General features: G+C 39.2%; 9 protein-coding genes and 1 non-coding gene across 16 annotated transcripts in view; 7 read left to right on the top strand and 3 right to left on the bottom strand.

The window, feature by feature from the left end:
• LOC108701598 (putative short-chain dehydrogenase/reductase family 42E member 2) overlaps positions 1 to 11,618 on the top strand; it is a 23,803-nt gene extending 12,185 nt beyond the window's left edge. Inside the window, exons 6-11 of the mRNA XM_018236451.2 lie at positions 4,494 to 4,576; positions 6,801 to 6,938; positions 7,150 to 7,215; positions 9,204 to 9,267; positions 9,358 to 9,431; positions 10,273 to 11,618. Of these exons, the coding sequence (XP_018091940.1) occupies positions 4,494 to 4,576; positions 6,801 to 6,938; positions 7,150 to 7,215; positions 9,204 to 9,267; positions 9,358 to 9,431; positions 10,273 to 10,515 (668 nt within the window). The 3' untranslated portion in view covers positions 10,516 to 11,618. The remainder of the gene's footprint in view (positions 1 to 4,493; positions 4,577 to 6,800; positions 6,939 to 7,149; positions 7,216 to 9,203; positions 9,268 to 9,357; positions 9,432 to 10,272) is intronic.
• Positions 11,619 to 16,341: 4,723 nt separating this feature from the next.
• trnal-uag lies at positions 16,342 to 16,423 on the bottom strand. Its single transcript has one exon. It is a non-coding gene; the product is annotated as a tRNA-Leu (tRNA).
• Positions 16,424 to 26,876: 10,453 nt separating this feature from the next.
• eef2k.L (eukaryotic elongation factor 2 kinase L homeolog) lies at positions 26,877 to 94,740 on the top strand. 3 transcript variants are annotated; one of them, XM_041575869.1, is made up of 18 exons: positions 26,877 to 27,032; positions 44,190 to 44,510; positions 56,413 to 56,513; positions 64,648 to 64,708; positions 65,074 to 65,111; positions 67,561 to 67,732; positions 80,167 to 80,316; positions 82,460 to 82,592; positions 82,812 to 82,939; positions 83,863 to 84,058; positions 84,550 to 84,617; positions 84,710 to 84,781; positions 85,424 to 85,480; positions 88,230 to 88,364; positions 89,032 to 89,220; positions 90,013 to 90,137; positions 91,760 to 91,938; positions 93,025 to 94,740. In XM_041575869.1, the coding sequence occupies exons 2-18, from the start codon at positions 44,271 to 44,273 to the stop codon at positions 93,135 to 93,137; spliced, it is 2,157 nt and encodes a 718-aa protein (XP_041431803.1). In that variant the 5' UTR covers positions 26,877 to 27,032; positions 44,190 to 44,270; the 3' UTR covers positions 93,138 to 94,740. The 3 variants fall into 3 exon arrangements, with proteins under 3 accessions (XP_041431803.1, XP_018091939.1, XP_041431804.1); XM_018236450.2 differs by having other exon boundaries at positions 26,877 to 27,130; XM_041575870.1 differs by lacking the exon at positions 26,877 to 27,032 and adding an exon at positions 40,415 to 40,505.
• Positions 94,741 to 101,027: 6,287 nt separating this feature from the next.
• polr3e.L (polymerase (RNA) III (DNA directed) polypeptide E (80kD) L homeolog) lies at positions 101,028 to 138,208 on the top strand. 2 transcript variants are annotated; one of them, XM_041575590.1, is made up of 22 exons: positions 101,028 to 101,199; positions 101,902 to 101,951; positions 104,750 to 104,843; positions 106,975 to 107,025; positions 108,749 to 108,826; positions 110,878 to 110,993; positions 112,001 to 112,083; positions 112,870 to 112,977; positions 114,118 to 114,167; positions 115,232 to 115,351; positions 115,429 to 115,514; positions 116,253 to 116,297; positions 116,999 to 117,090; positions 119,722 to 119,842; positions 124,709 to 124,790; positions 126,617 to 126,676; positions 126,913 to 127,070; positions 127,503 to 127,567; positions 128,850 to 129,343; positions 134,770 to 134,847; positions 135,537 to 135,662; positions 137,860 to 138,208. In XM_041575590.1, the coding sequence occupies exons 3-22, from the start codon at positions 104,808 to 104,810 to the stop codon at positions 137,914 to 137,916; spliced, it is 2,106 nt and encodes a 701-aa protein (XP_041431524.1). In that variant the 5' UTR covers positions 101,028 to 101,199; positions 101,902 to 101,951; positions 104,750 to 104,807; the 3' UTR covers positions 137,917 to 138,208.
• Positions 138,209 to 143,817: 5,609 nt separating this feature from the next.
• On the bottom strand, positions 143,818 to 166,062 carry cdr2.L (cerebellar degeneration related protein 2 L homeolog). 2 transcript variants are annotated; one of them, NM_001094057.1, is given in 6 exon segments: positions 145,370 to 146,881; positions 146,884 to 146,906; positions 148,487 to 148,651; positions 149,286 to 149,434; positions 151,181 to 151,293; positions 165,801 to 165,951. In NM_001094057.1, coding segments are annotated over 6 exon segments (534 nt in total). In that variant the 5' UTR covers positions 165,880 to 165,951; the 3' UTR covers positions 145,370 to 146,876.
• Positions 166,063 to 166,231: 169 nt separating this feature from the next.
• On the top strand, positions 166,232 to 187,446 carry LOC108701596 (transmembrane protein 180). 2 transcript variants are annotated; one of them, XM_018236444.2, is made up of 8 exons: positions 166,232 to 166,402; positions 166,981 to 167,062; positions 171,783 to 171,940; positions 175,038 to 175,763; positions 178,109 to 178,263; positions 179,777 to 179,860; positions 182,691 to 182,834; positions 186,033 to 187,446. In XM_018236444.2, the coding sequence occupies exons 3-8, from the start codon at positions 171,788 to 171,790 to the stop codon at positions 186,160 to 186,162; spliced, it is 1,392 nt and encodes a 463-aa protein (XP_018091933.1). In that variant the 5' UTR covers positions 166,232 to 166,402; positions 166,981 to 167,062; positions 171,783 to 171,787; the 3' UTR covers positions 186,163 to 187,446. The 2 variants fall into 2 exon arrangements, with proteins under 2 accessions (XP_018091933.1, XP_018091934.1); XM_018236445.2 differs by lacking the exon at positions 166,981 to 167,062.
• Positions 187,447 to 190,672: 3,226 nt separating this feature from the next.
• On the top strand, positions 190,673 to 210,732 carry mettl9.L (methyltransferase like 9 L homeolog). The gene is given in 5 exon segments (NM_001086131.1): positions 190,673 to 190,865; positions 192,016 to 192,206; positions 193,446 to 193,655; positions 195,301 to 195,485; positions 210,047 to 210,732. Coding segments are annotated over 5 exon segments (948 nt in total). The 5' UTR covers positions 190,673 to 190,706; the 3' UTR covers positions 210,250 to 210,732.
• On the bottom strand, positions 196,578 to 207,012 carry LOC108701595 (immunoglobulin superfamily member 6). The gene is made up of 6 exons (XM_018236443.2): positions 206,816 to 207,012; positions 202,628 to 202,990; positions 200,687 to 200,790; positions 198,325 to 198,378; positions 198,153 to 198,233; positions 196,578 to 197,139 (listed from the first exon to the last, which is right to left on the bottom strand). The coding sequence occupies exons 1-6, from the start codon at positions 206,871 to 206,873 to the stop codon at positions 197,089 to 197,091; spliced, it is 711 nt and encodes a 236-aa protein (XP_018091932.1). The 5' UTR covers positions 206,874 to 207,012; the 3' UTR covers positions 196,578 to 197,088.
• A 5,921-nt stretch (positions 210,733 to 216,653) lies between the features above and the next one.
• LOC121397972 lies at positions 216,654 to 218,915 on the top strand. The gene has a single exon (XM_041576297.1). It carries the CDS (start codon positions 216,654 to 216,656, stop codon positions 218,913 to 218,915), a length of 2,262 nt encoding a protein of 753 aa, XP_041432231.1.
• A 2,945-nt stretch (positions 218,916 to 221,860) lies between these two features.
• Positions 221,861 to 274,984, top strand: otoa.L (otoancorin L homeolog). Of its 2 annotated transcripts, XM_041576806.1 has the most exons (31): positions 221,861 to 221,904; positions 224,154 to 224,212; positions 225,394 to 225,471; positions 234,825 to 234,910; positions 236,555 to 236,583; positions 236,671 to 236,701; positions 238,024 to 238,051; positions 238,524 to 238,614; positions 241,070 to 241,201; positions 242,542 to 242,777; positions 245,801 to 245,904; positions 247,796 to 247,902; positions 248,252 to 248,391; positions 249,243 to 249,366; positions 250,501 to 250,716; positions 251,639 to 251,806; positions 254,511 to 254,651; positions 257,148 to 257,203; positions 258,875 to 258,992; positions 260,238 to 260,311; positions 261,339 to 261,471; positions 261,695 to 261,885; positions 263,348 to 263,441; positions 264,381 to 264,510; positions 266,566 to 266,753; positions 267,296 to 267,451; positions 268,805 to 268,947; positions 270,822 to 270,958; positions 271,214 to 271,311; positions 273,031 to 273,229; positions 274,172 to 274,984. In XM_041576806.1, exons 4-31 carry the CDS (start codon positions 234,826 to 234,828, stop codon positions 274,258 to 274,260), a joined length of 3,438 nt encoding a protein of 1,145 aa, XP_041432740.1. In that variant the 5' UTR covers positions 221,861 to 221,904; positions 224,154 to 224,212; positions 225,394 to 225,471; position 234,825; the 3' UTR covers positions 274,261 to 274,984. The 2 variants fall into 2 exon arrangements, with proteins under 2 accessions (XP_041432740.1, XP_018092399.2); XM_018236910.2 differs by lacking the exons at positions 221,861 to 221,904; positions 224,154 to 224,212; positions 225,394 to 225,471 and adding an exon at positions 228,204 to 228,355.
• The last annotated feature ends 13,374 nt before the right edge of the window (positions 274,985 to 288,358 follow it).

The raw sequence follows: 288,358 nt of genomic DNA, 5'->3' as shown, positions 1-288,358 counted from the left end.
AGACTTAGCACTCGGGTGAGGCTCGGATATATTTAGCCACAGAGAGGTTACAGGTAGAGCTTTCTCCATCTGATACCTGCACAGATGTACTACCAGGACACAATAACCTGCAGTTCTGACTAACCAGTGTTTTGTAAAGTACATTGCCTATTTCAATTTTTTATCTGCTCTGAGCATTGCCCTTACCCACTGTTTTCAGTATATAATGTGATTTGTATGCTATAACCTCATATTGCTCTCACAATATAATCTGCTGCAGCTCCTTTTCCATCACTTAAAGGAAAACTATACAATGTAGGTCTCTATAACAATATATTGCATACAACCCTTATGTGTAAGACCCTGCTTCATAAAATAAACCATTTTCATAACAACATACTTTATTAGTAGTATGTGCCATTGGGTAATCATAAATAGAAAACTGCCATTTTAAAAAATAAGGGCCGCCCCCTGGGATCGTACGATTCACTGTGCACACATACAAACCATACATGTTAGGTCACATGAGCCAATTAACAGACAGAGTTGTGTCTTTTGCTTCCACACTTCTTCCTGTTACAGTTAGAGCTGCAGTATTTCTGGTCAGGTGATCTCTGAGGCAGCACACAGACCATCATGAAATGGTGGTTCAAGTCAAGAGATGTAAAAGGGCAATATTTACTTAAATATATAGAACAGTTTGATAAGATTCTTTAATATGCCACTTAATATGATATAAACTATCTGTTGCTCAAGTGTTCATTTTGGGGGTATAGTTTTCCTTTAATACTCTTCCCTTGATACAGTCTTTGCTTTCCCTGTTTAATATGCAGCGGGTTGCCATAACTGAATAATGTCATGTAGATCCCTTTACCCTTTACTTTCACTGAATAATGTGCTGGGGATTCCATTACTCCTTGCTCGTATTGTTTAATATACAGTTAGGTCCATAAATATTTGGACAGACAACTTTTTTCTAATTTTGGTTCTGTACATTACCACAAGGATTTTTAAATGAAACAACTCAGATGCAGTTGAACTGCAGACTTCCAGCTTTAATTCAGTGGGTTGAACAAAAATATTGCATAAAAACGTGAGGAACTAAAGCCTTTTTATAACACAATCACTTCATTTCAGGGGCTCAAAAGCAATTGGACAAATTAAAAGACTGGAAATAACATGTTAATTTCTAATACTTGGCTGAAAACATCAGCAGATTCTGGGTTTCTTCCTTTTTAATGCTCTGCTAGGCCTTTACTGTAGCGGCTTTCAGTTGCTGTTTGTTTGTGGGCCTTTCTGTCCAAAGTTTAGTCTTTAACAAGTGAATTGCAGCTCAATTGGGTTCAGGCACTTCTTTGCTCTAATAAACTCCTGGATTACTTTGGCTGTATGTTTTGGGTCATTATGAAACCCCTCCCATCAATTTGACTGCATTTAGCTGGATTTGAGCAGACAGTGTCTCTGAACACCTCAGAATTAATTTTGCTGCTTCTGTCCTGTGTCACATCATGGATAAACACTAGTGTCCCAGTGCCACTGGCAGCCATGCACGCCCAAGCCATCACACTGCCTCCCAAATGTTTTACAGATGATGTGGTATGCTTTGGATCATGAGCTGTTTCACACTTCTCCATACTTTTTTCTTGCCATCATTCTGGTAGAGGTTGAGCTTGGTTTCACAAAGAATTTTTTTTCCAGAACTTTTTTTAGATATTTTTTAGCAAAGTCCAATCTAGTCTTTCTATTCTTGATGCTTATGAGTGGCTTGCACCTTGCAGTGCACTCTCTGTATTTACTTTCATGCAGTCTTCTCTTTATGGTAGACTTGGATATCGATACACCTGCCTCCTGTAGAGTGTTGTTCACTTGTTTGGCTGTTGTGAAGGGGTTTCTCTTCACCATGGAAATGATTCTGCGATCATCCACCACTGTTGTCTTCTGTGGAAGTACGGTACAAGATGAGCTCAATCACTGCAGGCGCTCAGCCGGACAAAATAGGGAACGTATGCTCTTCATCAAATATGGCTTGAGCTCTGAAGAAGTGCAGTTTGTTCTGGGCACGAAACGCGTAGGCTTAACTGCACTTTGATTGCCACTGTTTGTCACATTGTTTGCGTGAATAAAGCCATATTTGATGAAGAGCATACATTCCCTATTTTGTCCGGCTGAGCGCCTGCAGTGATATAGCTCATCTTGTACCGTACTTCCACAGAAGACAACAGTGGTGGATGATCGCAGAATCATTTCCATGGTGAAGAGATATATAGAACAGTTTGATAAGATTCTTTAATATGCCACTTAATATGATATAAACTATCTGTTGCTCAAGTGTTCATTTTGGGGGTATAGTTTTCCTTTAATACTCTTCCCTTGATACAGTCTTTGCTTTCCCTGTTTAATATGCAGCGGGTTGCCATAACTGAATAATGTCATGTAGATCCCTTTACCCTTTACTTTCACTGAATAATGTGCTGGGGATTCCATTACTCCTTGCTCGTATTGTTTAATATACAGTTACTGTAGGTCCATAAATATTTGGACAGACAACTTTTTTCTAATTTTGGTTCTGTACATTACCACAAGGATTTTTAAATGAAACAACTCAGATGCAGTTGAACTGCAGACTTCCAGCTTTAATTCAGTGGGTTGAACAAAAATATTGCATAAAAACGTGAGGAACTAAAGCCTTTTTATAACACAATCACTTCATTTCAGGGGCTCAAAAGCAATTGGACAAATTAAAAGACTGGAAATAACATGTTAATTTCTAATACTTGGCTGAAAACATCAGCAGATTCTGGGTTTCTTCCTTTTTAATGCTCTGCTAGGCCTTTACTGTAGCGGCTTTCAGTTGCTGTTTGTTTGTGGGCCTTTCTGTCCAAAGTTTAGTCTTTAACAAGTGAATTGCAGCTCAATTGGGTTCAGGCACTTCTTTGCCACTGTTGTCTTCTGTGGAAGTACGGTACAAGATGAGCTCAATCACTGCAGGCGCACAGCCGGACAAAATAGGGAACGTATGCTCTTCATCAAATATGGCTTGAGCTCTGAAGAAGTGCAGTTTGTTCTGGGCACGAAACGCGTAGGCTTAACTGCACTTTGATTGCCACTGTTTGTCACATTGTTTGCGTGAATAAAGCCATATTTGATGAAGAGCATACCATTCCCTATTTTGTCCGGCTGAGCGCCTGCAGTGATATAGCTCATCTTGTACCGTATGAATTGGGATTGCTTGCGCCTGTGGAGTTCTCGCGGGATGCCGCTGGAGGGGAGATGTGCTTCCTAGACGCCGAGTTGGTGAGCTCCGCTTATTTTCCTCATAAACCTACTTTGTATACGTCTTCTGTGGAAGTCCAGGTCTTTTTGCGTTGCTGAGTTCACCAGTGCTTTCTTTCTTTCTCAGGATGTACCAAACTGTAGATTTTGCCACTCCTAATATTGTAACAATTTCTTGGATGTTTTTTTCTGTTTTTGCAGCTTAAGGATGGCTTGTTTCACCTGCATGGAGAGCTCCTTTGACCGCATGTTGTCAAAATCATCCACATACAAGCACCCCCCTCAAATCAACTCCAGGGCTTTTATCTGCTTCATTGATAATGCAATAACAAAGGATTTGCCCACACGTGCCCATGAAATAGCCTTTGAGTCAATGGTCCAATTACTTTTGAGCCCCTGAAATGAAGTGATTGTGTTAAAAAAGGCTTTAGTTCCCCACATTTTTATGCAATATTTTTGTTCAACCCACTTTAAAAGCTGAAAGTCTGCTTCTGAGTTGTTTCATTTAAAATTAATTGTCGTAATGTACAGAACCAAAATTAGAAAAAAAGTTGACTCTGTCCAAAGATTTATGGGCCTAACTGTATATGGGGATATCAGTGCCCTCTGATGCTACTGTGTGTTGTGCTGGCATTACACTCCCATTACCCTTGTTTTCATCAAGTGCCACATTTCTAGTTGCCCTCCTCTGCCTAGACCAGGAAATATTTACCAATAATATTTTGTTCCTCATGTTGCACATAGCTTCTTTATGAAGAAAGCAATTTATCCTTTAAATATGCAATACATTACATGGGCATGGTACTCAAGGTGGCAGTGGAAACAATTGGCAGAGTGGTGCTTGGTCCTCCATATCTAAAATACATTGTGCTGCACATCACATTAGTCCATCCTTGTGGCCCCTGCATTTTCCTGCTGCCCTCCATCTTTTATCTGTCATTGTGTGCTACAGCAGAAGAGCACAAATGCTATTACACGCTGATTACAGGAGAAACGTCCATGTTACAGTTGTCAGAACTGGAAGAGCAGGTAATACCATGGGGTGGGGCATAGTTTGAGAACAGGCCGAGGTTCATTAAATCTGCCATTGGTTTTGCAAATAGTTGCAGTCAAAATACTGCCTATGTAGGGTTGCCACCTGGCCGGTATTTTAAGTTAAATATATAGGAAGACTGGTATTTTTTTCCAGAAAAGATGGTAACCCTATGCGTATAATACATTTTATACAATTTATTTGCCAGGAGGAGGTAAACTTCATACGTGTGTGCTACGACCTCCTGGAATTTACGGACCAGATGAGCAGAGGCATTTGCCCCGACTAGTGGTATGTACTCTGTGTTACAGGGGACCCGTCACCCAAACATAAAAATCTGTGTGATAAAAGTCCTTTTCAGTTTGCACATGAGACCTGTTATAAAAGTATTCTTAACTGTCAATCATATATTACCTTAGGCATAGAGGCGGGGCAGACAATTACTTTAAATTTCCATTCTGCACTTTATAGATATCACTGCACTCTTCACACTCACCCTCCTTCTTCACTGCCTGTAGTTGTGTAGAATGGGGATGGGCATCAGGTGCCACATTCTGGCACATAAACAAGATTTTGGCGTGATACAAAGCTTGCCTTAATAACAGTGTTGACAAAATGGTCGGCTGCCTGCTTGCCGTGTCTATGAATAATTACTTAGAGTGACAGGTCCCCTTTAAAGGAGAATTAAACCATTTACCAAAAAACAACCTACCCCCACCTTGCTGCTCCCAGTGCCGATTCTTATGAGGAAGCCGCCTGAGGCCGCCCCCCTCGCTGGCAGGAACACTAGTGCGAAGAGCGCACTCTAGTAAATCTACCTGGCGCTACCGCCTGAGGTGAGTTGCTCAATTCGCCTCATTGGCAGAGCGCCCCTGTCTGACCCCAAGGGAAATGCCCCTAACTTTATACTTACCCCTCGGTGCAGATTCGGCCATTGGAGTTCCACACAGCCATCTTCTGGGTCTTCGATAAGCTGAGACAAAGACCAGCGAAGCGGCACATGTGCAGTTGGAGCAATTTGCCAGTTTGCGACAACTATGCATGCGCCGAAATAGACGAAAATTTACAAAGAGCCGTTGGAGATTTGAAGATGGACATCTGTGAATTATAAATAGAGTCCACTGATCACTTACCTTATTTCAAATGGTTTGGTTGAATCCCCTGTTCCTGACATATAGGGGGTTATTTATCAAAGGTCAAATTTTAGAGTTTTTTATACCTCGAATGAACTCACAACTCAAATGGTTTCTAATTTAAGAAAAAAACTGGAATGGAAAAAAAACTCGATTGACACCCAACTGTTGCACTCAAATGTGAACAACCCCTTTAAACATTAAATAAGCCCAGGAGAATTGGTTTGCCACCAATATGGATTAGTGAAGCTTAAAGGGGGACTATCGCAAAAAATGAAAATTTTATATAAGCTCCCTCATACTGAAATAAGAAGCTTTCTACATACAATCAATAACAAATTCTGCATTGTTTCTGAAATAATAAAGTTTATATTCACTATCCCTCTCCCAGCATCTGTTTCTCTTCATTCTGTCTTCATGCAGCAGTTGGGTGTCAGATGAATGATCCAATATTTCTTATAGGGGGGCTTCCTTTCCTAGCAGATGTCCAGTACAAACAAAATAACTGCCTTTTGCACAAATTCTGCATGTAGAGAGACATGATGTCTGGTGACATTAATAGAATAAACTATAATACATCTTCTAGGCAAAAGAAGCTCCCCCTAAAATATATATTAGATCATTCATCTGACACCCAACTCCTGAATGAAGATAGAATGAGGAGAAACATATACTGAGAAAGCAATTGTGAAGATAAACTGGATTTTTTCAGAAACAGTACAGAAATTTTAATTGATTGTATTTAGAAAGTTTCTTATTTCAGTTTCTGCGATAGTTCCCCTTCAATTACCATCCAGTATAAAGCACTGTTTTATTATAGGGAAAAGGAAAGAAGCTTGCATTTTGAATTATTTGCTTTAAATGGGTCTATGTGAGATGGCCTTCCCGTAATTCAGAGCTTTCTTATATCAGATCCCTGTACCTTTGTTCTTAAAGAGATACTGACACCAGAAATTATATTTTTTTTACATCTATCATAATATTGGTTTTGCATGTTACTTAGAATTTTATTATAAGTATTTACTGGATGGTTTTATATTACCCACCTGACTCCCGTTTGAGGGGGCAGCCATATTTGTGCAGCAGGAGTCCGTTAGCATTAAAAACTTTTAACTGACAGGCTGAGATGGGACAGTCAGGTTGGCAAAACAGTCCGGTAAGTGACTCTCAGCAAATCTATAGGTAACTTTTAAAAAGTTTTTTAGTGTCAGTATTACTTTAAGTCCATGCCTCAAAGCAGATGCAGGGTTAATCAAGGAATAAGAGGGGTCAGACTTACCCTTTGTTTATTAGTGAATAATTCTTCTGTTACTCACAATACCAATGTCATCACCTCACCATATAGAATAACTATAATTGTGCTTTTACATTTCTACCTTCAGAGTAACATTGAGAAAGGATTAATATTTTTCACTGTTGGACGTCAGAAAACATTTTTGAACTGGATTCACCTGTACAATCTGGTGGAAGCCCATATCTTGGCAGCGGAGGCACTAACTGCCACTAAAGGATATATTGGGGTAAGTAGAGGCTGTATTCAGAGCCAGCATCACAAGGCACACACAGGAGATATGATAGGGGCCACTTCCCAGTGGTAAGGTCCAGTTTTGCAGGTCCCAATAGGGAAAGGGCTTGCATGGGCACTTTGTGAACTAATATCCCAGGTGTGCACGAGGGCACGAGACATGATTTATGATGGCTGCCCTGACTGAGCACTTCTCTTGTATTTAGAGTGGACAATCGTACTTCATTCATGATGGGGAAAATGTCAACATCTATGAGTTTTTGCATCCACTGGTAAGTCAGAAGGTCAGACTCAGGGGAGTAACTACAGCGGAAGCAGACCCTGTGCCCCTAATTCATATACAATTTCAATAATTATTGGAAGGTCAACCTCCAGACATTTTGGGGCCCTGAAAAATACTTTGCTGTGGGGCCCAGTAATATCTTGTTACGTCACTGGCCAGACTCCTTGGGGGTTATTTACTAAACTCAAGAATGCCAAAACCCCAAAAATTTTAATATAAAATCCGAATTTTTAGAGGGAAAAAAACACAAATGTTATGGGATTTATTATACCCCAAAGATGGAAAAAGTCAGAATCCGAAAATCCGGCATCTCAGACCTGCCGAGGTTGCATATAAGTCAGTGGTAGACGTCCTAAAGATATTTCCATCTGCGCTGGGTTTTGTACAATATTCCGAAGATTTTGTGGGTGTCGGTGGAAAATCCGAAAAATTCGTACGATTCAATTTTTTCACAAACTTTTTGGGTTTTTTCCCCACAAACAAAATTTAGGGAAAGTGTATTGATAAATAAAGAGAAAAACCCCGTACGGATTTGGTCGGAGTTGTTTTCAGAAAATATTGATAAAAATACGGACTTTGATAAATGGGCCTCTTGAAAGCCTTGCTGCTATAGAATGCCTGGTGTTCAAGCAGAAATCAACAATATAGCACTTTATTATATATGATACTTATAATATAGGAACAACATAGCACTTTATAATATATCATACTTATAATATAGGAACAATATAGCACTTTATAATATATAATACTTATTATAATACAGGAACAATATAGCACTTTATAATATATCATACTTATAATATAGGAACAATATAGCACTTTATAATATATAATACTTATTATAATACAGGAACAATATAGCACTTTATAATATATAATACTTATAATATAGGAACAATATAGCACTTTATAATATATAATACTTATAATATAGGAACAATATAGCACTTTATAATATATAATACTTATATTATAGGAACAATATAGCACTTTATAATATATAATACTTATAATATACGAACAATATAGCACTTTATAATATATAATACTTATAATATACGAACAATATAGCACTTTATAATATATAAAACTTATAATATACGAACAATATAGCACTTTATAATATATAATACTTATAATTTAGGAACAATATAGCACTTTATAATATATAATACTTATAATATAGGAACAATACAGCACTTTATAATATATAATACTTATAATATACGAACAATATAGCACTTTATAATATATAATACTTATAATATACAAACAATATAGCACTTTATAATATATAATACAGGAACAATATAGCACTTTATAATATATAATACTTATATTATAGGAACAATAAAGCACTTTATAATATATAATACTTATAATATAGGAACAATATAGCACTTTATAATATATAATACTTATAATATAGGAACAATATAGCACTTTATAATATATAAAACTTATAATATACTGTAAGAACAATATAGCACTTTATAATATATAATACTTATAATATAGGAACAATATAGCACTTTATAATATATAATACTTATAATATAGGAACAATACAGCACTTTATAATATATAATACTTATAATATAAGAACAATATAGCACTTTATAATATATAATACTTATAATATATGAACAATATAGCACTTTATAATATATAATACAGGAACAATATAGCACTTTATAATATATAATACTTATAATATACGAACAATATAGCACTTTATAATATATAATACTTATAATATACGAACAATATAGCACTTTGGACAGAACAGGGAAACACAACAAGGGACAAGGAGGAGGTCCAGGGGGCTGTTACTTACTGTTCCTGGGCTGCTGTAACTACAAATAATACCATGGGACCCCATGAAAAAATGAAATATGAAGAGATGTAATCTATATGCACAAGAAACATTCCCACTAAGCCTTCCTTTATTGTCATTTTTTCCCCTTTTTCCAGTTTGAGAAGCTAGCCTTCAGTAATCCCTGGGTATCTCTGCCCTATTCTTTGGTCTATGATTCAGGTAACATCACTTCTTGCTCTGTTTAGTTACTTGTTTATATTATTATTATTATTATTTACTAGAAGGTTTTTTTGTAATTTCATGTTGCAGCTGTCTTCTTTGAATATCTCCACTTGGCATTGAGGCCCTTTGTGAATTTAAACCCAGTGCTGACCAGATATGAAGTAAGTAGATAAATACTTGTAGCTCAGCCAGAATTAGCTACTTATTTATTGCTAATAATAAATGGGTTGTTCACCTTTATATTAACTTTTAGCATGATGTAGAGAGTGATATTCTGAGACAGTTTGTGATTGGTTTTCTTTTTTTTTTTTATTCATGATTTTTGAGTTACTTAGCCTTTTATTCAGCAGCTCTCCAGTTTGCAATTGCAGCAATCTAGTTGCTAGGGTCCAAATTACCCTAGTAACCGTGTATTGATTTGAATAAAAGACTGAAATAAGAATAGGAGAGATCTGAATAGAAAGTAATAAAAAGTAGCAATAACAATAAATGTGTAGCCTCACAGAGCATCTGGTTTTAAGATGGGGTCAGTGACCCCTATTTGAAAGCTGGAAAGAGTCAAAATAATTCAAAAACTATAAAAAAAAGAAGTAAAAATAGAGGGCAATTGAAAAGTTACTTAGAATTAGCCACGCTAAAAGTTAACTTAAAAGTGACCCTCCCTTTTAAAGGACAAGTAAAGCTTTTTGTATGATATCTTTTATTCCCATTGGGGTTCAGCCAAGGGGGTCATGTTGCCTTGTGTAGAACTCTTAGGGGCTGCATGTTACCCCTTTTAACCTGAAGTTTGACTGTGAAAAGGAAAGATAGTCGATAGTTTGTGTGTCTGTGTACAGGAGGGTGACGAGGGGACAGCACAGAAACCATTTTTGATCCATATAAAGAGACCTCTGTATATGACATTAGGTTACAACAACATCTCCTACCGCTCCTCCCTTCTTCTTTTGCTGGTTTAGCTAAGTGGGGGGCTCCTAACAACCCTTTTTCTCTTGTATATTGCAGGTTATGAAGATTTCGAAGACGCACACATTTCGGATAAACAAAGCCCGCAAAGAGCTGGGTTATTGCCCCAAAAAATTCTCCTTTGCTGATTCTGTGGATTTTTACATCAAAACTAGGCCCCAGCCATCACAGCGGCACATTCTCATGCGCAAACTCTTCCTTCTGATGTTTGGCTTGTTTTCTCTGTTTGCTTTCCTTTATTTCAGCAGCTCTGTGCTTTCACTCACCAGACTTTCATCCTGACTTTATATTCTAAATTGATTAGAACCTACTAATACAACAAGGTGTGCTGGCCCGAAACCCATGGGACCCGTGTTCTTACCCAGGCCTGGATTTGTGGAAAGGTCACAATGGCTGGGCCATAATTTTAGGGGTGGCATGCTGCCCAGACACACCACAATTAATTCAGAAGCACTGGCATATATTTGCTATCTTTTTAAATCTTCCATATTCCCAATCCCTGTGCTCCAGACCTGATGAGATAAGACTTGGCCATGCGTTTGTGTTCATATGAAGGGTGGAGGCAGGAAGGGAGAAATGGGGGCAGGGGGTGATAAATGGCCCTGGCCTAGGGGCTCCCTATATATAAATCCAGCCCTGCTCTTACCTGTGAGTAAGGTTTCCCCACATAAACCAATCATTTACGGTTTTGTAAACATTCCTAATCCTTATAGTATTATTAATTTTTAGCATGAAAAATTATGTTTTTCCTCCTTTTTCCATGTAATCTAGATTTTTTTATCCCTGCTCTGATGCCATTGGCTCTCGTGAGGACCAAGCTGCACAGCCTTGTGGGGATATGTGGGCAAGTCAGCCCAGTGACTTATGATGTCACCAGAGCATCACAGGGATTAGCTGCCCCCAAAATGATCCCAGTGTCTCCATTGGTCATTTGCTACTATGTACAGCACCGATTCCTATGGTGCTCCACACTGATATTACCGGGTTGTCAGTAATGCCCTAGAAAGTATATAGGGAGAGGCAGTGAGTACAAATCGGATCAATTCCAAAATGTTATTGCATCTAATTGGTCCACTTGTAAAGGATAGCTGCAATAACATTTTGACCAGCTGACACAGAATTTAAAGGAATTCAGGGCTAGAGCAAGGGGTGAGGTTGGGGTGTAACAGGCCATGGGTGGGGTGCAATGGGCTTGTCTTCAGTGTGTTGAGGGGAATTTTCAAACTGACAAACATTATTCTCTTTTTACAAATATTTATGTCATTTTGTAATTATGTAAATACAACTTTAGTTCAGGTGATTTAGCCAAAGCTGAATATGAAGCTGAATAACTAAAAGTCCCAATTTAGCAATATTTATGATGCAAGTTATTATAAAATAAATTATTTTACAAAACAATCGGATCCATCCACAATGCCTTGTTGTGTCTCTATTGTGTGTGCTCATTTGTCTGTGTCTTCAGTCTGTGCTGTGTATTAGTATAAAGTACATACCATTGCATGACACCCAGGGGCGCTCCACCAATGAGGCAAGTTGATCCACTCACCTCGGGCGGCAAAAATGCTGCTCCTGGTAACTAAGAGCCGAATTTCCGGTTTTCAACTAGGAAATTCGGCTCTTCTATTGTAGAGAGCGCAATCCTGCGCAAAAAATTTGAGCGCCGTGAGGAGGCGGCAATGGAAGGCCGTCTCAGGCGGCATAAAGGAGCGGATCGGCGCTGATGACACCAGCTGGAAGTCAGTTGCGAACAGGCAGTCCAGGCCCGGAGATGTGGAAAGGCCACCAAGGCCCGGGCCTATGGCAGCAGGATTTTAGGGGGCTGCATGTTGCCCAACTACATTGGTTCAGAAACACTGGGGATGCGCAGAAGATACAATAGTTATTTCTATTTCCCCATTGCTCTAGTCCCAATGATGAAAATTTGCACGAATAAAGTGGAGGGGACATTGGTGATAAACGGCAGTGGCCTAGGGGAGCCCACTATGTAAAGCCAGTCCTGAGGCAGTCACAGGCGGGCCTTAAAAACACTTAGGCTACAGGTTTGACTAGTGTTTGCTATTGTCGTCGGTAATTGACCTAAATAACCACAACTTACACAACATGTTTTTAGCCACCTGAGGAAGAGCTGTAAGTGTCCCACAATATGACATGTATTTGGTGGTAAAAATAAACTTCATTATGTAGTAAAACTGCAATGACTTTGCTCCTCTCAGTTTCATCCTTAGAATTCTGTAAAGTGTATGAGGCTACAGTAGGGGCCAGTCCATGAGATGAGTTGGGCAAACTTCTGCCAGGATCCAATGGAATCCTTGGTGTATGGTGGCCTGCAAGGATCTCTGGGTACAGTGAGGACTTGGAGAAAGGGAAATCAGGCTGCAAAAAACTCAGATGTTTCCAGGCTACTATTTATAGGTGTCAAGACTATGGGTGGGGAAAGGAATAAATCAGGCACTGGTGCCACATTTTTAGGCTACTGAAAAAGTTGCCCTTGAAGTCTAACATTAGCCTGTAACCAGGGGCCAAGAGAGATTATTCCATTTGGAGAGAGGTGGCAAAAATAATAATTAGTGCCTTAAAAAAAGAGGTTTTGAGCCAAACCACGTGTGATATGATGTATGGCTGCTCCGTGCTATAGATGGGAGTGAAGTGGAACTCCAACCATTGTTACATTGTTATATCCATTTTACAATTGCTTATAGGTATGAAGCTGGAAGCCCAGTGGCATAATTATAACCCCACAGTAACCCAATGGAACAATGGGGCCAGGATCCCTCTGCTTGTCTTCCAAACACCCAAAGTTCCACTAACTTCTTTCTCTTTTGGAACAGTCCAGTTTAAGCAGCTGCAAATCTGTTCTGGATGGGGTGACCTGGATTGTAAATTCTGCAAACCAGAAGACAAAAAGCTGAGTGACAGTGACCGCACGACTGTGCATCAGACTCTGCAACATTTATTGCTTTGCAATATTTCAATTTTATGTGCAGCTCAGACATGAAGGGGCAAATTTACTAAAGGGCGAAGTGACTAACGCGGGCGAAAATTCGCCAGTGTGACATCGTTTCGGTACTTCGCCGATTTACTAACGGTCGCTGGTGTAACTTCACTAGCGAAGGAGATAGACTCTAGTGCTACTTGCTCCCTAACGCCTCGCGAATTTGCGCTCTGAATTTGCGCTCAAATTCACTAAGATGCGGATTTTACTGAACGTTACCTCTTGGTCTCAAATGACCACAAAACGTTTTCTTGTATCACAATTGGGTGGAATTTGTATTTTGCTGGAATATCTTATACAGTTTATTGTTAAGGGGCCAGACCCGCTTTTGTAATGATGCCTGTATATGTGAACCACTCCTTAATTTAAAAAAATGTGTCTTTCTGTAATTTGGATCTCCTTACCTTAAGTCTACTAGAAGATCATTTAAACATTAATCAAACCCAGTAGGATTGTTTACATACATATAACATACAGAGTTACATACATAACAACCAGTTAGGGTTGCCACCTTTTCATAAAATTTCTACCGGCCGGTGGTGGGTAGTGATGTGCGGGCCCAGTGTCAGACTGGGACACCAGGGGTAGGGTTGCCACCTGGCCGCTATTTTACTGGCCTGGCCAGTAAAAATTATGATTCCTCCCAATGTTATTAATAGCGAAAAAAGATAAATATATAGTAAGGCCGATATTTTTTCCCAGAAAAGGTGGCAACCCTAACCAGGGGCCCACTCAAAAGCTTAGACCAGAGGCCCACTCTCGGTACTATTATTCTTCTTCTCCTTAATCAAACTCTATTCTCCTAGTTTTTTTTCTTTACATACTAGAATCTATTATTCCATCTATTTAGCTGCTTTGTTCTCATAGAAATAGGGAATGGCCATAAAATTTAAAAAAAAAGTGTTTAGTAGCATGAGGGCCCACTGACACCTGGGCCTACCGGGAGTTTTCATGGTATCCGATGGGCCACTCCGAGACTGTGCGGGTCTAGAATTTCTCGACCCGCACATCACTACTGGTGGGAACAAAAGTGTAATAAAAATACCTGGTGGTCCAGTGGTATGGCGGCGTGGATGGCTGCCACGCCACCGCGCTCCTTCCTCCTCCCGGCGCCATTAGAGTTCTTAGGGCGCGTACGGCGCACCGCTTAAAGGCGCAGGCGCGCTGGCGTGATTGCGCCAAGGCGCTTTGGCGCGAAAACGCACATTCTTGGGCGTGGAATTCTTCCCCTATAAAAGGCCCATTCTGACTGCTGACTGATGCCCGTGATAGAACTTGTTTCTAGTGGTTTCCTGAGCCATGTGCATCCGATCTGTTCTGTATCTTGTCTGTTTGATTACACGTGTTTGACCCAGCCTGTTCCTGACTATTCTGCATTCTGTATCCTGACCCTTGCCTGCCTACGACAACTCTTCCTGCTTAACCCCTTGATTGACAACCCGGTTTGACCCTTGCCTGCCTGAAGATTCATGATATCTGCCTGCCTCGACCAAGCCTGTCTGACGATTCTCTTGCCTGCTCCATTTGTACCGTGACCTTCGGCCCAAAAGACTCTGCTAACAGCCATGCCCCTTTGCCAGCCAGAACATCTTGCCTTGTACCCCTCGTTAAGTCCAGGTGGCACCCAAGTAAGCTGAGGGCTCCTCCCGAAGCCCAACGGTGGTCACACTACTGGTGAAGCCGAGACCAGGGTGCTTGGCACTTGTTCTGGTATTGGGTGCTGGTCGTGACAAACAGTTGCGGGCTGTGATGTAAAAGGGACGGGTGTGGTGTAAAAGGATGGGGCCGATGCAGAAGATGGAGAAAAGTTGCATTTCAAACAAATTGGGGGCAGCCAAGGGCTCTTGTTAAGGGTCACCGGAAACTGCATTGCCGGTAAATTTGTAATAACAGCCCCAGCCTTGGCAGGTGTTTTACCGGCTAGGATGGTAAAATACATGCTGGGTGGCAACCCTACAACCAGTACAGGAGAAAAGGTGAGGAAGGCCCTGTACAAAAGAGCTTGCAATCTAAAAAGGGAAGAGAATGAGACACAAGGTGTGGACAGTGTCGGACTGGGATGTCAGGGGCCCACTAAAAGACTTTAGACCAGGGGCCCGCTCTCAGTACTATTATAAATCCTCTCCTAACACAACCTCTATTCTGCTAGTCTCTTTTCTTTACATACTATAATCTATTATTCAATCTATCTTGTCTCTTTGTTCTCATATCATAGAAATAAGTAATGACCATGAAATAGGCCAAATGTTTAGCAGCAGGAGGGCCCACTGACACCTGGGCCCAACGGGAGTTTTCCTGGTATCCCTGTGGGCCAGTCTGACACTGGATGTGGGAGTGGGCAAGATCAGAAATAAGCAGGTGACAGATGTAGCTTATGGTATTGCATTTGGTACAGGTATCTAAACAGAGTGAGGGTAGGCTTCTCTAAATAACTGAGATTTACGAGATTTTTTGAAGTGATGTTAAGTGTGGCCTTCTGAGACTTAATACAAGTGACAATTCTACCACAAATCTGCCAGTATCCCTCAGCCTTTCTATTGGGACAGGACATGATATCTCATTAAAAGACCAATTTTTTCTACACTGAAAGACAATATTTTTGTACCTATAGGGTACATACCCCCCTCAACCCCAGTAGTTAGACACATGTCAATTCAACACAATGGCTTTTATGCCCCTATCACAATCTCACTGCTGTCTGAATGACGGATGAGACTGCATACGAGTAAATGCCCACTTTAGGCACAAAACGCGTTAGGCTTATGCATGTCCTAATAAAGCTTTTTTAACTCTATCAATATTTTGGTTACTTTTTTACTATTGGATGGACTCTTCCCAACCTGAATTTTTTACACGTCTGAATGATGGAGCTGCCAATTTAATATGTCCTGGCGCAAACTTTAGGGACAGTGGGCAGCATAAATGTGTGGTCATTTGGTTTGTGCGTTATTTAAAATAAGTGGAATCCAGGGCGTGAATTGGAAAAAGCTCAGACTGCTGCATTGTGGGAAAGGATATACTTTTGCTGTGATTTTGGAGTTACAGGAAGTCACATTACAAAAAATAAAATGTTGCTGGATATATTTATTAGGGGTAGGGGGGAAAAAAAGGGGATATGGCAGCGGTGGGATTCGAACCCACGCCATCGAAATGACTGGAGCCTAAATCCAGCGCCTTAGACCACTCGGCCACGCTACCATTATGACACATTGATACATCTATGTTTTATAAATGAGAATCCAGAACGAACTTGCTCTGTGTTTACTAAAGTAATCTATGAGTTTATTGCTGAGTATCCAGCCAAGTGCAGCTCTCGAATTGAGTCGTTACTTTGTCTCGTTGTCAGCCTGCCGGGAGGATTGCTCCTTATTTCGCTTTTATTGACAACTGGAGGCGCAATCCCATCACGATGCCACACGATGGCGATATCTGCTCATTTATACACCGTTCTGTGATGGCCTTGCGTTCTGCTTATAACCGTCGGCACAGGAGTTCCCTACTATATACAACTAAGGTTGCCACCTTTTCTGGAAAAAAATACCGGCCTTCCTATATATTTATCTTTTTTCCCTATTAATAACATTGGGATCAACCATCATTTTTACCGGCCAGGTGGCAACCCTATATACAATACATAACAATGCACCTGTTGATTCTATTATTACTCATTCCTAATTCCACAAAAAGACGGGGCTGCACCAATTTCTTTGCTTGTCTTCTTTTTGTGGGGTTTCCAAGTCTTTCGAAAAATAGCATACTGAGTCTGCATGGTATTAGCTGTCATCAGGACTGTATTTAGGTCCAATGCCGCCCTAGGCATCGGACTTAAACACACTGGCACGCTGACGGCGGTATTCAGAGGAAGCGACGACAGAGCGCCATGCACGTGACGTCACTTCCACATTCTTCCTCGGACCCCCTACCACGCACCCCCTCAGCTCGTCACCGGATTTCCTATGGTGCAGGGTGGGGTGGGTTTTCAAAAAATAACGAAATAAATCATTTAAAAAATAGGCCACCCCCAAAACCGTGGGGGTCCTTGGGGCCTATATATAAATACGGCCCTGGTTGTCTTGTTAATTTTTCCTATTTATGTGGAAATCCAATAAAATATTTTAAATATAAATGGGGTTTGCAGAGTAGGGCGCTAACTGAAAATACCACAAGATGGCGACCTCAATCATTTAAAAGAAGTTAAGCAGAACAAAGCAATTGCGAACATTGCCACGCTTTTACATTTTGCTGAGGTCAGTGTTGTTCTGTTATTAACTCTCACATTTAACTCTGCCCAATACTAATACCATTGTTCTTCTGCCAAGTGCATGCATACACACATATGCTGTATTTGTTAATATGTTTCTAAAGTAGGAGGTTTAAAAGGATACTTCAAAAACTCAAAATCCATCAAAATCCAAAAATAGATTTTTGCAAGATGAAAGATAACACCATTCTCAGCAACTTCCATACGGATATAAATGATACATTTCCAGTGGTTTGAAACACTTTCAATGGTTTGTAATTATTTGTTAATGTAATTGCAATCAGGGGCACTCGCCTCAGGCAGCAGCGCCCCCTGGTTGCCAGGGGCAGTAAAAATGCCGCTCCTGGTAACCAAGAGCCGGATTTCCAGTTTTCAACCTGGAAATTCGGCTCTTCTAATGCAGAGAGCGCGATAGTGCTTTCTGCACTAGCGACGTGGACCCCCCGACCCCCCATCTGGCGCTGAAGGTGAGTGCTGTGGGGAGGCGGGGGGCAACAAAAACAAAGGTCACCTCGGGCGGCAAATTGGACAGGATCGCCCCTGATTGCAATTGAAAGCAAAATGTGTCTGATAGAGTCCTGCATCGGATCAGGTACTATGGGGTACCTATGGTGGAATACCTGCAAAGTGATTGGGTTTTGGGCAGAAAGTTCAAATTCCCTGATCATGTGGGTATTCCACAGATAACCCACCTGGGTACACGGCTAAAGTGTGGGATTGTACCCTCCCCTGAGGTTTGCTCAAAATTTGTCCCCTTACCAGTTCTTTTCGGCTATAGCGTTATGTCACTTCCAACATGCAGTTTCATGGGTCCCGGGTCATAATAGTAAGTAATTTATTTGCAGGCCAGGTAGCAGGTCTAGATAGTGGAACTTATTGGGTGGCGCGTAGGGTTGTAGCAAGTCAATTGGAAACCGCACAACGAGGCTGTTACAAGTGGAATAAACCCTGCATGTTTATTGGTGCAAGTAATGTAACGTTTCAGGTCAAGCCCCTTCTTCAGAACGTTGTAGGTCAGTGGGTCCAGGTCAGGCACAGGCCTGCCCAACTGGGCCCATGCATTGTTTGGCTCTTACAATTCCTTCCTAGGATGGCAAGACTGAAGGGACAGCATGCTGTCCAGCCATACTCTAAAAAGTGCTAATTGCAGCTATCCCACGCATGCGTGTGCGCTCCTGCGTGGAAGGGGGCAGGGGTTGTGTGCGAATGTTGGCGGCCTCGGGGCACCGAAGACAGAAATCTGGGCTTGACTGCATCATTAATCAGCTCTCCTCCAGCCAAGACTCCAGTACCCACAATGCCTTGAAAATTATGTACTGCCAGACCTGTGAAAAAGAAGCATAACATAATATGCATATTGGGAATTATTATTATTATTATTTCCATAGTATGGAAAGGGCAAACAATTGAATACTTTCTGTAGCAATTTCATTTACAAATAACTTTAAAATCTTTAACATTTTTTATGTTAAACATTTGGGGAAGCTGCTTGGTAATACTTATGTTTTATGCAGTGGCGTAACTAGATGTTGCTGGGCCCCACAGCAAACTATTTTTCAGGCCCCCAAAATGTCTAGAAGTTGACCTGTTTCAGCAATATTTATTGACACTGTATGGGACCTCCTGGGCCCCCTGCAGCTTCAGGGCCTGCTTCCTCTGTAGTTCTACCCCTGCCTTCTGGCAAAATAGAGGTCTGGGCTACATTAATATATTCTATTTTGTATACGTCTAGAAATGGCACAACACATTTATTATCAGGGGTGACCCAATAGTGACCAGAGATACACTCACTGGAAGATTATTTGGCATGTAATAGGGTTGCCATCTTTCCTCTTCTGACAGTCCAGATAATGAGGTAAGGGGCAGACAAATGACTTTCAGGAGGTGAGACACAATTAGGGGCAGGGTAATTAAATAGGTGGGTTGCACAATGAAAAAACAAGCCATAATGTAATTGCTGCACCCCTGCTGGTGCACGTTCTTTGTCACTAGAAAATCCTCACTGCTGCAGAAAACAAAGCAAACCAAGTGCTATTACCCTTTAAGCTGGATGGAGGGGGTCGCAGTCTGTTAATTTCCTTAGATATCATAAAATCAGTCCCTTGTAAATCAAGGGACCAGGCGTAAGTCAGCTGGCTGGCAAAGACAATTATTACCCTAAATATCAAATAAGTGTATATGTATGTATAAATGATGTACCATAATCAGTCGCTGTAGGTAATTTTATATTTCTTATCAGAGCTGCTATTAAATATATTGTTTATTAAAATGCACTTACAATGAGTATGTAATGTTTTTCATTCCCTTGCTGTTTTATTACCCCTGTTGCTCAAGGAATGTTTTCTGGCCAAAATCCACGTCTCACCTCTGGTCACAGGCTGTTGCCATGCAAGTCGATAACAAGCAGCACAGGCAGGAACAGGTGGAGAAAACATTCCTTGTGCCATGAGCCTAATGCATGACTGAACTGCTGCTCTGTAAGTGAACAAGATGGAACTTGACCATTTCTTTTTATTTCCGTATGGTAGTGTGAAACTAATAGTAATGTGTTTAAATAATGTCATTAAATATTCCATACCTCCCAACTGTCCCTTTTTCGGAGGGACAGTCCCTCTTTTGACAGCTTAACCCGCAGTCCCTCATTTGTACTGGAAAGTCCCTCTTTTCTCTGCAATGAACAGCCAGAAAAAGAAACGAAGTTTCTCACTTAATTGGCTTTTAGCAGAGAGCCCAGAACAGGTAACAGGTGGAAATAAGATACTTTGGAACAATTTTGAGACACAAAAAAACTGTTTAGATAAGGAGAAATATTTTCAAACTTTCATAAAATGCCAAATTATGTAAAATTAACATGGTAATTAGGGGGGGTGTTCACAGAAAGGGGCGTGGTCAAAAACATTTCCTGTTCTACGTGCGAAAAAAAATTTTCGTCCCTCTTTTTACTTCCAAAATGTTGGGAGGTATGATATTCTCCTCTGCTAAACACTACACATTGTTTTCAGCCACAAATACAACTTTTGTTTTTATGGTGGTGTCTATTAACAGAATCTGATATATTTGATTGCTACATCAGTCTATAAATGCAGTATTATTTCTGGAAACCTTTACAGTGGTGCCATGGATATAGATAAACCTATATGGCAGCCCCCTCCCATAAACAAATACAAAAATACCACACAGAGAAGGAATGCTTGGAGCCCACAAGAAGCTACGTCTTTTGCTGTAACCTTCTCACTTTGAATTAAATGCACTTTGTGAATATGCAAATGAGCAATTGATAAATGCCGTGTATAGCGACGCTTATAAGCATTGTTATTGCTTAGGTGGGATCAAGTACAAGCTACTGTTTTAGTATTTTTGCTTGACCAGCATATATTTTTGGATGAAGGCTTTCCAGATAAAAGATTCCCATCCCAATTCTTGTTTTGCTGATAGCTGCTAAATTGTAATGTACCCAGTCTTTGTACAGGAGCTGTGGATTGGTTAAATTGTAATGCTGTAACTGCGTCATGGTAGAAGCCAGGTGCAGCCATAGATCACATATTCTTGCTAGTGGTGCATTTTCTGAACATGGCTTCTTCATGGAGCACATGGTGAGAAGGTCACCAAGAGTCATTGCTGGACCTAGCTTTACCCCTGACTTTTGGGGCAACCATGTGGCCTGGTGACATCAGCAGCACTGAATATAAACACAAGGGCAGGTCAGGGCTGCAAATCCTGGGGCAAGGGGCATCTCAGGTTTCAAGGTTTTGGGGGAAGTGCTTTAAATATACACATGCAGAGAAAGTCTTACAAAACACTTGGTTACATGTTTGAGTTGTCCATTTAATAAGTCTTATGAGTCAATAGAGAATTACACCGAGCCAATGAATACCTCAACACTATATTGTTAAAAAGGGAATTCCATTACTTACATGCCCTTAAGCTGGCCATAGATGTAAACATTTTTTAAAGATCTTTTCGTTATCGTTAGACCAAAGTTATCGTGAAACGATCGTTTAAATGTACGATTTGTCCATAAAATAAAAAGACCATTTCAAGCGATGTTGTCTAGTTGAAGCCAGGAAAACGGAGGGTAGTTGCCTGCTTGGCCCTGCAAACAAATGAACAATAGATGGATGACAATTTTCTAACCTGGCCGATCAATTTTCTGACCGATGTTGGACGAAAAATCGTTAGATGCACAATCGTTCCATTTCCACGAACCTCACGATAATTTGACAGATTGGTTGGATTGCAGTAAAATCAGTCGTTCATCAAAGAAAAATCTTTTGCGTCTGTAGGCTCATGTCACATGCCCACATTTGCAGGAAGTATTAAAGTTGCCCACATATTACTTGCACTCTTTATGATGCGAACAACCACGTGAGCGTAGTGGGTAGCATTGTTTATGCTAATGTTTCTACGACTCTTTTATGTCTGATGGAGCTAAAATGTATAATTACAGTTAGATGGAAAATTTTATGAAGTGTTCTCCACTGTCTACAAACATACACAAATGCAAAGTTTGCTAGTCTAGCAAGTCTTGTAACCCATAACAACCAATTCAATATTTTGCTTTTACACAGCAGTCCAATAATTGCGAGCTGCAGGGGATGCTGGGAAGGCAAGTCTGGCGCCAGTGGGAAAACATCTTCTGTGTTAAAAGAACAGTAAAGTCAAAAAATTAAAGTGTTTTAAAGTAATAAAAATACATACCTCCCAACTGTCCCGTTTTTCGGAAGAAAGTCCCGGATTGTTACTGAAATATCCTGACTGATCTTTTGCACTGAACAGCCAGAAAAATATACAACGTTTCTAAAACGTTTCTGGCTTTTGGCAGAGATGCCTATGATTACATGTGAGAACACACAAAATGCGTTAGGACTGAATATGTTTGTGTAATAAAGCTGTCTGAAATTTTACCACTGCCTGGAGTCCCATTGAGTACGTGCCATGGTAATTAGGGGGTGTGGCCACAAAACTGGGCATGGTCAAAAAAAAATGAGCGGCAAATCTTTTTGTCCCTCTTTCTATTTCCAAAATGTTTGGAGGTATGAAAATATAATTCAGTGTTGTCCTGCACTGGTAAAACTGTTGTGTTTGCTGAAGAAACACTACGATTGTTTATATAAATAAGCTGCTGTGTAGCAATGGGGGCAGCCATTCAAAGGAGGAAAGGCTCAGGTTACACAGCAGATAGCGGATAAACTCTGTATAACATAATGGTGTTATCTGTTATCCACTATTTAACCTGTGCCATATAGACTTTTTTCAATTTCCACCATTGCTACACAGCAGCTTGTTTATATGAACTATAGTAGTGTTTCTGAAGCAAACACATTAGTTTTACCAGTGCAGGGCAGCACTACGTTATATTTTCATTACTTTAATTTTTTGGTGTTACTGTTCCTCTAAAGTCTTCGTGTAGGTGGAAGTGATCTGTGATCTATGGATGTGATGGAGAAGGATTGGCTCAGAGGTTATGTCCATTTGGGAGACCTGTCTTTCCTTACGACCACCCTCATTTTTCCTTCTGGAAAAACAGGATTTATTGGGCCAGTGTACACTTAGTAAAGCTGTAATTGAGCAATTGATAAATGCTGTGTATAGTGATGTTTTTAAAGGAGAACTAAAGCCTAACTAAAGAAGTAGGCTAGAAATGCTGTACATTATGTTGTGGGCTTCTGTGTTTTATTATTTCAGAGAAAAAGGAAATTGTTAAATTTTTTAAATTATTTAGATAAAATGGAAGGGAGATGGCCTTCCCGTAATTTGGAGCTTTCTGGATAACAGGTTTCCTGATAACAGATACATACCTGTATATCATATGTCATTGTTCTATCAGTCCCATATAGTCCCACATTGTCATTATTATTAAGCATCAGCAGTGCCTGTAGAGCTACATATGCCTTCATTCTTGCCACCATTTCTCCATTCTTATACATAGCATCTGTTGTTCATCACAGCTTGTGGGCAGACAGCATGAATCTATAGCTTGCAGGGCTGAGAATAGACAATAGCAAGCACTTTCTGGCCTGACAACAGCTACTTCATTGCTCTTAGATGGTTTTGCTGATAAAGCAGTTATTACATTAGGGACAGCCCCAGGGAATTAGGGAGTACTACAATTAAGTATCTACAAATGTGTAAAGGTCTGGAAATGTTCTCATTATAAAAGTATTAATAACAATAATAATACACAAGGAAGGACCTGACAATGAATATGAGCAATACTATGGCCCTTATTTGTATATGGCTTGCTGCTGACCAATACGGTATTGCTCCCTGGTGACAAACACGCACATGCTGAAGAAGAAAGTTGTTGACAGGCTTCAGCATTTGCCTCGTTTTTTCAGTTGTGATTTACAGCTGAAGGCCTGGACAGACTGTACAGCATGCCAGCTGTTAAAGGCCAAACCTGGCATCCACGTGGCCATGTAGAGAAGATATTGAGCTGAGAAAGATCCTGATTTGACGATACCTCAATTTAATTTCCATGCCAGCTACTTTTCACCTTGGGAATCTCCATTTAATATCATTGTATTAGCAATATGTTACCGGGCAACCCTTTTGAATTAAAAAATAACAAACTGATATAAAGGTGATACCTTTATTGGCTAACTAATATAATCATAGCAAGCATTCAGAACATTTTAGTTCCTTTTTCGAACTATCATCTTGAAAAAGGAACTAAAATGTTCTGAAAGCTTGCTATGGTTATATTAGTTAGCCAATAAAGGTATCACCTTTATACCACGTTGTTGTTGTTTTTTATATCAAAAGGTTTGCCCTGTAACATTTTTTTCTGGCTAACAACTTTAACTGCAATTGGTATTAGCAATATAAAACTGAGTTTGTCTCCTATTCCATTTGCACAAATTTCTCCAGGCAGCAGTGCTGTAAATGTTACATTCTGATAAATAACAACTCATTCTATGGGGCAGTGGAGTTCACACAGCATACAATAAAACACACCTTGATTAAATTGCCATTTATTTATTATTATTATTATTATTATTAATTTATTATACACAGGTTTTAACACTGTTTTCTTTGCAAATTTTGTTTAAAATAATAATAAACAGGCCCCCATATATGTCAAGTGCGGCTGTGATTGTGAGTTAATATCAAGAATCCCTGCCAAAAAGGAGAGCAGAACAGCAGTTCTTTTATTAAGACATGCCTCTTTAACTATACGTTTGGGACATCCAGTAACCTAGTAATTTTTGACTGGATTGGTGGAGCCATAAACATGGATGTGCAAAAGAATAAAGCAATTAACTGATCTAATTGCCTTTGGCATTCAGTCCTCTTATTTTCCTTGTGATTTACAACTGAAGGGTTTGACAAGGCCAAAGCATTACCGAAGGGTCACATTTGAAGGTCAAACCTGGCTGCTGAAAAGACATTGCATTATCAAAAACAAGCTCTGATTCGAGGGAAACTGTGTTTTAAAGTTAAATGTGCATGTTTTCTAGATTAAATTCTGGAAGGACAAAAATAAACAAGTACACCACAAGCTGACTTTAAAATTATGATTTGGTAAATGCAGCATTTCCTTAACTTGGCAACTTCTCTGAAATCTATACCCTGTAGTTACAGACTCTCCAACCTAAATAACCACCATGGTTGTGGCTAAAACTGTAATGTCTGCTTCCTTTTTTCTGTAGGCATTGTGGGAGGGAGTACTTTTTCTCATCAGCCTCCCCACAAAGTTTTGTTTTTCAGAACTGAGAATGAAAGTACAAAATGTGATATATGGGCCTGGATGTTCCTTAAACTTGTGCCAATATTATGCACAACTCTGCTCTGACTTTAAAGTAACAAAAAAAAAAAAATACCCATGTTCTGTGCAGGATCTTAACATCTCCCTGCAATGTTGCCTGTGAGATTGGCTACACACAGAAACACGGAGACGGAAAGTGGAAAATGTTACAGCAGTCTGGTGTATTATATGTTATTGTAGCTGGAAATTACCTTACACAAATATTTACAAAGTCCTGTCTCCTTTTTTTTTTCATACAAGGTAAGTAATATCATAGATGTTAACTCAAAAATAGCTTTAGTATAAACTATATGCTGCTAAATGTAATGACCACAACCAGATCTCTCACCCGGCTGTATGCTATCTAGTCCAATCTCCACACTTTGTGTTTTGTGCTGTTCACCAGGCCCGGACTGGCAATCTGTGGATTCTGGCAAATACCAGAGGGACTGCTATAATTTGCCATAGACAGTCACTATTTAATGGGCTGGTGAAGGGCCATTTGGGCCTCTGTGTACTTGAAATGCCAGGGTCTAGTTTCAATCCCAATTCAGACCTGCTGTTCACCCAATTATTTTACAGCAAAGAGGAATATGTTGGTCATCTATCAATAAAGGTTAATACATCTGCACATAAGCCATGCAGAGGAGGCTGCAAGAAGCCCCTGTAAGCAGGTCCGGACTGGCAAATCTGAGGCTTCTGGCAAATGCCATGTGCAAAATGGAAGAGAGTCGCACAACATCATAATTATTGCAGGTGGGGAGCTTACCCCTTTTATTTTTCACCACCCTGGTGGGGGGCTATTTAGGGCCTCTGTGTACTAGGAATGCCAGGGCCTATTTTGACTCCCAATCCAGTCCTGCCTGTAAGGGACATCTGGGTGCAGAGGAGGCTGCAAGAAGCCCCTTAAACGGCCCATTCTGATTAAGAAGATGAACCAAGGTACTGTAGTGCCCTCGCCATGCTTTATTTCACAGTAAGGCCCAGCACCAATAACCCATTTCGACCTTCTTCATTAGCTGACAGAGCCTTGTTGATGGCTCTTAAAGGGACAAAACCTTAGCTGTGTAGGAATTTATTAAACTCCAACTGGGCCACATGAGACTGACTGTAACATGAACTAAAAGTGCCTTGTTGTAGAGTGAAGCAAGAAGAGGATTGTAAGCATGCTGGGCCGCCTGTACCTCTATATTACTGAGCTTATGACAGGATGGTTTGTCACATGATGTGGCCCAGACCCCACCATCAGGGCCCCCTCTCCTCAAACGTCCTGTCAGGGGAAACACTTCTTTTAGGGTAGTCTCATAATTTGATGGCTTCCACAGTTTTATGTTATTCCACGAGGGAGTGTATATATAACACATATGTATATTCCTTATTACATTCAATACAATAATATCGTTATTACATTCATTGCTGCACTTGTACTTTAATCCTGTATGGACCTTATTTGGCAGTGAATAAATTCACTCAGCCAGTCACTGTGTATCTGTAATAAAAAACAACTCCCTTGCACCCTGTCGCATGACACCCAGCAGCAGCGCCAGCACTACACAACAATAACAATCTTCTCAATCCTTCCCTTCCCATGTGCAACTAAGGCGAGATGGCACTGGCCAGGGGGCGTGGCGCCTGTGTGATGTGGGCGGGGCCATCAGGAAGCAGCAGCAGGAATTGAGTGTCAGGCTGAATCCCAGGCAAGAAGAGAGTCCGGCTGCAGCAGAGAACAGTGGGAGGTGTGAGAAGACGACTGCAAGAATACACTGCCGGCCTCGTGTGCCTTCATTGTGTGTGTGAGTGTGAGTGTGCAACGTTCCTTTTCCTCCGAGATCTTTGTAGATCCACAGGCATCGCCAGCAGCACTGCAGGGCCGTCCCTGGGAGTGTCATTGAATAGGGTAAGAGCTACATCATCACTCATATCCCTTATTCTCTCTGTGCGTTATATTCCTTATGATTTTAATATTGCATTGCAGCCTTCATTCACATGCACCCTGTATTTACCTTCCTGCCTGCAGTCTAGTGAGGGGCCTGCTGGATCTGCTGAGGTTGGCATGTGCCCAGCACCTCTACCCATGTGCCCAGCACCTCTACCCATGTGCCCAGCACCTCTACTCATGTGCCCAGCTCCTCTACTCATGTGCCCACTGCCCAGCACCTCTACCCATGTGCCCAGCACCTCTACTCATGTGCTCAGCACCTCTTCCCATGTGCTCAGCACCTCTACCCATGTGCGCAGCACCTCTACTCATGTGCCCAGCTCCTCTACCCATGTGCCCAGCTCCTCTACCCATGTGCCCAGCACCTCTACTCATGTGCCCACTGCCCAGCACCTCTAAACATGTGCCCAGCACCTCTACTCCTGTGCCCAGCACCTCTACCTTGTGCCCACTGCCCAGCACCTCTACCCATGTGCCCAGCACCTCTACTCATGTGCCCACTGCCCAGAACCTCTACCCATGTGCCCAGCACCTCTACTCATGTGCTCAGCACCTCTTCCCATGTGCTCAGCACCTCTACCCATGTGCGCAGCACCTCTACTCATGTGCCCAGCACCTCTACTCATGTGCCCACTGCCCAGAACCTCTACCCATGTGCCCAGCACCTCTACTCATGTGCTCAGCACCTCTTCCCATGTGCTCAGCACCTCTACCCATGTGCGCAGCACCTCTACTCATGTGCCCAGCTCCTCTACCCATGTGCCCAGCTCCTCTACCCATGTGCCCAGCACCTCTACTCATGTGCCCACTGCCCAGCACCTCTAAACATGTGCCCAGCACCTCTACTCCTGTGCCCACTGCCCAGCACCTCTACCCATGTGCCCAGCACCTCTACCCATGTGCCCAGCACCTCTACTCATGTGCCCAGCACCTCTACTCATGTCCCAGCACCTCTACTCATGTGCCCAGCACCTCTACCCATGTGCCCAGCACCTCTGCTCATGTGCCCACTGCCCAGCACCTCTACCCATGTGCCCAGCACCTCTACTCATGTGCCCAGCACCTCTACTCATGTGCCCAGCACCTCTACTCATGTGCCCAGCACCTCTACTCATGTGCCCAGAACCTCTACTCATGTGCCCCTGCACATCTGCACCCCTTGCTGCCATTCATTGGCTCACCTCAGCCTTTTAAATCTTGCATTTCTGCTCTCAGAATCTACACCTAGATCTTTTGTTTATGTGAAGAAATGCAAAGCTTGGGCAATGACAGAGTTAAGCGTGTGCTGTTAATCTGACAGATCTGATTGTGACATGTATGTGTGTGATTATTGTCATAACAAGAGCACACGCTGCTGTGCAGGAAGTATAGGGAGGGGGTGCCGCACAACAGCTCTCAGCCCACAAACATACAGGACATGGAAGGCGACCCTGCCTTTTATGGCAAAGCAATGAGATCGGGAGCATGTTCAGCTCCATTTATTTGCAATGTAAAGATTTATTAAATTCACATTTGAATTTTGCTATTAACAAAGATGCCTATGCTAAGTATTACAATGGCTGTTAATAGTATGCAGCAATCAGGGACATTTATATAATATATTTCATAGTATTATGTTGACTGTCTTGTGCTCAGTTTGGTTTGCATGCCCCTAGATCAACAGCACCCAGTGATAAATATTGATTGTACCAGCCAGGCAAACTCCAGTGACAACAACATTAGCCCTATTGTTTGCCATTTACATTTATTTTTAGTAGAGGCTCATGAACCGGGTTACTAGGTTGTTGTTTTTTTTTAAGCAGGGACATTAAACCCACGTTTTATGTTGAATATTGATATAAAGAAAGCAACAGTTGTTATATTTATGATGCAAAATAGGTGGAAGGTGTAATGAGGACTGCCACGTATTTCTCTTGGACCTGGTACAAATGTAAAAATGCAGCCCCCCATTACATGCTTAATATTGGGTTTAGAACCCCCTTATATAGTTCTGTCCACTATACCCCCCCCCCGATGATTCCTCTGGATTTGACCCCTTAAGGGCCAGGTTTAACTGTTTCAAACCTTTGCATGAAATAAGGGCATATAAATACATTAACCTGGCGGTGACATTACATAACAGTATCAAGTAATGAGTGTCCTCGTGCTATGATAGCAGTAGGGTCTGCTTATAGTAACATCACCATAAATGCCATTGTCATGTCTCTGGGGGGCTGACGTCAGGACGAATACTTGTTTTTCTGTATCTGTGTTGCCATGCCTGTGTGCATGACTATAAATATACATTGTGTTTGTGTGCATATATACACATACATTATACACAGGCATATATCAGTATATAAAGTAAACAAAAATATTTTAATATTGCAATCAATATTTTCAGTGACTGCATCAGTTCCTAGATATGCAATGTTAATGAAAAGCCTTGTTCATCTTCTAATTATTTTGTTTAATTAGCTGGTCAATAAGGGAGTGTTGGTTATTATGCATGTTATGCAATTTATCTTCTGCATGTGAAACATATGAGAGGGAACTGCCATAATATTTATATAGCTTAGTGTAGGTATTTTCATTAGACAGCAACAGAATGAAACTCTAGTGCTGAAATTAGATTGTGCTTTTCTGATGATGTAAGACTCAAAGTAAACATCATTACCATTGTTTATTTATACAGTGGCAACAAGTTACGCAGCAATTTAATAATATAAGAAACAGGGATCTTAAAGGAGAAGGAAAGTCGTTTACCACTTGGGATGCCAAATGTTAGGCACCCCCAAGTGAATGTATACCTGAAACCCCAGGCCAGTGCTCCTATCAGCAGAAAACTGCACTGGCCCAGGGTTATACCAGTGAGCACTGCGGAGCACTCCTCTTCTGTCTTCTTTTTTCTTCTTGCAGCTACGCATGGCATTAGAGTGAAAAGCTGAACTTTAACAGAAAATTTGGCTTTTTCATTCTACTGCACATGTGTCTGTCCAGGGAAATTTTAGGAAAGAAGAAGCTGGAAGAGAAGTGCTCTGTGGTGCTCACTGGTATAAGCAGCAAAACGAATTACCTAATTTCCCCTAGGTCTCTCCTGGTAATAGTTGCCCGGTGCTGGCTGGAGGGGTCGGCGCCTCTCCCAGAAATATCTGCAAAGAAGATTAGCCAAACGCCTGTGTTGTTTGGCTAATCTTATTTGCAGCTCACTGGTATAACCCCGGGCCGGTGCTCCTATCAGGAGAAAACTGATAAGGTAGGTAAATACATTCAATTGGGGGTGCCTAACATTTGGCACCCCAAGTGGTAAACGACTTTCCTTCTCCTTTAAGGTGGCCATACATAGGGAGATCCAAACGAGCGGATCTCTCCCCGATATGTCCACATTGAGGTGGGCAATATCAGGCTGATCCGATCGTTGGGCCCTAGAATGGAGACCATACAGACAGTCGGATCGCGGGTCCGCATCAATCCCCGTCGGATGGCCCCACAGGTGGGACAATAAGCTGCCGACTCGGTCAGTCGCCAGCTTTTATCGGCCCGTGTATGGGGGCCTTTACAATGAACTAACAAACAAGATATTAGAAAATGAAACAGTAGGATTAGAAGGCCCTGCTCACAAGAGCTTAGAAAGATACATGTTATTTAAAAGTCGATTTAAAGGATTCAGATCTCCAGTTTTTGGAAGGGATAATCTCCTTGCCACAATAGACAATTGCACTCACTTAGTAAAAAGAGGCTGCAGTGTAGTGTTACCCATGTACAGCCAGCCAGAGGCAAAACAAGACTTTTGGAAGTGGGGGAAATTTGTGGTGATTTAGCTCTGAATGGTCCATGTTTTTCCTATAGCTCTAAAGCTGCTATACATATGGAGATCCGCTGGGTTGGGAGGTCTCATGAGTGGATCTCTCCTCATTATTTCTGGTGGGCCTTGGAATCCTAGTCTGACACTGTCCAGGCAGCAAACTGACTTAGGCTAGGGCCACACTACAGGGATCTGGGGATCTGTGGAGAGACACAGGCAGAGAATTTGCTGCCCCGCTTGTCCTATTTTGCCGCGCTGCCTGCACCCGGAATAATTACCTCTGCTTGGGTGCAGGCAGGTGAAGGGGATCTCTGTGCGAAATGCAAAATCTTGTGTTTCGTTGCTGAAATCTAAAATCTGCACCCTAGCGGAGGTAATGATTCCAGGTACAGGCAGAGCAGCAAAAGAGAAGCAGTGGGGCAGCTAATTCTCCACTTGCGCTTCTCTGAAGGCAGTGGATTTTATGATAAGATGCACCAATGAAAATCAGACTCTTCGGTAAAATTTTTGATCTTCAGAAAACTTTTTTCTGCATGCACATGCAAATGATTTGTTAAACTAGTGTGGGTATACCTTTAAGCCCTATTGCACCCAAGGAGTATTAGTGACAATAAAATCCATCGCAATTAAAAGGAAAGGTCCTGTACAAAAATACAGGGCCATCTGCAGTTCACATATTTGATGTCTGTGGGGGTCCGTTTATGGCAGGCAGTGGTTGTTTTGATTAGAATGTCCTCGGCCTGTGCATACAGGGGCCCGGGCCCTGTGCCTACAGCTGTTGCAATATTTTCTAAGGGGTCCGTTTACTAAAGTGCGTTAAAAATATTCGCACAATATATAGACAGAATTTTCGCCAAATATATTATCGCCAGTTTACTAACCTGCGGTAAATATAAATTTGCGAATTTTCTTGCGCAAGAATAATTGTTCGCCAGTTATCGCATTCGCTGAAAATAACGCTACGTACACATTAACGCATGGTTTACTAAACAGCAAAATGTGCTAAAGACAAAATTAACGCCAGAATATTCGCAAACTTTTACCGCCACCTATGTAGTGGCGTAAAAGTATTTTTTTCACCAGAAAATTCTCAAGGGGCAGGAAATATCCCATAATACTGTTTTTTTTACCCATCATTCTTTGCTGACAGGAGACAGATCTGTAGCTATTGCTGACAGGATGTTTTCGCTTCTGCTTCTATCTGTTGCAACAGCAGCAGTTTCATCTCAGAGTCGTATTATTGGCAGCGGCATCACAGTCCAAGGATTCGTCAGCCTCTACACTTTTTTGGTTTCATTGTGATTGGCTACATTAAACTGTGCATTTCTATGAAGCAAAGAGATTGACTGGTATCATTTCTTGTTCCTATGATTCTATTGGCAGAAGGGTTTATATGATGCAGACATGTTTGATTGGTGTTACTCTGGTGATGTTGTTGGATGGTATAATCATCAGTCAATAAATTTTATGAGTTTTGAAGATGCATTTCTGGCCATAAATGTCACAGTAAAAATTGCCATAATATCCGCCATAAAACAAGACTATTTTATAGCATAAATATTCGCAAAAACTTAATTTTTCGCCCGAAAATTCGCAACTTGCTAAAATTACCGCTAATGTAAACTGGTTCCTTAACGTAGTTACCGCAAGTGATCGCAATGACTTCTGAGCGTATCGCTGTTTAGTAAACTTAGTCGCTGCGAATATTCTGGCGTAAAAATATTCTCAGCGATAACATGCGGAAACTTAAAGTCAGATTTACCGCACTTTAGTAAACGGACCCCTAAATCACAGGATTTGTAAGCACTTGGGGTGCAGAAATTTGCCTTTTATATTAAACCCTGTGTGCTTTTTTGTTCCTGGTTTCTACATAAAACTTATTTCTTTACTCTCTGTTAACGATATTAATTCTTTTAGTAGACTGACATAATCTATATGCTGTACAGAATACTGTATAGAGCTTGTTTATACAACCAAAGGAACAGCAGACCCTTCACAGCCAGAGAAATGCTTTCTTAATGTTTTTACTTATCAAACATCCTGTACTGTTTGTTTCCTTCCCCTTTTTGGTGCCACAATACACAAACTTTGGCAATGGGCTTCACATTTGGCACAATCACATCTGGTCCTGCCAGCTCTGCAATTGCATGAAATAGCAACAGGCCCTGGACACAGAGTAAAGGGTAGGAGCCCATAAGCTTCAAGTGTCCTTATCTCTCATTACATAGTGCTGCTGTACATATGGCTGCCTGCAGATGCTTGATAAACTTTACATTTGTAAAGTATAGAACCAATTTTATACATATAACATATGAATTCACAATATATTTGTGTATGGTAGTAGGTTGGACTTCCCCTGAGGCTACCGTATATATTCGAGTATAAGCCGACCCGAGTATAAACCGAGGTACCTAATTTTACCTACGAAAACTGGGAAAACTTATTGACTCTAGTATAAGCCTAGACGCAACTACAGCCCTGTCTCCCAGCAGCGCACATTCCGCCAAAGCAACCACCCCCCAGTGATCAACCGGACTTCTTTGCAAAGTTGATGGTGACAGAGAATTGCCAAACGGATTACTGTGTGCATTGTCCCACTGTCCCACTACCATGTGCAGAGGGCGCTGTGTGATATTGCCATCACTGTTAATCTTTCGTATAACCAACAGAGGGCACTGTGTGATATTGCCATCACTGTTAATCCTTCATATAACCAACAGAGGGCGCTGTGTGATATTGCAGTCACTGTTATTCTTTCATATAACCAACAGAGGGTGCTGTGTGCTATTGCAGTCACTGTTATTCTTTCATACAACCAACAGATGGCGCTGTGTGATATTGCAGTCACTGTTATTCTTTCATATAACCAACAGAGGGCGCACTGTTATTCTTTCATATAACCAACAGAGGGTGCTGTGTGCTATTGCAGTCTCTCCCCAAGTGAACTGTTGGACTGTTGGTATAGGAATGATTAAAAGTGACTGCAATCTCAGCTGCTGACCCGAGTATAAGCCGAGGTAGACTTTTTCAGCACATTTTGGATGCTGAAAAACTCGGCTTATACTCGAGTATATACGGTATATACTGTTAATTACTTCACAGAGCTTTATGTATGTATGTATGTATGTATGTATGTATGTATGTATGTATGTAGAGGGCAGTGCCAGTTTTAGAGCAAATTTACTATAAATTTTTTTTTTACTGTAACCTGAACATGGTTTGTTATTAAAGTGATCAAGATGATAAACCTTAGCAATGCAACGGATACAATTTCCCAACATGTAGGCTTGTAAAAAAAATGTATACATGTAAATTTAAAAATGCAACGATTGTGGATTTAGAAGCTTGAGACGCTGACACTGTTCTGTTTACACTTCCGTTCTATTTATAGTTGAACAGGGAAGTTATCCAAAATGTATGGATTGTTAGATACTTCTAAATATGGAACTTTAAAAACATGGGAACAGTCTGAAAAAAATGAAAGGGTTGAGAGATCACAGTACTTCTTTGCTACATGTTTTTTTGTGTCCTGTTCTCTGAGATTCTTAGTCCTCTTTTTACATGAGGCGGGGCGTTTTTAGTGAATTGATTAAAAGGGAAATTATCATTAGTTAATAGCAACATTGATAATGTATAATTTATCATTCATCATTTATGCAGTTTATCATTAGCTAGTAATAAAACAGATGGCCTACCTGACATCTGACTGACTGGCCCATGGGCCGGATTGCTGTATATTGTGTTATTTCGGCATCCACAGGAATGGACTAATACCATTGTTCTAGATATGATGGGAGGAGCTGAGGAAGATATGCACGGTGCACCAATATACCATTCATCCACCAAGAAGGTACAAGGCAGCTCAAATCTAAGTCTGGATAGAGCCTATCGAATCGCAGAATGTTCAGTAAGATCTACTCAAGAGGGAACACACATGTTCAGGGTTGGGTATTATGGGTGTAACCGGTTTTATTGTCTGATTCTGAAATGACTTACAAACAGCCAAAAGCTATAGGCTGCTACAAAGGCAATTGTAGGCAAAGGCAAAGGTAGGCTTACACTCTAAACTCTTTCTAGTTGTAATCTTTTTGACCCTGAACATTCATGGATAAATTTCACCATTTAAACATGAAATTACCCCAATAGGATTGTTTTACTTCCAATAAGGATTCATTATTTTTTAGTTGGGATCAAGTACAAGGTATTGTTTTATTATTACAGAGAAAATGAAATAATTTTTTAAATTTGGATTGTTTTGATTCAATTGAACAGCCTTTCTGTAATTTGGAGCTTTCAGGATAGGAATTTTCCAGAAAATGGATCCCATACCTGTACTAGTAGCCCTTTTATTGGGTCATCCACATGAGCAATATACCTTGTAATCAGATTAGCAGCAGCACACATAATCAGCTCTGTTAGCTTTACTAATAGACCACAAAGCATATCATTGAAAAGATTTTAGCTGCTTGAGAGTCCGTTTATAAGCAGCCAATCAGAGTAAGCCTTTCCAGAACATCTTAGTAGACTTTAGTAGACTTCAATAAGTAGACTTTAGGCGTTACTTATTGAAGATTGAGTTGTTTTTTACTCGACAAATTCAAGTTTTCTAGGGTACTTTTGTTAAAACATGAATTTTTGGGTTTTTAAAAAAGAACACTTCGAACTTTTCAAGATTTATTATCCCCCAAAGCTGGAAATATCTGAAATCTGAAAATACTCCAGCTAAAACCTGTCATGGTCATGTAGAAGTCAGTGGCAGAGGTTCCTAGATGTTTTTTGCCTTCATGATTTTCGGTTTTATTCCGTGGGTGTCACTCGAAAACTCTATTAATTCGAGCGATTCATGGGGGGGTTTGTTTTTTTTTCCCAAAAACTTGATCAATTTATCAGTTTATGGGTTTTTTACCCAAATTCACTGATTCAAGTTTTTTTCCATACAAGTTTTTCATAAATCAGATAACATTGTAGTTGTGATTTTATTCGAGGTATAAAAAAAACCTCACAAACTCAACCTTTGATAAATAAGCTCCTTAATTTTTGGAGATCCCTTCTACGGAAAACCCCAGGTCCTAAGCATTCTGTTTCACAAAATGAATTTTGTATTCCTGTGAATACTTTGTCAGCTTGAGAAAGGACCATTGCAGGTCCGAAACATTGCTGCTGGGCCGTATGTAAGAAAATAAAGGTGGTTTTATTATTTCGGGAGTGCTGCAAATTTTTTGCATGCAGTTCCTAAGCATTCTGATAACAGGTCCCATAACTGTATAGTTCTCATTTCATTTGTATTTGTGTCCATGTCCTATTCTGCTGGGCTAATTGTTAGGACTCCTGTATGGTGACCACTGCACTATTTGTGCCATTTGGTAGCCCTTGTAATATTAATGTATTTTCACATAGACAAGAGCACTGTGGAATGTTCAGTGCCTTTTAATTCAGTCAAATATATTCAATTCATGTGTGCTTTCAAAGCGGAACAGGCTCATTCTAGTCCCAGGTGCAAGCTGTACCCCCTGCCAGGGCAAAATTCCACAAATCAATGAAGACAGCAGCACTCTGGTAATATTGAAAAAGTGAAAAACTTTACCTAAAGTGCTTTAGGCAACGTTTCAGGCTACTCAGGCCCTTTGTCAAAAGTGAAAAACTTTACTTAAAGTGCCATAGGCAACATTTCGGGCAACTCAGGCCCATTGTCAAACTTATTTAGATCAAATTGGGAGCAGAAGTAGTAAATACTGTTAATAAGCATGTTGGAGACCTCTAGTGACCAAAAAGAGGCAAAACCACAATCTCAATAATTTCTCCAAAACATGCTATTCAATAAAAAAAATATATTTTATTCACATCAGTAGTTAAAAAACATGTATAGTAATCCCTCTAACGCCTAACGCGTTTCATGCTTACCCAGCACTTAGTCATAGGCAGAATCCCTGCCTATGACTAAGTGCTGGGTAAGCATGAAACGCGTTAGGCGTTAGAGGGATTACTATACATGTTTTTTAACTACTGATGTGAATAAAATATATTTTTTTTATTGAATAGCATGTTTTGGAGAAATTATTGAGATTCCATTGTCAAACTTGACAAAGGGCCTGAGTAGCCCGAAACGTTGTCTAAGGCACTTTAAGTAAAGTTTTTCAATATTACCGGAGTGCTGCTGCCTTCATTGATTTTTAATTCAGTCAAGGCCCTAATTATTATAATAAAAAGCCTTCAATATGAAAACGTTTTTACTGTACACGTGTCACCTCAGGCACTGACTGTTCTTGTGGGTGATTATAGTCCTCTAAATGAAAACAAAGAAAGTGAACACCATTTAAATGGTACATTTAATTTTAGCAAGATGCAACAGAAGCACAAAGGCCAAAGAATGAAAGTTTTTAAAGGAAAGTTTAAAAGGAAACCAGATCCGCACCTACTGACTCATGAGATCTCTACAAATGATTAATTCAGGCACTCCTGCTTTTAACCCCTCTGGTATCTGTGTTTGTGCTGACTATCTAGAAGGCATTCCTAACACTGACTCTGGAATGGTATTTAATAGGTGTGTTTTCTTCTGGGTTCAGCAGAAAACATCAACATCATTTCTGTGAAGTCAGATATGTGAGGGTTCAGGATATCCCCACGTGCTTAGGATTCATTATGGGAGGTGATGTAACAATAGAAAAATTAAAGTGCAATAAATCAGGTAGTGAAATAACATGGTTTGCAAGTTGCAGTGGCCATGTAAGGAGCATGAATAAATCCAAGGGGTATCCAGATAGATTCCATGTAACACACCTTGACAACATGCAAGTTGTTGTTTATATAAACAAGCTGCTGTGTATCCATTCAAACAAAGGATATACAGTGGATAACATTTTAATTCTGAAGGATCCCATTGTATACTACAGAGCTTATCTGTTATCTGCTGTGTATCCTGTGCCTTTTCTTCTTTTTCAGCTTTGAATGGCTGCCCCCATGGCTACACAGCAACTTGTATATATAAACCAGGGGTCCCCAACCTTTCTTACCTGTGAGCCACATTCAAATGTAAAGAGAGTTGGGGAGCAACACAAGCATGAAAAAGTTCCTGGAGGTGCCACATAAGGGCTGTGATTGGCTATTTGGTAGTCCTATGTGTACTTTAGGCCACTGAGAGCAACATCCAAGAAGTTGCGGAGTAAAATGTTGCTCACCAGCTACTGGTTGGGGATCTCTGATAAATATCTGATATAAACCATAGTAGAGTTTCTGAAGCAAACACACCAGTTTTGCCAGTGCAGGGCAACAGTATGTTATATTTTAATAACTATAAAACACTTTTCCTTTAAGTCTCAGCCTGCATATTTGTTTATGCTGAGAGAAGTGGTTCTGCTCTGTGTCCCAATTTCTTTCAATTGAACTGCTTCCGCTTGCATGCAGGCACATGCAGCGGTGTGGAGGTCAGCTTGAAAATGCCTGCTTTTGCGTGTTCAGTTGTATGGGTGCAGATCCGCTTCTCTCACCCTGAAAATAAAATGCTGAGAGCTCAGTGTGTCCATGGTCTTAGTTCACCAAGGGCCCTTTTGTTGTCACTCAGTAACTTCCTTTTTCACTGTTCTCTACCCTGTTATTCAGTGGCAGCATTTGGTGTATTTACTGTATAGGTTAAAGTGAACAGGCAGTTAAGGGGAGTCGCGGAAATGACCAAAAGGTGGAATGTAGATGACAGCTACAGTATAACTAAGGGACCCCAGTTTCGCTGCTCTGCCAGTCCCAATGTATATGTATTTTCATTATTAAAATAAATTTTTTTGCAATAATATATATCAGCCTCCCAAAATGCTTTAGGCACCTTTACAACATTTTTCAATGTATTATTATCTACCATTGGCATATGGTTCATGATTCACAGTAGATCTAGAATGGGAGACATCTGGTTGAAGACTGGAATGGGACAGACAAAGGTCTGAATGGTGTATTTTGGCAAACACTTGAGATCCTGTTTCTCATAATGGTCTCGGGCAGCACACGCTGTTATTAGCTGGTTCCTAGAAAAAGTCTTTGGGAATCTTAGTTGGTTTTCAACTGGCTCCACAAACCACGGACATCTGTGTTTTATGTAGCAGCTAGGGAGGGGTTATTATTTATATGTATTTTTAGGTCAACAACATATTTTGCAGAGCTGAGGGGTTGTCAAATCACCCAATATCACCCCCTGTTGGCCACTGAAGCTAGCTGTAGAATTCCCTTCTGGTCAACTTCTGGCAAACACAATTATTACTCTTTAATATATATTCTACATAGGGTATGTTAAACTTGTTTAAATCTAGGAAAATATGGATTCACACTGACACCAAAGCAATGGTAATTTCTGATGTTTTGTTAGCAAAATAGGCGACAAAACATTGTATTAATGCCCTAATGGTTGTGATATTTGGATTTTTTCAGATATATGACTTAGCTATAATTGGGTGGCCTGGTCCCCTGAGAGAAAGTTTGCAGTCCTACCAGAGAGAAGATCCAGTCTGTCTGTGCCCTTGATTGGCATATGTAGGTTGTCTAACCGCCATGTTGCATGGTACCTTCTTGGTGCCAACAGGCTTTTATCAATATATTAAAAATGTCAAATATAATAAGAATTAAACATAAAAAGAACTTTAAATTGTTCTGACCCTGGTTGAATGGTTTGTCAGAAGAGCCTCTTGGGTTACAGGAGCAAAAGTTTTGCATAGGGATTTCCGTTGCCCAGCAAAATGACTGTAAAAACACAACCATTATAATTATGTCTACATGTCCCAGTTAGGCTAGAGCTATGCCTATGGTTGCTGAGCACAGAATGCAGTGCTTATAATGTTTATTGCAAACCTCCACAGTTTTGTTGGGACGTTGTACCCCTATTCCCTTAAGCTTTCTCCATACCATTAACAAATATGGCATATCACAGCTTCCATTTTGGTGCTGCTATTGTTATAGTCACATACACTGCAGAATGCCTAAACACATCCAAACTGCTCATATTTCCACTGGTCACGAAGCGTTAATAATATCTGAATCCTTGTATTGGCAGTCAGAGAGTAGGGAGTGTCTTGGCACACACAAGGCTCTGTGGAACAGCAGGGTATCTATGAGTGCCAGCTCTGCTATCACATGCTTTGCCTGCAGAGCGCTCACATAGAGAGGCTTCCGTTTGTTAACCTAAAAGCTCTGACTTTTTAGGATTCTATGGCAGCGACCCTGTACTGTATCCTCACAGCATCGTGCTCCACTTTGTCTGTGGATATTGCAGGCCTGTGCAAATTTGAGCAGATCATTTATGACCCAAGAGTTTAAATATTTCTTTACCAGGTTCAGGACAGTCCTATTTTTTTCCATGTTGCCTTAAAGGAGAAGGAAAGTCATTTAGCATTTGGAGGTGCCAAATGTTAAGCACCCCCAAGTGAATGTATTTACTGTACTTTTGGACTCTTGGGGTGGGGCATGTGTGCACCTATCAATGGAGGCTGCTGGAGCCGAAAGCCAGCAGAGTAAGCAAACCTGCCAAAAGAGTGTGGAAGACAGCCGAACCCGCCCGACCCGTGGGTCCTACAGGTAACGGGCTGGCGCACTCATCAATAGCAGCTACATGTCACTGTGTACATGGAGTGGATTTTGGTTTGGTCTGAAATTAGATTCAAGTCTGATTTAAAAGCTATTTTAACCTTGCATTGTTGTTGTCCCTTCAGTGGAGAATGAAATTTGCAGCCCTGACTGGCAGGCTACCTTCATGTTATGCAACTGCCCCCGCTCCCCATCTGAAAGGGGTTTATAACAAAATAGGGTACTAGTGGGAGATATTTAAATAAAGGACAGTCAGTCTGTAAGACAGTTGGTGCTCACAAAAGGCTAAACCCTACATATTTACTGCCTGCACAGAAACTAGGAGTGAAAATGAAATAGGTAAAAAAATATACATTTAACAGTATTTCCACAGCAAGACAATAAAAAAAGAAAAGTTTAGTGGTCCTTTAAATGTATAATTCATTTTTATCCTAATGATGATCCCCTTTAATTATTTAATATAGACAGCTAAGCAGCAGTATTTTACTAACCACCCAGTGTTCAGCAGCTCAGGCAAGGGGTGACTATCAGTGCAATGTAATTGCCTGAAATGAGAAAATGTGCTTTATAATCACGTTGTCAGTCAGTGATATTCCCTTCTTCCTTTATTGTGCAATGAAAGTGCCCTGTGATCTGCCATCCTTTGTTACTGGAAATATAAATTACTTGAAGCTTTGGGAGAACAATGAGCGGATGGCACTAAAAGAAGATAGCTTTTAGTATCTGAAACAGCATCTGACTTGTTAGATGTTAATTATATATACCTTATTTATGAGCAGCATTTATTATACTTCTGTAGACAGTAATTCTGCCCACACATCCATTTCTTAAAGGAGAAGGAAGGTTAAATAACTTGGGGTGTGTCCTGGCTCAGGGAACCACTGTAGGAATACCACATCGGCCCAGTGACGCCTAGCCATGATTTTGCGCAGTACAGTAAAGGGCCACACTATAAAAACATTAAGCTGAATTTTGCCTATTGCACATACATAATAAACATAATAAAGCAGGGTTGAATACTTAAAGCAGTATTGAACAATAAAACATTTCCCCAATCTCCACAGCCAGTGACGCCTTTAGGGCAGAGACACACGCTCAAGATTCAGGGAGATTAGTTGCCCGGCGACAAATCTCCTCTTCTTCGAGGTGACTAATCTCCCCGAACTGCCTCCCCTGCCTTCTTGCCGGCTAGAATGTAAATCGGCAGCAGGATGGCACTCGGAGCAACTGGGTGACTTCGGAAAACAAAGTGCTAGAATGTAAGTCGCCGGCGGGAAGACGGGACGGCATTTCTGGGAGATTTGTCGCCCCGAAGAAGAGAAGATTTGTCGCCGGGTGACTAACCTCCCCGAATCTGACCATGCGTCTCTGCACTTAAAATGCAGAAAGTCCTCCAATGAGAATCCCAGCTGATCTGTATCAATATGGTTCCATTAATTGTTTCTGCAACTGGCGTTCAAAGCTTTAAGCACTGTTTCCCAGCACTGAACAAGTCTGTCCTTGTGTCCATGTTTGATTCCAGTGTCATATAAGGAAGAAAAATTACATTATAATTTAAGATAACAGCAAGATGCCTGACACGGTGCTGGGATTTAACATACTTATTTGTCGGTTATTTTGCCTTTATAATGATGTTTTTTGATCAGTAGAATTCTCATGAACTTTCTTGCATCTATAATTATGTTTTTTGTTAAGGCTGGGCTTACATCACCAATAAGGAAACTCAAATTAAGTAGCAAAATAAGCTTTGTAACCCACGAAATTGGTTTATAACCAATTTTTAACTACTCATTTTGATTCTGTAAAAAATTTTACATTATAAAGAGGGATCATGGATACCCATCCTTAAGAGCATGGTCCCTGCCATACCCAAAAAGATCCGCTTCTTCAGGCTGGTCAGTAAACAAACAAGTCTTTCCCTGCTAAATCAAGGCTAAATCTTGCTTACTTCATTATACAGCCTTCAGGCCAAAAATGTATCACATTGGGGGTCTAGTGGAGACCAATCGGTCAATGGGCCCTTAGCTACCATAACTGACAAGATTTCTTGCCTAGGCCATTGATACCCCTTTCAGACATTAGTTGTGAAAAAGAACGTGTTTGAACCATAAAGGACCATGGGTTACCCATATACATATATTTACAGCACCCCCAGTTGACATAAATAGATGTGGAAAAACCCCAATTGCCCCGATTCTAGTTATCCATAGCAACCAATCAGCAGGCACGATTTCCTCATCTGCTGTTTGGAAACAAATATATGTTAGTTTGCTCTGGGTGAGTAGACCTGGAGCAAACTTTGCACTTTTTATTGCATTACCCAACTTGTTTAGCTGTTCTGTTAATGTTAAAAGAGAATGCCAAAGCAAATAGTGAGGCAACTCTAGTTCTATGAGAAAAACTAACATTTTCTAATAAAGGTTAATTAGAATTTCATGAGATATGCTTTGAGATATGTTTTGCTTATCAGCTTAAATCTAGTTCATTATTGGAGACTCTATTTATATGTAACTATGAAAATGTAGAATGAAAGACAGACAGTTTTTTTATGCATTCAAATATAATGTATTGATAGCCTGCGCTTGTGAAAATTGTATGATAGGTTCAAAAACTCTAACACAGTTATATTATCTTATGTTCAGGACCGCCATCAGAAATCACAGGGCCCCATACGACAAAATTTCCTGGGCCCCCTAGGCTGCGCCCACTGCAAGCCCCACCTATAGGTCCACCCCCACCACACAGTAAAAAAACAAAAAAAAATATTGGTGGCTAGGGTTCCCACATGTTAATAAAAAATAAAAAGATATTGGTGGTCAGGGCCCCCCATAAAAAAATATTTGTGGCCAGGGCCCCCTCATTAAAAAATATTGGTGGCTAGCACCCCACATGAGAAAAAAAATTGGTGGCCAGGCCCCCCCCCCACATTATTAAAAAAACGGTGGCCAGGGCCCCTTAAACGTCCATGCCTTCCCGAAGTCAGCTGCTCTCAGAAAGATGGGGGGCCCGACTAATCAAGTAAGTGTGGTGTGGCAGGGCCCCCTACAACTCTCCCCCCTGTCCCCCCCTGATGGCTGGCCTGCTTATGTTACATGACTCATGGAGTTGTGTATTGTGTCTATTGTATTGGGTATTTTAAGAAATGTTGCACCCATTATTTTATTGTACAGGTATGGGATCCGTATTCCGGAAACCCAGAAAGCTCAGAATTACCGAAATTGATTTAAAATTGATTTCCTTTTTCTCTGTAATAATAAAACAGTAACTTGTACTTAATCCTTACTATGATATAATTAAGCCTCTTTGGAGGCAAAACCAGCCTATTGGGTTTATTTAATATTTACAAGACTTAAGGTATCAAGATCCAAATTATGGAAGGATCCGTTATCCGGACAACCCTCGGTCCCGAGCATTCTGGATAACAGGTCCAATACCTGTATAAATATAATACTAAGAACCGGATGCCCTGTATGAAAGAACTAGTTCTGGGGCCCATATCTTGGTCATGGAGCTCTTTGCTGACTTGTAATTTTGTGTATTTAACAATAGGGGAACATTATTCCCTATGGATACACAGTTTATGGAAATGTAAATGACTATGTTGATGTCACACCTAATGCTGTTGCATGTGTAGGCTTGCTGAACATTAGGTTAATACTCTGTGTTGTTTTGCAGGCCATTTTGCTTTATGCCAATCCACAACAGCACTCTGGCTATTTCAGTTATCCAGCGAATAATCCCAACCAGTCACACACGATGGCAGACGAAGATCTCATGTTTAGGATGGAGGGCCTTGATAATATCAGTTCAGGCAAAGACCAAGGCTCAGATTACAACAAGGCCGACAGCGACGAGGAAGACAATTTCTACATATGCCCCATCACCGATGACCCAGCTTCACATCAGAAGAGCAACAAGAAAAACCCAGGTTTCTTTACCAAGTTAGTGAAGCAGTCGGAGTATGGAACCAGTTCTTCCCCAAGGAACTCCTTCAAGGTGTGTGTTAGGACTACAGGATGAAGAATTTTTATTAGACAGTGTTGTTCCTATCACTGTAGCACTCATCAGTCAAAGGAACAATATTTCACACAAGCTTTACATAGATTAGACCTCACTCAGTTAAGCCATTCCCTTTTAATATAATGGGAAGTATTCCTAAATTTGGTTTTTACTTAAAAATCTTAGTATTGATAACTGACTTGTGTGCCATTGCTCTAATGCCAGCCTGGTAAAATTATTACCAAATTGGCTGAATATCACTGTAAATGGTCCAGTACAAACCATTTTATCACTTGGCACTAAATCCCACCTTGGTTGATTCCTCTGTATAATGTATAGGGAAGATTGTAGACTTGACAGGAGATCTGCACCCCACACTGCTATGTGATATGTGCACAAATAATGCAATCAAACTTATTTTACTATTCACCCACTGCTCTGTTATAATAAATGTTCTCCCTCTCATCTTGTTCCCTCCTACAGCTGCAGGTTCTGCTCCCTCTATTATTACGTCACTGAGCTGTCAAAAAAGACCAAAAAATCAGGTTGTTGTGATATTGTCCTTAAACCCCTTAAATTAAAAGAAGTAACATTTTGGCCTGAATCCAGTAACCCATCAGTACTAGGTCCAGTAACCCTGATTAGTAACTGATCAGCCGTTATCAAACATAATAGATGAATGGTTGATACACCAATTTTGTCAATACCAAGACAAACAGATAATTATATAATTGTTGGTCCTGGGCTAGGCAGTTGCTCGGCAGTGCAATTTCTTTATAGGTCACAATGGAGCCCATAAATATATACTGTACAGGTATGGGGCCTGTTATCCACAGAGCGCATGACCTGGGTTTTTTTTAGGTAAGGGACAGGTCCGGACTGAGAATTAAAATAGGCCCTGGCATTTCAGGTACACAGAGGCTCAATCAGCCCACACAGAGGCCCAAACAGCCCTCACCAGCCCACAAAATACCGACTTTCTATGGGACCTTATGGCAGCCCCTCTGGCATTTGTCAGAACTCACAGATTGCCAGTCCGGGCCTGGTAAGGGATCTTTCCGTAACTTGGATCACCATATTATGCCTGCTAAAAAAATTATTGAAACATGATATAAACCCAATAGGATTGTTTTGCCACCCATTTTGATTCATGCAGCTTAGTTACCATCAAGTAATCGGTACTGTTTTATTGTAACAGAGAAAAAGGAATTTTTTTTTTTAATTAGAATTATTTGTTTGAAATGGGAAATAACTATCTCTTAATTCGCAGCTTTCTGGATATGGGACCCCATACCTGTATTGTATGGTTTATATCAGTCACGTTCTTGACTCTCTGGTGGTTGAGTGGTTAAATGTTTAATTAGTCCTATAATATTATCTGGTTATTTGTGTGAAATCACCATCTGCTACATAATGAAGCTGAAATGTTTGGAGAAAGAAATGACGAAGGAGGGGCTGATAACTGGCCTAACTGGGCCAGACCGGTTTTGTTCCAGCTTCCCCACTTTTGTTATTAATGTAGCTCTTACAGAGGTCAAAGATCACGTGGGAAATTGTGCACCAAACACTCCTACCTTATCCTCTAGTCAGAAGAGAAAAAGAGTTGGGGGTTGCAATAGTTACAGCCCCTCCTGTTCACCATACATATTATTTAACTCCTCTATGTCTGTATTGTCATGGGAGTTGATTTGGGTTTTCAGGATAAGGGATCTTTCTGTCATTTGGATCTCCATACCTTAAGCCTAAAAAATACATTTGGACATTAAATAAATCCATTAGGATTGTTTTGCATTCAATAAGGATTCATTATATCTTTGTTGGGATCAAGTACAAGATACTGTTTTATTGCTGCAGAGGGTAAGGAAATTATTTTTAAAAAATTTAATTATTTGATAGTCTGTGGAAGATGGTCATCCCTTAATTTGGAGCTTTCTGGATAATGGGTTTTTGGAGAACAGATCCTATACCTGTACTATGTTTTATATCTCTATATGCATATTCTAGTAGAACAACCACACCTGCCCCCTAGCTTGGCGTACACCTAAATATTCTCTTGTTTGGCTACATCTCCATCCACGTGCTGGGCCAAATCAGACTTATCCAATGTTTAGGCCCATGGGCTAATGATCACATTATAACACAGGCCGCTGCATACCCATCACTCAACAATTCTCACAATGCCTACAAAGTTCTGTGGTAAACAGACAGAAAATAACAGAAGGATGCAAGGCACTGCAGAATTTGGAGTCCCTGTTTCTTTTATTTATCTATTTTATATTAAAATCTATGTGTGTGTGAAGTAGTAGTAGTAGTGTTTAGCTTTGATCTATTTGTACAGGTATGGGATCCTTTATTCTGAAACCCTTATCCATAAAGCTCCAAATTACGGGAAGGCCATCTCCCATAGACTCCATTAAAGGAGAAGGAAATGGTATACTTAAATAGCCTTCTAACAAAAGTCTTTTGCGCATAGAACTTACTGAGAGTTTGCAAATTTTCCTCCCTGGTGTGATGTGTAAGCAGCGACGCTCTCCTTAGACTGCATTGTGTGACTCGGAAGAAAGAAGTAGGCGTCGCAACCTTACTAATATGGCGCCTGCATGGCTATATATGCGAACAAGGACATCGATTTTACAAGATTTGACTGACATATGAGCATTTTTAGAATAGCGTTTCAGGAGGTCTGGAGGAGTACAATTAAAGGAGAAAGGTATTGTTTTTTCCTTTCCTTCTCCTTTAAAAGCAAATAATTATAATTTTTAAAAATCATTTCCTTTTTCTTTGTAATAAAAAAACAGTAGCTTGTACTGGATCCTAACTGAGATATAATTGATCCTTTCTGGAGGCAAAACAATCTCATTGGATTTATTGAACATTTAAATGATTACGGAATGAACCCTTATCTGGAAAACCGCAGGTCCAGAGCATTCTAGATAACAAGTCCCATACCAGTAATTGTCATTTAAAGTTGCTTCGAGTGTAAACTATGAGACCAATCAGCTGTTTATTTATTAATGACTGTAATAGTAATGAGAAATGTTATTCTTACAGTGCTGCGAAATATGTTAATAATAATAATAATAATAATAAATGCTTCAGGAAACTGAACAGGCGAAACTAGGAAGAAAGGAGGGAGATTTGGATAAAGTACTGTCTAAAGGGTCTGGTGGATGTTTACCTTACAAACCAAAGTACCTAGTGGGCTAAACAAAGAGTGGTATATAAAAATCTCTATTGATTGGTAGTATTTAAGCACTTGTATCCCTAATTGTCGATAAGATTTCCTTTGGGGTAACTGTCCCCTGTTCTGTTTGATATTACAATATTGTGATGTTTTGAATTGTACTGTTTATTATCATGTTTTAGGTTTAACTTTCCCTTTGTGGCAAAGCATGATTATGAGAGTATCTTATCTTTAACTTTAAGGTTAAAACCTTTACCTTTAAGGAAATAGAAAAGAGATTTATTTTTAATGGTAACAAGATGATGTTGTGGGAGTCTATAAAGTGTTAAGTGTCCCATGATAATTTACTACTCTGAGGAAGTGCTGTGGTTTTAGGGCCAAAAACAAAACAAGTCAGTTGTATTTAACTTCACTGTCCTTGTATTTGGGATGCAATAAAGTCATACTGCTTTGAAGAAAAGGGAGTCTGGGTAAATACCCCTCATGAGTGCAATTACTGAGGTTTCTGTGAAGTGTTTCACTAATATTTGTCCCCTTGATCTGAGTGTTTTACTATATATCAGTGCCCTGTATTTGATCAGTTGTGCACTTTGGAGCCAGTGTATCCATTGTCTATTTAGATGTTTTTCTTCTTGAACTGGCATTGCAAGTGCTTCTAGCAGATCTAGGTACAAGGCTTACCGTATATACTCGAGTATAAGCCGTCCCGAGTATAAGCCGAGGTACATAATTTTACCTCTAAAATCTGGGAAAGCTTATTGATTCGAGTATAAGCCTAGGGTGAGAAATGCAGCAGCTTCTGGTAAGTTTCAATCAAAAAATTGAGGGTTTCTGCTCCCATTGGAGGTGCCGGCGTCTCGTTTTTGGATGCCGGCAACCATTCTTGGATGCTGGCGAATATTCTTGGACACCGGCGACTATTCTTGGACGCCGGCGACTATTCTTGGACGCCGGCGACTATTCTTAGACGCCGGCGACCGTTTTTGCCCTTGACCCGAGTATAAGCCCTGGTAGAGTTTTTCAGCATATTTTGGGGGCTGAAAAACTCGGCTTATACTCGAGTATATACGGTATATAAAAGCTTGCATATTATTTTCTGAAACAAAACTTCGTAGTGTCTTTGTTATCGCACTTGTGACTAGAACATAGAATGCTTTCCAGAGCATGTGATGGCTCAAGTGAAAGAGAACAAACATAGGAAAATATTGAACTGCATCCAGAACTTGAGAAAGCCTGAATGTTCTGTTATGAGGATACTGTGTCAACAACTGAAATGTAAATGAAATGTGCTAGAAGCACTGTATAAGAAAGCAAAAGGTACAGGGTTTTAGTTTCAAAGATCTGCTATAAAGCATCACCAGTCCGAAGGGCAGTGGCACATGGGACAATCTCAGCCTTTTTTCTTTGCTTAACTTTGGAAAACTATACCTCTGAACAATGTAGGTCTCTATAAAAATATATTGTACAAAACAGCTCATACATAAAACCCTGCATCATGTAAATAAACCATTTTTATAATAATATACTTGTTAGTAGTATGTGCGATTGGCTAATCCTAAATAGAAAATTGCCTTTTTTAAAAATAAGGCCCTTCCCCTGGGATCCTGCATCTCACGGTGCACACAAACAAACCAAAGGCACACATACATGTTAGGTCACACAAGCCAATTACTTAATGACAAAGTTCTGTCTTTTACCCCCACACTTCTTCCTGTTACAGTTAGAGCTGCATTATTTCTGGTCAGGTGATCTCTGAGGCAGCACACAGACCATAACAGCATGGTAGCTCAAGGGAAAAGATGTAAAAGGGCAATGTGTACATAAATATATGTTCCAGTTTGGCCAGATTCTTTAAAATGCCACTTAATATAATGTAAACTATCTGTAAGTATTCATTCTGGGAGTATGATATGCTTTTAAAATCCAATTTCAATATGCTGGAATGTCCTCCATTATAGGCCTGAAATCCCAAGCACAGGCTTGCACAAAGTAGGGGGGAACAGAACAGTTCAGGTCTTCCAAAACACTCTTCAGGTTTATACAGAGATGTTTCAGGAAAACTGTTGTTGACTGTCAGTGTTGTGTTTTACCTTGATGGTGCAGTGACAACAGTGCTTTTCGGATGTTTATACAGAACAACCTTATGAGTGCAGAATACTCTATCCAGAGATTCATAGCAGTGCTCTAAACAATTCAATAAACAATTCTAATCAATTCTCTTAGTTCATTTGGACAGACTGATTCCCTTCTGAAATAAGATTAGGTTTATAATGGTATCTGTTTTCCTTTCACTTCCCTCCAACTTCTCTAAAGATGTGATTGAATTAGTTGGCAGTTAAGCCTTGCATAAGCAGCCATTATTTCTCAGGCTAGCTGCTCACTCATGGTGAACATGCTTCTATGTCATTGGGGTGTGGCCAACAAAACATGGAGGGAAGGGAACTCTCCTCTCATAGCAAGGAGATATTCTTCAATTTTCAGAAAGATACCATAAATCTTATGTCAGAAAATGTATTTTCTTATACTGTACCACTACCCAGCACATATCTGTATGTGGTATTACTTTAAGGTCTAGGCACAATAGGCCTTTCATTTCTGCAGTGGATGATAAAAATCAGCGAATAAACATTGGTTCTTTGTACCTCTTAAGTAACAGTGTTTTATTATCACAGAGTGACATCCCTCTGTAATAAATAACGTTTCTAGTGAAAAAAATAAACCTTATGGCTTATATTTTGAAAATGAGACAAAAAGTACACAGCATCGTGCGATATGCTGAAGATAATTATAATAATAATTAAGTGTGTATAACATAGCATGCCAAATTTCAAGCGATGTTGTCTAGTTGAAGCCAGGAAAACTGGGGGTAGCTGCCTGCTTGGCCCTGCAAACAATTGGACAACAGATAGATTTCAATGTGACCGATGAAAATTTTGTAACCTGGCCAATCAATTAAATGCAGGATCGTTTGATTCCCACCAACCTAACCATAATTTGATGGATTGGTTAGATTGCACCCTTAGTCTCCATTGATGTCTCTTGTGCATCTCCTAGAATGGACAGTCCAAATATTCTAAGCATGGCTGCTTGGCTGATCGAGGTCGGGTATGTGTCTTACAATTTAGTCTTCACCTCATTTACAAGCCGTATAAATACATTTAAAGTCCCTTGTTATATGATGCAAATATAGGCTCTGTTATTTCTGTTAACATCCACAGTTATGTATGTGTAAAAGTTCACAACTAATTTACACATTTCAAATTAAATGAATTCTCACCGAGATATTTTTGTACATCTTCTAAAAAAGTATATAACAATTGTTGTCAGTGCCTTTATCTAAGTTTATAAGGAGTTTTGTATGCACTCTCAAAACCCATGATCTGCTCCCAATGACAATGATTACCTTCACACACTGCTGTATGTGAGATATACTGCAGCATCTATGAGGTGACACAATATATATATATTTCACTCTGATACCGGCACTCTCGATAACTGCGGTAAATGTGCCTGTGTGCAGAGACAGCAAATTAAACGAAATATATCCAGAAGAATCCGCACTCACAGGTCTTACTAATTAAAATTTAAGTTTTATTTTTTAAAACACGGTCTGACGTTTCGGCCGACCAACGGCCTTTCTCAAAATATAAATATATCTTCGAATATATATATATATATATATATATATATATATGTATATATATATAGATATATAGCTAGATAGATAGATAGAAAATGCAAAGTAACCAAAATGCCAGCGATAAGGGTCTTTAAATCTATTGGTTTGTATAAGCTTTCCTTGCTTCTCTCTCCTATATCAGAAATACATTGCATTACCTCCACCGCCTCTTCCTTGTGTCATATAAAAAAAAAGTGTTTCACATTCATTTCGTTTTTATAACATGAACATTTTTATTATGATGAACTTAGATAAAAGTGTTGTGATTAACTCAACACTTAACTGTAAACTGATGTTGTTCAGCCTTTGTTAAAAGGCAAAACAAGATCATAATGCACAAAAAAAAACAATGTCCTTTTCATAAGTAGGGTTTATTGCAGGTCGTAACTTATTGTGCAGGTGCAAGGTTATGAACATCTGCATAGCTGTATATTGCATATATTTGAATTTGAGCTGAAATAACATCTGATGTTATGGCCATAAATAGAAGGGACCATTCTATGCAGGTTGGGGAAAACTTGTATCTGCAGAGGCAGCTCCCACATGTGTATAAATATAGTGAATAAAGTATCTCCTGTTGTAAAATATAAGAATATAAGTTACAGAGTAGTCCCATGACCTTATAAAAGCACGAGGCTTAAGGCCACAGGGTAGATTTATCAAAGAGTGAAGTTAGAGATCTCCACAGTCTGCAGAGTGAAATACCGCCTCTCTCCATTTATTTCTATGGGATTTTTAAAGGCGTTTTTATCAAATAGTGAACTTTCTTTGATAAAGGTGGTATTTCACTCTGCGGACTGTGGAGATCTCTAACTTCACTCTTTGATAAATCTACCCCAAGTGTTTTTATAGTCATAGAACTCTGAGGTGACCTCTAATATCCTCATATTTTTCAACAGGGGTACTTTATTTATTATAATACACAAGTTTCAGTGAGTCATGTGACAGAAATGACATCAATAAGCTCTGATTATAACCGATGACATCACTAAGCACCTTTTATCAGGATATTATTTACAGGATATTCATGGCTCTTGTGTATTATACAATATACATGCAAGGGACACTACTAAAAGGAATACTTTTTTGATTTATAGATCAGAGAAAGGATTTGGTATTTGGGAGGGGGTGTTGGTACAGTGTTGGTTCAGGACTGCCATAATGAATCTTGAAATCCATATAAACTAAGAATTGATATCCCCAGTCCCAGCTTCTTTAACCAGCACAGTAGACTCTCCAGGTCCTCTATATTGCTTTCTCTGCTTGGTAGAGGAAACAACCTAGTGTTCTTTGCTGACATGTATTGGACCCCTAGTCAAAACCCCAGATTTTGCAGAGTTAAAAAAAAACTTTGCTGTTGTGGCATGTTGTACTGCATTTGCAGTGCAACAAGGCCTAAAATGTGTGTGCCTTCTCCAGGGTCCCCAGGTGACCCCGCTTGATGGTTGATCTTGGGGGTGGCTCAATTCTGTATTTGACGATGTTGAGAACTATGATTAAACAGACACTCTTTCTTATTCATAATAATAGTAATACGCTATTATTTTTACCATTTGTCTGCACAGCAATTTATTTGCTTTAGTTCTTGTTAATTTAAAGGGGTAGTTCACCTTCCAACACTTTTTTCAGTTTAGTTGGTTTCAGATAGTTCCCCAAAAATAAAGACAAAAAATGAAGACAACTCAACTGAAAAAAAAGTGTTTGGAAGGTGAACTACCCCTTTAACTGTTCTGTCTTATTAGAAAGAAAAACAAATCCTAGTGCAATCTTTGTCCTTCTTTCAGCTATAAATTGGAAGATGGTTTTATAAGCGGAATGCAAACAGCCATTTTCTACCAAAAAAAATTACATTAATTTGTACTGTTCTGTAGCATATGTGTTGATGTCCATACTGTCATATAACATCATAGTCATTTTTGCAAAGATTATATTCCTTCAATGATTATGTATGTGCTAATGACCTAACGTTGCATGTATTCCAATCATTGGTCATAGTGACTGGCTGGAAGGGTTTGGAATGGTACATTATACTCTGTGCTATCAGTGTGAAGGTTTTGCCTAGTAGCAGTGGGGCCTGGTCTCACAGTAAAATACCTTGTGTGGGGTCCTTTTAATAATTCAGTTGTGCAGTGGTAAGTAAGCTGCAAATTTCCAGTATTTTTCGGGCTTATATTCACATATTAATGATTTGGCCTGTCCTATTCAATCACTGAGGAAAAACCATACAACATAGCAGAGCAGCAGGGTAGGGTGGCTAATACAAGCACTAAGTGGCCTTTCCGCTTTGCCGTACTGATTCAGGAGGACAGCGTTTTTTCTGTCAAATAGCAAATTACCCTATGGCCATTTGCTGCCTGATCATACTAGTTTGATGGGCACTAGGCCGTCTGAATAAAGGCATATTTATGCTCCCCCTATAAACCACAGAAAATTACATACCTACTTTATCTCAGCAGTAAAAGCAATGGGGAACTAAAACTATGGTTCAGCAGTGGGGACTGATAATAGTGATGCAATCCAGTAGGTAACTGGATGGAAGAAATGTTCACATTTTCCACTGAGCAGGTTCTGCAGCTCTTCCCTAAATATATGCCGGAGAACAGCATGAAATCAGTCAGCCCAGCGGTTCCTGTTTGACTTTTTCCTGTTAATGACTCCATTGTTGCTGTGAATGAAATCTGGAATTCTTTTTTGCATTGAATGTCTAACTTTTAAACAGTGCTTAGTAAGGTGTCTCTGGTTTTCTTTACACATGCATGCATATATATATATCTATATATATATATATATATATATATATATATATATATATATATATATATATCTATATATATATATATATATATATATATATATATATATATATATATATATATACACATACATACATAGAACTGGTGATTACTATGCCCATAAATATGTAGGGTTTATTGCTATGGCACATGGGCCAACTGCCAGATTTTCAGCTCTATAAGCAGCAAATCCCTGGGAATTGCCCCTTCTTTTCGTTGTCTGATAATCACCTGCACTCTGTCAGTACACTTGTGGGTTAGGTGATTATTACTCAAAAACATGGCAATGAGTGTTTCCAAAGTAACGCTAATTGCTTGACCCGTGAGCACACTGGCAGGGTCCAAGAAATTACCATACAAGTCAATAGAAGGCCACCTTGCCACCTTCCAAACTGGAAATCATGTGGGTGGTAAACCAATAGCAATTGCCCTGTGTGCCATTGAACTAAAACTCTTCTCTGATGGAAACAATTCTCAAATAAGTTCTTGGCACACAGTGCTTGGAATGCTCAAGGTTTAGCCAGATAGAATGAAAGCACTGTACCAAGTACAATTTTATTCCTGAACCAACAAATATATATTTTTTTAGTTTTAATATGGGTGTGTAAGCAGCCATTTCAAGACACATGACTGAGGGCACCTGGGAAACTAGCAAGATGTCTAGCCCCATGTTAAATTTCAAAATGAAAGGGGAGGTTCACCTTTCAGTTAAATTTTAGTATGTTATAGAATGGCCAATTCCTAGCAACTTGCCTCTTTCCAGTTTTTAAATGGGGGTCACGGACCCCACCTTAAAAACAAATGCTCTGTAAGTCTACAAATATATGTTTATTGCTCATCATTTTCTTTAGGCCCTCTCCTATTCATATTCCAGTCACTAGGGTAATTTGTACCCTAGCACTAAGATTGCTGAAACTGCAAACTGGAGAGCTGCTGAATAAAAAGCTTAAAATAACTCAAAAACCACAAATAATAAAAAGAAATTTCAAATTGTCTCAGAAAATCACTCTCTACATCAAACTAACAGTTCCAATTCAAAGGTGAACAACCCTTTTAAATATCTATATCTTTGAAAAAATCTGTTTGCTTTTTTGAAAAACAGATTTCAGTGCAGAAGTCTGCTGGAGCAGCCCTATTAACCAATGTGTTTTAGAAAAAAAAAAAACATGTTTTATCATGACAGAATCCCTTTAACATTCCACATCCATTATTCTTCGCCTATGTACTCTACTGAATGTCCTCTTGTTATGTCCACTTTATGTTGTTATTTTAAGTCAATTGGCTCCCCAGATACTTTTTTTCCCCTTTTAGAGTAGGTAAGTGCTTTGTTTGGAAACATTTGAAGCGCTGAGTATGTATGTAAATGTGTGTGCTCCTTATCTCGGCTGTACCGTGACCTTTACAACACAGTGCTGCTTATCTCATTAGAGACTACAGTCTGCAACTCCTGTTCCTTGACTGGTTTGGTCTGTTACTCAACTAGTAACAGAGCTGTTTAGGGCAGAGACACATGGTCAGATTCGGGGAGATTAGTCGCCTGGCGACAGATCTCCTCTTCTTCAAATGTCCCGCTTCGTTTCCGAAGTTGGAAACTTGAGTCTAAATTACCCTACCGTGCATTGATTTGATTAAGAAACTGGAATATAATTAATATGAGAGGAGCTAAATTAAAAGATGAGAAATAAAAAGTAACAATAACAATACATTTGTAACCTTACAGAGTATTTGTTTTTACATGGGGTCAGTGACCCCCATTAGAAAGCTGGAAAGAGTCAAATGAAGAAGGCAAATAATTCAAAAACTGTAGAAAATAAATAATGAAGCCCAATTAAAGTTGCTTAGAATTGGCCATTCTATAACATACTAAAAGGTAACTGAAAGGTGAACGAGCCCTTTAAGACACTTTAATTTTTTGGTGTTTCTGTTCCTTTACATGGCAGCAATGGGGCAGTATAAAAACCACCTTCCAGCAATTTAGGTGCTAAACTGAAAGACATACTGCCCATCTGCATCCTAGGTCATGAATTAGAGATATTGTATTTGCATTAATATACATTATATTTTTTAATGAGGAAAAAATGTAAAACACTTGACATTTAATTTCACCATTAATATTTTTTCAGTTTTAAAGAGTTTTTTTTTTTACTAATAATGCTATTAATATTGCTAATTTACGTATATTCCGTACATCCTAAAATCATGCTCTGTGCCATTCTCACTCCTTTTTTTTTTTGCCATCCGCAGGAGGCCTGGAAACATGCCATTCAAAAAGCCAAGCAGATGCCTGATCCATGGGCTGAGTTTCACTTGGAGGACATTGAGACAGAGCATGCTATCAGGCACAGGTCAGTAGGCGCTCTCCCAGCCGGCTATTACATTTCAGTACAGTAGGTCATGCAGAAAGGAATTCACGTGGTGGATAAAGATCTGGAAAGCATCCCTTGCAGTCCCATTAACCCACTCCTCCCACACTACACAGACTAATGATAAGATGCTTGCAGGCCATGGATAAGCAGACAGTCCTTCAGGATAATTGACCCTGGTAGATTGTGTTATGCACTGCAGGGACATTTCTTTGTGCAAATTCACATCAGGAAATCAGAATGCATCTACATTTTTTTACCTTTTTTTTATAATTTTTTCTATACACGGGGAGGCCCATTTACTATTGGTCGAATATCGAGGGTTAATTAACCCTCGATATTCGACCCTCGAAGTGAAATCCTTCGACTTAGAATATCGAAGTCGAAGGATTTACCGCATTTCGAACGACCGAAGGATTTTAATCCATCGATCGAACGATTTTCCTTCGATCAAAAAAAGCTAGGAAAGCTTATGGGGACCTTCCCCTTAGACTAACATTGGTGCTTGGAAGGTTTTAGGTGGCGAAGTAGGTAGTCAAAGTTTTTTTTAAAGAGACAGTACTTCGACTATCGAATGGTCGAATAGTCAAACGATTTTCAGTTGGAATTGTTCGATTCAAAGTCGTAGTCGAAGGTCGAAGTAGCCAATTCGATGGTCGAAGTAGCCAAAAAAAACTTCAAAATTTGAAGTATTTTTCATTCTAATCCTTCACCGGAGCTTAGTAAATGTGCCCCATACACATAGATATTTGTTCAGGAACAAAAACAATTAATATGATACAGTTAAACCAGTCCATGACTCCCTGGCTGTCTTGCCAGTAAATGCCAGTTTTTATTGATGGTTAATCCAGCCCCACGCAGATACTCGCTGCTATGGTTTTTAAAGGACCAGTTACTTCAAAAACTTTTTTTTAAAAATTAGTTGCAATACATAGAAAAAAAACACTAAGGGGCCGATTCATGAAGCTCGAGTGAAGGATTCGAATTAAAAAAACTTCGAATTTCGAAGTGTTTTTTTGGGCTACTTCGACCATCGAATGGGCTACTTCGACCTTCGACTACTACTTCGAATCGAACGTTTCGAACTAAAAATCATTCGAATATTCGACCAATACGATAGTCGAAGTACTGTCTCTTTAAGAAAAACTTCGACCCCCTACTTCGGCAGCTAAAAGCTACCGAAGTCAATGTTAGCCTATGGGGAGGGTCCCCATAGGCTTGCCTGAGATTTTTTGATCGAAGGATATTCCTTCGATCGTTGGATTAAAATCCTTCGAATCGTTCGATTCGAAGGATTTAATCGTTCGATCGAAGGAATAATCCTTCGATCGTTCGATCGCAGGATTTGCGCTAAATCGTTCGACTTCGATATTCGAAGTCGAACGATTTTAGTTCCTAGTCGAATATCAAGGGTTAATTAACCCTCGATATTCGACCCTTCATACATCTGCCCCTAAGACAAATTAAACTTTCAAATTATTGCAAAGTCACCCAATCGCATTCTGAAGAGGAGCACAAACGGTTTTTGATAAGTTTCTTAATAAAGACTTTGCGATTTGAAAGTTTAATTTGTCTTAGTGGTTTTTTTCGATGTATTGTAACGAATTTTTTAAAAAAAATGTTACTGGTTGAGATGTCACCAAGTCCATATACTATGTAAGTAGCACAGCTGCTCCCTCCAACAGATGTGACTGCTTTATATACACAGTGTGACAGTAATAGAAATAAGGGATACACCAAATCCACTATTTGGGATTCAGCCAAATCATTCATGAAGGATTCGGGGATTTGGCTGAATACCAAACTGGGTGGAAAGGGGAAAAAGTGGGAAAAACATTGTTTTGTGTCAAAAACTTGTGATTTCCCACCACTAATTTGCATGTGTAGATTCGGATTTGATTCGGCCAGGCACAAGGATTCTGCCAAATTGAAATCCTGATGAAAGAGGCCAAATCTTGTCCGAATTCTGAACAGAATCCGGGATACAGTGCATTCCTAATAGAAAAAATATACAGTAATTGAAGTCATAAAAATTTAATAATGTAATAAAAGGTGCAGTGCAATTCATTACTAGATCAGTAGCACCTTTTGCACTTTTTATAAAATAACCCCCACTGCTTTATATGTAAAGTGTGTTATTTACAGTAGATTCAGATGAAAGTGTTAATCTTTATAAAATAAATGGTGCAAAGTTAGCTTTAGTTCTAGTAACCCATGGCAGCCATATGATTTGTTACTATTTTGGGCACATTCTCAAAGTGACATAAGCATCAAACCTAGCATTGGTGAGCAGGGCCACCATCAGTTATCACAAGGGGACCCTTACTACTGTTAGCAGGGCCCTCCTTCAAAGGGGCCCCAATTATTAACTCATTGGTCACCTGAACCCTGGCCAGAGGGCCCTACCAACTATAGAATGGGGCTTATAAAAACAATGACACATGGCCACACCCCTGATCCCCTTGTCATGCTCATTATGCTAAACCTCACCTTACTGCTTTTATGACTAATAAAACACTTTTTTTTTGTCTCTTGGGGCCTCTTCTGCCATGACAGTATCCCCTGATGGGAGCTCTGTTTGTAAGTTGTTTTCTAAAGCACCAATCCAGAATGGTATACTGGTATCACTTGCAATTTTCAGCTGTATGGTATTCTTCCTTTCTGGGGGTGGATCTGAGCCTTGAATTCAAATGACTTGTAGTCATAAACATGCTAGAATATTATTGGCATATAAATGTTCTAGGCCACTTTGCAGTGTGTAAAAATTTCCAGTGGATTTCAAATAATTTGTAAAGTAATTGCAAATACATTTAAAACCACTCAATATGTGTATACTGTACAGATACTTTCATTATGCTTTGGGTGCTGATCCAATTTAAATCTGTAATTTGAGTATGTACGTACACTGCAGTTTGGTGTCCAGAAAACCAGTATAAAGCATTTCAGCAGTACAGTGTGTATATCTGTGATACGCTTGGGGCCTTGTAAGGATCATTTAACACTGGCAGGTGCAGAATGTAACATCCACTCTTTATATGCTGTTGGTTGAGCGAAGTAATGGAATGACGATTGAAAATGGGAGATGGTATTGGTGTCAGGTTATCAGTGAGAAGCCAGTGAGGCAGAATGAAATGACGGTGATTACTGGGCAAGAGATTTCCAGGAATGAGAATACTGTATGTTTTCTGTCATATGTATCCTGTGAAGCATTTAAAGGGGTGGATCATCTTTAAAGCAACTTTACTGTACTCTACGTTATAAAATTGTCCTATTCTTAGCAACTTTTCAGTTGGTCTTCTGCCTACTTCCTATTGCTCCGTGAGGCTACAATTCCCTTAAGGTCCCCATAGACACAAAGATATTTCGTTGGTGAATGATCGATTTCAGTGCAATCTGACCATTCTGTCAAAGTATCGTGAAGTTAGTGGGAATCGACATCTGTTAGAAAATTGATCAGCCAGGTTAAAAAAATCTTATCGTCCCCAGTGCAATCTATCTATGTTTGTAGGGCCAAACAGGCAGCCAGCCTCAGTTTTCCTGGCAATATCGCTTGAAATGGTCTTTTTAGTTGATGGTCAAATCGTACATTTAAACGATTGTTTTGAGATAATTGTGGTCTTACCATAATGAAAAGATCTTTTAAAAATCTTTACATCTATGGCCAGTTTAACAGCCATTACTTATTTTATAGATTCCTCCACTTATATGTCCACATGTCCAATTAATGCTCATTGGTTTCATACATGGATACAAGTTGACTGGATACTGCTACATCTTATAGCAAGATTGATATGTCTATGGGGCAAACCAAAGATAAAAATAAATGGTAAATCAGGGCCATTGCTAGAGCTTAGAAATCCCAGTTACATTCAGACCATGGGCCCTAAAAGAGATTCTGTACTTCTGTAGCATGCAGGGAGGGAGGGTGTAGAAGTAATTGGGGTTTTAGCGGTGGGAAGAGAAAATGTAAATTTTTCACCAGGGCTCATGCTTGATACCTTTCTCATAAAGAGTATGTTTCCCTTTAAAAATTTGTAGCGTTGGGAGAGCCAGTGGATTAATTCCAGCATTCTCAGGCAAGGATATTTACAAATCCAAAATAAGGAGGTCAGTGGAAATATACACCCATATTTATCTTAAAACCATTTGTTCTGTGTACTCTGGAACTTGTTTATAATAAGATCATACGGCCGCTCTATTGAATTCCTCCATATTTTACTGCTTGCCAGCCCTCTGCAGTGGTGTTTTACTCTGGGGCCAGGAAAGTTTCAAGACACATATTTCGAGGTTCTCTTTGTAACACATAGAACTGCACAGTTCAGCCTTAAAAATACAGTGCAAAGCCAAACTTTGTCAGGCTACATAAGGCAAAATATAAATAAACATGCCTTCAGCCAGAAGTTTGCTTTGTGCATTATACCCAATAGGGGGAATGCAATTAAAATTTGCAAGCGTTATTTAAAAATTACGATTTTGCAAATGCTAACAAAACATATTACATTCCCCCCCTCTATTGGAACCTGCTTTCCATTGGGGGCCTGCAGAGCAATTCAATTCAGGGTTCTTATAAATGGAAGGGCAGGGTGCAAATGTGTTGTGAAGTATATGCATACAGGGTTCAGCTGACAGCTCACCTTTCAGCTATTGTATAAACTGTAATACAAGTATATCTAATATATAGGGAATAAAGTACCCCCTCTTGTAAAATATAAGGATATTATAAGTTACCGAGGTAACTTCTAATATCCTCATATTTTGCAACTGGGGGTACTTTATTTATTATAATACACAAGTTTCAGTGAGTCATGTGACAGAAATGACATCAGAACTCGCCGTTTATAACTGATGACATCAGAACTCGCCGTTTATAAGGATATAATTTACAAGATATTCACGGCTTTTGTGTATTATAAGTAATTATAAAACAACTGGACTTGCTGAACTCCAGTCAGTTGAACTGAAGAAGCTGCTCGGATGAGTAGTAAAACGTCTTCAATAATTACTCAGAAAGTCCAGTTGTTTCATAATTACTTATATTAGATATACCATGACCTGGATGAATGAAAATCTTCATAGTCATGTAATATAAGTATAGTTTTATTATTTTTAAAGGAACCAAACAAAAGTTACCTTGTAAGAGGCTAGTAGAGTGGTGGGCCAAGTAGCTGACATACCGTATGTTTTGTATTAAAATGGCTATGTCACACACAGCATCTTTTATCGTTATTGCCTGCTAGGAAACATTAAAATTACCTTCAAGGGCCACATCTGGCCTTCAGGCCTCCCGTTTAACATCTCTGATTTAGTACCATTCATTAACCCACATTTATCTGTAACCTGGCATTGACTGCACCATATACGACAGAATTATGCACAAGAATACCATGCACAATAAACCTACCAATGTAAAGGCAAAATAAGACCAGCGATAGGTGTGATTGTGTTTATGCTGCTAAAAGAAATACAGGAAAAACAACCCAAGGCTGATGCAATTCCATACAGATGTTTGTTATGATACTGTTGTAAATGTTTAGGCAGTCACGTTCTGGGAGTCTGCTAAAGTTATCCTTTGGTCTATTTGTACATAAAAGTGACATCTGGGGTGGTGGGGGTTTCATTAAAAAGACCAGAATAGTACAGAATGGTGTTTGTGGTTAAAACAGTTCAGCATCTGTTTCTGTACATTGCACTGTGGTTTGTATTTAGAAAATAACCTTGTCATTTACAGTGGCTTTTTGTTTACTTCCTTTATATTGGATGCTCCTTTAAAGGAGAACTAACCTTCAAAAATGAATGTAGCTAAACATGCCATAGTTTATATAGTGAACAGAGTTTAATATAGTGAACTTATTAGACCTAAAGTTTCAGCTTGTCAATTTTAGCAATGATCCAGGACTTCAAACTTGTCACAGGGGGTCACCATCTTGGAAAGTGTCTGTGACACTCACATGCTCAGTGGGCTCTGAGCAGCTGTTGAGAAGCTAAGCTTAGGGGTCGTCACTAATTATCCAGCAGAAAATGAGGTTTGTCTGTAATGTAAGCTGATGCTACAGGGCTGATTATTAAATTCTAATGCTAATTGCACTGGTTTCTGTGCTGCCATGTAGTAATTATCTGTATTAATTGCTAATCAGCCTTATATTGTGACATTTCTATTCTATGTGTACTGTATATTGTGAGTGGGTTCCTAAGCTCAGTAAGTGACAGCAGCACAGAGCATGTGCAGTGAATCAGCAGAAAAGAAGATGAGGAGCTACTGGGGCATCTTTGGAGACACAGATCTTTACTGCTAAAGGGCTGTGGTTGTCTTGGGCTGGTACAGAAGCACAAAACATAATGTACAACATTTCTAGCTACTTCTTTAGTTAGGCTTTACTTCTCCTTTAAGCTCTCTAGGCTTTCACTTACATCATTGCTAGATGTACTGGAGTATTTACTATGTTAGGGCTGCATTAAGAAGCATGCTTTATTAAACATCAGTATTTGGTCAAAACACTGAGCAATGCAGGCATGAAGCAAATTATAGTTCTTAAAAGAAGCTTAATATTTACAAAACTTCGATCCAGAAGGGCCGTTCACGGTATAATACCTTTAATCATTAAGCATTGTTAGCATTAGCTAAAGCATTACGTATTTTTAGTAGAAGCTACCATACAGTTGTATATAAACAAAAGAGATATTAGTATAAACAGATGAAGCAAGCGATAGATCAAATAAAAGCTTTCCTGTTGCACTATATTGCCTGGTTTAGGTAAAATTATTTATTCCAATAGTGGCCCCTGGACACAGTTTAGATGGAACATTGGTCTGGGGAACATTTTGTGCACCCAAGGTCTCATAAAGGGGGTATATGGCATAAAAATGAAATTGCACTCATAGGAGAATTAATAGTAAAATCACTGGGTAATGCTCTGGGCCTATGACTAAGTGCCCACAAGGCAGAAAACACGTAAGGCTACATATTGAGATGTTTTTCTCTTAAATAAACAAAGTTTTACTGCATCAATTATTGGAGTGAAGTCCGGTTTGTGCCAGCCTGCAATCAAAAATAAGTACTTTCTCCTGAAAGCATCATTACCATATTCTTAGGCTTTCCTGAGCAATTCCTGTAATGCCCTGGGCAGTATATAATTTATAGCCTGTTTCTGTACTGTGCAATGTTTTACCTTCTGTGGGTACAGGGGATTTTCTGAGAACAGTATAAAAGATGTGTGCTCTCCTGTAAGTCCCCCCATCCAATGCATTTTTCGAAGAAAAGGAGCACGGGCCCATGGTACTGACAGTTCCCCTAGTGATTTTTACCTTTAGTTCTCTAGTAGTGCTTGTCTACCTAACCAAGTGCCTGAACTTTCATTGAGAATTTAGTATTATCATGAAGCTAGGGTTGCCACCTTTTTTAGAAAAATATACCGGCCTTCCTAGATATTTATCTTTTTTCCCTATTAATAACAATGGGATCAACCATAATTATAACCGGCCAGGCCGGTAAAATACCAGCCAGGTGGAAACCCTGCAGTTCTGTAGAAGAATCCCAAAACATATAGTCCAATTCCATTCCAAAGAGAGATTGCTGACCTATGTACCGTAGGTGGCACCAGCTAATTCTTTCAGCGTCAGGAAGTTCCAACAGTCTGCTGGCAATAAATAGAATGCATGGGATGTAGATTCAATTGCAATGCCATACCAACCTTTATTCACTTTCTCTTATAGTCTGTTTTGTTAGAGAGAAGACGTTCTGAAAATTCAAGCCATTTACTGAGCGTATCTGAGTCTATCCATCTAGTTAGAGAATTACTGAATTATATATATATATATATATATATATATATATATATATATATATATATGTATATATATAAAGGATGTATATTCTCTATGTAAAGATCTGCAGAATATGATGGTGCAATATAAATAAAGAACAATAATTTATCCAGATTATTAGTTGTTATTAATATTCGCACAATTCAGGTAAGAAACTATGGTGTTTGTGTGTGTTTCCATCTCTGTTTCTGAAGAAGCTGTGCATTGAGGGGCTACTTCATTCAGTGAAGTATTGTGCTGTGACTATGCATGTAATTGTGTTTAATTAGACTCTTTTCTTTCTTTCTTTCTTTAGGTATAATGCTGTATCTGGCCAGTGGTTTAAAGACGATGTTCTAATTAAAATGGCCTCTCAGGTACGCACTTCTACTTGTTATGTTGTTCTCAGCTTTGGAAAAATAAAGGCTTATTCCTCTTTCTGATAATAAGTTGCGTCATTGCCCAGAGAGATTCATTTGTGCTTCAGCAGAATTAGCCTTTGCTATTTACAGGAATTGATTGCTTTTGCAGCAAAGCTTCAATATTTTCCAAATCGCTGTGTATGGGCACAGAATCACAGAATTCTTAGTGAGTGAAGAATGAAACATTAATGTTGAAGTTAATTCCTTTATGGGGAAAAAAATCTTTATTGATGTGTGGGTAGATCTAAAATCACTTTATTTTTAACCATGGGAAAATTATACTCCTAAAGAGCTTAACTCACTGTTATTTTATTTTACAGGCATTTGGTAGGGGAGCCATGAGAGAATGTTACAGAACGTAAGTAATTATTTCAATTTTTTCCATTTTTTTCTCTCTATATATTAGTTAGCAAATATATGCAGAATGTATTCTCTAAACTAGGAGGCTCATTAAAAAAAATTGGTAAGGTGCAAAAGATATGGATAAAGCACCTTGTTTTCTAGCTCATAATGTATCCTTCTCTATTTATGCTGATAGGCAGCTTTGTACCCTTGTTGAATGGTGCTCCAGTGGGTGCAACTTTTTCTTAGCGGCAGCACTTGCAGTGGCTTAATGATGGCGCACCAGGCCGGCTGCAAATAAATCTTCAGATACGTAGTTAAGATTGCAGCTGCGGAAGCGACAATTTTTGCAGCTATAGAGGAAGCAGACCCTGTGTTTCGGGCCCCCTCCGCGACCATTTTGGGCCCCCTCCGTGGTCTGTTTCTTCTATAGTTACATCACTGAACACTTAGGGGCAAATTCATCAAGGTTCGAATTTCGAGGGGTTAAATCCCTCGAAATTCGACTGGGGAATAGAATCGAATAGGCAATTCGGGCGAATTTACGCGCTGGCGAATAGTCGAATTGGCGAATATTCGCCAGGCGAATAGGCGCTCGATCGAAGATTCGATCGAAGGATTTTCATTCGATCGAATGCCTTTTTATTCGATCAAAAACTTGGAAAACAAGCCTATGGGACTTTCCCATAGGCTTTTAAAGCAATTCGGTAGGTTTTAGGTGGCGAAGTAGGCAGTACTTCGACTATCGAATGGGCGATTAGTCGCAGCATTTTTTCGCTCGATCCAGTACTTCGACTATCGAATGGCGAATAGTCGCAGCGTTTTTGCGCTCGATCTATTCGAATCATTCTACTCAGGCGAATTTACGCCAATTCAATAGTCGAGGAGCACAAAAATTCGAAGTTTTTTTACTTCGAATCCTTCACTCGAAGTTAGTGAATCGGCCCCTTAGATACGTTATGGGTGTCACGCTAGATGCCTGATACTTGCATGTCATTCACAAGTTGCATCAAAATCCCTGTATTTAAATACAGGTCTCCCTTGTGCTAAGGACTTCACTTTGCTCCAGATGTCAACCAATAACACTATCACCAGGGCAAGTTGCAAAGAGCAAATGCAAAAGCTAAGTAGATTGCATACAAATTGGAATTTAGAGAGATAGCACTTGCACCTGTTTAAGGGTAAATAAGCCCTTAGGTTAGGTATTATAAAAAAAATATATTTTGTAGGTAAAGTATGTAAGAATATGCTGCCCTATTTTTTAGTTCAGTGTTAAGTGATAGCTACAATGCTTGGCTGTTGGAGATGTGTCATTAAAGCACATTTTGGCAAGCACCCAACAGCTTAATTTTGCTTTGATGAGGATTCTTCCAAAACACTCTGTAACCTGTAAATACTATGGGCACAGTGATGCATGCACTAAAGCAATAAATGCAGAATGTGCTCAACCTGGTATCTGCTCTGGCTTGCCATTCTAATGAGACTGACTTCTGTTGTGATTAATTATGAAGGGTGTGTTTGGCATCTGTCATCCCTGTAAAACATTGGAAGTGTAATTAAGACTCACAGAGGTCAGAAAGATGGAGGGATTTACCAGAAGCCTACGTGCTTGTGAGCCAGTCTGATCTATTTCTTTCTCAGCTGTAATTGGATATTTGGTATGGCCTTTAAGAAGAGCTGAGGTTCTTGTAAACATATAGACATGTAGGCCAAGGCTTGCAGGCAGTCACTGCTGCAAATCCGACTTTCTCCTTTCTTTTCATATACCTTGATTAGTAGTAGATTCAGTTAAGTAGTGCAGGTTCAGTGTCACCATTTGGGTAGGCCTTCACACTAACTTGTACATTATTGCAGTTTGGTTCCTTCCAATCAGTTCACCCCAATTTCTGCATCCTGGTCTTTCGTAGTCTAGTTCAAAATCTTTAATACTATACAGGAATGGGACCTGTTATCCAGAATGCTCTGGACCTGGGGTTTTCTGAATAAGGGATTATGAGATTTCCGTAATTTGGATCTTCATACCTTAAGGGAGTTATTTATTAAAATACGAATGTTAAAATCTCAAAAGGTTGAGTTTTGAGGCTGGTTTTGCTTCCAATAAGAATTAATTATATCTAGTTGGGATCAAGTACAGGGAGCGATTTTATTAGTACAGAGAAAAAGGAAATCAATTTTAAACATTTGGATTATTTGGATAAAATGGAGTCTATGGGAGATGGCCTTCCCATAATTCTGAGCTTTCTGAATGTACCTACCTGTACTAATATGTATTAAGGGAAAGGTAGAGCAATTATAATTTTTTTTTAAAAACAGCCCCGCAGCCCAAAAGGTACAGTAACGGCAAAAATAAGTACTCAAATTTTTATTTTAAACTGTCATTTAGATATAAAATAAAAGATTAGGATTATTAGGCATGGCAAACTTTTATTTAAGTATGTAAAAAGTTCACTTCATCTTCTTTGCAGGAAAAAACTCTCCAACTTCTCACACAAGCAGCAGTGGAAGAGTGCATATAATTATGTTGCCAAACGATACCTAGAGACTGTGGACAGAGATGTGTACTTTGAAGATGTTCGACTCCAGATGGAAGCAAAGCTGTGGGGAGAGGAATATAACAGACACAAGCCCCCAAAGCAGGTAACAGTGACTCTTTACAGCCACTTTTTTAATGGTATTGCAGGTGGTAATGCATATCACCTTTTGATAAGTTTGACAGAAACAGCAGATTTTTTTCCCCTCGGGAGGCTGAATTATCAATAATCATTAGCTTTTTACGGTGGGAAATTTCTCCCCAAGTGCATATTGCATCAAGTGGCTAGAATTTGGACAGATGTTAGTGCTCAATGATGCTGCAGAGGAACACTGAGCCCTAATACCCGAAGAAAATTAATCTATTTGACTGCCCAAAGCAGTCAAATACATTCAGAGAAGACAACATTTTTTCTCTAAAAGTCTAAAAATGTGAGATTTATTAATTGTTAAAACCTCAACAAACTCTCACACGAAACATAAAAAACGTAAAAGCAGTTGAAGTCCCATATAAGTCAATGGGAGCTGTGCTGAACCTATTGGTTTTCAGATTTTTTAAAGCAAGTAATTGAATTTTTAGAGGTTTTAGAGAGTTATTCGTATTTTTTAGTGCATCGTTCAGTGTTTTTACCGTTTGTGCTTTGTATATTCAGATCTTTTCTATTAAAGAAATAAGAAGGAATGCAATTAAAATCACAAGTGTTTAAAATTGCATTTTTATGAATGTTTAGCTGGCGAATATTACATCGTTCACTATCGATAAGCAAAGGTTAGTGTTAGCACCTGCTCTGGAGCTTTGTTAAATATTTTGTCACAAAAAAACTCTTTGCATTTGCTAAATTTTATTGCATACACTGAGCATGTTCGCAAAAGCCATTTGTTCGCATGCTTTACGAGGAGGTTGTTGAGGTCTAAAATCGTTCAAAAAGGGTGCAAACAGTGATGTTTACAACGGTTTTTGCCAACGTTTTTTGCTCTTAAAGGAAAACGAAACCCCCTCAAGGGAAGGGAATGCTGTATTTGGCGCTTGTGCAGTTGGAGCTGTCCAGTATTCGTACAAACTGCGCATGTGCCAAAAAGTTCAGTCAGTTGCCATAGGGAAGAGGATCTGAAGAAGACTAAAGACCCGAAAGATGGTGCACATGAGCTCCGCTGCACTACTCTGCATAAATAAGTGAGCATGCTGTCCAGGGGCACTTTCTGGAATAATGCACTATGAGGGTAGGAAGCAGGGAGGAGGGACTATCTAGGGTAGTAGATGGGTTTTTTCTTATTGGGGGGGGTTTAGTTCGACTTTAAGGGCTAGTCCACACGGGGAGATAGCCCTGCGTTTGCGGTCGCGGCGACAAAGCGCCGCGCCAGTCGCCGCGACCGGCGCAGGCGACAGTTTTGTATGGGCGCCTATGTAAAAACGCCTGTGCTAACCACACGAGGCGATGCGCTTTTCAACAGTCGCCTGAAAAAGCCTGGCGAGGCATTTTCAGGCGACTGTTGAAAAGCGCATCGCCTCGTGTGGTTAGCACAGGCGTTTTTACATAGGCGCCCATACAAAACTGTCGCCTGCGCCGGTCGCGGCGACTGGCGCGGCGCTTTGTCGCCGCAAACGCAAGGCTATCTCCCCGTGTGGAATAGCCCTTACAAAACATATTACATTCCCTCAATAGAGTTTAATCATGGTTTGAAAAAACTCTATTACTACTAAAATTTGACCTTTAAAAATGGGCTTCCCTTAGTCAAAATGGCAGTTTTCAAACAATAAATGTGACTGTTTTAGAGTAGAGAACACAACTGAGCGATTGATGTGCCCCCCCCACCCATTGGATAGATAACGAAGGTGGCGTCATCGGGAAGGCATTCTCCTGGCTAAGAATCGCTTCTGATTGACTTGTGATCTTGTTACACAGCATAACCACCAAAGGGCTATGTGATATCTCAGCCTATCAGGTTGCCAGATTGCCCATTGATCCACTTATTTGTTTTTACTGCCAGGAATGATGTCATGGCTGAGCTTTATGGAAGTAAATCAATGCTCATTTCCCAAGAGCTCATTAAGAGTGAATAATCCATGCACAGCACAAACTGATGTCCCATTAACAAAGTTATTAGGCTTAATGGTCTATGAATTTTAGTTTTACTAATCTACACTTTAGATGTAGCCTTTTGCAGTAAATTCACAGGCCTGAAATACCATAAGCACAGTGTATTTATACAGAACCAAACTCACCTTTAAATCATATACAGATTTCTAGGTGACAGTCTCAGCTACAGTGTTCATTAAATGATTCTGAATACGAGCCATATTTATGAAGTTGAAAAAAATTGAACTTCTAGGCCCGATATTTATCATGCTGTGTAATAATCCTATGCGTGTGTAGATATTGGTAAAATTCAGGCATAAAAAAAGTTGTGCTAGAATTTCTGACGTGATACAAAACAGCAATGCTAAATTATAGATGATTGAAAAATGTTGCTGCGTTTCACAGTGAAAAAATGCCATAGACTGTTATGTATAGAATAAAAAAGTTGTGTTGTTTGTTCTTTGCTGTTTTGCAGCAAAGAAAAATGGGCCAAATTCGCCCCTCACTAGTCTAAATTATTTAGGGATGCACCGAATCTGCTAATTGGGATTCATCCAAATCCCGAATAATTTATGAAAAAGTTAAGGGGTTTCTCTTCCTATCCCTAATTTACATATGCAAATTCAGGTTCGGCAAGGCATGAGGATTCGGCCGAATCCAAATCCTGCTGAAAAAGGCAAAATCCTGGCCAAATCCCGAACTGAATCCTGGATTTGATGCTTCCCTAAAATTATTGAATTAGTCTGGTGTTAAAAAAAAATACTTTACCTTTAAATAGCCTGTGAATGTCTGTAATGGATGATTTCTATGATTGTGACGTATGCAGTTAATTCACATTAAGCTTTTTATAAATTAACACTTTAAAAATATGCACTTATGATGCAGGTTTATTGTTTCTGCTCAAAACAGTAAGATGTTTTTGCAGTTTGTTTTAAAGACTACAAATCATATGATTGTGTTAGCCCTTGAAGTGACTTTTTGATGGACAGATTAGAATGGTAAATCCTCATATCTCATCCTATGCAGCTATTTATACCCTGTGCATGAGCTTCTTTGTCATTTCCGTATCGACCAATCACTTTGCCTCCCAGAGGTTAGCAATCCATCGAGTAATGGAACGGAAGGATTTCTGTTGCTTGGCAATAAGCTTCTTACAATAGGCGAATATTCAGTATTATTTACTATTGGAGGACAAGTGACCTAGAAATTGTATGTGTAATTTAGCAAGATTAATCATGAGATTAGATGACTGCTTACAATCAATAGGGCCAAGGCTAAATGAGCTACTTTTTTGTGTTGTTTTAGGGCTCTTACACATGAGCGTTTTTACCTGCGCTCCCCTGCGTTCCGTTTTTCGGCGTTCAGCCGCAGGGGAGCGCAGGAATAGACGCATTTAATTAAAATCAAATGGGGCTGTACTCACACAGGCGCATGTAGGCGCCGAACGCAGGTTGAGACGCAACATGCTGCATTTTTCCTGCGTTCGGCGCCTACATGCGCCTGTGTGAGTACAGCCCCATTTGAAATAATTAAATGCGTCTATTCCTGCGCTCCCCTGCGGCTGAACGCCGAAAAACTGAGCGCAGGTAAAAACGCTCATGTGTAAGAGCCCTAAGTGTAAGTCTATCATTTGGTTTCTAAAACAGCTGAGCCCTTCATTCCCACAGCGATAAGTGAGTTTAGTTTCCAGGAGTGAGTCTATCAGCTTGGCTGCAGTCACAGGGAAGGTGATGCCTAGTAGTCCAGGTATAGGATCCGTAATACAGAAAGCTCCCAATTACGAGAAGACCATCTCTCATAGACTCCATTTTAATCAAATAATTCACATTTTTTCTCTGTAAAAAAACAGTACTGTAGCTTGTACTCGATCCCAACTAATATATAATTAATCCTAATTGGAGCCAAAACAACCCTATTGGGTTTAATTAATGATTACATTATTTTTTTTAGTAGACTTAAGGTATGGAGGTGCAAATTACGAAAAGACCCCTTTTCTGCAAAACTCCAGGTCCCGAGCATTCTGGATTCAGGTTCCACACCTGTATTCAATAACTGTAGAAAATGAAGAGGCGCTATTAATTTGCTCACCTGCTTTTGCACTATGTACCTGCTAACATGGTGTAACAGCATATTACTTTTTCAAACATTATGGCATGAAGATTGTCATAGCTGATCCCTAACCTGATACATGCCCAGATAGTCAGGCAGTATGATATAAATCATCTGCATGATCTAGGAATGTATTGCCAGCTTTACAGGTTCATGGTATTGCAGTTGGTTATTTTCAAATAAAAGTCTCTGGGTGATCTTACATGATAGTTCACCTTTACGTTAACTTTTAGAATGTTATAGTATGATAAATTCTAAGCAACTTTGCATTTGGTCTTCATTTTTTATTTAAATTTTTTTTTTTAAAATATTTACCCTTTTCACTGACCCCATCTAAAAAAGAAATGCTCTTTAAAACAACCATGTATTGTTATTGCTACTTTTTACAAATCTTTCTATCACAGTCCTTTCTTATTCATATTCCAGTCTCTTGTTCAAATCAATGAATGGTTGCTGGGGTAATTTGGACCCTAGCAACCAGATTGCAGAAACGGCAAACTGGAGAGCTGCTAAATAAAAAGCTAAATAACTCAAAACCACAAATAATTAAAAATGAAAACCAATTGTCTCAAAATGTCACTCCCTACATCATACTAAAAGTTGAGTTAAAGATGAACAACCCCAACCCCTTTAAGTCAAGCAATTCTGAGGTCTCCTTATATCCCTGTTTTAGTGCAAAGTAATTTGTCTGTTGCTCACTGAATGTTCCTATGGCAAATACTTGTACTATCAGGTGGGATTAGTTTGGATTAGGAATGCACCAAATCCAGGATTCACTTTGGGATTCGGCCTGGATTCAGCATTTTTCAGCAGGATTTGTATTGGGCTGAATCCACAAGTGTCTGGTCGAACCGAATCCAAATCCAAAAAATCAAGTGACTTTTCTTCAGATAAACAAGGAATTCAAAAATGTCTTAACTGCGTGCTGCATGCCTGGTACTCTTATCACCCTTTCCCCCTAATTTGCATATGCAAATTAGGGTCTTGGTTTAGTTCGGTATACAGCCAAATCTTTCACAAAGGATTTGAGGATTTTTCGATTCGCTGCAATCTTAGTTTGAATTGCTCCATTTCGGCAGAGACACACGGGCAGATTTGGGGAGATTAGTCGCCGAATCTGCCCTAGCCAGCACATTTGTGATAGAATCTTGAATACTACTAAGTGTTTTTATGCACGTCCGTTTTCTTTAATATATAAAATTATTTTAAAAAGGGTTGGAACAATTGCGTGGCTAAGGCTGTTTAATTCCATCGAATGAACAGACTGGCGTCCGACTACAGTGGCAGCTCAACAAACCTGCAAAAACACTGGTTAAGTACTAAATAAACATTGCATCTGAATTATTTTGCTTACTTTTCTCTGGATCAACAGCAGTTCATTAAATGCCAACCCCTGTGAATCACTCTTCACTTTCAGAGCGTGACAGTAAGACCTGTGTTCCTCCCCCCTTATCTCTAAAGAGGGGTATTGTTAAAAAGTGGCCCCTCACCCATGCAAATTTGCACAAGCACACAGTCCTAATGGCTTCTCTAAAAAAAAGTTGGGGCAGGGTAACATTTTTCTGGAAAAGCGCTTAAAGGGGTGGTTCATTTTTAAGTTAACATTTAGTATGTTACAGGATGGCTAATTCTAAGCAACTTTTCAATTGGCCTTCATTTTTTTTATTTTTTATAGTTGTTTATTTGCTTTCTTTTTCTGACTCCTTTCAGCTTGCATGTAGGGTCAATAACCTCATCTAAAAAGCAAAGAGCTCTTACACACGGGTGTTTTTTGCAGCACTCCCCTGCATTCCGCTTTCTTCTGCACTCAACTATTGTCAAGGGGGCTGTACAGTAGCGTAACTAGAGGGGGGCGGGCCCTGGTGCGTGACACACAGCCGGGCCCGCCCCCCTCCGTACGGCCCGCATTTTCAGTGGCGCACGGGCTGCCGGAGGGCCCTGAGGGGTGTGGGCCCTGGCCCGCTCGCACCCCCTGCTCCCCCGGTAGTTCCGCCACTGCTCACACAGACACATGTAAGCACCAAAGGCAGGTGAAATGCAACATACTGCGTCCCATTGGCGCTTACATGCGCCTGTGTGAGTACAGCCCCCTTGACAATAATTGAGTGCATTTACTGCTGGCAACAACATATTTCACGCCTACAAATGCATGCCGAAGTTGCTTTAATTTTGCCAATGTGAATGCTGATTAGCATCTGCACCGGTAAATGGCAAGCAACTTGCAGTGTGCCATATTTCATGTCATCCACTAATACACTGGAATTCTGGGGGAAATGCTACATTGTGGGTAAAACACGTGGCAATTTGTATGCACTTTGCATTTATGTTACTAGAGGAGCCCTTCTGAATTAATGACATTTACGGCATTCACCCTAATATGTGACTGTAACAGTAAAAAGCTAAATGGTGTTGGTTACACAGGAGGTATTCTACAATGCCAGTTAATTTTTGAAGTGTGGAGGTTTGTGCTGAGGAGATTTCTCGGCTGTGTGTATGTGTATGTCTGTGGTAGATAAGCCGGGTAATATTTAGCATAGCTGTTGACGCATGTCTTCAGTTCTAACTTGTAACATAAGCAAGCGAGGGACGACAGCTGTGGCTCTCTCAGGAAGAGAACAGAGTGTACGCTACGTGGTTTATATACAGCTCCTGGGTGTGTGCTGGACGTGAGAAGCAGCATTGTGCAGGGACTTGTTTACATACTGTGAAAAACGTGAGGCACTGAGAGAAAGCAATGGCCGGTCCATCATGTGATCTCTTGTCTCATTCATTATCAGCACCACCCCGACAAGTCTTTCCACTGCCAGTTATACATGAGACTTGTTCCCCTGCTGGCCGATCAGATCAAAACCTACCTCAGAACATGGCTTCAAGCAGCTGTCAGCTTTGTTTTATTGTCTTTGTTTAGGCCTGTGTGAGCCTAATAAATGCATTAATACACACACGTATATATAATGTGAATCATATCAGTTTAAATAGTATTGTTTTATTTCATTTTGACATACCAGTTTCATGCTTTACATGAGCTAATGTTATATTATTGATGGACCTGTTCTAAGCAGCTTTTCAGTTGATTTATTTTGTATGTTGTTTTTTTTTTTTTAACTTCTCACTTTCCTGTTCTGTCTCTTTCCAGCCTGTAAGTTAAAATGCTATCTGGTTAAAAGGGGTCACTGCCCCTAGCAAAAAAAAAAAAAGAAGACTTTAAAACATTAGGGTCCGGGCACACGCTCAGATTCGGGGGGTTTAGTCGCCCGGCAACAAATCTTCTCTTCTTTGGGGCAACTGGCGATTTACATTCTAGCCGACGGGAGGCAGTTTGGGGCAATTAGTCGCCCCGTAGAAGAGGAGATTTGTCACTGGGTAACTAATCTCCCCTGACCCTTATTGCAATTTAGTTCTGTATTCTTAGTTCTATATCTATGCTACTGTTCATCTTTTATTTTGATTTACAAACTGATTCCGGGTTATTAGGGTAATTAGCCGCAAAAACAACAGCAGCTTTTCATTGAATTATGTTGGCTACACCCTAAAAAAAATTTTTATGTGAGGAAAAAATAATCAGCAATAGTAAATGTCTAAAATTTTACACTTGCTGAAAAAATGTACTGGGAATTTTCCTTAAACATTCTTCAAATCTTTGAGATTTTCATATATGTGTCTCTATTTCTCCCTGATTTCTATGTCTTTACAAAAGTTTAGGAAGAATCATTGGGATTGGCTGTTCATTGGGATGGACACTCTACAGCTATGGCATACCTCCCAACTGTCTCGTTTTCAGAGGGACAGTCCCTCAATCTGCAGTCCCTCGTTTGTACTGGAAAGTCCCGATTTTCTCTGCACTGAACAGCTAAAAAAAATATACAATGTTTCTAACTTAATTGGCTTTTGGCAGAGAGCCCAGAACAGCTAGAGGTGCAGATGAGATACATTGTAGCAATTTTGAGATAAGTAATTGTAACAATATCAGATAACAGGTCTCTTGGGAGACTCATAGCTAACTGAAGAAAAAAAATCAAAGAAATATGTTCAAACTTTCACAACCTGCCAAATTTAGTAAAATGAACATGGTAATTAGGAGGTGTGGCCACAAAAATGGGCGTGGTCAAAAAAATTAGCCACGCGCAGCAACTTTTTTGACCCTCTTTCTTTCTTTCTTTTTTTTTTTTTTTACAAAATGTTGGGATGTATGCTATGGGACCTGTTATCCTGAATGCTCGGACCTGGGTTTTTCCAGATAACAGATCTTTCTGTAATTTCAATCTTCATAACTTAAGTCTACTAAAAAATCATTTAAACATTGAATAAACCCAGTAGTCGTGTTGCCTTTAACAAGGATTAATTATATCTTAGTTTGGATTAGGGATGCACCGAATCCACTATTTTGGATTCACCCAAACCCCCAAATCCTTCACATAAGATTCGACCAAATACTGAACCGAATTCTAATTTGCATGTGCAAATTAGGGGTGGGAAAGGGAAAACATTGTTTATTTCCTTGTTTTGTGACAAAAAGCCATGCAATTTCCCTCCCCGGTTCCGGCACCAGAATTTGGCTGAATCCTGCTGATAAAGGCAGAATCCTGGCCGAATCTCGAACTGAATCCTGGATTCGGTGCATCCCTAGTTTTGGATCAAGTACAAAGTACTGTTTTATTATTACAGAGAGGAAAAGGAAATCATTTTTAAAAATTTTAATTATTTTCATAAAATGGAGTCTATGGTAGACAGCCTTTCTGCAAAGCAGAGCTTTTTGGATAACTGGTTTCCAGATATGGATCCAATACCTGTATATTCATTTCTGAGGTATTCTGACATGGATATATTGTTACACAAAGCATTTATGCCGCTGTCCTCTTTCAGGGATATTCATCACAATAAATTTGCCTAACACCACTGGTAACCACTTTCCATCCTGCTGAATATTTAGCTTATTGAATATATACTCTCAGAGGTTTTGAACTACAACTCTAAGCATCCTACCAACAGGAGAAGGATATGAAGGTCAAGATTTGGGGGGCACCTACTGTAATGTATAAATGGAAGCAAAAAATTCTCTTGTGATAATTGTATGTACAAATTCCCTTTAAGTAAAATTGGAAGTGTTTGCAGAATGTGTTTGGGAATTGTAATCAGAGGATTAAGGAGATCTCTTTTGCTCACTGAAAGGATTAGGGCTAGTCCACACGGGGAGATAGCGACGCGTTTGCGGTCGCGGCGACAAAGCGCCGCGACAGTCGCCGCGACCGGCGCAGGCGACAGTTTTGTATGGGCGCCTATGTAAAAACGCCTGTGCTAACCACACGAGGCGATGCGCTTTTCAACAGTCGCCTGAAAAAGCCTGGTGAGGCATTTTCAGGCGACTGTTGAAAAGCGCATCGCCTCGTGTGGTTAGCACAGGCGTTTTTACATAGGCGCCCATACAAAACTGTCGCCTGCGCCGGTCGCGGCGACTGTCGCGGCGCTTTGTCGCCGCGACCGCAAACGCGTCGCTATCTCCCCGTGTGGACTAGCCCTTATGGTGACCAAAACACCTCTTGTCGTATCTGTCTTTAGCAAATGTTAAATAAATAAACCAGCGTCAGCAGCCTCATGACCATGCTGCTTAGACGCTGGCAAGTAACATTGCAACCACCAGGAGCGAGTTCCTTTCACCTGGGAGAGACTATTAAAGCAAAATATGTGCTTGTAATATATGAGTGCAATAAATGTTTTGATATTAAAGAGGTTTTTACACTATTTAAGTACTTTTACTCTGTAGAGACCTATTGCTGCTGTTTGAACTTTGCTGAACTTTGGTACTTGATGCCATTAGTGAATTTGTAAAGCACAAATAATTTTATGGTTTGTGAGTACCCATCTTGACTATCTTGCCATTGTTTTTCTATCTTTTCACCTTGGTTAATGAACCAAGATGTGAGCACAGCCCCTTGGTTGAGGGAACAAGCACACCGTTTTAATTTAAAAAAGAACACAGTGGGTGTTATACAAAAGGTAGAAATACTACACTATATTTAATCTTTCTGTATTTTTCCTGTGCTGCAAGCGCTGGCTTCCAAGTAATTTGGTTTGATGTACTACTGGTCCGAATGGGAACGAAGATGGAGCTGGCAAGGAATATTATCAGGATTTTGGGTCATTCTTTTGTTGTTTTTAAGTATATTATATGTAAGGTCTATCAAAGGTTTATTTTGTCAAGTCAAGTTCTGTGTCTGAGTTGTGAGAAAATATCTGACAATTAGCTCACTAAAATCCAGGCGTATCAGCATGTCCTTGTGGTGAAAAATATTGCTGGACAAAATCAGGTGTTGGCTGAAATCTTGTTTTATTTATTAGAGATTTATCAGGCTTTGGCACAGTGACCATGTATATAGTATTACAGGATATCCTGAAAGGGGTAAGAAGTTATTCTGGTTTTGACTGTTTTGCAGCTTTTGCAAAACATGAAGGGGAAGTTAAAGAACTAATACTATCTTTTGAATTGTTGTATTTTCTGCACAACACTTTTGGCTTGATTATGCTGCTTGATCATGATGTTTTCTGAGCCACTGTAGGTGCTTACAAATCATGCTTCAATACTCATCAGTATATTCTGTGCAATTGGAGGTACTAAAAAACAATCCTGATGATATGGAACGTTAGAGAAAAAAATGGTGCCTGCATAAAGGTACAGCAGCCTTTATATTGTATAAATATCATTTGTACCTTTCTATATGCAGTGCTTTTGTCTTTAAAAGTGGCATATGCACACACACACACACACACAAAGTAGTTTTTGTCTTAAATGTTATTTTACTTTTAGACAGTGTACATTGCTGCGGCTCCTTAACAGTGCATTACAAATAAAGTTATACATACATATATAGAAGCAAGTTATACCTGCTTGGATATTTGACAGGGTCACAAACACAGGAGCACAAATGTACTTGTGACATTAAGGTCCCTGTCACATAGCATTTAATACAGTGTATGTGACTGGAGCGTTAGTTCATGTGCATCGGCACGCTGATGCGGCCCTCGTTCATAGGGTCTCTGTAGGCCCCAATGGATGATGGCCAGCAATTGGATCAAGCAGCTATGGCTCAGTACATGGGTGGCCAAATTGGGCCCAGATCCACTTGTTTGGCAAAGTATGGCAACCTGGAGAAGCTCTGCTATTGAGCAAGAATCCTCTGTCTAGTGATTGTCTATCAGTGCCCCCAGTTTTTATGTGTATGACAGAATGGAATATTTTAACCCAAAAGCATTAAAGAGTAGGACTTTCTGACTTTCTGACCTCCTCTCTGTTGCATTGGTTAATATAATGTGAATTCACAGGGTACTATATTAGGATTAGACAACGTTATATTCATACATGTTTATTTATTCTGGCCACAGTAATCTGGTCCTTGGGCTTCCATCGCGGTGATGGCAATGTTATCTTCAGGCATCTGACAAGCGCATACAGGCAGCATGCCTGTACTCTGCTTCCTGCTGATAACCTGATCCTGCCACATTAAATCCTTAGATCCTCATATAGGCAGAGCTTGTGAAAGTAAGGAATTGTTTAGATGTCTAGGGGTCAGGTGGTTATGCTCTTTTGAAAGATTATATACAGACATCCTAAAAAGAGCAATGGTTTTAGTATCTGGGTTTACCAATATATTTGCTATTGTCTTTCAAGCCCCCTTTCTATTCTCATTTCTATGTGGATTGCTGGGATATGGATAATTTACATTGCTGTGGTTCTCTCGGGGATTGACCGAGAATCATTACCCATTGAAAGGGTGTATCATACACCTATTCTACTATTTAGCCCATGCATTCCAATTATACTTTTTTTTAAAAGAAAGCCTTGGGTATGCATATGGCACAATAAGACATAAAACATAGATATTTCTAAAGGATTTATTAGGTAAGTGTTTCAGGGACCCAATCTATAAGTAGCACTTCTCGTGGGACCCCTCTGCTGAGCAAGCAACAAGTTAATAAGTCTTACTGGCTGATTGTGACACTAACCTTACAATTATCTGGGAACATGTTTGGCATGTCAAACCCAGATAATACTAAGGTACAAGAAACCAGACTGATACAAATAAAAGGAGAATATTCTAATCTAGAATAATAGGTAACCACACCCCTTATAATGCTCAGACTGCTCCCAGTTCCATGATAACCACAAAAACATCTTCAAGATGGCACACCTTTCTTTCTGGATAGCTTTACATAGGTCATATGATTATTGTGTTATCCAACGTGTCTTTTTTCCAACACGTATAGGCTGTACCTGGTTTTCTTTTTGACTTGAAATAAATGTTGTACTCACATACACTTTTGGACTTGGTACCAGTAAGCATGTTTTTGTGTCCCTGACAGGTGGACATCATGCAAATGTGCATTATTGAAATGAAGGACAGGCCCGGCAAACCGCTTTTTCACCTTGAACATTACATCGAGGGAAAGTATATTAAATATAACTCAAATTCTGGGTTTGTTCGAGATGACAATATCCGCCTCACTCCTCAGGTATGGTTTTGGTTTGCAGGGCTAATCTTATACATGACTACAGTGCAAAATACCCTTTACCCTTTAATAGCTTGGTAACTTATAAAAACCATGTACAAATTAGTTCTTTGGGGTACAATACCTGAATATTTTGCATCATGTGTTTCTGCCCCCCAAGTAACAGACGTTTAACTTTAATAAAGACTGACCCTTTCAGAATGACTGCTGCTTTCACTTAAGTTTATTTATAATCATGTTTCTGAGTCAGGTATGAATCTGTAACTAGAAAGTGATGGTATGCAAACGTCATTAATTCATAGTTATTAGGGATTTTGAAGGAGAAAGTGCAGAATAAGGGGTGGATTAACTAAGCAGTTGTAAATATACTCTGAAGCTCTGAAGCAGTAAGCCAGAGCATCAAATCAGTAATTTGTTTTAAAGGGGACCTGTCACTCTAAGAAATAATTCCAAATTCTATTTTATAATGTTAGTTGGCAAAATAAACTTTACTCACACTATATATTTCTTGTTTGTTTTAGTCTTTGGAATTCACAATCACTTTAAACAGGCAGCAGCCATTTTGTTATTAAGTCAAAGTTTAGATCATGCCAAAATCTTGTTTTTGAGCCAGAATGGGGCACCTGATGCCCATGCCCATGTTACACAATTAGATAGTGAGAAGGGAGGGGAATGTGAGGTGTACAATGAAATCTAGTAAGTGCATGGAAAAGTGTAAGTAATTGCCTGCCCCGCCTCTATGCCTAAGGCAAAGAGGAGGGGCAGGCAATATATGATTGACAGCTGAGTCAAACATAGATAAATGAGTATATACTGTAACAAGTAGATATGTTTAACTAAAAAAAAAAATTGAGTTTCATGTTTTACATGAAATAAAAATGTTTTGACTGGTTTCTGTTCCACAGTAAATCCTATATATTTTTTTGTGAATTCCACCCATTGTGTATCAGTTATGACACCAGGTGAAGGAAGATGTTGTATTCTAGTGTTGATGTCCCTTAAAAAGAGAAAAATATCCTAGAGGAAAGTTTAAACATTGCTGAAAATGTGATGCCTCCATGTTGTATTCTGCATTTATATAAATTAAAAATCAGATACATAGGGACTTTTTCTTTTACAGCTAATGACACACAGGGTGTTTTGACTGCCACAGTTGTACACTGAAAAACACTGAGATCAAAGTAAAGTTGTGTAATATTTATCAATTAAAAACCCCTGTCTGACACAAATGGATCAGTAACCAGTGACACGCTAACTTCCTTGCTGAAATTCTCAAGCAGAAGGTCTAGATAGGGTGCACATTGGGTACAAACTTTTATTTAACACATATTATAACGGTCAACATTTCAGACCATGCTCTTGATAAAGGTTTTAGGAAAGGACCAAAACATGATTTTTAAAAAGTACCCAGTATGCACCCTGCCTTTATATATGAGATATATATATATATATATATATATACTAAACAAGTTAGGCCCAGCACTCTCAACATATAACCCCCTAAAAAAATATTCTTGCACAACTGAACTGTAACTTTCTTAAAAAAGACACTTTTAGTTACAAAGTTTGTACAAAGCACGCATAAACTGATGCGCCCATCAAGGCAGTGTCCATGCGTCAGTCCTATCCTAAGTGAAAAAAAGAAAGTGTTACCTTTGGGGGGAGACAGACCACACCTGCTTTTCTCTTTATTTATCATGAACATATATAAATATATATATATATATATATATATATATATATATATATATATATATATATATATATATATATATATATATATATATATATATATATATATATAGAATAGCCGGGGTAGCACGCACTCCAAGTAAAGTTAATATTTATTCATTAAAAAGTAGCATTACAGAGGCATCAACGTTTCAGCTCTTGGTCTAGAGCTTTTGTCAAGATTCAAAACCAAATCAAGCATCTTGACAAAGGCTCTAGACCAAGAGCCAAAACGTTGATGCCTCTGTTATGCTACTTTTTAATGAATAAATATTAACTTTACTTGGAGTGGGTGCTACCCCGGCTATTCTTCTACATTTCCAATACTGAGCACAGCACCCAGATTTGACTGAATACAATAAATGAATGAAAGCGAGTGCAGACTGAATTGGTGAATTGACTCTTCTCTTCACAGGCCTTCAGTCATTTCACATTTGAGCGCTCAGGACATCAGCTGATTGTTGTTGACATACAGGGAGTTGGTGATTTATACACTGATCCGCAGATCCACACAGAGAGTGGGACGGATTTTGGAGATGGAAATTTAGGTGATTGATCACATTCCTATTTTCTAAAGTGGGGGAGGGGGAATAGGGACACCTAGTGGTGAGTTTTCACTTTTTTTTTTTTTGCTGGAATGACTCAGATATGCCTTTAGAAACTGAAAGAATCAAAATAACAGATTTACTTCACTTAAAGGGGGGACTGGTGCTTCATATATGGTGTGCCTAATGGAACAGATTTATTAAAATTATTTTCCCAAACAGGGGTAAGAGGAATGGCTTTATTCTTCCATTCCCATGCATGCAACAAAATATGCAAAAGCATGGGACTGACGCCCTTTGACCATTCGCCCAGAGAAAAGTCTGTTTTGGATAACTGCACCAAAATGTTGGTAAGTGTTTAATCCTGATATTTATAAATCATGTTAAAATTCTAATCCTCTAAAGGTGTATTTCTAAAGAAATATGAATTTAAGGCACATGCTATATAGTGTGACACTTGTTTACTGACAGCCTAACAAATATCAAATAAATCAGTTGGGCATACTCTGCCGCATGTCTTAGCCATGTCTTAGCCATCCACACAAGTTCAGGAAAGTCTTTAGGCATGCGGCCAGGGTGATTTAAAAAGATACCATCTTAGGTATGTGCTCTTGAGTGTTTATATAGAAAAGAAGGCCCTGGCGAGGTCCTCATCAACACTCTGATGCAATTTTCAAACCTGCCTGATAGATATCGGGGTGATTTAAACCAAGATGTTGATGCCATTGTGTAACAGTAACATGCAGCAACCAATTAGGTTTCTTTTCGGGTGCAAATTTCCCCCGTCTTGATAAATGTGCCCCATTGTGGTCAGTTTTATCAGGATTCAATTCACAGTGTATGTTTTTGGAGTGTAGACATAAACTCACTCAGATTTGGGGAGAACATACTTACTCCTGGTAAATAGGGTTGCTACCTTTTCTGGAAAAAAATACCGGCCTTCCTATAATCTTGCCGTTTTAATTTATCAATAACATTGGAATAAAGCATAATTTTTTTACCGGCCAGGCAGGTAAAATACCGGCCAGGTGGCAGCCCTACTGGTAAACGGAGGCATATTTTTTGTACTTCTGGATGGCCAGCTGAAACTTTTGCTCACTGGGCATTTTCTGGTGTTCTTGGGGCACCCTACGAACTTGCAGATATATACTAAATGTCTAATAGACCTTCTAATAAAACTCAATAAATATGTTTTATTTTTATGAATACTGTTTGTAAGTAATACTGTTTAGTGTGCATTATCCCTCATACGAATGGTGTTGTTTTTACCCAGCAAACAGCCCAGACTGTTGTTCGTGGCATTGAAGAGAAATGTGGCAGCAATCGGGTCAGAACTATGTCTGGCAGCCGCCCACCCCTTCTCTCACGTCTCTCTGAAAATTCTGATGACATGAGCGACATGGCATTCGATTCCTTACCCAACTCACCTTCCCCAGTTACCCCGCATGGCCATAGATTCGATTCGCATGGTAAGAACAGAAGCCACATACAGTTTAATGTAAAGTGGGGAAATGCCAAGCTCTTTGCTTGCATTCAATTCCATATATCAGCCCTATAAATAGATTGAAGTACTAAGCAAACCAGCATTGGTGGGATATCCTGTGGGCTCTCTTGCCCTCCCACCCCTTCTTTATTGGCACTCTTCTGTACAATTATTGGCTGGGAGCTAATGCCTAAATTAGTTGAATGTTGGTGCACTAATAGCAGGGCTTTCTTTATTACTGGGAAGCATGATAAAGGGCACAGAGATTGCCCGAAACCTGATACAAGAATTGCTTGGGCATTTGTAGGCTTGTTGCAAGTTACTCTTGTTGTTAACTGTACTTTTTACGGTGCGTAATATGCTGTTGTAAATAAACTAAACATTTTACTGTGTTGCTGGGAATTGTTTGTATGGTTACCACTCCTGGAGCCAATATTCTTGCTTACATTTGTTTTTTCCCCCTCTTTTTCTTTAAAGGTTGGCCTATTTTTAATGAGGTGGACAACTTACATAATGAAGAAAACAATAACTTGGACAATCATAGAGTAGGTTGATTCATAGGTTTTCCTATATAATGTAGTTGTCTCAAAAATGTTATATTGTTTTTTTTTATTCATTATTATTTTTTAATTTTAAGGACTCTGAAAATGGAGGGGATAGTGGATGTCCCAGTGAAAAGCGAAGTGAATCTGATGAGCTGGAACACAGAGTAAGTGAGAATCAACATTATTTCTGGGAGGGATGAGTGAAAACACATGCATCATATTCACTGGAGCTATTCATATATAAAACAGTGATATATCAATTCAGCGGTGGGTCTGGGCTGACCGGGTTTCTGGGTCAGAGGTCCCGGCCCTTGTTCCAGGCGCAAAACCCTGGCTAAAACCCCCTCCAGTGGTCCTCGCCCTGTGTGTTTAAGATGCAAGGAAATTTTGGCCATTAGATGAGGTTGGGGAGCAGGTCTGGGATGGAGAGGCCACGAGGGCAGTGTTCCATCAGCCCAGTCTGACCCATTATCAAGTTTGTTAACACAGTAAGGGCAAAACAACACAGGATCTTTTGTTGGATGTCCTTGCATGTTGCAAAATTTTGTGGGACAGGTAAGTCTGTTCAGCCAAAGTCTTGTATAATTCCACTTTGATCAGCAGTTATAACTTCTTAGGTTAACAAACGCATTGTCATCAGTAATGCTTGTGGCAAGCTGACACTGTAAGGTACAACTCATCATCATCAACTTGTTTGTAAATGCTCTCTGTAATATTTTAGTTTCTGCAATGATATTAATGTTTGCTGCATAATTTGATACATTATGTATATTGTGTTTTTCGAATTTATTTCTGCTTATGTGTAGATCCATATCGTTGGCAGAAGACGGTTTGAGTCAGAATCTGAGGACAGTTTTGGAAAGGTATGTACAATAATGACATAAATGTTCTTCCACAACCGATCCATTCCTCCTGTTATCATTCTAATATGCATTAAGAAAGCAGCAGTACTGGGAATGTCCAAATTTTGTGAAAGGTCGTGTATCAAAATGACTCATCTTTAAATTTTACATTTCCAGCTACATGACATATAAATGTCTAAGCCAGGAATTATAAGGATTAGGTGACTTGTTTTTTTTTGGGGGGCAAAAAATGGTTACAGAAAGAATATGATTTGTTCAAATATCAGAGCTAATAATATAGAATATAGTGTTGAACTGACCTGCCAGAGCACCTAGTGGTTACCAACCTGTCATTTGTTATCAGTCCTTTCTTATTTCCATCATAGGAGTAGTATATAGCACCTGTGCCATTTGGCAATGTCTCTTTCTTATTGTATGTTCTCTGATGGGGCCAGTCTGTTACTGACAGGATAGAGACAGTGCCCTGTCAGAGAATGCTGTGATATTGAAGCCAGAACATGCAGTCATTGTGTCCATTATTTATGTCCATTGTCCTTAATAAAGTCAAGAAATGCTGAGTGAAAAACAAGGAAGGGGCTTATATCATTTTCATGATGCTGATTTAATTGAATATCTAGTACTGCTGATTTTAATGCCTAGTCTTCATTTGCTTGTCATTCATTAACATCTCATATCATGAATTCCTTTTCTAATGTTTCTCCCAATCAGAGCAAAGGTGTAAATAAGGCCTATGTCATCCTTAAAAACAGTCCACGGAGTAAACTGGTGATTCTGCATGATTTCATGTTAGAGTTTCCATTGAGATGCTGCTTCTGTCACCAATTCACTTACCAGCGTCCTTGTTACCTGCACATGTTTGGATGGATTAGAAACTTGAGCCATAAAATTAAAGGGAGATTACAGGACTAAATTAATACAACATATACTACATTCAATAGTATTAATTATAAATACTGCAGAAAGATTCACAGTTAATATATCTATATATATGTCTATCTATAAATATAAATGTATTGTATACCCTCATAACTTATAGTGCTGTTTTATAGAAAGACAGTAGGGGTTGTATATCACATGAAGGGCATGGTGGGAATTAGGGAATTATAGGGAGTGGGACCTCCAGTGGGTACAATGTGCAAAGTTATTGTACCCAACAGCACTGTACTCTGCAAATTGTGTTGGATTTTTGATCCACAGCCTAGCAAATAACGTGCCAACCAATTATCCATCCAATCATGGTGCTGAAATATGTCTGCATTTTATATTTTGCGTCCTGTCAAAAAACCCTCATGTTAAACGATACACTTGTGTGGAAGAGGCATGCTTGGATATTGCATTTACATTGTTATTTATATTGTTATTGCGTAGCTGTGTAACAGAGTTCATGTACTATCCTTATGATTATGTGGCTGCAGTGTGAATGCAAGGATTGGGGAGCTATCAAACTGAAAGCAATAAGAACACAGGCCCTGTTTATTTAGCTAAGATCACTTCTATTTGTGTATCAGTATAGCTTAAAGGAGACGCAAACCTAAAAGTTAAAAAAGCCCTACCCCCTACCCTACATAGAAACCCCTCCCTCCTCCCCCCTACTCCGGACGAATGCCCCTAAGTCTTTACTTACCCTTCTGTGAAGATTCTGTCCAGCGGAGTTCACGGCCGCCATCTTCTTCTTCAGTAATCTTCGGAATGAGACGGGCGGCGCATGCGTAGTTGGAGCAATTTTCTGTTTCGCGACAACTACGCATGTGCCAAAACTCACAAGAATTGTAGAAGTGCCGGTCTCATTCCGAAGATATCCTGAAGCGGCTCAAGATGGCGTCTGTGAACTCCATTGCCTGAATCTGCACCAAGGGGTAAGTAAAAAGTTAGGGGCCTATGCGCGGGGTAACATTTAGGCTGGGGGGAGGGGGGGTCTATCTAGCAGGCCGGACTGATCTGTGGGTTCTGGCAAATGCCAGAGGGGCTGCTATAAGGTGCCATAGAAAGCCAGTATTTAGTGGGCTGATGGGGGCTGTTTGGGCCTCTTTATGAGCTGATTGGGCCTCTGTGTACCTAAAATCCCAGGGCCTTAAATTCTCAGTCCGGACCTGCTATGTAGGGTAGGGGGGGGGTAGGGTTTTTTTTTTACTTTTGGGTTTGCTCCTCCTTTAAAACCAAATTCCATTCTGAAAAAGGCATGCCATGTCATTCACAAATATCAATGTAAAATTCTATAATGTCGTAAAATCTATATACATTTATTTGCAGTACCAAAGAGGGCTGTTTCTTCGCTCCACCAGCAAACCGTTTTAAAAGATCCGGCATATAAGCTAAAATAAGTCTATGTTCCAGAAAGGGCAATTTGTTTTTTAGCCAGCTTTAATTATATACAGGACTGGAAGGCCTCTATTCTATTTTGACTATTCGTTTTTTTTGGTTTTCATGTAATTTGCTGCTATGCACGAGCAGTTTTTGCTTTGATTAGGGGGTAATACACATTTGAGAATAATACTAATAATATAATGGGCTATTCAGGTTGAATATCACAGTACAACCAACCATAAATTTATTATGAATGAGGCAGGTGTAGAAAGCATTGTGATTGCCTTGTTATTACTGGCTTGGAAAACTTAGACCTCGAAGGAAAGAATAATTATATATTTCATATATAATATGTAATAGAGTTGTACCGTAATAATAACCATCCCTAGGTAGATATATGCAGAAGCTATTATCACTTAACACTGTCATTTTTTATGTTTTGCAGGTCACTGTGGAGAAATGGAACCAGTTCCATGCTTCTCGTGTTCATGTCCACAGACCCTCCTGTGTGGCGGTTGAAATGCAAAGACTTAATACTCTGGAACTAGAGAAGAAAATCGGGAAATCGATTCTTGGAAAGGTATAAACACATCTTCATATATTCTCTTTGCTTTTCTAGTTAGGAGAGAAATATCATTAGCATGACTTGATGCACTTCCACAAAAGGGAAAATACTGGTTGTGTTACATTTGTGCAGTAGCATACAAAAAATATGGACCGTTTTGACCTCTATTCTTCCCAGGCCCACTTTGATCCACCCTAACCCCACCTGCATTCTTTTCAACCCCCCCAAAAAAAAAGATCAACTGTTTTGGGCAATGTTACTATTTCATGATTTCATTTAGAAGTGGTTAATTATCTTGTCAGAAAGTATAATTTTTCATATGGATTTGCACTTTTGGTTATTTATAGGGATTCACCGAATTCAGGATTCGGTTCGGGATTCGACCTTTTTCAGCAGGATTCTGGCGAATCCTTCTGCCTGGCTGAACCGAATGCAAATCCTAATTTGCATATGCAAATTAGGGGCAGGGGGTAATTGCGTGCCTTTTTGTCGCAAAGCAAGAAAGTAAAAAAATGTTTTTCCCTTCCCACCCCTAATTAGCATATGCAAATTAAGATTCGGTTCGGTTTTCGGCTGAATCTTTCGCGAGGGATTTGGAGGTTCCCTAGTTATTTAGCCATTCACATTGCTATTTATAAGGCATTGAATACATGACAAAATAGGTTATTTCCTGTTGTTCCAGGTTCACTTGGCCATGGTGCGTTATCATGAAGGGGGACGTTTCTGTGAGAAAAACCAAGAATGGGATCAGGAATCTGCCATTTTTCATCTGGAACATGCTGCTCATTGCGGGGAACTTGAAGCCATTATTGGACTTGGCCTCATGTACTCACAGTCACCCCATCACATATTGACTGATGTATCTGTTCAGGTAAGCCAATAGTTTGGTATAAGCGTCTGTTACCGTACTACATACTGAGCCAGCTCCGGAGCTTTACTTTGTATACAAAATCTATAAAATGAAGTGGTAGCTTTATTATAGACTGCAAGAGGCAAGCCAACCGGATTCAAAACAATTTAATCTGTTCTGCAGTTAAAGGGGAACTTCACAAACATAAAAAAGTAATATTAGTTGTATATCATGGAAATATCTAAATATTATCAATTTAAAATTCTATACCATTTCTAAAATAATCAGATTACATTTCAGTATTCTCCCTATCCCACTCTTTGCAGGATTTTGATTGACAGTTAGGTTGCTGTGTGCTCCCTTTGCCTAAGCAATGTATTAGAGCTACGGCCTTTCGAAATAAATAAATGCACCACAAAGCTGCACGTAGACAGACTGCTAAGAGGATGATATCAAAGCTGACACCTATTTGCAGTTTGTCAGAATTAATTCAGATGCTTTGAGAAGTTGAACGCCATTCTGCTCTGTGGGATATTAGTGCATAGTGATGCTCAGCAGCTCACCCTTCACACATCCAAACACATTACTTTCTGATACAAAAATCAATGGATGGAATCAGTGGAAAGGATCCTTGCCATGTGGCTCAGGGGCAAGCTGAAGCCATACAGTATATTGCTTGGTGAGCCTTATTTAATCCCCAGGTCTCAATCAGAACCCTCCTGTTCTCCACCTCTATACATAGTACAAGCATTGTACAAGACTTATATTTAATTTTCCTTGAATAAGGAATTATTTTTCCTTTCTTCCTTGTAGGACACGGAAGATAACAGAATAAAGGGATTTAACTATTTGTTTATGGCAGCAGAAGCAGGAGATCGTCCTTCCATGATTCACGTTGCCCGAGCTTTCGATACTGGAGTGAACCTTGGTTCAGACAGGTAACGATCCCAGCAAGCCTGAACCAAATCCAAAAAAACTAGGGATGCACCGAATCCAGGATTCGACTCGGGATTTGGCCAGGATTCTGCCTTTTTCAGCAAAATTCGGATTTGGACGAATCTTTCTGCCCGGCCGAACCAAATCCTAATTTGCATATGCAAATTAGGGGTGGGGAGGGAAATCGGAGGGAAATGAGTTTTGGTCACAAAACAAGGAAGTAAAATGTTTTCCCATTCCCACCCCTAATTTGCATATGCAAATTAGGGTTCGGATTCGGTTCAGTATTCAGCCGAATCTTTCACAAAGGATTCCGGGGTTCGGCCAAATCCAAAATAGTGGATTGGGTGCATCCCTAAAAAAAACACGTGACTTGTAGTCACATAAACGAGGTCAAATTTTTTTTTTAACCACACGCTGCTCGCATGGTCCTTTTTCCTCCTTTTTCCTCCTTTTACCCCTAATTTTCATATGCAAATTAGGGTTTGGAATCAGTTCTGTATTCGTCCGAATCATTAAATAGTGGATTTAGTGCATCCCTAGTCACTACATACTGGACATGGTACAGGTATGGGACCTATTATCCAGAATGCTCGGGACCTGGGGTTTTCCGGATAACAGATCTTTCCGTAATTTGGATTCTTGTACCTTAAGTCTACTAAAAAATCATGTAAACATTAAATAAACCCAATAGGCTGGTTTTGCATCCAATATATATTAATTATAACTTAGTTCGGATCAAGAATGAGATACTTTCTTATAATTACAGAGAAAAAGAAAGCAATTTTTAAACATTTTAATTATTTGGATAAAATTGAGTCTATGGAAGATGACTTTCCAATAATTCTGAACTTTCTGGATAACGGGTTTCCAGATAACGGATCCCATACCTGTACTACTAATTACTGTATGGCATATAGACTGTTCTCTGCCTTTTACTGCTGTCTCAGATTTATTATACAGTAAATCTCCACAACTTGCCAAAAATGTTTTTTTGAACAACAATACCTGGAAATTAGCATAGCAAGCAAGACTGATAAAAAGATCTAAACTGAGAAATAGGAAAGCAAATTAAATTCCCAGAAGTCCAGATGCCGGTAAGACTAGTTGAGGGGTATTCCTTGTACTTTTTTTTTTTTTTTTATTTTATTATAACAATTTGCCCATTCTCCCAAGTACTATTTCCCAGATTATCATCTCACTGGCACCAGGGTAGGAAAGAGAATTCTTTTAGGCCTAGTACATATTGTACATGTTGATTATAGTAATTAATCGGAAAGTTAAACAACGTAATCATTTCCATTCAAAAACGTAATAAAATCTTTCTTATAAAATAATACTTGTTGAATTATTGTCAAGAAATTGTTAATTTGTAGGTTGTGAATGTTTCTCTTTTTCTTATTACTGGTTTTTCAGTACCCTGTGCCCAAACTTGTATATCTATTGAAAAGGCTGCTACTCGTGTGACGAATAATGACGTTTTCTGCCTTATACCAGTATGTAGGGGAAAGGCCACCTAGTATAAGCCATCTTTTTACAACTCTAATGTTGAGACTTTCTTTATACAGTTTGATATTTATCTGACAACCAATGGCATTCCCTCTTCCAAATTGTCACAATTTAGGATACAGGACTGGCAAGAAGCCATCTTCTGGTATGATTCTGCACTCAACATGACAGATTATGATGAAGGTGGTGAATATGATGGAACTCAAGATGAACCAAAATACTTGCTGCTGGCCAGAGAAGCAGAAATGTTACTCACTGGGGGATTTAACCTTCAGAAGGACCCACAGCGATCTGGTAAATCAGTTATTTTCCATTACCTACTATCAAACCGTACTGAACCCCTGGGATGGCATCTTTAGATCACTGAAGGAACTGTCCAAGAACAGAGACTAAAGCTACCTTATTACAAATTCCTTTATTTACCACCTGCTTGTAAACTGGCTACAATACTATATCTTACAGTGGATAGTTGATAAATATTATTAGTCATTTGTATGTTTCCTGTGTTTATATTGAAGGATACAGTATGACACCCCCTTTCTTATGGTTCCCTTTGCATTCATGCAGGCCCACCATCCCAAACATTTTTTAAAGTTAATAAATAAAGGCAAACTGAGAGGTCCTCACAAATCCTCACAAATCATCAAGCAGAAAAATAGGTTTGCCTGTATAAACTGATGCTACAGGGCTAATTAATAAATTCTGATGCTAATTGCACTGGTTTCTGAGCTGCCATGTACCAATAATATGAATTATTTACTTAGCCTTATATTGTGACATTATATATCAATATATATATATCAATATATATATATATATATCAATATATATATCAATATATATATATATATATATATATATATATATATTGAATAAAGTACCCCCTCTTGTAAAATATAAGGATTTTATAAGTTACCGAGGAGTTTCATAACCATATAAAAGCACAAGGCCGAAGGCCGAGTGCTTTTATACAGGTCATGGAACTCTGAGGTAACTTCTAATATCCTCATATTTTGCAACTGGGGGTACTTTATTATAATACATAAGTTTCAGTGAGTCATGTGAGTTAGCTCATAAAGTATCTTGTGTGTTGGTCCCTAAGCTCAGTAAGTGACAGTAGCACAGACTATGTGCAATAAATCAGCAGAAAAGAAGATGGGGAGCTGCTGGGGCATCTTTGGAGACACAGATCTTTACTGCTAAAGGGCTGTGGTTGCCTTGGGCTGGTACAAAAGCTTAAAACATAATGTACAAAATGTCTGCCCTACTTATTTAGTTAAGCTTCAATTCTTCTTTAATAGAAGAAACGTGTCTTAGAATGTGTCTTAAAATTAGAATCCACCGGCAATAATTCCTCATTTCTGATTGTGTGCTTTCTAGGTGACTTGTTCACAGAAGCGGCTGAGGTGGCAATGGAAGCAATGAAAGGAAGGTTGGCCAATCAGTACTACCAGAAAGCAGAGGAGGCCTGGGCCTGTATGGAGGAGGAGTAGTACAAATGGCCTTGAACAAAAGGACAAAGGCATCTTAACAATGGCAGCAGACTGAAACATTTGAGTTTGTTACAGAATTTGTTTATTTTTCCTGGATTGCTCTAATGCTTGTTTACATTGAGAAAAATATACAGAATCTTATATTTTTAAGAGAAATTTGAGGGGGCTGAGTATATCCACATATTTGCTCCCTGCCAGTGTACCTTTTTACCAACATAAAAAAGCAAATTTCTGCACTTTAACTTGTGTTGCCAACCCGGCAACCTTTTCCCTATATTGCAGGAATCATTTATCTCACATGTACAAATCCACAAAAAGGAACAATTTAATTTCCATTTTTAACCCGTCTTGGCTGCCTTCAAGGCAACTATAATTCTAAGATTTATTGGGCCGCTACCAAAGGAAGCATATGGGCATAAATGAGAGGTTATTGACAGTTATATAAAAATTGAGGACTCTCCCTTTTCACACACTCTGCTTGTACATGGAGGAACATAATTAACTAACATATTAAATGATCTGACCAGGTACATACTGAGCCCCCTAGGCCACCCCCACTGCTGTGTTGTGTGCTCCTTATGTTTCCATGATTGCACAGCAAGTATCACAAGGGAGTGCGGTGCATTACAGTGGAGGTTGTAATATTTATCAAGATGCTTGTTGTGCCATAGGTTGTAGATTTATGATTAGATTATTTATGGCACCTGACATGCTACAGCTAGAGGGGCAGATTATTGCCAATAGATTAAATAAATTAGCCACAATAGTGCAAGCTATAACACTATATTTATTCTGCAGAATGCTTTACCATACCTGAGAAAACAGCTCCAAAAGTTCTGTCAGTTTGTTTAGGCTAGCAGCTGCCATATTAGCTTGGTGTGACATCACTTCCTGCCTAAGTCTCTCCCTTCTCACTCATACTTCTGGGCTCAGATTACATCAGGGAGGGGAGGGTGATGAGGAGCAAACTGAGCATGCTCATGCTGTGCCCTGGAGGTTTTAGATGAAAGAAGGAAGTCTGATAAAGAACTCCCTGTGTACACAATAAAAAGAAAGAAATGCTGTGTTTCTTTTGAGGACTTAAAGCAGCATTACCTTGAGGGTTTACTGCTGTATTTATATAGATCTTTCTGATAAAGCTTACTTTGTTTTAGCTTCAGCTTTTCTCATTCTCAGTATAGCATGGTCAGGTTGCTAACTGGCCATACAGAAAATGACAGGCGGCCATGCACGATTATCATGCAACAAGCTGCATGAGACAAAATATTTTTTTAAGAAGAATTTAACCAGAGATGCAGCTCTCTGGCTGGTGGATGAATCCTAGGGATGCCGTTTATAAAAGGAAAGGATTTTGCCACCTTTCTGCTGTTGACATGTTCCAAATTTGCTATGGGAAACCAAAGTAAGGAGATTTCTCTCAGGGACAGAGTCCCAACCTCCATATTCTATATCTCACCTTTGGCTCAATTCAGGATTAGTTTTCTACAACTAATAATAGAAAGATATATGAAATAAGTCATTGACTCTGATCAGGATTAATCAGTGTCTCAGTGCAGAAGTTTTTTTTTTCTCTCACTCAGATATAAAGGGCTTTTAATATCGTGAAAATGGTGTTGTAGTTGTTAACTGCATTTATGTGAAGCTTCAAATTCAGTTCAGTGTGTGAATTTGGCACTGCGGACCATGCAGATTCTCCTGGGAATAAAATTTTCCTTACCTGGTTGCAGCAGTTTGGCGCTGAACCTTTCTGAGAATTGAATCCCAATTGTGTTAAATGGGCAGTAAACACCCCCATCAACATGAGCCTAGTAAATAGGAGTTGTAGTAAAAGTGTATTCTGATGATGGTTTTAAATGAACAGTGCAGAGCAGTGAAATTGAAAGTGCTTTCACTCTAACTCCATGGTTCTCCATAGCAACTCTAGAATGGGGATAAGGGAATAAATACTATTGCCAGTTAACATAGTACAGGTATAGGATCCCTTATCCGGAAACACGATATCCAGAAAGCCCCGAATTACGGAATGGCTGTCTCCCATAAAAATGATTTCCTTTTTCTCTGTAATAATAAAACAGTACCATGCACTTGATCCCAACTAAGATATGATTAATCCTTATTGGAAGCAAAACCGACTTATTGGGTTTATTTAATGTTTAAATTAATTTCTAGTAGACTTAAAGGGATACTGTCATGGGAAAAAAAAAATTTCAAAAAGAATATAGTGCTGCTCCAGCAGAATTCTGCACTGAAATCCATTTCTCAAAAGAGCAAACAGATTTTTTTATATTCAATTTTGAAAATCTGACATGGGGCTAGACATATTGTCATTTCCCAGCTGCCCCAAGTCATGTGACTTGTGCTCTGATAAACTTCAATCACTGCTGTACTGCAAGTTGGAGTGATATCACCCCCTCCCTTTTCCCCCCCAGCAGCCAAACAAAAGAACAATGGAAGGTAACCAGATAGCAGCTCCCTAACACAAGATAACAGCTGCCTGGTAGATCTAAGAACAGTACTCAATAGTAAAAACCCATGTCTCACTGAGACACATTCAGTTACATTGAGAAGGAAAAACAGCAGCCTGCCAGAAAGCATTTCTCTCCTAAAGTGCAGGCACAAGTCACATGACCAGGGGCAGCTGGGAAATTGATAAAATGTCTAGCCCCATGTCAGATTTCAAAATTGAATATAAAAAAATCTGTTTGCTGAATTCTGCTGGAGCAGCACTATTAACTGATTAATTTTGAAAAAAAATTTTTTTCCCATGACAGTATCCCTTTAAGGCATGAAGACCCAAATTACGGATAGATCGGTTATCTGGAAAACCCCAGGTCCTGAGCATTCTGGATAACAGGTCCCATACCTGTACATAGTAAGTTTGGTTGAAAAAAGACACACGTCCATCAAGGTCAACCTTTTAATTTTATTCAACCTGTCTAACTGCCAGTTGATCCAGAGGAAGGCAGAGTTAAAGCCCTAGTATAATGATGGTTGTAATTGCAAGGGTAAAAACAATTGTACTTTTGTAGTGGAAAAATAAAGATTTCAGTGTTTGTTTTTTTTTATTTTAATTAACAGAAAAAGCAGAATATATTTTTAGGACAAGCCCTGTTTATATGGCTCATGCAGGTTTATTATTTAAACCCACTGAAATGGCAGTGCCCCAAAGACTTCTGCATGTTGTTTCATTATTTTGTGCTTTTATTTTTTTCCCCTTGTTTTAAATTTTCATATAAAAACATCATTGCTTTTGGATTTTGCATAATTTTTCATTGTGGATGATTAAATAAGTGTTTCACAAAATGCTGAGTGAGTAAGTATTAGCAGGGGATTTAAATATAGAACATGTTGGTGTTTTTTTATTCTGATGCTAGGGGATGAATTCCTTTTTCTTTGTGTTTTGTGTATAAATACTTGCTTTTTAACCAGGACAAAGTACTAACTTGCCCCATGCATGAATCTACTCGTGATGAATAGATCCGAATGGATATGGAAAGGTTCCCATATCTGAGGGTGGATTGGTTGCCTATTCTGATTCTCTTTTAACAAATTGGCAACTGATAGTTTTATGTATGGGACCAAATTAAGATAAGGAGGGCATAAAATCATCGTAGAAAAAGTCTGCAGCCCGTATGCACATGACACATGTGATATTGTTACCCACTACGGTGGTTATATTGGACAAAGATCTATTTTGTCTTATGAGCTGGCCAAACAAGCATTTGCGTATAGCCAGCTATAGGCTCCAGCAGGTACAACTACAACTCTCAGTTGCCTTAGCCAGGTTATGGGTGATGTCTTCAGAATATACTAGCAACACTTGCAGACATAACGTTTGGCCTGATAATGCAGAAGTATGCATTTCTGGGCCAAAATCAGCTGTGTACACAAATGCTGTACCTGTTGGTGTTTACTGAACACTCTTAGCTTTATGGCACCTGCCATTAAAATTAACAGAACAAATGCAAGGGCAGTGCCTGGCAGTGACAGTTTGTAACTGGTCTTCGTGTTTCCTTTATGCGCATGTTAATCTAATGTTTAAAGTACCTTTGGGTAGATCAACATTGGCACATGCCCAGCATGAGGGTCATGCCACAATTTGCATGAGACAATATATTAGTGTTATATGCAATGTGATCCTTTTGACTGCCGGTTGAATGCTGGGGACTGCTGTACATCAATGGTGGCAACGGTGCAGACTGGAAATCCATGGTTTAGTCCCAATTGCACGGAGGATACCCAGTGATATGTTTAAGTAGAGCTAATGTATTAAGGGCTGATTCTTTCAGCATCTGTAATTAATTGCAACGTGAGCATCCAAAAATGATAAATTAAAAAAAAAAAAGTTTTTGCATTTTAAATCCTGACTCTTTTATCAATCCTAAAAACATTTGTGGTTCCTGCAAAATTTGAATGAATCGAAAATGTGATGCACCATAGTTTGTATTGGGTTATACAAATTGGTTTATGTTTACAGAAATATATGCAATGTTTTGTGTGAAATCCTTTGGGGATTATGGTAGAGATGCTTGTGTTCATAAAATTATTAAAAAAAAAAAACTTTTATTACAGTAAAAAAAAAAATTGTTTTACCTATGGAATTGAGAGAAAGGCGATGTCTGTATATATTTTGTCTTCTTTTTTTCTTCTTTGAAAAATAAAATGTAATTAAAAAATAGAGCAGCTTGGTTGAAAGGATGCGTAAATGACTTTTATGTGCAAATGTACTATCTGTTTTATTTACTGTTCCCTGTTTAAACTGATTTTCAAAAATAAAACAGTTTCTCCTGTGTAATACTGAGTCCAACTTTTTGTATATTTTATATTATGGATAGATGGATGGATGGATGGATGGATAGATAGATAGAAAGTTGCTAAATACAAGATAGATAGAGTTAGGTCCATAAATATTTGGACAGAGACAACTTTTTTCTAATTGTGGTTCTGTACATTACCACATCTGCAGTTCAACTCAGATGCAGTTGAACTGCAGACTTTCAGCTTTAATTCTGTGTAATTGGGCAAATTAAAAAACTGAAAATAAAATGTTCATTTCTAATACTTGGTTGAAAACCCTTTGCTGGTAATGACACCCTGAAGTCTTGAACTCATGGACATCACCAGATTCTGGGTTTCCTCCTTTTTTATGCTCTGCCAGGCCTTTACTGCAGAAGCTTTCAGTTGCTGTTTGTTTGTGGTCCTTTCTGTCCGAAGTTTAATATTCAAAAAGTGAAATGCATGGAGAATTCAACCCGTAAAAAAAACCCTACCGTGGGTAGACCCCCCTCCCTCCTCCCCCCCAGCCTACCTGGGGGGAGGAGGGAGGGGATAGATGCATAGCTGGACCGGGAAGTTTTGACATTCCTCCATACAAACCTAGTCTAGGATTATACAGGGGTCCCTCCTTAGGGCGGCGACAGATCTCCTCTTCTATGGCTACTAATCTCCCCGAACTGCCTTCCCGCCGGCTAGAATATAAATCGCTGGTGGGATGGCACTCTGAGCACTTTGTTTTCTGAAGTAGCCTGAAGTTTCCTCGTGAGACAACTTCGGGCAACTTCGGAAAATGAAGCACTTCAAGTGCCATCCCGCCGACGATTTACACTCTAGCCGGCAGGTAGGCAGATTAGTGGCCCCAAAGAATAGGAGATTCGTTGCCGAGCAATGAATCTCCCCAAATCTGACAGTGTGTGTCTGCCCTTATACTGTCACCACTGCTTACTGCCAGGAAGTCTCTTGAATTTTTAGTCATCTTTGGCCCGTGCTTAAAGAATACATTATAAATAGGGACAATTCCATTCCCTTTTAATGTACTTCTTGAAAGCTACATAGACAGACAAAATGACATCCCATCTTCTTCCTGATGGAAAATGACCAGCATCATCTGCAAGTGCAACAAGAACTCACCCTTTAACATGTCTGTGCAGGTCCGGATTTGTGGAGAGGCCACCAAGGCCCGGGCCTAGGGCGGCAGGATTTTAGGGGGTGGCATGCTGCCCAACCACACCCACATTGGTTCAGAAGAACTAGGGATGCGCAGAAGATAAAAGTTTTTAAACTTTCCATGCGCCAATCCCCATTGCTCTGAAAATTTGCGTGAACAAAGGGGAAGGGACAGGGGGGACAAATGACAGCAGGCCTAGGGGTGCCGTCTATGTAAATCCGGCCCTGTGTCTGTGGATAAATCTTTTTATCATGCCTGCAATACACCAGTGAACCACTAATATAAGACAGCCAGACTATACCCACAAATACAAAGCAAATTCTAGAAATGCAAGGTTTTCCACCTGGTACCGGAAATCATCCTGCTCAAAGGCATCTTTGAATTGAATACATTTCTGCAAAAGGCAGAAAAAGAGAGAGCATGAGAAGGAAGAATTATTATCAGTATATAAGAAAGTTTTTTTAAAACTTTGAAACAAAGGGCAGACAGATTTGTAATTTCCTTTTAATTTCAAGCATTTGAATTTAAGTAGTTAAGTTAAGTCCATAGTATAGATATTTGTGCATTTACTTAGGTTATAAACTCTCCTGAGCAGGCCCCTCCCAATATCCAGTTGTAACTGTGAATCGATTCAGGATGACGTAGACATTTTGCAGTTGGTTTTCATTTTTTATTATTTGTGTGTTTTTTTTAGTAATCAAGCTTTTCATTCAGCAGCTCTGTAGTTTACAATGTCACCAATCACAACTACTCCACAGCTTACAGACAGCATGCAGGAACTACATAACCCACAATGCATTGCACTGCAATGTTCTATTCCTTAAATCACGTGTGCAGGGAATTGTGGGGTTTGGAGGATGCAGGTAGGGTTGCCACCCGGCTGGTATTTTACCCGCCTAGCCGGTAAATCACCTGCCAAGGCCGGGGCCGGTATTACAAATTTGTAATACCCTTAAAAAAAAAAAGCCCCCGCTCAGAACTTACTGTTTTTGTTTTCTGTCTTCTGGCCATTGTGCGTGTCGCTTCGCCCCCTTTTGCATCATTGTGGATCCGCCCCTTTTGCGTTACAGACCGCCCCATTTTTGTTCCCGCCCCCCCCGCCGGTAAAATTATTTAGAAAAGGTGGCAACCCTAGATGCAGGCTGAGGACAGATGGCTGTTGATACAAAGTAACAGTAGTCAGACAGATCAGCAAAGTAGTAAGACAGATCAGCAAAGTAGTAAGACAGATCAGCAGGAGAGCAGGGGGTAGGGTTGCCACCTTTTAAAAAAAAAATTACCGGCCATGGTGGGGGCGGAAAAGAAAGGGGTGGGGCGTGACACAAAAAGGGGTGGAGCCGATAAGAGACGGCACAAACGGGGCGGAGCCACGGGGAGGAACATCACAAAAGGGTGGAGCCATGCGAGTAGCTTCACAAAATGGGCGGGGCCACCGCCCGAAGCCAACGAAAATGTAAGTTTTCATCGGCGGGCAGGGGATTTTGTAAATGGTATTACAAATTACCGGCAGCTACATTGCCGGTAAATTTGTAATACCAGCCCCGGCCCTGGCAGGTGTTTTACCGGCTAGGCCGGTAAAATACCGGCCGGGTGGCAACCCTAGCAGGGGTCTAGACTTGGGGAACTGTCAGAAACCATTAAAAATCATGAAAAGTCTGCATTTGTTTTAAATGATGTATATTGCAAAGTTTCTTGAAATTATGTTTACTTTTCAAAAAGCCTTAAGTTATGTTTCTTGTGAAGTTCCCCTTTAAGTTAATGGTGACCCACCACTTTAAATGTTTATCTGTATATACGGTGGCCATTTTGGGACATCTTCAGGAGAAATCGTTCTGTGCCATCTATGCGTTCTTCTCTAGTGGCAACAGAATGCAGCCGCTCTAAATAGTTTCGAATTCTGCGTGAGTATTCAACTGCGTCTGCGCCTGTCACTGCTCACCTACTGCAATCGCCTGTAACAAGCCGCCCCTCCTCCTGTGACGTTCCACGCCGTACGTAACGTGTTGGGAAGTGCAGCCGCTCCCCACGTGTCTGCGTTATGAGCAGTATGGCTGCCGCCTGAGCTCTATATCGGCGCTGACACACCGGGGAAGAAAACTGAGCTCCTGGGCCTGGCAGGTAGGAAGAGCGCGGCTCGTTTTAATAGACTCCGATTGTCAGGGATATGATATCGAGTGGCATATTATGCTTCGGCATTTCTGTGCAGGGCAGGCATTATACTGTGGCAGAGCAAGTGGCTCAGACGGAAGGAGCAGGCTTGGCGTCCAGCACTTGGGCACGTTCTATTCATATTAAAGAGCATTTAAATCTGACCTGCAGCGCACAGAGGCTTGTGGGAATTCTGCTTCCATATCGGCTGTAGTGTGAAATAGTTTTAGCAGTTGTTGGCTACAGATATATATCAGCTCTGCACTGGGAGTGCAAATAAGCCCTGACATCTTAACTAGATCTTACTGGGCCCCAAAGCAAATTAATTTTAGGGCTCCCACCATATCCAGAAGTTGTCCTGTTTTGCCAATATAAGTTGAAATTAATATGGGCCTCCTATACCCCTAACCGCAGGGTCTGCTTCTTCTGTAGTTAAAGGAGAAACACACCCTTATAAAAAAAACTCTACCCCACAGAGACCCCCTCCCCCCCCAGCCTACCTGCTACCCCGGGCAAATGCCCTTAACTTTTTACTTACCCCTCTGTGCAGATTCGGGGATCAGAGTTCACCCCAGCCATCTTCTGGCGCTTCGGCAATTTCTGTCCATTTCGGCGCATGCGCAGTTGTCTCGAACCAGGAAATTGATCCAACTGCGCCAATCTCATTCTCAGACCCGGAAGATGGCTGCCGTGAACTCCGATCCCTGAATCTGCACTTTGGGGTAAGTATAAAGTTAGCTGGTGTATCAGCTAGGCTGGGGGGGAGGAGGGAATTTTATTGGGATTAAAACTATATACAAAATCAATCATTACAGAAAAATATAAAAAAAACCTCATAGCATCAATTCATAAGGCATCAAATCATGACATTAACCCTTCACATGTGATTTCTCAATTTCCCATGTTTTGCTACCAAGTATATCACAAACATTGCATTTGCAACACCCGCTCAGAAACTGATAACATTTGCTGCAAACATTATTTATGGACTGATGCTTTGTTATATTTTTTCTTGAAAGTATTCATCCCTTCAGTTCTGTCTCTCTTAACCTGAACCCTTGCCCCTAAACCCACTTCTTCACTGACTTCCATTAGTTCCCCTTCATCAAGGGGAGGAGGGAGGTCTTGGTGGGGTAGTCGGTAAAACTTGGCATGCGGCTTCTCCACTCTCTGGTGGGATTGGCAATTTACAAGATTCCCGATTTCAAAACAACACATTAACTCCAGGGTATTCCTTTTTCTGTAAAGACATTAAAGGGCATCTCAAGGCAGTTTCTTTAATGAAAAAGAAACCTATCTAAGTTTAAAAAAAAAAAAAAGAAACCTATCTCCAATATACTTTGATTAAAAAATGTGTACCGTTTTTATAAGAAACCTGACTCTATGCAGTGAAATTCCCCCTTCATTTACTGCTGTGGATAGGAATTGTCAGACGGTCCCTAACTGCTGAGCAGGGAAACAATCATACTTATGAACAGCAGGGGGAGCCCCCGCCTTACTTCCCAGCCATGCAGAACTCAAGCAGCTTTGTTTATGATGATCCCTAAGCAGCCCAGACCACACTGAGCATGTGTACAGTCTGTCTTGCAAAGATGTTTAACAAAGTTACAAGATGGTGACCCCCTGTAGCCAACTTTGAAAGCATAAATCATTTGTTTGATTAGGCTTGTGGTGCAGTAAGTTCATGTTTATATTTATTATAAAAAATACAGCATTTCTAGCCTGATTCAATTTTAGACTTTACATGCCCTTTAAAAAGTAGGGGCATGCCCATAGTGTAACTTGATTTTATTTTTAAAAAGTTTTAAAACTTATTGCACTTAAACTTGACCAGAGAGTGGAGAAGCCACATGCTGAGTTTTACTGATTGAAGAAAACACCATTGCACCTTATTTTAATTAATTTTACCTTTTGAAGCAAGCACTACAAGCACCTTGTTTGACTTGATTATAATTTTATTTTGGAGATAGCACTTTGTATAAATCACTATAGCACTTTAGCAAGGTCTGTGTGATTGTCTTTCCGGGTGAAACTGAGGAAAATTTTGGTTTTTGATACTCCTGGAACGGCCAGTTAATGAGATTAGTGGTGCACACGCATTTTCCGTACCATATATATGCTTGGAACTGGCTGTGTAGTTATGGTGACATGGTCAATTTGGGTTGAAAAAAAAGACTCAAATTCAACCCCTTCAAATGACCGCCCATCACATATACATGTAGCATGGTCTATTATATTGAAATGTTCTTTTTGTAACCATGGGGTCAGCGGGACAAGGACCAAACATGTTGGAAAACTGCTGCAATATCCTATAATAAGTTGCTTATAATATCCTATAATAACTTGGAAGGAATTTCAAGAGCTTTTTTTTTGGTGTGACATCTCAAAATCCCTGTTGTGATCATAATGGGGGCCACCCACATGTATTACATTGTTTGTAAATCTATTTGCTTAACCCCTCTACTTATTTTCATTTGCTTCACTGCTGACTGTGGAAAACATATAGCAGAAGCCAGCTTATTAACAGAGAGCTGACTTCTGCAACATTGTTTGAACAGAAAGGGAGAAAGAAATAATGCTTTCATCTGCAGTTACATTTAGGCTACTGCCAGATGTAGTGGATCTCTGCCTGAAAAACATAGGCCAAGAATACGCTCCTGCACCTGGATTAGGGATGCACCAGATCCATTATTTTGGATTTGGCCGAATCCCCGAAAGATTTGGCCGAATACTGAACAGAATCCAAATCCTAATTTGCATATGCAAATTAGGGGTGGTAAGGGGAAAACATTTTTTAATTCTTTGTTTTGTGACAAAAAGTCATGCGATTTCCCTCCCTGCTCCTAATTTGCATATGCAAATTAGGATTTGGATTCGGTTCGGCCAGACAGAAGGATTCGGCCGAATCCTGTATTTGGTGCATCCCTAACCTGGATACATTGGCTTGGCCCGGGTGCAGACGGATGCAGCGGACTTTGGCACCATCTGTCTGCACCCAGCCAGAGGTGATATATCTGGGTGCAGGCACAACAATAAGAGGAGGAGCAGATTCTAAGGCTGCATTTCTCTGCAGGCTGAGGTCCAATATGTCTGGCAGTGGCCAAAAACCATTATAACATTTGATTGAATGCATTTGGAAAGTTGTTTAGCATTATATATTTCATTCAATAAAAGTTTTTTGATCGTGATCTCCCTTTAACGTAATTAACCAAATCAAACTAATATGATTATTATTATCTCTTTGGGCCAGTGCAGAGGCATCAGCCAAAGACCAGGCTCAGCCAGGCTTTATGAGGTTTATACTCCAGAAATTTTCAAATGTCCAGATTAGTTTCTGAACAAGCCCTGATCAGCTGGTAAATACATGTGGGATGATGCCAGGAAAGTCAATCACAGATTTTTCATATGATCTGGACCTTACTTTGCATGTCTCTGTTTATTCTGGTTTGATGTATACAATTTTTATATACAAATTTTTAGACTCCATTAATATTTAGTCTGGGTTTTTTTTTCTGTGTAGTCCTGTAGCTCAGCCACTGTGAAGGGAAACATAGACTGTTGGATTATTCAGCGATAGTATGGAAAATGAAGATGACGATCCAATTATACAGGAGGTAAGGCAAAAGAGGCTTACAGTACATTTTTAAAGAGGTGGTTCACCTTCAAGTTAACTTGTAGTATTGCTCGATTGGCCCGTTGAAAGCAACTTTCCAATTGGTCTTCATTATTTTATTTCTTATCATTTTTAATTTATTTGCCTTCTTCTGACTCTTTCTAGTTTTCAAATGAGGGTCACTGACCCCATCTTAAAAGCAACTCTGTAAGGCTCCAAATTTGTTATTGTTACTTTTTATTACTCATCTTTCTGTTCAGGCCACTCCTATTCATATTCCAGTCTCTCATTCAAATCAGTGCATGGTTGCTAGGGTCATTTGGACCCTAGCAACCAGATTGCTGAAATTGTAAACTGGAGAGCTGCTGAATAAATAGCTAAATAAAACGCCACAAATAATAAAACATGAAAACCAAATATCACTTTCTACATCATACAAGAAGTTTATTTAAAGCTTCAGTTTCCCTGTTGCCCTTTTTAGCTCAAGAAGCAACAAAAGCTATAGCTTAAAACGCTAGGGAAAAAAGTGTGTTGGTGACAACCCAAATTCAGTTATACTGCCCAAACAAAATGAAAAACAAAATATAAAATAAATATAATTTGTTTGTTGTTCATTTCCAGGTGCTAATGCTAGTGTTGTATAAGCTCCTTGTTACTTTATGAGAGTGTAGCATAGCCGTGGGTTCAACTCTTGTAGCCACAGACTGAGCTCCAAATAATGCTTAGTCAGAAACTTTACAGAATGTTATTAATATGCATGCTTTCTCTGTAAGAGCCGCAGTCCGCAGTATAAGTCCAGGTCTTATACAACATTAAGTTAGCAAACTAGCATCTGAACCTCCCAACACTATTTTGAAGGTGCTACTGACTATATAAGGACATCAAATCATCATGGCAAAATATAATCATCTTTTACAACCTATAATATATGCATGTTTGATAACTATTTACTAACTTCCCGGAAGCAATGAGAAATTACTGTTAATCAGTTTATATCTAAGCTCCTTTTAATTTATGGCGTGACCTCTTCCCCATATTAGTTGGACTCACCAACAACCTATACATGAACACAAAGCGGAGCTGAAGCTGAGGTCAGCCTAGAGGCTTCATCTCTGCTGTGTGTGCACACAGGCTGATCGGAAATCAATGGAGATGGGGCACTGAACAGATCTGCTTCTCTCGGCCTGCAAAATATGCTGGCCAGAGCCATCAGCCTGTGAATCCCAGCCTAGCTGTTACCCCTGCTATATGCCCCTAACTCTTTACTTACACCTCGGTGTAGATTCAGGGCATCGAAGTTCACGGGCGCCGTCTTCTTCTCTTTGGTAACCTTCTGGTCTTCTTTCGGCGCTTCTGCAATTTCCATGACATGACAGTTGTCTCGAAATGGAAGATTGCTCCAACTGTGCATGCGCCGATATGCCGATCTCTTCCTAAAGATTACCAAAGTGAAGATGTTGCCCGTGTACTTGGATGCCCTGAATCTGCATGGAGGGGTAAGTAAAGAGTTAGGGGCATTTACCAGGGGTAACACCTAGGCTGGTAGTGGGAGGAAGGGAGTGGGGTCTATGTAGGCTAGGGGTCTAGGGTTTTTTTGTTTTTTTTTTAAATTAAGGGTTTAGTTCTCGTTTAAAGAGTAACTAAAGTTCCTATTAAGTTATAACCCATCATTGTTGCAGAACATGCCAATATATACAAATGATAAATGTCAATTAATTTAAAGCTATTTATAAGTTGTAGTTGCTGTTGGATTCCGTATACCCATTGCTATTCTCTTCTTTGATTGTCTGACTACAGAAACAATGTAGCAGAAATCCAATCTCTGACAGCTTAGACACACTCTACTTTTTTTTATGTATTTTTTTTTCTTAATCACAAGTTTCAATGCATTGTAGGACCTTGAGAAGAGCTGACTACCAATAAAAAATTTCAGTGGGACAATACATTTTCTTTTCATTCGGCCGAATTCTGCTGAAAAAGGCCGAAATATCAGTGTAAAAGTCTATTTTGTGTAATATTTCTGCTTCAAAGAACTTGCAGTAGGTTCAGTGTAAGCCAATTCAGTGAAACATTTTGTGAATTAAAAGTACATTCCTCCATTTCACCCATAAATGTTTCTCTACTTTTTCTAGATTGATGTGTTTTTGGCTAAAAGTTTGTCAGAAAAGCTTTATTTATTCCAGGTAAGGTTATATTTCATTTGCCAACTATCCACAATCCATGTATTTATGTGTGTGTTTAATTTTGTAGTACCACCAGGATACATGCACTGCTGAGCATTCTAACAGTGCATTTGTATTAAAGACAATAAGTACATGTTTAAGGGGTTATTTATCAACGGTCGAGTTGTTTTTCCTGAAAAATTCAAGTTTTTCGAGAATAGTTTCACTAAAAACTCAAATTTTTGGGGGAATAAAAAACTTGAATTTTTTGAGATTTATTCTACCTCAAAGCTGCAAAAAGCTTGAATCTGAAAATATTCCACTTAATACCTGTTGAGGTCATGTAGAAGTCAATGCCAGCGGTCCCTTGAACCACTTGGAGATGTTTTTAGCCTTCATGATTTTTTTTTTCAGTGGTTTGCACTAGAAAACCCATTCAGTTCGAGGTATTTGTTTTTTTTTTAGCTGATAACTCAATCAGTTTGAGTATTCAAGTTTCTCCCTTTGATTGCATTCATTTGAGTTTTTTTACATTTGGGTTTTTTCATAAATAAGCAAACATTCCAGTTGTGAGCTTTTTCGAGGTAGGAAAAAACCCTTTGATAAACCTTTCTTTGATAAAGTACCCCCTTAATGTGACAATATATAATATATGACAGATGTCTAAAGAGACCAACATGACCAATGGGTCTGCCCTGAATAGCTAGTCTTAGTGTTTTCATATAAATCATAGGTCCTTAAGGCTAACTGTTTATGCGCTAAAAGGGGGTACATCTAACTGAATTAACATTTTCAAGAATAACATGCCTGGCAGTAGGACAAGGGCAATAATATAGAGGCAGCCTTTGGCTAAGTCAAACCATTTAAATAGGGTGACTTAGTAAAAGTGTGGGGTTCAAATTTTGGCTCCACTTAAATCACAACAAGGTTACAGACATGTAAAATCACTGTTAATTCAGCCGTAGTTAGAAGAAAATCTAGAGTAGCAAGTAAGATTGTAGCCAAACGCACTCAGTCTGTGAGCAAATAAACATTTTCCCTCTAATATTTCCCTTGTTGATCATAGTAACAAGTTAGTTTGAAAAAAGACATTCGTCCATCAAGTTCAACCTTTTGAGTTTTTTCCTAACCTGCCTGGCAGTTGATCTAGAGGAAGGCAAAAAAATCCCACCTGAAGCCTCTCCAATTTGCCTTAGAGTGGGACTATAGGCTGATCTATAGGCTAGGTCCTACAGTATGAGAACCAGTAGACTAGGATGTTGTCATTCTATGGCAGATTATTTGACCAACATCCACAAAAAACAATCTTACTTGGGAATCTTGATATTGCTAATTGTGTTTTGCTATGCTCTTCTCTGCAGTGTCTGTTACTTTGTACTCTGTTACTGCAAGTGTATAGACGAGACTGTGAATTACCTGAACCTCTTGTCAAAACTAACAGCCATAAAATTAATTATGTTCCCCACACCTCCTATTATCCAGCCCTGCTCTGACTCCTTCAACTGCTGAGATAGCTGAGCAAGGGCATTTATCAGTGATCACAAATTTATTATTATGGCCGTTAGTCTTGTTTAAGTCAGTTAATTATTATAATAGTATCATTTACATCTACTTTATTGATGTTGTCATTCGACCTTCTGTTAGGATTGTGTGTACCCCTGTTGCATTGTAAAACAAAATATTAGTTAGTTTCTCAAATCGTTTCTGTATCAGATTGTAATAGTACTTTGTATTTCCTTTTCAGTACCCTATACGCCCTGCATCGATGACATATGATGGCGTCACTCATTTATCAGCAAGGATTAAACCAAAGCAACAAAAGGTGCAGTACATGTTTAATGTTTGTATGTCCTTAGCTTGTACCAAATACATCCGTGTACGAGCTGGAATTAGAGCATTAGTCACCATTGCACCATTTGCTATAAAATAGCTATTGCTTATGTTAGAGCAGGGCTGTCCAACTGGTGGCCCTCGCCCCCCCCCCCTTGTGTGGCCCTCCACATCAAAGTCTGCCTGCTGTGTCTGTTTACCATTTGTAAACTTTAAAAGGTATCCCTACAGAGATTAACTGGCCCCTGCATAGTTAAAACCTCAAATTCACACAGTAATCCCCTATATTTTTCACACACGTAATCCCCCCTGTATTGTGCACACTTGTGACACCTCTATTGTTCACTCCTCTAAAGCCTGTACTGTTCACACCTGAGACCCAGACTGAAATTGCCCACATTGTTCACCTGTTCACACTTTATACAAAATGCTAATGGGGCACCAACATTGTGTCACTGTATGTAGTACTTATTAGAGTGGTCCTGATTTTCCTGTCTCCTGCTCTGTTCTGCCTTCCCTATGCTCCCTGTGTGTGACATACTTTGCCTGCTCTTTGCACCCTGTGTTTGCCATACTCTGCTTGACCTATGATCCCAATGGAACATAAGCCTGGTATTTGTTCTGGGGGTTTGTTAGTATTTGAAAATTATTTTTAGCGGTCCCTAAGGTGTTTAGTCATATGCTGGGGTACTGTATAATACACAGGGGAGGAGGAGGCATATGGATTTAAGGGTAGGTCTTTATATGACTTAATTTTTTTTTCACATGAGTGGCATCCCTGCCAGTGCCAGGCCAAGGTTGTTTGGCACCCCAGGCAAGACATTCAATCAGCGCCCCCCCTGTCCTGCATTACCATTTACCTCCTTACCGCAATCGTTTTTAAATAAAGCAAGTACATGTACGACATTTTTTCATTTATATTACTGCCCCCTGTACCAGCAAGCTCAGCAGTCATCCATAATACAGCCCCCCCATACCTGTGCCAGTAGCCATCCATTATACTGCCCCCCATACCTGTACCAGCAAGCTCAGCAGCCATCCATCATACAGCCCTCCAGCAGCCATCATATTGCCCCCAATCTTTACCTGTGCCAGCAGCAGCCAAAAATAAATCTGATCAAATCTTATTGCCCCCAAGTATTTATGTGCCAGCGCCCAGCAAAAGCAAACATATCCCCAGGCCCAAATCTGTACCTGGCTGAGCCAACAGGAAGCTTCACAATTTCACAGTAATAGAAAGAATGTCTTCAGTTCAGTGCAACTGTGCAAGGCTGAGAGCAGCAAGCCTGAGCCACACCAAGCAGGCCGCCAGCTCTCTGCCTCTCTCTGACACCTAACCGCATCAGTGACGTCATTGATGCGTAAAAGGAACGTCGCGCTGCACTACCGCACCGCACAAAAGGAGCTATTACTTGCCGGCAAGAGGAAGAAGGTGAAGGAGGGGGATTCCACCTGACTGAGTGGCCATGATTACAGAAACAAATTATTAAATAAATGCTTGAGAAAAATGAAAAAACGAAAACAAAACCCATTAAAAGTGCGCCCCTCGATGATGGCGTCCTAGACAGCCGCCTACTCTGCCTACCCCTAGTTCTGGCCCTGATGCCTGCAGTGAGCACCAACCATTTGTTTTTTTTCGTGTGCTATTAATGTGGACATGGACCATGTAGATTAGAAAAATTCCGGCCCTCTGTACCATAGAAGTTGGACAGCACTGTGTTAGAGAAAAAAATCAGCGGGTGGGCACACAAAATTATCTCTATAGCAAAGTGCCTCCAACCCAGTAGGACCTGCAGCTATGTCAGTGTGTTGGCTGCAATAAGTGTTGCTGGGCTGGGGGAGGATTGGGACCCCTTTTATGGTGGGAAAAAAAACTACACCGTTTCCTAGTAATATATATTTTTATTAGTTTTCTTAGGAACATCTGTATCACCGTACTGCATATATTGATTAGCAGTTTACTATTTAGTTATATAATGAAGACCTACGGCTCTCTTCTGGCCTGGATGTATTTATTCAGAAATGTTTTTGGTTTTTTTCCAGGTGGAAATGGAAATGGCCATTAACACAGCGAGTCCAAATTACTGCCGCAGCAAAGGAGAGCAGATCGCCCTGAATGTTGATGGCACATCTAACGATGAAACAAGCACCTACTCAACGTATGCACACAGCTTACTTTTGCCCTATTTACTTTATTAAGTGTTATTTAACCCTGAACTAAAAGTGGTGGGTGGATCTTGCTGGTCATTTTGGCTTTCAGACCAACAAACCTGTGTATTAAGGCAATCCTTAGGGCTGAGCTATATCAACCTAAATTGGTACCCTACTGGTTAGTGAATAACCGTCATTTTGATTGTTGACCTGACCAAAACAGCAGATCTGGATATGGTTCACGTTACACTAGCAACAGTCACCCCACAGTTGAAGGAGAATACATTAAATTATATTATAATTTGGGTTCTTGATGTTCTTTTTATTACCTGCATTATTTTCTCTATTCCTGTCTGTTTCTCTTCATTCTTTCTATCCCAGTTGCCTATATTTTTGCAATGGGTTAAATTAGAGGGCTTCTATTTCTTGGAGATGGATACGTTTACAAAGAAACGAATAGCTCTGAGAAAATGAAAGTAGGGAGCCGTTTTATGATGTTTTCCTTTTATTTAGATTGTAAGCTTTTTGAAATGAACAGTCTGGTCATTTCTATGCCTACATTGTAATTAATTTTTTTTAAAGCATTTGTCCGATCCCTATTGTACAGTGTTGCTAAATTATGGTGTATGATAATACCAGGTCCTGTAGAGCAGGGATCCCCCAACCTTTAGAACCTGTGAGCAACATTCAGAAGTAAAAGGAGTTGAGGAGCAACACTAGCATGAAAAATGTTCCTGGGGACGCAAATAAGGGCTGTGATTGGCCATTTAGTAGCCCCAATGTGGATTGTCAACCTATATTGAGGCTCTGTTTGGCAGTGCACCTGGTTTTTATGCAACTAAAACTTGCCTCCAATGCCCGAATTCAAAAATAAGCTCCTGCTTTGAGGCCACTGGGAGCAACATCCAAGGGGTTGGAAAGCAACATGTTGCTCACGAGCTACTGGTTGGGGATCACTGCTGTAGAGTGTTGCCAAGTATTACTGTGCTTTAATGGGAGTTTACTGCACTTTCAGGAAACTAATGGACAAGCAGACATTCACTTCCATACAAGCTGCAAGCAACACCTCTCGCTATGCAGTAGCTTTCTACCGGAAAGGTCTGTTCCTATTTTCTTACCAAAATGCATAATTGTTTCTGCTCAAGGCTATCCCTTTGTTAAAGGCTTTATTTAGACACAAGTCTCTCAGATCTTTTTTTATTGAAATGATGTACATGGGATTCTCAATTGTCAACCATGATGCACTTTTCTGCCTGCTTCCTCTTCCCATTCACTTGAATTGGAAACTTACTACGATACAGTATTTCCACATTCTCAAGTTATATCCCTTGATTGTGCTTGTGTCTGGTATAGGTAGTGTGTTGCTGTTCTGATTGCTACAGATTTGCACAGAGTATCACAAACTGGTTGGGTTGCTTAGGTTTTGAACTATCTTGAAAATGAAAATTTTAATATTAGCTACTGAAAAAAGAAACTTTCTAAATACAATCAGCTATAAATTAGGTACCGTTTCTGAAATAATCAAGCTTCACTATTCCTCTCTCGGCATCTGTATTTTTCTTTTCAATTTATATACATTATTGAGCATAAAGGGTAAATACAAGAACCAATATAAGAGGTATACTTGAGGAACAGAAGGGGATATATAAATGGAGTGGGCTAAAGGGAGATACAAGTTGAAGGAGTGTGAAAAAGTAGGGACTTGTGGGATTTTGGATTGTTCTTTTGAATTCCACATGTAGATACATTTCACTGATGCTGTGAACTAGCTCTTTTAATAAAAGCAATAAAAAAAAAGTAATTTTCTCATTCGTCAACTTGGGGCACCCAGGCACAGTGGGATATGGTTGGGGAGGATTTTTAACTTTGATTGTTGTCTTGTAGGTGAAGTTCATGTGACTCCTCTTAATGGAATTCTGCAAATGCGTCCCAGCTTTACCTACTTGGACAAAGCTGACACCAAGTTTAAAGAGAGGGAAGCAGCCAATGAAGGTATGGTGCTTCTGTCTTTCTTTAAATCTAATGGCCGAGCTGGTTGACGGTTTAGAACTGCGGCAGTAAGCGCTGCTATTGCTTCTCATTGAAATTTCCGGAAAATGATCTGCATGTAGCAGATACCACTTCCTGTGGCATTCCCAAATGTTGCCGACCTGTTGCTGCCAGTGCCTGTTGTCTACCAATTTTTAATAACCAGTTTTAGACTTTGATACGTAGCACTGGTAAAAATACCCTAGCTGTTAAAGTTTTCCATTAGTGCCATATCATACTGTACTTGAATGTCCTGCATTCCATCTGTATCTTGGTAGATGCTGGAATCTTTTCTCTTCCCTAGATTGGGGGGGGACAGGCACCATGGGGTTTACAGTCTACAGACGGCTATAAAATAACCTACTTAGTATGCTACATTCCTATTAAAATGCCTAAATAGTTTAGTCTCTGGAAATTACATCAAATGAAGCATGCTGTATTGCACCTCACACTTATGTGTAAATATGCATTTCCACATAGGAGTTTTAGTTGGAAAATATGCAATTCCACATAGAAGGAATTGTATGTGGAAAATATGGTATTCCATAGAGCAGGAATATTTGATGCAGATCTAAGCTGCTGTCTATACCCAGCAAAAACCCACACAGACACGGAGAGCAAACCAATGCTTCAGCTGCAAATCAAGCCATGGTCCTCCATGTTACATGGCAGAAATGCGATCCATTGCACATACTTTTTTATTGAAACACAGTAGGACATATTAGCTGTATATCCTATATTGTAACCCAAGTTTCTCTTGTCAACAACCTTTCAAATGTGTCTTGCAACCTTTCCATAAAGCTTTCTGGATCATAGGATTCTGGTTTATAGATTTCACAGCTATGTACTCCTTTTCAACATGGTTATTCTAGAATAACCATAGATTATTGGGTTCAAAGGTACCATATTCAAACAAACCAAAGAACTTGACCTGTCTTACCTACTTGATCAAACGAAAATGCAAGCCTTTAAATTTCGCAAAACCCTTTGTTATATTGCTCAGTTTTATAAGACCAATTTTACAACTTTTGCTTTAGTAATTTGTATTATTATTATTATTAGGTATTCCTATATAAATAACAGAACTGTTACTTTATTCTGCAGGTGGGGATTCTTCTCAGGATGAAGTGGAGGAGGATGTAAAGCAAGTGACTGTAAGTCTAAAGTCAGCACCATAAAATTAGCTTGGTTATCTACTGTAATGGGAAATTATCATTCAATACTGTATAGCTTAGAAATGCATATGGATATGTAAACATACAGATATTGATAGTCTTTTTGAAGTATCTACATTATATCATGAATGAAGTACACTCTATTGTAAAATATATAGTGAATAAAGTACCTCCTATTGTAAAATATAAGGATATTATAAGTCACAGAGGAGTTCCATGACCATATAAAAGCTTTTATACTATTTATACAGGTCATAGAAATCCGAGGTTACTTCTAACATCATCATATTTTACAACAAGGGTTACTTTATTTATTATAATACACAAGTTTTAGTGAGTCATGTGACAAAAATGACATCACTACTCACCGTTTATAAGGATATAATTTACAAGATATTCATGGCTTTTCTGTATTATAAGACTGTTATACAATAAAGGATCCAACATTTTTTTTTATACAGTGTACAAAAGATTTTGAACTCAAAGGGACCTGTTGCCCGAAAAAAATATTCCAACTCATATTTTATTATGTTTGTCAAGAAAAATTTATTAAATTACATTATATAAATTATTTGAATCTTGATTCCTTTGGTCTCGGATTTCATAATTCTAGCAAGCAGGCAGCAGCCATTTTGTGGACACTGTTATTAAGACAAGCCTTGTATCATCTCAGAATCTTGTTTGTGCACCAGAATGAGGACCTGATGTCCATCCCCATGCCCTGGCTACACAATTAAGTAGTAAAGAGAGAGGGTGGAATGTGGGGAGGACTGTTACATCTAGTAAGTGCTGAATGGAAAGTGAAAGTAATTGTCTGCCCTGCCTCTATGCCTGAGGCATAGATGAGGGGCAGGCAATAGTTGATTGACAGCTGAGATTTTTAATTGCTATGAATGATTTAATAAAAAAAAAATTGGATTTCATGTTTAATTTGAAAAGGACTTTTATTATGCAGCTTCTTATGTCTGGCTGACAGGTCTGCTTTAATGGGCATGTCTACTATAATATATATGCAATTGCTTTTTTTAAAATCCCTTCCATAGGTGCGTTTCTCCCGGCCAGAATCTGAACAAGCCAAGCAGCGCAGAGCTCAATCCTATGAATTCCTGCAAAAGAAGCAGGCAGAGGAAACCTGGGTCCATCTTCACTACTCTAGTGTTAAGGTGAGCCAGATATTAATTAATCCGTTTATACTAAAGATTTGTGCCTTGTCATTAAATGTCATTTTCTTCCTCTCCAGGATAGTCGCTCAGAACACGAGCGTCAGTATTTGCTTTGCCAGAATACCAGCGTGGCTGACAATATGGAACTCGTTAAATCCTCAAGGTAATACTTTAAGTATTTTTATATACTTTGCCCCCAATATAGATTCTCGCAGCTTGGTTAGTATCATGTACAAGCTACTGTTTATTAACTACAGAAAAAGAATCCTTTTTAAAAATTAGAAATATTTGCTTATAGCAAAGCCTTCCCATATTTGGAGGTTTCTGTATAACAAATTTCCTAATAAGGGATACCTGAGCTATGTCTGGCCTGCATTGGTTAATGTTTTGTTTAAAATGTAATTTTTCACTGTGCTTTTTATTTTTTGTTAAAGGGGTGGTTCACCTTTAAGTTACATTTTAGTACATTATAAAATGGCCATTTCGAAGGCACTTTTCTGTTCTTCATTGTATATTTTTTATAGTTTTTATTAATTATTAGCCTTCTTCTTCTGACTCTTTACAGCTTTCAAACAGGGCTCACTGACCCCATCTAAAAACACATGTTCTGTTAGGCTACAAATTAATTATTGCTCATTTGTATTACTCCTCTTTCTTTTCAGGCCCTGTCCTATTTATATTCCAGTCTCCTATTCAAATAAATGCATGGTTGCTTAGGTAATTTGAACAGTAGCGACCAGATAGCCGAAACTGTAAACTAAAGCGCTGCTGAATTAAAGGCTAAAAAAAAACACAAATAATAAATGAAAACAAATTGCAAATTGTCTCAGAATATCACTTTCTACATCATACTAAATGTATAATGCAGTTTATAATATAATTCTGCTGTTTTCTTCCACAGAGAGTATCTATCCATGCTGATGCCTCCAGATGTTGTTGAAGAAAAGTAGGTGTTTCTTTCTCCCATCCATCCCATTGAATTGATGGGCACAACACTATTAGTTCATTGTTTGCTCATCATTCAGCAGGAATTGTTTTCCTGCTTACAGGAAACCTACACACGGTCTTACCACTTTGCCTATGCCAGAAATCTTCAAACTGTGGGCCTAACGTTGTAAGCAGGGAATGGTGGGTCCAAGTCTTGGAACACTTTAGCTGGTAATGACAGTTAGGGATGCACTGAACAATTTGGTCGAATACCAAACTGAATCAGAAACCTAATTTAATTTGCAAGAAAGGAAAAAGTGGGGAAAAAATATACTTCCTTGTTTTTTGACAGAAAGTCACGTCATTTCCCTTCCGAACCCTAATTTGCATATGCCGAATCCTGGCCAAATCCTGAACCAAATACTGGATTCGGTCCATCCCTAATAACAGTATTTTATAAATCTCCAGCCTTGTTCTAAACTAAGGGTGAATGGTAATTTGACAGTCTGAACTTCTCCTTTTAAGGCTAGAAAACAGGGAAATATGCATTTCCAGCTTACTGTGCATTTTTATTTTTAGTATGGCTGTAACCTTTCACATTTGACCACAAACACCATTTTCAACAGAGAATTACTACTCTAGAACATGTCATTTTATTTACTGACACTTTTAAGCTACTGTCAGTACTGATCTCTCTATCTTCTGTTTTTTCGTAACAAGGGAGAAGCCTGTAGCACCAAGCAACGTGCTCTCCATGGCTCAGCTAAGAACCTTACCTTTGGCTGACCAGATAAAGATCCTAATGAAAAATGGTATGTTCCAAATATCTACCTGGGGAAGTTGTATGTACGAATAAAATGGAAGCGTCACTTCAAAAGTGTAAACTGAACAGCTTTGCTTGAGGCTGTTGTCTGCTTCCAGTGATGTATTAAAGTGGGTTGTTCTTCTTTAAATTCACTTAATCTGAAACGGTATGCAATTGGTCTTCATTTTTTATGTTTTTTAATTACACAGTTTGCCATTTCAGCAGCTGGTTGCTATGGTACAATTTAACCTAGCAACTAGGCAACGGTTTGAAATAGAGAAAATATTATGAATACAGGAGATCTTAGGGCAAGGCCAGACATGACGGTTTTACCTTGCGTTTTTAAAAATGCTCCGTCGGGCATATATATGCCTCTAAAACCACATGTGACCATCAACATGCGTTTTTCAGCACGTAGGTTTCTTTTCCCAACATGCACTTCTCATTGTTCTCGTTCCCCATAATTCTGCAGGCTTGAAATGGAAAATAGAAAAGCTATTTAGAAATAGAAAAACTATTTACATGCAAAATGGAGCAAGAATGATCGTCAATACACAAAGTAATTACGTCACCGGCCCTAAAAACGTATATGCATCAATTATCTCATGAGAATTTGGACTTCATATTTAAAATACGATGCGTATTTACGTAAAGTGTGGTTTCAAACTTGCAGATCCCATAGTCTATTGAATTGGTAGTTTCTTGATGTAATTGGCGTTTCTGCTTAAAAAATGCCAATACTGGCGGATTTCAGCTTGCAAGCACCTTGTGAGAATTGCCATAGTGCGTTTCCATTAGTTTCAGTGGTAGTGCGTATTCACGCCCGACTGAGCTTTTTTTAAAAACGCAACGTGAAAAAATGCCACGTCTGGCCTTGCCTTTAATTGAAAGATGAGTAATATAAAGTAACAATAACAATACAATTGTAGCCTCCTAGAGAAATAGTTTTTTCTGGGATAGGGTCAGTGACCCCCATTTTAAAGCTGGATAGTGTCAGAAGAGGAAGGCATAACATACCAAAAGTTAACCTGAAGGTGAATTGCCCCATTACAGGGGTTACAGTTGGTTTCAGATTGTTCACCAGAAATAAACTTTTCCCAATTACTTCCCAATTACTTTCTATTTGTGACTGTTTTTCTAATATTGAAGTGTGGTTTTATTTTTGTATTTATCTTTGTAAAGCAGCTCTGGTGGGGGGGGGGGTCGTCTAAATTGATAAATGTAGTTGATAACTTATCTTTGTCCATACGGAGCAGAATCTCTGGGTTTCATTAAAAGTAGCTGTTAAAATTGATACAATAGTTACAATACTCGAGAGATGCTGCTGAGAAATGTATCAACTAAATATTGCAATCGTTTAGATTCTATAACTGGATCACTGAGCTGAAACAACGGAGACAGGAACATTAAAGGAAAATTCAACCTGTGGGGAAAAAAAACCCATACTCCATACTTCTTCCAGCGGAGTTCCACGCATCCATCTTCCGTGTCCTCTTTAAGATGACTGGGAGATCGGTATGTCTGTGCATGCGCAGTCAGCAGTTTGCCACCGCTGTACATGCACAGAATTAAGCAGAAATTGCAGATCTCCCAGTCAGCTTACAGAGGACGCAGAAGGTGGATGCGTGGAACTCCGCTGGAAGAAGTATGGAGTATGGGTTTTTTTCCCCCACAGGTTGAATTCTCCTTTAGGGGCACATTTACAAAGCTCGAGTGAAGGATTCGAATTAAAAAAACTTCGAATTTCGAAGTGTTTTTTGGGGTACTTCGACCATCGAATGGGCTACTTCGACCACTACTTCGACTTCGAATCGAACGATTCGAACTAAAAATCGTTCGACTATTCGACCATTCGATAATCGAAGTACTGTCTCTTTAAGAAAAACTTCGACCCCCTACTTCGGCAGCTAAAAGCTACCGAAGTCAATGTTAGCCTATGGGGAAGGTCCCCATAGGCTTGCCTGAGATTTTTTGATCGAAGGATATTCCTTCGATCGTTGGATTAAAATCCTTCGAATCGTTCGATTCGAAGGATTTAATCGTTCGATCGAAGGAATAATCCTTCGATCGTTCGATCGCAGGATTTGCGCTCAATCGTTTGACTTCGATATTCGAAGTCGAACGATTTTAGTTCCTAGTCGAATATCGAGGGTTAATTAACCCTCGATATTCGACCCTTGGTGAATCGGCCCCTAGATGTTGTCTCTGGTGTTTCAGCTCAGTGATCCAGTTACAGAATATATACGATTGCAATATTTAGTTGATACATTTCTCAGCAGGGGTAAGTATGGGGCATTTCCCTGGGGGGAGGAGGGAGGGTGGGCTACCTGGGATGGGGGGTACGGGTTATTTTCCCCACAGGTTGAATTCACCTTTAAACTTAGATTTTGGAAAAACTGTTAAAGATGGAATGTGATTGAAAAAAGTCTTTATTTCCGGTGAACAATCTGAAAACTGAACTGAAAAAAATGTTTAGAAAGCGAACAACCCCTTTGAGTCCAGCAGTTCTCTTAGAAAGATGTATTATGCTGAGTTAAAAATCCTTTTAGAAAATCTTTTTTTTTTTTTTTTTTAGAACCCATCCACCCATATTGGAACTTGTGTAAAATCTTTTATTTCCTCCTTCTCCTATGTGCAGTTAAAGTTATGCCGTTTGCAAACCTCATGGGGCTGATGGCTGCTGGAACAGAATCTATTAATGTTCTCAGATGTATACAGCAAGTGGCCATGCTGGTTCAGGGAAACTGGGTGGTAAAAAGGTAAAAAAATGTTTTTCTTAATATCATTAATAATAAGCAATTGTGACAGAGATTCAAATCAAATATATTTAAGCATTTTCATTATCTGTTTTCATGTCTGGGAGACTTTGAGCACTGTCCTCAAGCTGCTTTGTATTATGTACAGTGCTATGCAACATGTTGGCGCTATATAAATACATGTTAATAATAATGTATTATTGTATATCATACTAGAAGATAGACACCTACAGCTTATCATTATACGGACTATCCAAGCAGAGGCATTGAATGTCAAATTATGACACACTGATGATATCCTTTAGGGACAAACCTCACGGAAGATTTTGTAGGATGGTGCCGGGTCGACAAAATGCATCCTTCAAGTCTGATGTAGTCGCATGGGTCAAAGTATGAAGGGACTTTTACGATAATTTTGTTTTGTAAACTATATGGAAAAATTTCCATCCGACGCAGCATGACTGTTTTATGTGAACGCTGCATGCTTTGTCTTCATTTGACAAGAGAAAATCTTATGTCTGACCAATTTTTGCCCCCCATTGAAATACATTCAATGCCTGCTGTAGATGCAAGAATAAACTACACCATTAGGCTTTATCTGATCCAACTTTACATTCTAGCTATAGGGGGATCAGATTTTGTAGCATCCTTAAAATCTCTTGCTGTTGCATGGTGTTATGTGGCGTTGGATGGCAAGATTAGATAAAATCTGAACCACAAAATCTGATCAAAATCTCCCTGGTAGTTTTACCCTGAAGTGATGCCTTTGCTTAATATATTCAAATTTTTACATAACACAAATGTAATTAAATGTTAATAGGGCTATATATTGAAAAGGCTTGGCCAAATCTAGTAACATATAGCAACAAATGATTCTTTTAAGAAAGGTGGCCAGTAAATGCAATCTTCTGATTGTGATTCTGATCTAGTAACACAAAGCAACCAGTTTTCACCTTTTACTATTACACTACCCAAACAGGACATGGTTGTATGCTGGCTGACCACTAGGTGGCAGGTGATTAAAATACATATATATTGAAATATAGCAACACCAGTAAAGCATTCTCCAAATCAAAGGTAGATTTTATTTTATTGAGAGATTGGTGCAAATTTCAGGGAGAACCCACTTTCAAAAACATAAATCTTTACTCCGCCCTATATATTTTATATTTGCAATATATTGGCAACAGACATGCAGTGTTTATAACTTTACCACTATTAAAAGGAAACAATGTACTTGAAAGAAAATATCCATAACTCCTTGAATCTGAATGTCTGTTATCTTTGTGTGCAGTCCTTTTTTACTCCAGTTGTAAAGGTCCATGTATTCCGTTCCTCCAGTATTACAAAATATCCATATTCCTTTAAACAGATCAATAATTGTATAATATCCTCCTAGAAAGGCCAAGAGATAAAGAAAGTGGAAAAGCTAGAAAGAATGTCATTCATTAAGCCCATAGGAAGTAGTTTATCAGCCCACCAAGTTCCTTTTTGTAAAACTACCCTATCTTGACCACCGTGTCTTGTTCTGGAACGACTTTCCCCACAAAACATCTAAGCAGCTTACTGCGATCACCCATACAATTAAACTATTTGCTTATGGAGGGGACATGTATATCCCTTTCTAGATTATGGTTTTCTGTGGCCCTTCTATGTTACTACTCTAATGTTGTTTCCTTTGTATGCTTTCCCACTGGAGCCTTTTGATGAGAATTAGATAAAGTTTTTGTAGAATTCTTCATAACCTGACAGTGTAAAAAATGAGCCCTTACAAAGTACTAATATATCTTGTAAACTTACCTATGGTCCACAATATAATAAAATAAAGAAAATCATTAATAACAACCTAACTATCTTAAACAGATCCAGTTTTGAGACATATATTAAACCAAAGCTATAGATATGTAAGCAGAGGAACAGAAACACTGGATAATAGATTATCCCCCAGCCTTATTGCAACTAGTAAACATAATAAAACTCCAACAAATCAACAAAGGGAATGTTTAATTGTGCCTCTAGACATGCATTACCTGCAATTATGTTAACAAAAAACAATTCTTTACTTCTTCGGTTACATTCAAAATAAAACACTACATTAATTTTAACACAAAACATGTTTATTTGTTAACATGCAAAAAGCAATATATAGGACAAACCAGCCTAAAGCTAAAATAGAATTAGAGAACACATTCGGAATATTACAGACAAAAAAAGAAAACCGTTTCTAGGCATTTCTTTGAATGTTCCAATGGGTCTTTGTCCTATCTAACTGTCACATTCCAGTGCTTGAGAGGGAGATATTACTTCAGAATTAATAAAAAAGAAACTAGGTGAAACTTCTGTTTAGGTACAAGACAACCAGAAGGTCTAAATTTAGAATACAATGTATCGTTATGTATAAAGTAGATTGCCTAACTTTAGTTTTACTTTTTGTTCTACACTTATTTTTTCTTCATTTACTTGTTAACCAATAGGAGCGTATGTTTCAGAATGGCCAATCAAACTTTTTTTCTTGCTCTGGATTGGCCACTTTGTCCTGAAATGTAATTGGTCAATATTCTTTTAAATAAAGTGTATTTTTGTGTTGAAGTTCAGCCAATGATTACGTTCCCCCTGAGGCATTAAACACATAAGGCTTTTGTTAATAACTGTGCATGGACTAAATAAATTCAGAATGCTTGTATTTAAACTAAGCTGCATTTGATGTCAAATTTTGGTGGTCCGGAGTTGTGCCAGCCTGTATCCTGTGTATTAGTCCTGCCTCTATATTGGCCAGCTTGTGTTGGTGGCCCAAAGATGTCTGCCTGCATGTTCATTTAGAGGATGATTCTGCCGATGTTAACACAGTATATAAAATTGTTCATGCAGCAGTTTCTTTCACTGACCTTTCACCTTTATTCCCAGCACACTCTCCTATCTGCCATATGCTGTTTTATTGTGCAATTGGCTTTTGCATTTTTTATTTGGCCCTGTTAATAACTCCTTGGTGGCTTTTCATGTTTTCAGCTATGCTTATAACAATGGTCCACCCCTATCGACTGCCAGTAATCAAATGCATCACTCTTGGCTGACAGAGAGCTATAGAGTTTATCTAATCTTTTCTGCTTGTAAGTTTGCCTCTGCCAACTAGTAGTGATGTCTGGGTTGGCCTAAAGCTGACAAGATCCACAGGTTGGGTGGGTTTCGGGCTGTCATACTATCATTATGAGTGGATTACAGGCAGGTTGTGAGTGACATTTCCTTAGGTCATGTAGGAGTCCATGGCAGAGTTCCCATGAACCATTTGAAGATGTTAAAGGAAGTGTAAAACTAAAAAAATTGTTATTAAAAAATCCATTGAACCCTACACTAATAATAGATCTACCCTGCATACTGTTTATTATCAATGATTTATTTAAAAAAACATTGAAAAAAACTGCTTCCTGTCTACTGAAAAAGGTGATTCACTCTGCAAGATCTGCACTTCACATCTCTTCCTAACCCGACTCCTGCCAAAATCAGAAGTTACATGATACGGCTGTATGGAGGATTTTTCATTATGCGGCAGACTTATTTCTATATGTGCTGTGAGCAGTAAGGGTGGCACTCTGATAAGCTATACATTTTAGGACTACAGAACTCCCTTTAAAGTCAGCACTGCTCTTCAATGCTCACAGAACTTAGACGTGAATTACCCACGAGCTCCCACTACCTAAATTACATGAAGACTGTTTTATATTACAAGGTGTCTGAAAATGTCTCCGTACAGCCGTATGACGTAACTTCCGGTTTTGGCAGAAATTGGGTTAGGAGGAGATATAGAGCGCAGATCCTGCACAGTGAGTCGCCCTTCTCGCCTTTTCTCAGTAGACAGGAAGCAGTGTTTTCTCATAGTATTTTTTTTAATAAAGCATTGTTAATACTAAACTTTATGCAGGGTACATCCATTATTATTGCAGGGTAGAATGGGATTTTTAATAAAACATTTTTAGTGTTATACAGTTCCTTTTAATAGACTTCATGATGTTAGAGTTTTTTATTTTTGGAGGGTTTTGCCCAAAAACTCGATCAATTAAAGTGATTTAAGTTTGTTTTTTTTCCCAAAACATGTTCAATTCGGGTTTTTGGGTTTCACAATCTTAACTTGCTGAATCAAGTTTTTTTTTTTTCATTTGAGTTTTTTCTTAAATAAAAAAACAACATTTGAGTTGTGAGTTAATTTGAGGCATTAAAAACTCTAAAATTCCACCATTAATAAATAACCCCCTTAAAGTTACCAGAGGGGAATTTTTGTCTCTCCTGGTAACTGGCCACTCGCTGTCACTTGAGGCAAGGTTTTTTTTTTTTTGCTACATCTGCTATTATTCTTGTTGACCTCTTCCCTGGGCATGTACACCAGGGCTTTTGGGTGATTTGTCAGCTAACATAGCTGCTCTCTTTATAGTTGCCTTTTTGGTAACCCCCCTCTTTGGGCTCAAATTTTTGAAAATGGTCTGTCATGCTATGGGTTGGAATCTGTTAACCAATGTTATGTCATGAGATAGCCAAAACTGATCCCTCTCTCCCTCCCTCCTTCAGAGGGCCAGTGTTAGCACCCTTGAGTGTGGATGATCTGACCCTTTGGCTTCACTCACTGATATTGGTCACACACAATAAGCAATTACCCATTGGCTTCCATTACTTCTGCAGTACTAGATATAAGCTAAGCTATCATGGTGATGCCATTGATCAATGCATTGGTACAAAATGTAATATGTTTTAGGAAATGCAATAATCCTTTAGTATATGCCTTGGCAATGTTTGTATGTGTAAATATTAATAATCATTCATTTACCCTTTTTCTGTATCAGCACTGAGTCTGTGTTTTCTTTTATTATTCCCCTCTCACAGTGATGTAGTTTATCCAAAGGACTCCTCTAGCCCTCATAGTGGTGTGGCAGCAGAAGTGCTTTGTCGTGGGAGAGACTTTGTTGTAAGTAATTAAAACATTAACTGCATAGTTTAAGTTCATAAGTAATGAGTATCCATGTGCCTGTACCAGTTCCCATGTAGCATGTAGACGTAGAGATCCGCTAGTTTGGCGATGTTGACAAATGAGCAAATCTCTCCCCGATATGCCCACATTGAAGTTGGCTATATTGGGCTGATCCTATCGTGATCATAATGCATCCGATACGGGCGGTCGGATCATAATACATCTGTTACGGGTGGTCACCTTGCGGGACCGCATAGACACACAGATGCGACAGGATTTTTTTACCTGTCCGATAGAGATCTGCCCGACCTTCGCCCAAATATCGATTGGGGAAGCCCATCGAATGGCCCCACAGACGGCCTGTTGGCAGCTTTTATTGGCCCGTGTATGGGTGCCTTTAAGCTTTAAGGGTAACTTCCATTTTTTTGCTCTCAGCAGTGGAGAGCTGAGATTCTAGGTGCTTTGGAAGGCTCCTTGATTTCCTTATGTGCCACATGGGACACAACTGTTCAGTGAGTTTGCAATTGATATTCAGCATTCAGCTCAGATTCAAAAGCAACAGGACTCATGTGTTTTCTCCCCCCCCCCACTCAAGTCACTGATTGGTTACTGCCTGGTAACCAATCAGTGGAAACCAAGAGAGCTGCAAAGCAGGAAGTAGTGTTCTGGCTATTATGGTAGACATGCAGTCACTCCAGCCTTTTATACATTACATTTTACTATATTGGAAACATTTTTTATTTTGCACAGCCTATCTATTTTATTTTTACACTGAACTGCTCCTTTAATCCATAATCAAAGAGAAGGTAATCATCAGAGCATCACAAATTCAGAGTGCATGAGTCAGTGCTTTGGATCTGATGAAGACCTGTCTCTGTGCAAGTATGTAAATAAAGAGCAGTGTGGAACTAAATATAGCTGCTGCATTAACAGGCCAATTGATTGCATTACACATAGTTACATCCTGCCAAAGTGGTGGCCTGCTATCGCTCAGAATTGTCTTTCGTTCCATTAGAATGAACACAATTGTGCTTTCAAAATAAAACCAGCGATGTGTAATGGTGTATCACACAATCCTCACCACATTAAAATAATCTTGTGTGCGTTTTATCTCTTTATTCGCTTACACTAAGTTGATGATGTGTGGCAAACTGAAAAGGTTTCATGACATTAGGCTTTAAATCAGAGATAAGAAATTGTCCACCATTCGGAAACTGTGGCACAGCCTTTTCTGAATTCATAAACTGTAGAGTTTATGGAAATAGAGAAAAACGATTTGTTAAATTCCTGTAATACATTTGATTCAAATTCTGCTTGTACTGGTACATCTGGACCTTGCTTTTATTCTGTAGATTAGTCTGTTACTAGATCAGTCTCTACCAAAAAAAATTACAGGTATAGGATCCGTTATGCGGAAACCTGTTACCCAGGAAATCCATCTCCCATAGACTCCATTTACTCAAATAATCCAAATTTTTATTAACTTTTTCCTTTTTCTCTGTAATAACAGTACCTTGTACTTACTAAGATGTAATTAATCCTTATTGGAAGCAAAACCAGTCTATTGGGTTTATTTAATGCTTACAAGATTTTCTAGTAGACTTAAGGTATGAAAATCCAAATTATGGAAAGATCTGTTATCCAGAAAACCCCCATGTCCCGAGCATTTTGGATAACTGGTCCCATACCTGTAGTCTAAAAGAAGTCATAACCTGTCAAACGTGAGCAGTAGTGGTTGTGAATATTCTATCTTTGTGCTTATTAATGAAACCTGAGTTGGTAGCATTTCTGCTCAATAATTTATTTTGCTTTTATTTTTCCAGATGTGGAGCTTCACAAAGTCCCGCTGGGTCGTGAGGAAAGAAATCGCATCTGTGACAAAAGTAAGAAAACATTTCTATGCAAAGCTTTTTTGATTAGTCATATTTTCTCCTGTAAACACCATTTAAAGGGATGCTGTCAATAAACAGTGACCTTTCTTTTTAGTACATGTTAAGAGTACAGGGCAAAACTAGCACCTATATTCTGCCCCGTTGGTTTATTATTAAATGTTATGGAGGGCTATGGACTACGTTGGCCTTTTACTAACATGTTTTCATGTATTAATATTTATGTCCAGCTTTGCCAGGAAGATGTAAAAGATTTCTTGGATCATATGTCCATTCCACGGATCAACAAAGGCTGGGAATTTATGTTGCCTTACGATGAAGACTTTGTGAAAAAGCATCCAGATGTGGTCGAGAGGCAGAACATGCTGTGGAAAGGCATTGAAACGAAGTAAATTGAATTACACAATAATAAAGCTCAGTAATTTACAGTACTTCTGTCTTCCACAGCTACATTGAATGCTGCTACTGGCTACACTGCTGTGCACCAATGAGTACCATTAAAGGGAACATAGCATCTGCGTAACAATCCAAGATAAAAACTGGCCTGTTTATGCAATAACTGTAATACTGATCTGGCAAAACTGTGATTGCATGAACTTTGGTATTGTAAAACTTTACTGGAGCCTGTTCAGTCCCTGGCTATCTATTAGTGCTACAGGCCTCATTCTTTTATTAGTAGCAGCCAATACCCATAGCTTCCAGGAGGTTACAGTCTCCATATGCATCATGACAGAACTGAAATTAAACGTTTTTACAATATAAAGTACAGTATATAAAGAAGTGTCCGTTAAAGGCTAAGTCAGTTCTTGTTTTCTTTCAGATTAAAGAAAGTGTTTAGCATATCGAATGAAGATATGATGTCCAAGAAACCAGACACGTCCTCAGGTAACACTTTCATATACATTCCCAAATATTTTGCACTTTTTAAAGATTTTTTAAAGGTCAACCTCAAAATAGAAATGTTCCTAATAACAGAAAAAAGTAATTCTGAGCAACTTTCAAATATACATTCATTACAAATATTCTATAGTTTTTAAGTTATATGTAAATGTAGTGCTATAGAAGGCATTGTCTGTCCCTTTCTATTCTCTGCCCTGTTGACTCAGACTGTTGATACAATGTAGACAGAGGATGCTGATTAACAGAACTGTCTTTGCTAGGGAACCAAGACTTGGGCAACATTGTTTAAAAAGCATCAGCATGGAGTTAAAGGATTGTGTTGTGAAAAGGCACAGTATACCCAGCCGATAACAGATAAGCTCTGTAGTATACAATGGGAGTCTTCAGAATGTATCTATTATCTACTGTAGGGGTTCCCAATGAGCCACATTCAAATGTAAAAATAGTTGGGGAGCAACACGAGCTTGCAAAAAGTTCCTGGGGTGCCAAATAAGTGCTGTGATTGGTTGTTGGTAGGCCATATCTGGATTGGCAGCCTACAGGACGCTCTGTTTGGCAGTACTCAAGGTTTTATGCAACAAAGCTTGGCCCCAAGCCTCGAATTAAAAAAGCTAATCACCTGCTTTGAGGCCACTGGGAGCAACATCCAAGGGATCAAAGAGCAACATGTTGCTCGTGAGCCACTGGTTGGGGACCAATGATCTACTATGTATCCTGTTCCTGAATGGCTGCCTCCATGGCTACACAACAGCTTGTTTATATGAAATATAGTTATGTATCTGAGGCAAACACACCAGTTAAACCTGTGTAGGGCAACACTACATTAGTGTCATTCCTTTAAAACACTTTGGTTTTTGGTGTTACTGTTCCTTTAAGCAAACACTGCTTTCGATATCAATTGTTTTTACAAATAACTTTAAAAGCAGTGACATTAATAAATGTATATTGGAAATTTGCTCAGAATTATATATTTATTTTATTAAAAAACAGGTATTGGCTGGTTGGGCAGTTTACCTGCCAACCATTAATTTAATTTCCCTTTGCTTCACAGTAGATATGTATAGAAGAGTATATATCAATTTTAAGCCAAATTGTGCAATATCTTGCCAAATGGCCCATAGACTGATCTCTTAGATGGTCTTGGAAAGTTAGTGAAACATCCCATAGCTTTTTAATGGGTGATGGTACTCCCAAAGGGATTCAAAACTTTGTCAGTGTTTCCTTGCCTTGTCAGTGGTCATGATGTAGTTATTGTTCTTATCAACAGCTCCACCTGTAGTGATACCTGGGGACCAGCTAGTTAATATTGCAAAAGCAAAGGCTACTGAGAACCAAGCTCAGCTGGAGAGGACCTTGCAGAAGAAGAAAGAGCAAAGCAAGCAAGTTTCTTCTACCATTACGGTTCTAGCAGACGTTCATATTAAAGAAGAGCCGGTAAGCGATGAGGAACCCATGGACACCTCTACCTGTGACAGTCTGAACAACGGGATGGTCAATGGTATTCATATGGATGAGAGTTCCCGTGAGTCAGTGAATGGTCACACCCCAAGAGGTGACGGAGATCTGGTAACAAAAGAACTGAAGGAGTTTGTGGCTACAACATTCAATAAACAATTTGTTTTGACCATGCGAGAACTTAAACGTTTATTTAATCTACATTTAGCCAGTCTTCCTCCTGGACATATTCTGTTTAGTGGCATCTCGGATAAAATGCTGCAGGATACGGTTCTAAATACTGGATGCAAACAGATTCAGGTGCCTGTAAGTAGCGGGTTTTACTATTCATTACTCTTGTTACATCTCTCTATACTGTAAATTGTCATTGGTGTGCATGGGTTTGTGGCCACAAATAGGTGATCCAGAGAACATGTGGTGTAAAGCTCTGGCTTCCAGGAAGTATGCCGCATTTCTGAAACTGTAGCTCAGTCGTTGTGCCTCTTTAACTTCAGCCACTTTTCAATATTTCCAAGGGACAGTATTCCCAAATAATATTTTTTACTATTCTGTTTTACTCTGTTGTGCATATCTAGAATTCTGCTTCATAAAACTGAAGGGTGATCCTTGTCTAGTCAACTCTGAGGAGAGAAGACCTTTCCCTTTTAAAACAATTTTGTTCATGGTTTCAAGAAATGTAGGCAATTTTCCGTGCCGTTCAGTGTGCCGAAAGGACAGACTTGTCTCTTACTGGTGCACAAAAGAGCCGTGAAGGATATAAGAAGATGCAGTGATATTTATTCCTAACCTAGAGTTCCTATCATTCCCTGTTTCCAGATACTTGATCCCATACCTGTACTAAAAATTCTCAGATTTATAGACTGTACTTTTATTAATGGAACTATGCAATGTACATGTGGATGAATTACAGCGCAAGTGATGCAAAGCTTTTTTTTTTTTTTTTTTTAAACAAGGTGTGCAAATAAGCAGTTGAGTTGTAAGATCATCCCTTTTAAACTGGACACCTATCCAATGCATTGCTGATTAGTAATTCAGATCCAAAGGAGCTAGAGAGAACTTCAGCCTGTAGTGTATATTCTGGTTATTCATGTTAACCATCCATGGTATAATTTTATTTAAAAAAAAATAAAAATGTTTATATAAATAAGCTGCTGTGTAGCAATGGAGGCAGTCGTTCAAAGGAGAAAAGGCTCAGGCTACACAGCAGATAGCGGATAAGCTCTGTAGAATAATGTTATCTGTTATCCCCTTTTTAACCTGTGCCATATAGTCTTTTTTAAATTTCCACCATTGCTGCACAGCAGCTTGTTTATATGAACTATAATAGTGTCTCTGAAGCAAACACATCAGTTTTACCAGTGCAGGGCAACAGTACATGGTATTTTCATTACATTAAAACGATTTATTAAAATTTAAAGGATTATAGCATACAATAATTTTTTTTAATTATTTGTATGCTACGAAAAAAAGACACAACACATATTAAACTTTAATGTCGTTCAGTCTTTATTAAGAAATAACAAACTTCGCTTGCGCTCCTCTTCAGAAAAGGCGAGTGTGCGAGCCATCGTGCGGTGCTCCATTTCTTCTCCCTGTCTTCTTTATAGAAGATAGCCAGGGAGGATAAATCGAGCACCACGCGATGGGTCGTTGCCCTGTCACTGTTTCTGAAGTGCAAACGGAGTTTCGGTAAGTTATTTCTTAGTGATTTTAAAGTTTAATATGTGTTGGCGTCTTAGCATACAAATGCATTTTTTTTTTAGAATTTTTTTGCTGTTACTGGTCCTTTAAAGGGATACGGTCATGGGGGAAAAAAAACATTTTTTCAAAATGAATCGGTTAATAGTGCTGCTCCAGCAGAATTCTGCACTGAAAAACATTTCTCAAAAGAGCAAACAGATTTTTTTATATTCAATTTTGAAATCTGAAATTGGGCTAGACATTTTTGTCAATTTCCCAGCTGCCCCATGTCATGTGACTTGTGCTCTGATAAACTTCAATCACTCTTTACTGCTGTACTGCAAGTTGGAGTGATATCACCCCCTCCCTTTTCCCCCCAGCAGCCAAACAAAAGAACAATGGGAAGGTAACCAGATAGCAGCTCCCTAACACAAGATAACAGCTGCCTGGTAGATCTAAGAACAACACTCAATAGTAAAAACCCATGTCTCACTGAGACACATTCAGTTACATTGAGAAGAAAAAACAGCAGTCTGCCAGAAAGCATTTCTCTCCTAAAGTGCAGGCACAAGTCACCTGACATGGGGCAGCTGGGAAATTGACAAAATGTCTAGCCCCATGTCAGATTTCAAAATTGAATATGAAAAAATCTGTTTGCTCTTTTGAGAAATGTTTTTCAGTGCAGAATTTTGCTGGAGTAGCACTATTAACTGATGCGTTTTGAAAAAAAACGTGTTTTCCGATGACAGGATCCCTTTAAAGATGAACCTCCCCTTTGTCTCCATCCACATCACTAGGTCAGGTATGTATCGTATAACAATCCTTTACTGTACAAACATTTTCAGCTCATAGAAACAACCTTGCTCAAAGTGACTTGTTATGCGCCCTAAGTATATTTTACCTGCTGGAGCAGCTCAAAGCAAAGTAAATTTTGCAAATGGCTTCAATACAAAGGAGAGGCAGCCGAGATCAATAGGCAGCTATTCAGTGCCATGGATCTTCTCTATTATTTATTCATTTCATATATTACAGGGAAAATACATATAGTGAAACAACTGGATATAGTACAGTAAAAAGTCATTTTCTTTAGCTATGAGTCCAGGGATAATCCAGTACAACTGTGTCCAGTGGTAAAATAACATGAAACAAGGTAGAGTATTTTCCGAATATGTGCTGCAGAATGACTTGAGAGCATTTACGGCTCTTTCTACAGTTCCAGAATAGAGACCCTTTTCCTTGAAGAGAACAATGCAGAGCACTTCTTAAAGGAATTCTCAGTGTATTGGACGTCCAGTTCTTTTGTGCTAGCCTAATTAAATGGCTAAGGACCAAAAAGGACTTTTAAGTGACCAGGATTAAATATCCATTAGAAAGGATTTAGCAGTTGAGAGAGGAATAATGGAATATACACAAAGGAACACATTCCTACTCTGCATTGAGCTCTGGCCTCTCTATTCTTAGACTCCTAAATCTGCAACTGGATTTTAGGCTGCTGATCTCGCAGAACACAAGCTCCTTTACGCTTCACTGCATAGTTCTTATTTTAAACAAGTTAAAAAAATATACTATAAAATATTATTTAAAGGGACCCTTTGCCTTGCCTCTGACCATGTGATGATCTTGCGGCATGCTGCATATATTGAGCATGAAATTGCACTTAGTAGACTAGTCTTTGCTGCCTAAAGAAGTGATGGGGTTAAATTGCTCATAGTGTCTTGGAGCAAGTTCACCCAAGAATGGACTTTGTTCCTGTCCTAGGCAGAGAGGATTGTTTAGCAGCAGATCTGCTTATCTGATAGGAAGATTAACTCATTTCCTCACTTCAGGAAAGCCGCTTTAGCCTCACTTGTACCAGAGGAAGGCTATTATTAAAGCTCCTGTTGTTGATGCCTCAACCACAGATACATCTGTAAAGCTGGCCATAGATGTAAAGATTTTTAAAAGATCCGATCGTCCTCGTGAGACCACGATTATCTCGAAAGGATTGCACGAATTGTCCATCAACTAAAAAGACCATTTCAGACGATATTGTAGGGTAGCTGCCTGCTTGTCCCTGCAAACATAGATTGCACTGGGATTGATAAAAACTTTTTTAACCTGGCCGATCAATTTTCTGACATGTCGGCCTGAAAAATCGTAAGATGTAGGATCGTTCGAATCCCACAAACCACACGATAATTTCGAAGGATTGGTCGGACTTCGCTAAAATTGGTCGTTCGGCAAGAAAAAATCTTTGTCTATGGGGACCTTTAAGGCCATGGCGGGCAGGGATAAATTTGTTCTACGGAGAGCCACAAATCTCCCAAAAATGCTTCTCTGCCGGCAATAATAATTGAAAGCCTACAAGCCACAAAGTCGTCCGTTTCCTCACGAGGCTTCTGGCAAAATAGGCTTCAGAGGGGCCCTGTTGTGTATGTAAAGTAGTACATGTATGGCATCCATTATCCGGAAACCCCTTATCCAGAAATCGCCGAATTACAGAATGTCTCCCATAGACTCCATTGTATCCAAATTTTTTAAAATAGTCCCCTTTTTTTTTTTGTAATAATAAAACAGTACCTTGTACTTGGTACAAATTAAGATATCATTAATCATTATAGTAGGTAGAACCAGCCTATTGGGTTTATTTAATGTTACCGTGGCCGAAGGAACTCCAGGTCATGGAACTCCAAGGTAACTTCTAATATTCTCATATTTTGCAAAAGGGGGTACTTTATTTATTATAATGCACAAGTTTCAGTGAGTCATGTGACAGAAATCACTAAGATCCGATTATAATCGATGGCATCACTAAGCACCGTTTTTAAGGATATAATTTACAGGATATTTATGGCTCTTGTGTATTATATAGTGAATAAAGTACCCCCTTTTGTAAAATATAGGGATATTATAAGTTACCGAGGAGTTTCATGACCATATAAAAACACGAGGCCGAAGGCCGAGTGTTTTTATACAGGTCATGGAACTCCGAGGTAACTTCTAATATCCTCATATTTTACAACTGGGGGTACTTTATTATAATACACACATTTCAATGAGTCATGTGACAGAAATGACATCAGAACTCACCGTTTATAAGGATATAATTTACAGGATATTCATGGCTTTTGTGTATTAAATGATTTTATAGTAGATTTAAGGTATGAAGATCCAAATTACTGAAAAATCCGCTATCCAGAATGCCCCAGGTCCCGAGCATTCTGTATAACCAGTCCCATACCTGTATGTTCAGTAGTAAAGCACATTTATATGTATGTATATATGTGTGTCTATATATCTATATATATATCTATCCAGAGAACAATATGCTTTGTTGTTCTCATCTAGTTTACAGAAGTACACAATTATTTACAGGCATAGCTTGTTGCAAAATAGACTTCATTAAGTATTAAAGTAGTATGTCCAGTAGTAAAGCAATAAAGTTCCTGTTGGTGCCTCGTACACAGATACATCTGTAAAGGTTCCCATTACAGTACATATATATGTTACTTTATGTTCTATCCAGAAAACAATATGCACAATTCTCTTTTAATGAGTGCAGGGCTTGGAGCAAAATAGGCTTCAGGGGCCCCGTTATGTATATAAAGTAATCTGTCCAACCTTGGTCATTAATGGGGCTATATAATAAAGCTGGCTACAGAGGCTAGTCATCCAAAGACAAATGGTAGAGGGCAGCTAAATAGCTGTTTGGGCTACAGTGATGTAAATTTTCCATCTTGCTGGGTACAGTTACAGCTTCTGCCGTGCAAGGACAAGGGTAGTTGTAACACCGCTACACACAGATTTGCACTTTAACTCACTGCAGTTGCTCTTTAAATATTGTTGCAAAATATAAGGATATCAGAAATCACGTTGCATGACCTGTATAAAATCCCTTGCCCATTGGGCTTGTGCCTTTGTATGGGCATGGAACTCCTCCCGACTTCTAATATCCATTCAAAAATACTGGGTATGTCAATTTACCTGTAGAAAACTACAGAGCAGGACCATAAACTGGTTACTGTTGTGAGACCTCGCTGAATCCATGAATATTCATGTGCAAATATTGTCAGTTTCCTCCACAGAGCACAGCGACACCTGAGGAACAGAAAGTGTTTGCATTGTGGGAATGTGGAGACTCTCATGACCAGGTAATCGTGGAACCAGTATGTTATATATTTTATTGCCTTCCTGTTTAACACTTGGCAAATAATCCAGTGCAGATGCAGAATGTTGCAAAATGTCATACCAAGAGCAACTGATTTTTTCACTGAGTTCTTCTTGTGTTATGCTGTTGAACCCAGAGCATTTTGGGCTGCAGTAAAACTGTTCATAAGTAGGGATGAGCGCATTTTTTCGCCATGTTTTGCCGTGGAAGTGACGCGCACAGACTTCAATGGGAGAAAAAAAATGTTGCGTCAAAAAAAAAATTATCGCCCATAGACATTTTAGCGAATTTACCCTGTCAGCGAATTTTTGGCGAAGCGAAACAGATTAAATTCGCTCCATCCCTATTCATAAGCGATCTTCTGTAGATAATTCTTTACTGTTAGCTAATACTCTCTGGGGCTGTGCATATTGTAAAGCATTGCATAACCGGCATATGCACACACTGACTGTCGGCGTACTTAACACACAGATAATTGGATGATTGTGGATCCACTCCCTTCGACTTTCTGCCTGTATTTCTACTTACGATCATACATTTCAAATTTGAATTTATTTTATAATCCATTTCCAGGCATTTTAAACTCGCTTGCTCTTTTGCAAAGTATTTATAGCTACAGCATGCAATTAAGAACAAGCTTAATATTGACGTAATATATATATATATATTTAGCTCCGACAGGCGCTGCTCGATTTATTCTCAAAGGGACATCGCTTGCGCAGGAACCTGATCCAGACAAAGCTGACCCAGGAGTTTGGAGATGCTCTCGATAAACAACAGCTGGACAAGGTGTTAAAGGTATAACTTGGTGGGATTAAACCCCTCTGTAAGCACTTCTGACAAATTGCATTTGTGGCTTAGAAAGACCACAGATTTTCACCGATCCTTAATTTTCCTTAAAGGGATACTGTCATGGGAAAACATTTTTTTTTCAAAATGAATCCATTAATAGTGCTGCTTCAGCAGAATTCTGCAATGAAATCCATTTCTCAAAAGAGCAAACAGATTTTTTTATATTCAATTTTGAAAGCTGACATGGGGCTAGACATTTTGTCAATTTCCCAGCTGCCCCAAGTCATGTGACTTGTGCCTGCACTGTAGGAGAGAAATGCTTTCTGGCAGGCTGCTGTTTTTCCTTCTCAATGTAACTGAATGTGTCTCAGTGGGACATGGGTTTTTACTATTGAGTGTTGTTCTTAGATCTACCAGGCAGCTGTTATCTTGTGTTAGGGAGCTGCTATCTGGTTACCTTCCCATTGTTCTTTTGTTTGGCTGCTGGGGGGGAAAAGGGAGGGGGTGATATCACTCCAACTTGCAGTACAGCAGTAAACAGTGATTGAAGTTTATCAGAGCACAAGTCACATGACTTGGGGCAGCTGGGAAATTGACAATATGTCTAGCCCCATGTCAGATTTCAAAATTGAATATAAAAAAATCTGTTTGCTCTTTTGAGAAATGGATTTGAGTGCAGAATTCTGCTGGAGCAGCACTATTAACTGATTCATTTTGAAAAAAAATTTTTTCCCATGACCGTATCCCTTTCAGCTTTCTGTGACTACAACCCTTGAAACCGCAGTTCTTCCATTTCTTGTCTCAGAGCCGCATTCGTTATAATGATTGGCTCTGTGGCTCTTCCATGAGTTCAAATAAGAGAGTAGAGAGCATACTGGAAGATGTTCCTAGCAATTTAAAGGAGACATAATGTGTAAAAAACAAAAATGGGCCAGTGCCTTATACTCTTTTAAATATAGAAGAAATGTGCTTAAAAAAGTAGTATTTTGTGTTGATTTATTGAATATTTCTTCAAAATCCCTTTTAGCCCCACCCATTGGTGCCACCTCTTGCTCACTGAATTGTGCAGGGCAGCTGTTGATGTTCAGCTCACTGCACTGTAGGATAGGAACCAATCAGCAGCTCCTCTGACCTGATGGGGAACTAAAGCCATTGATTAACAAGTAAGATCAAGCATGGAAAGTTCAAAAACCCTGCTGGTCCCACCCACCTGTTCCATTTACTGCTGCCTCCTTTCCCAGGCTGTGCAGGGAACCCAGTGGCACTCTGGTTGCTCTCCTACTGTGCAGTTTGCAATCAGTGGCATAACTGTTACTGGGCCCACAGCTAATTTATTTTAGTGCACCTAAAATATAAGGTTGTCCTTTTTTTACAAATACAAGTTGAAGTTGCTCTTTAATTAGGGCCTCATGGGCCCCCTATACTTTATGGGCCCCCCTGCAACCACAGGGTCTGCTTCCTCTGTAGTCATGCCCCCGGAACCAATTAGAGCTAAGATGACCGGAAACTGAAGTCGGCCTTTGCTTGTGTGACTGCAGGGCTGTGATTGGCTATCCCCTCCTACTGTTCTTTTGGCAGGGACTGTTAGATCACACCTCATTTGTAACTCAAACCAGGATCATAGCAGATCTATTGGGAGCTTCAATAAAGGGTCTGTTTAAAAACAAAATAAAAATAAATTTTTAGCACAATGTGAGAACAGAACCATATATACAATTCACAATTGCCTACAGTATTGGGGATTTTTTTAGTTATCCGATATCTCCTTTAAAGGCATTTCTCTTGTAAGCTCTTGCATATGTAGGTACCTTTTGTAAACAATATGTGGGGAAATTGTTAAAGGGGAAGAAATCCTCAAAATTCATTATATGAGAACAAACTGCTCCTTTTTGCACCTTCTTGTAATATCTTGTCTGACAGTTTTTGGGATCCAAAAAGTAAATTGTAAGATTTCATTTTTCTATATTTACCATGAGAGCTGCTAAGCCAAAAGCCAGGTACAGGTATGGGACCTGTTATCCAGAAAACCAAAGGTCCCGAGGATTCTGGATAACGGATCTTTATGTAATTTGTATCTACTAGGAAAATGATTTTTTTAGTTGTTCATTTTTCACGTTTAGTTCATTAAAATATAATTTTGTATTTTACTATTCCATAATGCTTGCAATCTTTTTTCAGCCGAGATGTTTTCTGTTTTCCTTAGGACTGTTGTGTATGTTATGGAGGAATGTGGTATCTTAAAGGAACAGTGCAGTCCTGATACTACGGGAGAGACGACAATTTATCAGTATAGTAGTCTGGGCCCAAGAGTGGCCAGTAACCAATGGGATTCTGAGGAGCCAAGCACATGCACCATTACACCACACTGGTTCATGGCTACAGAACGCACCTACGACTGCATGGCCTGGAGAAAGCGAATCCTTCCAAGGCTGGTGACTGATCACTTTGATTGTCAACATATTTTCCTTTTAAATATATATATAAATATTTTTGTTTTCTTTTTTGGAAAACCCAGTAATAAACTGAAATAAAGAAATTACGTACAAGAGAAACACAGGGGGACAGTGTAGTAGATAAAGAGATACGCCTAGGCGCTTCTGTTTTTATAATCAGTGTCACAATTGTATGGACTGTGTGTGTTAAAGGGGTTTTTCACCTTTACATTAACTTTTAGTATGATATAGAGAGAGATATTCTGAGACAATTTGCCATTGTTGTTCATTTTTTTTTTATTTATGGTTTGAGGTGTTTAGCTTTTTATCCAGCAGCTCTCCAGTTTATAGTTTTCAGCAATCTGATTGCTAGTAGGGCCTTTTTCAGCAGGATTCGGATTTGGCCGAATCCTTCTGTCCGGCCGAGCCGAATCCTAATTTGCATATGCAAATTAGGGACGGGAGGGAAATCTTGTGACTTTTTGTCACAAAACAAGCAAGTAAAAAATGTTTTCCCCTTCTCACCCCTCATTTGCATATGCAAATTCTGATTCAGCATTCGGCCAAATCTTACACGAAGGATTCGGTGGAATCCAAAATAGTGGATTCGGGGTATCCCTAGTTGCTAGGGTCCAAATTATCCTAGCAACCATGCATTAATTGAAATAAGAGACTGGAATATGAACAGGAGCGGACCTGAATAGAAAGATGAGTAACAAAAAGTATCGGTAACAATAAATTTGTAGTTTTACAGAGCATGTTTTTTTTTTAGATGGGGCCAGTGACCCCCATTTAAAAGCTGGAAAGAGTCAGAAGAAAAAGGCAAATAATTTAAAAAATAAATAATGAAGACCCATTCTATAAGATACTAAAAGTTAAATTAAAGGTCAACCACCCCTTTTAAGGACAGGCAACCGAGTGGGTAGGTCAGAAGCAATTTTATTAAAAACAACGGTCTTCCATTGGGTGTATGTCTGCAGCCTGGTTCAGATCCTTATCAGCCACTGCCTCCCTTGTCTGGCGTACCATCTGCCATCTTCTGATTGGTCGGTTTAATCCTAATGTGCCTGTAACACATTATTTAAGAAGTCATGACCAAGAGTTGCAATAAAAGACAGCATATGGTTTCTACTCTGTATTTTACTTTGTTAGCCATGTGTTAATCGCATCAATCATAACGTTTCTAGTTACGTAAAACTAAAAACATTAAGTTGCTGGGAATTAGGGATGCACCGAATATTTTGGATTCGGCCGAACCCCCCGAATCCTTCGTGAAATATTCGGCTGAATACCGAACTGAATTTGCATATGCAAACGAGGAATGGGAAGGACAAAACATTTTTTATTTCCTTGTTTTGTGACAAAAGTCTCACGATTTCCCTCCCTGCACCTAATTTACATATGCAAATTAGGATTTGGTTCTGCCAGGCAGAAGGATTCGGCGAAATCCGAATCCTGCTGAAAAAGCCTGAATTCCCGAAATGAATCCTGGGTTTGGTGCATCCCTACTGGGAATCTTGTCCTGATATATTGCTCCTTGCAGAGTGGGCTGATCAGTAAACATGAAATTACCTTTCCTTTGTTTCTATTGCGATGAAAAGGCAATATTTGTCATAACGAATGCTTTCATTTCCCTTTAATATGTTTGAGAGAGAGAGCATTGCTGTTTTCATTTAAGTTACAGTCTCTGCTTTCATCATGTACAGGTAAGGAATCCATTATCCAGGAAGTTCCAAATTACAGAAAGGTTATCTCCCAAAGCCTCTATTTTATCCAAATATTTAAAAATGGTTTCCTTTTTTTCTGATCGAAACAGATATAATTGATCCTTATTGGAAGCAAAACCAGCCTACTGGGTTTATTTAATGTTTACATGATTTTCTAGTAGAGTTAAGGTACGAAGATCCAAATTATGGAAAGATCCTTTATGTGGAAAACCCCAGCTCCCAAACATTCTAGATCGGAGGTCCCATACCTGTATAAAGCATCTGAACGAGTCGGCAAATGAGGGATGCAGAGCAAAGTGCCATTTTGTTATTTTAGTTCAAGGAACAGTTGCCAAAAAACGCTTATCTTGGGCCCCTTTTGTCAAATGCAGTAGCACTGTCTGATAAAGTGTTACTATCTACAACTTGCCCCCTTCCCAAAAGCTCTTATCCCAGTATTTGGGGCTGCCAAGAGTAACATTTGTGGTCTGTTAATTCACTTCCCAACACTCTTCCGCCTGCTGTTCTGTAGAGCCCCGCTGTGTGTGTTTATTTGGATGCCCCCTATTAAGACAGCTGGTCAGAAATCTGCTGCTTCTAACAGTTATGGTCTAAATCCAGTTGTCTGTGTTGAAGTTTACTTCTTCAAAGATCCCACTGTATAAATGGAGTCGCTAGCTATGGGGAAAGATTAGAGCTGGCCGCTTTACTTGCTGCTGATTTGCAAATGTTTTTATAAACAATCGAGGGACCTGTATCATATTATTTACTATTTGGTTCAAATGTAATTAAAACAATCCGCTTGAGTTCGTGTGGTGTGCAGTTTGTTGGTGATGCCACTTGGGTGCTAGTGTGTTTATTATTTTAAGTGCTAATTGTGTACTCATATAAAAAGGATGGTAGAACCTCATTTATTCTTAAAGGAGAAGGAAAGCTATGAAGGCAATATATTAGCTGCAAAAGCGCAGAATGCTATTTATTCTGTAGAATGTATTATCATACCTGGGTAAAAAGTTCTAGAAGCTCTCTGTTTAGGATAGCAGCTGTAGTATTAGCGTGGTGTGACATCACTTCCTGCCTGAGTCTCTCCCTGCTCACTTATAGCTCTGGGCTCAGATTACAGCAGGAAGAGGAGCAAACTGAGCATGCTCACGCCCAGGGCAAGGAGGTTTATGCTGAAAACAGGAAGTCTAATACAGAAGCCCATGTGTACACAATAGAAAGAAAGAAATGCGGTGTTTCTTTTGACAGAGGACTCAGAGCATTACTTTGAGGGTTTACTGGTGTATTTAGGTGGACCTTTCTGATAAGGCTTACTTAGTTGTAACCTTTCCTTCTACTTTAATCACAAGTTAGATGAAGCAACTGCTACTTTTGGGGGGGCCAGGAGGAACAGGGAGCCAAGTGTGTAACGGACTGTTTATTAAAAATGTCTTCTTCCTAAAGTTTGTGGGTCCCAGTAAGTTATCACACCACTGCTTTAAAGGAGAACTACAGCATATTAACATTTATATAACTCCAGCATATTTAACAGTGATGTAAAAGCCTAACTAAAGAAGTAGCTAGAAATGTTAAACATTGTTTTGTGCTTCTGTACCAGACCAAGACAACCACAGTCATTAAGCAGTAAAGATCTTTGTCTCCAAAGATGCCCCAGTAGCTCCCCATCTTCTTTTCTGCTGATTCACTGCACATACTCTGTGCTGCTGTCACTTAATGAGCTTAGGGACCCACTTACAATATACAGTACACATAGAATAGAAATGTCACAATATAAGGCTAAGTAATTAATACACATAATTACTACATGGCAGCACAGAAACCAGTGCAATTAGCATCAGAATTTAATAATCAGCCCTGTAGCATCATCTTATATTACAGGCCAACCTCAGTTTCTGCTGGATAATTAGTGACAACCCCTAAGCTTAGCTTCTCAACAGCTGCTCAGAGCCCACTGAGCATGTGAGTGTCACAGACACTTTCCAAGATGGTGACCCCCTGTGACAAGTTTGAAGTCCTGGATCATTGCTGCTATTGACAAGCGGAGACTTTAGGCTGGTGCAATAAGTTCAGTATGTCAATTTTGAAAATTTTTATCCATTCATTTTTAGAGTTTAGTTCTCCTTTAAAAATTTATTTTTCCTACAGTTTGTGGGCCCCAGTAAGTTCTTTTTACGCCACTGCTTTAAGGGGCAGATTGGCATCCTGAGGGATTGCCAGCAGTTCACCGAGTTATTGCTTAAAAAAAAACTTTCCTGTTAGGAAAGTGTTGTAAATAAGTGACTGCTTTAAGAACCAGCCCCCTCTTATCCTGTAACTTTAGCTTGCCTTATATGTTTTTTGCAGGGGGCCCCACCATATGTGCAGGGAATAACATTATTATGGCAACTCCTTGGAACACAAGAATGTACATTTTATTGGATGAAGGTTGGGACACAGTATATGTAATCCATACATAGTCATGGGCAAAATATTAACACTGAGCATTAGGTGAATCTGTAATTTAGACAAAAGTGACCAGCAACAATCCTTCTATACCCCTGTTCCATGTTTTAAAACTAGATTCATTGTATGAACAAAACAATAGACACAAGCAATAAGGAAGATGAGATGGCTTTATTGTTATACTGCAGAAACAAACACAATAGTAAAATCAATGCAGAAAAACATCACCTGCATTTACAGATTTCAGAGGGTCTGCAGCAGTGAAGGGCAGCCTTATACCTTTAAGTGTTGAACTACAGTACATGGCATGCTGGGAATTGTCATTTTCAATCACCCGTTTGTCATGTCTGGTCTTTTTCTAGCGTATTTGGGAGGTTGCTGTATCCTCCAAACACTGGGCACAAGATTATTAAGACGGATGTGCGAACGCTTATCTAGTACATGGTCTGCATTGATTCTCACTGCCTTCTCGTAATTACCAAATAACGGCTTTTCATCCGTAAAGAAATAAATGCCTAAACAGCTCCAACTTCTGGTATGGAAAATACTGCTCATACTACTGTATTTAACACTCTGGGAGGATTTATATATTATATATAATGGAAGGGGATTTCGGCCTCCCAAAAGCATTTTAGAAACAAATGAGCTTGTATCATGGGAAACTAGGGTTGCACCTAATCCACTATTTTAGATTCAGCCAAACCCCCGAATCCCGTCAAAGATTTGGCCGAATACCGGACCGAATCCGAACCCTAATTTGCATATGCAAATTAGGGGTTGAAAGGGGAAAATATTTTTTCTTCCTTGTTTTGTGACAAAAAGTCACGCAATTTCCCTCCCCGCCCCTAATTTGCATATGCAATTTAGGCTTCAGTTTGGCCGGAGGCAGAAGGATTCGGCCGAATCCTGCTAAAAAAGGCCGAATCCCGGATTCGGTGCAACCCTATGGGAAAACCTTACTTCTGGCTTCAGCCCCCAGGAGCATTACAGCACCAAATGAACAGGGGCTGATAGGAGGTGCAGGATTATATCACAAGCCCTGATGCATGTGGGAGAGTGTGAGTGTAACCCGTTGTATTCCTATTGTCACACCATGGAATCATCAAGTGGATGCTAATAACAGGACAGAGCTATAGGATAGGCACCATATAATAATAATACATGTGCAGTTTAGAGTGAGTTATCCTACGTAGGCATCCAGTATAATAAAAAGGCACTAGGTTACAAACAGCAAGGCAGGGGCTCTTCCTCCTTGTCAGCAGCCCCTAATAATCACAGCCCATGAACCCTGCTTGTTGCAGGTAGAATGAGAAGGCGATGCAATATTTGTGCGGGGCAACCTGCAGCCTTCCAGTTGTGATTGGTCCAAAACGCAACACCCTCAAACAACCACAGGCTACCATAATGTATAAAACTGGGCCCCAGGCTGTATGACTCCTAAAGCCCTGCTAATTAAATTCACCTTAATGACATGGGGTTGGTTGATATATTTACCAACGAGAAAAGCTTAATATTACACCTGATCTCTTTTCTTTTTAACTTTTACAACTGGAGATCCCTGTTCCAGACAAGCCAGAGTGTAGTATCTCCATTCCCAGGGGATACAGACACACTTGCAATGTACACTACAGATATGTCAGAATCAATAAACATCAAATAGAAACAGCTCTGCTCCCCTTCTCTCTTTAGTCATGCTCAGACTACCATTCCAATCTATTCCAAACATACTTTTCCCCTCACATTTCTTTTACTTAACACCTTCAGAAAGCCAAACATTTCTCTTCAAACATTAAATTCCATATCCATTTTTTGTCTAAATTTTTTTTTTTTGGTTCCACCAACTACAATAACAACATACAACTAACAACTTGTTAGTAACACAGTCTCTATTTCACATAACCTACTCTGATTGAGAGACATAAAGCATTCTCAGTGCAACAGTTTCGTTTTTTGTTTAGGCAATGTAATCACCGGAACAGCACTTTAAAACTTTGTCCTTCGAAAATATCTCTTTTTTAAAATGACAAACTGCATAGAATAGTTTCCATGGCCAGTTCTCCTGGCCTGCTCTAACTCATGGCTCTTACACACTGGCGGTTTTGCCTGCGCTTCCTGCGTTGTGATTTCTTCTGTTCAGCCGCAGGAGTAGACGCACTCAATTATTGTGAAGGGGGCTGTACTCACACAGACGCATGTAAGCGCCACACGCAGGTGGGACGCAGCATGTTGCATTTCATCTGTGTTCGGCGCATGCATGCATCTGTGCGAGTAGAGCCCCCTTCACAGTAATTGAGTGCGTCTACTCCTGCGGCTGAACGGAAGAAAGCGGAGCGCAGGAAAAAACGCCCGTTTGTATAGCACATAATGTTTCCCTTGTAGCACTATTCTCACATGTAATCGCAGGATGTGGGTTTTCTATCTCTTTATTTAGGACTTAGGAGGCAACAAATTCAAAATCTAATATAGTGGGACTCCCCCAAATAGCATAACTGCACTAAAGTAGAAAAATACCCGAAAAATAATAACTAAAGCTTATTTATTTTTTTTTAAAGTTGAGTAATTATATAAAATAATATCAAAAAGTTGAAATACTTAAATTGTAATTACTGTTTTTGGAGAGACTGACAGAAGTGTTGTAGCACCCCTCGTTTCCTGCTCACATTCTCTACCTACAAGATAACATAGAATGACTGAGAAAAATCGGAGGTGCCTGGGAGGTCGTACATAGAGCTTCACCTTGTGCATGTGACCAGTATGCCTATGTTCTTCTTGAAATAATATTTCTGCCTTTAAGTGGGCTTCAAAAATGCACCACAACAATTTTGGTGTATTTCCAGGCTAAACAGGCAGGAATTTTGTCTCCCCTTAAAAAAAAAAAAAACGCATAAAAAAAAATATACCGTATATATACTGACTGATCTCAATCTGAGACCATAACTGAAGTTATTATGGTTTTCTGTCAAAAATAATAATAATAGTATGAAACATTAAATAAATACTTAATTAAAAGCCACATGGGAGTGTGAGGCCTGAGTCGTTAAGAGATTATATCTATCTATATATATTCAGTTGGTATATAAAATAAGGGAGGGGACCTTGAAAACTTGCAGCAAGTGCAGTTTCTCTATGCTTTTTTTTTTTTTTAATGCTGTTCACAGTATAAACAAAATTCCTTCAGAAAAAAATAGCTACTTTGTTCCTGCAATATCAGCCTATAATAATACTACAAAGACATATGATATACACAGGTATAACCTCTCTCGGGTCAGCCCCTATACTGCTCTCATGCATAAATACAGTACAGAATATGTGCTTATCATGCAGTATAGGGAACTTTAATTTCCATCATATGTATGCTTGTTACTAGTTTACTTTATCTTTTAAGTATGAACCAAACCCCATATGTAATAAAAGGCACTTGGTTTGCCCAGGGGCAGTAACCCATAGCAACCAATAAGAGGTTTTTTTTTTTTTTAAACAGGTGACCTGTAAATGCTGACTGCTGATTGGTTACTGCTCCTGGGCAAACATGGTGTCTTTTATTACACAACCCCATAAATCTTTATATAAGTTGTGTGTAGGCCTTGGGGGGGGGGACTTGGCTTCCTTCTCCAAGGTCAACCATAATTCTAGATTGTTGGTGAACCTCATGAAATTGCTTAGAGAATCAGCTAGTGAGATAACTGAATTGCTCTCGGCTAAATTGTGTGGCATATCTTCCAAAAGGAAGTATATTTGGGGGCAATTAACTGAATATGACTGGCAGTTGTGTTTATAGTCATAAGATGGAATGGGAAACACTGTTAATGGGAAAGGGGCGGTGGAACTAACAACTTGCTGCATTGGGATATTTGTACTTAGTTCTTTGTACGTGGATTTCCTCTCTGGTTTTCTTTATAGAGGTAAATATCTCCTGGAAGAGAACCTTGTATTCTGGCTGAGGCTCAGGAGCCACAACCTTATGGCTGGAAAGTTCTAGATCTTTGGGTGGTGACTCTTCTGACGGAGATTTCACAGTAGAAGTCTTAGAGCTCTGAACACCACTGAAACCATCATCATCCAGCTGGCACTTCTGAAGCAGTTCCTCGTATTTAACTTTCAGAGCACTGTACTGTGAGTCTACCTCGTTGAGCAAAGAGATGCCCCTTTGCTTTATCACCTGGGTCCTCCTAATACAAGTCTCTTCGTGGCCGTTTAGAATGGTTTCGGCAGCAGCTTCCCTGGGAAGAAGCATCTCACTGTTGCTTCTCTTTAAAGGCTTTTTATTCACATCTAACAATTGTGCTATCACTTCTTGATCAGCATCTTGGTCTGCCGTCTCCTTGAATGAGATCAGGATGGACTCTGGTATGAGCTTTTCCACGCTGCTGGCAAACATGCTGTCTGAGCGACATATCTGGCGCATTTCGGCCACCTCGGCCTCCAGTTCTTCAGCCCGGGCATGGAATAAATCCCTGTCTCTGAGCATCTGTTCCAGCTCGGAATTCTCTTTAACTACCTGACTGTATTCCTCTTCCAGGCTCTCTCTCTTCTTGCGTTCTAGGCTCAGCTGGCTCTCCAGGAGAGACAGGGCCTTTTTTATTTGACTGTTTTCATCCTCGAGCGGTCCCGGCTGAGAATGCAGAGATGCTATCTTTTCAGCAAAAACATGGTCATAAACAAAATACCTGCAGGAGAAAGCAGAGGGAAAATGCTTAGATATGTGGTTTATATTAGCTTACGCCCTTATACACAGCCTCCTATAAACAGTGATTAGCATATAAACTATGCATTCAGACTTTGGCTTGTTAGGGCAGATCTTTATTATAAGATATCACAGCTGTGCAATTACTGCTGTACAACACACACTTTTCATGCCAATAGATTAGCTACAATAGTGCAAGCTATAGAACTATATTTATTCTGCAGAATGCTTTACCATACCTGAGTAAACAACTCTAAAACTCTCTCTGTTTGTTTAGGATAGCAGCTGCCATATTAGCTTGGTGTGACATCACTTCCTGCCTGAGTCTCCTCTGCTCACTCATAGCTCTGGGCTCAGATTACAGCAGGGAGAGAGGAGCATACTGAGCATGCTCAAGCCCTAGCTCTGGAGGTTTAAGTCTGATACAGAAGCCCATGAGTACACAATAGAAGGAAAGAAATGCTGTTTCTTTTGACAGAGGACTCAGAGCAGCATTACTTTGAGGGTTTACTGGTGTATTTATATAGACCTTTATGATCAAGCTTACTTAGTTTTAACCTTTCCTTCTCCTATAAGATTGCCATACAAATTTAAGCTTCAAATTTGGCCCTTCCAGACAAAGTCAGGAGCTTCCTGGTCCATGTATGGGCACTTACTGACAGACAAAAATTGGTCAAATATTTATCAGGCAGGTTACAAAAATCCAGTCGTGTGAGGATGGCATTGGCAGAATAATCCAGTCTTGTCAAAACGCCTATGACTCCATGTGTATGGTGAGCCTAAAGTTCAGTTAGGGTGACATTTGTTTGGTCTGCTAGATACACCTTGAATCCCAACCTGAAAGGCAATTAGATTTGGGGTCAACATTTACAGGTACAGGTAAGGGATCTGTTATCTGTAAACCAATTATCCAGACAGCTCCAAATTAAGGGAAGGTCATCTCCCATAGACTCCATTTTAATCAAACAATTAAAAAATCCCTATTCAGGCCCTCTCCTATTAATATTCCAGTCTCTTCTTCAAACCAATGCATGGTTGCTAGGGTAATTTGGACCCTAGCAATCCGACTGCAAACTGGAGAGCTGCTGAATAAAAAGCTAAATGACAAAAAACGGAAGTCATAAAAAAATTAACACAATTAAAAAATTGTCTCACTCTCTAGATCATACAATAAGTTAACTTCAAGGTGAACCAATCATTCTGGTTTACAGATGCCACACATTGTATTTGTTTTTCTAGGTATTTATCTGAATGGCTTCTGCAACAATATTTTCATATATCTATAATCTAGAAACAAAAGGGGGGTACTCAACAAATAATCCATCTCAATGGGGGGTTCAATACAATACTCTGAATACCATGGCAGGAATTTGCATTTGAATGGTTTCTGTAAAAAACAGGAATGCCTCTTTATCGAAACACTCAGTAAGGCACCCTAAAGTAAATGTATTCCTCGGCAGACGGGAGAATTCATAGTCAGAAAACACTGTGCTGGACATAAAAGAATAGACAGTAGTCAAGGAACAAAGCTGTTAACTGGAGCTGAATAATTCAGTGACTTACTTGCGCAGATCATACAGCTCCTTCAGATTGGAAAAGCTGTGGGTTGATTTTGATTGGTCAGACCTCTCGCGGCTGCTACAGACACGGCCTGGTTTCTTCATATCCTCCACTTGTCTCTGGAGATCTTCTATATGGAGCTGCAGGTTTTCTATTGTTTCTGTCAAACTGAACAGAGCGTAATGGTCAAGTCCCGAGCAGGATACTTTAAAGGGAAGTGTAAACACACATAACGTCCTGGACTGAACTGTGACCTCATGATTCAAAAGGTGGTCATCCACTTTCATGCTCTGTTCAAATAATGCTTTTATTAGTAGTATTCTACAAGTACTATAATTGGTTTTATTTCATCTGTTAAAGTCTAGGGATGGCACCACAGAGAGCTTGTCTGGAGACAGTGTGGGTTGTTCCATACAAATTACTTACACAGAAGCAGTACAGCAGGTTTTGCCTAATAACAAGCTGGTGATGGCTGGGACCAGGGTTAAACAGTCTGTATATTTTAGTGTCAGTGTTATGCCTGTGGATGCTGGAATCTGTAGTCCAAATGATGGGACACAGGTTGGACATCTGTGCTGTCCCCCAGTCCAAGCTGGAGCTCCTTGCTGTAACCTATACTGGATATCCCTGCTGCTGTCTATTTAACAGCCACAGTCTCTTCCCAGAGGCATCGTTCCACACTTGGAACGGAGAACTTTAGCAATTGTCCAGCCTATGACCGCTCCCACACAAAACAGCAGGGTCCTGAGAAGTTACCCCTTTAGAAACCACCATCAAACAATTCTGTACACCCTGTTCTCACCTTGTTATTTTCTGCTGTGAAGCCCGACTCGCCAGTACCAGCTTCTGATTAGCATTTTCCAGATCCCTGGCTGTGACGTCCAGTTGCTCATACACCTTGGCATGCTGCTCATTCATCCGACGCAGGAGCTCCACTTGCTTGGTGAGGTACTGAAGGCAAAAGATGCAACAAAATCAGCCTTGACTACACAGAGAAACCATATCAGGCTATTGAGTCATATCTTGACCCCAAATGTGAATGATGGTTGCTGGGGCCTTGGCAAACTGGTAGCTCTACTTTTAGATAGTACACAAATATCCTTTATATGAGAACCCTACATCTAAGCCAGTGATCCCCAACCAGAGGCTTGCAAGCAACACGTTTCTCACCAACCCCTTGGATGTTCCTCCGAGTGGCCTCAAAGCAGGTGCTTATTTTTGAATTCCAGGTTTGGAGGCAAGATTTGGTTGAACAAAAACAAGATGTACTGCCAAAGAGTCTCCAGTAGTCTGACAGTCCATATAGAGGCTACCAAATAAACTATCACAGCCCGTATTTGGCATCCCCAAGGACTATTTTTCATGCTTTTGTTGCTCCTCAACTCTTTTTACAAATAAATGTGTCTCACGGCTAAAAAAGGTTGGGGACCCCTGACTAAGCAATGAAAAGCAGTTTAAGGGGATACCAGGTAGATTAACAAAACATTAGCTGTCTGCATTTCATTTGTAGCAAAATGAATGTACTCATCTGATCTGACGTACTGTATATCCCTTGCAAAAGGTAATAATCAGCTATTTTGTGATCCGGAATATCAGCAGTTTTCTTGTTGACAAACTATATCTGTTAATGAATAAGCCATCTGCTTAAGCAGCTCATTTTGTGATCTCTAGCACATACACAAGGTGGATTTGGCCTTAAGTATGGATTATCCTGGAGGAATTCAATATGGCCTGCTGCAGACGACTCAAGACAAGAAGGGCAGGACACAAAGAACTTTACAAATAACAAAATTGTGATATTTGTGTCTGGGATTTGAAGTTCAGCGACAGCCAAAGGATCACAGACTGGGAACCTGTATTGGGGCCCCATCTTCTGACCTATAAAGGGTCCATTCTTTTAAGCTGGCCATATACAGACTGATTCTGCCAACTTGCCCACTCTTGACCGAAGTGGTAGTTAATGGACCTGTCTGGGGCCAATACAAGAACCTCCATGGTTGATATTTTGTCTGACTAACATAATATTCAATGGGAATGCTGGATTTAAATGGAATGCATGCAATGTATAATACAGCTTCAGATCTGAAATCACACAGGCATGTCATGTTTTTACCATTTCTTTTGCAGCAAAATGCATTAACACAATAAAACCCGAGTAAGAGAAGTCCAACATGGAGCCCTTTATGTTATTGCCCTCTAACTACCAGACTTCCCTGCACCAACCGTTCACCTTTCATCCACATTCTTCTCCACTGCAAATGCCGTTTTTTCCCAACCATAAAAGTGTTTCTGTATCACACTACATAGAAGTGGTCACACCAATGTGCAAAAACACAAATATGCAGAAAAGGAATGTCCTGTGCAAACAGAAATATATTATGCTCCCCATGATTTACTGTCTCTTCAAGGTACCAATGAAATTATCCAACAGCTCTAATAAGCTCAATGGCACACAAGATGTTTTCCCAGTGACAATTCATATTACTGCAAGTGGGAAGGAAACTATGGATATTTTGTAGCTTGCAGTTGCGCAGTTTTTACTGCACACAACAAATCGTCACTTGTGACATTGCCCTTTCTTCCTGTATTAATTAGTATTTGTATGTTTGATGTAGACACCCCTCTATTGTACACCGCTGCATAATATGTTGGCACTTTATAAAAACTTGTAAATAATAATAACAGTTAAGAACCTACTTCGATTTCTTGGAGCTGTTCTTGATTGGTGTTGTACATCTGCTGCAGGGATTCCTCTAGTTCTGTGTTGCGATCCAGTAATGTCTTGCCCAGTTCCGCAGCAAGCTGCAAATCTACAAATGCAGAAGGAAAAAGGTTGTTCTTCTAATCTTTAACATTATATAGAACGGATGGATAAATGTGTCTTTTTATTTTTAAAGCTCATCTCTATCTGCTAGCAAGCAGATCTACTATATATATATATATATATATATATATATATATATATATATATATATATATATATATATATATATATATATATATATATATATTCAGCAGTTTTCCAGTTTGCAATTTCAGCATCTGGTTGCTTGGGTCCAGCAACCATGTATTGATTTGATTAAGAGACTGGAATATGAATAGGAGAGGGATTGAATAGAAAGAGGAGTGATAGAAAGTAGCAATAAAAATAAGGGGGTTATTTATTAAGGTTTGAGTTGTGTTTTCCACAAAAATTCGAGTTGATTTTTTTTGGACATAAATCTCAAAAAATTCATATTTTCTTTTTTTAACCCAAAAAATGTATTATACCCCGACCCTGGAAATAGCTTGAATCCGGAAATACACAATCTTAAAACTGTCAAGGTCATGTAGAATTCAATGGCAGAGGTCCCTGGAACCATTTGAAGATGTTAATAGCCATGATGTTCGAGGATTTTGCCCGAAAACCCGAAGCGATTCAAGGGGTTTTTTTTGCCGAAAACTTGATCAATTGGAGTTTTTGCGTTTCACAACTCGAACTTGCAGACTGAAGCTTTTTCCATAAGGTATAAAAAGGTATATAAAAACCTCTAACATTCGACCTTTGATAAATAAACCCCTAAATGCTTGCAGGGCATTTGTTTTTTACATGGGGTTAGTGACTCTCATTTGAAAGAGTCAGAAGAAGGCAAATCATTCAAAAAGTTTAATAGGGTTCTTAGAATTAGCCATTCTATAACATACTAAAAGTTAACTTAAAGGTGAACCAGCCATTTAATGATGACTACACTCAAATGCCTGCTGTATGGTCTCTGTCTCTTTGAAAGAGGGGTGGCATGCATGCAACGGAATTAAAAAAAAATAAATTAGGTAGCTCCCAAAAAAAGTGTCTTCCAAGGAATGGCATGTTCTGTGTTATTTTATGAGAAATTAACCAAGATGCAAAGCTTTCTGTAAAACTGTACTGTATTGTGAAAAACGGCTTAAATGAGAATTGCTCATGTGGTCAAAACCAAAGGGGAGGGAGGCTGCATAGCTTTCTAATGTAAACACTAGTAGGAATGTGCATGTCCTGCCAGAAAGAGTCTGTTGGTCTGGACTCTGGAGCATCAAGTGTAAATGTATCCAATGTACCTCTGATAATGTGAGTGGATCAGTATGCCGGATGCCATCAGATCCATGGGTCTAACAGTAGCCACATGCTTGATATGTGACCTGACAACAATGAATGTATTTATTTTACAGGGGGATTATCCACCATTTATATTCCCCTAAAGTGACAGTAGTGTGAAGGCAAAGTTTAGCGGCTGAGGCTGCATAGTATGTATGTTCCTTCTTTGTAAATGTAGAAGTGAAGGCTGCCATATTAGTGGCCTCAGGAGAGGGACTCATTCATGGCAGGTTCTCTTTTCCCAACAACACCACTAATGTTGCCGCTATTACACACTACAGGGAAAAACACGGTGGCTGCTGTTAGTATGTACGGTTAAAGATATCCATAGAAAGACAGCGCCTTACTATATATGTAAAACCGACTAATATTTCCCCATCTATGACCAAGTGCTCTAAAGATGAGAAATATGGTGGCTACTGATATGCTGAACAAATAAACCTATTTCCAGTATTTGGCTTTTGTTCTACATTCAGCTTTCATTGTGGATGATACAGACAGCATAATAAAGGGGCTTGTTATTTCACTATGTACCTGCACCTATGGGAACAATTCACAAATGATGAAGAAAATGCGAAACACAGAAAAAAAAAATGGGTCAAGGCCTATTTTTCTACAATCAGGAATTGGGAAGGAAACGTAGAAGAAGAGAAATGCAACAAGAACGGCAATACATCACTCCTCCATCTGGAGAATAAACTCTGCTTACAAACACAGCATGTTTTCCTGTAAGGTCTGTAAAAAGCAGAAGGATAGGAAAACAACCTTGCATCCATATGAAATAAAAGGCTTGGGTTATGTATCTGTATATCTTCATAAGAATAAAAGATATTCAATACTGTATTGTGCACTCACATAGTTACCCATATCAACCAATCAGATCTGTTTATTTTTTTACATTTTCTAAATTGTAGAGGTATTAAACCGATCATCGAGAATGCTAGGGACCTGCGGTTTTTTGGATAAGGAATCCTTCTGTAATTTGGATCACCATACATTAAGGGGGTTCTTTACTAAACCTCAATTTTTTCTGGTCAAGGATGTTTGGGCAAAAACGTGGTATTTTTAGAGGAAAAAAAAAAATCAAATTTTTCGAGATTTATTATACCCCGAAGTCAGAGTCTAAAAATCCACCATTTCAAACCTGTCGTGGTTATGTATAATTCAATGGGAGATTGATTGATGGGTCCCTTTCACAATTTGAAGATATTGTTATCTGTGCTGGGTTTCACCCGATAATTAAAAAAAAATTGGGTTTTCAGGTAATAACCTGAAAAAAATTGAGTGATTTGGGTTTTTGCTCGATTTTATCCAGGTTTTTCCCTGACCCGATTTTTGCTAGTTATTTTATTCATAAATAAGATAAAATCATGGATGGGAGTTTGGTTTAATAAAAATATGAGAAAATCGAGTTTTACTAAATAACCGTACTGTTTTATTATTACAGAGAAAAATCTCGTCTTCATTATTTTAAAGATCTCAATTATTTGATTAAAATGAAGTAAACTGCCTTCTGGATAACGGGATTAAGGATAACAGATCCTATACCTGTGGTATCCTACTCAAAGCTACTTTAGCACCTATATTAGTAAATGAGTCCTTGAATATCCAATTAGATAATAAGATACATGTCCAATTTGGGGGCTTGAAGAAGGTAGTCTTAACAACAGGAAGGCACCAAGTCAATAATTTTAGTATGTACAGATTTAAATCTAAATTTAATTTGATTGATATTTAAATCTGAGCAAAAGCCCCAATATTATGTCATGTTAAAAGAATATTCTTGATTTTATTTCTAGGTTTGGCTACAGTTTGGGTGAGCAAAACAAATTATGGGATTTGCAGCATGCCAAATTTCCATAAATCCAACCCATGAACATGTGATTATAATACACATGTGTATTGCAAAAAGTCATTCTCAGCATCAGTATACATTTCTTCCCTCTTGTGCCTTAGTTACCCTTTTTTACTCTATATCAAAATCCTGTGTAAGGACTTTGATGTTTGGGGATGTATTCTTTGTAGTACAACATATTAATATAAACCAAATAAAAAACAGAAAATAAAATATATGAAATGGACAACTAGTCATAACTAGCGAGAAACCCATTTTCCCCCTAAATAATTAAAAACATGGGGACAAAAACATGCATATATTACCAAAATCAAAATATTAAATTCCACTTGTGACACTCAAAACTAAGGAATGCTGTGGGCAAATTTTCTCTTCGTTCAAGAGTAGAATACTGTAGATTGCTGACATTCCACAAGAAGATCAAATATTAAAGACTATAGGAGGGGCATAATCTGAGTATAACTCCATTCTGTGACAACATATAAAAATATGGTTAGATCTTCAGCATTCCAACTGCTGTGTGATACATTTCACAATACAACTCAAGCATTCTTCTGTCCTCTTTTTAACTACATGGAGAACACAACAGTCTTTGTATGCCAATGCACGGGCAATATAAAATGTTGTTCTGTGCTTAAATGGGAGCTATTAAAATGTTATTTGAATACATTATGGGCAAGATACATATACACACAGATCATTAAACAGATATGGGACCTGTCCTGTTATCCAAAATGATTGGGACCTGGGGGTTTTCTGGATAACCGATCTTTCCGTAATTTGGATCTTCATACCTTAAATCTATTAGAAAATCATGTAAACATTAAATAAACCTAATAGGCTGATTTTGCCTCCAATCAGAACTATTTATATCTTACTTTGGATCAAGTATACGGTGCTGTTTTATTATTACAGAAAAAAAGGAAATGGAGTCTATGGGAGACGGCCTTTCCGTAATTCTGAGCTTTCTGTAGAACAGGTTTCTGGATAAAGGATCCCATACTTGTTATTCACTTCTAAATACTAAACCTAAACAGTTATAGGTTTTTCCATTGTGTTGAATCTCAGTTTTTCAGATTGTTTGATTTAGATCTCCTGGAATCCTGCAACCCTTATTCAGTATGCCGAGAGCTTGGTCATTCCCAAACAGGAAGTTGACTTCAGAAGACAGAGAACCCAAACTTTAAGGGCTTGTTCTCACTACAGACCAGTCAAAGCAACTGTGTGCAACATAAATCACATGCAACAGTCTGGATCTGTACAGTCACATGCATTTGCCGAGTTTGACCCCCATCCCAAGTGTCTGATCCAACATCTAGATGGAAGAAGTAGCATGTGCTAGAGGGTAATCGGTTGGACAACCTTAGTACTGTCTATACACATTGAACACCGGAGGGCAATTACCCAGGTTCTCTCTCATGGAAACTGTAACATGATTATATTAAGATATGAGGAACTACTTGTTTATGGTTAATGAATAACAAAAAAAAATATCCTGAATGAATAGAGCTAGAAGAACAATGCACAGAAGGCTACCAGCTGAAGATCTGCTTCTAAATCACGACCTAACTTTTGGGGCTTCTGTCATAGTCATTTCATAATAATTTTAATAGGTAAAATCTTACATTCTGATAAAACAAATCCTTAAAAAGGATATTTTAGTGCTTGTTGCACAACGGTGCCACAATGACCTGTGTGACCTCATGTGTGACAAAAGCGGTGATAGACATGGCAGCTTCTATTCAGCCTTTGCTGAACCCATGTGCACGGACCCTCACAGATTCAAAATGCCCCCTTTTATACAATACCACATGAGCAGCAGCATCATAAACTTAAAAAAAAGAAACCTTTTTCGTAGCATTTGTAAAGTTATTCTTTTTGGCAAGAGCACACTTACACTTTGCCTACTACAGGTATGGGATCCATTTTCAGGAAACCCGTTATCCTGAAAGCTCAGAATTACTGATTGCCTTTCTCCCATAGACTCCATTTTATCCAAATAATCCAAATTTTTAAAAAGGATTTCCTTTTTCTCTGTAATAATAAAACAGTAGTTTGTACTTGATCCAAACGAAGATATAATTAATCATTATTGGAGGCAAAACAACCCTATTGGGTTTATTTATCTCAAAATTTAAACTCAAATTTATCTCCTATTTTCTTAAACCAAGCTCGACCAAACTCCCATCCATGATTTTATCTTATTTGTCAATAAAATAACTCAAAAAAGTTGCATCGGGTAAAAACTATATAAAATCTAGCAAAAACCCAAATTGTCATGATTTTCTAGTAGCGTTAAGGTATGAAGATCCACATTAAGGAAAGATCCGTTTACTAGAAAACCCCAGGTTCCAAGCATTCTGGATAACAGGTCCCATACCTATACTCCAACTGCCCAACAAAACATGCCTACAACTCTTGTCTGATATTACATTCTCATTCCTTGATTTACAAATTACAAAATTTGATCCAGTTAAAGTAAGGACACTATTGCTTTCTATGCACAAAAGAAAGCACTAAACTGGAGTTATAACACGGGATAACATAGACGCAAAGATTTCTCTTGCCGAACGACCGATTTTAGCGAAGTCCGACCGACATGAAAAAAATTATCATGCGTTTAGTGGGATTCGAACGACAGAACATCTTACGATTTTTCGGCCGACATCTGTCAGGAAATTGATCGCCTATCTATGGTTCTCTAGCCAAGGTTGTACTACAAACCCCTCGGATACTCAGCCTGCCTGTAACATCAAGAAGCAGCCACGGCACCTGCAAGTTCCAGGTGTTCTATTTAAAGCGTTTCCTTTGTCTTAAAAACATTAGCGGTTGAGTTGTTTCCTTAAAGGGCATTTAGAATGTTATCTTACATTCCAAGCGGTCAGTTCATTCCTACCCAGTGACTAGTTTTCTGCACACAAGTGAGAATTAAAGCCAAAAAAGCACCGTAATGCAGCTGTACTCTCAACAGAGAGCCCATTCACGGAGCAGCAGTGAAAAATTCAACCATGAAAGAAAAAGAAAAAAAAATTACAAGCCCTCACATTTCTATATGCACAGCATTTTGTATGGGAATGTGTGGGGCCCGGCTGAAGCTTGGGGCACTGAATAACATCACAGTGATAATATTATCAATGGAGTCCTCGTGGCCTTACAAAATCCTTTCAAACTTGCTTTTCTGGCCAAAAATAACAACTGAGAATTTCTTACTACAGTATTTACAGCATTTATCTTTTGTCAAATATATTGTCCTTCCCGCAGATGTAATTACTATCTGTAGCAAAACTGGATTCTGTAAATATAAATCAAGACAACACAGACAATTCTGTACTTAACCCATTGCATGCTTTAGATTTCTGATGTATTTGCACTGCAAGTTCCCAGTAAGCATGTTACATGCAAAAAATCAAGCAGCATCGCAAAAAAGCAAAATCTCCGGTACAATTTATGGTTTATGCCAAGTGGAATGTTTATTTTATGGGTTATGCCAACGCCATAGATTCTGCAGCAGGTGGCACACATAGGGTCAAATTATTTTTATGAAATTTACTTTTATATAGGACTTGTCGCAGAGAAAACATGAATCTCTTATGTGAGGCAGATCACAGGATCTATAGCGTTGGCATAGTACTGGACAGCCTCTTCCCTAGAGATTCAGGGGCAGATTCAGATTTATTAAGGTTCGAATGGTAAATTTGAATTTTCAAAAAATTTAGGTAAAAAAATTTGAATTTTAAGGGAGGATCTCCACGAACGATTTCCACACGATCCGAGGCGATGCGCAAAAATGCAGTCGGATGCAACAGAAATAAGGTAAGTCATGGAAATGTCGGATGAAGTCGGAGCTTTGATCCGACGTGACATGACTGCTAGACGGTGATGTCGTGTCGCGGCGGATCAACACCATCCGACAATGCATTCACTTACCTTATTTCCGTCGCATCCGATTAATACGCCTGCGTTTTTGCGCAGTGCATCGTATCGCGCCAAAAACGCCCGTGTAGTCCTACCCTAAATCACCAACTCGAATTTCAATGCAAGATTGATCACACCTTGAACCCTGGAAACAGTTCTAACTCGAATATTCATTTACAAGTCAATGGCAGAGGTCCACTGAACCATTTGAAGATGTTAATTGCCTTCCTGACATTCAAGTTTTTTGGGGGTTTTTTGGAGTAAAACTCGATTCAAATTCAATTTGAATTTTTGGGCCTTTCGTATTCGATAGAATGTTAGACGTTCCCGTTTTTTCATAAATAACCTCCCATTCGAGTTGTGAGTGAATTCAAATTATTACAGTTAAAAAAAAAATTCACATAACTTTGAAATTTGACCTTTGATAAATCTGCCCCTTATTGTGGGACTTGCCCATGGTTTTGTTGAGGGTTTTTTTTTTTTTTTTTTTTTTACTTGTGTGCGATAGATTGTCATGCCCCTGTAGGTACAGACGCTCATGGCAAATTCAGATAGGTTAATGCACAAGAATCCACTGAATGTAAAAAAAAAAAAAACAAATGTATTTTGATAATGTGTCTTACTAAATTTGTAACTCAATGTGCCACAAAGCAGTTACATACACAGCATGATCATATTATTTTGCCTAGTCAGGAAAAGAAAAGATCTTTGCCTACTTTGACTACCCAAGTTGTGGTCAATTTAGTAAATTGGGTTAATATAATGAATTGACCCTGATCACATGAGGCCTGTGCTTACCCCCATTGGATGAATACTGCATTTAAAAATGTAATGCAGGTATCGACCAACAGAATTTTCTAGTCTGAACAAATCCCACTCGCATATCAAAAGAAAAAGGGCAAATATAATTTATTTTGCCTTACAATACTAACTAACACTCTAGATTGAAGTGACTATTTAGGAAATGTTTCATACACTAGAGGTCATTTACTTACCGCACCACTGTATGCAAAGTGCACAGAAGGGGTGATTCACCGTTAAAGGGCATGTAAAGGCAAAAAAATAAAATCCCATTTTTACTTTCTTTAATGAAAAAGAAACCTATCTCCAATATACTTTAATTAAAAAATATGTACTGTTTTTATAAGAAACCTGACTGTATGCAGTGAAATTCCCCCTTCATTTACTGCTGTGGATAGGAATTGTCAGACGGTCCCTAACTGCTGAGCAGGGAAACAATCATACTTATGAACAGCAGGGGGAGCCCCCACCTTACTTCCCAGCCATGCAGAACTCAAGTAGCTTTGTTTATGATGATCCCTAAGCAGCCCAGACCACACTGAGCATGTGCACAGTCTTAGTCTTGCAAAGATGTATAACAAAGTTACAAGATGGTGACCGCCTGTAGGCAACTTTGAAAGCATAAATTATTTGTTTGATTAGGCTTGTGGTGCAGTAAGTTCATGTTTTTATTTAGTATACAAAATACAGCATTTCTAGCCTTATTCTATTTTAGACTTTACATGCCCTTTAAGTTAACTTTTAGTTATAGGATGGCTAATTCAAAGTAAATTTTCAAATGGCCCTCATTTTTATTTTTTTGAATGATTTGCCTTCTTCTGACTCTTTCCAGCATTCAAATGGGGATCACTGACCCCATCTAAAAGCAAATGCTCTGAAAGGCTACATATGTATTGTTATTGCTACTTTTTATTACTCGTCTTTCTATTCAGGCCTCTCCTATTCATATTCCAGTCTCTTATTCATATCAGTGCATGGTTTCTAGGGTAATTTGGACCTTAGCAATCAAATTGCTGAAATTGCAAACTGGAGAGCTGCTGAATAAAAGGCCGAATAAGCGAAAAAACACAAATAAAAAAATAAAAAGCACTTGTAAATTGTTTTAGAATACCGCTCTCTATATCCTACTAAAAGAGAATTCAAAGGCGAACGTGCCCTTTAATTTGGAACTAACAAACACCAAATAGTAAGATCTTTGCAGAAGGAAAAACGTTGGGTTGAAGGAATGTGCTAATAAACCCACTTACATTTTTTTTTAAATTTATACCAGTACAAAATGAAAAATAAATAAAATGTGGAACAGATTAAAAAAACACACGGTAACATGTTTACAACTAGGGTGCATGTGTACAGCTATACGAGATCCCCCCATTTCGCTCTGTATGTTGTAGAATACATCATTGTAAAGTATTGCATAACTTGCTGGTGCTATGTTAATAAATGATGATGGCTGATGGTTAAATGATTTACTGGGGGTCATTTATCAACACCAGGCAAATTTGCCCATGGGCAGTAACCCATGGCAACCAATCAAATTGCTGCATTCATTGTTCTACTTGCAGCTAGCTTTAAAAAGAAATTCATTGATTGGTTGCTATGGGTAACTGCCCATGGGCAAATTTGCCCAGTAGTCAAAAATGAGCCCCAGTGTTGCCCTGAATGCTAAGCCCCATTCTGTCAATGCAATGAAGAAAACACAAACAGCACCGTTTTGCCTCCAATAAGGATTAATTATATTTTAGTTAGGATCAAGTACAGGCATAGGATCCGTTATCTGGAAACCCGTTATCCAGAAAGCTCTGAATTATGAAAAGTGGTCTCCCTTACACCCCATTCTATCCCAATAATTACATTTTTAAGAATGATTTACTTTTTCTCTGTAATTATAAAACAGTAGCTTGTACTTGATCCCAACTAAGATATAATTCATCCTCATTGGAAGCAAAACCAGCCTATTGGGTTTATTTAATGTGCATATGACTTTCTAGTAGCCAAAGTATGAAGATCCAAATTACGGGAAGATCCCTTATTCGGAAAACCCCAGGTCCTGGGCATTCTAGGTCCCATACCTGTACTAGGAAGGTGGGCACAGTTTTTTGTCCTGCCATAAAAGGTGTCCTGATCCTCCCCCATTTTCTAGAAGACTTTAGGTATGAAGATCCAAATTACAAAAAGATTCGTTATCCGGAAAACTTCAGGTCCTGACCATTCTGGATAACATAACCCATACCTGCGTATGGTACAGTTTTATTATTACAAAAGAAAACAATAATTTTTTTTTAAATTTTGAATTATTTAATTAAAACAGTTTCTATGGGGAGATGGCCTTCCCGTAAGCAAGAGCTTTCTGGATAACAGATCCCATATCTGTATTCATGTTTTCTCACCAGCATTTTTGCAGCAGTAAAGAAAATGCTGTATATGCCAGTAGCACTTTACAGTTTTTTCTACCCCTGCTGGGGTGATATAGAATTAGCAGAAACCTTTATACAGTACACAGGATTAGATTGTACACCACGTGCCTCTGGCAGAGAAGGGATTGTAGCAGAACATATTGACTCATGAATAACCTACAGATTAACCTTTCTGTCCCGCAGAGCTTGCCAAGGTACAGCGTGGATGGAAGGAGTCCACTTTAGAGTCCAAAAAGAAAAGATAAAGCAGATTATAATTTATATTACATAATCCATCTTTATGTAACAAAGAACCTTCCCTAGATTGCAGGTGCAGCTCAAGAAACCCAATATCAGCAGATTTCTCCTGTTCCTTGAATGACAGCCAAACCCAGGCTCCCACGGGTAAAGCAGTGACATTGATACAATTGATACAACCCCACTCCCTGGAAAGATAAGCAAATTCCATCTGATCAGAACGGCAGAGTTTCACACAGTGCTGTCACATCAGGGGGGCTTCACATACAATAATCACATTATTATTAGGCATGAAATGCAGCTCTATTAGTTTCAATAGGTATGGGATCTGTTATCTAGAAACCCGTTATCCAGAAAGCTCTAAAATATGGAAAGGCCCTCTCCTATAGAATCCTTTTTATCCAAATAATCCAATTTTTTTTAAAAATAATTTTCTCAGTAATAATAAATATAGTACCCTGTAGTTGATCCAATCTAAGATATACTTAATCCTTATTGGAGGAAAACCAGCCTATTGGGTTTATTTCATGTTTAAAAGATTTTCTAGTAGGCATGAAAATCCAAATTATGGAAAGACCCCTTATCTAGAAAACCCCTGGTCCTGAGCATGCTGGAGAACAGGACCCATACCTGTATAGGGGATATTGTAAACCTTCCCCCCCCCCCCATATTTTCAAATATTAGGATATTAGACATTCCCTTGGAGTTTTATGATTGAGGCCATGTGCCTTTATACAGGTCACAGAACTCCAAAGTGACATCTAAAATAACTAGGGATGCACCGAATCCACTATTTTGGATGCGGCCGAATTCCTGAATCCTTCACGAAAGATTCAGCTGAATACCGAACCATATCCTAATTTGCATATGCAAATTAGGGGTGGGAAGGGGAAAACATTTTTTTAATTTCCTTGTTTTGTGACAAAAAGTCACGTGATTTTCCTCCCCGCCCCTAATTTGGATATGCAAATTTGGATTCAGTTCAACCGGGCAGAAGCATTCGGCTGAATCAGAATCCTGCTGACAAAGCCTAAATCCTGGCCGAATCCAGAACCGAATCCTGGATTTGGTGTATCCCTAAAAATAGCAGCAAAAAACAAAAGGGGGCACATTATTTAAAAATAAGGCCAACTTTAAACCAAGATATGGTTCAGGGTTTGACATATTTTGCCTGAATTTAGATGAATCCGTAAAGTGTCAAGGGACGTGAACACACTGGAAAATAAAAGGAGACTTTTTTTTCCCCACAGATGAAAGGTGATATTTTTGTTAAATAATGCAGTTTTGTACTATGCACTTAAAGGGAATGATATCATTCCAACTTGCAGTACAGCAGTAAAGAGTGACTGAAGTTTATCAGGGCACAAGTCACATGACTGGGGGCTCCTGGGAAACTGACAATATGTCTAGCCCCATGTCAGATTTCAAAATTGAATATAAAAAAAATCAGTTTGCTCTTTTGAAAAATGGATTTCAGTGCAGAATTCTGCTGGAGCAGCACTATTAACTGATGTGTTTTGAAAAAAACATGTTTGCCCATGACAGTATCCCTTTAAGTTACGGATACAGGTGTGATACTGAGCAACAGAAACATGCAGAGCAACATCAGAAGATGCCTCCTGCATTAATTACAGACATCTCACCTAGACTGAACAACAGGAACATTCCTGTATCAAATGTATGATGTTAGCAGCGTAAAATGGATAATATCGCTGACAGCAATTTAACATTATGTTGTTTTCCAAAGGATTCTGTATTCAGCCAAAAAATGTGGATTTCTCTGCATTTCTTTAATTTTTATTCCTCCCCAGTTGAAAACAAGCGCTTCGTCTTTCTCCATTCCAATGTTTTACTGTGTAACATTCGCATGGTCATATTTCTTACAAAGTCTAAACAGAGATGAATTTCCAGCACACGGGGAATGAACATTTAAGTGAAAAGGGCAGCGCTCAGTTTAATACAGGTCCCGTATTGCATCACACACATATCCACATCCGTTACTTTACAGCAGTTGTGTTACACAATGCAAGATGTGATCACTGGCTTCCTTCTCTCCCTGCATCTGGGCTGCTTCATCTTCCTGACGCCACAATAAACAGCAATAAGCTCATTGTAGTCAGAGACAGAAAGCTGTGAGGGGCTTAGTTGGTGCAGAAATAAATAAGGGAGGCATTATGTAAGGCTTATTTATGATGGCTCAGCATAATGTTGCACCTACAGAATTCCACTATACAACACCAGGCAGAAATTCACAGTATAACTGAATTCTACAATTTTCCTTTTCCCTAGATGTCAATGACACATGCAGCATACATATGCTTCTAAGGATAACTTTCATATCATTTTAATAGGAAATGAAGTTGGTGATTGGATATAAATGCTCCAAATTATGAAAATATTAGAAGATAATCCCCCCATGTATCTTAGCCCATAGACATTAGTTGATCCAATTCCATTGTGGTTGGATACAAGCCCTTCAAGTTCAAGATTGAATTTATTATATTGGAATGTAATGCCCCAGCCCTTTGTATTTTAGCCCATAGAAATTAATTTGTTCTTTTTTATGCTCAGAATTGTCAAGTTTAACGTGTCAGTGTAAATGAACCTGTCAATGTGGGCTCTCATCACATCTCTGATATTTTACTTTTAAAGTAGTGAAAGTTTAGGAAGGCACAAAAATTATTTTGTTGTGGGGGCCAATAACATACAGTCACAGTACTTTTACTTCTAAATTAATTCTTTGGGCGCCCAATGAGGTGGGGAGAGCTCAGTTCTAAAAAAGAATATCATATGGCTCCTATTATACACACATAGAATATATACTGTATGTCTCCTGTTATATACACATTATAGAATAGATACTGTATCGTCCCTGTTATATACACATTATAGAATATATACTGTATGGTCCCTGTTATATACACATTATAGAATATATACTGTATGGTCCCTGTTATATACACAATATAGAATATATATTGTATGGTCCCTGTTATATACATATTATAGAATATATACTGCATGGTCCCTGTTATATACACATTGTAGAATATATATTGTATCGTCCCTGTTATATACACATTACAGAATATATACTGTATGGTCCCTGTTATATACACATTATAGAATATATACTGTATGGTCCCTGTTATACACACATTATAGAATATATACTGTATGGTCCCTGTTATACACACATTATAGAATATATACTGTATGGTCCCTGTTATATACACATTATAGAATATATACTGTATGGTCCCTGTTATATACACATTATAGAATATATACTGTATGGTCCCTGTTATATACACATTATAGAATATATACTGTATGGTCCCTGTTATATACACATTATAGAATATATACTGTATGGTCCCTGTTATATACACATTATAGAATATATACTGTATGGTCCCTGTTATATACACATTATAGAGTATACACTGTATCGTCCCTGTTATATACACATTATAGAATATATAATGTTTTGTCCCTGTTATATACACATTATAGAATATATAATGTTTCGTCCCTGTTATACACACATTACAGAATAGATACTGTATGGCTCCTGTTATACACAAGTTATAGAATAAATACATTTTAATGTAAAGTCTGGATGATTTCACTATATTATATTATCACAGATAACATATATATCCGTTACCATTATTGCCCATGAGAAATGCAGATCTTTCTGGATCTATAATAAAACAGCCATAATTTTATTTTGAAATATTAAAAAAATGGTGTTAATGGATGTGGGAGTGAGTGGGTGTGGGAGTGAGTGGGTGTGGGAGTGAGTGGATATGAGTGTGAGTGGTGCAAGTGAAGCAGTTACACATGGGTGGGTGATTATATGCAGGCTGCTGCTGCTTGTGTATGAGGGAAGGGCGAGGAGTCGGGATCACAATGCAATGAGCGGGACAGGGAGGCAGATGCACAAGGGAAGGAGAAGCCGCATCCCTCCCATACACTCACCTTGCTGCAAGTCCTGCTGGTCGTACCAGGGCTCATCCTCCTTGATCTCGAACTCCTCCACGTTGCTGTCGGTCAGCATGTCTGCTGCTTTCTCTGCCAAGGAGAACGACTACGAGAGATGCTCCCAGTCCCAGGCGATTCTCGCGTGCTGCAGGCGGCGGCGGCGGCTGCTGCTGCTACAGCGGCTTCTGCTGATCCCTAATGACAGCTCACACTGCGCTCCCTCCCACCTCCTCATCCGAAGTTTTCCGAAACCAGCCGAAGTCTTAAGAGCTCGCTCCGCAACGTGGCAATTCCAATCTGAGACTCTCCAAACTACAATCCAGGCGGGACATAAGATACCATAGCCAATAGCCACGGGATCTCGTGACCTGCGAGTTTCCTTAACCAATCATCAACAGGACAAGGGTTACAACCGACATGGTATTGGTTGAAAGAGCTAAGCCACGCCCAAAACTTTACTCGCGTCTTCCGTGCTCTGCAGCTGATCAGGCGGCATCCGGGTTGCGAGGGGCAACAGGCGGTAGAAGCTGCGGGGGTCTCGTCCAGATTGAGGAAATTCCTGTAGACCCCTGGTAGATGCTGCCTGCTCGGTCATACGGGTATTAGTCTCTTCAGAGCTTGTACAACAATTATACTAATGATGCTGTAAAAGGAAGGCTCTATATATTTATTATAACTATGTATCTAGGTGCATTATAAGAACGAGTTGTTACATAAATAACTTTCCTATGATTATTTCAAAGTTCTTCAATTTTATAAAGTGAGTTGATTTTGAAAAAAAGAGGTGCATGTCTGGGGCTCCTATGAAGGAGGTTTATCCTATCAGAAGTCTCCTTCATAGGCCCCACCCCCAGACATGGCCCTTGGCAGCATCCTGAGCCCAGTGAAATTATTAATGTAATTATTATAATTAATATGATTATTAACACATGTTTATAAAGCGCCAACAGCTCTGTACAATAAAATCACAATTTTGTGACCCCCCTTTAAGAGCCACCCCCACACTTGCACCCAGTACATGGGATTGGAACCTTAAAAAGGTGTCACATCACTGCGCCAGGTTCCTAAAGCTGCTTTGTCTCTCTGTGTGTTTTATTTTGGCAGAAAATAGAAATCAAAGCAACAGGATTGTATCCATTAAATGTATTATGAGCAGTAGTGCTGTTTTTTCTTACAGAATTGTGATAGAAGAAATCATCCTTTAAACAGCTGAGCTGAGCCCTGGAGAATTACATGGAGTGTGGTGTCAGCAGTTAAGGGTTAGAGCCTTGGATTGCATATTACCAGGGACCGCAAATAGCCACTGCTTGTAACTTTAAGACCCTTTTGTGACCCAGGCTTGCTCCTGACCTCCAGAAATCAGTGCAGTGAAATGATGGGAGACACCCTATGAAGATACTGTTCCTTAAAGGGGACCCGTCACCCAAAAAAAATATTCAAATTCCTATTTCATTGCATTAGTCAAGCAAAATGAACTTTAATTACATTAAATAAATTATTTGAATATTGTTTCAGTCTGGGAATTCATAATTATAGCAAGCAGGCAGGAGCCATTTTGTGGACACTGTTATTAAGACAAGCCTTGTATCATCTCAGAATCTTGTTTGTGCACCAGAATGGGGGACCTGATGTCCATCCCCATGCACTGGTTACACAATAAAATGGTGAAGGGAATGTGGGGAGAGCAGTGACATCTAGGAAGTGCTGAATGGAAAGTGAAAGTAATTGTCAATATTTGATTGACAGCTGAGATTTTTAAACGAGCTTACACAGCTATGAATGCTTTAATAAAAAATAGAAATTGGATTTCATGTTTAATTTGAAAAGGACTTTTATTATACAGATATTTGTGTCTGGGCTACAGGTCCACTTTAAAGGGATTGTTCACCTTTAAATGAACTTTTGGTATGATGTAGAGAGTCATATTCTGAGATAATTTGCAACTGGTTTTCATTTTTTATTATTTATGTTTTCTAAGTTATTTAGCTTCTTATTCAGCAGCTCTCCAGTTTGCAATTTCAGCAACCATGCATTGATTTGAATTAGAGACTGGAATATGAATAGTAGAGGCCCGGAGAGAAGGAGGAGTAATGGAAAGTAGCAATAACAATACATTTTTAGCCTTAGAGAGCATTTGTTTTCTAGATGGGGTCATTGACCCCCATATGAAAGCTGGAAAGAGTCAGAAGAAGAAGACAAATCATTTAAAAACTAGAAAAAATAAACAAGAAGACCAGTTTAGTACATACTAATTTAACTCAAAGGTGAACTACCCCATTAATATTCACAAGTAAGTATATGCCCTGGGCCAGTCCCCAAAATGATGATGGAGGTGGCAGAGAAAAAGCAGCAGCTGATTCACTACTTGTGACCAGATCATATATTACATTTCCATTTGTTGGACACTGCTTGCTGACAGTTAAAAATGCTAATGCTAATTCATTGAATGCTAATTCATTGAATGCTTACTCTTTATTATGCAATATCAAGAAAATATTTTTTTCATTTATGGTGCCTACACTTATGCTTTTGAGCTGTGTTGATAATTACAGTAATTGAATGCCTACTCTTTATTATGCAATATTAAAGGGATACTGTCATGGGAAAACATGTTTTTTTCAAAACACATCAGTTAATGGTGCTGATCCAGCAGAATTCTGCACTGAAATCCATTTCTCAAAAGAGCAAACAGATTTTTTTTTATATTTAATTTGAAATCTGACATGGGGTTAGACATATTGTCAGTTTCCCAGCTGCCCCAGTCATGTTACTTGTGCTCTGATAAACTTCAGTCACTCTTAACTGCTGTACTGCAAGTTGGAGTGATATCACCCCCCCATCCCCCCAACAGCCTAACAAAAGAACAATGGAAAGGTAACCAGATAGCAGCTCCCTAACCAGAGCCGGGCCACGCTGGGCAGATGCCCTAGGCAAGCCGGCCAGTCGCGGCGCCGGTTTATAGTGCGCATGCACGAATTGGTATTCGCGTGCATGCGCAGAAGCGACAAAAAAGCGATAGAAGGTACAGAGAGTCGGGCAGAGAAGGGAACCGGACTTGGGGTAGGCGACAGGGGAGGTACGTGCCTGGCGCCTCAGCTTTGCGAAAGACCAATAGAATATGGAGAAGCCGCACACCACACACTCCCAAAGGTTCTTATCCTGGTGCCCAGTGATAGAGGAATCGGCAGCCTCACAACAAGGGTAAGAAGAATTTCACCGGCACACAGGAATTGTAGTAGCAGGGCAAGCCCTTGCAATTTTATTATGCAGTAGTGCAACGTTTCAACGCCTCAGCTTTGCGCCCTAGGCATGTGCCTACTCTGCCTACTCCTAGTTCCGGCCCTGTCCCTAACACAAGATAACAGCTCCCTGGTAGATCTAAGAATAACACTTTATAATACATTAAGTACGAGAAATAATAGCCTGCCAGAAAGTAGTTCCATCCTAAAGTGCAGGCACAAGTTACAGTACATGACTGGGGCAGCTGGGAAACTGACAGTATGTCTAGCCCCATGTCAGATTTCAAAATTGAATATAAAAAAATCTTTCAGTGCGCAATTCTGCTGGAGTAGCACTATTAACTGATGCATTTTGAAAAAAAAAAACATGACAGTATCCCCTTAAGAAAATTATTTTTTAATTTAAGGTTCCAACACTTATGCTTTTGAGCTGTATTGATAATTACAGTAATTGAATGCCTACTCTTTATTATGCAATATTAAGAAAATCATTTTTTCATTTAAGTTGCCTTCACTTATGCTTTTGAGCTTTATTTATTACTTGCACATTGCACAGTATATTGGAAAAGAAAGATGCCAAAATTTCTAGTGGGCTTATGGCATGCGGAATTTTATTCACTCTTTCTAATAGTGGCAGTCAGGAGACATTAGATAACTTTAGGCTGCTTCCTGTTAAAGGAGAAGGAAAGGTTAAAACTAAGTAAGCCTTATCAGAAAGGTCCATCTAAATATACCAGTAAACACCCCAAGTAATGTTGCTCTGAGTCCCCTGTCAAAAGAAACACTGCATTTCTTTCCTTCTATTGTGTACACATGGGCTTCTGTATCAGACTTCCTGTTTTCAGCTTAAACCTCATTGCCCTGGGCAAGAGCATGCTCAGTTTGCTCCTCTCCACCCACCCCTCCCTTCTCTACTGTAATCTGAGCCCAGAGCAGGGAGAGACTTGGGCAGGAAGTGATGTCACACCACATTAATACTGCAGCTCCTATTCTAAACAAACAGAGAGTTTCTATAGCTTTTTTCTCAGGTATGGTAAAACATTCTACAGAATAAATATAGCATTCTAGCTTGCACTATTGCAGCTAATCTATTGGCAATAAAAAGCTTCCGTAGCTTTCCTTCTCCTTTAATGCACACAAAATGCTGGCGCTACTATAGGGAAGCCTTCAATTTTTTAAATTTTTTTAAAACTACAATCCACACATCCTGGCGTTACAATTTCTCAATTTTATCTCTCGCTCACCGTTCAGGAAATGTGGCCCGGGTGCCTCATGCCCCGGACCCCCCACTAGTAAATACTGGAGCGGTAATGACTCGCCTCACTTCAGAATACAGCGTTAAAGATATGTCTTACCCAGGATATGCTGTGACCCAGGTGCTGCCGCCCTGAGTCCGTCACTAAGGAAAAACGTGTCCACAGTTTGTAGATAAATCGTAAGACCGCGCACTCTGGGATCCTTTTCAGAAGAAATCGCTTGTTTCCACTTTGAAGTTTAAAACAAATTTCCTTTATTCAGTAAACATCTTGGTACACCATTCACATAGCGCCATGAGGTCTGACGCGTTTCGTGTCACTGCACTTCATCAGAGTCTCTGATGAAGTGCAGTGACATGAAACGCGTCAGACCTCATGGCGCTATGTGAATGGTGTACCAAGATGTTTACTGAATAAAGGAAATTTGTTTTAAACTTCAAAGTGGAAACAAGCGATTTCTTCTGAAAAGGATCCCAGAGTGCGCGGTCTTACGATTTATCTGCTTCCTGTTAATGGTACAGGTATGGGACTTGTTATTTAGAATGCATGGGACTTGGGGTTTTCTGGATAAGAGATCTTTCTGTAATTTGGATCGCCATGCCTTAAAGTGATGGTTCACCTTAAAGTTAACTTTTAGTTGTAGAATGGCCAATTCTAAGCCACATTTCAACTGGTCTTCATTAATTCTTTTTTTATATAGTTTTTTGTTATTTGCCTTCTTCTTCAGACTCTTTCCAGATTTCAAATGGGGGTCACTGATCCCCATCTAAAATACAAATTCTCTGTAAGGCTACAAATGTATTGTTATTGCTACTTTTTATTACTCATCTTTCTATGTAGGCCTCTCCTATTCATATTCCTGTCTCTCATTCAAATTAAGGCATGATTACTAGGGTAATTTAGAACCTAGCAATGAGATTGCGGAAATTGCAAACTGGGTAGCTGCTGAATAAAAAACAAAAATAACTCAAAAACCACAGGTAATAAAAAAATGAAGGCCAATTGCAAATTGTCTCAGAACATCACTCTCTACATCATTATTAAAGTAAAGTAAAGGTGAACAACCCCATTAAGTCTACTAAAAAAATAAACATCAATTAAACCTAATTTGCATCAGATTAGGATTAATTATATCTTAGTTTGGATCAAGTGCAAAGTACTGTTTCATTACTACAGAGAAAAGGAAATCATTTTTAAAAATTTAATTATTTGATTATAATGGAGTCTATGGGAGACAGCCTTTCTGTCATTCTGAGCTTTCTGGATAATGGGTTTCCAGATAACGGATCCTATCCTGTAATGGGAAGCAATTTACTATAGTCCCATAGTATTTTAATGGCTGCCACCTACACAGGCCTTATCAAGTGAAAGAAAAATGGTCATCTATTCTTTATTAAATGCTGTGTTATTAGAGTAAAATAGAATTTGTAATGAATCCAAATTTTCCAATTAGTGATAAGTAAGGTGTCTTCTCCTTTTTCTAGAGAATATGGCCTTGTTCTTTAAAGTCAATAGGCCTGCGGTGGCTTATTCTATGACCACACTTGGAGCAGGGATGATGAACGCTGTATTTTACTTCTACTACGTGAAGCTGTTTCTTAACCGTTACAAGATATCTGAGGCTGCGTTTCATCAGGCACAGGTATAGTAATTCTTAATAAATGATTATTTATCCATAATAAGGGACTTTCAATTGCATTGAATACAGTGTATATTTTTATTTGTAGATTAAAAGGGGTGTTCACCTTCCAAACACTTTTTTCAGTTCTGTTGTTTTCAGATTGTCCACCTGAAATAAAGGCTTTTTTTAATTTTTCACCATTTTACCAGAATTGACGTTTAAAGTTCCTCTCTGGTTGGAAACTCTGAAGTGTTACAATTTGTTACATTGGTTAAAGGGGTTGTTCACCTTCAAACAACTAGTTGTTTTCAGATAGATCACCAGAAATAACGACTTTTTCTAATGATTTGTGACCATTTAACTAATATTGAAGTGTAAAGTGTCATTTTTCACCTTCTGGAGCAGCTCTAGTAGGGGGGGGTCGCCGACCCTGTAAAGTGTAAACTGTTCTAAATGGATGCATTTAGTTGATACATTTCTTATCTTTGTCCCTGCTGAGTAGAATCTCTGAGTTTCATTACAGGCAGCTGTTAGAATTGATACAATAGTTGCTAATACTCCAGAGATGCTGCTGAGAAATGGATCAACTAAATGTTGCAAATTGTAACAGTTCAGAATCTGCACCTGAATTACTGAGCTGCCAGACTCAAACACCAGAGACACGAACATTCAACTTTAAACTTAGATTTTGGAAAAACAGTAAAAAATAAATAATGGAAAGTAATTGAAAAAAGTCTTTTTTTATGGGGAACAACACCTGAAAAACAACTGAATTGAAAAAAGTGTTTGGTGAACAACCCCTTTAATACATTTCTCAGCAGCATTTGTGGAATATCTGCAACTATTGGATTAATAATAACAGCTGCCTTTAATGAAACTCAGGGATTCTGCTCAGCAGGGACAACAATGAGAAATGTATCAACTAAGGGGCAGATTTATCAAAGGTCGAGGTGAATTTTCGAATGAAAAAAATTCGAATTTCTATCTATTTTCTGTGTACTAGGGAATAGTCCAAATTTGATTAAAATTTAAAAAAAATTAGTAAAATTCAATATAGAAATTTATCATGTGCTGTCTCTTTAAAAATTCGACTTCAACGATTTGCCATCTAAAACCTGTCGAATTGCTGTTTTCGTTTGGTGGACTTTGAAAAATCTAAGTTTTTTTTTTTTGGGAAAAACTTTGAATCGAATTTGATCGAATGCGCTATTCCTTCGGTTCGTACGATTTGAATTCGGCCAAATACGGACCTATTCGACCAAAAGAAAACAGACTTAATTTTGGTTGGTCTTTTTGAATTGGAATTTCAAAGTTTTTTCAATTTGGAATTCTACCCTTGATAAATAAGCCCCTAAATGTATACATTTAGAACAGTTTACAGAGACCCCCCCCCTCCCAGAGCTGCTTTAGAAAGACATAAGAAGGTGAAAAAATTAAACTTTAAGCTTCAATATTAGAAAAACAATCACATTGAAAACAGAAAGAAATTGAAAAATGTCTGTATTTCTGGTGAACTATCTGAAACCAACTGAACTGAAAAAAGTGCTGGAAGGTGAACAACCCTTTTAACAAACTCCCTATTCACATGTAAAACCAGAAAGAATGCATGGTGCATTTTTATTTATTCCCAGCAAATTAGCTTTAAAATTAACTATCCGCTCCCTATAACAACGGATACAGACACACAAGTGTACTGGTCAGATCACTGCATATTGTGTCAAAACATTACTATTATTTGACAGTTGTAACCTGACTTAATTTTCCTTGCTCTGTAAACTCAGTATACAGTGAACAAAAAATCCAATAGAGTTGTTTGACGGAAAATGTTACAGTTGGTTGAAGTAATAATAAAGCGTTCCTGATGGTCCACTGGGAAGTAGATGCTTTCCACTATAATATTTGTTTTCACAATAGTGGAACCATTAAGAATGTTTTTCTCTGGGTAAGATATTATTAAATGTGAATATTATGCAAAAGTACTTTTTTAGTTTAGTTCTGCTTTAAAATTCATGACATAATTAACAACACACTAAGGGGGTTATTTATTAATGTCCGAATCCCAAAAAAATCGAAAAAATTCTAGTTTTTTTACTATAAAGTCCAAATCTTTTGTGAAAAAAAACTTGAATTTTTCTGAATTTATTATACCCTGAGGATGCAAAAAGTCAGAATCTGAAAAGCCGGCATTTCAGACCTGCCGAGGTTTTATATAAGTAAATGGGAGAATTCCTGAAGATATCCTAATCTGCGCTGGGTTTTGTGAAATAATCTGAAGATTTTGTGGTTTTCAGGCAAAAATCTGAAAAAATTGTGATTTGAATTTTCGTATGATTTTCACATTTCTTTACACACTAAGGGGGTTATTCATTAATGTCCGAATACCAAAAAATCTAAAAATTCTATTTTTTTTTTTTTACTATAAAGCCTGAATTTTTAGTGGGAAAAAAACTTGAATTTTTAGTGGAAAAAAAAACTTGAATTTTTCGGCATTTATTATACCCTGAGGATGGAAAAAGTCTTAATCTAAAAATCCGGCATTTCAGAGCTGCCGAGGTTTTATATAAATCAATGGGAGAACTCACAAAGATATCCTGATCTGCGCTGGGTTTTGTGCAATAATCTGAAGATTTTTTGTTTTTTTGGCAAGAATCTGAGTTTTTGGGAGGAAAATCGTAAAAATTTGTACAAATTTTCGTACGATTTTCACATTTTTTTTAGAGTTTTTTCCTGCATTGGAATATTTTGGGAAAATGTATTGATAAATAAGGGGAAATAACCTGTGCGGATTTGGTCAAAGTATATTTCAGAAAAGAAGGCGATAGTTTCGGATTTTGATTAATAACCCCCCTAAATATTATGGTGCATGATATCCACAAAGCCATTTAGGCTAAAAGCTGCTCCTCTCTTCTCATATTAGTCACTTAGGTTGTTCAGCAAGCTGGGTTGGATTCCTTTCAGACATGCTTGGGTGGCTCTGGTTTATTTAACTTTGCACATGAGTCGATCCGCCTTCACTAGTGATTTCTCACTTCTGTAAGGGAATAAGAGTCGTCCATTTTTGTAATGACAGATGCTGACAAAAGCATAGTTATTTACATCTTCATCTTATATTTCCTAGGTTGTATTCATGATTTGGAACGCCATCAATGACCCGCTGTTTGGTTATATACAAGATAATTCCAAAGTACAGTGCTGCAATCGACGTCGTCATTCCATACTGTATGGAGCCCCATTATATGGCTTAGCCTTCCTGCTTCCTTGGTTCCCATGGAAAGATTATTCTGAAGGTGATTGGCTTAGCGGCCTTCATCTTATGGTGGCCCTGTGTGTGTTTGATGGCATGCTTACATTCGTTCTTCTAGCCCAGTGTGCCCTTTTTGCAGAAATGTCCAGCAGACATGAAAGTCGACTCCAGCTTATAAAATATAATCAGGTGGCATCATTGTTGGGCTCTTCCAGCATCTTGATCTGTGGGCTGGTGTCTGACAACATGGAAAATTTCTCAAGCTTTCAGGCCTTTACATTGTTTCTGGCTATTGTATCCACTGCATGCATGTGTTGCACCGGTATGTTTGGTGTAAGCCAGTATGAGCAGATGCCGAAAACTTCTGATAGCTGCCGATCTGAGCCTGAACTTTCATGGGCCTCAGTCTTAAGCCTTACCAAGCAAATCCTCACACAAAAGAACTTTATTCTTTTTGTTGCTATGAATTTTTTCCAAGTCTTTCACGGTACTTTCTGCAGCAACTTCATGATTATTTTCGCGGACAATCTCATCCCTAAAGATGCACTGCCATCTTTTGTAAGGAGCATCATGTATGGAGCCGGCTTCATTTGCCCACAGGTAAGTGTGTTGCACAGATTCCTTTGCTTTACAGTAACTCTTCACGCTCATTTAGGGTAATAGGACAGACTCATGAGAAATATATGACATAGCATTTTGGGCTACTCTGTTAGTGTTATAATAGAAAATCATAAAAAGCATGGACTTTTTAAGATGTAAGGATAAGCTTACCGCTTTCCATACGGGGTCCGTGTGCTCATGTTCCAAACCCTCAGCAAGGGGGAAAATACATTAAAAACCTAGAAAATAGAGCTGGCACCATTCCTACACCCCAAAAATATTGATGAATTAAGTAGAGTCCAGGAGTCTCAAAATATGGATAAAGTAGTACAAAAAGCTTTATTTACATCTTGTATAAAAAATAATAGCCTGACGTGTTTCGTGTCCCCACAGGACACTTAATCATAGTGTTCACAGAGACACTCACTGATGATGGGTGAATTCTGCATAAAGAGATACCTCAAGTCCCCCAATTGTGTCCCCTATAAAGGTGAGGACGAAGTTACGATGTATATAAGAGAAAAGGGGCGCTATCTGGTTTAAGGCAGTTGCATGAAGAAACAAATTATGCACACGAATAACAGTCCAAATACTCAGAAGGTCAAATACAAATGTTTGATACTCCAAGGGTTAAAAAGAATTATCCGGCATTTCCCAACAAATGTTTTACGTGGAGTGCTGCCTCCTTAATCTGTTGGTCCCAGGTCCGGAATGAGAATTAAAATAGGCCCTGGCATTTCAGGTACACAGAGGCCCAATCAGCCCCCACCAGCCCACTAAATAGTGACTTTCTATGGGACCTTATAGCAGCCCCTCTGGCATTTGGCAGAACCCACAGATTGCCAGTCCGGGCCTGGTTGGTCCCAAGCAGGTAAAATCTAGGGATGCACCGAATCCACTATTTTGGATTCGGCTGAACCCCCGAATCCTTTGTAAAAGATTCGCCCGAATACCGAACCGAATCTGAACCCTAATTTGCATATGCAAATTAGGGGCAGGAAGGAGAAAGCATTTTTTACTTCCTTGTTTTGTAACAAAAAGTCACATGATTTCCCTCCCCGCCCCTAATTTGCATATGCAAATTAAGATTCGGTTTGGCCAGGCAGAGGGATTCGGCGGAATCCGAATCCTGCTGAAAAAGGCCGAATCCCGAACCGAATCCTGGATTCGGTGCATCCCTAAAATCTACAAAAAGCATAAAAGATATGAATGCTTTTTGTAAATAACACCATGGGCTAGTTGCAGAGTACAGAAGAAGCTATGAAAAAAAGTGGGCTTTTCATAAAATTAAAAAAAATTTAATTTCTTTAAGCCTGTATACGGAGATGTTTTTGTTTTTTGTTACCTATGTCATAAAAATGTTACCTATTAAAGGGTGAGACACACAGGGCTTTCCCCCTGTCGCATATTACAGATACTGTTTTGTGTCATTGACAGTTTCCACCAAGGCACTGCCTTTACAGTACATGATAAATTCATAAACAAATCAGTTATGAGAACCTTGTCTCGGAGTCTTGTTTTGTAATAAGGTTCTGGTTGGTAAAATTACCAACATTCTATATATGACTCTGATCTATACAATAATAATAGTGAAATAACCATTCTCAAATAATAACAAACCAGGGTCCATTGAAATTCTTAGGGCAGGGGCACACGGGCAGATTCAGGGAGATTTAGTCGCCTGGCGACTAATCGCCTCTTCTGCGGGGCGACAATCTCCCCGAACTGCCTTCTGCCTGCTATAATGAGAAAACGCCTTTGCCAATACATACGTGGTGCTTCGATTTCTGAAGTCACTAAAGTTTCCTTCTGAGCCAACTTCGGAAATCGAAGCGCCGCGAGTGCATTGGTGCTGGCGTTTTCTCATTATAGCAGGGGGAAGGCAGTTTGGGGAGATTGTTGCCCCGCAGAAGAGGCAATTAGTCACCAGGCGACTAAATGTCCCCGAATCTGCCCATGTGCCCCTGCCCTAAACTGACATTTAATAGATAAAGCCCATAGAACACATTGATTGTAATTGCCATACCCCAACATCCATAAGTAGTAACCGGTAAGGCAGGCGGAGGGCTGATAAGCAGTGGAAATCGTTCTGAAACAGATCTATTTGTGATGATTACCTGGAAACATAAACTTTTAGCAATTTCTTTGACATCACAGTGAACTGGAACTGGGAAAAAGGCCAAATTTTGAGATACCCGGCCAACACCATCTTTTAGGACTGCAAGTGTGTGTGTGTGTGATGGGGCCTTTCAGAATAAATATATGTATGTTATGCAATACCTTTTTTGTATGGACCCTTCTTTAAATCTTTCAAGACCATAATACATTTTTGTATGTTTATTTAGCTTCTTGTGCTTACCAATCACTATTTGTTGTCCAAGATTGGTTACTACAAAGTGATCCTGTATATTTTCTACATAGAGGGAGTTATGTCAGTTTTGATGTACTTAATAGGACCTCAGCATTACTATATACTGGCTGTGTTTCTGACAGCTAACATGTAAGTATATTTTAACTTGCCCAGGCTTCATTCAAGGTTTTATTGCTTCGCTACACATTGCTTCGGTGCTGTTTTCTGCTTTATTTTGTGTGACAGGATGGATTAAACATATTTGTTTATGTACAGTAGGGGTTAAGGAGGGCCTAAAGCTAAAGAAGTCAATAGCAACTTTACTTACCTTATTAATTCAACCAGGGTCGGACTGGGCCGGTGGGACACAGGGTAAAAACCCGGTGGGCCCCACCAACCCAGACCTGCACTCGCCTACAGCCCGCGCTGCTCCCTGATCACGTCCCCACGTCTGAGTGACCAGTTAACAGTTACTTAAAGGAGAACTCAACCTGTAACATAAAAACCCCTACCCCCCTACCCTACGTAGACGCCCCCCAGCCTACCTGGTTCCCGGAGCAAATGCCCCTAACTCTTGACAGAGTCTGTCCTCGGGAGTTCACGGCTGCCATCTTCTTTTCTTCGTTGAACTACGGAAGCAGACCGTCGTTTTCAGCGCATGTGCAGTTGGAGTAATATTCCGGTTCCACGCAACTGCGCATGCGCTGAAAGCCACAAAAATTTCCGTAAGTCACAAAATATTTTGAATTTTCTGCGCATGCGCAGTTGTTTAAAAAACAAATCTGTGGTTTTTTTTAAATCCAGTAAAAAAACATAAATGTTGCAGAATTAGATTTAAGCATTTTCTTTTAGTTATAAAGTGAACATTAAACAAGCAATGTACAGTAGGGTATTGCATATAGACGAACAGTTCCCTGCCCCTCTGGGTTTACTATATAAAGGGATTCACATGCAAAGTTACATACAGGATTATGATCATGTGCTTTACAGTGAAGACAAATGAATTCCTGGTGTATTAGAGCAAGGAGGATCCAGGGGGTGATTATAGTTACTGCATTGTAAAATACAATTGTAACACTGTTAAATCCAATAGAATTATCTTAAGTTTCTTGGGTTTTTTTTGTATTATCATGGAACTATAGGCTTAATCTTTATTCCTTCTCAGTAATGGCTATGGCACAAGGGCTGCTAACCCCTGTGAACTGCTTCCCATTTATTTAATAAATTATTTAACCTGAATAGGTATTTCTAATTTAATTATGAGCGTATAATGGTTATAATTACCCATGCAAGGCCATATAGTCTGCAACCAATTGATTAGATTTACAAGTTACTGTGATCAAAATGCCCCATGAGCCATAGCCCTAACTATTCCATCTATGAATGCACACTATGGAAAACAATTCTTTCCTTTTTTAAGAGATAAAAGCCAAGTCTCCTTCTACTCTTTTTTCTAACCCTCAGTTATATTTCTTCATGTGAGAGAGAGAGTTCACAATAACCACTTATTTTACCTGTCAACAAAGATGAATTGATGTGTTCGGTATTCTCTGGCCCCCTTAGATGTGGATTGTATGATTCTGTATTTGTCAAGGGCTGGAGCCATAATATAGTAGGTTATAATCACTAACTTTATGTTAACTGTTTTTATTTCTGTTTCCAGGGTACTTGTGCATGCCTCTTTTAGTTTATTTAATCTTCCCCTTGCTGATATTGTGGATGCTGACTTGGAAAAATACAAACGCAAGTAAGTGACTTTTTGGGTTGCTATGGGTTACTCCTGGACGAATTTAGTGCTTTTTATTACATATGGGGTCTAGGCATTTTATTTTGTATTAGTGTGTCAATGGAAAATGTTAGAGATTCACACATCTCTTTTGCCAAAAGCAAAGTAATACATAAAGAGCAAAGTTCAGGATTGGAAACACAATGATCGGCCATTGAAATTGAGTGCAGCAGATAAGAAACACACTGAGCTTCCCTTCATAATCGGAAGATCTCCATCACCCACATGAGCTCAGAACTGTCAGAAACCATTGGGACCATGATATACTTATCTACAGTCAGTTGAAGTATGATCAAAATGCTCTTCCTCTGAGGTGGAAACAATGCTGAACGACTCCACTACGCACAGAAACGGACTGAGAAAACAAAAACTGTGAGGTGCAGAGATACGGCAGCAGGAGACTGATGGGTTAAAATGTAATAGATATCTTACAGAAGGCAGTTTGCCTTGGGATAGTGGTACATGGATGGATGTCTGTAGGCAACATTGAAGCATGTTGGATGTTCCTTGCAGATTTGGGGATGCATTTCAACAAATGGAGTTGATGGTTTGATCAGAATTGATGGCTCGGTGCTGAGAATTACAGACAGATTATCATACATCCTGCAGTACCATCAGTGAGGAATCTGTTCAGTCTGCAGCATGACAATGACACCAAAACATGGCCAAAATCCTAAGGAACTGATCTGCAGTGAAAAGAAGGACAAGCAATCATGCAACAGAGGATGTGGCCCCTGAAAATTGAAACATCATTGAGCCAATCTGAGATTGCTTGTAGAAACAGAAGGAGTTTGTAGTGGAACTGTGGCAAGATTACAAGGATGCTTGGAATATGCAAGTAACTCCAGAAACTGCATGCAAGTGTACCTAAGAGAATTGCTGCACCTAGCTCTGACAAATTGTTTCCACCACTGCTGCAAGCCTGCACTCTGAATGGGGAAACAGTTGAAGAAGATGAAAAATGTCAGCCCAAAGCTGTGGCGGGGGAAACAGTTTTTTAGACATAGGTGCAATATGTTTTTACACCAAATATTGATTTTGTTTATGGTTTTTTTTTGTTCACTGCACTTTTTAGACGGTTTTGCTAACTATTAACATATAAACACTATTCATAGCATTTATTTTTAAGTATTTCCACTTAACAGCATATTTCACAACAGCCTATTCTTTTACACAGTACTGTACCCCCAGTATTGGAACTTCGCACACTACTACTTTAGATCCCGATTTCAGTAAATGTAACGTGTAAACAGTACTTCTATTTCTATTAAAAATATGCTGCAGAGTACATTATGAACAGTCCTGCAAGATATTATATTCAGATACTAGGCTTTGCAAAAAGAGGAACCTTTTAACCGACAGAGCCATTTCTTATCTCATACATATATAAAAGCTGTATATAATACCATTCTACATTTATTGCTGTGAGCACATCCAGACAGAATACAAATAGAATATATATTATTTTACTGTTACAGATATGACATATGAAAGGATCAAGGTTCATGCATTAGTAGCGGCTGCTTATAGCTGCTGAGAATGTCGTTTTCATTGTTTTCTACAGGGCAAGTACTGTATACCCAAATATGTAGTAATCTAACCTATTTTTAGCCAGGTACAAAGAGCAACTGCTAATATTTCCAAGAAACTTAAAGGAGAAGTAAATCTTAACTAGGCTAGAAATGTTGTACATTATGTTTTGGGCTTCTGTGTCAGCCCAAGGCAAGCACACTTCTACTACTTTTTAGCAGTAAAGATCTGTGCCTCCACGGATGCCACAGTAGCTCCCTGTTTTCTTTTCTGCTGATTCACTGCACATGCTCTGTGCTGCTGTCACTTACTGAGCTTAGGGACCCACTCACAATATACAGTACACATAGAATAGAAATGTCACAATATAAGGCTGACCTAAAATAACTACAGGGCAGCACAGAAACCAGTGCAATTAGCATCAGAACTGAATAATCAGCCCTGTAGCATCAGCTTATATTACAGACCAACCTCATTTTCTGCTTGATAATTTGTGACAACCCCTAAGCTTAGCTTCTCAACAGCTGCTCAGAGCCCACTGAGCATGTGAGTGTCACAGACACTTTCCAAGATGGTGACCCCCTGTGACAAGTTTGCGGTCCTGGATCATTGAGTATATACCCCTCAAGGTACCACTATTCTAGGGAAATACTTCAGCAGCACTCTGATTATGGTGAAAAAATTGTTGCTTTATTCGTGCCTGAATAAAACAGCAATTCTTTCACCATAATCGGAGTGCTGCTGAAGTATTTTCTTGTACACGAATCAGACCTGGGCAGACAGAGTCACAGACGGCACCCGACGCTGCAAAGAGCGGTGAGAGTGTTTGTGTAGCACTACTTTGTTTTTGTTGGACTATTCTAGGGAAAGTAACTCCAATCCATAAAGCCATTCCATTATCTGTTGGTTAGTTCACTTTGGATTGGTTTCCCTACTGCAAACTATTTCTAATTGAACAACCCCAATAAAGTCAAGACTTCTTTCCTTAAAAGTTAGTTTGGTTGCCTTTCTCTGATCTTTATGTGCCATTTCTCTGCATACTCTGCCATGAGCAAATTTCAAACTTTGTTTCTTCAGCCTATAAAGTACAAAATATGAAAGCCCTGCTTTCTAATCCAGGCATGCAGGTGACATTTGACATTTGACAGTATTCTTTCTTACTTTTGAGTGAGGAAATATTCAAGTGTATGACATTTTCTGAATTTTGAAGTACCACTGTTTTCTCTGGGTCTATGGCTGACATGTCCTGTTAACATTACAGGTCTCCGCTGTCCTCTATGGTGTTTGGAACAAATGCTCTCTTCACAAAGCCTGCTCAGTCTCTTGCTCCAATGCTGGTTGTGACAATACTGAACCAATATGGATATGAACTTTTAACCAACAAGACTGCTATACCAGATCCCAGGTAAGATGGCTGTGGGATCCTTAGAGGTGTAAATCCATATGCCTCTGGTGCTTGTTATTCCAAAATATTCCAGACCAGGGCTGTCCAACTGGTGGCCCACGACCCTCCCTTATGTGGCCCTCCACATCAGTGTCTGCCTGCTGTTTATAAACTTTATAAAGTATCACTACAGGGATTAACTGGTCCCTGCATTGTTTAAACCTCAAATTCACACTGCTCACACTTGTGAAAACTCTATTTGTTTATATCCTAAAATCCTGTACTGTTTACACCTGAGACCCAGACTGAAACTGCCCATATTGTTCACCTGTTCACACTTGATACTGTATGTAGTACATATTAGACTGGTCCTGATTTTCCTGTCTCCTGTTCTGTTCTGCCTTTCAAATGCTCCTTGTGTGTGCTCTGCTCTGCCTGTGAAACATAAGCCTGGTATTTGTTCTGGGGGGTTGTTAGCATCTGAAAATTGTTGTTAGTGGCCCCTAAGGTGTTTAATCATATGCTGGGGTACTGTATAATACACAGGGGAGGAGGAGGCATATGGATTTAGGTAGGTCTTAATATGACGTAACTTTTTTCACATATGAGTGGCATCTCTGCCAGTGCCGGGCCAAGGTAGTTTGGCACCCCAGGCAAGAGCTCCAATCAACGCCCCTGTCCTGCATTAACATTTCCCTCCTTACCATGATGGTTTTTAAATAAAGAAAGCAAGAAAATGTACAACACTATTTCATTTATATTACTGCCCCCTGTACCTGTACCAGCAAGCCCAGCAGCCATCAATAATACAGCCCCCCTGTACCTGTACCAGTAGCCATCCATCATACTGCCCCTCCGTACCTGTACCACTAAGCTCAGCAGCCATCCATCATACAGCCCTCTAGCAGCCATCATATTGCCCCCAATCTTTACCTGTGCCAGCAGCAGCCATAAATAAATCTGATCACATCATATTGCCCCCAAGTATTTATGTACCTGTGCCAGCCCAGCAGCAACAGCAAACATATGGCCTCCTGTCCAAATCTGTACCTGGCTGAGCCAGCAGGAAGCTTCACACTTTCACAGTAATAGAAAGAATGTCTTCAGTTCAGTGTAACTGTGCAAGGCTGAGAGCAGCGAGAGCCACACCAAGCAGGCCGCCAGCTCTCTGCCTCTCTCTGACACCTAACCACATCAGTGACATCATTGACTTGTATACGCATGTTGCGCTGCACTGCCGCACCGCACAGAAGGAGCTATTACTTGCTGGCAAGAGGGGGATTCCACCTGACTGAGTGACCATGATTACTGAAACAAATTATTAAATAAACTCTTGAAAAAAAAAACCCCATTAAAAGTGCGCCCCTCAATGATGGCGTCCTAAACAGCCGCCTACTCTGCCTACCCCTAGTTCCGACCCTGATCCTTGCAGTGAGCACTAACCATTTGGTTTTTGGTGTGCTATTAATGTGGGCATGGTCTTGCTGTAACATGGGTGTGGTTTAAAAACAGGGCGTGGCCAACACTGGCTTCCATTATCGTCCCTCCACCATGTAGATTAGAAAACTTCCGGCCCTCTGTACCATATAAATTGGACAGCACTGTTCCAGACCATTGGCAATATATTACATTACAAAAGGGTGGGCTTTAGGTGCGTCATGGGTTGACAGGAGACAGGGGTGTGGGTGTCGCCAGGCAGGCACATGGGGCCCACACTTCATTAGGGCAACTGTGATTGCATGTTTGAATTTTTCAAACAACAGGGCCTCCATTATTTATAAACTAAGAATTCCCATAAATTTGCATATTATTATTATATATATATATATATATTTTTTTTTTTTTTTTTTTTTCCGTTTCTAAAGGGCATTAGACTTTCGAAAATGAAAACTAAAGACTAGGGATGCACCGAATCCAGGATCCGGCCTATTTCAGCAGGATTTGGCCAAATCATTTCCCCTACTGAACCGGAACCTAATTTGCAATTACGTGACTTTTTGTCACAAGACAAGGAAGTAAAAAATGTTTTCCCCTTCCCACCCCTAATTTGCATATGCATATTAAGATTCGGTTCGGTATTCGCCCAAATCTTTCGTGAAGGTTTCCGGGGTTCGGACAAATCCAAAATAGTGGATTCGTGCATCGCTACTAAAGACCATTAGATTCAGTTTAATGTATGCACTAATTATTTTTCACCCCAGTGTAAGCCTTCTTAGGTTTGGCCAAATCTCCATGGATGAAGCTAAATTCCAATAGTAATGCCTAGTTATTTTATTTTATATTATTGGACAGATAATGAGATCCTATCCTATCTGGAAAGAACTCTGGCTCTACAGAGCATAATTGCTCCAAATGTAAAACTACTGGGCCTGGTAAACTACTTGTAAACTGTACAATTTTGATTTGCTCTCTGCTTTTTTAAGGCAAAGACATTTCTGGCATCTTGACTGGCTCTGATAGATGCAATGTTTCTAGAGGTACAAATGAATCATTACATAATATATGAGGTTTGGTTTGGTCTCCACCATGTGGTAAACTATGTGCATTACAGTCAAACGACATTATTTTTCATTAGGAAAGCACAATAAAGGTTACCAGACTGGCTTCCAGAAGAATTTATATATAAGCAAGTGCTTTAGTCACCTGCTTTAAGAATAGATTTAGAGGGAGTACAGAATGTCGCCTGTCCTTCTCTTGGCTTCTGTTTAGCAGAAGTGAGGGTTTCTCTAATAGAGGAACAAAGTGTGAATGTTTAAAATACAGCTGCATTATTTTGGCATGCAGTATATATACACAGTCCCAATTGTTCAGCACACCATTCCACTAGCTCTATCCGACCCAGGTGCTAGCCACTACTGCTTCAGACAAAATTCCAAAAAATGCATAACATTTATTGTATTACATATTAAAAATAGGTTGACGTTTTGGTCTGTTCCTTAGACCTTACTCGACTTAGACAACAATAAAAACAGTATGCACATAAATAGTTAAATTTAAAAAAAAATAAATATATATATATATATATATATATATGGGTAAGGCATTTTTCAGTAGCAGAATGCACAAAATGTCTCTGTCTTAAATATATTGATAATGGGTTGAGTGCAGAGGACTCTTGTATTTCTCTCTCTCTCTCTCTCTCTCTCTCTCTCTCTCTCTCTCTCTCTCTATATATACTAAGAAGTTGCTGATCAGTTATTACATTCTTTTTTTTCTCAGTTTGTTTTTAGGTCTCCATGATGCAATGTTCAACTTGGCGTGCATTATTCCTTTATGCCTTGCCGCAGTTCAGATCTTCCTTTGGACACCGTACTCGATCCGGAGTAGTCATGTGGTTTCTGCATATTAAAGGACTCACTGGATAGTTTCCTTAAGGATTATTTGTTTAGTCAGGAAGAACAGACAATTTGTGCCTTATCGCAGTGACTTTTTTAATATGGGCCTGGTATGTGACCTGTACTTTACAGTTCTTAGGTAGTTTAATGAACTTTAAGGTGCCAGTTAAATTTTTTTTCTTAATCAAATCACCTGTGACTTTTGCAAGTTGCTTTCTCTCAACAGGATTACCAGCCACTGGATTAATTAGTATTCCATGAAAATTGCACACGTGCATCTCTGGGTGGAAATTTGGGTGTTGGGCTACTACTGGTTCTTCCTGGTGTTCTCTAAAGTGCAGCTACTGAAAACAAAGCAGCTGTAAGTCACAGGTATTGCAATAAAAGTGCTGTGTGCAGGCCTGGACTGGCAATCTGTGGGTTCTGGCAAATGCCAGAGGGGCTGCTATAAGGTCTCAAAGAAAGCCAGTATTTAGTGGGCTGGTGGGGGCTGTTTGGGCCTCTGTGTGGGCTGATTAGGCCTCTATGTACCTGAAATGCCAGAGCCTATTTTAATTCTCAGTCTGGACCTGGCTGTGTGCCATAGCTGTTACGACCTTTGAGGCCTAGTGTTGAATAGCACTCCTTTGTGATGAGTACATGAGTTATGTTGCACAGTACTACCTGCATTTTGGAGACATCCAAATCTCCATCCAAAAACCCAGGGGCCCAGGTGTCCAATGGGATTATAATTGGGGCTCCTTGGGGTGAGAGACTGGCTAATTTAGCAATGTGAGGCCCCGTGATTAAATGGAGTGAACTGGTGATGAACCTGAGCCTTGATGTCTATTCTGCTGTAAAACAGGAGGCTGCCTGCTACAGAATAGGAGCCATTATACTATGACTCTGCTTTGTACCGATATAGTCAAATAGATTTAATGTTAAATATTCTGGTACATTTTGTTACCAGAACATTGTATGCAGTATATTTTTTTTATTTGTATGGTAAGGATAGAAGGATATATTTTTGCACTTTTATATATTCCATATTTGACCTAAGCCTAATATTGTTTGTATTTTACAAGGAATGTGGGGTTGAAAATGGCTCATGAGAATGGAATATAGTTCCACCTGATAAGCACTACCATATGTGATGTCTCATACAGTTTAAAATTCTGTGTATAGCTATGATATTATCTGTAGTTGGGTTCAAATTCTGTGTCTTGGATATTATTTCTGTAATGTCAGAAAAATTATATTTTTATATTGTTTTTGGTGTTGGTATAAAGGACTTTGTCAGTTAACAATGTGCATTTGTTTGTTTTTTTCCATATATGTGTGTGTGTGTATATACTGTATATATATATATTTATATATTCCCTTGTTTGTTATAGTTATACAGGAGCAGTGACCAGCTCCATGTTGTAGCTCCCACCCTTCCCAGCTATAGTCAGGTGATCCCACTGGTGTCTAATAAAAGGGCAGCCAAGTTTGGGAGTTTTACTTTGAAAGCAGCAAGTAAGTTGCAGGTAAAACTTAGTCCCTTTGTAAAATGTATAATTAAGCAATTTAATTCTTAATGAATCAGATGAAAATTAAGCGTAGGACTGGCCAGATATGGGATGACTTTGACGTAGTTGGCCAGCTTAAATATATTGCAATATATGGACAAACAATCCCTGTGTTGTTTAAAGGGTAAGGCATTTTTTAGTAGCAGTATGCACAAAATGTCGCTATCTTAAATATATTGATAATGGGTTGAGTGCAGAGGACTCTTGTAGTTGACTATATGTATTTTGTGGTCACACCCTCATTGAACCCCTGCCTAATGGTTTTAAAAAATAGTGGTGAGCACAACTTTCCCTTGTTTGTTATATATATATATATATATAATATATATATATATATATATATATATATATATATATTTTTTTTTATGTTTCATATGATCTACCAAACTTCTGCATGATGGCAGGTTAATGGATTTTTTCTGCAAATTGGGGCAGGCTTGTAGACCAGCGGGTTCTCAAATTTTATGCACAAGTTCTTGCCTGTACAGGTATGGGATCCATTATTCTGAAAGCTCCGAATTATGGAAAGTCCGTCTCCCATAAACTCCATTTTATGGATACGTAGTCATAGGTAATACATACACATACATACACATGCAGCCAACGGCTTTTTAAACTAACATTCCGGACATGATCTCAGCAGTTGAGTCGAGTTAAAACAAATTAGGGCATATTAACCCTTTTGCTGCAAGAGGCTTTTTAAGTGAAAAAACTTTACTACAATATTTTACATTTGGAATAAATAAATAAATATATTCATTGCAATTTTAGCATTATCTTCTTATTTCTGATGCGGTAAACCTTCTAATAGAAATTCATTGAGGTAACAATCTCATCAAATAAATAAGTATATTCATTGCATTCTTGCGCTGACTTCTTATCTCTAATGCCGTAAAAGATTTTTTTTATGTGACAGAGGTCCATGGAGGTTATGATTCCATCCACTAACATTTCTTCTAATTACAGTCCTTATAAATTAAGTTTCAGTTAAAGTAAGCCTTATTTAAATTACATATTCCTCCTGACATGGAGGTTTTTCACCGATCTTTCTAAAGCGTTTAATTCATTAAGTATTTTAACATTAAGTATTTTAACAAAGCATAACTTAAAGAAAATTTAAATTTCTGAAACAATATGAGTGATAAATGAAAATTAACGAATTTATCTGCCTTTAAAATTCAATTAACACGTGTAACATAACATGAAATGAATCCACCGGATATTTTATCTCTATGAACTGACATGTTTTTTTTATAATTTATTATTCTTACGGCCAGTATTAACATAATCCAAGATAAATTCATCCGTAAAAAAAATTAACATAAATCAAGGCAATTTCATCCGAAACCAACAGACTTGAAGACCAAGTTGCATCCAAAAGGGAGTTTGAAAAAAACTCACTACTAGCTTTATAGTGCCTCCAGAAAAGAGAGGAAAAGTATCAACTAAATGTGATAACCTATCATAGACAATAATGGAATCCAAAAGTGCATAAAGATTTAGGGGCAAATTTACCTAGGGTCGAATATCGAGGGTTAATTAACCCTCGATATTCGATTGCCGAATTGAAATCCTTTGCCTTCGAATATCGAAGTCGAAGGATTTAGCGGAATTCGTTCGATCGAATGATCGAAGGAATAATCGTTCGATCGAACGATTAAATCCTTCGAATCGAACGATTCAAAGGATTTTAATCCATCGATCAAACGATTATCCTTCGATCAGAAAATTGTAAGGAAGCCTATGGGGACCTTCCCCATAGGCTAACATTGGCCTCGGTAGGTTTTAGGTGGCGAAGTAGGGGGTCGAAGTATTTTTTAAAGAGACAGTACTTCGACTATCGAATGGTCGAATAGTCAAACGATTTTTAGTTTGAATCGAAGGTCGAAGTAGCCCATTCGATGGTCGAAGTAGCCAAAAAAAACATTCGAAATTCGAACTATTTTTCCTCTATTCCTTTACTCTAACTAAGTAAATGGGCCCCTTAGAGACACACAGGGATATAGAAGCGCTAACGAGACTAAAGTCTCCGTATGTCATTCTCATAGTTTCCTCTGGGGCGAATATTAACTTGTTAAAAACCATAGAACAGGATGGAGGGGAGTCAGGCAATTACCTGTCCATCCTGTGATAGAATTCTCCTTGTCCCCATTCTTAAACATTCTCCAGAGGCAAAGACTAATCCGGAGCTACCTTAAGTATACTGAGTGAAGTTTTAACTCAACTCAATTGCTGAGATCATGTCCGGAATGTTAGTTTAAAAAGCTGCATGTGTATGTAATACCCATGACTACGTATCGGATGATACGAAACGCGTCAGGGAATGGATGTTTTTAATATGCTGAAATAGACATTTACCCCCTCCGAAAGGGGTGTGGTCAAAAAATTGCTGCGCTACGTGCGGAAAAAAAAATTTTGTCCCTCTTTTTACTTCCAAAATGTTGGGAGGTGTGACTAAACAATAATGGAGTGTATACAGCAAACATATTGGGTTAGATAGAGGGGGTAACTAGGGTAACACACTCCTCCAGCTCAATAATAACTGGCTTCTTATATCAAGAATATTTTATATAGTAAATAGCAATACGTGTTACTTGCTGTGAACCTAAGGGCCCAGGGTACAATGTACATGCCCTCTCATCCCCAAAACCCCGCCCTGCATACATCCTTGGCCTAATCACAGGACTATTCTATGAACAAATGAGACAACTTTATTTTTCCCAAACATATACGCGGTTATGCAGCGTCTCTATCGTATTGAGGATCATGTATGATAGAGAAGAAAAGACCGTGCCAGAGCGGCCCCTTTTATAGTTCATGTGCCCTGTGAGCACTAAAGAAATTAGGTCCGTGCGGAAACCCTGTTTCCGCCGCACAGGTTCCGTTCCTTTCTTTCTTTTTCCATTCTCTCCTCCCCTCCCTTGTATTCCACTCCTCAGGCTGATGTGTACATCCCGCTGGGCCATGGCCTGCTCCGGTCCCGGAAGAAGAGAGTGGGCGCAGCTCAGATGAAACTGTTCGTGTGCTGGATACTTGGCTACCTGCTCTGCCTGGCCGGGCTGAGGAAGATGTGGAGTGGCCGGTACCTGAGGAGTCACCTCAGCAGATCCCTTTATATGAATATGATGAGCCACAACCAGGTCCCGTATTGGGATGGGAATCAGCAGGTGTGTAATGGCACTCTGGGGAGGGGGACAGTAAAGCAGTGACACGCCTAGTACACTAACCAGTCATCCCAGCCCCTCAGGTGTCCACTTATCAGCACCCCCTCTTCCGTCTAGACTAGAGATCTGCAACCAATGGCAGTGTTTCCCATACTGTGGGGGTTCAGCATAAAGGTGAGTTAAGGCAAGATGTGAGGAGAGGAGAACACTTTTCTAGATTCACCTGAAAACTGAGCAATAAGGTCAGTTAAAGTGAGAAGTGGTGCCCTAGAAACTGCTGGGACTGAATGACTGATCTTCCTATTTTTCACTATATCCATAATCTCAGTCTGATGTAACAGGGGGCCCTGACCAAAGATTTGCCCTCCAAGGGGAGCTTGAACTGAAATGCAGTCATTTAAACATAGTACAACCCTAATTGATGTTGAAATAGTATTCATTAGTTAAAACATTGGCTTTGGGTACCAAGCTCCAAACCTATAGCCAGAGGGAGTAGATAAAACCATTCGTGAACAAGATGAGCAGGCCCTCCAAGCAAAATCCCAAAATAACGGCTATTGACGTGAAAAAACAACATCAGCTTATCGATGAGAAAAAGGAGTGCACTCTAATGCAGATTACCTGCTTGTGATTTTAGAGTGCTCTCCTTTTTCTCATCGATAAGCTGATATTTGGGATGACGGTGCATCCATAGGTAAAGGATTGACGCATTCCCTACATGTGGTAGGAGGCTGTGCGCTGATTCATCAATATTATCTGTAAAAAAACAATATGTCTGTATTGGGTGTGTGGCCTTTAAAAGCCTTACTTGTTTCGTGCTACAAGGCTGCAGTCGTTGCCTGGCTTTGAAGTTTAGAATTTCTAATACTGTAGTCTCGTGTAGATTTGCCATCTTTCAAAACATGCAGTTTGTAGGAGCACTGCTTGTGCGGGATATTGAAATGATAAAGATTAACAGTGCTAAAGCTGCAGAAGTGTATCCAGCAAGTAGATTGAGGGAAATTCGTTGGGGCATGAAAACCCAAAATTAAAAATCGAAAAACTACAAATCGAAATTTGTAGTTGTTCGGTATAATGCCCTACTGTAATTGGCTCATTTGCTACCATAAACCTATAAATGTTTCAGATTCAGACTCTCGTGCTTTTTTTGCAGTGGTACCTATGCGACACAGAAAAATTAAGTGATTGCCTCCGGCCCGTTTTCATCCAAAGTTACTTAGACCATGGAACCCAGACATTCCTGAACAGAAGTATTGAGAAATCTGGCTGGCTTTCCATTCAGCTCTATCATTCCTTCATGTCCTCTGTGTTCAGCATGTTTATGTCCAGAACATCAATCAATGGGTGAGTTCTTCACTTCTTATATTAAGAAAGCCAGTGCTATCATGTATTTGTTTTCCTATTTGCTCACTCACAACAAAATAAGTGACCCAAAGGATAATACCTTGTATTTAATGCAGGGATTAATAGAATTGCACCAGAGACATTATTACAGGTATGGGATCTGTTATTCAGAATGCTCAGGACCAGGGGGTTTCTGGATATCGGATCTTTCCGTAATTTGGATCTTCATACCTTAAGTCTACTAGAAAATAATTTTCACATTAAATAAACCCAATAGGCTGGTTTTGCTTTCAATAAGAATTAATTATATCTTTGGATCAAGTACAAGGTATTGTTTTATTATTAAAGAGAAAAAAGGAAATCATTTTAATGAATTTGGATTATTTGGATAAAATGGAGTGCATGGTAAAATTCTGAGCTGGATAATGGGGTTTCTGGAAAACTGATCCCATACCTGTATATAGATGTTAACACAAATTTAGATTGTAATGTATATGCATATAATGTCAAAATAAAATAAAAAATTAGGGATGCACCAAATCCAGGATCGGGATTCGGCCAGGATTCTGCCTTTTTCAGCAGGATTAGGATTCGGACAAATCCTTCTGCCTGGGCAAACCGAATCCTAATTTGCATATACAAATTAGGGGCAGGGAGGGAAATTGCCTGCCTGACAAGGAAGTAAAAAATGTTTTCCCCTACCTACCCCTAATTTGCATATGCAAATTCGGATTTGGTTCGGTATTCGACAGACTCTTTCGCGAACGATTCGGGGGTTCGGCCGAATCCAAAATAGTTGATTCGGTGCATCCCTATAAGAAACAACTGAACATAAGCCACCAGATACAGTAGCTTTATCATTTTCCTGACATTGTAGAGGTACTGAAAATGGAAAGGGAACATAGTTGGCTGTGACATTTTAGTAGTTTAAGCATAATCTGAGGCCCAGCAAAGGTTTATTGTACCCAATTAAAAGGCCTATGGGCCAAAGGTACAGGTAAAGTAGTGTACAACTGGATATGCACGGGGATGATCAGATACTTTTGTTCTCTTTGTTCTGGCCAACAGAATGAGCAATCCTATATTTCAGGGAGTGAGGAGGAGCTGTGGCTGTCTTCATTATCTGCCACCAATAAAGTGAAATTTTCATTTTGAAACTGAGCTTAGTTGCTATGCATGCTCTGATGGTCAGGCAGTATGGTACCAATACAAATGGTTCGCCTACTTCTCTCTTTGCAGGTTGCTTGGAAGAGGGTCAATGTTTGTGTTTTCACCAGAACAGTTCCAAAGTCTTCTCAAAATTGGCCCCGAGTGGAAATCACATCGCTTGTTGGACTTAGGTGCAGGGGATGGAGAAGTGACTAAAGTAATGAGCCCTCATTTTGAAGAGATCTATGTTACAGAAATGTCTCAGACTATGATATGGCAACTACAAAAAAAAAAGTACAGGTGAGTTATACGCACAAATCCTTTTTCTTAATTTACCTTACGTGCATAAAGTCATCCGCAGCAACTAATGTCCTGGGATAACTTATACCTGGAGTTTCACACTATGACTTGTTCGGCTTTTGTTTGTTTGAATTCAGGAAGGTGGCCAGAAACTCTGGCTACCAGCTCTGCTCATGTTGGTTGCAGAAGAAAGTTTAGGAGTTACAGCTGAAAACAATAAACTCTTAAAGGAACAATAACACTAAAAAATTAAAGTGTTTTAAAGTAATGAAAATATCATGTACTGTTGCCCTGCACTGGTAAAACTGATCTGTTTGCTTCAGAAACACTACTATAGTTCATTTAAATAAGCTGCTGTGTAGCAATGGTGGAAATTGAAAAAAGGCTAAATGGCACAGGTTAAATAGTGGATAACAGATAACATTTTGTTCTATACAGCTTATCTGCTATCTGCTGTGTAACCTAAATCTTTTTCTCCTTTGAATGGTTGCTACACAGCAGATTATTTACAGTTAGGCCCATAAATCTTTGGACAGAGACAACTTTTCTCTAAAAGTTGTTTAAAAAAGGCTTAAATTCCTCAATTTTTATGCAATCTTATTGTTCAACCCACTGAATTAAAGTTGAAAGTCTGCAGTTGTTTTATTTAAAATTCATTGTGGTAATGAACAGAACCAAAATTAGAAAAAAGCTGTCTCTGTCCAAAGATTTATGGGCCTAACTGTATATACACAATAATAATGTTTCTGAAGCAAACACACCCGTTTTACCAGTGCAGTGCAACACTGAATTATATTTTTTATTACAATTAAATTTTTTGATGTTACTGTTCCTTTAAATAAAAACAATATTTTCTTTTCACAGTATTGTGTCCTGGGCAGTACTTGGATACCATTTGTGGATAGCTAAACCCCTTTTAATTCAGTCAGCTTCCGCTTAGGTGCAATGAATTCATATTCAGATGTTCTCGGTTACTTATATGGTAGCCAGCATCTACTGTGGATTCTAGATGTGAAATTAAAATGATAATACAGATATTGGATCTGGAAACCGGTATCCATGAAGCTTGGAAATTAGGGAACGCCATCTCACATAGACTCCATTATAATCAAATAATCTTATTTAATTTGGAAAATTGTTTCCCTTTCCCTGTAGTAGTAAAACAGTGCATTGTACTTGATCCCAACAAAGATATACTTAATCCCTATTATACACAAAATTTACCTATTGGGTTTAATTAATGTTTCAATGTCTTTTTTACTGGACTTAAGGTATGGTGATCCAAATTACGGAATGGGGCCTAAACCAGAAAACTCTAGGTCCCGTGCATTCTGGATACTAGGTCCCATACCTATATGAGTGATATGGAGAGTTGGCACCTTGCGTCAAGTCTAAAAAGATACAATGATATGATCTACCACAAACCCCTTGGCCAAGGGGCTCAATATGTCCGTTTCTTTTTATTCTTCATAATACTTAGTCTGGGAAATACAGTTATTCAAAGTATGTTATGCACACACTAAGCTGTGCCTGAGACAGACTTGAAGAAACTTACATAAAAAGTAAAGAATGTTTCCCTGCAACCTCTGCTTTTTTCGTGTTGTTATTTATCCCTGACATACGTTTGTTCTTATCTTCTATCTAGAGTGCTTAATATTGATGAATGGCAAAGGACAGGATTCCAGTACGACGTTATAAGCTGCTTAAACCTCCTAGATCGGTGTCATCAGCCAGTGACACTACTAAAAGAGATGAGAAGTGTTTTGGAGCCAACAAGAGGGAGGGTTGTGCTGGCACTAGTATTGCCATTTCACCCCTACGTAGAAAATGGTGAGTTCTATTGTAACACTTTGTTGGATCTCTTAAAGGGGTGGTTCACCTTTACGTTAATGTTTAGCATGTTATAGAATGGCCACTTCTACACAACTTTTCAATTGTTCTGTATTGTTTATTTTTATAGTTTTTGAGTTATCTGCCTTTTTCTTCTGACTCTTTTCAGCTTTCAAATGAGGGGTCACTGACCCATCTAAAAAACAAATGCTCTGTAAAGCTACAAATGTATATATTTTTATTACTCGTCTTTCTATTCAGGTCCTCTCCTATTCATATTCCAATCTCTTAAGCAATCCAATGCAGGTTACTAGGGTAATTTGGACCCGGGGTCAAGGATGGGCAGCATGGGCAGGTTCAGGAGTCTTGCCACTTTGTGTGCCATGAGCCATACGTAGCAGCAAATCCCATTATCCTGCCACTGACTGAATGAGGGCAATAGGAGCATTGATGCTGGAGCTGCTGAATGCCAGTGTGATTTAGATGATTTGTGCCTACAGATTAAGGGATAAATTTATCAAAGAGTGAAGTTCCGCCACTAGAGTGAAATTCTGCAGCTCTCAATTCATTTCTATGGGATTTTGAAAGGCGTATTTATCAATGGGTGAAGTGAAAGTTCACCCTTTGATAAATACGCCTATAAAAATCCCATAGAAATAAATGGAGAGGGTCGGAATTTCACTCTAGTGGCGGAACTTCACTATTAACTTCACTCTTTGATAAATATACCCCTATATGAGAGGAAATGTAATTTAGCACTTGGGGTGGCAAAAGTTAGGCACCCCCAAGAAATTCCATTTACTTACGGGACACCCCGGACCAGTGCTCCTATCAGCTACACCGACCTGGGGGTTCTTCCAGTGAGCACCACAGAGCGATAGTCTTCCTGCTTCTTCACTCTTCAAATTTCCCGGGTCAGACGCATGCGCAGTAGAACGAAATAGCCGGCATTTTCGTTAAAGTTCAGCTTTTCGCTGTACTGCACATGCGCAGCCGTGAGAAGAAAGAAGATGCAGGAAGAAGATCGCTCAGTGGTGCTCGCTGGAAGAACCCTGGGCTGGTGCACTTTTCTGCTGATAGGAGCACCTGCCTGGGGTGTAAGGTAAGTAAAGACAATCACTTGGGGGTGCCTAACATTTGGTGCCAAATTACTTTCCTTCTACTTTAACAATGCTTTCCTTTACCACAACACCTCTGGATCAACTATCAGTTAGGCTGGTCATATATAGACTTAAAAGGTTGAACTTGATGGACTTGTGCCTTTTTTTCAACCTAATTTTCTATACAACACTGCAAGACCTGCACACTGCCATAAAAGCAGGACATACACTTCAAAGAAAACTTTTTTTTACATGTGTTGGTTGACTACACAAAACATTTACAGCCAAAATACTGTTTAAAAACTACTATTGTTATAATATACAGAAATAATAGGGGAAGATACAGAAATAATATTCTGTTTTGGTTTTTTCACAAAATCCAGGTCATCTTTAGACTCTTTATCTTCCCACACAACTTTTTCAGGCTTTAATAATACAGCCCAGTCCTGTAAAAATATAGTCTTAAAGAGAGCTCACAAAGTGCTGTGTCTGTGTTTCTTTAACTAGGGGCCCTGTGTGTTCTGGTAGATGGCATCATCAACTCTTGTAGAATTCTGTAAGGAGGAGAATAGCTCAGTTAATATTAGTTCTCTTGGTAGAAAATAATGAGGAGGAGATGGTTGAAAGTTACCCTTGCAGTGGAGTAAGCAGTACATTTATTATAGCTATATCCAGTGCTGTAAGCTGGTGCCCACAATCCTCTGGCTTCCATCTTATTGCCTGAGTTTTTTAACGTTAGGGTTGAATTCTCCTTTAACTACTCCGTGCACGTGTGGTTCTCTTTGGCCTTTCCTGGCCCTAATTTGAATATGCAAATTAGAGTTCAGATTCGGTTCGTATTTTGCTGAATCTTTCACAATGGATTCCAAATATGGTCAAATCCCAAAATAGTGGATTTGGTGCATCCCTACTGTTGGCACACCGAGGGAAAGCTTGGAGTACATTTTTTAGAGTTGTAAACTGATAGTTGTATTGCAGTGCTGTCCAACTTCTCTTGTACTGAGGGGCGGAATTTTTCTGGCCTTCATGTTGGAGGGCCGATAATGGAAACCAGTGTTGACCACTCCCTGTTTTTTAACCACACCCACTTTAAACCAGACCCATGTTACCACCAGAAGTTTTAAGACCATGTCCACCATAATGGTGGTAGCACTCCAAAAAACCAAATGGTTGGTGCTCTCTGCAAGGATATCACTTATTACTCATATGTGAAACAAGTTTATTTGGACATAACCTTAAATCCATACACCTCCTTCTTCCCTTGTGGATAACACAGCAACCCCCCAGCACATGATTAAACACCTTCGGCTGTAGAGCATTAGAATAATCCTTTCTTGATATTTAAAATTATAGATATGATTAAAAGCTTTAATATTGCTGGCATCAAATGATCTACAAATCTAGATTTAATAGTCAGTAGCAAGAGCTTCCTTGGTGATCATAAATAATTCTTACCATTGACTGTTCGCTTTACCAGGAAAACCAATATTGGGATGGCCATAAAGGATCATTTTCCATTTCAGTTCCACTAATATACCATAAAATATTCCCCAAAAAAAACTCTTACCGGACTCATTGATTTTCTCGGGTATCTTTTGTGATATTCCTGTGCTATTGCTTGAAAAATCCGTTGCCGTCTGTAACTTTTCTGTGGGAATGTAGATCTCAGTATAAAGACCTGTACATACTTGGAAACTCCATTTGTATGTGGGTACAGCATTTACACCTAGGATACTTACATTTGTACTTCCAGCCTCTTCTGTTTTTGGTTCCTTAAACATTTTCAGCTTTGACTGGAAAAAAAGAGTAATTCACAACACATTTTATTCATTCTGGATAATGAGCTTTACACTTCCATTTCTACTGATTGTTTATTTTTTATGCATGGAGATGAAGATAAGGGCATCGGCCTGATGATATTTTTATTTGTCTTCTGCTTTTTTATTTTTTTCAACCTCTTCCTGTAAAAAGTTGCAGCAGCAAAACACTGAGATTGAGCATACATTTCTTCCTTATAAGTCAGGGTGCAACTCTCTGCAAGTGTGTGTTTCTTATTTGTATTTTTTTTTTGCTACTGACTCTTAGCAGTGTTTTGTCTCCTCAACCTTCCTGTAAAACTTTCTGGGGCACAATACTTTTATAACATTTTCAGCACCGTCAGCACTAAAGCTGGCCATAGACGCAAAGATCTGATCGTACGAATCGAGGATTCGTACGATTTTCGAACCGTGTGTGGAGAGTCCCGACATTTTTCGTCCGGCGGAGATCGGTCGTTTGGTTGATCGGACAGGTTAGAAAATTTCTGTCGCCTGCCGATAATATCTCTGCGCGTATTGCCGATCGTACGATTTTCAGTGGGAGACTGTCACCGGCTTTGGTTGGACATAGATATCGTACGATTGCTGTCAGGGGCAGAACATTGCTGATCTGTTCTTTAACTAATCTGACTGGTAAGACTTTGATCTGAATGGTTAGTGGCGGGTCGGGAGATGGGGAAAGTCCGATCGTACGATGATTCGTACGATCGGATCTTTGCATCTATGGCCAGCTTAAGGTTTCACCTCTGCGTGAATTGGCAAAAACATTTGGTTGGTCTTAAAAAGGATTCTGATCTGTACTTTCTTACTTTCCAGATCTACTCATGTCCCAGACACTATAGACAGGAATAGGTAGATTCAGTTTTCCCTCTAGAAATATCAAATCGTCTTTTGAAACTCACCTTGAGGTGGGATATGTAAGGCTGCCATACACTGCGGCTGCATTGGCTGATATGGTGCACCCACAATTACATTTTTAAACCTGCCCAATCTTTGAAATACACTATAGATATCAGCCTGGATCAGGGGACCACCATAGGTGAAGCAATAATAAAAAAACAGTTTTTTTTTTTTTTGTTGTTGCCACAGGTATGGCCAGCATAACACGCATCGTCAGATAATAAGGTTGGAATTATCTAAAATACATAATCCAAACCCAAATCGTTCCGTTTTTTTGGACTTTTTTCCTGATTCCCTGCGGCTTTTTGACCGAAAACCCCCTAAATATTGGATTACAGGAGCATAACACGCATCATCCGATAATAAGGTTGGAATTATCTAAAATACATAATCCAAACCCAAATCGTTCAGTTTTTTTGGACTTTTTTCCTGATTCCCTCTGCTTTTTGACCGAAAACCCCCTAAATATTGGATTATAGGAGCATAACACGCATCATCCGATAATAAGGTTGGAATTATCTAAAATACATAATCCAAACCCAAATCGTTCAGTTTTTTTGGACTTTTTTCCTGATTCCCTCTGCTTTCTGACCGAAAACCCCCTAAATATTGGATTATAGGAGCATAACACGCATCATCCGATAATAAGGTTGGAATTATCTAAAATACATAATCCAAACCCAAATCGTTCAGTTTTTTTTGGACTTTTTTCCTGATTCCCTCTGCTTTTTGACCGAAAACCCCCTAAATATTGGATTATTGGAGCATAACACGCATCATCCGATAATAAGGTTGGAATTATCTAAAATACATAATCCAAACCCAAATCGTTCAGTTTTTTTGGACTTTTTTCCTGATTCCCTTGGCTTTTTGAACGAAAACCCCCAAAATATTGGATTATAGGGTTTAACCATCTTCAAATGGGGATAGGGGCATCTCCCATTGACTTATACATGACCCTGACAGGTCTGAAATGGCAGATTGTCGTATTTAGGCTTTTTGCAGCATTGGGGTATAATAAATCTCGAAAAATTTGAGTTTTTTTTTTTTTTTTTTGAACCACAAATTTTTTTTTTAATTTGTTCCCCAAAAAGATAAATTTGTGATATAATAAATAAGATGCAAATGAAAAAAAGATGGCCACAGGGAACTCCTCTGCTTTAGTTTAGGCTCTTAGGTTTTTAAATAGGGGCAACTTTCTGCTTAATAGACTATGTGGAGAGGGAGAGATTGGGGGGCCATGGAAAGCAGCGGGACTGGTGTTCCTAGGGGGGTTTAGTTCTCATTAAAACCATTACACATGAGCAAAGAGGAAGCAGTTAGTTTAACAATGATTGATTTATGGCATTAATTTGCTTCTACCGTTCAAGTAAAGGTGACTTACTCTAAAAGCATAAATGGAAAATACAGCAATGTTGTATAGTAAGAGCAGCACACAGAAGACGATCAGGACAACACATCCAGTTGTGACAATGCTTTGTGCTTCATCTGTAATACACAAGGAGACATCATGATGTTATAAAGCAGAGGGGGCAAGTATATCACACACTCTAAGCATGGCTTTTATGCAACAAGGAAGTTGCTGGAACAGTTCATTTTCCCAACATTAAAGGGGCCTCCACCCAAAAACTGTCTTTTTACACCATGATAAAAACAAAAAAAAGTCCAATAAAATAATTATAAATTGTCTGTGATTTTAAAGATATTTGTAAATGTAATTTCAGGTAGAAGCAGTAGTTTATCCTTTTCTGTTCTCAAGGTCTTAAAATAATGTAACAGGTGTCGGTTTACCTACAGGTCTGTTAAAGGGGTTGTCTGGTTGCTAGGGTCCAAATTACCTTAGCAACCATGCACCGATTTGAATAAGAGACTGGTATATGAATAGGAGAGGCCTGAATAGAAAGAGGAGTAGTGAAAAGTAGCAATAACAATACATTTGTAGCATTAAAGAGCTTTTGTTTTTGTTGGTGACCCCCATTTAAAGGCTGGGATAAATCAGAAGTAGGCGAATAATTTAAAAAAACTATAAAAAAAAAAAAACCCATAAAGACCAGTTAAAAAGTTGCTAAGAATTTGCCATTCTATAACATACTAAAAGTTAACTGAGAGGTGAACCGTCCCTTTAAGGTTAACTGAATGCAGGAAACGCATAGAACACACCTAGACATTTTAGGGCCACCGACACTCTGACCTTCAAAAAGAGCTGTTGAGTTAAAAGACCAGTAACATCATTTTTTTTTTTTTTTTTAAATGTGTTTCTTTTTAACGGAAAAAAACACCAAGACAGTTTTCACTTTTAATTTGCAAAGCTTTTATTAAGAAATTACTTACCGATTCTCTGCTTGCGCTCCTCTTCAGAAACGGCGACAGGGCGCTTGATTTCTCCTTCCTGCCTTCTATAGGAGATAGCCAGGGAGGAGAAATCGAGCAACGCACAATGAATTGTCGCCCTGTCGCTGTTTTTGAAGAGGAGCTAGGGTTGCCGCCTTTTTAAAATAAAATTACCGGCCAGTGGTGGGTACTTAAGGGGGAGACCGTGACGCAAAAAGGGGCAGAGCCGGCAGTGACAACCCAAAACACAGCCCGCAGTCCAGAATCGCACCTTCCATGTCACGTAAGCGCCGTGACAGGCGCTGCATAGCTGGGGGATTTCAAGCAGGGAGGGAGGAGGGAGCAACGAAGCTGCTTAAAATTAAGTGGCGGTTCCTCCCCTCAGAATTTTACCGGCAAATTAATTGCCGGTATTTTTTTTAATACCGGCACCGGCCTTGAGACCCTTTTTTCCAGCTGGGTCGATTAAATCCCGGCTGGGTGGCAACCCTAAGAGGAGCACAAGCAGAGAATCGATAATTTCTTAATAAAAGCTTTGCAAATTAAAACTGAAAACTGTCTTGGTGTTATTTTTTCCTTAAAAAGAAACACATTTTTTTAAATATTTTTTATGGTACTGGTCCTTTAAAGCTGGGTATTAGTAAAACTGCTAACATTTCAGACACCATTAAGAACAGAAAAATGAATAGAAATTGCTCAAGAGCTTAGGGGGTCACTTTTGAGGATTACAATGTTTCTGCAGTGGTTTAGAAAGGCACCTGGCTAGCAGAGTTTATAGGGGAGCAAGGCAAATCATTATCATAACCCAAACGTTTGAAAAATAATGGAAAACGGGAAACAAAAAGATATGCAATATGATCTCTCAAAGGATTCTGGGAGCTGTTTTTCAGTAACTACTTAGGGTTTACACATCGAAGTTTGCCTTTAGAGAAGGTCACATGATTCCAAATGAGCAGAAGTGCATTGATATTAAATATTGTTATCCGTGACTAACCTTTTACTACCAGTGTAGTCCCTTGCCCCATGGCTTTTGATCCGATGTCACGGAAGTTGCTGTCTCTTGCACCACAGATGTATATGGCACTGTCGTTAGCGTGTACGTTGTCTATGTGCAGCACGGTTTTTGTTGTAACACTTTGCACAGTCCGGTTGGCCAGCACTTTAAACCGCCCATTTACGCAGGGTTTGTCGCAGATCTTCTCACAATGAGAAACGAGGCAGCGAAACCAGTAAGTTTCCCCTAGCATTTTGCAGTTGTTGTATGTGAATTCGCACGACAAGGTAATGTTATCCGACACCTGGCACTCGCTACGTGCATGTTCTTCTGCAACTGTCACGGTGCAGCCTTCTGCGACATCTGCTTATACAGAACACGGTTATAATGACTCATCACACTTACTGTACTGGCTGCGTTAAATAGACTGTACGGGGGTTAGAAAATACATACTTACCCTAAAAGAGCATAAAAAGGAGAAATAAATAGCAGCGTATCATGGGACAACTCTGACAATTGAATTTAAAGGAACTAGATGTTCATAACATAAAATAATATCAGAGGAACGGGCCACAAATTAAGGAAGTAACTTCAAGCAACTTTGTTTTTTCAAAAGAAAAAAATTAAATGCATAACTAAGGGAAATAAAGCAAATTCTTTGCATGGAAACGGATATTGCTTCAAGCAACCTATCGTTTATCTTGAGCGCAGCCAATCCGGTAATAGCATAGAAATACATGTCTATAGACTAAATACTACTCTTGTACAACCCTCTTCCCTGGACTCATTTACTGCTTGTTGTAAATCATGTCTGCTTAAAGGGGCTGTTCAACTTTGAGTTAACTTTTAGTATGATGTAGAGCGTGATATCCTGAGACAATTTGCAATTGGGTTTCATTTTTTATTACTTGAGTTATTTCACTCTTGATTCAGTAGCTCCCCAGTTTGAAGTTGCTAGGGGCCAAATTACCCTCGCAACCACGCATTGATTTAAATGAGAGACTGGAATATGAATAGAGGGCCTGAATAGAAAGATGAGTAATAAAAAGTAGCAATAACAATACATTTGTAGCCTTACAGAGCATTTGTTTTTAGATGGGGTCAGTGACCCCCATTTGAAAGCTGGAAAGAGGAAGAGAAGAAGAAGGCAAATAATAAACTATAAATAATGAAGACTAATTGAAGATTTGCTTAGAATTGGCCATTCTATAAGATACTAAAAGTTGAAGCAGAACCAACCCCTTAAACCTGTGTGCTCTGATTCCTAAATCCTAGTTGACCTCAAATTGTCAAGCTCTGTCCTTACTACTGCTTATTCCTTAAGTTTTATGTTTGGCTCATCTCAGCGAATGTCTCTGGATTCTCATGCAGGAAGACCTGGTGAGGGGCAAATGGCAGCTAAGGATGGCAGTTATAGACAGCAGAACATGCCTAGACTTGAATCCAGTTATTACCCTGAGGTTTGGCATCGCCATGATTGATGCATTACCCCCTCCCCAAACACTTTCATGAAAATCCTGCATTTCACCGACCACTTTATTGCTCCACAACCCACATATTTCTCACCTTCCAATATATGGAGGTAGACGAGCCGACTGGTATCGGCAGAAGACTTGGATATCAGTTGGCTCGACAATTGGGCTGGCCGGAAAATTTTGATTGAGCGCCTTTGAAGGCACCCGAACATCAGCTATTGTTGAATTCTATTGTTTCTACTAGGGATGCACCAAATCCACTTTTTTGGATTCGGCCGAATCCTTTGCGAAAGATTCGGCCGAATACCGAACCGAATCCGAACCCTTATTTGCATATGCAAATTAGGGGCGGGAAGGGGGAAACATTTTTTACTTCCTTGTTTTGTGACAGAAAGTTAAGTGATTTCCCTACCCATCCCTAATTTACATATGCAAATTCAGATTCGGTTCGGCCAGGCAGAAGGATTCGGCCGAATCCGAATCCTGCTTAAAAAGGCCGAATCCCAAACTGAATCCTGGATTCGGTGCATCCCTAGTTTCTACCTGTATATCTGACGATTCAGCTCTACACGTGTGTATTGAAATGAACAATCTTTCTTGGAAAGATCTTTTCCAGGAAAGAATTTTAACGTCTATGACCACTTATAGTATTTCTAATGCATGTCCATTGAGGAATTATAATTCTCCACTCTCCATTACTTGCCTTCGTAGTGCTCGCCGCTGCCCTTTCCTTAGACAAAAACATATCTTTCTCTGGGCATTTACATTTTCTTGCCCAGTTGTTCTTCAATATGTTTCCATCACCCCATCCTTTACTGTATGTTCTCCCATCTCTGCTGCCGTCCTCCCTTAGCTCTTCCCAGTCCCACTTCCTCACAGCCAAAATATATTTCTCTCCATAGGGATTTCTATGTTTTAAAGGAGAAAATGAGGTTAAAACTAGGGATGCACCGAATCCACTATTTTGGATTCAGCCAAACCCGGAATCCTTTGCAATGGATTCAGCCGAATACTGAACCGAATCTGAATCCTAACTTGCATATGCAAATTGGGATGGGAAGGGGAAAACTTTTTTTACTTCCTTGTTTTGTGACAAAAAGTCACAATTTCCCTCCCTGCCCTTAATTTGCATATGCAAATTCGGGTTAGGTTCGGCCGGGCCGAATCCTGATGAAAAAGGCCGAAACCCGAACCGAATCCTGGATTCGGTGCATCCCTAGTTAAAACCCAATATTTTGGAAACCCCCAGTGAGGCAAAGCGCTAAACTTGTGGCTGTGGTGCTATCTTTGAGAGCCTTAAGCAGTTATGTTGGATGTATGTGAGTGGTATAGGGGAAAATTGGGAATTGGATCAAACATGGTGCAGAAGTGCTCTAGAAGAAAGGTGCAGTTTTTATGGAAAAAAAAAAAAAACCATGAGCCTTGGAAAAGGTAAGCAGTATGCCAACATATTGTCACCTCCAGTATTTTAGCCTTTACTTCTCCTTAAATGGTTTGTCCCCAGTGTTGGATTCCCCATGTCTCTATGTCCTTCCGAGCCAGAATGTATTACATCATCTAACGTTCCCTTCTGGGTATTTCTCTAGAAATGATATAAAAATGGGGAACCAAATCTGGTTATGGTGAGAAGGGCTGAAAGGAGCCAAAAAGCCCTTAGCTAGCAGGCATCACTCTACAAATGATGTGGCAACACAATACTTCAGTGTAAACGCTGGGGAAACACCTCTTATAATTTCAATTTAAATGTTGGTTTAGCTTCTTTGCCCCAGGGGACAATACTAACGATTAGCTTTAAATGATAAAAGTTTATGCGTTTGCACAGTTCATCCATCTTATAAAGGAACATTTGCTTGCCACTGTTTTCTGCTGAATAAATATATTCATCAGAAGTGCAGTCTTGCATTTGCACACAAGTACAAAGGGAGGGCATGTAAGAGAACACCCATGTGATCCCCATAATGTGGCTAACCACAGGAGCAATATTTTATCAGTGGGCACCCTATACATTGGTGCTGGGTTTACACTGTGATATATGGACATATAATGTGCTCACCATTTATCACACGGGGTCCAGGTGCTCAAGCACTAAACATATCCCACAAAGCATTATGTGCTCCCAGCACTTAGTCATAGGCTAAACAGGCGCTGGCTGTGGGTGTTCTGAGAGTTCCTAACCTTTCAGGTTCCCACAATAAATTCAGGAAGACCCGTCTTGTGACTTTTATCATCAGTTCTTTACCGCTGAATTTCTTCCCACCAACAGAAGAACTAAGGGCTCTTCAGATTCCATAAAAGGCTACGTTGTTTTTCCAGACTGATGTTTTACAGTCAGAATTTATTCCTACCACAGTGCATTTCATTTGTAGATTATAGTAATTGAACCCCATTATTGCATCTACGCCTATGTTGGGTTGCCTGGATTCTACACAAGCAGCATAATCTATAAAAAAAAAAATCCCTATTTTTCCTTAGCTATAATATGCCAAGGTGGTTCTTTGGTTGTCTTCTGATGGACCTACTTCTCACATACATCAACTAAAAAAAGTAGTTCCATAGAATAACACTTACAAACCTTATGCCTGACCAGAAAGCAATTCTGTCCCAGTCTTCCATTCACCGGCTCAATCATTCAGTATTTGGGCCATATAACAAAACGAATGCATAAAGGAAACTAAAAGATCCACTGGTAGGTATAAATATATATAGTACTTACCACAGCAAGCCCAGAGGAGCTGAAACATAACAGAGACTTGGAAGCCTCGCAGAGCCATTTCTGCTGCAGATTTCAAACTGTTGGGAGAAAAGGGAAATAAGTTCTCCGATTGCAAAGTCCGTCAGGGGGTTGAGAAACTTCCTGCTTATGTCTAACTGGGGAAGACAACAAGCTTTATCGAAAGGCCACTTCTCCCCAGTTTCTCACAGATTCCTTGGCAGCAAACATACTGGTTCCGTTCTGTTTTAAAGACGAGACATATATTTGCAGCGGTGATGAAAATAGATAAAAGGCGTATTTCAGCTGGGGCACATATATCTTGTGCAGAATTGGAAACCGTTAAATTGCAGGTCATCTTCACAAAACCTATTTTTGACACAAATGATTACATTTTTAAACTGCTTCATTTTGCTTTATTCTCCCATTTGTCTAAACGGTAGGTTTAAAAACGTGTTTCCGCTCAATCATATCTGTTCTATAAGCTGTTTGATAACGTTCCATTAAAATTGTGCATTAGTTGTTATTTGCCTCATGGATACAGTGTGTTGTATTCAGGTGGGGAGAGGGATCTAGGTGTCTCCCCTCCCAAACATTAGAAATATGGTGCACAATGCCATAACTGTACCATTACAGATAGGGATACTATCATGGGAAAACATGTTTTTTTCCAAAACACATCAGTTAATAGTGCTGCTCCAGCAGAATTCTGCACTGAAATCCATTTCTCATAAGAGCAAACAGATTTTTTTTAAATTCAATTTGGAAATCTGACATGGGGCTAGACATATTGTCAGTTTCCCAGCTGCCCCCAGGCATGTGACTTATGCCTGCACTTTAGGATGGAACTACTTTCTGGCAGGCTGTTTTTTCTCCTACTTAGTATTATTTCTCAGTGAGACTTGGCTTTTACTATTGAGTGTTGTTTTTAGATATACCAGGGAGCTGTTATCATTTTTCTGTTAAGCTGCTGGGGGGAGGGAGGGGGTGATATCACTCCAACTTGAAGTACAGCAGTAAAGAGTGACTGAATTTTATCAGAGTACAAGTCATGACTGGGGGCAGCTGGGAAACTGACAATATTTCTAGCCCCATGTCAGATTTCAAAATTAAATAAATAAAAATCTGTTTGCTCTTTTAAAAAATGGATTTCAGTGCAGAATTCTTCTGGAGCAGCACTATTAACTGATGTGTTTTGAGAAAAAAAAACAGGTGTTCCCATGACAGTATCCCTTTAATCAAAAAGAAAATAGGTAAATAATAAGGGGAGAAAAATACTCACAGTTCACCCCAGTCCATGGGTGCAAAAATCTGAAAAAGTTGTGAGTTTTCTCCGAAAGTAAAGACCAAAAATTATAATTAAAAGTTCAAATCATTTATTGGGACATACAGATAACCGCCTAACGCGTTTTGTACTTACTGGGGCACTTACTCATAGGCTGTCCTCCCTCCCACCCCAACTTGGGTGCCTTGGACTGTTAGTTGTACTAACTATGAAGACCAAAACTTACTTATTTATGGTCTATTGCAATATTGTGCTTGAGTTTATTAGCAAGGGCATCACTTGGAATCCCTCCACCACTTTCTGCAGACCTTGTCCCTCCCCAGTGCAACGTTGTGCCATGTTAATGCAATGGATTAGGAACAGAGAATTCAGGGACATATCCAGAAATAGGGGGAGGGGAGTTTTTACCTGCTCCATCACCAACGTGATGGCACTTTGATCAGTTAATGGGCAAGGTACTCTGGCCGGCATATGTTTTGTTAGGAAAGGAATTCCCTGCTCAATCAAGGTCGTTTATACCCAAGAACATGCAGCAAACGTTGATAAAAGTTTGGTCATTTTCCTGAATATTTCTATATCGCAAATTTCTTTGTACCCAAGAGGAACCTGTGGTTTCCTTTGTGCAATTTCTTCCTGCCAGAAAGCCCCTTTAGTAAAGTACGGCAAGTGACCCATCTATCGACATGGAATGGAAATGTTCTAATTAGACCTGTGACTGTATTAACTCGCCAGTTTCACTCTTGTAGGTTTAAATTGTCAGCCACACTGCTGAATTCTAGATCGGTTACAATTTAATACATTCATTGATACATTAGTCAGCATCTTAAGCCCTTGCTGAGCATGTTCCCTGAGCTTAACTCTGGTCTGGAACACGGCAATTGTCATAACTGCTTGTTTGGTCGCTGCCGTTTTTCCAATGCAGCTGACAAATCTATTAAAGGGGGTGTTTGAATTTAAATTACTTTTTAGTATGACATAGACATTGATATCCTGAAACGATTTGCTATTCATTTTCATTTATTTAGCCTTTTGGTCAGCTGCTCGTGAGTTTGGAATTTCAATAGCTATCTGGTTACTAGGGTGTTGTTTACCTTAGCAACCATGCAGTGGTTTGAATGAGAGACTGGAAGATGAATAGGAGAGGGCATGAACTGAAAGATAAAAACTAAAAAGTAACCATAATACGTTTAAAAAAAGCTTTTGGAGCAAACAGATTTTTTTTTTGGCTGTCGGGGGTCAGTGACCCCCAATTGAAAGTTGGAAAGATGTAGTAGGCAAATAATTCAGTTATTCCGTAGCATTCACAGTGATACCAGGTGGTGGGCTGTTTTCCCATGTGCTTCTCTTTGGGTAAAGGTAGCGGCAGACTGCCTGTAAATTTGTATAATCTGATGGATAAATCTAATCTGTAACCATGTTGTGGATTGGCCCTTCAGAAGGTGTCCTTGATTGGTCCATTTCCAATTACTGCCCACACTTTGGATTGGCGGTTAAATACGTATGTTTGATTGCTCCTTTTTCATGTAAATATGACTGTGTTTGAGTGTGTGTTCAGTCTATGACTAAGGCACAAAACGCGTAAGGCTTTTGCTGTGATGTTTTTGCCTCAATAAAAAGATTTTTTACTACATCAGTTTATTGAGTGTGGTCTGGTATGTGCCAGCCCTTTATTATTATCCATTAGCGACAGACAGAACACCCATGTCCCAAGGGCATATTAATGCTGTGTGCACATAACATTCCTGCTTTTCAGATTTGCTTTGGTAGATGCCGTCCCACAAATAAACCATTCAGGGATTTACTGCAGTTTGTGGAGAATGACTGAGCCCAGGCTAAGACGAGATAATATATGTATATAAAATATGATTCTGCAAGATATAAATCTCAATAAATATTAGAGGTCCATGTAACAGTAATAATACTTTTTTATTCCTTATCTGCCTCCCCAGGTGGGAAGTGGGAGAAGCCTGCGGAAGTCATGGAGGTCAACGGAACAGTTTGGGAGGAGCAGGTAAACAGCCTCGCCAATGTCTTCCATGAAGCAGGCTTTGCAGTGGAGGCTGTCTCCCGACTCCCGTATTTATGTGAAGGAGACATGTACAATGACTACTACGTATTGGACGATGTCGTCTTTGTTCTTCGGCCAATATAGAAGAGCGAGGGAAACGGGATCAACTGAGAGCAGCTGATGCACTTGGACGAAGAGCCACCAAGGAAACCGTTCTCTCTCTCTCTCTCTCTCAGCAAGTCAAATCCAGTTACTCATAGGCCAAAATTGTATGTACTTCCCGCAGGACTTGGTTTGGACACATAAATCTATATGTGTGCGTGTTTGTGTGAAATCTTACCCGGGAAAGGGGGGGGGGGACTTTTTAACCAACAGTGCTATCTTTTTCAGCAGTAAAGAACTTTAATGCTGCCAACGCCATCGTGCTGCCAGCCCGCCCTGTCATTATTTGCACGGGGGAAGAAGTGAGGACTTTTCTGATAAAGTGCTGATCCTGGCAATAAAGCTTGTCATATTTAATCAACTGTGAAATATATGTGTTCTTCCATGTGATTTAATAGTCTCGTTTGCCATTTTTAAAGCACATCCTTTTTTTTACCATGCCAATAAAAACTGTATGAAATGTAAGGATTAAAGCGCATTATTTTTCCTTTTTATCTGTATCTTGGATTTGTCAGCCTCAACTTTTTAAAGGTGTGGTTCACCTTTCAGTTACATTTTAATATGTTATAGAATGGCTAATTCGAAGCAATTTTTAAATTGGTTTTTATTTATAGTTTTTGAATTATTTGCCTTCTTCATCTGACTTTCAAATGGGGGGTCACTGACCCCATCTAAAAAAACAAATGCTCTGTAAGGCTACAAATGTATAGTTATTACTATTGTTTATTACTCATTTTTCTATTCAGGCCTCTCCTATTCATATTCCAGTCTCTTATTCAAATCAATGCATGGTTGCTATGGTAATTTGGACCCTGCTGCATAAAAAGCTAAATAACGCAAACACCACAATTAATAAAAAATTAAAACCAATTGTAAATTGTCTCCGAATATCGCTTTCTACATCATACTAACAGTTAATTTAAAGGTGAACTACCCCTTTAAGTCCCTCCCTATATGTAAAGGGCAAGTAAAGCATCAAACAACACACCTTTTTGAAATCTGCACATGAGTTCGCCTTTTATATGTATATAATACACAAAAGCCATGAATATCGTGTAAATTATATCCTTATAAACAGTGAGTTCTGATGTCATCAGTTATAAACGGTGAGTTCTGATGTCATTTCTGTCACATGACTCACTTAAATTTGTGTATTATAATAAATAAAGTAATAAAGTACCCCCAGTTGCAAAATATGAGGATATTAGGAGTGACCTTGGAGTTCCATGACCTGTATAAAAACACTCGGCCTTCGGCCTCGTGTTTTTATATGGTCATGAAACTCCTCGGTAACTTATAATATCCCTATATTTTACAAGAGGGGGTACTTTATTCACTATATATAATATTTACAGCTTCACTGGAGTCGCAGCTTGAGTGGATAAGGATTTATAGTTAACACCAACCAAGTGTTCAGAACAGGAGATAAGGAAACATAACTGTGTAGTAACTGTTACTACCGGTTCTTTATATGTAATACTTTGCTGAGAAGTCCTAGCATGCACCTGTCTTTCTTTAAAAGGGTTTTAGTATGATGTAGAGAGAAATTTGGAGAATTGTTCACGTGTGTAAACCTATGCATTACACTGCCGCCATGTTCTACCTTTAAATTAACTGTTAGTATGATGTAGAGACGTTTTGCAACTGGCTTTTGTTTGTGGTTTTTGAGTTAAATAGCTTTTTATTCAGCAGCTCTCCGGTTTGCAGTTTCAGCAATCTGGTTGCTACGGTCCAAACAGACTGCTTGCAAAGCAGAACAAGAGGTCTGCAATGAGTCCATTGACTGCACTTCCTATATAAAAGAGGAAGATAGAAGCAACCCCTCCACTACTGAGATAAAGGAGGAAAAGATTGAAAAGTTGATGAAAAAAAAAACCAAACACAAAGCACAAAACAAGAAATGAAAAACAAACTGCAGAGGAACAGAGAAATGACTCTGATTACACTCCCTACTTAAAGGAGAAAGATATTAATGTGAGAAGGGTTAAAATGTTGGAAGGAAACATAATATAGAAGCCATCAAGGTGAAGGTGGAGTTTAAACCCAAGCTTTACTCCAAATGTTTAAAGGAGGAACACAAGATCAAACCCTGCACTGTCTCCATAAATGAAGAAGAGTTTACCCTGGTGGTAAATAAAAGAAAGAAGAAACTTATCAAAGTGGAAGAAAATACTATTTGGCTGACAAATGCGGAACTAGAGAGAAATCAGCCATAACTTGCATGCACAGCATTTGGCATATTGAAGAACAGATGATGGAATCTGACTGCACTTCCAATAAAAAAAGAGGATGATAACAGCATAAAGGAGGAAACAATCAAAATGGAGTCAAAGAAAATAAAGAAGCGTAACAGGAAAACTGAACCTGAAGGAGACAGACAACAAGACTGTTATCTGCTTATCAGTGAGAAAGGTTAAAAAGGTGGCAAGGAGTATATCTCTCCTCCTTTAAGGGTAAGGCCACACAAGTAGATTCGGGGAGATTTTGTTGCCTGGCGACTAATCGCCTCGTCTTTTGAGCGACTATCTCCCCGAACTGCCTCAGCGTTTTCCCTCATAGGCTACAATGAAAAGTCGCCTGCGCTAATGCACACGCGGCGATGTGTTTTGTATAGTCGCCCAAAGTTGCCTCAGGGAGGCAACTTTGGGGGACTATAGAAAACACATCGCCGCGTGTGCATTAGCGCAGGCGACTTTTCATTGCAGGACTCTTGATGCAATGGTGTAAAGTTTGTTTTATTTTAATGTTTTATTCTTTGAGTAGACTTGCCTGTTATAATGTATCACTGTATATCTTACATTCTTACCTTAAATAGACGTGATGTATATCTGTATTACGTTTATAAATGCAATAAAAATATTGTGGAGAAAAAAAAGTGACAAGGAAAGGCAGGAAGAATAAGACAGAGACTACTGTGGTTCAGGACCAACAAGCCAAACCTGACTCCACATCCTGCAAACAGGACGAGGTTAAATGTCAGCCAACCACTGTCTTTATAAAGCAGAAAAGGACCAAAAAGGTGGCAAACAAAAAGAAGAAGAGGTGGCCAAAATAAAAAAAAAAAGTACAAGTTGATCCAGGGACTAGTCCGATCGCCATCTTGGGGTCAGGAAGTATTAATCAGCCACATATTAAATAAACATTGAACTATAAAGCTTGAAATCATTGTATAATTTATGAAAGGTTGTAGGGCTTCCAGTATATTGATACTGTTGAACTGGATATATGACTTGTTGCATGTTACACGGCATGGAGGGGAGAGTCTTTAGATCATTCACCTCTTCCACCATACTTGTGGCACAGGCCAAAGGAATTAAATTGGAAATAAAATCTGAATTTAAGCATCATCACTTGCATCATTTATTATTAGGGGAAAATAATTGATGCTAATGACTTAAAGGAGAGCTAAAGCTTAAAAAATGAAATTGGCTAAAAATACCATATTTTGTATAATGAATTTACTGCACCAGCCTAAGTTTTAGCTTCTCATTAGCAGCAATCAAACTTGTCACAAGGGGTCACCATCTTGGAAAGTGTCTGTGACACTCACATTCCCAGTGGGCTCTGAGCAGCTGTTGAGAAGCTGAGTTTAGGGGTCGTCACTAATTATCCAGCAGAAAATGAGGTTGGTCTGTAATATAAGCTGATGCTACAGGGCTGATTATTAAATTCTGATGCTAATTGCACTGGTTTCTGTGCTGCCATGTTGTTATTATGTGTATTAATTACTAATCAGCCTTATATTGTGACATTTATATTCTATGTGTACTGTATATTGTGAGTCGGTCCCTAAGCAGAAAAGAATATGGAGAGCACAGATTATTATTTATTTTTTACTGCTAAAGGGCTGTGGTTGCTTTGAACTGTTACAGAAGCCCAAAACATAATGTACAACATTTCTAGTCTACATCTTTAGTTAAGCTTTATTTCTCCTTTAAAGGGGTTGTTCACTTTGAGTTACCTTTCACGATGGTGCAGAGAGCGATATTCTGAGACAATTGGTTTTCATTTTTTTTTATTATTTGTGGTTTTTGAGTTATTTAGCTTTTTATTCAGTTGATCTCCAATTTGCAATTTCAGCAACCTGGTTGCTAGGGCTCAACTTACCCTATCAACATGCATTGAATAAAAGACTGGAATATAAATAGGAACCTGAATAGAAAGACGAGTAACAAAAAGTAGCAGTAACAATAACTGTGTAGCTTTACAGACTTAGATGGGATCAGTGACCCCTAATTGAAAACTTGGAAGAGTCATAAGAAGAAGGCAAATAATTAAAAAACTATAAAAAAAAAAAATAAGGAATAGTAATAAGGAAGACCATTTGAAGGTTTCTTAGAATTTACCATTGTGTAACTAGAAGTTAACTTTAAGGTGAACCACCCCTTTAGTATCTAGTACATAGGCTTCTTTATAAAAAAAAAAAAAAGGATGAGGATTAATTGATTATATCCCCATTTTAAATGATAAAAAATACACCTAAAGGTAATTGAAGATGATGATATGGAGAGGCTTTATAAGACAGAAGCGCATTCATGAAAGATTGTTTATTTACTATCAATCAAATTGCTTTCTAACATGAGGTAACTTGAGGTTTATATTGTTCTATAAGAATAATATACATAATTAGAACATTTTTAATTGGATCTATTTTTATTGAGCCCAATTAAGTGCACTTTATTGAGCCTCTGTTTTTATTCTGAAAACATTTAGGGGCAAATTTACTTACCTCATAAATTGCGCCAGTGTTGACTTCGCCAAGGCACCGCTAATTCACTAAAATCCAAAGTTGCGCTCAGGGAGTCGAAAGGTAGCAAAGTTGCGCTACCGTTAATTCGTCAAGTAAAGCGAAGTTACTTTAGCGTTGCCTAATTTGCATATGTCGGCAAGTTAAAGTACAATGGTCGTATATGTAGCAGCGAATACATTACACTACATAAGCCTGGGAAAGCTTCATAAAATAAAATAGAGTTGTTATTTTGCCCTACACATGTGCCCACTGTATAGTTTATGTGCCATGAGTTAGGAAATGTAGGAGGGTACCCCCAAAAAAATTTACGATCTTTTTCAGCCTATTACCCTTAAAAAAGTTAAAGACGCCAGCGTTTTTTGGGACTTAGAAAAAGTTTCAACTTTTTTTGAAACAAGCCCTATCTACTCTATTGCACTTCGCCTGGTCTGAGGTGGCGAAGGCAAGTCTGGCGCAAGAGTTAACGTTCAGTAAAATGCGCAAGTTAGTGAATTAGCGTAGTTACGTCCCTTCGCCATAGCGCAACTTCTCCTGGCGTAAGGGTACGAAGTAGCGCTAGAGTAGGTCCACTTCACTAGCGAATTTACGCCAGCCCCCGTTAGTAAATCGGCGAAGTAACGAAATGACGTCACACTGGCTAATTTGCGCTTTAGTGAATTTGCCCCTTAGATGTTATTGGAGGTTTAATGCCTGCAGATGTTTTCTTGTGGGTGGAAGACGCATTTAAAATGCCCTAAGTATAAAATGCAATAAAAAAGTAGGTTATTAAGAAGCAGCCTTTCGGGTCAAGGGCCCATGGAGTGGTATCAATTCTGACTTATGTTCCATAATTCACATGAAAATTGCCCATACAGGCGTTTTCACATGATTTATATAGGCTGCAATGGAGGGGGATTTGGGGAGTTCTGACAGCGTTTCTGCACCAAACCCTTTGATTCTCGATTTGGCCGATTCCCTCTCACCAGATTTGTCTGAATTCCAAATTAAATCGGAACCCTCACTGCAGGTGGAAATCACCAATACACACTGCTATTTTTTACATTTTATAGGTGTGACAGGGTGTCACAATGTTTAGCAGAGAAAGTGCTGGATGGTGTATACATTGCACCAGGATTCCGGCACTTCATGTGTTAAAAGACTCCAGGAATGTTTGGGGTTTTACCTGTCTGTGTGCTGATCACACAGGTGGAGTATTTAGGTCAGTGGGCCTGACACAGAGTTCTCTTCCTATATGCAGGCTGCCTGAAAGCTGGAAGGAAAGGAGCTCTGTGAGTGATTTTCAAATTCCCTGAAAACCATGAAACTGTAAGTTGCTCTGTTTTTACCAGTGACTGTGATCATTATATTTGTGTTGCTAGTATAGATCGGGCCACTGAGTGAGGTAGGCAGGAGCCAGACGGCTATGATTTATTTTCGTTTTGTTTGTTATTTTGAGCAACTTACAAATAAAGCCTGAGCGGCTGAACAGCTTTATGACACAAACTTGTCTGCACTTCTATTTCTGCACGACTGACCCCTGCAAGAGTGTGTAACCAGTCACAATTGGTGGAGGATGCGGGCATGTTGATTCCCTGCCAGGCGCAATTCACTTAGCAAGTTTGATTGCGTTGCTTCACGTCTGCGGTTTGGAAAAACGATGGAAGATTTCGTGTTACGCTTGGCTCAACTTAGTGCAGCCCAGCAAGAAGAAAATGTACTTCAGCGAGAGACTAATGCACAGCAGGCGGCGCAGCAGGAAATTGTACGTCTGTTGAGTGCTCAGGTAACAGCCCTGGCTGAGGCAGCAGAAAGAGACATACAAATGCAAGCTGAAGCTGCCAGGAAAGATAGAGAAACCCTTGCAGAGGTTCTGCAGCAGCTGAACTTGCGCCAGGAACAATCTGGCATTGCCACTGCTAACAGTGGGTTGGTTAAAGCAAGCCATTTTCTCCAAAAGATGACCCCACATGATGGGTGGTCTAAGACCCAGTGGGCAGGGTTGGTTGCTCCATTTCTAATGGGCGATTCTCAGAAAGCATATTTTGATTTGTCCACTGAGGATGCTCAGGACTATGAGAAATTGAAGTTAGAAATTCTCCGCCGTTTGGGTGTCACTCCAGCTGTGCGAGCCCAACGAGTGCACCGTTGGAATTACCGGCCCAATAAGTCTCCCAGGTCACAGATACATGATCTGATTTATCTCGTGCGGAAATGGTTACAACCTGAGACACTCACTGCACCCCAGATTGTAGAAAGGGTCACAATGGATCGGTTCTTGACAGCTCTGCCGCATGAATTAAGAAAGTGGGTTAGTCATGCTGATCCAAAGTCCGCAGATGAGTTGGTCGAGATGGTGGAACGCTACCTCGCCGCAGAAGGGTTTTTGGCAGGTGTGTCACCTCCAGAGAACTTACCTGCAAAGCGGCGTCTGCCAGCAGGGCCAGGAAGAGGCACATCAGCTTCAAGTCCTCCTGGTGGTTCTAAACCGTGGGTGAAGACCAATATGGATGCCAGGTCTTTGAAAGATACTATACCAGGCTCCAATATCCAATGCTGGCGGTGTCAAACCTGGGGGCATGTAGCTGCCAAGTGTCCTACAGTCACAGAACCTATGGAGTGTGAAGCAGCACGGCGCTTATCCTTCTTTGCCCACCCAGCATGTCTGACATCTGCTGTGGCTCACATGGCGCTGGTCAAAGTTGGTGGAAGGAGTGTCCAGGCCTTACTGGATTCTGGGAGCCTGGTCACGCTTGTACATTCAGATCTGGTAACACCGGACCAGATGGAAAAACGGTGCATTGGTGTTTTGTGTATACATGGCGACGCAAAGAGTTACTGTACCGCTGTGGTCCCAATTGAAACCCAATTTGGTGTGACATTCCATGAGGTTGGAGTATCCAAATCGTTGATGCATAGTCTTATACTAGGACGTGACTTTCCCTTGTTTTGGGATCTCTGGAAGGTCGAGTTCCCACCTCCGACTTCCTTAACTTTGGAAGCTGAATGTCCGGTTGGTTTGCCAGAAATTGGGGACTCAAGTTCTGAAGTTTCAGCTGTAAGACTGGCCCCAGTTGAGCCTGACCAGTTCCCTATCTCTGTGTTACTTGGGGACACTGAAGGGCCCCAGGAGTCTGGGGAAGAGTCACCCATGCCAGAACTAGACTGTTCTCAGGATAACTTTGGCACATCCCAATTAAGGGATCCAACGTTAACTCATGCTTGGGAAAATGTTGCTATGATTAATGGAGTGGCTCAAAGTACAGGTTTGGAGAATGTGTATCCTCACTTTGTTGTCAACCACAATCTCCTTTATCGTGTTGATGATATAAGGGGTGAAGTAGTGGAACAACTGGTTGTTCCTAGTTCACACAGAAAGGTTGTACTTGACCTGGCTCATAAAAACCCTATGGGAGGACACTTGGCAGCTGAGAAGACTCAACAACGAGTTCTCCAAAGATTTTTTTGGCCTGGGGTGTTTGTAGAAATCAAACGTTATTGTGAGTCTTGCCCAGAATGTCAGTTGACGTCCCCTGCTCCTCATTACTGGGGCCCCTTGGTACCACTACCCATCATTGAGGTACCTTTTCACCGGATTGCGATGGATCTGGTGGGGCCCCTGGTGAAGTCTGCAAAGGGACATCAATACATTCTGGTGGTTTTAGACTATGCCACAAGATATCCTGAGGCGGTTCCCTTGCGGAACACATCAGCTAAAACAATTGCCCGGGAACTGTTTTACATGTTTGCTAGAACAGGCATTCCTAAAGAGGTCCTGACAGATCAGGGAACGCCCTTTATGTCTCGGGTAATGAAAGATTTGTGTAAATTACTGGGTATAAAACAGTTAAGGACATCAGTCTACCACCCTCAAACTGATGGCTTGGTAGAGCGATCAATAAGACTCTCAAAAGAATGTTAAAAAGGGTGGTTGAAGGCAGATGGGGAGAGACTGGGATTGCCTTACTTCCTTACTTGATGTTTGCAGTTTGTGAGGTACCTCAGTCATCTACTGGGTTTTCCCCGTTTGAGCTTTTGTATGGGCGACACCCCCGGGGACTTCTAGATGTTGCGAAAGAGTCGTGGGAAGAGGAGCCTTCTCCTCACCGCTCAGTTGTAGAACATGTTCTACAGATGCAGGACCGCATCACAGCAGTCATGCCCATTGTTCAGGAACATATGCGGCAGGCTCAAAAAGCACAGAGTCGCATATATAATCGGGGAGCCAGACTCAGGGTTTTTCAGCCAGGTGATCGGGTCCTGGTTCTGATTCCCACAGCAGAAAGTAAATTCCTAGCAAAGTGGCAAGGTCCCTACGAAATTATGGAAAAAGTAGGGGATGGGAATTATAAAGTACACCAACCCGACAAACGAAAAAAAATGCAGATCTATCATGTCAATTTAATCAAGGCTTGGAAGGACCCTTTAGTCTCAATGGCAGCCGAGCGTCTCATTCCTTCACTCCAGGGGGGAGTTCCTGAGGTGAAGGTCTCAGTGGCTTTGTCAAGGCCACAAGCCCAAGAAGTAAAAGAATTCCTCCTTAGAAATGCTGACGTGTTTTCAGAGGTGCCAGGTTGCACTCATGTCATTGAGCATCATATCGTTACAGATCCGCAAGCACGGGTTCGCTTGAAACCGTATCACATTCCTGAAGCCCGTAGACAGGCAGTAGCAGGTGAAATTCAGAGAATGTTGGAACTTGGGGTTATTGAACCGTCACATAGTGAGTGGAGTAGCCCAATTGTGTTGGTACCAAAACCTGATGGATCATTGCGGTTTTGCAATGATTTTCGTAAATTAAACGAGATCTCAAAATTTGACGCTTATCCTATGCCACGGGTGGATGAGCTAATAGAAAGATTAGGGCCAGCGAGGTACATTACCACCCTAGATCTAACCAGAGGGTACTGGCAGATTCCACTTACTCTAGCCACTAGAGAGAAGACAGCATTTGCTACCCCACAGGGTTTATTCCAATATGTGCGAATGACATTTGGACTTCATGGGGCCCCAGCCACCTTCCAGAGGCTGATGGATGAGATCCTCAGGCCACACCAGCACTTTGCATCGGCGTACCTTGACGATGTCGTGATATTCAGCTCGGACTGGGAAAGTCATCTTCCCCAAAGTTCAAGCTGTGATAAACTCCATTCGGCAGGCTGGTCTGACTGCCAATCCAAAGAAATGTGCCCTGGGCCCTCGAAGAAGCACGATACCTAGGGTACATTATTGGAAAAGGCCTTATCAAACCCCAGAAAAAAAAGCTACAAGCAATCAAGGAATGGCCTCAACTTGCACAAAAAACAGGTCAGGACGTTTCTGGGCATGGTAGGGTATTACCAGAGATTTGTCCCAGATTTTGCCACCATAGCTGCCCCACTTACAGACCTAATCAAAGGCAAAAGCTCGGGGGGAGTTTACTTGGAACGAAGATGCTGAGGTTGCATTCTGTAAACTCAAGGAAGTGTTGTGCAGTGGGGCCGGTTTTGATTGCTCCTGATTTCAAAAAAAAAGTTTCTAGTACAAACGGATGCTTCCAATGTGGGCCTAGGGGCTGTGTTGTCACAGGTGGTGCATGGAGAGGAGCATCCGGTAGTATATTTGAGTAGAAAGTTAACCCCAGCTGAGAGAAACTATAGTATTGTGGAGCGCGAGTGTCTGGCCATCAAGGTGGGGCCTTAGAAGCTCTACGGTACTATTTACTTGGCCGTCGGTTTCTTTTGGTGGACTGATCACTTCCCCCCTTACCTGGATGGCACAAGCAAAAGGTCAGAATGCGGAGAGTGACTCGCTGGTTCCTGTCTCTACAGGACTATAACTTCTCAGTGGAGCACAGAGCAGGAAAGCTGCAGGCCAATGCGGTATGCTCTATCCAGACTTATTGTATGTTTATGAAAAGTGTCCGTACCCATGGGTCGAACAGAGGGGGGGTTTGTGACAGGGTTGTCACAATGTTTAGCAGAGAAAGTGCTGGATGGGTATACATTGCACCAGGATTCCGAACTTCATGTGATTAAAAGACTCCAAGGAATGTTTGGGGTTTTACCTGTCTGTGTGCTGATCACACAGGTGGAGTATTTAGGTCAGTGGGCCTGACACAGAGTTCTCTTCCTATGATGCAGGCTGCCTGAAAGCTGGAAGGAAAGGAGCTCTGTGAGTGATTTTCAAATTCCCTGAAAACCATGAAACTGTAAGTTGCTCTGTTTTTGCCAGTGACTGTGATCATTATATTTGTGTTGCTAGTATAGATAGGGCCACTGAGTGAGGTAGGCAGGAGCCAGACGGCTATGATTTATTTTCGTTTTGTTTGTTATTTTGAGCAACTTACAAATAAAGCCTGAGCGGCTGAACAGCTTTATGACACAAACTTGTCTGCACTTCTATTTCTGCACGACTGACCCCTGCAAGAGTGTGTAACCAGTCACATAGGGTTTGGATTCAGTTTGGCCAGGCTCTTGGATTCAGATTCAGCCGAATCCAAATGCTACTGAAAAAGACTTGCATTCAGCCGAATCCTGGTTTCAGTGCTTCCCTAGTTTCGAGAATGGAAAAAACCCAGTGGGTTAAATGACCCTTTGGTCTAAAGGTGGGGGTGAATTGGAAAATTAATAATGAAAATAAACCAAGACACTTTGGGGGAAATGTAATCACATTTGCAAAGAGAACAAATTTGCAAATAAAAACTCTCATGTCGCAATGTAATATTCCTCATGAAACTTTTATTGCATTGCAAGTCGTAATTGCGCCTTGCAAACTTTTAAGATATGTGATCCAAAAACTGGAAAGATCCAGGTAGTTCATCGCAATTTAATACTATTTTCTGCCTCTAGAGATCCCTGACGAAGATTCATCAGACAATGCTTCTACTGTGTCCAATTTTCAAGCAGAAGGTCATCATGAGGACTCATTTGGTGAGAATGGAGATGCTGAAAGTACCCTGAATTGGGTTTTGCAAAATAAAGAAAGTAACAGGCCAATAAACAATACTGAGAGATGAGATTCACTACAGCCATGTAATGATACTAGTACAGCAGCACAACCAGAAGAAATTGATAATGAAGTTTTATCTGACCTACAAGTACCCAATGATTTGTTGGAGTCACAGTTTAGTAACCAACAAGATGACTTAGTTTTCCATTCAGATAGGCAAAGTGATGTTACTCACACTTCAAGTGACAAGTAATCTTCCGATTTACCCAGAGTGCCACAAAGTCCAGTAGAACGTGCAAACAAGGTCCGGTAGAATTGTAAAGCCAGTGGACAGACTAATTTGCTCAATGAATGCCATGATATCCAGCTGCCAAACTGAAAGTCAGTTGCTAGAAGTACTTAAAGTACTAGGCAATGCCCTTAAAGGGATACTGTCATGGGGGAAAACATTTTTTTCAAAATGAACCAGTTAATATTGCTGCTCCAGCAGAATTCTGCACTGAATCCATTTCTCAAAAGAGCAAACAGATTTTTTTATATTCAATTTTGAAATCTGACATGGGGCTAGACATATTGTCAATTTCCCAGCAGCCCCAAGTCATGTGACTTGTGCTCTGATAAACTTCAATCACTCTTTACTGCTGTACTGCAAGTTAGAGTGATATCACCCCCTCCCTTTTCCCCCCAGCAGCCTAACAAAAGAACAATGAGAAGGTAACCAGATAGCAGCTCCCTAACACAAGATAACAGCTGCCTGGTAGATCTAAGAACAACACTCAATAGTAAAAACCCATGTCTCACTGAGACACATTCAGTTACATTGAGAAGGAAAAACAGCAGCCTGCCAGAAAGCATTTCTCTCCTAAAGTGCAGGCACACGTCACATGACCAGGGGCAGCTGGGAAATTGACAAAATGTCTAGCCCCATGTCAGATTTCAAAATTGAATATAAAAAAATCTGTTTGCTCTTTTGAGAAATGGATTTCAGTGCAGAATTCTGCTGGAGTAGCACTATTAACTGATGCGTTTTGAAAAAAAAAATGTTTTCCGATGACAGGATCCCTTTAACAACTAAAAAATAGAACAAACTATCACTCTACTAGGGCTTCGCTAGGAATATGTAATAGCTTATATTACAAAAATTAGGCAAGATAAGTGGTATGTAGATGTATAGTATAGTGGCATAAAAACAGAAATTGATAAAGGGTTTAGTAGCACATGTAAATAGTATCTCCTCATTTAAGCATTGTGTATATGGCACTTTGTGTTACCCACTATACGAGGGCAGTGCACACCCTCTAAGTATTCTCAAATGATCCTTTGCTAAAGGGCTGAGGAAAAGGCTCTATTACCTTATATCGTAAGCACAGATACCTATATGGCTTTAGCTAGAACTCCCACCTTATTGTAATATAAGATCGCTGTGTTATATTATTCCAATGTAATGAGTAAATATGACTTTTGGTAAGTCTCACTCACATGCTATGGCATGCTATGATTCATGTAGTGTGACAAATATTTGGCGAAATTAAGGAGGGGTGAATGTAACGCAGTTATCTTAAATATATGAATATTCGCCAAATATCTCAGATCAGCCAGAGATTACATTTCTGACAGGAAGAATCACTTGGACTGCACCAAAATACTGACTAGGAGCTTTGAATGTTTTACTGTTTCCTCTAATGAGGAAATAAATAACAGAGCAGCTAACTTCTGTGGAAAAAAAAAAATCAAAGCCACACACTGAGCAGAATCTTTGCCAGACTATAATCCTTAATGTACTTTCTCTTTTCTATATCCAATCATTTGGTCTGGCCCCTCCTCAGTGCTTTAGCTCCACAGAAGAGGTAAGATGTCTGTCACTGCTCTAATCACCTCAAAAGTTTTACAGTTGATTTTAAGGGTCATTTCTTTGCTGAAGCAACGTGTTTGACCTCCAGCTATAGCAACTTCATGCTTTTAACTGTTTAGTAGTGTGTAACATATTCCAAAAAGTGTAATGGAGACCGGCAGAGCACATGGGATCTAAAAATGTCTGCCATGGGAAAAACCTGTATGCTGTAATCCTCACATTGTCATTTGATTGTTATAAACTGCTTATTGTACTGTGCTGAGGTTCTTATATGGTAATGTGTCATGTATATTAGCTATGCTGCTTTTCCTTACAGTTTTATAAATCCTGTAATATGTCAGTGGGGATATATTGAATTAACTGCCTGTTGTAATGTAGCTGGGCTGGTGGCCTGTGATGTACCTGAAAGTGGCAGTGTTCTCCTTACTGTTTTACAGGTAGGTTTATACTTCTCTTATGTAAAACCCACTATTCTATCACTGTTCTGTTACTCAGTGCTTTAGCTCCACAGAAGAGGTGGGCTGGTGGCCTGTGATGTACCTGATAGTGGCAGTGTTCTTCTTACTGTTTTCAGGCCCGGATTTACAAACTTGCTGCCCCTAGGCCGGCTCTACTCATCGCCCCCGCTCCCCTGCCGTCCCCTTCGCTTCCCCTGTCCAGCACTGTCGCTTCCGCTTCCCCCTGTCCAGCGATGTCCCTCCCCTTCCAGGTGCCGTCCTTTTCCCCCTCAGCGTGTGTGCGCCCATGTGAACATCTTAACACTTGGGAACAGCACTGGAGACTGACGTGAGTCTCCAGTGCTAGTTACTGATGCAGCAGGGCCGCCCCTGAAATTGCGCCGCCCTAGGCCCGGGCCTATGTGGCCTTGCCTCAAATCCGGGCCTGACTGTTTTACAGGTGCACACCAATAAAACATTATAAAGTTATGGTATCTCTGCCTGTGTTCAAGTCCTTATAGCTGCTGCCGTGACTTTTCCTACACTGGTGGAGTGTGTGGACCAGAGGGTCACGTGGGTCGGTGTGACAGAAACATAGGGTTACACAAGAGCATGAAGGGGAGCAACCCCTTGGGCTAAACTGCACAAGATATTTTGATCAGATTGTGTGGGTCAGACCAGTGCTGGAATTGGGGAGGGATGCACAGGAATGCCATCCTTTTTTTATTTCTGTGAAATAGCATCCCCTCCGTGGGGATGCAAGAGTTTTCAATCCTGGAACTTTATTTTGCTCCTCTCCACTTTTGCATACAAATAAAATGAAGAGGTAAAACATAATATAGTTAAATATATAGAGGATAACAGTAGAGAAAAGATTGCTGGGAGAGAAGTAGAGAAGAGAGAGAGAAATGTTAAAACAGATAAAGGAGGTGGAAGCATTGGAGAGGGTTATAGAGAAAAGGAGAGAAAAAGAACACGGGGAAACAAAAAGAAAAAATGAAGGTTTTAAACAGCAGCAGATTAAGGAGAATGATATATATGGAATAATCTTGGGTAATATAGAATATGATGGGGTTGTGCTATGTTATAACACACAGTACACAAGCAAGGTGCTGTGTTTGCAGAAGCTGAATTGTCAGCAAAGAAAAGCCAAATTCATAATTTTCATTTTGTCCCTACAGGTCATATACATAAATCTATGCACACTGAGCATATAAGGAAATAACAAAATAGAAATAGCAAAACGGCTTTGCTTTAAAGTGAGTGAAACCAGAATGTATTGGTGTGTTAGCCTTAAATGGCTGTGGCTTATGGTTGTGGGAGGTGCTTGTTTTAATATGCTTCTCTATGCTCACCCAGGGTCAGACTGGACATTGGGGGCCCATCAGGTTCCAAACCTCTGGGGGCCCCCACGTGCATGTGTTCCCTTAAAAGGGCAATGCAGCTCTAAGTTACATTTGTAATAAAAGGGGTTGTTCATCTTTAAATTAACTTTTAGTATTATGTAGAGAGTGATAGTCTGAGACAATAAGCATTTGGGTTTCATCTTTTATTTGTTTTTCTTATTTAGCTTTTTATTCAGCAGCCCTCCAGTTTGCAATTTCAGCAATCTGGTTGCTAGAGTCCAAAGTACCCTAGCAACCATGAACTGATTTGAATAAGAGACTGGAATATGAAAGGGAGAGGGCCTGAATAGAGAGATGAATAATAAAAGATAGCAATAAATGTGTAACTTTACAGAACATTTGGGGGGGGGGGGTCAGTGACCCCCATTTGAAATCTGGAATGAGTCATAATAAGGCGGCAAATAATTTTAAAAATGATAATGTTTTTTAAGAATGAAGACCAATTGAAAAGTTGCTTAGAATTGGCCATTCTTCAACATGCTTAAAGGATAACTTAAAGGTGAACCACCTATTACGTTTGGTGGGTATATCAAACCCCAAGGACTTGCAGTCAGAGCCTTAAAAATTTTATTTTTATAACATTATAACAAGCACTGAATACAGAAGCATTCAGCAACTTCCCTAAACTTATGTAATTTAATAGATATGTCATGTGCTTGCTTAATCATTATAACAAACAAGGGAAAGTTGTGCTCACCACTAATTTTAAAACCATTAGGCGGGGGTGCAATGAGGGTGTGACCACAAAATACATATAGACAAATACAAGTACAAATACAAATTTTTAGTAGCTGTATGCACAAAATGTCTCTGTCTTAAATATATTGATAATGGGTTGAGTGCAGAGGACTCTTGTATTTCTCTTGCTTAATCATTGTCATGTTCATGTGGATAACTTTAGATAGCTAGCAGGGTATTAGCAATTGTTTGTAGACAGTATTAACTCTTTCTTATGTTAAATGAAATAGCTATTGTTAGGGCTGATTTATAAGGGGTTCAAGCAGCTCTAAGAATTTCTGTCCCTTACACCCCTTTAAAATTTTTTGTTCATTTTTATTTCTTCTGGCTCTTTCCAGCTTTCAAAAAGGGGTGCATTGCCCCTGGCACCCAAAAGCTATTACTTTTTGCAATTTTATTGTTATATTTTTTATTTGTTTGTTTTCTATTAAGCTCCTCTCCTATTGTATATTCTCGTCACTCATTCAAACCAATGCCTGGTTGCTAAGGTAAATTGGACCCTAGCAACCAGGCGAGTTGCTGAACAAAATATGAAACAATTGAACCCCCTCCCCCCCAAAAAATGAAGGCTGATTGCAAATGGTCTCACAATATCAATGTCTTCATCATTCTAAAAGTAAATTTAAAGGTAAATTACACCCCTATAAGAATTTCAAGTAAAATGATTAATGTAGGTTTCTTGAAATCATCTGTATGGGGTCTGTGACAATTCCAATTCCTGGTGTTGGTCCTGGAGGAGCCAGGAATGCTGTGATTTGAGTAGGGTGCAAGTTGGTAGACAAGCCCCAAGAAATCCCTGTTGATATTCTGACATTTAGCAGATCATGTATGCCAATTGGGACACATGGACCTTCCTATATGAGTAACATGAGCTGAGCCAAGGAAGGAACATGGAATGGGGAAAAGTTCCTAAGGTGCAACAATTTTAAAACATGGGGAGACAATTTGAGTGAATGTTTTTACTGCTGTTTTGTTGTCCAAATCTATTTAATAACCTCACACCCACTGCACCCATGACCTTGAAAATGGCTCCTATGGTGTCTCACGTGTACCTGCACCTGTGCATTCACCTTTTTTAGTGGTGGTACACCTTTGATTTAAGTTTCAGTATTTTATAGAATGCCTAATGGTAAGCAACTTTTCAGCTGGCCTTATTTGTTTATGGTTTTTGAGTTATTTGCTCTTTAAGGCAACATTTGCATTGTTATTGCTACTTTTTATTACTCATCTTTCTATTCAGGCCCTCTCATATTCATAATTTACTCTAGTTTCCTATTTAAATCAATGCATGGTTGCTAGGCTAATTTGGACCCTAACAACCAGATTGTTGAAATTGCAATCTGGAGAGCTGCTGAATAAAAACCTAAATAGCTCAAAACAAAACACAAATAGTAAAAAATGAAAATCAATTGCAAACTATCTCATTCTGTACATCATACTAAAGGTTAATTTAAAGGGGAACAACAGATTTAAAATGAGCAAAGACTAAATTCTGCAATATACTGTGATGTTGCTGTAGCCATGGTGGTCTCTGGTTATCCATCATCTTACTGTGAACTTTCATATACTGTATTCAGCTTGCACTTACCCTATGGCTGATAACTACTGCCTAACAAGTGTTCAGTATGTATTTCTCAGCAGAAACTACTTTCATAACACACACCCTGACTATAAAAGTTTATAAAGCAAATCCAGTCATGGAGAAAGGTTTTTTCCCCAGCTGTAATAGCTACTGAGAAGGAGGAGAGCTTTAATGAGTAGTGCCCATGAGCAGCACCCGTTTTGCTGTGACCTTGCACGATCAAGTAGCTCTTACACTTCTCAGGTTGCAATGCAGCAGTAACTCCCCCTTACACCATGTTCACAGAGACCTGGTGCATCTCTCTCTCTCTCGCTGGTGACCTCCTTACAGGTGGGAGCTCTATTTCTGTGCTATTCTGTGCGGTGTTGGAACAAATCAGTGCAGTGCCACAGACAGAATATTATCTGCACTTGGAAGGTAGGTCTGTTCACTTACTTGCTTTTCTAGGTCTAGAGAGTTTCTTTTTCTATATCTTCCATCCCGTACTTTCTAATGCATTCTTGCTTGCATATGGAGTAGACTAATTCCAAAGAGCTTTAGACAAATCAATGTCCCCAACACCTGCAGGTTAAGATATATGTATCAAAATAAGAACAACTGAAGTGCTGCCAAGTTGGGATACAATATTTCATTTGCACCCCCTTAGTTAACCAGTTCAGGTGATAGACACACTCAGTGTGATAAAAATTTACTTTTATTAACAATGGCTAAAAACAAGCTCCCAAAGACAAAAGACTCACTACTGTGAAATATTGAAGTAGTGCTGGACCGTGTCCATAAAAGCAACAATTAATAAAAATACATAGAGTGGATCGGTGGTGTTAATCAATAATTACAGCTAGAGTTAATCCCAATAAATACTTAATAAGCGAATTAATTTGCCAGAGTGTTAGTCACTTAGCCCTCCCTTCTATATGTTCCCTAGTAGTACAGCCACCCATCTATATAGGGAAAAAGTGGGAGCTTCTCATCCACCATCTATCTTTGCCACCGGTGGTTGATAGGTAGAAAGGACTTTATCATATAGTAATAAGAAAGTTTAAATCACAGCCGAATCGCAGATAAAGGTCACCATCACCAACCTTTCCTTCCATTTGATCCCCAGTGAATCATACCGATCTACACAGCGTGTGGGAGCTAGTCATCCATCGTCCACCTATGCCACTGTGATTAACTAAAGTTCGCCATAGACGCGCAGATTTACCTTGATATCGGACGAATGATCTCCTGACCTGCCATTAACCATTCTGATCAAATAAAGTATTAAAGAACAGATCAGACGATGTTCTGCCCCTGACAGCAATCGTACAAAAGTTATGTCCGACAAATGCAGGTGACAGTCTCCCACTGATATCGTCAGATCGGCAATACATGCAGAGATATTATCGGTAGTCGACAGAAATTTTCTAACCTGTCCGATCGGCCATGGCCATACACAAAAAATTCGGGACACTCCACACACAGCCCGAAAATTGGACGAAACCGAGATTCGTACAATCAAATCTTTGCGTCTATGGCCAGCTTAAGAAAAACTTCTGGATACTAAAAATATAAATATTCAAGGGGACATTTATTAAAGTTGTTTGTGATATTAATGCTCAGTGGCTTTGAAACAGAGTGCAGAGGTCCCTGCAGCAGTTACAGTAAAAAGTCAGGTGACTGAGGGGCAGTTGATAGCAAGTCATTGCAAGAATGTCAAGTCTGTGCCGCAATATAAATATATGAGACTAACTGATCTTGTGGTCTTAAAATAAGCAGAGTCAGCCCCCAAGCTTAATTAACTAGGAAGAGAAATTCAGCACTTAAAAATCATGTCATCCATATAAAAAGCTTTTATTTGTGTTTAAAGCTGATGCGTATATATGCCGGTGTGCTGTTAGAAAAAGAGTATGGCGTTTCTCACTGCCATCGTTAGTTCTGTTATTCATTTACCTGTATTCTGCCCACTGAGAAAACTGCAATGTTATAGGTAAGGTAAACACTAGACTAAAGGTGGCCATACATGGGCCGATAGCAGCTTGTTGGCCCATGTATAGGGTCCTCTGATGGCCTATCTGACCCACATTGGGCTGAAAATCTTTCAGATCGGGAAGTTTGTCAATCAGCTCCTTAACGAGGTCCTTGTTGTAATGGCCTGCATGTCCCTGTCATTGTGATTCAATTGCAATCTCGCCAAACAAGCATTATGGCCACCTTAACCTTAAAGGACATGTAAAGTTCATGCAATGCAGAATGCAGATTTACACAAGCACAACATATTTTGATAAAAAGTTCTGCTGGGGTTGAACACTGTAATGGTTAAGCTGAGTTCAGGAGAAGAAAAAAATTAGGATCAGACAGCTAGAGTTTCTATAGGAATCGGCAATGCTTATCTCTTCATTGGCTGTTAGACTGGAGGGTGTGTTTAATAATCTGAGTAGAGGAGAACTGAGCATGCTCAACAGCCAAAGTTCCTGAGGGAGGGGGCAGAGTGGGTTAAAGGAAGAGAAGGAATTCTAAGTGATTAAAGGGGTTGTTCACCTTCCAAACACTTTTTTCGGTTCAGTTGTTTTCAGATTGTTCCCCAGAAATAAAGACTTTTTTCAATTACTATGTATTACTTTTTACTGTTTTTCCAAAATCTATGTTTAAAGTTGAATGTTCGTGTCTCTGGCAGCTCAGTAATTCAGGTGCAGACTCTAAACGGTTTCAACTTTGCAACATTTAGTTGATACATTTCTCAGCAGCATCTCTGGAGTATTAGCAACTATTGTATCAATTCTTACAGCTGCCTGTAATGAAACCCAGGGATTCTGCTGAGCAGGGACAAAGATAAGAAATGTATAAATTTAAAACAGTTTACAGGGTCGGCGACCCCCCTCCCAGAGCTGCTTTAGAAGGTAAAAAATGACACTTTACACTTCAATATTACTAAAACTGTGACACATAGAAAATAGTCGTTATTTCTGGTGATCTATCTGAAAATAACTACTTGTTTGAAGGTGAACAACCCATTTAAGGGGATGCTGCAGCCTTACTGTTAACCTTTTAACAACCAGAGTGGCAGGTATCTAAAGATTTCAAAGAGGCTGTTCACTGATTAAATTTTGGTGTGTCTGGGGGGAGGGGTTTACATGTACTTTAATGTCCATCCCACTGCGCCCCCTAGTTCTCAATAGAAGTTGCTAAAAAACATAATTATAGCAAGAATATCTACCAATGAGAAGTCTACTTACCAAAAACGTCATTATAAATGCAAAAAAAAGGTTGAGAATCCTGATTCCCAGCACCATGTCAGGCATCTTGCTGTTATCTTACATACAGAGATTATTGTGTCATTTGTTTCTTCATTATATGATACTGGAATCAAACACAGGATTGGGACAAATGTGTTTATTGCTTTTAACTACAAATGCAGGAACAACAAACATGGATCCAGATTTACACATATCAGCTGGAATTCTTATTTTCATTGTAATACAACTCTAATGTTGCTGGACTACATCTCCCAGCATGCTGTAACCTTCATAATATGTTACATTATTCTGGGATTTGTAGTCCAGTAACAAATGAGTAAAGTTTGTTTGAGCAGTGCAATGCAGCAAGGTTTAGTACCCCATTAAGAATAAATAGAATACAACTGGATAATGAAACAAACTCTTTTACATATTATTATAATAATGATGTTTTTTGAAGGGAATTACAAATTATTATGAGCCATTTATTACTGTATGAAATATCTATTTTGACTTGAGGCAAGTTTGACTTTGGGGGCTTTATATACAAGATTTTAGATGCACAGATTTTCTTAAAGGAATCTCCACCAAAAATGGTATAGGATCTGTTGCCTTGAGTGCTAAAATGGCATGAAATGTTAAATATACAAATTAAGAAGGGTCATTAAAAATAAATAATACAAATTAAGAAAATGTTTGAAATAAAAACTGGAATAAGTGAGAAAAAATAATGTAAATGAAGAAAAATCTCACCAAAAAGTAACAGAAAAGGACAGAGTGACACTAACACATACTTTTAATGGGACCATAAAGAGAGGGACAATTTGTCTAACCCCTTTATTAAAGCTGCCACGCTCAGTGACAAGTGTAGTTATGGCACCAGCCATACTGTATACAGTGTACACAGTGAATTTGTCATGCCAAGCAGGTACAATATGGTTTCTTACTGTGTATAATTTGAATGGGCTAATCTGTACTGTACACAGTCAGAAAATATGTTTGGCAGTAAAAGGGGAATTTTCGAGCTGTGAGAACAAGGGAAGCCTAGAGGCAAGTGACAAGGAACTTCACTGTTGGGGGAAACTGGATCTGGTGAAGTCTCTGAGGAGAGGAGCAGCATTAACATTAAAAAAGCTATTGTAAAGCACCACTATCTCTGTACCCAAAATCAGAAGACATTGTTATTGGGAGAAACCAGTGAAACTATACATCTTCTTGCCTTGTTTACTGGGCCTAGGATTGCAACCTGGCCGGTAAAAATGATGCTTGATGCCAATGTTATTAATAGGAAAAAAGGCAAGAATATAGGAAGGCCGGTATTTTTTTTCCAGAAAATCTGGCAACCCTAGCTGGGCCTAATTCAAATGATTCACCCTAACCTTTAGTCTCTTTGAACTTTATCTTTGAAAATAAAGCTTTTTATTATCAGAGCTGCAACATCCTTCCCCCAATTATTTCTGTATGTCCCTTCTTCCTCATGGATTTTAAGCCCTTTGGGACATCAGCTTCCTTAAAATTGTCTTATTTCAGTCCCTTATTTTATTCTGATTTAGGACCAGGTAAACAGGGGTTATGACATATAAGACGTGATCCCCCATGTTGTATAATAAAAGACACTAAGTTTTCCCAGGAGCAGCAACCCATAGCAACCAATAAGATGTATCCTTTAAAGGGCATGTAAAGGCAAAGAAATAAAATCCCATTTTTACTTTCTTTAATGAAAAATAAATCTATCTCTAATATACTTTAATTAAAAAATGTGTACCGGTTTTATAAGAAACTTGACTGTATGCAGTGAAATTCTCCCTTCGTTTACTGCTGTGGAAAGGAATTGTCAGGCGGTCCCTAACTCCTCTGCAGGGAAACAATCATACTTATGAACAGCAGGGGGAGCCCACCTTACATCTCAGCCATGCAGAACTCAAGCAGCTTTGTTTGTTTCCCTGTAGAGCAGTCGGCAACTGTGTAGAGATTTGTATTGGATTTTATTTTTGCCTTTACACCCCCTTTACTGTTTCCAACTCCAGCTGCAGGGACAAAAATCAGGGAGCCAGATTTCTATTTGGAGGATTGTTTTGCTGCAGTCACTGGTTCTGCAGAGTTGGAGAAAGTTTGTATTAAACAATACAAAAACTATAAAATCCACATTAGATTACATGACAACACAGGACCCAGTGCAGTCTGTATATTCTGATTATTAATCAGTCTTGCTGATTAATTATCAATTGCTTCTGGCAGATATTATTTAACTTGTGCTATTTTGATAATTTATAAAGATCCCTAAGCAGCCCAGACCACACTGAGCATGTGCAGTCTTGGTCTTGCAAAGATGTTTAACAAAGTTAAAGATGGTGACCCCTCGTGGCAAACTTTGAAAGCATAAATCATGGTAACCAATCATAAATGTGCTAATAATGCAGAACCACTGATTCCAAATGAGTGTTATATAGATATACATCAGGGTTGGGCAAGTCTGCTAGTGCACCAGATAATCTCCTCATGGGCCCATTCCCTAGTGATCCCCAGATTGAAAGTAATAGAATGGAATACTGTCATCAGTCATCAGCAATGTGAGCATCTCATTACTAAAAATAAATTAAAAAATGCCACCAATTTATGAAGAAGGATTGGAAATAATTATTTCTGCCCATCTGGAGGGACGGTGCAATATCTGCTTTTGTTGTATCAATTGACTTCTACTCCAAACCCCTGATTGGGTGGAAATACACTGCTTATTAGAGAAATTAACCCCAGCATGTATATAGTCTCAATGATTCTGGTATATACGGGCACAATATAATAGCAGCTTTATATATTATCTGTCATTGTCAGGTTTTTATAAATCAAAAGCATATTTTGTGAAAGTACAAAAATGTATGTGCCCAAAGAATGTGATTATTTCAAAATCATGGTACAGGTATTGTCTATTTATTCAGAACGTTTTATTTGTTCACACGTTGTTCACTCTTGAGTTAACTTTTAGTATGACGTAGAGAGTGATATTCTGAGACAATTTGCAATTGGTTTTCTTTTTTTATTATTTGTGTTTTTTAAGTTATTTTACTTTTTATTCGGCAGCTCTCTATTTCACAATTTCAGCAATCTGGTTGCTACGGTCCAAATTACCCCAGCAACCGTGTATCGATCTGAATGAGAGCCTGGAATATGATTAGGAGAAGGCCTGAACAGAAAGATGATTAACAAAAAGTAGCAATAATAAAACAATTGTAGCTTTACAGGTCCCCACCTGAAATCTGAAAAGAGTCATAAGAAGAAGGCAAATAATGAAAAACTATAGAAAATGAAGGCTAATAGATATAGAATTAGCCATTCTATAACTTACTAAAAATTAGATTAAAGGTGAACCACCTCTTAAATAAGAGTATTGCATATTGTATGTTGAATATAAGCCCAGGGGTGAACCTACAGAGGAAGACCCTGAAACTCCTGGGGGTGTATACGGGGATAAGTGGCTGATAAATAGTTTCTGTATATGGTTATGAATGATGTTTTATTCCAAAAGTTTAGTGGGGGCAATGATTTTGCAGTGGGACCCAGTAACTTTTAGCTATGCCACTGTGTAATTCCATTTCAATTATAATATTCCCCTAGTACTTCCCCTCTGTTCCCTTGCTACATTGACTAATTGTATAAATGTCCTTTATTTTTAGGATGGACACAAAAGTGAAGCTTTGTTTGCTGCTGGCATTTTTCAGTCACTGTGATTCTGCAGCTGCCCAGGACTCCATTGTTTCAGGTACCCAGAGGACTTGATGTCAGGAGCCCCCGCTATCCAGTTACTTCCGGGCAGTGCAAACCCTCTGCAGAGTGCTGGGCTCAGGTCTCATTCCTCTGAAAGACTTGGGAACAGCATCTGCTTGATCAGCCCCACGCTCACAAGCTCAAACTGGTCCGGAGGTGTCAGAGGCCAAAACTCTGGAACCTGAGAACCAATTGCATTTTGCGGGTCAGGTTTTTATATTGATCACTGGTGAATGGGCGGATGTTAGAGCTGGAATAGATATGAACAAAAGCAGCTGATATGTTTCTAGTCAGGGGAAATGTTTTCTCTGCTAAAAGTAAAACTATACCCCCCAAACAATGTAGGTCTCTATAAAAATATATTGAATCAAACCACTCATATGTAAAACCCTGCTTTGGATAAATAAACCATTTTCATAATATACTTTTTTAGTAGTATGTGCCATTGGGTAATCCTAAATAGAGAATTGCCATTCAAAAAACATAAGGGCCATCCCCTGGGATCCTCCAATTCCCGGTGCACACAAACAAACATGTTAGGTCAGGAGTGCTCATACTTCTAATGCGAGGTCTACTTTTAGAGATCATCTCCCATTATGAGCTTCATCCATCAAAGCTTTGTTAGCATTCGGAACCATGGAAAATATTACTTAAATATTGATTTATACCTTTGATATCAAAGATTTATGAGAAAATTAATATTTAACAAACTATTTCTAATGTAACCTTATAATAAATATCTGAATGAAAAGAAAGCAATAGGAGGGTGATTCAGACAAGCTGTTTGTTGGCAGTGTCTTGAGATCTACTGATCTCCAGCTAAATGTCTACTGGTAGATCCAGATCTACTTTTTGGGCACCCCTGTGTTAGGTCACACCAGCCAATTAACAGACATTTCTGTCTTTTGCTTCCACATTTCTTCCTGTTACGGTTAGGGAGTTATCTACTAAATTCTGAATGCCAAAATCATGAAAAATTCTATTTTTTCTAAATTTATTAAACCCCGAGGATGTAAAAGTCTGAATCTGAAAATCTGAAACGCTATTGCTCATTTACTAATGGTACAGGGGCAAGTTCAAGTGCTAATTGCACCCCTTAGGTGCCATAAGTGGAGAATTTGATTGTACCATTGTAGGTCATTGGATGCGTTTGGGTCTAATGCCAGAGTCAATCAAGGTGCAAGACACAGAACACAGCACTGTGAGGCACATCAGAACTCTGCACTCAATACCTGCCATAAATAGGTCTCCCAGACAGTAGAGTAACTACTATGAGGGCAGGGGTGCAACACCAACCCAGGGGTGTACCAGAGGATTCACACTTACTGCTCACCTTCCTTCTTGCTCTGTATGCGGTACCGTTGAATCATGCATTGCACCTTGCCCCACCAAAACCCATTGGTTTACTAGAACCAGAACAGATGATGAGCTGAATGCAATCATGATCTCCAGACTGTGCTTATTGTTCACACATTTTTGGTTATGACTATTATACCTCCATACAAATACACATATGGAGCAGTTAGAGACCATCACCTTTATAACCAGCTATTATCTTTAATATTTTGTGTCCCACTTTATATTATACCTTAATTTCGGGGAGTAGAGCGTGGTATTTATTTGTTTTTCTACTTTACAGATTTGCCTCCAGCTCTGCTTAAAGGACTGGTCAGTATCATTAAAATATTCTCAGACATGAATAAATGAATGGCGGTGCTTTTGCTTATGTGATGTATCCTGTTTTTTATATTCCAGAAGGAAATAATATCTGGCAATTATTTAAAAGGTAAAGTGCATTACGCATAAAGCAGCTTGTTTTCCTTTTGTAGACTGTACAGAATACATGCAGATATATAGACAGAGAAAAGGCATATGCTACTTTTTTGTCTTGTCTGCAGTGGGCCCCACTGCAGAATCATTTCTGGGCATCCCTAAACTACATAGGATATGTTTCATACACATATTGAAACTGCTTATCAGTCAGTGTCCCACTGTCGTCCCCCCCCACCACCACCATTTAAATCCCCTACCGCACTGCAAATACACAGTTTAGAAAAAGGTGCCCACATAATGGAAAAATATAAGATCACATATATGGCAAATTTACTAAAGGGCGAAGTAACTAATGCTGGCGAAAAATCACCAGCGTGACGTAATTTCAGAACTTCACCAATTTACTAACTGTCGCTGGCGTAACTTCGCTATCGAAGGAGATAGATTCTAGCGGTACTTCACTCTCTAATGCCTGCCGATTTTGCACTCTGGCGAATTAACGTAACTACACAAATTTACGAAAATGCGGATTTTACTGAACGTTAGCGTCTTTTCTTTTTTCAGGGTGATAGGCTGAAAAAGAGCAAACATTTTTTTGGGGGTAACTGGCTTCCCCCTTACATTTCCTAACATATGGCACATAAACTATACACTGGGCTCATGTATAGAGCAATATAACAACTTTATTTTATTAAGGTTTCCCCGGCTTGTGTAGTGTAATGCATTTGCTGCAACAGAAACGTCCATTGAACTTTAACTTCGTGCCGTGTGCAAATTAGGCAACGCTAGCGCAACTTAGATTCGCTTGGCGCAGTAACGCTAGCGCAACTTCACCAGCGTTCGGCGCCCTGGACGCAACTTCGGATTTTAGTGAATTAGCGTTGTCCTGGCGAATCTATGCCTGGGAAGTGTTGTGCTGTGAGTGAAGCCGTCGCTGGCGAATTTTTGGGGGTTAGTGAATTTGCCCCATAGTGTTGCCACCTTTTCTGAAAAAAAATGCCGGCCTTCCTATATATTAAGCTTTTTTCCCTATTAATAACATTGGTAAATTTGCACTGTGCAGTAACTCATAACAACCAATAAATGATTAGCTTTTTCTCAGCCAGTTGCAGGCTTAAAACTGAAAGCAAACATCTAATTGGTGGCAGTGGGTTACTGCCCAGGTGCAACTTTGCACCACTGACATCAAAAACAGAAGGAGAAATTTGATCTGATACTTGAATAAGAACTTCCTTGCCTAATACCTTAACTATCATTCTGCCCACACCCCATCCCTCTTAAATACTGTTGGTTCATTTAATATGTCTAACATTGCTTATTATATTCTTTTTATAGGGCTACTGGACATATTGCAATTTCAAAGGTAATGTTTTTTTCTTCATGTTTTTTTTTCTTCGCAATTTCTTCACAATTTGAGCATGTTTTTCCCAAGCATGATAAATGTACTTGTGCTTGCTTCTGAAGAACATGAAATTCATTAAATGATAACTGAACCGTATTGGTGTACGGTATATTCCTTACTATTATTGAATCTACCCAATGTATTAATGCTGGTGTGAGTTCTGGTCTGTACCAGAGGACATTATTTCCACCAATAACAAGGGTCATTTTTACAAAAGCAGCCACCAGTGTAGACTTAAAATTCTATTGGAATTATAATAGAATACTTGCAATCTGTCGTCTTCAAAATACTATTATGTGCCTTTGACTGTGACTTTTCTTCAGTAAGCTGGTCATTTTTCTGTTGGCAAAATCGCTCCACAATGTTATTATACACAGAAACCAAAGCTACAGGACCGTCCTTGTAATTCTTCTTATTGTCATTGTGTTTGTAGTTTCTACAGTAATGTCTGGACACCAGATCTAATTCTGGGAATAATGAAATACCTGTCTGGCCAAAATGATCTTTCCATAGTTAATCTGCAGGTAAGGTGAGGGGACTGAGAGCAGGACGTGGGTGAGTCTAACCATGTTTAAATAGTTGGCTTTTGAGTAAAATAAACTTGGTACAAATGAAAACATTGTGGTGCATAGAGGTGCAGAAAAGAAAAGGTATAGAAGATAATTTACCCTTTAAAGGACCAACATTAAAATAGGATGTTTTAATATATAAGATTTCACAGTTAAACATTCTTCCTCATCAGATACCAAGTTTCATTCCTCTGAGGCAAGAGTTACCACTGGACATATCTTTACCTGGGCAATAATCTATAAATGTTTGCTTTGTTTGTTTTGCTTGCTGCTAGCCTAACAAGACTAATCTCTGATTAGTTTGGCTTCTATAGGTTGCTGATATCTATAGGTTACTGCTCAGGTGGAAATGTGCACAGTGTTAGTAAATTATCCCATTTGCTTATTACAGGGATGGGATCCATTATCCAGAAATCCGTTATCCAGAAAGCTCTAAAATACGGAAAAGGCTGTCTCCCATAGATGCCATTTTAATCAAATAATCCTAATTTTTAAAAATGATTTCCTTTTTCTCTGTAATAATGAAACCGTACCTTCTACTTGATCCAAACTGAGATATAATTAATCCTTATTGGAAGCAAAACCATCCTATTAAGTTTAATGAATATTATTAACATGTACAGTGTTTATAGAGCGCCAACATACTTCGCAGCGCTGATATTTACATGATTTTCTAGTAGACTCAATGTATGAAAATCACAGAAATATATGTTAACTGGAAAAACCCAGGGGGAAAATTTACTTAAGGGCGAAGTGGCTAACGCTAGCGAAAATTCGTCTGCGTTATGTCATTTTGCCACTTCACCGATTGACTAACCGGTGCTGGTGTAAATTCGCTAGCGAAGTGGACCTACTCTAGCGCTACTTTGCACCCTTACGTCAGATGAAGTTGTGCTCTGGCAAAGGGACGTAACTATGCTAATTCACTATATTGCGGATTTTCGTGAACGTTACCTCTTGCGCCAGACTTTACTTCACCACCTCAGACCAGGTGAAGTGCAATAGAGTAGATAGGACTTGGTCTTTTACTTTTTTAAGGGTGATAGGCTGAAAAAGATCGTAAATTTTTTTGGGGGCACCCTCCTTCCCCCCTTCATTTCCTAATATATGGCACCTAAACTATACAGTGGGCACATGTGTAGGGCAAAATAACTCTATTTTATTTTATGAAGCTTTCCCAGGCTTGTGTAGTGTAATGTATTTGCTGCTACATATTCGTCCATTGTACTTTAACTTGGTGCCGTATGCAAAATTTGCAATCGCTATCGTAACTTTCGAACCGCTGATCGTAAAATCGCTAGAGCAGCTTCGCAAAAGATCAGTAACTTGTGCGCAACGTTGAATCTTCGTGAATTTGCACAGCCCTGGCGAATCAACTTCGAAGGAAAGTAAATTTGCCCCCAGGTCCTGAGCATTCTGGATAACAGGTCCCATGCCTGTACCAGTCCTTACTTCTAAACAAATCACATACATATTTTGATGCAAAGGGAAACCTGCTGAAAGGTAAACATGGGGGTTATTTATTAAAGTCCGAACTAATTTTTATAACCGGAGGATGTAAAAAGTCAGAATCTGAAAATCCGGCATCTCAGACCTGCTGAGGTTGCATATAAGTCAATGGGGGAAGTCCCAAAGATATCTTGATCTGTGCTGGTTTTGTGCAATAATCCAAAGATTTCATGCAGAAAATCCGAAAAAAATTGTACAATCTGAAATTTTTCACAAATCTTTTGTGTTTTTTCCACTCAGGAAATTTTTGGCAAAATGTATTGATAACTAAGGGGAAAAAACCTGTGCGGATTTGTTCAGAGTAGTTTTCAGAAAATAATGAGATAAATTTGATAAATGGGCCTCTAAATAGTAATATGAAAATTATTATTTTCCGATAAGCAATTAGCTTTGATTAATCTACAAGTTGTGAAATAAAAGTAAAGAACTAATTGATTTCTATTGGTACTGTAAGTACACTGGTGCAATTCGGTATTTCTGTTAGTAAAAACACCCCATTTCTATGATCGAAGGATGCAAAGAATTAGTCCTCTACATTTCTGTAACAGCTTCTTTTGTGGCTGCCAGTTCCTGTTCCTGTATTCTTGCTCAGTTATTGGCAATGTGATCTGTGTGAAGCATTCAGTAGTTGTAAATAAGGCATAAATCACACCTACCTTATTTTCATTTCATTCATTATCACCAAACAAGATTTGCTGAGCTTCTTCTGTTGCCAATAGCCAGCGTAATTCCTATGATCTCTCTGCTTGGTTCTAATTGTGAAGTCTAATGAAATTTCCTACTAATCATTGACAGTACTCATCAGTCTCAGAGATCATGATAATCCAGATGTAGCTGGGTCAGGATCCTATAACATGTATGTTATGTATCTGCTTTGTTTGTATCTGCTTTGTCTCAAAAGGGCTCAGTAATAAACTATCTTGAGAATGTTTCTGAAGACCCCAGGCTTCTGCTAAAGGAATTACGGCGTCTTGATTCCCAGCAGTTTCAGCTCTTGATGAAATATTTACTTGGTGCAAAAAACGACAATTTTGTAAGTAAATAATGAACTATGTTATCACAATGCTTATTATAGCTCTGTAGTTAATAAATTAGCAAAAAGGTAAGTGTCAGACATTGCACTTTCTCTGTTGATGTAAAAAAAAAATCCCACTGTCTTTGCCCTGAGATGAATGGGATTCCACTGTTAGTGCTTTAATACTTTAGCCTTTTAGAGCCATAAGCCACTCTGCATGCAGTGTTGGACTGGAGTACCCGGGGTAGAATCCTTCATGGGTCCATTTTTTGGAACCCGTGCCCGGCCTGTACCTGCAATCCGCAACCCAGACCCGCAAGTACCTTATCCACAACCCGGACCTGCGACCCGCTGACCATCAAGAATTGGGAAGTGCTGTCATTGTAAATCGGAAGTGACATCATCGGAAGTAGGCGTGATCAGGGGAAAAAACTTAAAATAGGAAGTGCTGTCATTGTAAACCGGAAGTGACATCATCGGAAGTAGACTTGATCAGAAAAAAAGAAGTAAAAATCGATACTGAGAAGACCAGCGGTCCGACCCGCAAACCTGCAGAACGCTGACCCGTGTCTATACCCTTACTTGGAACTTCTACCCGCAAACCGCAGGGTACCGCAGGTTTTTGCAGGTACCCGACCCACTGCAGGACTCTAACCCGAGGTTCACCAATTACATGAGTCAAGGGCTCATCACCCAACCACCGCCATACTGAAATCCCCAACCCCTTTTCACCCCACTGCTCTGCAACACACAGCTACTTACATTCCAACAACAGGCTGGAGAAAATTTAATGATAATAATATTAAATCAGAATTAAAGATGGCCATGCATTTGGAATACACAGCTGCCCCAACATAACTGGTGGAGCCCTGCATGTGTGAACTGACAGATGCTGCATCTGTATTGTAAAGACAAGGGGAAAGGCAGTGGATTACATGTATACACTGGTAGAGAAAATGCACCATGTGACACCATAAAAGCAAACATTGTGAAAGAAATAAATCCTTTTCCTATAAGCATCTCACAGGCCTCTGTAATTGCTTTTGTATGGTAGCTCTCCATATGTATGTGTTCAATGATTGTTTTGCTGTACTACTGTTTACTTTATTTATGGCAGCTGTTGATTAATTGTCTACCAAGCGCCCATTCAGATGTTTAACTGCATTGCTTTTGATGAAATCCGCATACTGTAGACATAAAATAATGAAACTCTTATATATTCATATTTAATTATGTTATATAAAAAAAAACCCTTGTCACCCTCCTCCCCTGGTTATTGCACAGTGCACTTTTCATGTAATATGCTTATATACCTGGGACAGCTTTTGAGATTAAGAAACCTCTTATGATTGTTATAGGACATGGCTAATATTGTTATTGATGTTGAAACGATCCGGGAGAGAATATTCCAGTGTCCAGGAGGAAACAGAACCTTGTTTCTTGTCACCCTTGAAAAATGTCTTCCAGTCCTGAACTCAGTAGAATGTGTGGATCTTGTGAGTCAAGTCCTACGACTGTATGGACCAATTTATCTACAAAAAGAGGTGATAGAAAGCCTTCCATCCGAATTACCAGAGGACCTGTTTAGAAACATGTAAGACTCCTAAATTTACTACAAAATGTAACTTTTCATCCTTACAATTTTGCTGTAGCCTTGATGTTTTCAGAGAGGAGCATGCAGAAAACATTTATTATATCCGCTTAATTAACGGAAGCTAATTTGTACAGAAAATTAGGAGATGCTTTTAAAAATTCATAAAGCAAAAAGTTTATACAGTATATACTAAGTGAGTAACATTTAGGGGCAGATTTATCAAGGGTCGAATTTCGAGTTTATGGGAGTTTACAAACTCGAAATTCGAAAAAAAAAATTCACAAATTCGGGTCAATAGGATCGACTGCAATTTTTTTTCAAATGTTCACCCAATGACTCCAAATTGATTGTAGGAGGTCCCCCATAGGCTAAAACACCAATTCGGCAGGTTTTAGATGGCAAATAGTTGAATTCGAATTTTTAAAGGGACACTACGGGACACATTTACTAAGCATGAGTGAAGGATTCGAAGAAAAAAAACTTCGAATTTCAAAGTTTTTTGTTTGGGTACTTCGACCATCGAATAGGCTACTTCGACCATCGAATAGGCTACTTCGACCTTCATCTTTGAATCGAACGATTCAAACTAAAAATCGTTTGACTATTCGACCATTCGATAGTCGAAGTACTGTCTCTTTGAAAAAAACTTCGACTACCTACTTCAAACCTACCGAGCATCAATGTTAGCCTATGGGGACCTTCCCCATAAGCTTTCTATGCTTTTTTTGATCAAAGGAAAATCCTTCGATTGATGGATTAAAATCATTCCAATCGTTCGATTTGAAGGATTTAATCGTTTGATCAAACAATTTTTCCTTTGTTCGTTCGATTGATGTATTTGCAGTAAATCCTTCGACTTCGATATTCGAAGTTGAAGGATTTTACTTCGATGGTCGAATATCGAGGGTTAATTAACCCTCGAAATTCGACCCTTAGTAAACGGGCCTTCCCATGATAAATTTCAACATTTGAATTTTTTTTAAACTCGATTTGGAATTTGGACTATTCCCTAGTCGATTTATACTAAAATAAACTCAAAAGTAGAATTTGAAAATTAAAATTTTCAATTTGATCCTTGATAAATCTGCCCCTTAGGGTGAGTTATAATATAATAATTAACAAAGGAGTATTTGAGGTATATTGATGTATTTTTGTTTTTTAAAGAAATTGTTTTTGTTATTTTCTCATATAGATGCTTGGAAAGGCTCTGGTGAGCACACAATGAATTGTATGACTGTAAGGGGGTTATTTACTAAAATCCAACTTTATCTTTATTTTTTTATTAAACAAAGCTTGTCCAAAATCCCATTCACAATTTTACCTTATTCATCAATAAAATAACTTGAAAAAGTTGGGTGGGGAAAAAACTCGAGAAAATCTAGTGTAAACTTTAATTCCGAATTGCTTGGGTTATCGTTTGAAAACCCCACATTTTTTGGATTATGGGCTAAACCCAGCGCAGACCATAATATCTTCAAATTGGGATGGGGATATCTGCCATTGACTTATACACGACCTAGACAGGGTTGAGATGCCGGGTTTTTGGATTTGGGCTTTTTGCAGCATCGTGGTATAATAAGTCTTGAAAAATTCAAGCTTTTTTTTTTTCTACCAAAAATTTGAGTTTTTGGCCCAAAAAGCTTGACCAGAAAAAAGAGGTTTAGTAAATAACCCCCTTAGATTTTTCTTGATCAATCTGCACAGTGTGGTTATATACCATTAGATTGAAAACAAGACACCAAACTGAATATGATGGTAGTAGCAGAATTGGGGCACTTGGAAATTTTCTATAAAATGGTTGTGATGTTTGTCCATCTGCTATTAATTGTTGCGTGTTCATTTGTATTTTCTAGCGCTACCATGATGAAAGGCATCCTCCCTAGTGATGGGCGAATTTGCACCGTTTCGCTTCGCCGAAAAATTTGCGAATTTCGTGCGAAAGGTCAAAAAATTTGCGAATTTCGCGCGAAAGGTCGAAAATTTCCGCGAATTTTCGCGGGCGTTTCGCAAATTTTTTCGATGGCGGTGAATCGCGCAAATTCGCCGCGAATAAATTCGCCCATCACTAATCCTCCCTAACAAGCTTAGGTGGTCATTAAAACAGAATGACAGTAGGAATCATTTACGACCGCAACTGCAGTGGGCTAAAAGCAATTTTAAGCACAATTTAATTTTGTTTTATCCACAATGCAGAGTTTTCCCATGATTTCATAGTTGCAGTTGCAATGGGCTGATGCATCTGATACAATTGTGGCCGATGTGTCAAAATCGACACAGCTGCAGTTTGATGCAAATCAGACGCTGTTGTTTGATGCAAATCAGACGTCATGGCATTCACTGTGAGAGGGACGTATGCACCCTATTATTTCAGCATAACTGCACAGGTCATTGTGGGTACCCCGGACCTACCATTTGGTTTGGAGGCAGTGGTAGCTCCAGGGTGGCTTGCGTCAGTAGGTGCCACTGGATGAAATTTAGCTCGGGACCTGGGGTTTTCTGGATAAGGAGTATTTCTGTAATTTGGATCTCCATGCCTTAAGACTACTAAAAAATACTTTAAACATTAAGGGGGTTATTTATCAAAGGTCAAGTTTGTGAGATTTGTGAGGTTTTTTTTTAACTATGTCGAATAAACTCAACTCGAATGTTTGCTTATTTATGAAAAAACTCAAATGTAAAACACTTGAATGAATACAATCTGGAGGAAAACTTTGAATACTGGAACTGATTAAATTATCAGCTCGAAATGATAAGTTTTCCAGTGGAAACCACCAAAAAAAAACAAAAATCATGAAGGCTAAAAACATCTTCAAATGGTTCAAGGGACCTCTGCCATTGACTTCTACATGACCTCGACAGGCTATAGTGTCCCTTTAATAAGGCAAAATTCATGGAAAGAGGTTACAGAAAAGGTGTCAAATCAACTCTCTGTTCATGTGGATTTCTGCAGGTTATGTGTATGTAGAATGTATTTTCTTTGCATGGTGCCCTGGTAATAAGGGACATTCACTTTCTATATGCAGGTCATCTGTACTTAGGGACCTATATGATAAAATATCAGCCAGCACAAGGAGAGCTGTGTATGAATGGATGACTCTTATTCTCCAGAAAACCCATATGGCAAATGGTGAGTGCATTTCACTGCTACAGTAAGTTGTTTTGTATTTAAAGCATGAAAAAGACCATTGATGTTGTGCAATCATCAAGGTACAGTTAGACAAGGAGTAAGTAAAAAGATAGCCTGTGAATGAGCAGTAGGATTCAGCACACAAAGTTATGTATGACAAGCCTCTGAATTGGAAATGGTCACCGCTGAATGATCACTGTGGGTATTGGGACACGAAGAAGGAACACAGAGGAGCCCATAGAACTAATCTACTCATCACCTTCTCTTCGTAATAAAGTAACAGAACAAAGCACTCATACATCATAAGGACCTGTGGGACCACATTCCTGCACTGGCACGAATTCAGATTAATCATTAAAACACGGGCAATTTTTATCACCTACTAAGTAAGCCATGAATGTTTTGTGTGGGAGGGGGATCACAAAAGCAAGATAAAAAATGTGCCTCAAATAGAAACACTGACTCTGTTGTTTCATTTGAACAACCGTTACGTTTTTAGAATGCAACAGATGGATATGAGTCAACCTATAGTGCTCTCTGGCTATTACTGGACTACAACTACAGGTTTACGGTTGTTCACAGCTCTAGAATCATGTTTGGATGGTATCAAGAGTTTGCAGTCTGTGCACTAATGATTTCAATCCAGAATTTGTACCGCCTGCTTCTCCCGCCTATACAAATATAGATTTTTTTCACATTGACAGCAAATGTAATTCTTATCAACCCTCCAATGTACATTAGTTACAATTCCCTGGTGCTTTTGCAGTTGTTTGTAATTGTAATTACTACTAAAAGGAGTATTTATCAAACTTACTGTTCCTTGACTTGCTGATTCAGATGAACATGTTGAAAAATGAAAAATACAAAAATGAAGCATACCCTACCTATTATTTGCTTAGTCCCGGTGGTGCTGCTTCTAAGCACGTGGCATGTCAAAAATCAACCGAGAGCTCGCCAACAATTGCAGTAGAGTATATTTCTGTCAGCTTTAGAGCATCATTTTGGAAGGGAGTAAGCCACCCTAAATTTGGTGTCTTATCCTTGAAAACTATGGACATGTCACAGAATATACATATTGTCTGTTAAACGCTTTAGACTAGTGCTTATTGGGCTTATCAACTCTATCCCTCTTTGAACCCTAACATTTGGCAAGGACCTTCCTTAGCTAAAAACAACATTGCAAACATATGAGAAAATTGTTAAAAAGAAATCATTCAAAGAATAATAATATTAGAAGTGTTCATTCTAGAGCTTTCTCTAATTGACCTCTCCTAGCTTCTAGGATGGTCAATTACAGCAAATCGACATAAATGTGTCCCTAATGGGAGCTCTGCTAAGGCTTTGAGCTCCCATTGAGTTCCAATGATTTGAACAACTGCTTTACACCAACAAGATTACCATGCCCTGTGTTTATTGCTAGTAAATATGCTTAGGTTTCTCTTTTCTCACTTTTGGAACTACTGCTCAACATCTATGTTTGACCATCTCAAAGGAATGGAATCAGCTTCCTCCATATCTTCTCATATGCATTGCAAAGCTTCATTTCGAAAACCATTACCCAAATCAATATCTTTACTATTCAGTTCTTGTATTTATTTTTAAAGATGGAACATATGTACCAAATGAATGTATGAGAAAACACATGAGAGTATACGGATTGGGTATTTTGTTTAAAAAAAAATTCTACATACTATTTTGTAAATCTGGGTAATACTCTTCCAAATAATGTCTGCTTTCTGATATTCCTTATGTTGAAGACCAAAGTTCTATGTCTTTGTTTTTGATAAACTATACATTTTAGATCCCATTAATGATATATTGGCACTTTTGATTCCTGTTCATAAATGAATTAACATTTTCCTAATCAATGTCCCAATGTACTCCTATGTAGACATCAATGGCTCCATGTCATGGGTCACAGCAGATAACCTTTGGATTCTCGGCAGATACATGGTTCATCTCCCAATTGAAGAAATTCAAAAAATTCATGTCAATGAAGTAAGTTGAAATAAAAATGTATTTGGATTTGTGAAGTCACAAACTGATTACAGGAATCTATCTCACTAATAAATAATAAACAGATCCAGCTGTGTTACAGCAATAGAATTTTCTCGTAATACCTTTTACCTTGTAGGTGCCAGAAGGAACCCAATGAAAGAGTGTCAACCCCTAGTTAAGCTTAATAACATTGGGAAAGCATTGTAATAGTTGGGTGGAATTAGTCTTTTGCTAAACATATGGCCAGAGATTTGGAAAGAGTCAGAGATTTCATAGAACAGATCTGAGCAAGGTAGAAGCACGTTTATTTGGATAATATTACATTTTTGAAACATTTGATTTCTTATAGATTCGGATGTTTATTAGTTATGATAATGCCACCAAGCAGCTGGACACTGTGTACGATATTACACCAGACCTTGCCAAAGCTTTTTTGGAGCTAATAAATGCCTCTGGATTTGATACGCGGAACATTTCTACTATATACAGGCAAGAACTTTCTAATTGAACTTTTCCATCAGAATTCCCAGTGCTGTCAGAAGTACCAAACAGCTTCAAAGCAGGGTTTTAATTGATCTATTGTTTTATTTTTGTTATTCATTTAGTTAGTTCTATTATTATATTGTCGTATTACTACTATAAATTATTATTATATTATAAATTCTAAACACTATGGAGATTTGGCATAAAATACAAAACCATACATAAAATAATAAATCTAAACAAACTTAGAAGTGGTGCATCCTGCAGAAAGCCCAACGTGCCAGATTATGAATAAATGGTGCCAAGAGCTCCAAAGTAGAAGGGTAGATAAAGAGACTTCAATAAAGAAAATATAAGTAATAAAAACAATGTAAACTACAAGTACAGGTATGGAATCTGTCATCTGGAAACCCATTATCCGGAAAGATCCAAATTACGGAAAGGCCGTCTTTCATAGCCTCCATTTCAATCAAATAATCCAAATTTTTAAACATTATTTCCTTTTTCTCTGTAATAATAAAACAGTACCTTGCACTTGATCCAAACTAAGATATAATTAATCCTTATTGGAAGCAAACCCAGCCTATTGGGTTTATTTAATATTTATAAGATTTTACTTAAGGTATGAAAATTCAAATTACTGAAATACCGTTAACCGGAAAACCCCATGTCCTGAGTATTCTGGATAACAGGTCTCATACATATAGTTATCTCTGATAAGGAGGTGTTTTTAAGTTTGGGATTAGATTAAATATTTTGGGGGGGGTGGATTTTGCTGATTTTTTTTAGTGTCCCCTTGACGTAGGAAACCCCTTGGAATTTAATGGGTATAGGACTGATTTTCTTCTGAATTTCAGACTGGGACTACTTGTTTGTTTTTATGATAATGGTCAAGATCTTGATTCAGCTGTGGCAAAAGCATTACTGCACCAGATGATTAAATGCAACCAACTGAGAGGTTTTCACTCAGATGTGCAAAAGGTGAGTCTTCTTAATACGTTGGAGGACCTAGTCATTACCCTGTGACATTATGGGGGTTATTTATCAAGGGTGGATGGAGATGAAGCTATAATTTTAATTTTTCTACCAATAAATATATTTTTAACTGAGTATCTCTGGTCTTGTTGATCCGTTTGAGTGCCGGTCAGCCCTGCATCTTTATCTTCTTCATTTATTTATCAAGGTCCAAATATCCGAAACTCAAATAATTCGTAGTTTTCGGAGCTACAAATTTTTTGAGATTTATTAAAGTCCGATGGTATAAAAACTCAGAATCCGAAACCCCGGCATCTAAAAGCTCTCAAGGCCCTGTATAAGTCAATGGGGAAGGTCCCAGTGTCTGCGCTGATGTCCGTACCGATATACGATTTATAAAAAAAAATCTGAAAACTCTGAACAATTCTGAGTTTTCGGAGAAACTCCGCAGTTTTCCTGACCCTATTTTTGCGCTTTTTTGTTCATAAATAAGGTCCATTTGGGAATTCAGCGTTGCTCGAAGTTTGATATTATTCGGACCTTGATAAATAACCCCTAGAATGTGAGATATCAGTCTGTTTAAAGCAAATATGTCAAACTAGTGACTTTTTAAAATATTTTGGACCACCTGTTCGAACTGAGAAATTAGAAATACTGCAGGTAGATATTTTATGATTAAGTTATCCCATCAAAATCTACCACCTCAGGTGCACTGCCATGGTGCTTTTAGAGTGCCACCAATAATGCAACTTAAGTGCATGACAATAAAGGAAAAAATTTGGCTTTCAGATAAATCATAAACAATGCTACTCTAGAGCAGGGATCCCCAACCTTTAGAACCCCGTGAGCCACATACAGAAGTAAGAGGAGTTGGGGAGCAACACATGCATGAAAAATGTTCCTGGGGTGCCAAATAAGGGCTGTGATTGGCCATTTAGTAACCCCTATGTATATAAGCACCTGCTTTGAGGCCACTGGGAGCAACATCCAAGGGGTTGGAGAGCAACATGTTGCTCGCGAGCTACTGGTTGGGGATCACTGCTCTAGAGGGTCACTCACTCAATAGATATTCTACACATGTTTTGTGGAACCATTGTCCATCAAGTATTAATACAGATATAATATTTCAACTTTCCACAGTTGAAATCTCAATTTCTGCAAATAGCCACATTGAATCAGACATTGAATGAAAGCCTTGGCTCCCTCTCGGACGCTGTGGTTGGACTAACCCTTTCCCAGCTGGAGTCACTTTCCTCAGAAGCTGTGCAAGGGGCTATCCTAACGCTTCAGCAGGTCTCAGGATGGACAAAAAGCCAGATCATGATACTGGCTGGAAAGTATCTCCATTCAGAAAAGGTAAGGCAGATATAAGAGGAACAGTGTCATTTATTTAACTTTTGTGGTAAAAATCTAGCAAATTCAACAATCTTTTTTTTTTGCACCTTAACAATTTATTCCAGCAAGGAAAAACTGAATCTTTAATCCTCACTTGAAATTTCTAACAGGAATTAATGAGCCAGAAAAGTGGTGAAACTAGATATTACTGGGCCCCACAGCAAATTATTTTTCAGGCCCCCAAAATGTTAAGAGATTGACCTGTTTTACCAATATTGGTTAATGGGGAAACAACTGCCAGAAAATCCCTCTGATTCCCTAGTTAAATATTATTTAAATATAAAAATATTAAATATAAGAACATTTTTTTACTATGTTTTGAAAATTAGTGAAATAGAAATGAACTCAGTTTTGATGTTTGATGAAGAGGACCAATGGTGCAACTAGATATTACTGGGCCCTGAAGCAAATTATTTTTCAGGCCCCCAAAATGTCTAGAAGTTGATGTGGTTTATCAATTTTTATTGAAATTCAATATGAATTAGGGCCTCATGGGGTTCCCTACTACTCCTGGGCTCCCTGCAGCCGCAGGGTCTGCTTCCTCTGTAGTTACGCTCCCCGAATAGGACCTTGTTTACTATATTACCTTAATTAAAAAAACATCAAAGACAAAGCAATGCTGTCAACAAGCAAAGTAATAATATCTAACATTGTTTATTACCTTAGTTATAAAAAAAACTTATATATCAGCCATTCATAGTTCCAAGAATATCAAATGAATGTTTTACACAAATCTTACTCTAAATGACCTTCAAGCTGGTCTTCCAATCTAGAAAAGCAAATCAACAGTAATAGCATGTGTAATAGCATGTGTTGGAGACATCCAAAGAGGGAAACCATTGAATGCATTGATTACTAAACACCCTTTATGTATTTGGAAAAGGTGTTAACATTTTCCAATATCAGCCAGTTGGGAGAACTAGTTTCAGGAATCGGTGCACAATCTTTCTATGACATGAACTCACGGGACCTGTTAACTGCTCTGAAAGTCGGACTTACCCAACATGCATCAGGCCTATCACCAGCACAGCAAGAAGCAATTCTAAGTAAGGTAAATATGATAAACTGTATAATACATGTGCTGTTTTTTTTTGAAGCTAAAGGGGTAGTTTACTTAAATTCAAGTAACTTTTAGTACGGTGTAAAAATCAATATTCGGAGACAATCTGCACTTGGTCTTAATTTTTTTATTTTTTATGGTTTTTAAATTATTTACCTTTGTGTTAGCAGCTCTCCAGATTGGTATTTCAGCAGCTATCTGGTTGCTACAGTCCAAATTACCCTAGCAACCAGGCAGTGTTTGAACGAGAAATGGGAACATGAATAGGAGAGGGCCTCCATGGAAAGATGGTGATAAAATGAACAACAATGATAAACATATAGCTTTAGAGAGCAATAGTTTTTGGCTGCCAAGGTCAGTGAGCCCCCCCCTCCATTTGAAAACTGGAAAAAGGCAAAAGAGAAAGGCAAATAGTGCAAATGACAATCTGAAATGAACACGCACTCCTGGAGCCAACCAGACATGATAAAACTTGACTTTATCGTGTTTTTAGTAGCTAAAACAATAGGTCCTAAAGCGTTTTGTATCTAGCGATACCCATGATTATGTATCTCTATATACGTAATAATTGTTTTAGCTACTTGGAATAAAATAAAGTTTTATCTTGACCAGTTGGCTTCTGGAGTGCGTGTTCACTTCAGATTGTTATTGATATTTCTCCCTAAGCTACGGGTTCGGAGCGCTGCACTCGAGCCACCAGACGCTATCGGTGAGTGTGGTACATTTATTGCCTAATACTTACACACATTGTCGACGTGTGGAGGTCGAGCCTGGACACTACAGACCTGGGGTTTTTACACCCAGGTCTACTTTCACTCTGGTGAGCCACACTTTGAATAACCTTAATTTTCACTGCTGGTATTGAGCCGCAATTTTCCATTTTTTATGTGCAAATAATGCAAACACTATAAAAAAAAACAATTAAAAGCAGTTGCAAATTTGCTGAGAATAGTGCATTCTATAACATACTAAAAAAATCACCCCTTTAAAGACGAACTATACCCTCATTTAGAGTCTACATTCAATTTATTTAATATATTTTATGTTTTTTCAGAACTACAGTACAGGTATGGGATCTGTTATCCGGAAACCCGTTATCCAGAAAGCTCTGCATAACGAAAAGGCCGTCTTCCATAGACTCCATTTTAGCTAAATATTCCAAATGTTTTAAATGATTTTCTTTTTTTCTGTAATAATAAAACAGTACCTTGTACTTGAGCCCAACTAAGATATAATTAATCCTTATAATAAATCCTATTGGGCGTATGTAATGTTTAAATAGTTTTCTGGTAGACTTAAGGTATTAAGGTATTTTACGGAAAGATCCATTATCCGGAAAACACCAGGTCCCAAGCATTCTGGATAACAGGTCCCATGTCTGTATTCTGTATCAAATTCATCTCCTAAAAGAAGCAATCTCCACTAAGCTGTCAATACGCACTAGGGATGCACCTAATCATCTATTTTGGATTCGGCTGTACCCCCGAATCCTTTGCGAAAGATTCGGCCAAATACCGAACCCAATCCGAACCCTAATTTGCATATGCAAATTAGGGGTCGGAAGGGGAAAACATTTTGACTTCCTTGTTTTGTGACAAAAAGTCACACGATTTCCCTCCCCACCCCTAATTTGCGATTTGGATTCGGTTCAGCCGGGCAGAAGGATTCGGCCGAATCTGAATCCTGCTGAAAAAGGCAGAATCCTGAACCGAATCCTGGATTCGATGCATCCCTAATATGAACCCTTGGGCCTTGCACATGGGGTGTAGTCTACGGTGGAAGAGAAGCACCATATGGCCTGTATTTTAGTTAAGTAGGTTGTTCTCCTTTAGATAAACTTTTAGTATGACATAGAGAGTGATAATCTGACACAATTTATAAATTTTTTACTATTTGTGGAGTTATTTAGCTTAGAGTCAGAAGAAAGCAAATAATTAAAAAACTATAAAAAAATAAATAATGAAAACTAAATGAAAAGTTGCTTAGACCTATCCATTCTATAACATACTAAAAGTTAACTGAAATGTGAACTACCCCTTTATATGTCACTAATGGTAACATTTGGGCAGATAAACCGCCAGGAGAGAATACTTCCCGTGTGCCTTAGGGTAGTGATAAATGCTAATTTCAGATAAACATTGTCCTCTTAGGTGAAGATTATCAGAAGACCTGAAAATCCAGAATTTGCAATCAGTGCAGCAATTTGCATTTATTAAAGGTGTCTCTGATTTTAACTGCTGTGGTTTGGTTCTGCGATAATCAAAGCACCCATGTGTGCTGACAAATGCTTTCCAGTCATGTGAATAGGGAACATGCTGTGTGTGGCAGATGCATCTTTCAGATGGTGGGTATCACTAGGGAACCTGTAAGTCAGTGGTTGTGGAGGGACCATTTCCTATTCAGATGAATATAAACTCACTATAGTTCTTGACAGGACTTTGGAGACCCTAAAAAAATGTATGTGCTAATATACAAATAAATAGACAGAAATGAAACTTGTTATGAAAGTATCCATTTAATTGAGGCTTGGATTCTAGTTAAAGCTTTTAGCTAAGCTGAAATAACCCCGCTTTTATCCTTCTCCATGCGCAGTACCTGCTATTTTTATTCAAGAACAATAGTGTGGCAGTAATTTCATGCGTTGCACTGACACCCGTCAGATGTCACCACCGAGTTCTATTTTTCTTCTAATTAGGTGCTGTCCTCTGGAGGTTTTCAGGCAGTCGCATCAGACATGAATGGAGTCTTCTTTAAAGAAGTGTCTCTCTCACATCTATTAGCACAAGGAGAGATGGATGTGACAGTTGTGAAGGATAAAGAGATGAGGAAAAGCCAGGTAATTATGTGTTTAAACCAGATGCCCTTGAGCAAAAAAAGATTCACTCCTGCTGGAATTAGACTGTGCAACTGGCAAGCCATGTATCCTGGTGCTTCAGATGAAATGTCTCATGCAGAGAGAGAGCTGTGAACATGTGGAATTCTCTCGCTGAATCAGTGGTACAGGCTGATACATTAGATAGATTTAAGAAGGGGTTGGATGGCTTTTTAGCAAGTGAGAGAATACAGGGTTATAAAAGATAGCTCATAGTACAAGTTGATCCAGGGACTAGTCCGATTGCCATTTTGGAGTCAGGAAGGAATTTTTTCCCCCTCTGAAGCAAATTGGAGAGGCTTCAAATGTTTTTGTTTTTTTTTGCCTTCCCCTGGATCAACTGGCAGTTAGGCAGGTTAAAATAGAGTTCATGGACGTGTGTCTTTTTTCAACCTAACTTACTAAGTCACTATATTGTTCATTGTTCCCTTCGCCTGAGATGTATAAGAATGTTGAGACAGCTGTAAATTACAAACTACAGTGAACAGATGGGAGAAATGTAGATTTCCCCAGCAGAACTTTCTCCACAAACATCAATATTTCATTGTAGTTTGTGACTCAAACAGGGGATCCTTCTGGAGTAAAAATCATGAAGGACAATGGAAAGCCTTTTATTGATATAATCCCAAACAATAATTTCACTCTCCTCCCATTACTTTTTTCTAAGCTCACATTTTCAAGTACAGTGCAATATTATAGTCAGCCTACCTAGAGCTGGCACCAGGTGACGGCCATGTCCATCGACGTGACCAATGCCGGCCAAACTAGATGATCATTGGTTCATGTGTGAGCCTGGTACCATTGAGCACTTCTCAGAAAACCTTGTAAATGAGAGTTTTCATATACTTCTACTTCTATGCATTCTGTCCTTTCAATACAAATGCATAGCTTAAAGGGATCCTGTTATCGGAAAACATGTTTTTTTTTTCAAAACAACAGTTAATAGTGCTACTCCAGCAGAATTCTGCACTGAAATCCATTTCTCAAAAGAGCAAACAGATTTTTTTATATTCAATTTTGAAATCTGACATGGGGCTAGACATTTTGTCAATTTCCCAGCTGCCCCTGGTCATGTGACTTGTGCTTGCACTTTAGGAGAGACATGCTTTCTGGCAGGCTGCTGTTTTTCCTTCTCAATGTAACTGAATGTGTCTCAGTGGGACATGGGTTTTTACTATTGAGTGTTCTTCTTAGATCTACCAGGCAGCTGTTATCTTGTGTTAGGGAGCTGCTATCTGGTTACCTTCCCATTGTTCTTTTGTTTGGCAGCTGGGGGAGAAAAGGGAGGGGGTGATATCACACCAACTTGCAGTACAGCAGTAAAGAGTGAATGAAGTTTATCAGAGCACAAGTCACATGACTTGGGGCAGCTGGGAAATTGACAAAATGACTAGCCCCATGTCAGATTTCAAAATTGAATATAAAAAAATCTGTTTGCTCTTTTGAGAAATTGATTTCAGCGCAAAATTCTGCTGGAGCAGCACTATTAACTGATTCATTTTGAAAAAAATGTTTTTTCCCATGACAGTATCCCTTTAAGAAACTCCTTAATTATTCCTGATGATAGCAAGGACAATTATCAACATTATATTCAGTCCACCCTGAGCTGTCAACGGGTGATGGCCATGTCCACCAATGTGACCAGTGCTGCCAAACTAGATTGGCTGTTGGTCCATCTATTGGTTCTGCTATTTTAGCACCTATTTTAGCACCTATGGAAATCCTTTTTTTTAGCTTCTTCATATGCTTCTAAAATGCATGATGATAATATTGAAATTCATCTGAGAACTGAGGCCATAGTTTATGGGATTACCCAATGATTCATAATCACTACAATACTATTAGAGGGTTGATTATGACATAGATATAAAAAGATATGAGATCTATTATTCAGAATTCTTTGGACCTAAGATTACCGGATAGTTTTTTTTCCGCATAATTTGATAACAACACCTTAATTCTACTAAAAAAAAAAAAATAAGCATATAGACCAAATAGGATAATTTTGCCATCAATGTTCACTCTGTGTGGGATGACCTTCTCATGATTCCAAGCTTTCTGGATATTTGGTTTTCTGCATAAGAGATTGCATATTTTGAGTATATGCAAACTGGTCAACACATACAACAAGTTTTTTTTTCATAAATGTGGATGAATAATTTGATTCCCAGAATGTAATAGTGCCAAATAAAGCACTGTGCTTGAAATTCTGTTTCTAGGTCATGAAATATTTCAATTTACTAAATGGCCTCAGAGAAGCTCAAGCAGACATTACAATTACAGGGAATAAATCAGTCATTTCTTCTGATGAAATTGAGGTTTTCACTTTTAGAGCAATAAACAGGCCTTTTGAGTGGAATATGTGCTGACCCAGGGACAGCTTTGTCATTTACAGTGAAGGTCCCTTATTATTTTCTCATTTCTGTTCCAGCAATTTTGAAATATAATTTTCTCTTTTAGGCTCTGGTTGCTTATGAAAAGCTTTCTCATAAGATGCCACTGACAGATCTACTAAGGTAAAGTGGGAGTTGCTAGTTATCGATAGACTAGATAGATGCTTGACAGGAACAATGTGTTAATAATCCTTTCAGAAACAAATCTGAGATGGTACAATATCAGCATTCACCAAAGCTCAGTGAGATTCAACATTTTATTGTTTTATTGGAAATTCACTTTTTTGGCACTACGTTAAAGGGGTAGCTTACAATAAAATGAACATTTGGTATGATGTAGACCGTGATATTATGTTTTTTAAATTTTGTGTGGGCTTTAAATTAAATGACCTGTTATTCAGCGCCTCACCAATGTGGAATAACATCAGATTAGTGATGTGTGAGCCGGCTGAAAAACTTGTGGGACCCACAGGTCAGGTGGTTTCTGCCTGACTCCTGTACAATATTGCCAAGTTGCAGGCAGGTTCAGGTTGAGCTCTTCCTTCCACTCTCCCACGCTTTACTGTGCTGGCCTCAACCTCCGGTCGGTGATTTTTATAGACCTGCGTGCCTCGTCCCTTCCATGATGTCAGAGAAAGATGAGGCAGGTCTATAAATAAGGAGGTGTGTTGGTTAAGGTTCGGGGCAGGTGGTGATGGGGCAGGTTAGGGTTGGGTCGACCCACACATCACTACCTAGATGTCTGCTTATTAAGGTCCAATTTACCCTAGCAACCAGGCAGTGGTTGAATGACAGATTTCAGCAGTGATCCCCAACCAGTGGCTCATGAGCAACATGTTGCTCACCAACCTCTTGGATGTTGCTCCTAGTGGCCTCAAGGCAGGTGCTCATTCCTGGCTTGGAGGCAACTCTTGGTTGCATAAAAACAAGTTTTCTGACAAATAGAGACTCTAGTAGTCTGCCAGTCCACATGAGGCTGCCTTAGCCAATCAGAACCCTTATTTGGCAACCATAGGAACTTTTTGAATGCTTGTGTTACTCCCCAATACTTTTTAGATTTGCATGCAGCTCATGGGTACAAAAGGCTGGGGACCCCTGGATAAGTGGATGCAAAGGAGAGGTCCTGAACAGATAGATAAGTAATAAATAGTAACAATAAAAATATAGCCTCGCAGAGCAAATTTGTTTTGTTACTTCTACTCCAGTTGTTGGCCATTGACTTCCAACAACTAGAGGAGAAGAAGGGAAATATTTAAAAAAGAGGAAAGGTAAAATCACTGGGGTTGCCATATTGTTAACCACTGCTAGGTGATTCTAGTTGCATACCTGCTACCCCAGGCTGGCATTTTGTTCAGTGTCCCAGGCATCCCTGTGCAACCCTTGGTTAGTGCATGTGTGGTATAGACAACATTTGGGTTCAGTACTGTGCATTTGCCTAGCTTGAGAAGTTGTAGGAGATGCCTGGGACACAGGAACAAGACGGTGGTGTGGTGCTCCTTAAACAGTACATTGGGCCAGTGAAAGAGGAGCACAAGTCTGGGGTAGCTGATAATCAACTAGATATACTAAGAACTTTGCACCCCCCAGTGATTTTACCCTTCATTCTTTAAAAATAAAAAATGTCAGCCTGTATCCCTATCAACCCGATATCACCCACCTCAAGGAGAGAAACTTTTCAATGCGTTTATTTCACATATAAAGTGCTTCTGACCCTAACTTCTCTGGTTCTATAATGTATAAGTTTTGTTTTGTTTCCAGCAGTGAGTGTTCTTTTGTAATACCATCCTTTTCCAGTACAGGGCAGCTGGTGAAAGGACTCACTTGTGAGCATATTGACAGCATGGACAAGCCAAGTTTTCTGAACCATTACAAGCTCTTAGAGAACAGTCTCTCACTGCTTACTCCTTATCAGGTAATGTGTTCTCTTCTTACCATGGCTTGCAGTTTATGGATGTAACATTTACTTACTGCAGGGGGGCAGGCAGAAAAAAGTCTGATAATTATTATCTGTCAGTTTCTCCCATTGCTCCTAGACACTACTGCTGAAGTGTCAAGCAGAGATATGTCAGCACTTGTCAGCGGTTGTACAACTATCTGGCATATTCTGATTGGCTGTATCTTACATTCTTCCTAGGAGAGGCCAACATTATCGTCAAATTGATGAATTAGTCCTGGGGCTATCCGGTATATATCCGGAGCCTTCTTCATTGGTGACTAATTTGCAGCAATGTCAAAAATAGCATAATGGTTGCAGCTATGGACCAAGAATAATTCTAATAAAAATTTATTGTAGGCTTTTTCTGTGGACATTTGAGAATAAAAAAATATATTTTTCTTTCACATTGTAGACTTTAATAATTGAAAGAATAATACAAATAATATCCCTTGCAAGGATGGAAGGCATAGATTTTATTTGTGGGAAGGAACCAATGAGTATTTTCTAGATCGTGATACCCAACCATTGGCTTTTAAGCAACATGTTGCCCACCAACCCCTTGTATGTTGCTCCCAGTGGTCTCAAAGCTGGTGCTTATTTTTGGAGGCAAGTTTTGGTTGCATAAAAACCAGTTATACTGCCAAACAGAGCCTCCTTTATACTGCTTGTCCACATAGGGGCTACCAAATAGCCAATCACAGCCCTTATTTGACACCCCCCATTAACTTTTTTTGTGTAACTACCCAACTGTTTTTACAATGAATGTGGCTCACAGTAAAAAAAAGTTTGGGAACCTCTGTTCTAGATCAATATTACTCAGTGTTCAGTCCCTTCCCCGTTCCACAAGAAACAGAACAGATCACATTTCTATCTTCAATTCATACATCTACTTGTGTATGCTGCTCCATGTCCATTTTGGAAGAAAGCAACATTTGCTTTTCATTAGTGTCTGCTATTAGTTATTAAGATCAATGGCTGCTTCTCTTATACGTCTATCCTAACAGAGGTGCAACAGGGGGGTAAAGATAAATTATAGGTGCTTCTGGGCGAGTAGGTCTGTAGGAAGCATACTTTACAACTGTGTTCCCCAAGCATGTGAGGTAAGGTAGTTGGTTTGGGAATCTATGGGCAGTGCTAAATATCCATTCTGCAGAATTAACTGCACAAATAATAAAAACAAAGACATCAACTCAAGGTCACGAGGATGTGCTTCCTTTTTAGATACACTGTTTGGCGTGGAAATATTGGAAGGTTTCAGAGGCAACCATCCCGGTTTTTCTTCTGGCTGTCCTTCCGTAAGTTGGTATCATGAATTTGTTCACATTAAAAGTGGTCATTGGAGGCCGCTACCCCAGTTGTGTTTATGCAGATTTTCACGTTGCACGTAAAACAACATTCATTAGAGGTACTTGCATCAAACTTAGCTCTTTGCATTTCCATATAGTTCAGCTTGGTGAAGCTCAGTCCCTTGCTGCTTCCCGTTATGAATCGAGTGCACCTATTGACCCAGAGGAACCCTGGTGTTACCACTCTAGGGCTATCTCAGTGCTGTGTATCAATAGACACATCAGTCATGTGACTTAAGAATCTGACACAGTGCCACTTTTATGTCAAACACTGGAAATGATGCTAACTGGACTCACATCCAAGTTACGTTAAAGTGCGAGAGCAATAGCATTCATTTTTACATGTTGGGTGCAATTGCATCAGACACAACACCTCTTGCGACTGCAACCACAGTCTAGGAAAAAAAGCTGCATTTTGGATTTAAAGGATGGCAGTTGTGTTCGACACAGCACTTTGTGGACTTAATGTCCCCAAAAACAGGGATAATTACAACGTACACTACACAGTCAGAAACATCTTTGCAAGACTAAGACTGTTCACATGCTCAGTGTGGTCTGGGCTGCTTAGGGATCGTCATAAACAAAGCTGCTTGAGTTCTGCATGGCTGGGAAGTAAGGTGGGGGCTCCCCCTGCTGTTCATAAGTATGATTGTTTCCCTGCTCAGCAGTTAGGGACCATCTGACAATTACTATCCGCATCAGTTAATGAAGGGAAAATTTCACTGCATACAGTCAGGTTTCTTATAAAAATGGTACACATTTTTTAATAAAGTATATTGGAGATAGGTTTCTTTTTCATTAAAGAAAGTAAAAATGGGATTTTATTTTTTCGCCTTTTACATGCCCTTTAAATAAAAAAAGGGATCATTTACAGAAGTGAAATGTAAAAGGGAAAGCAAGCTATGATGTGCATGCTATATAAGTATGCCAAATTAACATAGCATAATTCATATTTTCACATCTGTTAAACTTTCAGGTCAGAGCGCTTTGCATCGTATTCCATTCCTTGTGGGTCTCTTTTAATTAGTCTTGGAAAGGCTGAACTCAGTTATTTGGTGTTAAATGCAAGCAAAAAGGAAAGGATAATGAACAAAGTGGATCAGTGCTTGGTAAGTGTTTTATTCAGCAAATCCCTAGGGAGATCATACTCATGCATTTTTGAAAGTAAGTAATAAAGATCTAACGTGTCGCCCAGTCACGTTACTGATGTGATTTGTAATTTTTGGTTTGTTTTTGGATGGACTTACTTTAATAGAAAGAGTGAGTAAGTCTTCTTGACTTGTACTACTCTGCAAATGAGTCTCAGTCCTCCTGTACATTACTATTTTTCAGAATAGTTCCCTTGCCGATGCTTATCAGCTGGACATGATTGGAAACCTCATTTGTCACTTGTCCCCAAAGATAATCAAGAGTGGCATATCCACAGATGTCATTGCAGCGGCTATAAATCATCTGAAATCCTGTCGGAATCTCAGTCCAAGTCAAAACACAGAAATTAAATACCGACTTATAGAGCTTTATGGGTATGTGGTTACATTGAACTTTTTACCTTGGACACAAGCTCACTATCTATCTATCTATCTATCTATCTATCTATCTATCTATCTATCTATCTATCTATCATCTATCTATCTATCTTTTTAGCAATCATCTAATTATCTAATCTATCAGTCTATCATCTTTCTATCTGTCTATCATCTATGTATCCAAGTTGATGTCATACATGTACCCTGTGTATCACTTGTAGAATAAATATCATAATGAAACCAGACATCTGGTTACTTTGGGTCAGTTCTGTCTTTTTAGCAATCTATTTATCTAATCTATCATCTATCAATCTCATCTCTATCCTATCTAGTCTGCTAGCTAAAAAGCAATCCTTTGTTCACCTCCAAATTTGCCAAGCCAATACAATACAGTACACCACAATATTATACTATAATAAACAATTGTAAACAAGTAAACAGTTGCAACCCGTGCCAACATGTAGATCTTAAGAAGCATGGATATTCTGGATAACCTTGTCCCTAATTTAAGTGATTTACAACAATTACAAGTAATTTACTACATGCAAGGAGGCTACATGTTTTTACACTTGGACCCTGTCCTGCACACAGAGACCTGGCCCCACCCTCCTCGATTAAAGCAGGGCCTCTGTATTCATGAGGTGTAGAGGGGCTGATCCCTGCACTTCTGGAACTTATGAGAGGTACTGACATGAATCTTAACTCTCAATTGCTTTTCGGGAGCTACTTGCAGGGAACCAACAAGAACATAACATTTGTAATCCATTAGTTTTAATATTATACCCCACATTCTGTTCATGGTGGTCCAAACCACCCCCCACAGGCCCATCAGTTTATGGCTTCTTAAAGCAGCCCCTCTGGCATTTACCAGAATCTATAGGCTGGGCCTGCTATTGACCCATGTCTTGGGATAAAATAATGGCATTTGTTATCAATATTGGATGCCAATTGTCAATGGCTTTTAAGGAGCTACAGCAGTGAATGGAGCACAAAATGAACTTTAGAATTTATTATTTTTAATTGTATACTCCACATTTCCTGTATTTACATACAGACACAGTTGATAACTTTCTGAAAATGGGATTGTGTGGTGAACACAGAAATATGTACAGAAATTGGCTGGCAACTCCAAGTCAACAGACTATTGGTCCATGTTTTGGGATAAAACCATGGCCTCTGTTATCAATATCTAATTGGGGCTTGTACATATATTGATCAGGAAGCCTGTCAGGGAAATATCACACTGGGCCATTGATTTGCTCCTCATCCAATGAGTCAATGACCCATCTCCAATATAATCCAATCACTGGAACAGTGTTAGATAGATTATACAGGCAATTTTACAGGTGTAAGTACTAACACAACCTATATACTGTCTTTCTATACTTTCTCGCTAAGTGCCTGACATATCATCTTAACCCAACTTCCACAACTTTAGTTTGATGTTTGTTTTGCACAGACATCCATCCAACTGGACTTCGGAAACTGTGCAGGATATGGCACCATTCTGGAATCTCCTTTCAAAGGATGAGTTCCTGGATATTCTTAAAAAGGTATTAATCTGAATTCTTGTGTAGGTGGCAGCAGGCCAAGTCTTATCATATCCATTAGTGATCAAACCTCTAAATTAGGTTCCTACTATAAATTATTGTGGCAACCTTTATAAAAACCCAGTCCTCTGTCCTTGGGTTTGAGTGAATTTTCAATTCAACTGTTATTAAAAAACAGTCTTTTTTCTGTGGAAACTTGCTGACGTTGATAGACTTTCAAGATCAGATGATGTTTATAGAGAGAGAGAGAGAGCGCTAAAATACTAATTGCTCCTATGTGATTTTTATTTGCATGACTACATCAGTGATATAGCAGATGGTATGGAAGGAAAAGCTTGGTTTTTTGCTGAATATACAAAGGCCTCCAAGTATATTTACAAATATAGTATAGCTTCCAGTTGTTTCCATAAGTATTACATGGTGGAGCTAATTTATCTCTGCCATGTGTGCAAGTGCTAATGGCAGTGCTTAAAGGTTCAAAACTGCATCCCTTAGGGCCCATGCATATAGCACCTCTGCCCAGACTAAAGTTCAATGCAAGGTGCAATGGGCAGCGTTTTTGGGTGCAACGGTGCATGTATCTATGATGCGCATTCCAGGGGACAGACCAGAGCCAGAATTAGGGGTAGGCAGAAGAGGCACATATCTAGGGCACAAAGGTGTGGGGGCACCAAGACCATATGCATGTACTTCTGCTGACTCTAACCTTTAATTTTTGATTAAAATTGTTTATTGTAGATTGTTTTTTTGGTTCTCGTGTAAACACAAAATGGTTGTTTCTACCCCATTATTTTATTGTACATTTTTTAACACAGGAATTGTTCAGGCTCAGCCAAGGGTAGCTAGACGGTAAATGCCATGACTCGGTCATTTCGGAAAATGCCACATTAATCTGATACGTGGCACGTGTGACCTTTTGTCTCTTTTTCATTTTCTGAAAAGTTCCAGAATACAGTATTGCAGATGGTATCGGAGCCGCCAGGAATTCCTCTCAGCGAGGGAATTTTATCAGTTGTATTTGATGCCGTTCGTTTACTCGGTGTAAATGTCTCAGTAGCCAATCACACTGCAGGTAAATGCTTTTATCCTAACTCATTGCCTCTCTCTCCCTGAATGTCATAGTGGCAACATTTCTTTAATTCTCTTGAATTGTCAAAAGCCCCATTGTTTGATTTGGCTCAGACAACTGCCTTTCAAATACCCAGCAGCCTCCCTTTTTAGATGGAAAAGTAAATTGTACTGAATTTATCTGCCTTTTATAATGATACAGACAAATGTGATATATTTTGAATTCAAATGTTTATTATCTATTATGAGTATAAATGTACTTTTATAGTTATTTTCAACTTAACAATGACTAATCAATGCAATTTAATTTTCAATGACATACGTCCTTTGTAGACATTGTAGTCTTTTTTTTTAGTTTTCTGGGTCATGTGCATACAGTGTCAAAACTTCATCTTGCACATTATGGGATCACATAGGATTAATGCTGGAAGGCCTTGCACCTACTGCTTGAAATTAAATTTTTCGTTCAGTCCCCCTCTTTGAGGTTCAAAATTTATTTAGGATCCCCTAAATGCATAAAAAAGTTACACAGCTATGAAGATATGGGGCTTATCAACCATGCAGCCGTTGACCCAAGAATATCTAATACAGTAAATTGATTTTCAGCCAAAATCTGGGGTGAACATATTGGTGGGGTGAACATATTGGTGGTGTGCACCATCTGATATCTGGGGTGATGTGCTGTGTAGAGTAACGTTTGTAGCTTGGAGTATTTTATGGCTCTTGCACCCTTTCCTAAATTTGTATAAAGGGAGTGCCCTCCATTAATTGCTGTTTTCTGTGAACATATTGGTCTTTCCAAATAGTCTGGGAATTATGCTTGAAAGGCTGATGTAATAATAGACATAAAGTTGTCATATACCTGTAATCTTGTAACAAGGTGGCTGAAGCTCTGACCAAATGTTGTACCACATAAGGGAGCTGGAAACCAAAAATCAGAAAGACCACTGTCCTTGGGTCACTTTCATTATGAGAAAATTAACTGGATGTCAGTGGCATTTCTTTGAAGTGCCAACCCCCCACAAAAAAATCTTTGGGGGTAGCGGCGGGTGCTCAGAGACCCCCTCCCACCAGCCTACTGTGTGCTACTCACAGCATAAATGTGAGCAGGCAGCAAAGAGTCGGGGAGTGGGAACCACCATGCATCCAGGTCCCATTGTACCCCAGGCCCTCTTGCAACCACAGGGTCTGCCGTATGGTAGTTATTCCACTACCAGATGTAATAGTTTTGGATTGAAACCATATTTTTGGTTGAGATTCAATTTGATGAGAAATACTTATTTCCTAGATTAATTCTGAATTTCATCATAGACTTGAGTTTTTAAGCGATTAAGGATGTGATTATTTTTTTTACTGAAATGTGGCCCAAACAATGAGAACATGTGAATACCTTAGTTGTCCATCCAAACTCTGCCTTGAATTAATGTCAAAGAACTCAGCTCTTCATAGCAGCTATGTTAATCACTATACCTCCTGACACGTTCACTCTAACATTCTTGATCAGCATTCTATTTGAATGGTCAGACCTAACCTCTGATTATCTGTTATGGGCTATCGGATTAAGGCAAAGTTTGCCAATATTTTCTTTATGTTTTTCACTTTTTGTAATTTAGCCATAGTACATATTGTATATATGGGTATATGGTAAATGACCAGCCTAGACAAGTTACACAGTGTAGTTGGACTGAAAATAACACAAGCCCAATAAATTCAACACATTCCAAAATAAAAGTGCAATATGCAGAGTGCAGAATTCCAGTATCATTGTGAGTGCTTAATAAATAGTGTTCACCCTGTACTTTGCATCAGAACAGGCTGGATTGGTGCATTGGTGCATGTTTAGAAGTTAAATACCTTTGTGAAAGTGTCCAAGCAAGTGTATGCTATTTTGCATCCATTTTACCAAGTTGCACTTGCACTTTACTCATTTACATGTTGTTCCACAGGAAGGTAAACATATATATCCAAGGCAAAGTTATATAAGTTAGGTAAACACAACTCACTGTATTTCAAATGATGATGCTGTGTAAGAATTTACCATATTCTGTTCCGTTGGCAGATTGCACAGGTATAATGGGTCCCTCAGCTGATGACATCATGAGGCTAATGGATGCCAATGCCTTTTGGTCTTCTGCAGAGTTGCAGTGTATTGACATAGACACCTTCACAAAAATAGTGCACATACTTGGGGCTATACAAAGCTTTAATGAGTCTCAGCTGTCAGTACTAAAGGAAAAAGCCAAAGAGGTACTATAACAACTTTGTGTCATGAACTGGCATCATTTCAACATGAGTGCGTTTAAGGGGTAATTTCTTCCACAAAGCACTGTAGTGGGGAGATTTCTATTGGTTATGGTTTCAACTCTTCTAATATATGCTTAGGTAATTGCAACGTACCTTTTATATACACGTGTGTTGTGCATTGTGCTTCCATTCCCTTAAACCCCATCACACTTGCAGTTGCCATTGCACTATTGTGTTTCTTGGTACCATAATATACAGTATATCTATATATGGGACACTTTTTTACTGTATGTTTGCTAGACTGGTAGACTGTTATGTGCAGTTCCCAACATGAATTTAAAAAAAAGCAATACTCATTGGTTCCAATGGGTCACATTGCTAGTGAAACGAAAAACAAATTTTAATGCAGAAATATCAAATCCTGCATATGGTGTATATTAGAATTTCACAAGCGCAAGGGTGGCTGGAGGATTGTGCATGTTGCATTCACACGGAATTAAACTGTTCTGTGATTGTAGAATAATAACCCTAGTCTTCTTTATAAGGCCTGGGGTGACCTGCCATCTTGGAAAAGCTATCATATCACCTCCCTTGGACACATTGCCACAGCACTCAGCAAGCAAGAAATTGATGAGCTTGATTTAAGTAACATAGATGCAGTGTCAGCTCTTGGTCAGCAAGCTGAATGGTCCTCTGTACAGGTAGGTTGGAAGTTGATATTTAAGTATCTGATATCAACACAAAGGAAAAATGTTTAATCCATAGTCCAATATGGAGAAATATGGTGGACAGCCTGCCAGCTTGAAATTGTTACTGTCAAACACAATTTATCTTTTCATAACTGGTTTTGTTAGAACATTAAAAGGTTATACTTTAATGGATATTGAGGCAACAGCAAAACCATTGGAGAATCAATGATATCTATGTTGGATAACATTCAACTGATCACATCTGAACAAATATCTACTGCTCCATATAATCAGAGCCATGAATGACTAAAAGCTAGACTCTGCAAAAACATGTGGGGCAAAACCCTAAAAACAGAACATGGAAATTCAATGAGGATTGTATTTCCAGGCATAAAGCATAAAGGAAAATAATGTGCTGTGTGTAAGTCACTAGTTCACAAAAGGTGATGTGGGGTCCAGGGTAGTGATGTGGGGGTTGACCTGAAACCTGCGGTGACCTGCAGGTTATCCACCAGTTTGGCGGGTTTGGGTTGAAATTAGGCCAACTACTGCGAGTTAGGTTTGACTCGGGGTTAGACTGGGATAGTACACTCCTCCACTGCTCCAGAAGATTCTATTTCTTGGAACCAGAGGGGTACACAGAATTAACTGTAGATAATTTATCTACAGAATTGAGGTATAAACAGGACTATCCATCTATGTTCAAAAAAATCACTGTTGATGATTTATATAAATCTAATTTTAATCTAACAAGATTTCTTCCTTTTTGGGGTACTTCTTATTTTTATTTTACATCCAACTTTTAATCTTTAGCCTTAATCTTTTTTTTCCTCTTTTTTTTCATATATAATTGTGTATATGAGATGTTTACAGTCTGCTGTATGTCCTATGGTATAAGTGAAACACATATATAATATATACTATACAGCAGACCCCACCACTTTGTCCAGGGCTTTTGCATGCATCTGATTGGCCAATTTGTGGCATGTTTTCATTGGTTTTTCTAGTTGTTTGCACTGTTAGGATAGGGTATTCTGTGACTTGTTTGGGGCTGCGACTGTTAGCCTATAAGTAAGTGTCCCCGTTAGTCTATGTCCTTATAAATAATTTTGTTATTTTAAAATGATTCTTACTACTGTCTGTATTTTTGAAGGTTCTTACGCTTTAGTTGTTCATTTAGCGATTACCTGTAACCCACTGACAGACTGAGACCATCTGCCATCTGTCATTTCAGTCATTAGGGCTCTCACTGAACATTATTTATTCGATTTTTTTCATATCATCGAACAGAGCTCACACACACCATTTATTGCTCTTGTTTTATTTATTTATGGCCCACTTTAATGTGAAGCTCAATTACTGCAGGTAAAGGCCATACTGCACGGGTTTCTCAATGATTCTGCAAAAGCACCAAGTGATTTGAAAAGTTACCATTTAGCAGGGCTGGCCGGAACTTTGTGTGCAGCTAATGCAAAGCAGATAGAAGAGATCCAAACTTCAGAGTTCAGGTGAGTCTGATCCTTGCATTTCATAGCACAACCATAGCTGGATGCATGAGCTGGATATAATGATGAATGCCTTTCACCCCTTTCCTCATCACTCTTCTCTTTTGGGTACTCTCATTCTTGTTTCACTTTCATTTTCCTGTCTCTCGCTATCTCTCTTTGCTCCTACACCTTAATAATATTAGTTTCCAAGCTCTTGATGTAGTAGATGGGGGACCCAGTCTGAAGTTCCAGTAGTGGCAAATGCTGTTTAACTGGCTTGAATCTTTCAGAAACTATAGCAAAGTAATTGACTGGGTTTTCATATGCAGGTGTGGAATTTATTAGCAATAAAATGTAGATTCAGGCGGCACTCGGAGTAGAATAAGAGAGCATTTATTGCAACATGCAGTGAATCCACATCGCCTGACATGTTTCGGGAAAGATTCCCTTAATCATAGGCAGAGGAAGCAGTATTGTCTAACCTGTAAGCCTATGATTAAGGGAATCTTTCCCGAAACACGTCAGGCGATGTGGATTCACTGCATGTTGCAATAAATGCTCTCTTATTTTACTCGGAGTGCGGCCTGAATCTACATTTTATTGCTATATGTACAGCTGGGGCGCTGGTGGCTGAGCACCCAGATTTAGTGTGGAACGGAGAGGAGAGGAGGAGGAATTTCTGTGACTATGGAATCTATTTCCACTCACTATGGAATCTATTATCCAGAATGCTCAGGACCTGGGAATTTACAGACAAGGCATCTTTCTGTAATTTGGATCCACATACATTAAGGGGTTATTTACTAAAATCTGGTTTTATCTAATTTTTTAAATAAAAAAAAGTGCGACCAAACTCCCATCCACAATTTTGCCTTATTTATCATTAAAATAATTGAATAAATCTCATCGGGAAAAAATACCCGAATCGTATGTTTTTGTCTAACTTTTTTCCCAAATGGCTTGATTTTTTTGGGTTTTTGTCCAAAAACCCCGAATTTTTCAGATTATAGGGATAAACCCTTCGCAAACCACAATATCTTCAAATTGGCATAGGGACATCTGCCATTGACTTATACATGACCTCAACAGGCTTGAGAAGGCGGATTTTCGAATTCAGGCTTTTTGCAGCATCGGGGTATAATAAATCACGAAAAATTTGAGGTTTTTTTTCCATAAAAAATTCGAGCCCAACCAGAAAACATCAAATTTTAGTAAATAACTCCCTATGTCTACTTCAAATAAATTTTACATGAAATAAACCCAATAGGATAGGGTTAATTATATCTTGGCTAGGATCACGTATGAGGTACTGTTTTGTTATTACAGAGAAAGAGGAATTATTTGATTAAAATGTAGTCTATGGGAGAATGACTTACCGTAATTCGGAGCTTTCAGGATAACAGATTTTTGGATAAGGTATTCCATATCTGTATCTGTAACCGGTATTGAATCACAAAGAGGACTTGACCGCAATAGGCTTTAACCTACTGTATTGTGATATCCTTTTAAATAGTTATCTGCCCCTTTTAAGAATGCAGGGAGTTCATAGTATATTAATGTACGTATAAATCTACAAAAATCTGGCAATTATAGGCGAGATGTGCCAATGGCATATCTTGTTTATATTAGTAGAAGTTATTTATGTTAAATAGTAAAACGTTTATATCATTTTCTTTGTTGAGCAGAACAGGAGAGCTATTTTTGTGCCTCTTCCAAAAAAGACATCCAGTTTTCGGCGGTTAAAAACTAAAACTGCAATACACAAATGTATGTGCCATTTTATAAATTCGGTTCCTTGTTAGTATAGTCTCAGATGGGGTGTGACCTATAAACACAGATCATTTGTATGAGTAGAGAAACATTTCTGCACTGTATCTCTCATTTTTCTCTTACAGAGATGTTATTTCAAGGATCGGCTCGCTGCCTTGTGAGATGAGCGTTCTGCAGGCTTTCAAAAATAAGGCAGAAGTGGTTTATGGGAAATCTGATCAGTGGAGCCATTTTATTATAAATGATATTGGGCTCATAGCAGGTAACTCATTGTGCAGAAATGTCTGTTAGACAGAAAAGAGTGTTCTGAATAGCTCCTGATTGCTTCTATTTAAAGAGAAAGGTCTTACATCTTGTGGAGCTACAAATACGTTCTTATAATAAAGGGCACTTAAACAGAAAGGCAATCAATCTCAGCTCTGTGTTCATACTGAGCATTATTTAGAGATGTTTGCCTTTTGTTATGTCAAAGGTGCTTGTTCTAACATTTGTCCTTTAATGGCATTCTGTCTGCTAGCTGGCTTAAGCAAGGAGGAGTTCATGGCTCTTGATCCAGGACTGATGCCCTACATCCAGCCTGAAGCAATAAAATACATACCTGAAGACATATTTCAGGTAATGTTTTCATATTTAAAAAGGTTACATGGATAAATAGAGAGCATTTTAATATTTTTTTCAATTTTACTGGTGTATAATGGAACTTGCCAAAAGCCAATTTAGGCACTAACAAAAATTAATAAAGTCACAATGAAGCAAAACAATTATTAAGTGAAGGGGCATACTCACAGTTCACCCTAGTCCATAGGTATAAATCCATAGGAAAACCAAAAATAGTTGTGAGTCGCTCCAAAAATATGGTAAAAATTACAAAAGTTTATTAAGACATGATAAATAGCAGCCTAACTATCTTTATTGATTTGCTTCAGGACTAGGTTAGCACCCCAGAAATGTTGCAGGGCCGCAACTATCAGCATCTCTCCATTAGCTGACTTTTATTTACTTTTAACTTCTGGGGCACTGAAGGTTGTCCATGTCTGTTTTAGCATTATGATATACATCAAGATAAGTTACAGTAGCACCGGATTCTCTGCCAATGAGTTATAACTGGGCAGTGTCGGACTGGCCCACTGGGATACCAGGAAAACTCCCGGTGGGTCCAGGTGTCAGGGGGCCCTTGTGCTGCTAAACATTTGGCCTATTTCCTGGTCATTTCCTATTTCTTTGAGAACAAAGAGGCTAAATAGATGGAATAATAGATTATAGTATGATAGAATAGAGACTGAGAGAATAGAGGTTGAGTGAGGAGAAGAATAATAATAGTACTGAGAGTGGGTCCCTGGTCTATGGTTCTTTGGTGGGCCCCTGGTCTAAAGTTTTTAGGATGGACCCCTTGTGTCCCAGTCCGACACTAACTAGGTGATTCCCTGTATGTAAGGGGCATGTGTTCTGCTCAGGTATTAAGGATTTGAGTACACCAGTCTAGAACAAGTCATAATATTTGGAAGTGCATCCAGTATTAATTAGAGAATGTAACAATGGTTAACTTACCAAAGTTAAGGTGATACTGATATGATACAAAATATTAATGTACATCAAAACTCACCTATAGCTCTGGTGTCAGCATCTCTTTTATGGGCGGTCTGTGTGCTCATATCCCAGACCTTTAGCTTATGGCAGGTAATGAACACACTCTTGTCTTCAGTTACGAGCTTGCACAAACTGGACATCACGTGGAAGTTGAAACAGTTAAGAAAGTAATTTATTTAAACAGTGGCGGAACAACCGGGGGAGCAGGTAGGGCCCGGGCCCGCACCCCCTCAGGGCCCCCCGGCAGTCCGCGCACCGCTTTGCGCCGCATATTTCCGGCCAGTTCCGGGTGTACGGAGGGGGGCGGGGGCCCGGCTGCGCGTCCTGCGCCAGGGCCCGCCCCCCTCTAGTTACGTTTCTGTATTTAAAGAAGAACATTTCAATATGTAGCCGTACGCGTTTCATGCCTTGTGGGCACTTAGTCATAGGCTAGGGCAATGCTGAATGCACAGTGATATTTAAATATGTAAAATATTTAAATATTTATATTTAAATATCACTGTGTGTTCAGCATTGCCCTAGCCCAAAGGCTCGAAATGCGTAAGACTGCATATTGAGAAGTATTTCTTTAAATAAATAATTTTTTTAACTGCATCAACTTTCATGTGATGTGTGGTTTGTGTCCGCTCGTAACTGAAGAAAGAGTATCACCAGTGTAGAACCCCTGGAATGGTTGGGAAGTTCTCCCGAGTGAGTCCTGCAGTTTGAACAATGGGTTTTGCCATAATTATCTCTTATTCATTGAAGGAGCTGTCACCACGACAGATTGCTCATCTTGGTCCGGAAAATGGAGCTATGGTGACAGAATCTCAGCGAGCATGTCTTAATGCTACACAGCTGCACAGCTTGAATTTGGCTCTGGATGGCATCAGAATAAAAATCCCAGTGGTTGAATCTCTACCCACTATAACTACAACGAAAGACATGTCCTCGCCTGCTTCAGAAAGTAAGTAGGTTGCTCACAGCAGTATTACATTACTCCAGTGGTAGTTTTTTGTTAGTTAACTAACTAAGCACACAAATGGATGCAAGTTGTGGTTGCAGAGGAATGGGGATGGTGTGCAGCAGGGCTGGTCCTATCAAATGTGGGGCCCAATTGGGACCATGTTGGCGGGGCCCCTAGACAAAGTGTTGCTGGCTACTGACACACCAAGTATTTAGGAAAATAAGGGCATACAGGCACAAAATAGAAAGGAAAGGGGCAGACAAGGTAACATAATAGGGGCACACAAGGTAAGAGAGAGAGGGAGGAAATAGGAGAGTGGACTGGGCCAATTAGTTTGGGGCTGGGCCGATTCAGCTTGGGAGCAGGCTTGGTTGGATTGGGGGCAGGCAGGGCCTATCAAGGTTGGAGGAAAGCTGGGCCTATGAGAGTTGGGGGCAGGCTAGACCTATGGATTTGGGGATGGACTCTCAAAATTGGGGGCAGGCCAGGCAGCATCATGTGCTGAGGGAAATATTATCTGTGCTGCCCTGTGGTGCGGGGCCCCCCAGAGGTGCGGGGCCCAATTGGCCTAAGGCCGGCCCTGGTGTGCAGGTTAGACATGGATGTACACTGTTTAGTTGTGTGCAATTGTGGGTCAAATACAACCACCTGTGGAATCAAAATGCAAAGGGATCCGTGTACTTACTGCCTGGTCAAAGCTCAGGTTCATTCTATTGTTCAAATGTATTCTTTGTCTTGTATGTCAGAACAGAAGAAGACAGTGGCACAACCTGCAAATTGATACACAGCACTACTGTAGATGAACACATATAAATGCAACCACAATTGTGTATAGCATCTTGAAGTCTGCACTTTTTTTTACACGAAGAGATCCTAAATGAACCCGGGCACTCTACTTAGCTTTAGTTATACAAGTGACTTACTGTCTTTGTTTTTCCCTAGGTACTACACTAGAAGCTGGATACTGCATCCTTCTGGCTCTTGCCTATCACCTTTTTATCTTATGGAGGTGTCATGCTTTGCCCTTTTGATACTTTTATCAAAATATTTTCATTCGTTTTACGCTGTACAGAGACATAATACAGTCATAAATAATAACTGGTCTGGTATAACCTGGTCTAATTTTGGTGTAAATGAAAAGTAGATATATTCAACCAAGTACAAAGCTGACTCACTCCTCCACTAGTCTAATGGTGGCCATATTGTAGTCACACTTTACATAAAAGCCTTACATGTGCATGGCCACCTTTCTATTGTTCTGAGGAGATATGGCTCCTCTTCATTTCTCTTTCCCATCATGGCCAATAATGCTTGATCACCCAGGATCCATGCCATACATGCTCAGATGGTCAGGCATTATGGTTGAAAGCAGAAAAATGGCCTACCAAACTGGGCATGTGTGGCCAGCTTAACTTCTCTACTGGAATGACTCATGGACTTCTAAGCTCTCCCTAGCAGATGCACCCTGATTGCTTGGACAACATCCCTAATCAACCCAAAGTCTATTACAGAGATTACAATGGTTCAACAGTTTATATAATGTGTAATTTATATATATTTTAATCTACAGATTTATACAGCCTGATAATGTATATGTAGTGCTTGGGTTTTAAGTAGGTGTTATCCCCATTAAAATAAATATATAAAACCCTGAAAGATTAGGTGACAGAAGAAAATTACAGCACTTTTTTAGCATGTGTAAACTATAAAATGGATTTATCGAAAAAAAAAATAAAAAAACAGGTTATCCACCGATTGGTGTTTCCTTACATTTAAACAAGGTTCGGCCGAATCCTTCTTCCCGGCCGAACCAAATCCTTATTTGGATATTCAAATTGTGGGCGGGGAGGGAAATCATGTAACTTAAACCCTTCCCACCTAAAGGGGTGGGCCTTTTTTAAGTTAACTTTTAGTATGTTATAGAATGGCAACTTTTCAATTGGCCTTCATTTTTTATAGTTTTTAAATTATTTTCCTTCTTGTTTTGACTCTTTCCAGCTTTCAAGTGGGAGATTTATTGTTATTGCTACTTTTTATTACTCATCTTTCTATTCAGGCCTCTCCTATTCATATTTCAATCTCTCATTCAAATCAATGCATGTTTGCTAGGGTAATATAGACCATGGCAACCCGATTGCTGAAATTGCAAACTGCAGAGCTGCTGAATAAAAAGCTAAATAATTCAAAAAACACAAATAACAAAAAATGAAAACCAACTGCAAATTGTCTCAGAATATCACTCTCTACATCATACTAAAACTGAAAAGCACCTTTAAAGGTAATCTGAACATAAGGACTTCAGGTCAAGCATCAGATCTTACAGGAGTTGATATTGTATGGAGTAAATACTTATCACCTCTCCAACTGAACACGATTGGGTCAGTTTGTGAATTGGTTCCATAATAATCTATTCACCTTGGTCCAATTCGATATTTTAAATAATGATTAGGAAGGTGAAAGTTTTTTAACTATACAATGCCCAATAGGCTGCTGGTTAGATCATGGAAGGGGCCACATCAATATTCCTTTAGTTTCTAGATGTTGCTAGATATACCCAACCATACCACAATTTGCTCTAAACATGGCCTCTTTCTGAGCATACACGCCATCTGGCAAAAGCATGACTGTCTTGCTGCACAAGAGACACTAGGCGTGAGGTCTCTGTAAGCTCTCCTCTGTACAACATAGGATTCCCCAGTACTTTATCTAATTTTCAAGTCCTAACCCATCAGAGCTTCTAAACCTCAATGCTGAAACACTGTTACATTCCTTCTGCTTCCAAACACAATCTATTCTAAATCAAACAGGTTTCATCTTCCCAAGAAACACTGTCAAAACCAAGTCCACCTAAATCACGTGAACCTCTTATACTTTTGATTGTACTTTCTGTGGGCAAGACCCTTTGTACTCTGCAGATCCTTTTTGCCACCGTTATTTAAGAATTGTAATTAAAGGGATACTGTTATGGGAAAACGTGTTTTTTTTCAAAATGCATCAGTTAATAGTGCTGCTCAAGCAGAATTCTGCACTGAAATCCATTTTCCAAAAGAGCAAACAGATGTCTTCATATTTAATTTTGAAATCTGACATGGGGCTAGACATATTGTCAGTTTTCCAGCTGCCCCCAGTCATGTGACTTGTGCTCTGATAAACTTCAGTCACTCTTTACTGCTGTACTGCAAGTTGGAGTGATATCACCCCCTCCCTTTCCCCCCCCAGCAGCCTAACAACAGAACAATGGGAAGGTAACCAGATAGCAGCTCCCTAACACAATATAACAGCTATATAGACCAGATAGATCTAAGAACAGCACTCAATAGTAAAAGCCATGTCCCACTGAGACTGATTCAGTTACATTGAGTAGGAGAAACATTGAGTAGGAGAAACAACAGCCTGCCAGAAAGTAGTTCCATCCTAAAGTGCAGGCACAAATCACACGACTGGGAGCAGCTGGGAAACTGACAATATGTCTAGCCCCATGTCAGATTTCAAAATTTAATATAAAAAAATCTGTTTGCTCTTTTGAGAATTGGATTTCAGTGCAGAAGTCTGCTGCAGTAGCACTATAATGTGTTTTGAAGAAACTTGTTTTCCCATGACAGTATCTTTTTAAGATATAAATGTAGGTATCAGGTAACAGCTGCCCCTGGTAACCTTAATATCAGGAAAATAATCTGTTTTACTCTGCCACTCTCTGTCCCAGTTTTTGCACTAGAGGTAAGCAAGGAAGGGCAGGGCGATGAGTTTGCTGCCTTGGTCAACAGACCTCTGTATCACAGCAGTAGAGATACATCATCTAAGTAGTACATCAACAAGCCCACAGTTCCCAAAAAGTACCGATAAAGAGACCACACTATCCTAGCAGTACAAATAGAGTTTACACAGTGTCCAAGCATTACAAAAATAGAACTCACAGTATCCCACCAGTAAAAAAGCAGAATACTAGCAATATCTGAACTTTAGAAATAAATAAAGGGTGATTTACCAATGAGAAAGCAGTGTGCAAATAACAAGGGCAAAAAACAGATGCAGTCCACTATTTTTATACACTTTGTGCTCTGTTTTCCCAGTAACGGGATTTGCTCCAGGTTTTTGCGCTTCACTATATTCGTAAAGGGTGGGTCGGGGAAGGCACATAGACAACTCCCCACTAACCCCTACTCATCTGTGACTTACATGCCATTCAGAAACGGATGTTAAGAAGAGGCAGTGGTCCCAGGCCACAACTGATAGAACTGGCCTGCAGCTGCCAGCACTGTGCTCTGCACCTGCCTAGATGCAGAACACAGACAAATCCAGAGGTGCTCTCTGCATAAACAATAAGGGGTGAACTCTTACACCCTTAGTGCTAGTGCACTTCTGCCCCAGGTATTGGTAAATTACACTTATAATTTAAGCCTCTATTCATACTTTATTTTGAAGTACACATGATAATATAAAGTATATTGCATGGTGGAAAGGTACTAAGGGTTTAACAGATATTTATAATTATACCATAACCCCTTCATAATAATGCCTCACCACTTAAGCTTAAAGTGGACCCGTCACCAAAACTAATTATTCAAAATACTATTTTATCACATTAGTCAAACAAAATGAACTTTAATTACACAATATAAATTATTTGAATCTTGTTTCCTGCAGTCTAGGAATTCGTAATTACAGCAAGCAGGAAGCAGCCATTTTGTGGACACTGTTATTAAGACAAGTCTTGTATCATCGCAGAATCTTGTTTGTGCACCAGAATGGGGGGACCTGATGTCCATCCCCATACCCTGGCTACACAATTAAATGGTGAAGAGAATGGGGGGAATGTGGGGAGAGCAGTGACCTCTAGGAAGTGTTGAATGGAAAGTGAAAGTAATTGTCTGCCCCGCCTCTATGCCTAAGGCATAGAGGAGGGGCAGATAATATTTGATTGACAACTGAGATTTTTAAATGAGCTTACAACAGCTATGAAAGCTTTAATAAAAAATAGAAATTGGATTTCATGTTTAATTTGAAAAGCACTTTTATTATACAGCTTTTTGTGTCTGGGTGACAGGTCCACTTTAAAGAATCATTTTTTTTATTGAAAATAAGATAACACAGACCTAATTAACCAGATAAAAACATTGTAAAATCAAAGAGTTAATGGTGTAACCAGAAACTAAAACAAAAAAGTTAACCTGTTGACAAACTTAAGCAGACCTCCACCAGGGGGCAGGAGTAACCTTAATTCAGTTGCTGATCCAGCGTTGGAGTTTCTTATTAAGTATGACGATATATTAAGCAACTACATAATGTTAATAGGTGATAATCATAATGTTTTGATTCTAGATGGCGCTATATATATATATATATATATATATATATATATATATATATATATATATATATATATATATATATATATATATATATAAAACTTACTAGACAAATATTGCCTTCTGTAAGTCATGTTACAATGAAGACTTAAAGCAGAGGTTAAAAAGAAAAGGACAGTGCACAAAGTCCACATGAAAAAGTAGAATAGAGGCATCACACCATGTATATTTAGAAGTCCAATTATAAAGTAGAGTCATGGGAAATCCCACTGTCATCTACTGTGCATGCAAAATAACAGAAAAATAAGGGTATATAGTGAGATTTCCCAAAAAATAAAAAACATTGTTTCACTCAGAATCTCACTATATTCCCTTATTTTTCTATTGTAAAGCAGAGGTTCCCAAACTGTGAGGCTGGTCCCCCTTGGTGGGGTTGGAGTAGTGGCAGGAGGAACTGATGGCAGGTAAAGCAAGGTTTAAAAAGAAAGCTCATTTGCACTTCTTAATAAACCTGAATGTGAATAAGGATGACTTTGGGGTTAAAAACACATCTGTTGTCTTAGATACAGTATTCTTGGAACTATGGCAGAATGACTGATAAACCAATATTTTCCTATATCTGTAGCTGTGTTATTGGCAACGTTAAACCTTTAAATTGGAATTAAAAAAAAAAAAGGGCACACAATTACAAAAGAAAATTGTAGTTATACCTTAAAACAATGTGTAACATTTAGTAGATTAATACCATTAGAAATTATTTATTAAACACTGGTAATAAATACAGTTGCATCTTTGTCTGCATAGGTTATACAGGAAAAAGTTAAAAATACTATGAGGTGCCAGTTTGTTAGGCACCCACCTGTGAGCTAAATTGCTAAACTTCTACCAAGATCCAGCGTGCCATTTCTATATAAAAAATAAACTGCCCTGTAGTGCGGTGGTGCCATAACTCTCAGCAGTCAGTGACTATTAAAGATTGTAAGCTCTACAGACCAGGGCCTGGTTTGACCATCTGTATTGATTAATATTTGAATGTAATTTGTATGGTTGATACATACATCATTCTATTGTAATATGTTGTGGAAAATGTTGGTGCTTTTTAAATACGTGTTAATAATAAAATGCCCTGCTGTTGTTCATCGATGCAGCCTGTACTTCTGCTGTCTGTCTGTCCTTATCAGGAGTGTCCAAATGACTCCCTTTGTGAGACGTAGCAGAAGAAATAGCTGAAACGTAACATGTTGGACACCCAGGATCTTCATACCAGGATTGCAACTTAGCATGAGTGTGCTGTCTGCACAAGTTGGTTCACATACTGTATATTTAACTTCCACCATTATAAGTTTTCAAAACAATCTTCAAGTCAGTTTAGAAAGTCAGCAACCTGGTTTACTAAGCTGCTACTGAGAAAAAATAGTTGTGAAAAAAGGTGGAAAAGAAATGAATGGGTTGCCATCTGGTGATGCTCGGCCATATTTATATATTGGCATCCAAGGGCCTGTGCCTAGGGCGGCAGCTTTTGGGGGTGGCCCTTGAGTGCCTATATGATTAAATAAAAACATTTCATAGAAAAATAAAAAATGGGTATAGATAGTGTTTTCTTTATAGGGACCAAAGAGCACAATTCCTTGGATGTCTATGCAGAAAACACTGCGATATAAAGTATACGGAGGAAGAGCTAGCAGACCCCATTTTGGAAGAGGCAAGGGTAGTGCTTTTCAGGTGCTATCTACAGGCACACAGTAGGGACAAAGTCAAGAAATCCTCTACACTCACCCATATCAACCTTAGAAAGCAAGTTGCAGGTAAAACTAAGCCCATACTGAAATGCCTAAAGAAATACTACAATTCTTAATGAATCAGTGAAGTGTAAAAGACTGGACAGACAGGGGTGATTTTTATGTAATTGGTCATCTTAAATATATTGCAATGTATGGACAAACAATTATTTGCATTTAAGTAGCTTAATGCACAGTAATGTCTCAGTGTCCTTAATATATTGATAATGGGTGAGTACAGAGGATCTCTTGTATTTGTGTGAATTTTGTTGTCACACCCTACTTGTGGTTTTGGTTCCATGCTCATACATAGAAATGCAAATACAAAGGGATGAAATGCTCTGTGCAAGCAGCAGTCTCTACTAATGCTTCCTCTAATTATGTTTTGGCTGTGTGCGTAAAGATTATCATTTGTGTGAACTTTTTAAAATTGTTTGTGCTGAGAAGTGGATGGGTTATAAAATGGATAAAAATGTGTTTTCACATAAAATTCTTTGTGTGCGCCACAATATCATGTGTGTTCATGTGTGCGTGCCCATGTACACAGCTTAGAAGGAACATTGGTTTAAATGTATTGTCTTTCTAAATGCTAATAAATGGAAGAAAATCCCTACATAAAACAGGTTATATTGCTCTTTAATTCCTTTCAGTTTAATGACAATGCTATTAGACTCTCTACGTTGTTTTTGTTTTTTTTTAAGAAACCCACCTTCTTCGTTTGCTAACAGCACTAATACCACAACAAACTTTACCTTTTAAAAATTAGAATTAGAATCCCAGATGATCCCTTTAGTGAGTCAGCCGGTGTGAATATGTCAAGCATAATGGAAAGCTGACAATGGCCCGGCCAAGTGTGCAGCATTTACGACATCTGCAGGATATGTATCCGGTAACTGTACGGTTTGAGCCACACGTGTTATTTCACTGCAAGAGCTGGTGGCCATGTGTGAAGTCAGTGTTTAGTCGCATTAACTAGTGTACACCCAAAAAGCAAACAAAACAGTCCAGAGGAATGCCTACCAGAGGCTGGATATTGTGCAACGTAGACAGGGAATAAAACCCCTTTCCAAAAGGCTGCTAAAAAATGCTTGTATGAAGCTGCTAATTAAAGAGTACTCACAATGCCTCCGCTAGATCAGTAGATTAATCAATAAAAAGGATCACACAATTGGGATAATTAATTTCATGAGAAGGAGATGCAACTGGAGATAAGTGGCTTGAATGAGGCCTCCTTATGTCTGAAGGCAGGATTATATACAGTGCTTCTTGTCCTTGTTTTACTATAACTGTATATAATACTGTATTATCACCTATTGGACTTTAAACCATACCTCCCAACATTTTGAAAACAAAAAGAGGGACAAAAAAGTTGGTGCGCGTAGCACAGGAAATGTTTTTTGACCATGACCATTTTTGTGGCCACACCCCCTAATTACCATGTTCATTTAACAAAATTTGGCAGGTTATGAAAGTTTGAACATATTTCTGTGTTTTTTTTTTTTTATAGTTTTGCTAATGAAGGTGAATTGCCCTTAGGGTAGGGGCACACTGGACACCTGTCGGCTAATTGCCTCGTCTTTGCGGCGACCAATCTCCCCGAACGCCTTCCCTCTGTCTTGCGCCGGCTATAATGAAAAATCACCTGCGCTAAAGCACACCCGACGCTTCGTTTTCCGAAGTCACCCGAAGTTGCCTCGCCCAGTGTGCCCCTACCCTTAAACTGTGAGTTTAACTTTTCCCAAGGGACCTGTTATCTTATATTGTTACAATTACTTATTTCCGTATCTCGAAATTGTTACAAAAGTATCTTTTTTTCAGCTGTGGCTGTTCTGGGCTCTCTGCCAAAAGCCAATTACGTTAGAAACTTTGTTTCTTTTTCTGGCTGTTCAGTGCAGAGAAAAACGGGACTTTCCAGTACAAATGAGGGACAGCAGGTTGAGCTGTCAAAAGAGGGCATTTTTCCGTAAGAAAGGCAATGCACATTGCATATTTTGTAAGCTGAGGCACATGGGGTTTGGGTGACAGACTGTCGTTGCACTGTGCAAGGAGATGAGAAAAATAAATGTTCTTGCACCTACAGCACAGATATTTTCCCAGTCACTGAAAGGACACATCATCTCATTTAAGAGTAATATAGGTGCACCCAAGGGGTGGGGCTAGGAGGAATTAATGTAGGATAACCCTGCTTCAGAATGCTCTTGATGAACTCAATTACATACAGAATCTAAGTAGGGAATTAGATTATTAATTAGGTGGGGCACCGGTTTCTTATCTGCAGGTAAACTCTACTCCCATTATCCTAATTATGTACTAGTCAGAGAGCTTACTTTCTACTATGCAACTGGTTTTATTTCCCAGAAGAAACAATGTTTGTTTAAATTATTTACCAGTACAAAGAAATAATGGAGCTTTAATTCCACAGAGCACAGATAACACTGATATGATAAATACCTGATTAAAAGTGCCATACTCCCTTACCCAAAAAAACTCACGCCCTTTCAATCCAAGTCGGAAACTTTCGCCAACAGATAGCTGGATGAAAATTGTTTACATATCTACTGGGAAGGTTTGAAAACCCTGTAGGGGCAAGGACTGCATCGGTGTGTTTATGTGGTCCTCTCCTGGCTGGCCAGCATTGGATGAAATTTAATCATGGAATAGTGATGTATGGGTTTACCCGAAACCTGCGGTTGACCACCAGTTGGGCAGGTTTGGCCAACCACTACGGGTTAGGTTTGGGTGCGAGTTAGGGTTGGGTGGGGGTCAGACTGGGGAAGTACATTTCTCCTCTGCTCCCAAATATTCCTTGCCTTTGAACTATAGGTGTGCAAAGTAGCAACATACAAATTGCAAAGACACGGGTCGGGAGCAGGTCCTACAATGGCAACATTTTGCAGGTTAGGATCTGGCTCGGGTTGTTTTGTGGGTTAGGGTCGGGTAAGGGTTGAATTTTTCCTAACCCAAACATCACTACCACGGAAGTCAGACTAAACTATGATGAAAAGATGTCCTTATGAAGCACTGCAAGCCCAATATGGGGGGGTGGAGATGACTCCACTCCAGTTTCCAGAGAAGTTGCGATGGAGAACAGTATAGAGATGGCAAGGAACATCCAAAGTTGGGCAGTTATTTTATGGGGAATGTAAGTGTAATTACTGCCTATAGTGATGTTTTAATGAACATCCCCTGTCTCCTCTTACTTAGTATCTTTGTGGAACATTGCTCCACACATCTATTTGCAAATAATACAGAAATACTTATAGTACTGACATATTAACTTTCAATATGACACTTTTACTACTTAATACCGAACTTACTGAGTACATTCATGTATGCTGTGTTTTCATGAACCATTAGAGAATGCTGAACTGTTATGTATTAAAGCCCATATAAAAGGAGAACTCAACCCCCCAATTAAGAAAAAGCCCCTATCTACTAAGCTAGTCCCCCTCTCCCTACTTTAATAGCCCTGAAAATGTCCCTAAAATATTTTTCACCTAACAGTGCAGAGTAAGAACACTCGTGTCCTCTTCGGATTTATTTGTGTCCCCTTCAGCAATTCGGTAGGGCTTTTCTTAATTGGGGGGTTGAGTTCTCCTTTAATAATGTTGACATTATTAAAGTAACAAAGTGTTTTTTTTTCTTTAGAATCACTTTTCCATGCATATGATCTTTGTCATGCTTATTAAAAATTATGTTTGGTACAAATGGATTAATTCTTTGACTTATAGATGAAATGCTTTTCTGTTTAGCCTGCTATTTCATGTTTTGTGTCCCTTTTTCACCTAAGTCTGCTCAGTTGCTAGAAAAGTCTGAGAGCATTATGACTATGAAGATTTTCATCCATCCAGGTCAGGGCTGTCCAGTGGTGAATTTGCCCCAATGTGTGTGAATGTGATACAGACTTGGAGGCCTATTTATCAAAAGTTAGATTTTAGTGGTTTTAGAGGTTTTAGAAACCACAACTAAAAACACAATCTCTAAAAATGTATTAAAAAAAATCTGGAAAAAAAAATACAAACAGAAAATTACACTGAATGATGCCCTAAAAAAATATGAATACCTCGAAACCCTATAAAGATTTGGACAATTCCTAGCAACCCCCCCCCAAAAACCTCTTAAAGTCCAAATTGATTTAAAGTGGTCCAAAAGGATCAGTACAGCTCCATCTGACTTCTATAGGACCTCGACAACTTTTTCATGTCACTGTTTTGTACCTGTGGTTTTTGCGGTTTTTACACTTAGGGGCAGATTTATCAAGGGTCGAAGTGAATTCGAGGGAATTTTCGAAGTAAAAAATATTCAAAATTCAAAGTAATTTTTTGGATATTTCGACCATGGAATAGGATACTACAACTTCGAATTTACTTCGAATAGTTTGAATATTCGACCATTCGATAATCGAAGTACTGTCTCTTTAAAAAATCTTTGACTTCAATACTTCGCCAAATTAAAGTTGCCGAAGTGCTATGTTAGCCTATGGGGACCTTCTAGACCATTTTTCTAAGTCTTTACACATCAAAGTAAAATCGTTCAATCGTACGCTATAATCGTTCAAACCGTTCGATCGAACGATTTTACGTCGATCGTTCGATGCCCAAATTCTGTGAAAAATACTTCAACTTCGATATTCGAAGTCAAAGTATTTCAACTCGAGGGTCGAATTTCGAAGTATTTATCACTTCGAAATTCGACCCTTGATAAATCTGCCCCATTATAAAGCTTGAATATTTAGAACTTTTAAAAATAATTAGAGAACCACAAATTTTTAGAGATTCGTTGAAAAAAGGGAAATGTGATTGTTAGTAAATCGGCCCCTGTAAACTCTGTAACGTGCTATGGAATGTGCAATATAAATTTAAAAAAGTATAATAAAGGTATGGGATCCGTTATCCAGAAACCTGTTATCAAGACAGCTCTGAATTCTGGAATGGCTCTCTCCCATAGACTCCATTTTATCCAAGTTATCCAAATTTTTAACAATTACTTCCTTTTTCTCTGTAATAATAAAACAGTACCTTGTACTTGATCCCAACAAAGATATAATTAATCCTTATTGGAAGCAAAACCAGCCTATTGGGTTTATTTAATGTTTACATGATTTTCTAGTAGACTTAGGGGCAGATTTATCAAGGGTCGATTTTCGAATTTGAAAAATGTCGAAATTCGAATTCAAAAAGACTAACCGAAATTAAATCAAAGGTTTTTTTTGGCCGAATAGGTCTGATTTAGATTTAGGTCAGTTTTCGATCAAATATGAATCAAAGTAATAGCAAATTTGATCAAATTGGAATCGAATTTGACTCCAAATAGGTTCTAGCAGTTCCCCCATAGGCAATTCGGCAGGTTTTAGATGGCTAATGGGTGATGTCAATTTTTAAAGAGACAGTACATGATAAATTTCGAAAATTGAATGTTCGTATTTTTTTCAGTTATCTGAATGATAATTGAATATTTAATTTAAAAATAGGCTGATGTCCACAAAAAAAAATCAAGAAAATATGGACTCCTTTGCTTGACTCACCAGCAACCACGGTCTTATAAAGCCATATAAGCACATTCCAACTTATCTCCTTAATGTTTCCTCCTCTTCTTCCTTTTATACTTCCCCCATCTAAATGTTATGTTTTGGTAATTAATGCAAAACATTAATAAAAAGTTACTATTAAAAAAAATAGTGCCTACTGCTTTGAATGGATCTTGGAAGCTCTGATCCCCCTTTTTTTAAGGAGTAGTTATGACCTATGATAAATCAGTCCTTTAGTGAACATTTCAGACTATTTTATTTCCTGGTGTAACTTCCCTTTTAAAGAAGATGGCTCATAGTAGTGATTATCTCTATTCGTTTGGTTCAGCTCTTCAAGTTTTCCCTTCCCAGAGTTAGAGTTACCTTAGCGTTACCTTTTCTACACTGTCTCTTTCTATCTTGAGGCTCAAAGGTCGTATGAGGACAGACCAAGTGATGTTTACACCCTCCAGCCTACTTATTTTAATGACATGACTATATTCATATAAACAATCCCATGAATATATTACAGTATATGGTGGCACTGACATCAATTAAAAAACAAATAAAGCAGAGCTGCAACAAAAAGAAGACAACAGGAATACAGAAGCACTGCTGATGCTTATAATACATTAATGACAGGTGCATTTAAGACTAGTGATAAACTTGTAACCAGATAAAAACATCCCAGAATAGCAAAGGGCTAAAGTGCCAACACGTGAAAAGCAGAAATATTTATGACAATGCACAAATATATTTCTGAGTCACACTAGTAATGGGACTGTGCCAATACAGCTTTTATTTCAGTGTTTTTGCAATCTTTTCAAAACCTTTTGAATTTATTTTGTCGTGAGGAATAGGGAAAGATCGACAACAGCAGTAATTGTATTACAATAACATATTTGAAAATTATAGTATCCAAGAGCTGCCACTATGAGTAACACAAAAGCATATGGTATAAAGGGAGGAAGGCCATTAGCCATGGGTTTTAAAACCCAGAGGGATATGTCTGGCCTTTCGGGGGACTGGATCTCCAAAACCTGGTGGGGCCCCTACATGGACTCTATTAACTGACATCTGGAAAGGAAAGCATCAAAGAATAAAATTGCCTATACTAACCAATAACATAGGTTTTGTCCCCAAAATACATATATATATATATATATATATATATATATATATATATATATATATATATATATATATAATATCAAAACAGGGGGGTTGTGGGAGCACTCTAAAGGCTTTAAAGTATATATATAAGTATAATAAATGCTATTGCATATGTACCCAAAACAGGGGTTATTTTGTTACAAAGTTATGATCATAAAATTGATAAGCCACCATACCACGTCAAGGTAAACCCCGAATGGCGGTCCCTAACTTGTTTTATATTTTATATGCATTTTAGCATTACCTGTAATCAATGTCCGTTGAACGCTGTTTTTTCACTTTTACCTTTGTTTTACCTTGACGTGGTATGGTGGCTTATCAATTTTATGATCATAACTTTGTAACAAAATAACCCCTATTTGGGTACATATGCAATATTATTTATTATACTTATATATATATATACAACCCCCCTGTTTTGATATTGTATATATATATATACCTGATGACGGCTCGAGTTTAGGAGCCGAAACGTAGTATTAAATTTCTACATTTTTTCACGGAAAGTCCCTGGAGTGCTGTCTCTCTTTTGTTTATTATGCATTTCCATGACCGGCACCTGGGCATTCGATTTGGATGAATGGTGCACCAGCTTGGAGTTTATATATATATATATATATATATATATATATATATATATATACACACAAAGCTTGATTTTGTGGCTATCGACTAAAACATATTAAATAGCACTGATGTTTTGGGTTCCAGATCAAAAACCAGAACGTATTCTCCCACAACTATACAAGCCCTGTTTCAGAGCCTGAAATTTAGGAGCCAGATTACTTAAGATCCGTAAGATGCAACAGCTCCGTGATGTGGTTGAGCTTCAACACCCCATTGAACAGATTGTTGTGCAACTGCTCAAAATACAAATTTACACAGGTATCTTTTTTTATAAATATGTCTATTCATTAAATGATTTCCTGATTGTCAGGAGAAACAACCATCAGGAGTCTGCAAGCATTATTAATTAGACATAATAGATGAAGGAGTTTATAGACAATTATATTGAATGAATGGATTTGGCCCCTTGTGCTAATAATGGGTGGATTTGGGAAGAAAATTGGCCCAGCACATTGGTTGACTGCGGGTTGTTCTTGCCCTGCTGCAGCTCACATACATTTTTGTGTGTTGCAGCTGGCCTCCCTCATCATTGGTGGGTCAGTTGAACTTTCTGGAGCATCATCTATGACTTCATCTAGTCTAGGGGATCCTCAACCTCAGGCACAATGGTGTGGTATCAACTTTAATGAAACTGCAGACACAGGTCAAGGCAGGAAGAGATCAGAATTGTCAGGAACTGGCCAGAAAAGTCAGAATACTGTGTTGAGGTGATTAAATTGGCACCTGCCTACGGTTACTG

The sequence above is a fragment of the Xenopus laevis genome, chromosome 9_10L (assembly GCF_017654675.1).
Source record: "Xenopus laevis strain J_2021 chromosome 9_10L, Xenopus_laevis_v10.1, whole genome shotgun sequence".
Taxonomy (NCBI): Eukaryota; Metazoa; Chordata; class Amphibia; order Anura; family Pipidae; genus Xenopus; species Xenopus laevis.
The sequence above is the reverse complement of the archived record's forward strand: the minus strand, read 5'-3'. Positions and strand labels throughout refer to the sequence as shown.

Excerpts from the sequence above, each read along its gene's own strand:
- eef2k.L (XM_041575869.1), top strand. The coding sequence starts at position 44,271 with ATGGCAGACGAAGATCTCATGTTTAGGATGGAGGGCCTTGATAATATC. Across the intron at positions 82,940-83,862 it reads ATAACTGCACCAAAATGTTG|CAAACAGCCCAGACTGTTGT; the intron begins GTAAGTGTTTAA and ends GTTTTTACCCAG. Across the intron at positions 89,221-90,012 it reads TGACTGATGTATCTGTTCAG|GACACGGAAGATAACAGAAT; the intron begins GTAAGCCAATAG and ends TCTTCCTTGTAG.
- polr3e.L (XM_041575590.1), top strand. The coding sequence starts at position 104,808 with ATGGAAAATGAAGATGACGATCCAATTATACAGGAG. Across the intron at positions 114,168-115,231 it reads AGGATGTAAAGCAAGTGACT|GTGCGTTTCTCCCGGCCAGA; the intron begins GTAAGTCTAAAG and ends TCCCTTCCATAG. Across the intron at positions 135,663-137,859 it reads AGCTGGACAAGGTGTTAAAG|GACTGTTGTGTATGTTATGG; the intron begins GTATAACTTGGT and ends TGTTTTCCTTAG.
- cdr2.L (XM_018234485.2), bottom strand. The coding sequence starts at position 165,879 with ATGCTGACCGACAGCAACGTGGAGGAGTTCGAGATCAAGGAGGATGAG. Across the intron at positions 149,435-151,180 it reads AACAGCTCCAAGAAATCGAA|TACCTCACCAAGCAAGTGGA; the intron begins GTAGGTTCTTAA and ends TTTTGCCTTCAG. Across the intron at positions 146,907-148,486 it reads GAGCTGTATGATCTGCGCAA|GTATTTTGTTTATGACCATG; the intron begins GTAAGTCACTGA and ends TTTCTCCTGCAG.
- LOC108701596 (XM_018236445.2), top strand. The coding sequence starts at position 171,788 with ATGGCCTTGTTCTTTAAAGTCAATAGGCCTGCGGTGGCTTATTCTATG. Across the intron at positions 178,264-179,776 it reads GTGTTTCTGACAGCTAACAT|GGTACTTGTGCATGCCTCTT; the intron begins GTAAGTATATTT and ends TTCTGTTTCCAG. Across the intron at positions 179,861-182,690 it reads TTGGAAAAATACAAACGCAA|GTCTCCGCTGTCCTCTATGG; the intron begins GTAAGTGACTTT and ends TTAACATTACAG.
- LOC108701595 (XM_018236443.2), bottom strand. The coding sequence starts at position 206,873 with ATGGCTCTGCGAGGCTTCCAAGTCTCTGTTATGTTTCAGCTCCTCTGG. Across the intron at positions 198,379-200,686 it reads TTTCCATTTATGCTTTTAGA|TCAAAGCTGAAAATGTTTAA; the intron begins GTAAGTCACCTT and ends CTTTTTTTCCAG. Across the intron at positions 198,234-198,324 it reads AAGAGGCTGGAAGTACAAAT|AAAAGTTACAGACGGCAACG; the intron begins GTAAGTATCCTA and ends ACATTCCCACAG.
- LOC121397972 (XM_041576297.1), top strand. The coding sequence starts at position 216,654 with ATGGAAGATTTCGTGTTACGCTTGGCTCAACTTAGTGCAGCCCAGCAA.
- otoa.L (XM_041576806.1), top strand. The coding sequence starts at position 234,826 with ATGGACACAAAAGTGAAGCTTTGTTTGCTGCTGGCATTTTTCAGTCAC. Across the intron at positions 234,911-236,554 it reads CCAGGACTCCATTGTTTCAG|ATTTGCCTCCAGCTCTGCTT; the intron begins GTACCCAGAGGA and ends TCTACTTTACAG. Across the intron at positions 251,807-254,510 it reads AAGAAGCAATTCTAAGTAAG|GTGCTGTCCTCTGGAGGTTT; the intron begins GTAAATATGATA and ends TCTTCTAATTAG.